We start from the raw sequence: 288358 nt of genomic DNA on the forward strand, positions 1-288358 counted from the left end.
GCATGTTACAACTTAATGCCTCTTATCTGAGCATGGTGATACATGACTGGATCCCAGCACAAGAGGAACTATACAGAGAGGCCCACTCTCAAAATAACAAAACCAAAATAAACAAAAATTTAACATCTCCTACGTATCTGTTCTAGCTCTGTCTCTTCCTATTTGGACCTGCACTGCCCAGTATGTGCCCCTAAGAAGTAGCTGCAAACTAGTCCCCATTCTTCAAACACCTGATCATCTTGATGCTCTGTCTTCTGCCAAGCAAGCTGCTCCTTCTCATTCATCATTCCTCACAAAGCCTTTCCTTCACATGACTCTAAAAAACACTTTAGCAAGATTTCAAATTGTATCTCCTAATTCAAGGAGATTGTTCCAGGTATCTGCCTTCTCAAGTTATATAATCACCTGCCTATAAATCTTGGTATAGTGCCTAGAGTCATTCTTAGTTAAATTAATAACTCCATGATTTAACCAATTGAGAACTCAAGGAACTGCTGGGGGACTTTCAAAAATATCCCACACACTCTCTTCCTGAGCTCGGATAGATCTTTCGGTGGTCTAAGTGGACCGATTGTCACAATAATACAGAAATATGCTTTCAGTTCCTGAAATTGACAGGTAAAACTATTTTAATAAAATATTCCAATCTCCTACCCACACTTCTCTTCAAGAAATAATGCAAGGTGACTCTTCGTGTTATTTCAAGTTTATGAATCTATGCTGTAAGATCTTCTGCTTTGTGGAAAACATACATGACAACTAAGTCCCTTCAGAAAATCTCGTCAGCACTTGTCTCTTATGTGTATCCAGACTTTCCACCCCTCTTCTCTGCTAGCTCCTGCAATGGTGAAAACTTACACCAATCATGGTCATTCAGTGTAGGAAATGAATTAACATTCTCCCCAGGACCCTCATTGGTATAGTATATTAATAGGCTCCTTATGTAAATGTCTCCTCTTACCTCAGTGCGTATTTGCCTGTTAGCTGGCTGCAAGCAATGTAGAAAGGAGGGCAAGAATGACTGCGTTCACACTTGGAGCAAAGGGGCCAAGGGTGGGGGCCAAGCATGGACGGGAGAGGGACAATGAACATATTTTATAGCTGTCACCAAGCCAACCATGGTTCAATAAAGCCAGCTTTCATTCCAAATAGGTATTTTTGTGTGCCTCCAATAATAGATTTGTCATTATAAAGAAATTGTGGAAACCAAAAGACAATAGAGGTGACAAGATTTTAAAGATGTCTAGTCAAAAGGTGTCTTAGCAGCAAGTTAGAAAAATTGTCGCAGGTACTCAATAAAGGAAATATTCGAACGCTTCTACAGAAAGGAAACCTCAAAAGGTATTATTCTCTACCTCTATGACTGTGCACAACAGCAACACAAGGAACTGGACCCAAATGCACAGCCTCTCATTTGACAGAGCTGCCAATCATTCCTCAAACTTTCTTTCTCCTTTTTGTCTTCAATATTAGTGATAGACTGCATTTCCTAAACTCCTTTGCAGGTAGATGTAGTCCTCTGACAGCATTTCAATTAATAGTATGCATACATATACGCACGCACACACGCACAATGTGTGCCTCTCACTGGGCTACCTTATAGCTATAGCTGTCCTCTCGGGCTGAGGAATCCCAGAGCTGCCTTGGAATCCTTCCACTAAAGACAGTAGAATCCTAACACCAAAAAACCCTAAGTGGTTCTGAGCACCCCCCACCACACACACACACACACACACACACACACACACACACACGTATGGTCATAGCCCAGGGGAGCATAAGGAAGTGGAACATCAATTCTCACAATAGTACCATCAAAATGGTCAAGTTAAATATTTGAACTGTTCATTACAATCCACGCCTCACGGAATTTTGTGACTTGAATCTTCCATCACTCAGCTGTCTTCACTTTTCAGCATCTTCTTCTTGTTTCATCTCGCAGTAACCCTCCCAGCCCTGGTATTCTGGGAGCTATGTCGTTAACTACTAAAATGAGAGCTTAAAGCAAAAAACATCTTCATCCCCATGAATCCTGGGTTAAAGATAATTTTGGAGAAAAACAAAAATAAGTCAAATTGCAATTATTGGTTTCCCATCATTCTTATTGTTTCAGATTATAAGAGGTTTGCTGTGGTTCTCTTTAATTCCCTTAACAGTTTGGTCCGATGTGCATTAGGTTACAAGGATGAATTTACAGCACACAAATTGCCTTGTTTCTCTAAATCTTCACATGGGTCTCCCACACTCTATAATGACAAAAGAGTCAATATAAATAAATGTAACAAAAAAAAATATATATATATATAGGTTTTTCGAGGCAGGGTTTCTCTGTGGTTTTGGAGCCTGTCCTGGAACTAGCTCTTGTAGACCAGGCTGGTCTCGAACTCACAGAGATCCACCTGCCTCTGCCTCCCGAGTGCTGGGATTAAAGGCGTTCACCACCACCGCCCGGCAACAAAAAATATTTTAAGTCATTTCATTTGAAGTCTTCTGTGGCCACTCAAACAGCTATTTTCTGTTTATGTAAATATGTGTTCACCTGCAAATAATTTAACAGAGTATCATTTTGCAGCTGACATTCTGAAGTCACAGACTGAGAAAACATAGACAAGACTCCTACCTGACACACCTCACAGAGACCCCAAGCTCAAAATCTAGTCACGTCAACATGTAAATATTTTTGTAAAATCATAGTGGAATAATAGTATATGCTTTAAAATTTGAATGTGGTTGTTATTAGACTAATTGGTGATCTTCAGGGCCTAGGTTCTAGTCCCTCTTCCAATTTATTATCTTTGGGTGAAGCGCATTTTCTTTTTTTGTTTGTTTGCTTGTCTATTTTGTTTTGTTTTGCAAGACAGGATTTCTCTGTGTAGCCCTGGCTGTCCTGGAACTCACTCTGTAGACCATACCACCCTCAAACTCACAGAGATCCGCCTGTCTCTGCCTCCCAAGTGCTGGGATTAAAGGCGTGTGCCCACCCTCCTGGAACACAATCTTTTTTGAAAACGTTCTTATATATCCTTTGAACTGTCACTTTTTTAAAATCTCAATTTTCTATTTCTCCATGTCTGAGGAAATTTATATCTCAGTTGCAAAATTGGTGACATTTCTCTATCTACATCTGCAACCTACTGGATGTAACAAAGAGAGAAATCAATCAAAGGAAGAAGTAGGGAGGGAGAGAGGGAAAAGGGGGAAGAGGTAGTGAGAAGGAGAAATGGGAAAGCAGTATTCACCTAAGCTAGTCCAGTTTTCCCCTGACTCATGAAAGTGCTGTCGCAAATTCAACCACCCTCTCAAGAATCAAGCTAACAGATTTCAGAATTCAACTTCTTCGTTAACACCAGGAGACCCATTCCTCTGGGAGGGAAATGATAGGGGGAAAAAATCATCTTGACACCAGTCGATTGTTGGTGTATTTGCCTTTCTTTGTCCTGATTCTTTAAGCCATCTTCTGATTGGAAATCAGCTTCTGAGACCTATGGAGACGTGGCATAAGGCCAATAGAAGCTTTGCAGGATGCATCATACATTCTATGATTTCATTCTGTAATGAAAAGCTAGCAGGGCACTAGAGTCTATCAATTCGTTGAGAGAAAAAGAACAAGATAGAAATTCATGTGAAGGTAGAAAATTCCCCAACAGACCCTGTGCCAGAACCGCCCAAAGAAACGCACCCATTATTCTGCACATATCTCATGGCATAAGAAGAGAATTGGCTGGCCTAGGGACTTACGAGGATCACAGATGTCCCGAATGTGCAGAACTGAATCCTGTGATGCCTAAGAGATAGAGACGATGCCAGGAAGCATTCCACAAGCCCAGTTTGGATGGTCTTATCTGAAGGCCTAAATTAGATCCCAACTTTCAAATCTAGATTTCAGACCTTCCCACTATCTGTACTGGCTAAGATCATGTAAATTACTGTATCAATGATCTGCTACAGGTTCAAATCTCAGTGCTCCTCGGATAGATAATCCCAATTAAGGTCCTAACTTATTTATAGGTAGTGGTTTCAAGCCTAGATAATACACATAATGGACGCAGTCAATCAGATCATTGCATAGATACAATGCATATTACACACAGCGCCTGCGAGTAAGGAGTGCTTGGGGCCTTCCTTATAATAGTGGTGCTGTCACTGTGGCGATTTCCTGACCAATAATGAGCCTCTGTGTTGCAAATTCCTTATTTGCCTGGAAAAAGCTTGATATCTGATTATATGTCATCTATTAAATTTAATCTTAGTGTCAGTTTAGTATAAGAACACTCATGGAACATTCTAGGCTAGGACAGACACTGAACAGTAACACATATTAAGGACTAATTAGTGATGCTCACCACACCTCTCTTCCCACCCTATCACTAAGAAATTCCCGGAAGTACTCTAGAGGTAGACAGCATTTCATCTCATGTTGTTTCCATCTGCAACAGGCCTATAATCTTCCAAACACACCTCTTCCTCGAGAAATCATTCACCGGCCCAGCCACCATCCATGATACTGTAACCTCACCCATAGCGACACAGGCTTGGCCTGTACCCCTCTGCCCACCACTTCTGCTTTCCCCAGTCTTCATTTGTACAATTCCAAGGGTGATATGGAAATTCTAAAACAAGGCAACACACTGAAGGTTTCTTCTTGTTACCAAAGCATCCCAAGGCTCTGTGACTGGTTGCTTGGTTACCATTAAGATACAGAGCAAAAGATTCATTAGAAGCTAAAGTACAAGCCCCTGATGCCAATGAAGAGTCCCCCTCCAAACCCTTCCAACAAAAGGCAACTGTTACATCCACATTTAGACAGTCATTAGCAGAACAGTTTCTTCCATAATAATTGCAAGAGCTTTGTCACTAACTCAATAGGGAGAATTTCTAAGGATCTACAGTAAATTTTCCCTTGGAGGAGCTGAAAGTTCAGAGGATGCTAGTTGCTAAAAAGAAGACATGGGTGAGTGAAAGACCAAAATGTTCTTATTACCAACCAACTCTGTACTGGTAAAATTTAAATCATAGCTAATAAAAACTTGCAGGGGGAAAAAAAAGACCACATTGCTTTGCAAACATCAAACTCTACATCTTCTATCTTCTCATGCCTCCAACAATAACACCTAAGGTGCTGCCGCTTTGGGCTTGATGTCTTGTCCTAGAACGTTTTCTCCAGACAGAGGGTGGCAGAACAAACAAAACAGGTAAGTCTAGAGCCTCAAAGAGCAAAGGGAGTTGCTGGGAACTGGCAGGTTTCCCGACTTGAAACATTTAATCTTGAAACCAAAAAGGGAGACATGAGTTTTTTTTTTTTTTTTTTCTTTCTAGAAAGGGAGAAAGAGCAGGAATCCTTTTGTGCTTGTTGTGGGGGGGGGGTGAGGAAAGAAAGAAAAACCACGTCCACTGAGCACCGTCCGTAATACTCAGTAACGAATCACATCATGCCAAAATGAAAATCCCGCACTATTTATTGAACTGTATTCCAGGCTCACAAGAAGCTTTTTTAGATGAGATTCTCCAAGGACCTTCTAAATGCTATCTCATTATCATTCACCTTCATTTAGAAGTTAAGTATCTTCATCTCCATTTCAGAGTTAGGGGTTAACAGAAAGGTTAAACAAATTATATAAACTTATATTAAAAGTCTAAAATGATAGAGACCAAGATATAGGATCCCATGAGGATGGTATGTCTTTCTTAGAAAAATTAAGCAACATACCTAATTATTTTTAGGGGAGTATTTCAAAAAATATGTTTTATCTACACATAGTGGTCTACAAAGAAAAAGCAAAAAAATAATAATAATAACAATTGTGCTAACTGCAAAGCCAGTGTCTCTTCCTGAATCCTTGCCTTTTTTTCTATCCCCACCCATGTGGCTGGAGATTTGAAATGCTATTTAAGTCTCTATTTCCTTCAGAAGCTAACCTCTGGGGAATAAAATGCTGTTAAGGGGGAAGAATCTTTTCTGTCATTTGACTTTAACTTATGATAAATTAGCTTCAACTAGTTTCTTAGAAAATTGCCCAAGAAATGACTACAGAAAATTAAATACCAAGACTTCAAAGAGGCAAACACACAGCCTTCAAATTCCGACCTCAGAGAATAATCCTCCCTTTCTCGTGCTTTGGTGAGATGTGAGTAAAGAAATCTTACTAGGGCATGGTAATGAACCATCTTTCAAATGACTTTTCTATCAATCCTCTTTTCAAAGGGTAATAAAGTGATGGTTATTTTTAGGCAGTTTCTGGGACGTTATCATCTCATTTTAATAGTCACCAGTAAAGGACTGCTCTCAGGCGTTATCACCGATGGTGATAAGAGTAAGACTGGTTAAGAATTCAATAGGCAAGGTATAGGTTGTTAAAAGCTGTTTCCTAAGAAATTAAAACAGAGAGACATCAAAAGAATCATACTGGGTCTTAAAGGGTTGGTAGTCATTTCCTTCTCAGTCAAAAATGTAAATATAATTTATCACCTAGTAAATGAAATTGACTATCATTTGAAGATTGTGTTATTTCTTTTTAAAAAATGTTGTTGACCTCATGCTGTGAGTCATGCCTTTTGCTTGATCTAGTGAGAAGCATAAGAAGACCTGTGGATGGCATGAGCCATCATTTCCAAAACCAGAGTATTGGCTCTCATGTCAAACAACAGTCAACAATAACAAAATGTTCCTAGAGCACTCATTGAAGGGTTATCGCCACTCAGCATTTGTTTTACAAAGCTGGAGTGAGGAATGCCCCAAATTATATTAAATCTCCCTCCTCTGAGATGCAAGAAGTTTGAAGACAGCAAGCAGTGGGCACCACTCAGAATCCAGAGATGCAAAGTCCACGGGAAGGAGACTCCATACACTAGCTTGCTGCACAGGAATTTCCTGACTTCTTCTCAGAGCCTCACATCCAGATCCCACCCGAGACCAAGGCTCTGAGCCTAGGAAAGGACTGTGTGGTTCACCTTCACTCGGAGGTGCTAGAGTATCCATATCCTCTTATTTACTCTAGTTCTCTTACCCCAGCCAGAGCCCACTGTGCTAGCAGGGAGAGTAAAGGACCCTTCATCTGCCTAGAAGTCAAATATTGCAGCACTTAGCAGAGTTCCAAATATGGAACAAAAGAAGAAGGAGGAAGGGGTGGTGGAGGAGAGGGAGGAGAAGGAAGAAAAAAGGAAGAGGAAGGAAGGGGAGAAGGGAAGGGAGGGTGGGAGGAAAGAAGGAGGGAGGGAGGGAGCGAGGGAGGGAGGGAGGGAGGGAGGGAGGGAGGGAGGGAGGAAGGAAGGAAGGAAGGAAGGAAGGAAGGAAGGAAGGAAGGAAGGAAGGAAGGAAGGAAGGAAGATAAATGAGATATGAGTTGGATCTTCAACCCCACAATCTTACCAGCAATGCTGCTGAGAAAGGCTGCTTCACAAATAACTTCTGAAGACCGCAGATCGTCGACTGGATGAACAAATACAGCCTCCTTTTGTGACCATGGTGACCATGTCACTCAGGCAACGCTGTCCCATCATATGTAAGCAATTCCAGTGGCCTTTGCCCAACAGTTCTTTTCTTTCAGATAATATTCTGCAGTTGTTTTTCTTAGCGTTTTTTTTTTTTTTGAAAAAAAAAAAACACACCACAAAAGTTTACAATCAAGTTTTTGTATTTGCTTTCAAGTTTCACTCCAGTTTACAGGTATTTTGGTCAATAAATTGATGTATTTGCTTTGGCCCTTGCATAAGTAAACTCTGCTCTTTCTAGAGTTGAGTACAGTGCTGAAGTGAGACCAACAAATCCCTTCCTGATTCAGAGACTGGACAATATTGCTAAGCACCGCCTCCCAACATCAGTATTCTAGCCTCACTGCCAATAACTGTTTCACCCAAGCATATACTTCAAGGACTGAGACAGGAGGATTGGGAGTTTGAAGGCTGCCTATGCTACACGGGGGGTGGGGGGAGGGGAGAGAAAGAAGGAAGGAGGGAGGGAGGGAAGAAAAGAGATAAGAAATTTCCAAGTTTTCCACCTCCTACCAACCAAAGGAAACAGAATACTGATGAACTCTCAGAATCACATGAACCACATACAACTGTTTTCCACCCCACATGCAATACTTCCCCTTGAAGTGCAGTCTAAGGAAGCAGGGGTTTAGATTTCTAAAGGAGAATTAGAAGTAAGTCAATGAATGTAAGAACTAAAGACAAAACTAAAGGTGGAAATTTTAGGCCTAGAAGGTTTGCTGCTGGCTGGAGGGAATGCTAAGTGAGGGCATCAGGGGTAGACGGGAGGCATCTTTCAATCTTTGCTGTTGCTGCTGCTGTTGTTTAAAAAAAAAATCACACTTGTTCTGAGGCAGGGCAACCCTACCCAGCATGCAACTGGGACCTGCTCCAACACATGGTTGCTTCCAGGGATACCTCACTTCAAGCTCCAGAAACTGATAAAGTGTTCAAGCCATCAGAAGGCTGCAATGGAGGGAGGAAAATCTGTGCAAAGTCTTCCAGCCTGAGATGCATCTTCCCCCACAGGACTGGCCAAGGGGAGTGTGGGTGTGATGTGATCCAGTGCCAAAAGGGAGAAAGGAGCAGAGAGTGACAATGGTCTCTAACCTTAGTGTCCTGAGCTTAATACAGTGAAACCTTTCAGAACAGTTTGTGGGATTACATATTCCCATTTTTTAATTTTAAAAGGGGAGGGGGTATGTAAGGAAAAAATAGTTTAAATTTGTACTTCTCCCTCATTCAGAGGAACTGGAAGACAATAATCCAAAGCATCTAGAGTTCACCAGGACTTGACTTTTTGTGGCTCCTTATGCTCCATCCTGGGCCAACAGACACTCATCCCTGTGTTTTCCCTATTGTGGCTATTCAAACCTTGTGTTCCTGGGGGAGGAAGAAGAAATCACATACATTTTAATGTATGTATAGGTGTGTATACCTAAAGGTATAATTATGTATATAGATACAATGCTTGAATAAAATGATGAATAGCAGTGGGGATAGAGTCTGCAAACATCATAAGAAAATAAATTAATTCATCCCCCAGTTCTTCAGTGCACAGCATTCTACTCCAAGAGTTCCAAGCAGCCAGCTGAAGCAATGAGGTATAATGGAGAGTATCCCTGGTGGAGTCCTTCGGTGTCTTCATGCAGAACAAGGAGATGAGAATGTATGTCAAACATTCTGCTCTGAGGTCAATATCTGGGAGGATCCCTCCTTTAGACACTGTGTCCTCGGTACAGCGGGAGATGAGGATCAGAGGACACTTCCAGGAACTTCCACACTGTACAGTCAGCCTGACAGAGATTCTCATGTAGTCAGGATCATGTCAATCAGTGGACATCACCATAGAGTTCAAGGCAAAGGGAGCTAAGAGACCATCATCTTCCTTGTCGCTCTTTCTAGAGCCGTGTGTGATCTTCCAGGGCATTTATATTTCTGTCTCTTGCTGGAAGTCCCTCAGTTGGTTCAACGTTTTTCTCAAGTCCTGAGTTGCAATGTTCCCTTGCAAGGGAATAATCATTTCTTTTTAAATCTACAAAGAAACCAAGACAGTTTTAGTAGATGGCTTAGAACACATTGAATCATGTAGATAGACTGAACTTCAGGCTTAGTTGAAGTGTTCAGGGAATCTCTGTTGCCCCAGGCCTTGGGCATACAGATTCCAAACACTCAACCCTATCTAAACTCAGGCCCCCTCCCATCCCAATAACCACATGAAATTCTAACTACGGATGCTGTCACTGTGTAAGTCACTGGCCACCTCCTAGTGGGATGAGATGTGTCTGATAAAACTTAAGTGAGGTCCAGCAAGACATGGGAACCTTAGGAATGATCAAAGCGATGAGTCAAAACAGTGACTTTTGATTCTAAGGCTTGGTTTTCTGCAAGGAAGCTGCCTGCAGCTTTGTGGCCACCTATAAAAGCTTCATCAACTAAAGATCACATCAGACATTCCTCAAGCCCTCCCTCTTTCATTTGAAAAGGACATTTAAAGAAAACAGTAAACAGGGTAACCTTTGCAGGGCAGGGAGGGGGGGACTAGAGGGAAAGGGGCATTAAGTGGTGCATACATCTCTTTGTGCTGTGATTCCTAAGTGAATTCTGGCATGCAGTTGTGGGATGATTCAAATATCCCCCAGCACCTGCCTTCCTTACTTAGAGTTCTGATGTGCATCAGCATAGCCCAAACCCCTTCCTAGATTCCTGATGACCAGCCCAGAGAACACAGTGTTATGCTCTTTCTTTGCCCATGCATTATGAACTCACATCATGAGCAGTTATGAGAGTATAGCCTTCCCCTTCGCTCCCTGATTAGTTAGCTCAAGGACTGAAAGCTGTGGCAGATGGCTCTAAGGAACCAAGATTGCCATTCAGGGGTCGGCTGTGCGGATAATCTGTGTGAAGGATTGGCCTCAACCTCTGGTACCAAGAAGAAAAGCGCACAGTTTTGTTGTTGTTTGTTTGTTTTACTTTTTAATGTTAAATGCTGAATTTTCTAGATAAAAACTAACACGTGTGTATGTATATGTAATATATAATTAATAATGTAACCAACAAATATTGAACATATACATAAAATAATCTTCACATCAACTTGGTGAGACAGGTACAATTATCTCTTTGCTTGCAGATGAAGAAGTTGAAAGCCCAAGCCTTACAGGCACTAGAAAGCAGAACTGGGGTACATAAGCCAAGACTGTCTAGGTCTGGATTCCAGGGTTTTATGCATTGTCTTAATCTGCCTCTGCCTTAAAAATAAAGAAAATGAAAAAAACTAAAAGGTTTTCTCATTCTGTTTTCCAAACCAAACATTTTTACTCTATTACCAATGATATAAAATGATAGTATTTCTTTATTTCCACTTCAATACTAATTTTTTTTTTACTTATTTATTTATTTTTATTCTTTTTTAATTAAAATTTCCACCTGCTCCCCATTTCCCATTTCCCTCCCCTCCTCCCAAATATTGCCCTCCCCCCACTTCCCTCCCCCTATCCCCACTCCTCTTCTCCTCCCCCCACTCCATTCCCCCTCCCTCTCGTTACTGAAGAGGAGTCCAAATTCCCTGCCCTGCGGGAAGACCAAGGTCCTTCTATCTACGTCCAGAAAGGTGAGCATCCAAACAGGCTAAGCTCCCACAAAGCCAGAGGCAAAGGGATGAGATGGAGCCGCTGGGATAGAGTTCCTGGGCTGGAACGCAGTCTAGCCCCCAGCAGCCTTCCTTGAAGGCACAGTATGACAGGCTGTTCTTCACAGAGGCAAGGCCAGAAGAACTGACTCCTCATGTAATGGTGCTTCTGGCTCAGCACCTGGCCCGGCACCGGTTGCGGGAACCCCAGCTTCTGGAAGCCATTGCTCACTTCCTGGTGGTTGAGGAAGCCCAGCTCAACAGCAAGGTGGGCTGGCCTCCCACCCTCCCCTGCTTCTCTGAGTCATCCTCAGCTGCTCGATCGGGCCCAGCCCCCATCCAGCTTGTCTGGCTTCTGTAGCAAGCATTCTACCCAGGCTGTGTTCTGTGTCCAGGACATCTGTCTCTGCTTACTGGTTGTCCAGTTCCCATAATCAGTATAGTAGTATGTCTGGAGCCCTGAAACTCTCCAAAGCTCCTGCACAGCAGCCTAGCTCCATTGGATCCACTCCTACAGAGAGATCTGCAGGCCATACACTCCCCCGCCCCCAGTTATCCCTCATTCTTGATGTTCCCTGAGCCTGGATGGAGAGGATGTTGTTGTTGATATAAATGTCGCAGTTAGGGCTGAGCCCGCGACGGTTGTTCTCAGCGCTCTAGCCAGTTACGAGTCTCTGCACGGCTTGACTACATAAACATCTTTCGCGACCAAGGTTGGGAGCAGCACTGATTTATGGGCATAAACAGATATCTATTTAGAAGACCGTTTGACAAGATGACCAAAACAAAGCAACAGTAGCAGGTTCCCTCCATGGCCTGTGAGCTCCCCAGAGTAAAGGAGTACATGCAGCAAGCTTGGAAATCAGTGTGGCGATTTCTCAGGAAATTTGGGATCAACCTACCCCAAGATCCAGTAATACCACTATTGGGAATATACCCAAGAGATGCCACATCAAATGACAAAAGTATCTGTTCAACTATGTTCATAGCAGCATTGTTTGTAATAGCCAAATCCTGGAAACAACCTAGATGCCCTTCAATGGAGGAATGGATGAAGAAAGTGTGGAATATATACATATTAGAGTACTACTCAGCAGTAAAAAACAATGACTTCTCGAATTTTGCGTGCAAATGGATGGAAATAGAAAACACTATCCTGAGTGAGGTATCCCAGACTCAAAAAGAGGAACATGGGATGTACTCACTCATAATCGGTTTCTAGCCATAAAATAAAAGACATTAAGCATATAATGTGTGATCCTATAGAAGCTAAATAAGAAAGTGAACCCAAAGAAAATCATATAGTCATCCGCATGGAGAGGGGGAAGTAGACAAGATTCCAGGGCAAAAACTCAATACTAATTTTTTAAAACTACAATTTCAGACAGAAAGAGGAGAGGGGGAGAGGGGAGAGAGAGACAGACAGACAGAGAGAGAGAGAGAGAGAGAGAGAATCTAAATGAGCACTCTAGAAATTCTTGCAGTTTGTATATTTAAAAAATATTCAAAAATAAAGAAGATAAAGAAGTGAGTAGGTCAGGCTGAGAGACTGTTAAAAGGAACAAACTTACTTTTAGCTAAAAGGAAAACAAAAATTGCACAATGAGATGGCTCAGCAGATAAAGGTGCTTGCTGCCAAGCCTCATGACCAAAGTTCAAATCCCGGGATCCACAAGGTGGAGGGAGAAAACAGACAACTGGCTTCCAGCCTACAGCCTACCATGGCATGCCTACATGTGCATACTTAACAACCAACTGGGCCCAAAGATTGGAAGCAATGAGCAATGGTGTGAGTCTCACTGGCCCCTGACTGATCAGATATAGTCCTGGGCCTTCAAGAATAGAATCCACCCTGTGCAGGCTACAGTGAGTCAGACTGGGCAGAGTGCAGTGCCTAACGATGATGATTCCTGAGCAGATTGCGGTCTGCAACTGTGGGATGATTCAGACATCAGCTCCTTCCTCCCTTAGAGTCGCGGTGTGCCTCAGCCCAGCTCCAACCCTTCCTTCCCCAGGTTCCTGATTCCAGCCCGGAGAACACAGCATTGCGCATCCCTCTCTTTGTCCATCTCCCATGCCTCACAGCAGGGGCGGTTACAAGACGACAGCTCCTCCTTGCTCCTTTGCCTTCCCCTTCCACACAGTCATCTGCCGCTGTCGGATGGTATGCACTATTGTCACCGATGGAGGAAATGAGGGGCCTGATCCTAATGCCTTTTTTTTTTTTAACTAAGTCTTGCTCACAAAAGCCTCCCTCCCTCAATTCCAACAGAATCAGAAATTGTCTGTTTTATTGTAGCTCTCTCTAGGTCCACCCCAGGATACAAGGGAGGACGCTCTTCTGTTCTTCCAGTTCAGGGTATGACTTTTTGTCAAAGATATGGGTCCTAACTATGCTGCCCAAACTGACCAAGGTGATCCTCCTGCCTCTGGAACATTTTAGGCTATAGGTGTGGCCACAGTGCCCCACTCAGGACTGTACCCTTTGATAAGCAGGCAAAGCTGCTATCTTTTTTTTTTTTTTTCCGAGACAGGGTTTCTCTGTGGTTTTGGAGCCTGTCCTGGAACTAGCTCTTAAACTATATGAAATTCCAGTGTAATTTCTATGACCCAGAAAACAAGAGCTAAGCAGGCTGAGGCAAAGATAGTAAGGCCCCTTTCTGAAAAGGCCAAATAGACCCCAAGCAGAATCAGGATTCCTTACTGGAAAGCAAAAGTCTTCAGACATTTGCTTCATGCTGAGGATTCTGGTCTTGTGCCTAATGTACTAGACTCGGAGAAAATAAACCATTTTTCTAAGTTGGATGGCTCTGGGGTGATTTTGATTTTTGTTTGTTTGGTTTTGTTTTGTTTTGTTTATTTTTCAAGACAGCATTCCTCTGTGTAGCCCTGTCTGTCCACTCACTTTGTAGACCAGGTGGCCTTGAACTCACAGAGATCCACCTGCCTCTGCCTTCCTGGGTGCTGGGATTAAAGGCATGTACAACCACTGCCCAGTTAATGGTTCTGTTTTTTACATGTTGCTTAAAGAGGCAATACTCTTTATGATGGCAGGACTTGGGACTAGTGAGATATCTAAGCTAGTAAAACGAGGCTCCCCACAAGCCTGGTGACCAGATTTTGAACCTCAGAATTCACACATGGGAAGGAGGGAACCACATCCCCTCAAATTGTCTTCTGACTTTTGTGCAAGCACAGTGGTACTTAAAGTGTTGGCGCGCGCGCGGGCACACACACACACACACACACACACACACACACAACCACTGCAGTGAAAATTTAAGGTGACAGGTGTGGGGGCTGAGAGCGTAGCTCAGCAGTAGAGCGCTGGCCTGGCGTGACAGGGTCCTGGATTCGAAGCCCACTGCTATAAAAACAAACAAACAAATGAGCTAACAAAGGGGCAGTTGTTAGAGAATAAAGTAATGCTTTAACTGACAGTCTTTCTTCCCTCTGGGCCACACCCTCTCCTGTACCCAATGAGCAAACTGGAACAGAATAAAAATGCTACAGGCGTGCCGTCTGGGAACAAACAGGACCTTGGAAGGGCAGAGAGGGGCTTGCATCCCGCTTCACTCCTTTTAAGTAGGTGGAACTTTTTCCGTGAAGCGACTGTGACAAGCACTGAGCCCAGGGTTGTTTTATCACATTTTGGCAGAACCTCAAGCAAAACCCTGTCCTTTAAATCCCTCCGGGGACTTGAAATTTTTCAGTCTGAAAGTCAAGTTTGTGAACGGCTGCGCATAAAATAAAAATGTGGTGAAGATTTTCTCGCTTTCCCGGGTTATAATAACTGTTATTCCATGAGAGTTTCTCAGAGTCTCCGAGACTTACCCGGCAGCCTGAGCTTCTCACAGCAGGAGTTGCAGCGATGTTTTGCAATGAAGTTTCTAATTGCATCTTCCCCTAAATTGGCCGGTCCAAACACCATCCCTCTTGATCTAGAGGGAATATCAGAATATCAATTAGATCACAGCTGAGGAAACGGAGTCCAACTAGGATTCTCTGAGATTGTGAACAGTATCCCGTAGTAACCTAGTCACTTAAAGGAGCCAACCAGGAACAGGGCACTTTGGGGAAGTAACAATGTTAGGTTTGCAAATTTAAAATTCAAATGCACTTAAATCTTTGTACCCAACTCCAAGACCTACTGTGAAACTCATTCCAACACTGATCTGATAGAAGAGTGAATTTTCGATGTGCTACATTAAAACAAAATACAGCGAAACCCTTCTGAATACATATGGAGTGAGAGAGCGACATTCATTGCCATATGCGCTACCAAAACAACCCAAAGGTAAAGCTTGGGCTAACTTTGCTGAGGAGCGGAGTGCACCTTCTAAAAAGATGTACAAAGCCGCATACCCACATACTTTTCTGAATAAGACTCTCTCCAATCCCATCGCCTCAGTAGCCACCAGAGCCAGTATTCCTGGCGCTTTGAAAGCCACTTTTGACTCTGCAAACTGTTTCACGGAAAGTAAAGACAACTATTAGACAAGACAAAACGCTTGTGGGAATAGACCGCAGACGCCCAGAGCAGGTAGTAGAATTAATCGCACGAGCGCCGGGAGTCAGTGTCTCTGAGACACGTTTTGAACATTGTAATATAAAGATCCTCTGCAGATTCCAGGCTCGCTGTTCACGCAACCATTATTCTGTAGATCTTGACCCTCTGCACAACACAGGACAGAGCACACCAGGACCGCCTCCAAAGAAAGTGTATGAAAGCTAATATTTTATTTTAATGACATGCACAGTGGAAACAGCACATTTTAAAATCTGAACTCAATTACCGCTCTTAAATACCATGTCTTAAGAAGAAGAAGAAGAAGGGGGAAAAAGCACAGCAGACTATCACAAAGGGAAACAATAAACTTTGCTTCTGAGGAATGCGGTTTTTCAAAAGGGACATGGTGTAAAAATGGACTTTTTTTCCATCCGAGGATTGAAGCATTTATCTCAATTTCCACTTCCTTTTGGCAGAAGAACAGTGGCTCTCTGAAGATGTGCCAAGCTCGGAATGAGGGCTGATGTCAATTTGATCTCAGATTGCCTCCCGCTCTGTGCTGGGTAGGTGGAGAAAACCTCTTGGGAAGACAGAGTGGAAAGACACTGGGGATTAACTTTCCTGGTCACTCAATCGCTCTCACAAAGCACAGCTCTGGGGGTATTTACCAGGCAGCATAAGCCGCCTCTTGTTAACTCTTCCTCCATTTCAGTCCAGCTGGAGAGACACTACTTCAGTCAGGAGAAACTGAAGGGGGCAAAACAAAAACAACAACAACAAAAAAAACAGCAGAATCACTTGGTATTTAGACCAGATTCCTCTGATCTGATAAAGTGAGAGATGAAGGCAATTTGCTCAGTCGTTAGCATGAAAGATTCCCTTTGGAGTCTCTCTGTGACCTCATTGGAAAATTTCACTTCTTTGCACCCCAAACTGGCCACTTCTGCCTTCCCAGCAAGGCATGAAGATATCCAACTAAGAAATAATATTTTCAAGTGATATCTGGAAGTTATGTCTCTGAGAGTTTCATGAAAATTAAAATGAAATCATCAAAAATCTCTGAAAAAAAAAAAAACTTCTATATCAGGGTCATGAGGATTCCCTGAGCAGAGTGTAATAGTTGTAGGGACATTCCGTTAGCGTGGACGCCCCACAGCATGCTCCAAGCTTTGCAGTCTTAGATAACTAAGTTTTCAAGGAAAACGCAACTCTCTGTTTTCCAGATATTTTTTACAACACAGGAAAAGCAGGTGGTAGCGTGGTTCTACATACGAGGAAACGCTAATTAGTGCCATCTATACATAGTCACCAAAGAACATCTCTCTCATCACCATTTCATACTTGTCAAACGCTCAGAGCCATCAGGCAGTGGGCTAAAAAGACACGGTCCCAAACTACCGATAAATGAGGCTCGCTAGGAAAGAGTCCGAGACAGCGGGAGCAGGCATGAGAAAAGACATTAGAATCCGTTCACAAAGCCATCATCCCTTTTTATAACAACTATTCCCTTCCTTTGACTCTTTCACCTTACAAGGAAGTTGGAACTTGGAGTGCACCTTAGTTTTCTCATCTGCGAACTGGGGTTAAACTAATACATAGAGTGGTTGCGTGAGTGAACGCAATAGCTTAAATCTGTGCACCTCAGACTTGAATTCACATCAGTTCACCAGGAGACTTCACAAAAGCTCAGATCCTGGCTCCTTAGGTACAGAGACCGTGCATTGCCACCAATGTCCCACCATCACCAACAGTGATGTTGACCTCTGGTTCACACTTTGTTTAACAGAGTTTACTCTCATGATACAGTTCTAATGAAGCTAATCAGTTGAGGGAAAATCGAACAGAAGGTCACTGTGAAAAGCAAATGCACAGAATTGGGTGTTGCCACAAGGAAAGCACTCTACCTGCTTCAGGAGACGCTGCCTTCAAGTTACATAAAACAAAGTTGCCATAATAATTTCACTGAAGTGCACTGAGGAACTTTTTAAGAAATTACAGGAGGGCCGGGCGATGGTGGCGCACGCCTTTAATCCCAGCACTTGGGAGGCAGAGGCAGGCGAATCTCTGTGAGTTCGAGACCAGCCTGGTCTACAAGAGCTAGTTCCAGGACAAGCTCCAAAACCACAGAGAAACCCTGTCTCGAAAAACCAAAAAAAAAAAAAAAAAAAAAAAAAAAAAAAAAAAAAATTACAGGAGGGCAGACGACTGGAATTGAAGGACATTTGGGAGACGATGTGGAAACCTAGTTCAGTAGAAACTCCCTGAAATCTTCAAGATTGACCCTATGGGATGTGGAGCCTGAACTGGCCATCTCCTACAACCAGGCAAGGTTTCTAAAAGCAGAACTGGGACCCCAACCCAGACACAAAACCTTCAATCTACAATTTGTCCTGCCTCCAAGATGTGTTAGGGTAATGGTGACACAGAACTTCTGGGTGTGACCAACCAATGACTGGTCCAACTTGAGGTCCACACCAAGAGAGGGAGTCCACACTGACACTGCCTAGATGCCCAGGAACTGGAGTCTGGACAGTCCACAAACTCAGGATGTAACCAAACAAGACTGGGAAATTTCCATAAAACATTTACTAATGATATTCTGCTATACTCATAGATTGGTGGCTAGCCCAAATGTCATCAGAGAGGTGTCATCCAGCAACTGATGGAAGCAGATGCAGATACCCACAGCCAAACACTAGGCAGAGTCAGACGAACCCCACATAAGAGGGTGGGGTATGCAGGAGCCGGAGGGGCCAAGGATACTAGGAGAACACACCCACAGAATCAACTAAGCAGGGTTTGTAGGAGCTGACAGAGACTGAAGCAACAATCACAGACCCTGTATGGGTCTGAGCTAAGCCTTCTGCGTATGTATTATGGTTATGTAACTGGGTGTTACCCCTAACAGTGAGAGTGGGGGGACCTCTGACTCCCCTCCCTCCGATCTTGTGATCCTTTTCCTCCTACTGAGTTGCCTTATCCAACCTTGATAAGAGTGAGGGTTTGTGCCTAGTTTTATTGTAATTCATTATGCTGGGCTCAGTTGATAGTCCCTTTTTAAGAGAAATGGAGAAAGTGTGGATCTGGGGGAGAGGAAAGGCGTGGGGAGCACTGGGAAGAGTGGAAGGAGGGGAAACTGCAGTCAGGTTGTAATGCATGAGAGAAAAAGAAAAGAAAAAATTACAGAGGCCAGGGCCCTATTCAGACATTGCAATAGAATGCCAAGCATGTTTTTTTCTAATTCCCCCAGGTGACCTTAATAGAAATTGAAACCCGCTTTCTATAGAATGCAATTAAATACCTAACTGTCAAGTAGGATAATATAATCTTAGATTCTAAAAGGATGGAGTATTCAGGTCATATTAAGTGATATATGCCAAGGTCAAAATTTAATGAACAATAGACAGAATACACATAAACTGAGTTCATTATATATGCAAAAAATCTGAAAGATTGCAAAGAAAGTTCTCATATTAAAAAAAAAAATTCCCAATACAAGCCCTTGAGCACACAAGACTGCTGAAGAAATAATATGCTTAGCTGAGAACACTTCAGCCCTGCTAAAATAAAAACTAAAACAGTCCATTATACCCTCAAGTCCAACATGAATGCTATAATCAAATATCGTTGGAACTGGACGCTACACAGGAGCCCTGTGAATCAGCTGTATCTTCCTTAGCCCACCCAGGCCAATAATAGCTAATAGACTCTTAGTAGATAAGCATCTTCTCAGAGGAGCCTGCGCATGGGCCGTGCACTCATTCAGTAAAGGTTACCCAGTGAGGGACGGTGCAGAATGCACTGATTATTTAATGAGAACCAGAAGAATAAAAAGCTAAACTTTTACATTTCACTGTGTCAGGAATTTCAGTTTATTGAGTCCTAAATGTTTTCTATGACCTGGCAACCTTAGTTTGACTAAACTTAGACCTTAGTTTGACTAAAAAGTAAAAACAAAAATGTCAATCCAGCATGGATATTATAGTCTCAGCACTAAGAAGGCAGAGGCTCAAGGACCCAGAGCTCGAGCCCTCCACGAGCTACACAACAGTGAGATGTCATCACAATGAAGAAATGAATTCTTTAAGAATTAAAAGTGTGGTTTGAGCCATGGTTCTCAAAGTGACTGTGACCCTGTGGCATCAACCTCTCCTGCAATGCGTTAGAAATCAATGTCAAATGCTGGTCATTTGGTCCTACCGCAAAACAATTAGATCAGAAACTCTGGAGGCAAAACACAGTGATCTAGTTCAACAAGTTCTCCTGGTGACCATGATGGCAACTCACACGTAAGCATTGTTAATCTCCATATTGATCACAACAACCACTGCTGTCCCCTGGATTAACCAGTCACCAGCCCTCTTTCCGTTCTACCTTTAACAGAACACCTAAGAGCCTTAGTGCCAAAACCCACAAGATGTCCTTGAAATTCAAAAGATAGGTGGCCGACTCTATATCACTTGGCTCCAAATTAACTCAGACCATCTGATGATGCCTTATATTTAAGCACTGTGGCTTTGAGTCCTCATCTATCTCTTCTCTGATTTGCCTGTGAAGAGACTGCCTAGGCTCAAGGCCACCATTCCACAGGGAAGACAACAAAGGAAGCTGCTTCTGCTACAGCACCTTTTTATGTCAAGCTAAACTTACATTTAGACCAGTAAGAAAACACAAGAGTCAAATTTGCAGCCGAAGTCTGGAAATTGTGCTGTCCCTTACAATGCCCACTCTCACACTTACTAACCCGTCTCTAGAATTAAATTTATTTCACCCTCATTCTTTCTCCGTATTCATTACCTATTTAAAGTGGCTTAGAAAATCTTGTTTAAGTATAAGAATCTCGATTTAAGTCTAAAAATATTATTTCATATCTCTATGCAATAACTGTTGGAAAACTTCTCTGGGATCTAAAAGACACACATATATTTAAAACTCCTCCAAGAAACTACAACAGACCTCTGCTCACAACACCCTGCTCATTTCCACTGTCTTATTTTGGTTTTGAAAAAAAAATTAAAAAGTACTAGGATCAGTGGTTAACAACACTGGGTAACTCTTCCAGAGGACTCAGGGTTCAATTTCCAGCACCTACAATGGCAGCTCGCAAATATCTATGACTCCAGTTCCAGGCGATCCAATGCCCTCCCCTGGTCTCTGTGGAACCAGGCACTCACATGAGGCATAAACATACATATGGGCAAAACACCCTTAAATGTAATAGAAAACCAATTTTTAAGTTATGAAAAAAGAACCATTGAACATTATATAATCTATGCAGATAACAAAATATTACATGATACTCATTAGTACATATAATCATATATCTTTATGCAACAATTAAAAATAATGTTACAAACTTGAACAACTTGAAGTGCAATCTTCAAAATTATAACACATAAGTTAACTCACTGTTTGTCTTCAGGTTTTATAACAGACGGGTCTGTCAAGTTCTCTCCAACACCTCAAAAGAAGAAACAAAATTCGTTAAGCAAATGAGGTTTGATTTTCTAAGAAACACAGAAAAATAATAACCAAATTCCATTTCCTTATTTTGAAGGTTACATTGAAACCAGATATGGGGACTCACGCCTGCAAACCCAACACTAGGGAGGCTAAGGTGGGAGGATTGCCACCAGTTCAAGGCTAGTCTGAGCTATATAGTAAATTCTAGGCCAGCCTGATCTACAGTGTGAGACCCTGTGTCATTCACTCCGTAGTAGGTAAGATTTAAAAAATCATGATAATTAAATGTGCTATGAAAATTATTTAGGAAATGTAGGAAAATATACAGCATCTCCTACAACAGACTCCTCTGAATTAATGAACATCTGGCTACAAATTAGTGCTTCAATGGTGTCATAAGACTTGTTGATAGTGGCATCTCTCAGTAGACCTGTGTATCGGCATTTCATTTACCAGTTCTATATATTAAGACAGCTAACTTTATTTTCTCTAATTCTCATGAAAAAAAAAATACTATCCTCATATCCTCAATTTACATCTCACCCTCATTTACATCAATGAGTACATTGATGTTCAAAGAGATTGAAGAACTTGCCAAAGATGGTGTATCCCTTAAGTGGCCATAACAGGATTAAAGCTGGGGCAATGCTTGTGTTCCTCCCACTAGTTCATGGTCTTCTTAGATGGCCTCCATCAGTGCTCAGCAAGGGCAAGGCCCTGGGAGGTTTTGCAAATACAGCTTCTAGGCATCAAAGAGACCCATCAAATGCTCTGTCTATATATACAGCGCTTATAAACAGCAGAATAAAACGGCACCAAATTCTTGATCTGAGAGCTGGCTCCACCTGTGTGTTCAGTTGAGAAAATTCTTTGAGGTGGGTGCTTACGCTCTGTTCGCTTTTTGGAATGTATCTTCAATAAAATTTAGTTTTGAAAAGAAAAGAGCAGAGCCTACAAAGATAATAGAGGCGCAACCTAAGGCTGAACTTAATCAGAACTGGGTTTGATACCCAGAGCAAATCTCTGTGATGACATTCAGGCAGTGAGGAGGCTAGCGTTTAACAGTGATGACAGCTCAGGGAAGCCAGTTAGACAGTGATGAGCCACCTAGACATCCCCAACAACTTCTGAGATCATTCCCTAACTGGGCCTCTTTTTCTCTGCTTGAAAAACACTGACTTTGTAAGGTGAGGAATCAAAAGTTATGTAAACTTTAGAATATTGTTATCTGCTACTACTTGTTTGGAAAAGTTCATGTTTTGTTGAAGTAAAAGGGGAAAAATCTCAAGGGACGCCACCCCTAGATAAAGAACTACAGAATACTAAGGACTGCAGAGAGAGAGAGAGAGAGAGAGAGAGAGAGAGAGAGAGAGAGAGAGAGAGAGCATTAGACTTCTCCAGGGACAAACCCTATGTCAGTTAACTAATACCAAGTGGTCGTCCCTGAAATCACATGCATACAAGCAAAACTAAAAGAACTCTGCAGATTATATTTACATGCTTATGCATTGTATTTATATGTATTATATAATATATATGTTTTATATATATACATATATATAATCAAAGGAAAAGTGACCATAAATTTGAGGGGGAATTGGGGAAGGTACATGGGAAGGATTGGAGGTAGGGTCACAGGAGAGGTTGGAGGAAGGAAAAGAAAAAGAAGAAATTATGCAATTATATTTTAATTAAAATTTAAAAACTTGTTTTAAAAATTAATTCTTGTTTTTTAAAAAAGACAAAGGCCATGTTTTCTAAGCAGTATCGCTTAGATTTCTGCTGTGACCTCTCTTGGAATAGTGACCTTTTCAGAGGAACCAGCAATCCTTACAAAGTTTTCTGTTAAGAAGCTGATTTCCTCAGGAAAATAACATTTTAGCATGTATAATTTAAATATGTAACAAAGGAAATCTATGATCCATCCTGAAAAGGTTTTAGCAAAACATTTTAACTACTGTATTACAATACATACGTGTGTTTGTTTAATAGTACATTCAATAACAGGATCTACCCCGTCTGTTTTCCACAAGCATACCTAACAAATGATAATTGTAAACTGTGTCTTGAAATCTGCCTGCATTGCAAGGTGCTGTGTTAATATCTGCAGCTCCTCTTACTGATAGTCACGGATGATGATGTCACTGTGGGTTTGTGGTCTGGCTAATAATGGAAGATGGTAAATTCCAGTTATGGGTTAGTGGCAATAAGGTGTAACTTAGTTTCTCATCAAAGTTTCCAAACTCTGAGAGCACCCTTTCCCAACTGCTAACCTGGCACATTTTCATGCTGATTTTGAACAGGGCAAAAAAAACTTGGGCTGAACCACAAACACAAGGCAAGTGTGAAAAGCAGACCTTGCTGAGCCCTCACATTTTCAAAGCCACGGGAAGGAGCTCTTTGTACTTCTCTCGTCACATAGACAAGAGGGCCAGCTGAGGGAGGCCCTGCTTCTCTACAGCCATGGAGGGAACAAACAGAATACCAGGCAGAAGAGTATCCCAGCGCTGCAGGTAGACAGGCTGACGGCTGCAGTCTTCACCATTTTAATTAAGCATGGGTTGAACTTTAAGCCTGGAGATTACAGCAATGACTAAAGTTTTAAACCCATGTCTAAGTAAAGTGCAAATTTAAGCCAGGACTACATATAGTAGCTGAAGAAGCACTATTAATTGGGGGGTTGGGGGGCGGAGATGTCTTTACAAAGTTAAAAATTTTTTTGTCTAAATCTTATTACAGAACCTCTATGGCTTATTAGACACACAGAAAGACAGAGGTTCCACTCCAAATTCTGCCATGTTCTAGCTGTAAGGCCTCGGTACCCTGTTTAATCTCCCTGAATCCCACTTTTGTGTTCTGCGAGTGTAGCATCCTGGTCTTATCAGAGAGGGCTAAGGGAGAATTCAATGAGCTGCGTCCAACCCATAAGAAGCTTCCAATGTCAGCTGTTACTCCATTTTCTGTGTTCTATCTAGAAGCTCCCATCCCAGCAGTAAAGCCATGTTTATCTCTCATTCCCCAAAAGTATGTTTCCTAGTACTAAAGAACACCTTAAAAGAGGGGGTTAAAGAGTATACACCAACCCATTTTTATATGTTAAAGCGCAACTCTATGTTTTATATGATAAAACTTAGCTTAAATACTTATTTTGAGGTGTTCTAATGGAAGAAGGGCTTTATGACCCATGAACAGGGAGAGAAGGCCCCAAAGGCCACCCATTCAATGCCCTCCACATCACTTTGCCAGGCTGAGTCACTAGGCTCTTCTAGCCACACAAGACCACCCAACCCAAGACAACTGGGCTCAGACTCCCCTGAAATTTACAAAATATAGAACAAGTAAGCTGGATGGATATCTAAACATCCTGATGATCTCTTTCCTAGTGTCATTATGAATAAATACCCATACCCAGAGAAAGCCCAGAAACATCCATGGAGCTTCATCTAACTAGGCATCACCAGTGACCTCCAATTCCAAAATCTATGCAAATAGGTCACCTCTGTGTAGTGAGTGACATCATTCATGGTGATGTGGGTACTAACTTTTTCTAGAAATTGCTTTATTGAACCAAAAATTAGGACTGTATTTCCAAAAGTCCACTGAAAAATAGAATAAAAAAAAAAACTAAACATTGCTCTAATTTGGAATACAGTTGTTTCTAATTTCCATTGCTGGGAATTAACTGTTGGACTTTAAGTGCAGTGACGATGATTCAGGCCTTCCCATGTAAGATTTTGAAGTGGAAAAAGACCAGAAAACTTCATTAGACTTATAAATAATGGGGAATTGGTCACGCCTCTCCTCAGAGCTCAGCTTCCTAGAATGCTATGGCTGTTTCCGGGTTTCATTCTTTTCGGAAGAATGAAATAAGAAAAAGGGAAACAGAAAAAGACCAACTGCCCAAATATTTCTTCACCCTTCTTCCTCTCAAAGCAGCAACGAGTAGGGTCTGAAATGGAGAGGGGGGGTCTCCCTGTGGTACCCGGGGGGTCAAACAGTTAAGGATAGCTTCCCCATACCTGAAGCTTAAATTCCCCTTCAAAGAGCCATTCAAGGGTTACTACTGACTGACAGCAGCAGGGGACATTTATCAAGGGCGTGATACATGTGGAGAACTTGCTTCAGTTGGCCTCTTTAGGAATTTAGTAACCAAATGACTTAAAGGCATGATACTCTTTTTCCCCTTTACAGCTAAGGGAGGTGGGACTCAAGGTGGTTGCCCCTCAAGACATACAAGTAATTCACAGTGGGGCCTGGCAGAATGCATCATCTTTCCAGACACTAGAAACACTAGTAAATAAAGGGCATTAGAAAAGTAAGCCAAAAAATCTTAAAAACACAATTTTCCTCTCCAACCTTGTTCAGTGTTAACTAGCAACCGCTTATAACTTCATAATTATTGGTATAGACTCATGTTTTTCCACGAATTCAGACCGACAATTGTCTAGCGCTCTGATAAGTTTCATGCATTTCATAACACCTGGCCTGTGGTTCTGTGATGTCCACTCAGGCCTTCTTTGAAGGTCAATGTTTTGACATAGTTGACTTGCAGGGACCTATTTCAGCAATTCACATAATTACTCAGGAAAAGAATAAAGTTAATTCCCTTTTCCCTCCAAGACTATAATCGCAACATTTGTTCTGTTTAATGTCACTTTGGATTACTAAGAATCATAAAAATCCCCAAACATAAACATCATTAAACAAAACCCCATTCAAGTGAAATACAAAACACACCGAAGAGTCATCATTAATTCCTTAAAGTTTTTCTTTGGTTGTTTGTTGTTATTGTTTCTGTTTTTGCTTTTTAAACAACTCCACCCAAAATTCAAAGCAAAAACACAAACAGTGGAGCACAGATGAAAACAATCAATGTCTCTCCAGTCAGAAGTACAAAACAGATGCCGTTGGCACCCCCACTCCCGGCCGATTTTCATCAAGTGCTTGCTGGTATAAAAAGCTGGATTCTTTTTCACATTAATTCGGTTTATATCCCTTCCTGAAAAATTGGTTTTGAGTTTTAGAAATATAACCCAGCCTTGAGAACACCGAGAATATCAAAAGAGAGATGTGCTTAGTAATATGTGCAATGCTTTAAGTGTAGATGGATCACTGAGCATGTGACACAGACTTCCAAGTGACTGCATAGTCCCGGACATTGCTCCTGAAGCCCTAGGAGTGTCAAGTTCAGCATTTCCCCAGCGTCAAACCTGGTTTTGCTAAGAACTAGAAAGGAAAATCAGAAAGGAAAAAAAAAAAAAGAGAGTTCATGTTGTTTAAATATACCCGAAGATGGTCATTTCCTCTCAGAATGACACTCTTAAAGAAATACTGGGGCTTAGGGAGGAGAAAAGGATACGTAGAAGACACCATCTGAAGTCCACATCCCACTTCCTCTTGAAAACCTGTGCAACCTGAGGCAAGTTATTTAAACCTTCTGGTCCTTAAATTCCCAGTGATATATACTTCAGTGTACTGCTCCTGGGGTTAAATGAGGTAACTTGTATGACATGTCTGGGCCAGATCCCTTATTTGAATCCAAAGCTCCAGTTCATGAGCCCAAGAACTGAACTTTGGCCAGAACTCATATTCTGTGCCCTCCTCCTGAGGAAAACCTCCTGGAGACACACTGAGTGCGCTGTGGGATTAGACATCTCTCTGGCAGGAGGTACTGACTGTGGGCAATACTCTGATCAAAGGCTTCATTAAACACGAGTGTACTCCCGCCCTGTCTTGGAGCCAAGGACTTCCCTGAACTGAACTGTCATATCAAGGAATACACCAAACATAACAAACTAAATTATAAATTGCCAAGGCAGTAAACTAGAAAAATAATGAAAATTATCCAGAATTGAAGCTTTCCCATTTATGTAGATATACAGTTGATATTTCCGATAAGCAGAAGACAAGGCAAAGTGATAACACTAAAACAAATGATGCAAAAATCATTCCCCATCTACTTAAATGTTTAAGATGGAAATAGTTAACTCTCTGCCTATATTTCCCCCTCTGGCTAAGCAGAATACAGCAGAGTGGGTACTCACGCTCGTTATCACACAATGTCTCTGAACTAAATGCCTGTATCTCTCTACCAAGCTGGGTACAACAGCTCCACATGCCCACCCTAGTTCTTGAAATGTCTAGGAACTCTGCCTCCTGCATCGTCAATTAGTTACCTTGTAAATCTAAAACCAGCAGCTCTCCCCGGGTATACTCATATGTCCAATGAGAGAAAGCCAACATCAGCTCCTCGAGGGTGTTGGTAGGGGCAATTTCGTCACCATTGTTGTTATTGTATTTCCGGAACTCTCCTGTCATGTACTTCTCAATGGTTAACCATTGGTTGGCTGAATGGCAGTAGATCAAGAAAACCTCCAGAAACCTGTGAGGGAAAAAGAAGCCAATGATCCCCTCCTACCAGAAAGGAAGCGTAGCCTTACCCTTCAGAACACTCAGCCACAAATGTCATTTGACCTTGGCCTTTCTATGGACAGAGGAAACACCACAGCTGGGAGGTTTGTTCCCAAGCTTGCTTGCCTCCCTTTTCTTTGAGAAAAGTTGCCAATTTTTTTCTGAGTACCGGATCCAACTTTTCATGCTGGGCTCTATAAAATTTCTTGTAAAATAGAGGAAAGGGTTTTATTCTAATTTCTCAGCACAAAATTATGATCTGCCTTGATAAGTGAATTTAAGCATATTAAGACACCCAAGGGAAAATAATGAGGGTTCATGATTGCAAGCTTCCTAATTGGTTTAGGATGCTAAGGAAATAGCTAAGCTTTAAATAGACATGTTTTGGGGCCATAATACCCCTAGATATCAGCGACTACAGCCAGCATCTGCCTGTCTCACCTATCTGAAATGTTTGTCGTCGATCTGTCTGAACTTCATTTCCACTCACGTAAGTTCAGGAACTGAAACCCAGGTATGTCTGGAATATTTAATTATCTTTATACCAGTCTGTATAACTATGAAAGGAAGAACCCTGAAAAGGGTCATGGAGAACCTTCCCTTGAGTCTGGTATTTCTCGTGTCTAATGGACTGAGAAGAGGTTAAATGGAATTCTTCTTATAATGAAGAACCACAGGGGCAGGTTTACCCACCTCGGTGTATAGGGAATAGTTTGTGGTTTGACTTGGTTGAAGGTATAGATGAGTTTTTGGGCAGCTCTTTGCTGTTGAATTTCCTAAATAAATAAATAAATAAATAAAAATTGGTTAAAGTATATACATATATACTAAATACGGGGAGGGGGGTGTTAGGGAAAAACTTTCTGATAGGCTATCTAAATCATAAGCAGTCAACCCAAAACACATATGTGTAAGAGCAACATTAAATGAACTCAGTAGTGTGTGTGTGTGAGAGAGAGAGAGAGATCAATATCAATTATCCATAGTAATTATAGGAAAAGGGGTAAAGAATTTGGGAGAGAATCAGGGGACAAAGGAGGTGTTGGAGAGGAAGAAAGAGGTGAAAATGTTGTAATGAAATTCTCAAAAAAAATATTGGTTTACTAACTTATTCTACTTATTAAAGATCAAACAGATCCCAACTGCCCAACGTTTAGCATTATTTAGCTTCTAGTACTCTATACCTCAAAAGCAAATGTCCTATAGAACAAAAATAATAAAACACCGTCACCACCTTTAAAACCTAACAACCTCCCTTTGGTTGAAGAAAACCCATCTTAGGTGAGGATGTAGCCAGAATTCTACACTTCTATTTTGTCCATCTGGGCTCTGGTTCTCTCATCTTTAGACCTACCCTCAGGCAAAGATGAAGCACAGTGCTCTCCTGAAAGATTTTATACCATGTCTGTACAACCTCCGGGAGAAAGGACTTCACAATGAAAACCTGCCCGGGCTTGAGAACTTCATCCTCAGACCACGTGCTGATGACTCGCATGGCTTTGCGGAGGCCCCCATCCATCTCCTCTTGGGACAGCACCTGGATCATGGCAGCTCTCCCATGTTGGGACCAAGAGGACATGCTCTTATCGAGAGTCAGAGGGGAACTCTCTTCAAGCCTGTAGATGGTCACCTCTTCTCCTGCTGCAATAAGAAGGGAAAGCCAGTTGAATAAAACAGCAGGTCTGGGGTGTGACTGGTGCCCTGAAGATCAACTCAGAAGCAGTTCAATTGTCCCTGTGTTCAGAGGATGCAGCTAGCAGGAGCCAGAAAAAGGTCAGGGTACAAATGCATTTGACTTGTCTTCTGATGACGGTGGGGAGGGAGAGGAGGAACAATGCATCAAATAGCATATAAAAATTAAGTTGTGCTTATTATAAACTACTTAGACAAAAACAATATTAGAACAGCATGGATATGTTGCCACTGTTGTACTTTTCTTTTCTTTTTTTTTGGGGGGGGGAGGTTCAAGGAAGGTTTCTCTGTAGCTTTGGAGCCTGTCCCTGAACTAGCTCTTGTAGGCTAGGCTGGCCTCGAACTCAGAGATCCGCAGGCATCTGCCTCCCAAGTGCTGGGATTAAAAGCATGTGCCACCACCTCCTAGCCACTGTTAGACTTTTTATTGGAGACATGGTTTGCTTAATAACTAAGACTAACCTAGCAATCATTACATACTCCAGACTAGCTCCAAATTTCTGATCCTCCTGCCTTAGCCTCCTGAGTGATGAGCTTATAGGCACATGCTATGACACCTGCTCAAGACAAATCTATCTCTAAAGACAGTTTAACCTAGAGTTAGTCATTTTTATAAGTAGCAACCACTTTTATTACTGCCCTTCATACAATATTAAATACACTGTGTACTCTTTGTGAGCTATATATGTATCTTTGCTTTATACATGAAGGACATGATGGATTTTGTTTTCTGGGGGTGGTTTTGTTTGTTGCACTTGCTCCATGAAGTGCAGTTTGACCTCACCAATAATGCATGGTTTTACCCAGTGGGAATCACTCAGTACTAAGGTCTGAGTCTCTATTACTTTCTTTTGCACTCATTAGCAAATTACTGAAACCCTCTCTTGGTAAAAGGGAAAGATAACATTTGTTTCAGTGGTCTGTAGTACAGATCACATATGTTATCAGGGTTGCATCAAACTAGGATCTCAGAAACAGACTCAACCCCACTTAAAAGGACTTTAGACACAACACACTGCTCAAGTGCAACACAGCACCCACTCTGAGCTTAGAGAGCAAGAAGGGGTCATTGGGGGACTCGGACTTCACCGATACAGAGTTACAGCTGCATGAGAGGAGTAACGAGCCACACAGAGTTCCTCTCAAAGTTGTAACGCATTGTTTTCTTACACTTTGCTTCAAATATCCATTTGTTGTTGTTGTTGTTGCTGCTGCTGCTGTTTGTTTGTTTGCTCTCTGTGAACCTTGTATTGCGTTACCAGAAGGGAAGCCATCTCTATCCCCTCATCCTTCTTCCTAATTCTTTATCAATAAGCATAACTGAAGAAAGTGTGGTATATTCTCAAATGTTTACTCTTGATGCCCAAGTGAATGCCACCGAGGAGCTCTCTGGAGTCCTAATTCCTGGAGGCTTTAGAGAAGAACTATTGATTTGCAAAATGAGCCCTGGAGCCAAGGGGAAGAAGGAGGCCTCTGCATAAGCAATCAGAAGCCAACCTGGGCTCTCCCCATTGGAACAGTGTGAGGAGAATGAAGATGGCGGGCAGCGTAGGCACCTTTGTTCTTCTGTCAACTGCTCGTGCTTTATCCTGCGAGGCAGAAAAACTCTGATACCCTAGGCTAACACACACTTGTTTTTCTTTACCGCTCCAGCTTTTAAAAAACTACATTTGCAGTTCGAAGAAAGAGCAATCCATGTTCATGCAACAAACCAAACAGCTGTAAGACAACAAAAGGCTTCTCTTCCCAGGCTTGTCAGCTTTCTGTAGACTGCCATGTAGCGCTTTCTTCTCTGTCCATTATACAAGGTTGGTTTGCTCTTTTCTACACTGTGCGTGTCCAGCCTAGAATCACTGACCACCAGCTGCGGCAGCACGCTGGTTTCCCAACTGCTGACCCCTGTAGGTCTCATCCCCATGGTATCAGCGGCTGACCCCAAATGCTGGCCACAGTAGTTAACAAGAATTTCTACTTTGGGAAACGAATCTCCTTAGTCGACCACATGGCCAAAATGAAATCTGTGAGTCAAGTGAAGCAACATTGTGTTTTTGTTTTTTGTTTTTGTTTTTTTCTTTCTGTTGTGTGCCAGCATTCACTCCGCCCTCGCCTAACCTCAAGAAGGGAGGGGGATATTACTCACCGAACAGCTGGATTGGTGTAAACGGGATGGTCTGAGAAAGCCTCATTAAATTATTCCTTTCAATGGCTACAAACAAAAACGGATTGACTACTTTAGTTCTACATCAATGATTAAACTTACAGAAAGCCCCCACATACCAAAGTACACATAAATTCCAGAATGTTTCATTTCAAACACTTTATTTTCTCCATTAGCAAAACTATTATAAATAGTAGTTTTAAATATAAAATATGCCTTAAACAGTGAGCATATCTTATTCTCGGGAAATTTTACATGAGATTATATAACATGTTTCGAAGAAGGGGCTATCTTCTCACTCTCCCAAATAACCAATTAGACACTAACTCAAATAATACTTAAGTCATTCTTTTAAATGGATTTAATCTATGTTCCATATTCTCTGCTTTCCTTCTTGCAAAGCAAACCCAGCGCACAGTGGTCTGTGGGGACACCTACTGTCGGTTTTGCAGAGCTGGACTTCTTTTTCCCAGAGAGAATGGAACACTAATTTTAATTAGAAGCAAGTGATGTGCATTTTCCTGTCAAGAGCCAGAGCCTAACAGATCAGAGTGCAGTGCGTCTGAGTTACAGTATTCCTCACCAGAGACTCTCTACAGCTCGCAGTTAGAGTCCAAATAACAGATTACTGCTGAGCTGTAGGACCCCGTCATAGGAGCCTAGGAAGAGAAGGCTGGAGTCCGCAGAACCATTATTCACCACAGAGGAGAATTCAGGATGAGACAGTCTATTATGAAACCCTGAACAAATGACCTTCATATAATAAAACCGGTCATTGAAGTGCCAGCAAGGTCTTGTTCACACTGAGTGTTAGACTCCGTGAAAGCCTTGTCCTTGCGTTAGCTCACCCACCAAGAACAGTGACCACTGAGAAACCACACCAGGGCACAAGTCCAGCTGCTCTAGGCTGCTTTGCATCTCAAAGTATCTGCCTCTTAATTTTCGGCTAGCCATTTGGCAGACTGTCCCTCCGAGAGGGAAAGGACAATCGTTCCCCCTCTGAAAGAAAGACAGCTGAAGGGCTATGAAGCCTGGCTCAGTAACAGAGTCGAGCCCCTTGACATCTCTGTTTAATGGCATCTCTGCAAGGCATGTTTGTTGGCCTTAATGCTGTGAGAGGTGGCAGCTATTCGGTGGTTGTGTCCGCTGAGGGAATCTTCAAGTTCACTGAGACTTTCAAGTCTGCCCTTTTCCCGATCCGAAACATTCAGATCAGACTGGGGTATAGCTCAGGGGGATATACTTGTCCAGCAAGGCTCTGGGTTCAAACCTCAGCATGGCAATAAAAAGGGCACAGTACAAGGGACATTGCTCAAAACACTAAGATATTTGGATTTTGGCTAGCACTGAGCTTGCAAGGAAATTTTAGGCACCAAAGGTATCTTTTCTCTTTCAAAACTTCTTGTATGTGAATTCTCTTCAATCCCGACAATTCGTTTTTCTGAGTCAGGGCCATGGTTGGGAAATCTAATTGCTCTAACTGTTAGAGTGAATGATTTTCTGAATTGGCGCTGTATTGATAAGGTGGAATTGATGGATGTTCGTGTTTACAAGGCAGAATCACACACATTTAGCTCCGATGACCCATCTGTACACATGCTTCCTACCTGAATAATGGTGGTGAGGCTCTTGAGGGCTCTTTAAGGAGGCCGAGATCTCTGAAATCATAGAAATGATTGGCACTTTAATTCTTGGCTGCAGATAAATGCATGTTTGTACACTGCCTTCAAAGTTACTATTAAATGGCTTCATCAGAATAGCTGCTCACTATTCAGAAAAGCTCACCCAATAAATACCCTTTAACTCATTATTGTTCATGGTATCCTGACAGCTTCCAATCATCAGTGCAACATCTCCAAGCATATTTATAAAGGGAATTGAAGAAAGACAGGTAATATTAGCCTCAAAGATGTATTTCCTCTGAACCAATTATACCTCTGGGTTAGAGAAGGCACACAGCTGCCTATCATGACATCCCAGAAGCATGGTCCTCTGAGCTCTTGCCAAGATGTACCTACCCGTGCAAAGACAATATTAATGCCAACTTATTAGCATGCTATCTCATTGACTGAAACTAATGACAGAACATTAAGTATATGCCAGACACATAGGAGGGGGTGGCCAGTATCGCAGCGTGCCATTTGCTAAGCTGTATCAGGACCCTATGTAGGGAACACCCTCCTCACTTTTCTAGCCGTTCCAGCCCTAAATCATAAGGCTCCAGAGAAATCCTTTAAAACAATTTTGCTGTTCCATGAAAATCAAAATTAAAGAGGAGAAACTTCAGTCTCACAACAGCCAATGCTTTGCACCTACTAGAGTAAGCAGCCAAGTGAGCCTGGGTTGACAGAGAGTTCAGGCTCCTGCTGCCACATAACAGCGTCCTTGAGGGGGCATGCTGAGACCTATGGTCAGCAGAAAAGGCTTCCATTTCTGAATTCAGTCAGTAACGTAGACCTTTAGCTCCTACTATGGGTCACGCTAGGCATGAGAAGGGACTAGGAGAAGGTGCTAGCCCTTCAGAAAGGTAAATGTAGTGGGCTCGAGAAAAACTCATGCAACTGTTATCATAACAGTTTGTTAATTGGTAATAAACCATGGAATACCAAGGTTTATGGATTTCTCTAATGCTAACTAGACAATGGAAAATCACAGTCATCTGATTGGTTTCAGTCTAGAATTCAACATCTAAGAAGCTTCAAGACCTTAGTGGTATTTATTTAACACATATTTACTGAGCACCGATGGACCACATGCTGGACTGCACAGTATTCTCAGTCAGAGAAAGAGCAAGAACACACGGAGAGTAGCTGGCTATGCGACCAGGCCCTATTCAGACATTTGGGGCACAGCATCCTGGAAATTATATCAAAGGAAACGTCCATGTGCAAGCATGTGATTGGCTCTGTGTCTGTAAAATAGGACACTATTAATTGTTGCAGAGTCAAAATGAGTTCAGTGGGTCTGTTTTCATGCAGAGAAACAACAGGGATGTTACAGTGGAAACAGGTTACTCAACGAATCTCAAGCTGGGGGTGTAGCTCAGTGGGTAAGGTGCTTGCCTAGAGTGCACAGCGTCCTGGACTGGAGCCTCAGAATCACCAAAATAAGACAAAACAAAAAACACAAGAGCACTCATCAGTCTTGGTTTATCTGGGCTATCTCTATTTTTCTACTGAATTTTCTACTTTGTAAGTATCTCAAAAGCAACAACAACCACAAAAAAATCAAAGAATAAAAGTCAAGAACTATAAAATTCATAACAGGACAATAAATTCCATCATCAATAAAATTAAAAATTAATGTTTAAATATAAAAACTTACTGTCGGTTTCAGTTGAGCTTCTTGTTCTGTATGGGGGGAAATAAAATGATTTAGAAAATGCGGCTTTAAATCTTTTAATTTCCAAAACACTGAAAAATTATCTGAAACAGCAATAAAGAGTACATATATACATTTACATTTTATTATATCTTATATAATATATATTTCACATATGTGTATGAAATTCTCTGCTCCATCTTATCCCTATTTTACCAATAGAGAAGTTTGTAGCCATACAATTATTTTCACACAAAAATAAAAATAATGCCAGTAAGGCATGTAAATCACTTATTATCTATGCCCCAAGCTAATTGAGAAATGGTGGTGGTAGTGGTTTTAATTAGCAGTGTGATCACATAACATATATAAGATTTAACTGTGTTTGTGTTGTTCTGGATCAATTAAACTAAAGGGTGCCTGAAATATGCAAAGCAGATGCCTACAAATGAGTCTGAGAATGGCTCTGGACAAGACCACAAATCAGTTTCATTAGCCCACGTGGCCCCTAAATGTTCACAGGCTGGAATTAGCTTTCTTTAAATTGTTCCTTGTCCTGCTCAAGTGCACAAGTGGCCACGGGCAAGTCTGAAAACATGCATCCGAAGAATATCTCCAGTATTTAAGGTCCTTGGGGAAGAAAGTACAATTACAATTATTGTTTAATTTCATGCTGCAATAACCCACCACCCTGCATGAGCACAAACTACTGAACCTTTGAGAGAAGAAAGTCATGTATCCTTTAGGTCTAGAAGCAGGCTTACATGGGCCTGTGGTGGCCGTTCCCAGGAAAGGCCATGTCAACAGAGCTGAGGACCATAACTAAAAGTCATCTTCTACCTTCTTTACATCAAATGGTCTTCCCACAGGGAGATTTCCCTCTACCCCCATGACTTTGTAGATGATTGATGCTGTAACTAGGAAAGTACACACACACACACACACACACACCCTCCAGGTGAAGTGGAACCATCACAGCAGCACAGAGCCAAACACCTGTGCCACACCAACTCCAGTGTCGTCTGTGTGACATGACATATGTCATTATGCCGGATGGGAACTACATGTCCTATGGGACTAGGCTTCCTGGAGGCCAATGGCAGATGGCCCAGTATTAGCCACCGCTGAGGCATAGACGGGTTTCTCGAGTAGCTGGCTATGCGGGATATGAGCTTTGCAAATCTCTTTCATAATAATGATAGTCTTTATATATACAAGACAAGGATCATTCTCCTCAGGAACAGCTTTGAGATAGGGAAGCAAAGTATGGGAATGTATAAGACTACAGCAGAACCCTTGTCATACACGGGATGTATGATGAGCAAGGGAATAGATGGGTTAATGTTGATAGACAAAGACTGTTATATTATACTTTGAACTTTATAGATAGGCTTGCTAGATCCCAACCCCCATAGTGTCTGCTGCATAAGAAGGTACTAAAAGGTATATTTCAACAGGTGCAGAGAACTGATTAGGCATATTTGGTCACTAGATGAAATAAAGGGTTAGGAAGAGGAAGGGCCATGATAGCGATAATGAGACAGAAACCTTCTATTCATAAGATGAAACCACTTGCCTGAGGTTTACATTCTCAAGGACAAGGTTTCCTCTTCTAAGGATGCTTTATGTCTAACACCTGTTTCTGATAATATACTTTTCTGAAATATCGCTGATGTGACTAAGAGAAGCCTTCATACTGTGCCAACCAATGACACATGACCATCTGATTTGTTCTTTGTTTGAATACTATATAATGAAAGCATGAATTCAGTAAAATCGCAGCAGATTCCAACCACTCCCTTGTGGGTTGTGTCTGTCTGTCTGTCTGTCATTTGCCGAACTTGTGCCTTCCTGTTACCAAGACCCTACTTCTCCCAAGGTCTGAGTGACTCCCCTGAGCCGGTCTGTGGCACACCTGCAATGCTAGCTACTTGGGATACTGAGAAAGGAGGATCACTTGAGCCCAGGAGTTTATGCCAGTTGGGGCAACATCATGAGACCATGTCTCTTGAAAAAAATACTTTTAAAAAATGGAATCATCTTTACTTGGTTGAGTTTCAAATTCTATTCCTCCTAATAAACCAAATTCAGGAATATACTCAATTCTACTGACAGATTCTCTCCTTCCCATCTCACTCTCAATCCTTGTCAGAGTGGATGCCTTGACAATTGGAATGCCACTGAAAATGAGGAAACAAAGACCAACCCCATTCTGTAAAAGGAACATACTGGGGAGAATGGGTTTTGAAATCTTGTGAGCAAGGCCTGGAGTGAAGCTTGGTGGTTAAGAGCACTTGCTGCTCTTGCAGAAGACTTTAGTCTCAGTTCCAAGTATCCACCTGGTGGATAATAACTGTCCATAACTCCAGATCCAAGAAATCCCATCTGGCCTCCATCAATACTGCACACATGTTAGCTTAAATATAAGCAGGTAAAATATATAAAATAAAAAGATACATTATTTATTTATATACATTCTAAAAATAGAAAATAAATTTAAACAGACCTTCAGGCTTGTTTGTTTTAAGATAAAACACGTGTATTTTATACTGTAAACATATTTACTACCTTACTATCTGAAAAGATATAACAATCAATTCATGTGTGAACTTTTTGATACTACAAAGGAATATTTTTCTGCTTGGTATTCCATATGTTTCTTTTTTACTATTTTTATTGAGTTTACAAAGGAATTTTTCATTGACTGTCAAAGTATGTATTTTATCACCATATTCTTAAAGGGACTTGGGTGAGGAACTCCTACTAGACAGTGGAAAACTTGGAGAATATTTTTTCCGTTCTTGCTAAAATAAGAAAAGTAAAGTCACCATGCATGCACTTTTTTCTTCCTACTCTGACCAAACTAAACAATTGCTCCTTATCTTTGGAGAACAGGATCCAGAAGCTCTTGTTGAAAGCCACACAGAAATACTCACAGAAAACTCCTGTTGAGGTTGGTGTTCCTGGAACTCCATGAAGGGTCTTCATGTGGGTCCTGAGCAGAAGAGAACGGACATTATGAATGCAACCAGCACATCTACCCCATCCTTTTAGTGGCTCATCAGCAAAGCACACTCTTCCTCTGACTGGCTCAGTACCTCTCTTTAAGTCGACAAAGGAAACACAAGCTAGAATGATGCATAATGTCAACATGTCATCAGGGGAGCCCCATAGTTGATGGCTTTAACTGAATGAAATTACTTTTTTAGAGACACTGAAAAGAAAATGCAACATATGAAAATTTTTACAGAAATAGAGGTTAACAGCTAATTGTCTGAAGGTAATAATGGAGGTCTTACTTGACACATACAATGGATAATTTTATCAACTTAACATATTAAAAAACACATAGGGCATTAATGAATCTGGTAGTTTGAATGTAATCAGGCCCCATAGGGAGTGGCACTATTAGGAGGTATGGCTTTGTTTGAGTGGGTATGGTCTTGTTGGAGGAAGTAAGTCATTTTGGGGGCAGACTTTGAGGTTTCTTGTGCTCAGAATACTGCCTAGTGAGTCAGTTAGCTTCCTATTGCCTTCTGGTCAAGATACAACACTCTCAGCTCCAACATCACATCTGCCTGCCTGCCACCATGCTACCTGTCATGATGATAATAGACTGAACTTTTGAAACTGTAAGTGAGCCACCCCAATTAAATATTTTCTTTATGAGTTGCTACAGTTATGGTGTCTCTTGGAAGCATAGAAACCGAACTAAGTCAGAAGTTGGTACCAGAAGTGGGGTAATGCTATGATAGGCCTGACCGTGTGTTTGTTTGGAGGAATTTGAACTTTGGTACTTTGGGTTTAGAGAGCAGTGGTGAAATGCTTTAAGCACCGCTGAATGGACCACACTATTAAGAGCATAGAAGACAGTGGTGCTAAGAATTATTTGAACTATGGGAGACTGACTCAAGAGGTTTCGGGGGTAGCGGGGAGAATTTTAGTGTGCTGCCTAAAGATCATTCCTGTCATATTTTGGTGAACAAAGTAACTGTCTTTTGCCTTTGTCTGAAGAATCTACCTGAGGATAAAGTAAATAATTTTGGGTTAATTCCAATTGGCAGAGGAAATCTCAAAACAGCCTAGTGTAGACTCTGCCGTGTATTTTTTAGTAGTAACTGTAATGAAGATTTATAATGAAGAGAAGCAAGGTGAGCAGGGTAAATTGTAAAATAAAAATTTTGAGGAGAAAAAGAGCAACAGGAAGTGGAATCGAGCTAAATTATGTGTTCAAGGAGATAAACAGGTTAAGAAATGGAATAAAGGGAGTGGTGACCTCTTGGCAAGATCCCATCCAGCTAAGGTTCCAACTTGTGAAAAGGAACTTTAAAAACATGCTTAGATCCAGGTGTTGAGGAGCATACACTGGGAAGGTAGAGGCTGGCAGATCTCTAGTTTGAGGCTAGTCTGGACTACATAACAAGTTTCAGAACAGGTAAACTTAGGCAGTGAAAGACTGAAAGCTGGTGAAGATGTAATTGAAAGAGGGGATCATGTTCCAGCCCCATCAAGGAGCAGAATTTGGCAGCTTTGGCTACATGACTGTGGGTTTAGAGTTAAGGATAGAAGAAATGAATTATGGAATAAAGCCGTTGAGGACAGGCATGTGTCAGGGATGTCTTGAATGGAGACCTAGTAGAGAGGCCATTGTGTGAAAGTGTGAAGTTGAAGCCTGGATTGCTTTGGCAAACCCAAGATGTTAGAGTTGCCAGAGTCATGGGATACCTGCCAAGGAGAGCTGCTAACAGGGAGTGGAGCCAGCCCAAGAGAAAGAAGTGTGTTTCCATCAACAGAGCTGGACATTGGAGATCTGAAGAGCTTTTTGACATCAGACATGGAGATATAGAGTTTGAAGCTTGCCCAGCTGGTTTCAGTCTTGGTTTGGTCCAGTATTTCCTTTCTGTGCTCCCTTTCCTGAATTTTAGAATGGTAATGTATTTTCTGTACCATTATATATTGGAAACATGTGATCTGTTTTTAGATTTTGATTTTTACAGGGGATTACAGTTAAGAGATTGTGTGAATCTCAGAAGAGACTTTGAACTTCAGACTTTAAAACAGATTGTGGTAGACTATGGGGACTTTTGAAATTAGACTAAATGTCATTTGCATTATTATATTGTTACAAGCTTATGGAGACCAGGGAGTGGAATGTGGTAGTTTGAATATAACTGGCCCCCATAATCTCATAGGGAGTGGCACTGTTAGGAGGTGTGGTTTTATTGGAGTGGGTATGGCCTTGTTGGAGGAAGTGAGTCATTGTGGGGGCAGGCTTTGAGGTTTCCTATGCTCAGAATACTGCCCAGTGAGTCAGTTGACTTCCTTTTGCCTTCTGGTCAAGATGTAGCACTCTCAGCTCCAGCAGCATATCTGACTGCCTGCCACCATGCTCCCCATTATGGTGATAATAGACTGAACCTTTGAACCTGTAAGCAAGCCACCCCAACCAAATGTTTATAAGAGTTGCTGTGGTGATGGCGTCTCATTACAGCAATAGAAAGCTGACTAAGACAATGAGGTACTCCTCTGGCTGTTACTGTGAGGACGACGTTTCCAGAGAGGATTAACTGAGGTGGGAAGACACATTCTGAAGGAGGGTGGCACCATGCCTGGGGCTCCAAACTGACTTGAAAACAGAGATGAGAAAGCATTCCCTTTCTGCATCCTGCTCTGTAGACATGAGAACGAGCATCCAGCTACAGCAACCCTCTGCTACTGCTACATCCAATTGGGCCTTCCAGGCCCATGCTTGACTGCACGCTCAGAAACAGCCAAAAATAGCCTTTGTTTGGCCCCATGGGTTTCTTTGTGCTAGGTATTTAGTAACATCAACCATTATATCATAGCGTCCCTGTTATAAGTACACAACAGTTCTAGGCGATGGCGGGAGGGTAGTCTAAAAAGCATTACCTTGGATTTACCTCATCCTATTTCCTGTTTATCCAAGCCATATTTCAGTACACTTCAGGCACTGTACTAGGCATTTTCCTGTGAGGTCTCTTGGTTGGATACTACGGACAATCTTTTAACAATAGCATCTCATGGAGATCGTTAAAGACCCTCACGGGCTAAGCGACCCATCCAGCTTTAGTGGGGAGAGATAGAAATGATGGAATTGGGATGTGAACACAGGTGCTGCTCACAACCATCCTCAAGCGAGCACTTTCTAATTCCTTTAGATTCCTTTAGATTGCTACAAGAACTCCTGAGGATATTTATATAGGTAGGGTTTACAGTTCCCAAGTTCAGGTATTCAAACCAAGACCAAAATTAGTTTCCTTGGGTTACTCTGTGTCATATGCCACATGGGAAGATGGCACTAGGACTAGACACCTATTTGGAGGTGGTAGAAAAGCCGAATGCAAAACTGGCTATCTGGGTACTAGAGGAACACAGAGGCGCCTGCACTCTGCAGTGCTTTAGTCCCCTTCCTGGGTCTGAACACATCCCCACAGCCTATGCTAGACTAATCCCACGAGGAATTCATTGTCTCCAGAACCAATCATTCTACCCTGGAAGGGTGCCAACTGGTAAAAGTTTCTTCTTAGATCGGCTGTCTTACATTAATTCCCCCACGGTTGTCCTAGATCTGCCTCTGAAAAGCATGCTGGAGAAAACCTATTTCTCTTGCATATGACCATGTTCACACATCTGAAAAAGTGAGTTCTTTCTCTTGTGCTAAGCAAACTGCACGAGAAAGAGAACAAAGGCTATTAAAAAACGAAGCAAGGACTGACCTGAACACACAGTCCCCAAGGATTTCAGTCCAAGGCCAGTAAAAACAGAGGCCATTTATGGACTGTGACAAGAAAAGTCAGCAGAGTCAAACGAAGTGGCGCGTGCACAAATTCTTAAAGGACTTTCAAAATATTTTTACCTCTCGACAACACTTCAGGTAGTGGCCGGCGCGTGTGGTGCGCTGCTCAATTTCGTTCATTTTCATTTTCTGATATATATAAGGTTCTAAACCTTGTTTTCAAAAGAAGAAGAAAAATTAGAAAATTGGTTGAAATGTGTTACATTCAAATCACATTTCTCAAATAGAAAAATCTGGACACAGTACATTTATTTAAACTTAGATATAGTTTTCTCTATTTTTAGAAAGTTTCACCAAGTTTCATTTTTCCTTTTTTTTTTTCCCCTTGGGATTGAAAACTGTATATTCTGTTTCCAGTCTCCTCTAGTTGCGCTCACCATTCTTGCAAGGCATCCACACGTGGCTCTTGCACTTGGAGGTCAGAGGACGTCTCCGCAGAGCCCCTTTTCTCCTTCCACGTTTGCAAAGATGCTGGGGATTGAACTCCCATCCTCAGGCTTGTACAGTGAGCACCTTACACTGAACTCCCATCCTCAGGCTTGTACAGTGAGCACCTTACACACCAAGCCATCACCACCTACCCTAGCTTTGACTTCTCTATCAAAGTCAGGAATTAGATAATCCATGATGGTTTTTTTTCTATAAAACACATCCAACAATTTTTTACATTTGCCATCTTCTGCATCCTATTATCCATACTTTAAAATGTATGAAATTTTTGTTATAAATTAGTAATCCTTCCTTTATAAGGGCACCAAACAAAAAAGTACAAAAACAACAAAAGAGAGAGGAAAGCAAAAGCTATCTATTAGGCTTAACTTTTATACTTTTCTTAGAAATGATAATGAGAGATGTTATTTCACTGTTATACCTGATATCTACAGAGCTGAGTTGTAACAAATGTAAGAGACAATAATCATATTTTCCCTTGTGATTTTGCACCATAAAAAGTATATAAGAAGTACAAAGAAAGTTACTGGCATAAGATAAAATTACAATAAATATAATTTCAATGGCAAAACTGTATTATCATTAAAACAAAAATTTATAGAAAAACATGTTTTATCTTTTCATAGTTTTTGTAGAAATTTTGTGACTGTATAATGAGAACTACCTGAGAACTGGGGTTGGTAGAGTTGAAGGAGAGCCTAGAACGCACGGGCCTTGAGTTCAGTCCCTCACAGAGAGCCTAAAACACATGAGCCCTGAGTTCTGTCCCCCACAAAGAGCCTAGAACACATGGGTCCTGAATTCAATCCCCTGGACAGAGTGCCTAGCATGCATGGTTCTGAGTTCTATTCCCTGGACAGAGTGCCTAGCATGCATGGGTTCTTCAGTCCCCTATAAAGTGCCCATTAGTATGCATGGGCACTGAGTTCAGTCCTCAGCACTGCATATACAATGCATGGTAATACATAGCTGAAACCTCAGGATTCAGGAGTTAGAGGCAGAAGGATCAGAGGTCAAGGTCATCCTCAGCTACACATTATCTTTAAAGCCAACCTGGACTATGGGAGACTCTGATTCAAAGAGGGAGAGGCAGAAGCTTGCCACTCCCCAAATTTTATTTCCTTAATTTTCAATTAATTTGTAAGGTGTTTCAAAAAAAAAAAAAAAAAAAAAAAAACAACAACAACAAAGCTTCTCAATTCAAGATGTGTTGCAAGGATGACGTCAGGCCTCACCAGATCTGCTGGCCCTGACGTCAGCCGGTTTCCCTGGACTTTCTGTCTTTGGACAAAATGCCTCGCAAGACCCTCCGGACACAGAGCTTCCTGTCTGAGCCTCACGAGAAAGAACATATGTATTTAGAATGACGTACTATGATCTAAGGTGGGTACCATGGAGTTTCACTCAGCATAAAGAAGAAAACAATCTCATTTGAGGAACACAGACAGAAGTCATCATAGTCAGCGAAACAAGGCAGGCAGGGTAGGACAACTATCCATGTACTTTCTCATCTGTGGACTCTGGATTTTAAAGAGCACTAAAGTAGGAGGGGAACTATTGGAAGGCAGCCAGCAGGAGAGGTGGTGGTGGCGAGAGAAGGGAGCCGAAGTGAGTATGAACAAAGCAGGCTATACACATGTACAGAAATATCATCATGAGCCCACTTTCTAAAATTAATAGAGCCTAAAAAATAAAAACTAAACACAGGTTATAGTATCTGTAAAATACACACTACATTATATAACTATGATTCATCCGAGACTGATGTCAGGATTTTTACTTTGACTGTTTACTACCTTGTTCCCATTTTGACTGTGATGCAAGTTCTCACTGCAGCCCAGACTGGCCTGGAAGACACAGTCTTCCTGCCTCAGCCTCCTTCAATGCTCACGTTGTTGTCAGGAAGGCATCAGCCCAGCTGGAGTCGTGTTTTATGCATGGGTTTGAGATGTGTTAATGTCCAGTTTCCAGGAAATGGTGAGTTAAGGCAAGGCAATGCAGCTCCTGAGCCATACTTGTAAATCAATGTCATTCCCTTTTTATTTCTTCTTTTTTGCTTTTCTTAATTGGTTTTTTCAAGACAGAGTTTCCTTATGTATCACTGACTGCCCTGGAATTCACTCAGTAGACCAAGCTGGCCTCAAACTCACAGAGATCTGCCTGCCTCTGCCTCCCTGAGTGCTGGGATTAAAGGCGTACGCCACCACCACCCGGCTCCCACTGAATTTCTAACATGTCTTCTACCTTTGTGCCCACTTGATTCACACTGGCTTCATAAACAGTTCTGTATTTTAAATACAAAACAGGGTTCTCCCACTTTGGCATCGATGTTTTATCCTGAAGTCTGTAGCATATGTCAGAGGATGCCTCTTAGTATCCCTGGCCTCTTCTCACCAAGTACCAAGAGGACCCCCTTTGATTGTGACAATAAAACATGTTTGCAGACTGCCCAGTGTCCCTTGGGGAGGGCAAGGGGTTGCCTAATGTCCCACTTAGTTGAGGACCACAGAGTACCTGAGTGAGGAAGGTTTATAAAGAAGTACAGGACCCTGCAGCATGTACCGGTGACTTTTATGTAGTGTCTTAAGACATTTCAAATGTGCATGCGTGTGTGTCCTTGATCATGTGATTTCTTCTTTTTGAAAAGTACTTCCAGGGCACAAAGTTCGAATCTGCATTTGTGTGTGTTTCTACTCATAATCTTCCTCATCTCACCCTATTTCTCATGCCTTGTCTTGTTTGGGGCTCTTCCCCACACAGCTCTTTAAGCGTAAAGGACACGCATCCACATATAAGCATCCCATGTGGGCCACAGTAAATAACCAACAATGGCTGACCTGTTGATTCTTACCAGTATTACATGAGCTTTAAGAGTTCTGAAAATTAAGCAAACTCGTCTCCCTATAAGTCAGACTGAAGGACCCCAATTTGGGGGAAACTCTTTGAATATAAAAATTATCTATATTTTAATATTTTTTTCTGTATCCTGATAGCAATTCCTTTAAGCAAATGAAATTTTGTCCCTTCTATAAGCATTACAAGCAACAGAGAACTATTTCCCTTAGAGGCTTCTGCCATCTCCTTGGATCATCTTTAAATAAAAGAAAATCAGAAACCACCTATGGTCTAAAGGCTACACTCTAGACCAGTGGTTCTCAACCTTCCTAATGCTGAGATCCTTTAATGTACTTCCTCATGTTGTGGTGACTCTCAACCATAAAATTATTCTGTTGTTACTTCATAACTATAATTTTGCTAGTCATGAATCATAATACAAATATCTGATATGCGGAATATCTGATATATGACCCCCTAAGAAAGTGTAGTTTAGTATCCCCAAAGAGTCGGGACCCATGGGTTGAGAACCATTGTCCTAGGTGCCTTAGAGGGTTCTGCCAGATATTGGGGTCCAAGACTACACAAGCACATACTTATCTGGCTGAAGTTGGACACGGAGAGCCAGTTCTTGCCGTACTGTTCAGTGATGTTTGCTTCTCCTGTCTCTGAATTCAGTGAGTCACTTTGATAGCAGGTATTGACTGTTATCACCTGGAGAGACAGTCATATGTAAGAACGCTATGACATTAAGCTGACAAAATTTTACATTATGTTGATAGAAGCACACAGTGGAAGGCAGTGATTAGCCCTGGCTACAATTTGAATTACTCAGAACACTTACAAACCCCATCACTCAGGTTAGCAGGATACACACATCTGTGTGCATCCTCTTTGCGGTCATGGTGAAGAACCAGAATGTGGTGTGGAACCTGAATAAACATCAGAATCACTTAGGGCTCAGGAATGGTCACTGGCCTGTACCCTCCGGGTTTCTAGTCAGAAGGTCTAGCTAGGGGAGAGATTAGACTTGGATATCTAATGCGTTCCCAGGGGAACTCATGCTGCTGATTAGAAACCATGTTCCAAAATCTGCTTATATAGAGAAGGGAAAGGGTTTCAACTCAAAGTACTTGCATTGGAATTCTGCCCCATCAGAACCTGTGTGGACTTAGAAAATAGTTTACTATTTTCATCCTTCACTGTCTCCAACACTGAAGCGATGCGTGGCTGGTATATCAAACACCTTACCCAGGAAGAGACGACAGACAAGACGGTAAATTTCAAAGCAATACATGAATGAAATTTTGAATACTTGTACTCAGGTAAAACCTAACTGAACTCAGACCATTTGAAATATTCTAAAAATAAATCTCCTTAAGTTCATATCCCACGGTATTCCAACAGGTCATGGCATCTTCTGAGATAGTAGCTTTCCTTCTCAAGCTAACCCTCTCTTAACTGATTCTATATAATTGTCTCCATCTTGTCTCTTTGCTTCTGCTCCCTTTTAATTTAATTGGTAGTGGGGTGTTTACACATGAGTACTGTATTTACATCATTTCCAACCTCCTTGCAAGCCTACAACTCCCCTCAAACTCATGACTTCTTTAAATATATATGTGTGTGTGTGTGTGTGTGTATGTATACATACAACATGCTGAGTCCATTCAGTGTTGCTCATATATGTATCTGTTACAGAATGACCAGTTGGATTGATTACTTATTGAAGACTTGTCCCTGAAAAAGACTGATTATTCTTTTCCTAGTAAACATTAATTGCCTGTTCCTCTTCATCTCAGGGTAGGGTCTTACTATAACACAAAATAGGACTAACAACACAGATAGCAATAATAACAATAATAAAATTGTATAAATCAACCTTTCAGTAATAAATGTAAATATCTGTAGCTTCAACTCCCCATTCACCTAAGATTAGCGGAATGGATTAAGAAGCAAAATTCATCTGTCTGTTTTCTACAAGGAACTCAGTTTACCTTCAAAACAGGTAACATCTTAAAGTCGAAAGATGAAAAGAAGTATTCTAAGCAAATGAGATCAAAAAGAAAACATCTGTCACTATCCTAGTATCTAACAAAATCAAAACCAAACTAAAACTAATCAGAACAGAAATTCTAGTCAAGTGAACAATTAACCAAGATAATATTTTGATCTTAAACATATATGCCCCAAACTCTGATGAGCTCAATTTCATAAAAGCATTATACTGGATATGAAAATGCAAATAAACTCCAGTTTAATAACAGGATAATTTCCGTACTCTACTTTATCTAGTAGATAAGTTATCTGGACAAAAAAAACAAAATAAATAAAATAAGGGAAGAAACATCATAATTAAATGATAATTGTGCATCAAATGGACTTAGTAGATATTTAAAGAAGATTCAACCCAAAGACTAAAAAATAAATATTCTACTCAACAGCCCATGGAATCATCTCTAAAATAGACCACATAATGAAATACAAAACAAATCTTTGAGGTTTTTCTGGGTGGTTTTTGTTGTTGTTGTTGTTGTTTTACTTTGTTGTTTTGTTTTTTTGTTGTTGTTTTGGTTTGGTTTTTGGTTTGTTTTGTTTCAAGACAGGGTTTCTCTGTGTAACAGTCCTTGTTGTCCTGGAACTCTCTTTGTAGACCTGGCTGGCCTCCGACTCATTGAGTTCCACTTGACTCTGCCTCCCAAGTGCTAGGATTAAAGATGTGCACCACCACTGACCCAATCTGAGATACAAAACAAATCTTAACAAATTCATAAAACTGAAATAATTCCATTTATTCTTTTTGAACACAATGAAATAAAGCTTAAAACCAACACCCAATGAATCCCCAGTAATTACACAAACTCACGATGATTAAACAACACATTACTGAAAGATGAATGGGTCCAAGATGAAATGAGAAAGAAATTAGGAGATTCCTGGTACTAAATGAAAATGAAAACAAAACACACATACAACAAAAGTCTCTGTGACACAGTAGAAGCTGTCTAAACATGAAAAGTTATAGCTCCAAAGCACTCACATCGAAAAAATTTAAACACAGAAACACATGGCTTAATGATACAACTTAAGAATTTGGAAAAACAAGAACAAACCAAACACAGTAGATGGGAAGAGAAAATTAAAATCAGAGCAAAAATTAATGAAAAAGAAACAAAGAAAACAATACAAAAAAATCAATGAATCTAAGAGCTAGCTCTTTGAGAAAGTATTTAAGATTGACAGACCCTTTGCCCAACTCACAAAAAGAAAGAGAAGACCCAAGTTAATCAAAACAAAGATGATCAGGAAAATATTACAACAGACACCAAAAACATTAAGACTATTGTAAAAGAATGCTTTAAAAACTTGTACTTCATTAAGTAGAAAATGGAAAAATCAACAAATTTCTAGACTCATGCAAACCACTTATGTTAAACCATTAATAAATGATCAGGAACTTAAACAGACCCATAACAAATAAGTAGTTAAAAGTCTTCAACTGCTTCTTATTACTGTAACAAAGAGAACTGAGTATTTTTAAGTATCAGTTTATTCAGGAAAAAAATATGTGTAAATGAAAAAGAAAATTAAACATCATATGCAGACCATAAAAGTGAATTCTTGCAAAATTAGATGGAGTCATTCTGACAGTGTGTTTAAAAGACTCCCTGGACTAATATGAAAACAACACCAGAGTTTGTAGGACTTGACTACATATGCTTGAATGCCTGTATTCAAAAATAAAAGGCAAAATATTTACATGTATGAAATTGTCAGTGAATAAATTAAAATATTCTTTCTAAATACTGGAAATTCCCAAATTATTAACTAAACTTTTTAACATAAACTAGAAAGAGGAAATCAAGTCAAACTCAAAGTAAACTGAACAAAGGAAATAGAACTGAATTCAGGGAAAAATCATAAAATTGAGTTGGTTTTTCCAAAAGAAAAAATTAATTAAACAGATAAAATCCTACAGCCACACTGGTCATGAAACAGAGAAAGAAAATTAAATTTTCAAATGTTCATAATGCAAGAGATGGAATCACTATAGGTGTAACCAGAAAATATTAAAACAAGGCAGGTACACCATACACACCTGTTATCACAGCTCCTGGGATACCTTGGTGAGAGGAATATGAGTTGCAGGCTAGCCAGAACTACATAGTGATACCCTGTCTCAGAGACAGAGCTGGAGAGAGGGGTTACAGGAGGAAGGGCTATTTTAGATAACACTAGGCCAACTAATAAGATACACAGACTTTTGGCCCAACTAACCAAAAGAAAGAAAGAGATGACCCAAGTTACCAGGAGCAGAGATGAACAGGAAACATTAAACTGATGTGGAATGTCCTTCTGTATATGTGTTGCTTTTATTGATTAATGAATAAAGCTGCTTTAGCCTATGGCATGAAAGAATATAACCAGGCTGGAAAAGATATACAGAGAGAGTAGGCAGAGTCAGGAAGATGCCATGTAGCTGCCAAAGGAAGCAGACACCATGGGGTTGCAGTTGCCCAAGAAGCAAGAGGTAACAAACCACAAGCGTCATGGTAAAATATAAAATCTTAGAAATTGGTTAATTTAAAATGTAAGAGCTAGCTAGGAATATGCCTAAGCTATTGGCCAAACAGTGTTGTAATTAAAATAATTTTTTGTGATTATTTGGGTCTGGGTGGCTGGGAAACAAACAAGCAGTCTCTGCTTACAAAATGGCACCCACAGTCTGGGGCATAAATCTACATAAGACCTAAAATGCTTAAGAAAAAAGAGGCTTCTAGACCCACAAACTGGAGCCAAATGCAGCTTCTTGGTAGCCACATTTTTTTTTTCAGATAGACTCTACCTGCAGGCCACAAGCAGAGGCATGGTTCCTTTAAGAACAGCTTCCTGGTTTGAACTGACAGCAATGAACTGCTCTGGCTCTTCTGGAAGGTCCTTCTACAGAGCATTTAGGGTTTGTGAGCAGAGGGCTATAAGTTGATTAATGGTAACATAGATCAGCTGTGTCCCTGGAGCTGGGGCAGTGAGCATGGCTTGTAGAACTGGTGGTAAATGTACTTCCACCATATTGAAAGGCTAAAAGAGGTGAAGCCAGAATCCAGAGCTGCTGCAACCAAGCTGCTTACTATTTTAAAAATGCTTCTGGTCCGAAAATGATTATAGGTATGCAATAAAGACAGATTTTGACAGAAATAAACCTCTGAATAGATTGTAGTGTGTTTGGAAAAAATGTACATAGGCTTGGTAGAGAGAAGAAAAAGAGTATAGATGGTTTTAAAAACTAAAAGTCTGAATAGAAAGTAAAAGTAACATAAAAGAATACAGACAGTTATAGATTAAAGGAGTAAAGGGAGTGAAAAAGAAATAAGCCATGTAAAGATGAAAAATACATAGAGTATGGATTATGCATATTATCGTGTTTTCTTTGAATTTTTTGACTATGAATAGCAAAGTACAGAGAGACATTTCATTGTATGAGCTGCTAAGCTAAACCAACATGTATATTTTAAAGGTATCTTGACTTCAGAATTTGAGTCTAAGAATATGTTACTTCAGAAAAGAGGTTCTCTTTTTGTTTCCACAGAGGATGGGAACCTATGGATTTCTTTCAGGCTAATGTGATTGATGGAACAAGATCCCCTGAAAGGTCTCCATGAACCCTAAAAATACTTCACCCAATAAACAACCGGAAGCAGTTTGGAGAAAACTATGGCCAAATTTTCAAAATGATTATTTAAAAATGTTTGTTTTCATTTAAAGAGGGACATAATTTAGAGATGAATACTTTGCATTGGTATGAATCTTGGTTTATTGATACAAATTTAGGGTCAGTTTTGTTATATGTATATTTCTACTCTTATTTACAATATTATATTTGTGCAACTCATTTTAAAATGTAATATATAATTAAAAATTACAGATTAATAGTCATTTGTAATTGTCAAACTTGTAGCCATGTCAGTTAGGTTTTCTAGATATATATAGATATATTTCAGTTAGATAGATGGTCTTTAATACTTCAAAGACCTATAGAATATGGCATTTAAAATGTTTTAAGAACTTCAACATTTCTCAATAGTTAGACATGTCTGCTTCTGGCAACACCAGTTACTTCAGAGAAGTAGATGGGAGTCGAAGAAACTTGTTATGAAATTTGTATTCAATGTGACAAGGCTAGCCATTTGATCAAGAAACTGTTCTTGCCTCGACTGCTTGATGGTATGCTGTATGAACTGGATATGCAGGACCCACAAAAAAAAAATGACTGCTAAACTTTCCAAAAGATGGATGGTTTTTCAGGGTTCCTGCTTCACAGAGAAAACTGCCAGACATTCTGCAGGACACAGAAGATAGTGACTGAAAACTGTCAATATAGGCAAAACAGTTTTTCAAATTTCCTAATTCATGGAAAAGTCTGCAAAATACTATGGGCTTGTAAGTTGAAGATGGATGCCTACATATTACAGAAGAACTTGACTGTCAAGACAGCAAGATGCCTCTGTCATTTCTAGAACTTTGGAAGTTCCTTACAATGTACTTCTTGTTTACTTAGATAATAGTATATCCTTCTGGAGTCTTTGATGGAGTTAAGACAAATAGCTATAGTTGCAGTTTTCCTTAGTTTTGATAAAAGATAAATTAGATATGAAACTTTAGACTCACAAAGAAATATTGTAACTGTAATTCTTGCTTGATAACTGTTATGTTATATGTAATTTTACTATGTTAAAACTAAAACCTTTCATTTTAATTAGACAGAAAAGGTGTGATGATACAGGATGTCCTTCTGTCTATGTGTTACTCTTATTGGTTAATGAATAAAGCTGCTTTGGCCTATGACAGGGAAGAATATAATCAGGCTGGAAGAGATATATAGAAAGAGTAGGCAGAGTCAGGGAGATGGCATGCAGCTGCCAAAAAAGGCAGACACCATTGAGTTTCCCAAGAAGCAAGAGGTAACAAACCACAAGCCTTGTGGTAAAATATAAAATAATAGAAATGTGTTAACTTAAGATGTAAGAGCTAGCTAGGAATATACCTAAGATATTGGCCAAACAGTGTTGTAATTAATAAGGGTTTTTTTGTGATTATTTCGGTCTGGCTGACTGGGAAATGAACAAGCAGTCTCCACTTACATTAAACAAAATAGATAGTCTTTAAATTCAGAAACAGTCAAAGATCATTTAACAATCTGATAATCTAAAGAGCCCTATGACTATTACAGATGCTTAATATTTAGTTAAAAACTTTACCAAAAAGATGGGTTTATTGGATAATTCAACTGAGTATGTAATGTTGAAAGGTTATCAACTTTTTACAAACTCACAAAGAAAACTGAAGACATATACCCAATGTAGCCAATTATTCTGGGATAACCCTGTTACCCAAACCAAAGTTATGACAATAAAGGAACTGAAGACAATGCCCCAGGAACACAGGTGCAAAAAAACTAGCAAAATTAATATCATTTGTAAGAGTACATAAGTGGACAAGTGGCGTTTATCCCAGTAATGCAGGTTTAATGCTCAAAATGTTAACTCTGACATTTTAAAATCAATTAACAAGGTAAAGAAGAAAACCATCTAAATTGGTGCACAACAATATGGACAAATATCCTATTTAATGACGAAAGACAAAGTACTTTCTACCAAGAGCAATAAAAGAAAAACAAAGACGCTGTGTTCGGCCTCCATTATAGTTCAAAGAAAACATGGAAAGATGCCTGCTTTCATGGCTTCTATTTAACACGGTACTCAGTGTTCCAGCCAGTGTAATCAGGCAGAAAAAGTATAAAATAGATCCAGATTGAAAATGAATAATTAAAAATCCATCATCAATACCATCACTTACATAAAATATTATCAAAAACTTTCAGAAGCAAAAGTGAATTTGGCAAAATTGTGAAATATAAGACCAAGGCTTCACACACACATACATACACACAAAGAGAGAAAGAGAAAAAGAAGAGGATTTACTATTTTAAAGTAACTACAATCACAACAAATTTTAAAACTTTGATATGTATTTTCAATGTTAGATACACATGTAACCAGAGATATTCAAGACATGAGTGATGAAAACTACAAAGAATTACTGAGGTCAAAATGATCTAAAGCTAGACATACATCACTTCCAATGAATCGGACACCTAGTTGTGGATAAGATGTCAGTTTCCCACAACTGGCATGCAGATTCAGAGCAATTCTGTTCCAAATCCCAGAAGGCTTCTGTGCAAAAACTGAAATCTGAAACTAAATTTATATATAAATGCAAAGAACATAAAATAGCCAAATCATTTCTTGAAAAACGAAGGATTTCTTTTATGCATGATTTCACAACTTATAAAGTTTCGGTAGTCGAGATGGATTTAGTATTGGCATGGAGATAGACAGAAATAGAGCCACACATACTGTGGGTCTGTATAGGCAATTAGCTTTTGACAAATGTTAAGGTAATTCAATAGAAAAAGGTCACAATTTTACCAAAAAAAATGATAGAATTTTTTGATATTTACACAGGAGAGAAAATTCAATCCTTTCCTATCCCCATATACAAAAAGTACCTTAAAATGGGTCCTAGAGCTAATGTAGAGACGAAAAGTGTAGAAATCGTAGAAAACAAGAGACAACATCTTAGTGATAGCTTGGGTTCTGGGGGAAGAGCAACCTTTAGCTACAGAAGGAAAAAGTCAAATATTTGATAGAAATTTTTAAAAACAAATCTGTGCACCTCTGACAACAGTCATGACAGCAAAGGGGCAAGATGCCTGTGGGAAAGGGGGTTCACAAAAAACATCCAACAAAAGACTAGAACACACAGTGAGAGTTTACGTCACAGTAAGCAAACAAATCAATTACTGCATTCTATGAAGGATCCAGACAGATGAGTCCAGATGAACACATGGAAGGTCTCCTAAGAACTTGAGTCAATACTCACTAACCTCACAGCGACACTCACTACAGAGCCACCAATGTGCCTGGATCAAGATTGAGCCTCATGCACAGAGATGCAGAAGCAGAACAGCTGATAGACTCACAAACCATAGATGGTCCCCCAAAGTCATGGGGTGACATCATCAACAATGTCACAGGATGCTGGCATTTAATGTGAATTAAACAATATTCACAGAAGGACTTTTACACGAGTGCTCCCTCAGGCTCTCTTGGACTAACCCAAATCAGAAACAATCTAAACGGCTTTCAGCTTGTGAGCAGATAAGCAAGTCAAGATAGATGCCTTTACTCCTCCTGATACAATGTTATCGTGTGTCCACAACAGGAGCCAAAGGGAGATGCCACTGACTCAGTTATTCAAACCCTAAAGTAAAAGGCAGGAATACTTACTGGCACCTGGAGTCCCTGAGTCATCGTCTTCTTCTTCTTCTTTGACAGGCTTCTGTTCTTGCTTAGGAGTTTTGCTTTGATCCATGTTGAGCCTGTCTCTGAGGCTCTTGCGTGGCCTGGCAGGGAAAGAGTGTGCATGTGAATGCTGGAGGCTGTGTAGAGAGACAATTCTGTTTTAAAGAGAGGACTGGGGTACTGAGAAGAATGATACTACCCTTAACAACCACGGGCATTTGCAGAAGAGCAGCAATGCTAATGACCACACTTTTAAAAATGTTTCCTCCTCACCAGCCATAAATCACCCCTCACCCCTCATGATTCGGGAATCAAGGAGGAAACAAGAAAGGTGGCTAGAAAGACTGTGATAGACAGAGATGATGGATAACTGAGGAGGCGGTGCTTCTGGACAAAGCAGGGCTACCTCACATAGGAACTCCCATGGCCTGGGACAACGGGTACAAGACTTGTCAGAGTTCATGCAAGACAAAAATGCCAGTAAGAAGGGGAGGTAGACCCTAAGTTCCACCCCTAATCAAGGACCTACTGCAAGTGATAGATGCCAAGAGATGAGGGAAGAATCCCTTTTCTCCAATGTAGTTAGAATCCCTTTTCTCCAATGTAGTGAATTCAATCGAACCCCAGGCAGGGCAAGCCCCAGGGAGTAACACAAACAACTCCATGGTTCTACTGTGTTTTGTTCTGTTTCACGCTTGCTTTTAATTTGGGTTTTTATTATTGTTTCTGTTTGTTTGGAGAGAGAGAGAGAGAGAGAGAGAGAGAGAGAGAGAGAGAGAGAGAGAGAGAGAACATAAAGTTGTGGGGGAAGGAGGGAAGGTTGGGGAGGAGCTAGTAGAGAAAAGAGAATACATCCAAAATATGTGGCATGAAAAGTTTTAAAAATAAAAAATAAGAGATCTTCTGAGTGAGAAAATAAAAATAAATTGAAAGCATTTGCTCCTTACTGTTGTTCTTCCAGATCTTCCTCAGTTTCTCCTCCTTGTGGAATCTAAAGCTATGGCTCCTGATGAGAGGTCTGTCTCTACAGAGAGGACTGATGCAAAAAGACCTTCTTGGCTTGGCCCATGGTCCTGCCACCACTGAGCGCTCACTACTCTGGGACGATCTTCTTGAATTATCCAGTCCCAACCTGCCTCCTCTCTGGAGAGGGCATTCTTCACTGCTGCAAGTAGATGGCAAGCTAGTTTTCCACTTTTTTTTGAAACTGAACACATCGGTTTCATCACTTTCGGAAAAGGCCCAGTTCACGTATCCACCCTCGGCTTGCATGCTGATAGCTCGGGAAGGAAGCGAGGTCACTGTCAAGGGAGCAGGTAGGCCACTAAGTGTGAGTGGATCTTCTTCGGCCTTGTCATGTTCATCTGACATCTGTGTGGCTGCCTCATGTGGCTCCTTGTGTTCTGCTACCAATGCCTGGTGGGAGGCAGCAGAGGTCTGCACAGGCAAATGGATAGTGATATCATGTTGGCATACATGTTCCAGTGCCAGGTCATCTATGTTGGCTTTTTCAGATGATCTGAAAAGAGGTGGGGGCCTTTCAAAAGAGAAAGGAACTTGTTTGCCAGAAGACGGAACCAGGAGAAACTGACCATACTTAGAGTGTGCTTGTCTGACCTGGGACACCCTGGGAGCAACTGGGTCCATTTCTTGTTCCTCCTGGTCTTCTCTTACACATGAGGCCTCTCCCTTACCATGTGTAATCTCTAGCAAGGCTCCCGTCTGCACTCTTGGGGGAAGCTGGCTTCTGGCAAGACTCCGCAGCAAAGACGGGGGCATGCTGTAGCACTGAAATTTCTTCTTCCCACAGCTTCCCGTGCTGCTGAGAACATTTGTGCAGATGACATTGGTCCAGCTGTGGGGACGCTTTCTACAAGTGGAATGCTTTCTGTTGGCCTCATCTTCCTGCAAGGTGTCAACAGCAGAAAGGACCTTCAGGGTGTCAACGGTCAGGGCAGAGAGGTCCTGGAGGTGGCCCACCTGGCTGTCCAAGGATAGTAGCGAGTCCTTTATAAAAGATACTTTTTCATTCATCTCTTTCAGTTGGAAGAACATCTCTGAAACCCTAACGGTGAGGACAGGAAGAAAGCCAATAACCACATTAATCTGTTGGACTTGGTTTTGCTTTCCGTTCGATTTGCTTCTGCCCATAAGTGACAACCAAATCGTACCTGCTTCCCAAATTTAGCCTGCCTCCTATGTCCTTCTCTCTCTCTAACACAACACGTGTTCTAATCCCAGGTGATGTTACTTCCTTCTCCTCCCACTTCAACTCCAGGGAGGAATGCTGTAAATCTAAATTCCCAGCCCTGATATCTTCCTACTGTCTCAAGACCAACTCTCCAGCTGCCTGCAGGTTACCACTGCAGGTATCTGATGGGTCAGCCCATTATTATTCTCTAATGTAGTCATCCTATTGCATGACAAACACTGGAGGATTTTCTTCTGGACAATCCTGGTGAGAGGAAGCTCTAAGAGAAAATCAAAACGATGGAGACAGAAAATACCTTCAACCCTATAGTTCAAATATACATCTCACACTCCAAATAAAATCCATTTTAGGACATCTATGGTCAGAAAAGAATAAGGCAGAATTTTTAATTATTTTGAATACATGAACCAAAAATTATGATATATAGCTATTGATTTATGTAAAAACAACATGGCACATTCTATAGTAGACTCATTTAAGAACAAACCACAAATAAATGGGATTGGGATAACAATTCCATTCACAGAGAGGGAAGAAAAAAATAAAATCTTGCTTGCTAAATGTTTATCTATATATATCACTGTAAATATCTCCAGTAGGAATGTTATGGTTCCTTCAAAAAACAATGTTGACATCTCAACACAAGACCCTTATTTTGTTCTTTACACAAGTAGTCAAGTTAAAAATATTTCATTTACTAACCCCTACTTGAAGACAAGCAACATAAATATGGGGAAAAAAAAGTCTTTCTCAGTCCATACATTGTAATTTGTATGTGTGTTTTCAGTGGCTGACCGTTCAGTCTTGTGTGGTCTTTGCTAGGGAAGACTATTACTCCTGCTCGCAGTCATCAGTGGTTGCCTAGGGTTTAGGCCTCCTGAGCTTTTGCCTTTCCATATTATCATATCTATTAAAGAAAAGAGGCCCCAAATTTGAAAAAGAGGATGGGGGCAAGGTATATGGAAGTAGTTGGAGTAGTGTTCAACAGGAACCAATAGTCTCCTATCCAGGGCAGAAAGCAGACAGTACCACCTGCTTGGTTCTGATTGTTTGGATACTTGGAGCCAAAATGGAAATCAGTCAGGCCCAGTTAAACATAAAGTTTTGCCTGTTGGTTTTGTGTACGTGGATGATTCTGTGATTTCTGGTGTGTCTGTTGGTTTTGTTGCAAACATGGGAGCCAAGACAGAAATGGGGGTCAGGCTCAGTGAAATGCATGAATGATGGTTGACCCCACATGTTTTGTTTCTGACTGGTCTCCTTTGAGTGTGTGGGCTTTCTGTGTTCTCTATTTATTGGTTTTGTTTTTTTTTTTTTTTTTTTTTTTTGGTTTTTCGAGACAGGGTTTCTCTGTGGTTTTGGAGCCTGTCCTGGAACTAGCTCTTGTAGACCAGGCTGGTCTCGAACTCACAGAGATCCGCCTGCCTCTGCCTCCCAAGTGCTGGGATTAAAGGCGTGCACCACCACCGCCCGGCTTATTTATTGGTTTTGTTTCTGCTGTCTCTGCCACTATTGTTGGCCACCAGCTGCCACTAACACACTTGCCATGGCTGCTTTGACACACAGGCTTCAGAATGTCGTATCTCTGAGCTTTTTGGTCACTGGATTCTATTTAGCAGGAATCCAAATGTCTTTTGAGTGCGAATAATATTAAAGCTATTTTATGCTGTTTTGCTTTCTTGAAAAGCTGGCTCTGGGGTTGGGTGTGGGTTTTCTCTTCTCTAGAGCCAAGCTTACTTATTTCAAAGTCTTTTCTCTGTCCTATCGCAGGAGAGCAACAACAGATGTCCAAGATATTTTGAATTAGAATGGATTTGTGAATGATAATTCCCATCCAGAAAACAAAGTCATAAAAACAAAGTTTAGAAAGATAGGACTTAAAAACAATGTTTGTTTAATAGGGTAGTAAAGCTGTATTCATATAAGAATACTTATGTACTTATATACAGGGCAGCTTTAATAGGCACTTATATACAACAATGAACCTCAAGCTGACAGTCAAACTTTGTAATGTAAGAATCACCTAAGTGATATATGTTTTAAAGATATGAAGGGGTCATGGAGAACAGCTGAGCTTGGCTGTTTGTGGCAGAGGCTGGAGTCCCTAAAGAGAGCCCAGGAGAGGGACCTCAGCAGTTTTGGAAATGCCAGTGCTATGTGATGGCCACCAGGAACAACAGCCACAAAGAAAGGAGCCAGCTAGGACCTAGAAGACAGGTTTTGTGTGCTACTGAGGGTGGAGCTGGAAAGGTGACCCGAGCCTCTTATAGGAGAGGGTGAGCACAGAATTGCTCGCATTGCCGAACTTTGATTTTGCCTTGTCTACTCTGTGGTTGTGCCCTGCTTTTTCCCTCTTGTTCTAAAATAGGGTACTCAAGGGTTTATTTTTAATATTGTAGGAACACGCAGATGAGAGATTTTAAACTTTTTAAAAGGAAATTTTGAAGTGTTGCCAAAATTTTTTTAATTAAAAAACTGGATATTTTCTTTAAATATTTAAATTTATAAGGTTATGGTACATTTTAAGCTTATAAGATATATTACATTGCCATGTAATCTTTGAAAAATAAGTAAAAACAATCAGACAGACAGACATAGAAAGAGACAGACAGATAGAAAAATGAGTTAGGGTCACAACTATGAGCACCAAACACTAAACACTAGAAACTGGGATATTCCTATCTTAAGATGCAGTGAGACAATGACCTAATCAGTCTTGCAAAGAGTCTATAGAAAGTCTCTCCTTATCCGAGTCTATTCAAGCGAACAGACTCTAACTTGAGAATGTATGTCTAGCTTCTTTGTCTTGCTAACTTTGTTAAGCATTAGCTATTTTGAAAGACTGGGTCATACAAGAAACTGATCTTCTGTAATGGTACACTATTTAATCACCAGGAAATAATGTTGCCAGTCTCCCTATGGATTATACTTAAGACTTAAAGTTTTATTCTAATACTAAAAGGGCTTTAACTCAAAAATTGTTTTTCTTTTAAGGCTAAGCTTAACAGGGATAAAAATGTAAATCCTAATCTTATAAAAGCCACTAACTTATTGTAAACTGTTAAAGATGTTTAAGACATGCAAGTTAATAGTCATATTATGAATTATCATATTTTTTAATTTGTTGAGAACTCTACTTGCAATTATGCTAAGTACCAATGTAATTAATTACAGGAATAAGGTTTATTTAGCCTCCTATATGTTTTCAAACTTAAGCCTAGTAACAACAAAAAATAAATTTTATTTAAAATCAGGTATACATTTTGTTGTCGTTTGTTTTATTTTTCAAGACAGGGTTTCTCTGTGTATTTCTGGCTGTCCTGAAATTCATTTTGTAGACCAGGCTGGCCTTGAACTCACAGAGTTTGACCTACCCCTGTTCTCCTGAATGCTAGGATTAAAGGTGTGTGCCACCACACTCAGTGAAATCAAGTGTACTTAATTTATGGCACTCAAAACTTTTCAGAAATCTGATGAATATGGCATGTAAAATGTTTAATGAAAAAATGCTTCCTATGATAGACAAAAATGCCAGATCCTAGAAGCAACCCTAAGGTCTCCAAAGAAAACAAAAAACAAATTGTGCATAGACCTGGATTGTGGTGCCACTATCAACCGGGAACAACTTCTTCATGCCTCGCCAGGTGCCAGGACCTGCACAAACTGCGGACACTGTTGGATTGATTGTCTTCCTCTATCTAAGTCAAGGTAGACCAATTTTTCCAAGTTCTTCATGCATAGTATAATCTCTCAGACCGTCTAAGTCTGGCAGGCAAAGACCAATGCTGTCTTGTGCAGCCGCTGAAGATGCAATGCTGTCCCATGTAACAGCCAAAGATGACAACTTCTGCCCCCAATGAAGACATACAGACCACAGGAGCCTCACAGGTAGCAGCTAAGTCTCTGTCATTTTAATCATTACAAAGGCCCTTGGTTTGTATTTTCTGCTATAATTTATCCCTCTCAGATCTCTAATGGTATTAATGTCTAACTGTAGCATTGTCAGTTTGGCAGCAGTGGGAAACCAGCTCCTTCCTCAAGGCTGCAGCTACCTTGTTCGTTCATTTCATGTGTAAAGACCAAGCTTTGATTTTTCTAGCACTGCTAGATCTCCTTCTGAAAAAGGCAGACAGATTTGCCTTGTTAACAGGCTTCATTTTAAAAGATAAACATGTTTCAGATGTAACTCTTTACCATTCCTTTATTTTAAAAAAAAAGGAAAAACTTGTTTTGCAATGACTGCTGTCAGTAACTAACTTCTTGTGCCTCATGGTAAATGATTAGATGGAAATAAAAAGATTTGAAGCTTAAGTAAGTTGTGAGGGTCTAAAAAAAAGTGTTTTAAGATGTGTAAATGCAAGTTATAAAAGTCTAAGGAAGTTATTTAAGGTATGTGAAAAACAAGAACTCTTTGATATTTCTTTCTCCCTCTATGTTATTGTTATTCTAAGGTTTCAAAGGTTCAGAGTGTTTTTTGTGTTTGTTTTTGTTTTGTGTTTGTTTGTTTGGGTTTTTTTTTTTTTTGAGACAGGGTTTCTCTGTGTAATAGCCCTAGATGTCTGGAACTAGCTCTTATAGACCAGGCTGGCCTCAAAGTCACAGAGATCTGCCTGCCTCTGACTCCCATGTGCTGGGACTAAAGGCATGTACCACCACTGCCCGGCCAAGGTTCAGAGTTTTAACATTGATCAATGAAGTTATGACAAGATGGTAAAGTACTGACTATATCATAATCACAAGCTTAAAAATTTAATTTCCTTTGGTTGTCTTCTTAGTATAGACTTAAAGGCCCTTCTCATTGGACTGAAAACATCTCTGTCCAATTTATATATCTAGCCCTCTGGAAAGAGAAAAGAATGTTCATGCTTTTTAACCCAAAACCATAGCTTTTGCTATGACTCAAAGGTTTGAGCCTACTGCAGGTGTTTTACAGACATTTGGTAGTTGCTTTTTCTGATTTCAATACAGATTATAAACAATGATAATGATAATATATCTAAAACTTTCACCTCTTTTGTAAACAAAAAAGTCATATAAGCTTCAAGAAGTTAAGGAATCCTGACTCGAATCTATATCTCAGAAAGTCTTAGGACTCCTCCCCTCCCTCGACAACCAGGACCATGGTCCTTCTGTTCCTACTAATTACTGCTGGCCCTTGCATCATTAATGCCAACACGTAAATTCCTATCTGGGTGCCATTAAGCTGATGATTATTAGATTCTAATAGGAACCGGTTACCTACCACAGAGTTAAGGATTTGACTCAGGAAACAACTCAAGGGGTGAATGTCATAGTTACAGTTATGTTTTAAGTTTAAACTACTATGCCTAAGAGATCTATAAAACAGAAATGCCCCTAACCTGTAAGCCCCACTAGTCCAAGGACACATAACTTCCTGGAATGCTAGGGGCTGGTGTTCATGTAAGGTGGAAAGCCAAGTGTTTTCACTTCTGTAAACAAACTTGTTTGCCCCAGCTGCACCGGATGTGCTTGATCACGTGTAGGCAGGTTGTACATAGGCAGGAATGTATGCTTGGACATACACTCCTATGTCAGGATGTATGCTTGCCCTGATTGGATGAAGGTGGGATGTATGTAGCCTTGAGGGTTTTGCCTGTATAAGTACCTGACTAATGTAATTAGGTACCGTACTCTGGGAATCAGCACAGCAGTATGAACCTTGCCAATGTCCGTTGTCCTGGCCAGTATTTAATTACTTCAAATTTGGATCAAAATTTGTGGTAGTGTTCTTATTCCCACCAGGTGGAATTCATTCTCTCTCTCTCTCTCTCTCTCTCTCTCTCTCTCTCTCTCTCTCTCTCTCTCTCTCTCTCTCTCTTTCTCTGTGTGTGTGTGTGCATGTGTGTGTGTGTATGCGTGTGTGTATGTGTCTGTCTGTCTCTGTGTGTCTGTCTGTCTGTCTGTCTCTCTCTCTGCGTCTCTCTCTCTCTCTCTCTAACTTCTACTTATGGATAAAGATATACGCTCTCAGCTACTGCTCCAGCACCATGCTTGCCTGCTTGCTGCCATGCTGTCTGCCATAACAGTCATGGATCCATCTTCTGAAACTGTAAGCACACAGTAAGTCCTTTTCTTCTGTGTGTTGCTTTGATCATGGTGTCTTATCATAAGAATACCAAAGACAGAAGTAACTAAGATAGAAGTTAATACCAGGAAGTGGGATGTTACTTTGACGGGCCAGACCATGTTGATTTTTGGACTTTGCACTAGAAGGACAGTTGAAAGCTGTAAGCAGGGCTTAACAGATCATCCTAGTAGGAGCATGGAAGACTGTAGGGCTAAGAGAAGTGTGAACTATGGGGGTCCAGCTCAAGAAGTTTCAGAGGTAACAAATCAGCAACTTAGCTTTGGCAAAAAATAATAATAATAATAATAATAATAATAATAATAATAATAATCTAGCTAAATTGAAGAGTTTTGTGTTAATTTATTTGGCAGATGTATCAAAACACAAGACAACCTACTATTTACTCTTTTGTGTGGTTATTAATAAGCTACTCTTATGCAGATCTACAGTGAAAAGGGGCAAGTGGGGCAAAAAATATATATACAAAAGGCATAGTTTGAGGAGAAAAAGAGCACCAGGAAATTTAGTGTTGGAGTCAAGGGTTGTTCTGAGAGATGACAGGTTTGATGAAAAAAGGGACTGGTGTCCTCAAGTAAAAACCCCACCAAGCTAAGCTTCCAACGTGTAGGAAGGAAATTATCAACAAATCAAAGCTTTTGAAAATATAATTCAAGGAGGGAGAGATTTCATCCCAAGCAGGCAACAGAAGTTGGCAGTGTGTGACTTTAACGTCATGAGGAAAACATGAATGAAGGAACTGTCAGTTCTTCTTCTACAGCTAAGAAAAGCTGCTGGGGCCAGGATGTGCAGGGGGTTCCCTGGATGGAGGCCCAGAGTGGTCATTGCTTGAAACTCTGAAAGTAAAGCCTGGATTGTGTTGTAGACTCCATGACACTGGAGAAGCCAGAGCTGTGGGCCATCTGTAACTCCAGTTCCAGGGATCGGGCACTCTCTCTTCTGGCCTCTGCAGGCACACTATACATGCACATAAAAGCAAAATAAATAGTTTTGTAAAAGAATATTTCTGCAGCTGGGGAGCTGAATCTACAGTCAAAGAACACTGACTGCTCTTGCAGAAGACCCAGGTTCAGTACCCAGCACCCACATGATAGCTCATAACTGTCTGTAACTCCAGTTCCAGATGATCCAATGCCCGCTCTCCTGATCTCCTTGGACACCAGGCATGCATGAACTATACATAGTTACATGCAGACAAGGCATTTTTGCACATAAAATGAAAATCTTTGATAATGAGATCAAACAGAAAACCAATTAGGGAGGAAATCTACGCAGTGATTTCATAGCTGATATGGTCATCTGCAGTCTTGAGAAATAGCCCCATTCTTACTTCGGACTGGGAGAAGGAGGTTCACTCCTCAGAGAGAAGGGCACTCCGTTTTAGCAAGCACTTCCCCAAAACAGTGCTCAGTTTCCTGCCTCTAGCACAAGTCTAAAGCACAGGACTCAAGTGGCTTCCCATCCCTTCTTTCTGAGAGCATTGTAGATAGGAACTTCACAAATAAAGCGGGTGGTGTTTTTCATTTTCATTGTATTCTATAGGAGCAGAACCCCTTCTGGCTAATTTTGTATAAAATCCAACTTCTGTAACTCACCCGAGGCTTAAAACACGCTTGCTGACCTTCTGAAACCTAAAATGTTCGAACTGGCAAGGACCGTGTAGGAAAGAGCACAAAGTATATGTATATTTTCTTCCAAATATGCTTAATTGGACCGTCTCCATCCAGCGCCCTGTTTCATCTAATTCAAAAACAGTACGGTCTGAGCAGCGGTAATGGAGACTCATTAAGTTCCATTAGCTGCAGACACATCGCATGAATACAATAGGACCCAGCCACTATTCCCAGCAACAGGTGGCATGCTACAATAGGAGCCTGTTAGACAAATAACCTGGTCGCCTGAAATGGGCCCTCTCGCTTTTTACGGGAACTCATTTTCTAAAACACGGCGTCCTGTGAAGCATATTTTAATTATGTTCCTAGACCACTGGCTGCATTAACTCAATGTAGCGTTTCAGTCATTCTGACACATAAAACAAATTCTTGCTATTGCAGTTTCCTCTGAGCAAGGTCTGAGAGGAGGAAAGACGGGCCTGGTGACTGTTTTACCTGTGGGGCCATTAGCCAGCATTCTTAAAAATGAGATAATAAGAAACACTATTATAATCAGCCTGAAAGTCCCGTCATGGAGGGCTCGGTATGAGCAAAGCTATACACGAAGGTTCCGCTCACACTGCTTTCTTTCAGCACATCCCAGGAAAGAGGTTAGGTCACAGATTCGATGTCACGTGGCTGGGCATCAAGAAAGACATTCGGCATCTGACCCCATCACCGCAGCCAGCCAGCTCGCTCAGCAAATCGTCTGGGATCAAAGCATGTTTTTCTGGGGAAGCCGACATGAAGGATTAGCCCCTGGAGATGCTCCCAGATGTTGCTCCATAGAGCCTCAGCCAGGAGACAGGAATTTGCTGAAGTTCAAACTGCAAGTGGAATCAAGGTGCCCATCGTGCCCATGCCGAAGCTTTCACAAAGTGTAGAAAGCGTGACCCTTCCCAGGTCAGTGCTGAATATGCTCAAGGGGAAAGGACACCACGGACATCTTTCCCCACAGACCAGGGAGAAAGGAAATCGGCAAACCCTGCGATGACAGCACAAGCAGATGTCCCTACTCAATACCTAAGGGCCTTAGTGCTTGCCCTCTGTCCACACCCAAAGTCATTTCCTTCTAAAAGGTAGATGGTTAACACCCCCTTTGGAGGTAGCAAACATGCAATGGCCTCTAAGATCTCCTTATCTCTTAAAACCATTGCTCATTTACTTCCCTAGCACCCCTCATTTATGAGCTACCCCAAAACAGCCTCAACAAGGATGGCGATATAAAATCATTGCAATTCGGGATCATGCTAGTAAGAAAACATATGATCACTGGAAGAAATTCTATTAGAAACTCGGAACCAAGTCCAAAACCTGTTAGGAGTGTCCATATTTTTTTCAGGAGCCATACAATCACATAACATCTGTCCTCCCCACAAGTCTAAGAGAACTGAAGTGTCACAAAAGGGTCGGGGGACTGCACGTATTAGGACATCACCACTGAAGTTCTTGTTTCTAACTCCCTTGGGTTCTTAGGTTCTCAAGTTCAAGAAAGATGGTGCATGAGGGTTGGAGGACTGAAGGTCTTGGAACCATCACCACTGAGGTACCTGCTGTCATCTTTGGTACCCAAGTTCACAGCATTGCCTTGACTTCTGATTGCTACCCCCCCACCGTGAACACCTCTTGCGCCCCCTTGCGGCTTGCCTTTCCTGTCGTCTCCATAAGTCCCTCTTCTGCCTGGTTTACAGATGCCCTCACCACACCTCTCTGGCACGTGCTGCCTTCATTCTACTTCTCTGTCATTCTCTGCTGGAACTGGCAGCAGACTCCCATCCCCAGCCTCGTGGACATCTGTGGCTAACTGTGTCACGTGAATCCCATGGTCAAGAAATACCAGCCCTGTTGCTCTCCCACATGTTTGTACACTGTCTCCTAATGGTGCCGCTGTTTCCTGATAACTGTTGGGATCTGAGGCTCCATTCTGCCCTTAAGTTCCAACTAATCCCTAATATTCACTGCCCTGCCACAGCCTGTGGTACACACCCTCTCGCACCTGGCATCCCTGGTCCCCAACTGACCCCTCAAATTCACATTTGAATCTACCAGGCTCACAAGCCTTCCCATGCCACAGTGTGTGTAGACTCCTTCCTTAGCATAGGTAGAGTGAGGGGTCCTCCCCGACCTTGCCTGTATTCATAATCTCAGCAGGAGCCGCTCTGACCTCATTTTATCTCCCTCCGGGTCTTAAAGGGGAATTCATATTTATGACGATCAATGCTGATATCAATTTGACAGGATTTAGAATCACCTTGGAAACATATCCCTGAGTTTACCTTTGAGACTGTATCCAGAGAGTTCTAACTATAGATGACCTATTATGAACGTGGATAGCACCATCCCATGGGCAGAGGTCCCAGACCGAACTAAAAAGGAAAAACCAAACTGAACACCAGCATTCATCTCTCTCTCTCTCTCCTTCCTGACTGTGGATTCTGTGTGACTAGGTGTCTTGCTCCCCGGCTGCTATGTTTCCTCTTCTGTGATGTATTACACCCTCAAACTTGGAGCAGAAATAAGTCCTTCCTCTCTTGCTTCTTGTCAGGGATTTCATCACCGCAATGAGAAGTAACAAATACAGTATTTCAAAAAAAAATTTTTTACTCCTAATTTGTGATCTATTTTCCCAACTAAGTGGCTCTGTATCTTTCTACCCACCTATGCCTGGCTCATCCCTTTAACCCAGGCTGATCCACACAGCTCTAAGAGATTGGCCTATGTTCTTATCTATGTCACAAGTAAGAAAACTAGTGCTCAAAGCAGTTTGACACATTTCTCTAAGAACATAGAGTTACAGGAGCAGAAGCAGAGCTGTGTCCTGGCTCTGCCAGCTCCTAAGAGCCGACACATCACACAAAGCTCAAAGCCCAGCAGAAACACAGCTGTCCAGAGAGACTATGCAGAATTAGGAGAGAGAAGGTTCATGTGACTATGGTCTAAAGAGATTATTGAGGTGAATTATAACTTTATGGGTCCACAATCTTTATTTGATAGTCAACAACTTCTCAGCATTAAGTTTGATCTGAAGTTCAACCAGATGCATAAAGACATCTCTATGTAAACATATTATCAAAAGAAAATACAGGATTACATAAATATGGCATGTCTACTGTAAGCCATTTGGAAAGTTCCTAGTGTACGTCTATTTTAAGTGAAGTTGTGCTTAAGAAGTCACATCTATCTATGTGATTTGGGGGTGGGCATCGAAAAAAACACATATAATTAGATTAAACATTCTATAGTCAGTCTCATGTATATTCAAAACTGAAGGGATATATTTAACTTGTGTCAATTTGCTTCTACTTGCAAGAACAATTTTGTTTTTAAAAGTCCATAAAATCATGTGCACACTTCCACACTTTAACACAATGCCATACGCATGCAATTATTCTAATAACACGTCCACTAGGTTTCCTAATACATCCCCTTTCTCCAACACATCTGTTGTCATTACTCAAAGCTCTGAATGGCCTTCCTACACCTCCCCCCTTCCAGAAATTTCAGGAACCACAAGCCCTGTCAGCCACAGCTTTGAGGCAAGCACCTGAGTGCTCACTGCTGTTCCCCCGCAGGCTTGTCCACTGCCCATAGTCTAAAAACCCAGGCAAGATCACTTCTAGAACCACACACATTTATTCCGTCATTTCCATAGATAACAAAGGCAGTTCACTGTGCCCCCACGCCCCATCTTTCTTTCTCTTCACGGTCAACTTGCTCACCTAAGCTGCCGCGCTTGCTGACTCAACCCTCCTGTTCTCCCTCCTTGGCAGTGAGGTTGTCTCCAGCCACACCACCAGCAAATGCTGGCCAGGGCCCGCTACAGAAATCCACCCTGGCAGTCAGCCACTGCCTTGCCCCTGCTAGGGTCTACAGCTGCTGCTGGACCAACACAAGACCTGCAGCGACAGTGGGTGTCACTTCTCTGACTATGTCACCCTTGAGACTTCTCCTCTCCAAACTCCTCCCAGCAACCTCTCTGGACCGAATTATGTGAAGCAGAACGATCCAAAGCCCAGGCTGCAAGTTCTCTCTTCTTCATCTTTCCTTTGTCCTTAAACTACCTCATTTTCTTCACAGCTTTTTATTTTATTGTTTTTGTTTTTTTCAAGACAGGGTCTCACTCTGTAGCTCTGGCGGTTCTGGAACTCACTCTGAAGACCAGGCTTCACCTCAGTCTCACAGAGATCTGCCTGCCTCTGCCTCTCCAGTGCTGGGGTTAAAGGTGTGCGCCATGATGCCCAGTTCTTCATGGCTTTTATTACTGACCAACATTAATGTGCATGTTTCCCCAGTCTGCTTCCTTGATTATCTTGTGTTTTCTACTCTTCCACATATAAACACCAGGATGAAAGTACAACAGACAGGGATCCTTGTCTCCTGTTTCCACTGATCTCTTGGAAATGGAAGACTGTTCAGAACACAGCAATGTCCAATAAACAGATAAATCATATTGCAATACATGCTTCAAATTGTGCAGAGCTCTGACCTCTGGGGTTTGAAAGTGAGCCTTTCTAAAAGAATACTTTTTAGACATTCTAGAACAATCGTGATTTGGGAGCAGCTTTGGAATTTGAAAGAGGTACTTTACCGTTCTGATGTCACTCGGATTTGTTCCTCAAAACTACAGTTCAGCCCTTTCGTCTTCTCATGGAAATATTTCTCCACACACTGTTCCTCAAAATCATAAAGCTTTTTCAAGTCGTCCTCGGTGAGGTAGAGCTCTGTGGAGAGAAGCATGACACATATAAAGAACTGCTCCTGGGGAGCTGACACAGAGAGTGCCGTTTACACTAGGGATTGTGTCCCTAGGGGTTCGTGTGCCAGAAGCTTGGTCCACTGGTGCTGCTGAAAGGGTTGGACATTGGGCGATATCCAGATCATGGGGACCTCCTCAGGAATGGAAGGATGAGCTGGTCACATCAGCCAGCCTCTCCCAGATCTCCTGCTTTCCTGCCTCCCATCCCTCCATGCAGGGCTCCCCATGCCCCTTCTGGCTCCTTGCCCCCTCACCTCCCCTTCCCTACAAGAGCCTGTCTACTACGTTATGATGTGACTAGAAGACCATCACTAGAAGCTAGCCAGAAGTAGATGGCAACCTTGGAACTTCAGCCTCCAAATCCTTGAATGATGGAGCTACAGATGCTGATCAGCTTCGGTCAAAAAACCTGCAGATAGAATTTGGTTTCCCAACCATCTACATTGGCCCGACACTATAGTAATAACATAGGCGATCCAGATGTCTTTCCGTGATATATGTGTTATATATAGAAAAATTGTAAGAAATCACTTTTTAACTTTCCATTAAGAAGAGGGGTGGAGTAATAGCTGAGTCCCCAGCAATATTTGCCATGCAGGCAGGAGGCCCTGAGTTTGAGTCCCAGAACCTACATAAAATGGCTTTGTGCGGAGGTGCATTCTTTTAACCCCAGCACTGGGGGAGCAGATCAGCTGCTCACACCATGATGAGCATCACACAGGGTCTTCAGCAGATGAACTTTAGATCACCGAGGGGGCAGCAGGTGGCTGTGAAGGTCACATTACTGCTCCAGTTAGTATAACACAACTGCAGTTTGATACTGTGTCTTTGTGTTTGGTTGCATTTCTCTTGTACAAGTGGTACTACTGATGCTCTGTGATCATAATTTTTCTTCATTTTTTTGGTAAAAAGTGATAAAAAAATACATTATTGTCTCTGCATGCATTCTATGTACTCATACCTTTTTCTGTGACTATTTCTGTGCCTGTGTGTTGATAGTGAAGATAAACACATGGGAGGGCACATGTGTGCACCTACGTGTAGAGGTCAGAGGTCAACCCTCCGGTTGTGTTCCTGAAATCAAGGTCCCTCACTGACATGGAACATTTGTCTGGACTGAATGGCAAGAGGCCAAGGGAAATGCCTGTCTCTGCCTCCAGTGCGAGGATTAAACGAATGCATCCCCAGAGCAGGTCATGTCACGTGGGTTCTGAGAATCACATTCAGGCCCTCACGCCTGCATGGAAACCACGTCATAAGCTGAACTGTCACGCCGGCCCCTTTTTTCCTAATTTTGCTCAAATTTCTATGCTATAGAATTGGTACTTGAGAGCTTTTGTTTTAAATTGTTTTATTGTGTATTTTTAATGAAACAGTCTTACTATGTAGCTCAGGCTAACGTCAAACCCGCAGACACCTTTTCTTCCACCTCCCCAAGTCTGGCTTTACAGGTGTGTGTCACAGTACCCAGCATGGTCTTCTAGGTTTTTTTAATATTGCAAACGTTCAAAAGCAAAATTATGTGCAGCTAAACCTTGGTTATTCAAAGATCAAATGGAAACCTCTTTTCTTTCCTAAGCATCTAGTCTCGGGTATTGTGGGATAACCATGTCATAAGTGCGAAAGCCTTTTCTCCCACGTGTACTGAAAACAAGAAGCGGAAGCTTCTGTGACGGACATCACCAGCTGTTCCGCTGCGCTCTCGGAAAAGCGGGACGTGCAAACACCTAAGAATGCTACACCGCGCTTTCTTCCTTCTTCTTTGAAAAAGACCAACATGTGGACAGACTGATGCTTTCGTTTCAATATTTTTATAGCTCGCAATGTTCTCGTGTGTTAGCCAAAGATCTCTATATTCATATACAGCTGGAGAAAGAATGCATTGTCCCTTTCCTCCATCAACTGCTCTAGCTACTGAAAGGACGATAAGTAATCTACAGTTAAAAAAATCGAAGTCACGGGAGGGCAGAGTCTGCGGGTGCTGCTACAGCCTCTGGGAGGAAGTCTTGCCTTGTCAGGCTGTGCACGCATGGATAAAGTACCCCTCCTGAGAACTACCAGCCAAGGCCAGTCAGCACAGCACACCTTCCCTGAAGTAATTAACTCATTAAAGGACCGCTCACCCTGTGGTGCTGAGGCCTGTGCAGGCCTTTCTCCAACCTAAGCAGGCTTGTTTATACACTGCCTTGGTTTTCAGGGAATGAGACCAGAAATCACCTTTAAATGTGTTCCTAAAACTTGGGAAATATCAAGAAGCTGAGATGTTCCTAAGAGGATAAAACTGAAAAGTTCTTTTGTGTCTTAAGTCAGAAGAAAAATTAAATACTACCTTTCTCCATAATTTATTAATAATGCAACAGGTTACTTATTTTTCCAATTAAATGAGCAAAAAGGTATTAGTTTCAAATTAAAAATGTGTTTAGCTATAAAAAAAGTGCTCACAACTAAAGCACACATTATTTTGTGATTTATATGATGTAGAAGAATCCTTTAGACATAAAAAAAAATGACCGTTTCCCACAGTCCCCATCTCTGATGTCCTATAAGTGTGAAGTTTTTAAGGCCCAGGATATACACCAGCAGCGAATCCCCTACTCCTGCCCCCCACCCATATACACCAACAGCGAATCCTCTACTCCTGCCCCCCACCCATATACACCAGCAGTGAATCCCCTACTCCTGCCCCCCCCACACCCATATACACCAACAGCCAATCCCCTACTCCTGCCCCCCCACCCATATACACCAACAGCGAATCCCCTACTCCTGCCCCCCACCCATATACACCAACAGCCAATCCCCTACTCCTGCCCCCCCACCCATATACACCAACAGCCAATCCCCTACTCCTGCCCCCCCACCCATATACACCAGCAGCGAATCCCCTACTCCTGCCCCCCCACCCACCCATGTACACCAACAGCGAATCCCCTACTCCTGCCCCCCCACCCATGTACACCAACAGCCAATCCCCTACTCCAACTTCTCTCCCCACACCGGCTTCCTCAAACTCCCAAGAGCATGGCCAGCAACAGGCACACCTTAGTGTATGCAGTACCTGAAATTATCCACGAGGTGGCACTCCTAGCCCATAAAGTCATCTTGCTCTTTGTGTTCTAGTGCTGAGTGAACTTGCCATGAAGCAAAAACTGAGTCAGACACTCAAGTAGTACACAGATGTACATACACTCAAAACACCTACACGTATAACAAATAAATAAGTAAATGATTTTTTTAAAAAAGTCTTCTGTGGATACCACCCTATAAGCCCAAGAAAGGCTCCTCTAGGCTGCTGAGAAGTCAAAAACAATGGCACTGGGTTTTGATCCTACTGCACGTACTGGCTTTGTGGGAGCCTAGGCTGTTTGGATGCTCACCTACTAGACCTGGAAGGAGGTGGGAGGTCCTTGGACTTCCCACAAGACAGGGAACCCTGACTGCTCTTCGGGCTGCTGAGGGAGGAGGAGTTGATTGGGAGAGGGGGAGGGAAATGGGAGGCGGTGGCGGGGAGGAGGCAGAAATCTATAATTAATTAATTAATTAAAAAAGAAAGGCTCCTCTACAGGGATTGGTCAATCCTAGCTAGGCCTAGAATCTTTTCTGGGGTCTCACACTGTACTGGGGTCATTGTAGCTACCCAGGGAGAGAGAGCCAGGTTCAGCTCTCTACCAGAAACTGAAATTTCAAAACATGAGCCACTAGCTTAAATTCAGTTGTGCCTTTATATTTGCCTGTTTTCTTGTTATTTTGGTGTTTTGAGACAGTATCTTGCCCTGCAGCCCAGGCCGGCCATGATTCAAGACCCTCCTGACTCACCCCTCACCCCCCACCTCCAGTGCTGGGATGCCAAGCTGCTAGGGGCCTGCTCTTGGCTTCCTTCTAATGGCCAAGTCACTTGAGAAGAAATAAGAGCAGCATAACTCTTTTTTTTTTTCAGCATAACTCTTCAAACAGAAAGAAAGCCATTCAGAGGGCCATGAGCCGCAAGCACTCACTGTCCTTCCAATCCCCTGACCACACATGGCAGGAGATAACGGAGTCCTTAAGCCCATGTAAATAGGGCACTAGACCCTTTCCGAGACTCCTGGAATCAGTAGTATCTCAGAGCTCACACAGTTTTTATTCTTCCATTTCAGTCAGTCTCCAAAACCTACAGGAAAATGCTTGGATAGTCGAACTACATGGAGTGAAAAAGTAAGCGGCTTTTGCCTGAGCTCCTGTTTCTGGGCCACTTTTGGCCAAAAGAGTCCTTTCCTGGTTCAGAGAACTAAAAGGCTGTCGGTTTACATATGTGTATGCACGCATACATACGAGCATGCCACAGTACATGTGTGGAGGTCAGAAGATAAGCAGCAGAAGCTGATTTTCTCTTCCCACCGCATGAGTCCAGGGAAGAGCTCAAATTGCCAGGCTTGGAGACAAGCCCTCAGAAAGATTTTGAATTAAATATTTGGAATAAAGAAATGTGACTTTGTCACGTCCAGTATATATAGGAATGATCTAGAAAAGGGCCTGGCGCCAATCATGTTACTCCTTGATAGAAACACAAACACCTTGTGAGAAGAAGTGAAGTCCTCATGTGGCAGGCAGGAGCGGCGGGCAGATCCCACAGTCAGGATGAACTAGGAGATCGTCAAAGCACACAAGCTTGTGATCTGGACTCTGCTTACCTCAGCCGGGTCACAGCTCACATGGGCTCACATAACTGAGTGTGAGGACGGAGGAAAAAAAAAACCTAACAAGAATAAAAGGTTTGCGAGCGTGCAACAACTAACATCTAACTCAAAGTCAAACTCACGAACCCAGTGTATACGTCAGTTTTCGCCGTATCATCGGGTGTGTACAGCAGTGTTCACCATGCCATATATTCAGGTGTGTGTGGCAGAGTTCAGGTGTCATATATTCAGGTGTGTGTGGCAGAGTTCAGGTGTCATATATTCAGGTGTGTGTGGCAGAGTTCAGGTGTCATATATTCAGGTGTGTGTGGCAGAGTTCATGTGCTGTATTTTCAGTGTGTGTGGTAGAGTTCAGGTGCTGTATATTTAGGTGTGCGTGGCAGAGCTCGGGTGCTGTATATTCAGGTGTGTGTGGCAGAGTTCAGGTGCTATATCACTAGGCTTTATTGTGGCCTTCGCTCTAGTACTGGACAGCCTCTGTCAGCACAGCAGACAATTTCAGTGACCACTGCTGAAAACACCCCAAATGCACACAACTGCTGGTGAGGAACACAGTGAACTGTGATGTAAGGACAGAATTGTCTTCTCACAGACAAACATGACTGCTTAATTATCAAAACAGCAAACAATTGTAATTTTCCCCAGCAGACAAATACTGAAATAATATCTTTGAAATATCTTGTGTGATTTTAAAATCTGCTATCTAAGTTGCTGACTTGAGTTTCAAAAGAATCACACAACACACTGGAACTGTCCGTGTATTTAGGCAAAGGGATTCTTAAAACGGACAATTATAAAATCAAAATATCCATAAACACCGAGGAAGCTCTACACTGCTAAGTATAAATAGTCAACATTAAATTGTTTGTGTACAAAACAAGCACATCCACCTCATTCTTGTGTAAATTATTAGCTTTGCCTTTAATAAAAGGATACCCAAGGATTTTAAATTTGAATGTGTATGGGTATGGGTATTTTGTCTGCTTGTGTGTATCACAGTGCCTATGGATGCCAAAAACAATCTTGAGACCCCAGGCAAAGGCGACGGTCTGCAGCCAGTGTCCCCTGAGAGCCTTCATGCCACGTCCTCACTGGAACTGTCAACACCCAGGTCTCCAGCATTTACTTCCTCCCTCCTTGAGTTCCTGGGTCTTTGCCCTTTGTTTCCTCATTCCTTCTGCCCCACTGGAGAAACTTACTTAGGCCTACATCACCCTCTTCCTGGTCCTGTGGCCCTGGGCGACAGCAGAGACCTCGGAGGAGCAGGCACATGTGGTTCAGCAGGATGAAGGGTGGGGGCAGCCAGGGCTTCTGGTGGTAGGTCATGATGTAGCGATAGCGATTGTATTTCCAGACTTTATTCGAGATGGATTTTATATCTAAGTAAATGTTGCTGCAGGTTGTAGAAAGGGCGAGAGACAACGTTTTAATATGGGACCCTGAAATGCGACAGACTCTATCTCCCAACTCTTCTGATTGGTTAGCAATCATCAGCAGGTAGCCAATAACTATTATTCGCTTATGATTTTTCTTCCATCAAATAAAATAGAATAAGCACTTTTTATAACAAAGTACATTAACTGGAACAATAAGCAAAATGCAGACATTGAAATCAGAGATTAGAAAAATGACAGCATTTTAGGTGGGGAACAAACTGCCCTGTCTCACTCAGCCCTGTCTGTGGGGCACTTCTGCATCTCTGAAGCTCTTTTCTATAACATAGCTCATTGCAAACAAGTGTGATGTTCCTCTGCGTTATTGCCTTTATAAAAAATATCCCTCACCTGCCAGAAGCAACACATGCAAGACTTATTCTAACTGAAGCATTGCAACAGAATCATATGGATGAAGAAGACATAAAAAAGAAGGATCTCCTTAAATAAGCTTCCCAGAGCTTCCAAAGGGAACTTGATAAATTATTCACGTTAGCTTCACAGTTAAGGTAGTCTCTACTGGTGGGCACTCTGGATTTTCTCTTATATTAAGTCAGTTTTAAAAGAAAGTAATAAAAGGTTTGCTTTCTTTTTTTAAAAAAAAAGCTGGAAAAGAGAGTTGTGCACTCTCTCTTGCTCTGATGCTCTCTTGTGTGGTTCAAGCAGAGAGATGGAGAGATGGCAGAATGACTGGATAAAGGCAGCTGGATCAGCAGCAGCATCTAATTGGTTCTGTATCAGTGAGCATTTGTCCCTGTCCTATACCTGAATAAATTCTTGGGAACCTTTAACAGATTCTCCAGGTTCCACATAACGCGGATATTTTTGGACTCAGCATCACCTGAGCACATGAGACCAAACACATCCTTGGTCTCTGTCTCAACACTATGGAATGGGAAATTGTGAGAGACCATTAACCTGCAGTTCTGCAAACCCTCAAGGCTAGTCCCAATTGGGTCTTCAATTCACAGGTGACTTCAGCCTGTCCACCAGCAGGTGGTGTTGATCACAAAGTATCTCAGGGTCGTTAATAGTAAGAACTCTATCTTAAAGTGTTCCCCCAGATAAATAAGTCGTCAGATCTGGAATCACCGCACTTGCTTGCTCCTCAGAGTGTTGTTGTTTGTATAGGGAGTCGGGGAAGAGAAGGGGAATAAAGGGAGGAAAGGAGGAAGAATGCAGAGGAAGGAAAAGAAGGAGGAAGAGAGGAGCAGCCAGGCAGGAAAAGACTGTGGGTTGGACTTCCCAGGGAAGCTCTTCTTTTTCCCTATAGATTTTGGAAAGACTGGAAATGGAATCAGTCTATGTTGGGATAGAGGGGAGTTCAAGAGTTTTTCACTTGGGGGACAGTGGGTTGATGAGCCTGGAGTGTCAGCAAAACAGGACATGAAAATGGGATTTCCCAAATATACGGGAAACTGAACATGGACATAAAAAAGCACAATATGAAAAGGAAAAGGTCCAAGATCTAGGCCCAAGACTTTTTTAGTGTGAAATGGAGAAGCTGAGCCAGAAAGGAAGACTAAGAAGAGGCAGCTAATTGTGAGAGAGAAGAAAGGAAGCAGAACAGACAGGGGCCTTGTGGGAAGAGCACACAAAGAACCCTGGGTGAGCCATCAGCTCTAACCATCATTCTACAAGACTCCACCTACACAGCGACGGCTCAGATCTCCTCTCCCGCACATCAGTTATGACTTCACTCTTTTATGATCTAAGAGTTCAACTTCTCTTCTACCAATAATTTCATCATCCCCTTGCTTTAAAGCCATAGTAATATAGCATGGGACACACATAAATAGATCATATACTCAATATCTATTGGAACATATTCAGTATAACTGCTCTCATATTTTGATAAACAAAATGACCACAGTTGATGAAAGTCACCTACTTGAAGCAGGCAATCAGCAGGTTCACCATGATGATGTACTGAACAAAGAGGTAGACAGCTTGCAGGAACGGAGTCAGGAAAGAACCCGGAGGGCAAGAAGGGTCACTTTCACAAACTAAAAACAAAGAATTCAAGAGTGGGGTAAGATGAATCACAGCCCTGGGGCCCTCTGCAAATATTTGGCCCCTCAACTCCACAGAATGCCACACACTTTCCACAATGAAAAGATTTTCATGGATACTTTCCAGATTCATTTTTCTCTCAGTATCTACAGGGGTTCTGATTCTGCATGAGGGCAAACCCCAAATGTACCATCTATATTTGAAGCATAGACTTCTCCATACATCATCCAGTATGGCTCGAAAACAATATCACGAGCCAGGCGCCATGAAGGAGGCTCATTTGGTGAGAGGATGGCTTTGCGCGCCACGCCAAAGCTCAGCAGGACAATGGCCATCATGATCACAATGTAGAACATGTTTGCTGCCTGCAAAACAGCACAGCACAACCAGAATTTACCACACATCAAGCCCTCAAGGTTGTCATTGCACACCTAGAAATCACTACGCAGTCTAGCCAGTGGCTAAAACCCTCTATCCGAAAATAACTGGCAAAGATATTTTCTTTTCCCTACACGGTATGTGTTTTAGGTCAGTGACATCTGTGGAGTCATATGATGTGCAGAAATTACAAATAAAGATTCTGTAGAAGCAGCCATCAAATACCAACTCTTTTGGCTGGCTAGCACCCAACTTTTGACCAATTAAATCAAAGACTTAGTTAGAAAATATTTTAAAAGGATAAGACATATTAAAACTATTCCAATAACTGTTCCCAGAATTATCTCCCCGAGCCCCTAGAACCATGTAATATCTTCGGCACTGATTACCCCAGTTTCCCTCCATCTTGTAAAATACATCAACTCGACCCACTTGTTCAGTGTGGCAGACCCAGAAGTCACCAACATTTCCACTTTCTCCACATTTCTTATCTTACTCAGTAATGACAAAAGATCCAAGTAGCCAAGAGTCTGGAGAGGGACACCAGTGGCTTTGCCCGAGCTTTTACACAGCACTGAACTGTCGCGGACAAAGGAGACCCTGGAAGGGGTGAGGTGGCATGGCTATGCCACACAAAGATGAAATTCTGTATCCTGGAGTCAGTACTTGGAAAACCCATCAAAGCTGGCTTCCGGGAGAAGAGACCTTGTGCCACATCACTGGGATGTACTTTTATCTCAGATAACTCCTCTAACAAATGTGGCCTTAGCAAAATCAAAGGATGTGTCTATGGTCAAAGAAAAAAGTGGTGAAGAAGAAACTCTGAAGGCTGGGCTGGGTCTCAGCAGTACAGTGTCTGCCTCTCATGCATGAGGACCTAGGTTCAATCCCCACTCCAACCAAAAGGAAAAGGATTAGGAAAAGAGGAGGAGGAAGCTAAGAAGGGGAGAGAGATGGAAGCAGAAGCAATGAGGTCCATCTGGAGGCTCTTCAGGGCCTTCTCCTTCTGCCTTCCTTTATTTCTGTGTTCCCCTGACCCTCCAGAATAATATCTTTCCTTGTATTCTAGAAGCAAATGCAATACAATCTTGATACTGTACACATAGGCGGTAGATCTTTTGGTACTTTCAAATTGCCAGATGGCAAAACCTGGTACATTGTTCAGCAAGCTCAGTGCACAGACTAGAGCCAAGCCATCTACTTTGGGAGCTTGGATCCCCCACATATGCTCATGAGGGATTTACTTAATGTACATTTTCTTGTATAAAAAATAGATAACACTACTTATTTCATTAAGTTGCTACAAACATAGTGAGTTAATATATACAGAATACCTGGCACCATGTGTGTGTGGTACATAATGGTACTACTTAGGAGTAAGAGAGTGAGTGACAAAAGATGAATCAGTACTTTCAGAGAAACAGTCGTGGTGGTGGCCTTGCACAAATCAAAGACTAATGTGACTCAATCTCATATTGGCAATCCTCACAAAAGGCTAAACTAAGTGCTCCTATTAACTACCTAAGGTGCTCTCCAGGCCCATTTTATATACAAGTTTATGGTTAGCCAGATATGAGTCGCTATGCCTCTTGGAACTATTCAAACATTTAACTGGTGAGCTAGGGAGATGTCTCAGTGTTAAAATGCTTGCTGGACCTGAGAGGGGATTCCCAGAAAGCATATAAAAACCAGGCATAGGATGGATCCTGGGAATTCACTAGCCAGCCAGTCTGAATAAAACAGTGAGCTTCAAGTTCATTAAGTAGTGTCTGTTTCAAAAGCTAAGGTGAGCGCTATGGTGGTTTGAATGAGAATATCCCCTATAGGCTCATAGATCTGAATGTTAGGTCCCCAGTTGGTGGAACTGTTTGGGAAGGATTAGGAGGTGTGGCCTTGATAGAAGAGGTGTGCCATTGGGGGTGGGCTTTATATCATAGTTAACTTTCTGTCTGTCGGGTGTTCGTGGATCAGATGTGAGCTCTCAGCTATTGCTCCGGTGCCAGGCCTGACTGTCTGCTGCCTTGCTCCCCAGGGACACTAGTCCTCTGGAAGCATGAGGCCCCAAATCAAGCTCTTTATTTCCTAAGGTGCCTTGGTCATGCTGTCATTTCACAGCAACAGAAAGACAACAAGAACATGTGCAATGGTGGAAGACGCTCGACACTGATGTCCACCCTCTACACATGCAAACACGGGTGAGGACACCCACAAACATACGTGTGTACACATGCATACATCACAAGAGAGAAAGTTAAAGTGTGAGATACGAAACACGACAGTGGAGCCACTGAAAAGGGACATTTGTGTATAAAATATGATATGCATACCATTTTTGCAACCATGGTCACATATGGACCTGCACGTTGATTCACAGCGAAGAAGTCCATGAGCCGAGAGAACCAGAATATGATGTCTAGGCTGTAGATGAGTCTTCCTACAGTGTGTAAAGGGGGGCTTCCCCACCTTAGGCCAAAACCCACTAAAAACAGGACAATAGCCACGGCTTCTATTAGGTTCCAGTATTCGCTCAACCACATCTTCACCTTTTGAGTAAACTTGCTTGGTTCTGAAATGCATATCTAAATGGAGAAAGAGGAAAATTTAAAGAAGGGTACAGGACTGGGGGTGGAGGAGAGTGGTTCAGCACTCGTCTCTGACACAAAAGACCCTGGGTTCAAGCACCAAAACCATAGCTGGAGGGGGATACCATCAGTAGCATCTTTTTAAATTCATTAACCCATCATTTAAAGAGTAAAACAATTCCTACCAAATTTTACATCAACACCAGACCGTTTCAGAGCTCACCACTGCCGTGGCTCTGCCTAACCATCATTCTACTCCATGAGCCGACGGCAAGGAATTCTGACTGGAAACCCAGCAGTCATGTGAGCTCCTGCAGCTGCTACTAAGTGAGTTCTTGGCAAACCACTAAGAACTTGGTGTTGGGACTCACGAGAATAAGACACTTCCCATGCCCTACTGTAGCAGACACGCTGCAATGTAAACACGAAGCTTGTTTTCCCTAAAACATAAAAATCATGGGAGAATTCAGATAGTGTTTCTTGGCTATAAAGATCCTTAGCAGGCGTTGCAGTCTAAGAAGATGCTTACTGAGCATAGAATGTTGGCCAAATTACCACTGGAACAAGACAAATGTATAGACATATAGAGACACGAACACACATCTGGGAGAGTCAAAGTCATAACTACTTGGAATTATATATAAAATTTCACTAAGAACGCTAACTTTTAAATGGCCAGTGGCAAAGTAGAAATAAAAATGTTTAGTTTCTTCAACCCTTGGTCTTCTTCTCCCAGCAGAATATCCAGCTTCAGTTTTCAAGGGAGTTGACTAGGAATTTCCTTCTACTGTGAGTGTATTCCTTACATATTATGCAACTTTAGCCGTTCATGTGTCACTCTATTGGGTAAAGCTGACAATATGAGGTAAGGCTAGGTGATTAAAAATCCATGTCACCAAGAAAGCTGCATCATGGGAAGCAAGCAGTCGGAGAGCTCAATAACAAATAAAGGATGCTGCCTATTGCTCCTTGAGTAACAAGCACAATAAGATTGTGCTTCAAAATGGCTGTTTTCAAAGTTCAGCAGAAATATTTGGTGAGGATAAAGGAATGAAGCCAGAAACTTTTCCCTGAGCAACCTTCTCATAGCAAAATTGGATTCAGTATAGTCTCTCTCTCTCTCCATCACACACTTGACAGAAGGCCATTTTCATCCCCAGGGCCTAGAACTCCTCTTCCATGGGCATGGAGAAGACACAGAAGGCGCACTCACCTCTCTGACCTTCTCGATGGCATTGGTGAAGATGTAAATGATAACATACCACTCTTGCACGATGGGTTCGGGCTGCATCTCCACCAACACTGTGTAAGTGAACAGCATGAGGAATGCCAGATAAGCCATCTGTGAGGGACACACATTCCCCGGATGTGAGCTCAAGAGACCACAAAGAATGCCAAACAGAGCTCTGCAGACAGAGCCTAGAAGTATCAGACTTCTACATGACAATATGAAAATATAACTGGGGACTCACTTCTGATCCTTGATGACCCGAGGTCAAGGAAAACGTAAGTATCTACGGTCTATGAATGATAATCACTGTTTGCCAGTAAAGGGAGAGGATGCTATCCTACTAGCACTAACCTCTGCAGCGTGTGCACTGGCAAGCTAGTAACAGACCAGGAAAGAAATGCATGCCTTCCCTCTAGTTTCGGCTTGGAAAATATGTATATCAAGATTGCCAGATGAGCAGTATCCATGGATGCTTATCTTCACAGTAAGTTGATATTCACTACCACTAAAGTGTTATTTTATAATGAGTAAGTATTAATCTGGCTAGGGAGATGAAGAAACTGCTCAGCAGTTAAGAGCACATACTGCTCTTGCATGAACAACTAATCCAAGCACAGCTCAAAACTGCCTGTAACTCAAGTTCCAGAGTATCTGGAACTGTCTTCTGGACGCTAAGTATAGATGATAGACGTAGGTAGATAGATGATAGATAGATAGATAGATAGATAGATAGATAGATAGATAGATAGATAGATAGATAGATAGATGGATGGATGGATGGATGGATGGATGGATGGATGGATGGATGGATGGATAGATAGATATAGAGGTAGGTAGATAGATAATAGATAGATAGATAGATAGATAGATAGATAGATAGATAGATAGATGATAGATAGACATTTTAGAAAAAGATGGTGAAAAGCAATCAAGGATCGCTCCTGTTGAGAAAAAAGTGTTGCTCATTCAGAACTTAAAGTCTACACACACACACACACACACACAGAAAGAGAGAGACAGAGAGAGACTTTTTTTGTCTTCTTCCAACCCTGTCATCTGCCTACTTTCCTATCCCCCATTTCCTTTGTTTGTTTTTTAATGAAATTCTTACATTTTTATCTCGGGTTAACAAAAAAGACATACCATTAGTAACATTATCGTAAGCCACTAATTATCATTAACATTACTGTAATGAGACGAACCGTGTAAAACCAAAACTTCACAAAGGGGGCGCTGTAGAACTCGTAGACTCTCCTTGTCCAGGGGAGGCTCTGGGGTCCATTTCTGATGTCGAAGTGCACATTTTCATCCTGTTTCTCATCAGGGCCTCTTTCCAAATCATAGTTTATCTGAAAAATAAGCAATAATGGTATAGACTAGAGGGTGTAACAAAGTGGTAAAACTCATGTGTTATTTGTGTAAAGTCCTGGGTTCAATTCCCAGATCCTCTGCTACCACTAAGAATAATAAACAGCAATAAATATATCCCCTCTCACCCTCAAGCTTTCGAAGACATGGTCTTACTATATATCCCTAGCTGTCCTGGAACTCACAGAGATCTCCGTGCCTTTGCGTCTCCAGTGCCAGGATTAAAGGCCTGCACCACCACAGTCTGCCATCTTTACTTCTTGCTGAGACAGCTAATCTCAGCTACCAACTTGACATATCTGAGAAAAGGAACCCTCAAGTGAAGAATTGCCTCATCACATTGGCCTGTGGGAATGTCTGTAGGGCACTTTCTTGATTGCTGATCTACATAAGGAGGCCCAGCCCATGGTGGGCAATGTCATCCCTGAGCAAACCATTAATTCTCAGTCAGGTTTGCTGTCTCTATTTCTCTCTTGCCCATGCCTCCTGTTCAATTATTTATTTAAAATCCCTCTTTTCCTTTCCGTATCTTTTGTTACTGATCCTGCCTGGCATCCTTGTCCCTTCTGGTCTTGATGGCCATGCTGGTCTACGTTCTCCTTAATGACAGGGAAGAGGCGTATCTCCAGGGTATCAGAATGCAGATGCTCAACCAGGCACCAACAACTGTTAGCCAAAAAACACTCATCAGAGTTAACCTTCGTATTTAGTACTTGGAGAATAAATAATATTTAAATAAATATGTCATTACATGCCAAAGCACATCAGACAAGATATTAAAGGCACTTCATTCAGTGTAAGTGTTTACCTTACACTGAAGATATTTATCACACCTTGGGGCAAAGGGCAGCTTTAGGAGTCATGGTCAGAGTGGGAGCAGAGAGCATTCCCAGCGTCCTGGACCCCAGGCAGACAGTCAGCTGCTGGGAATGGGATCGTCAGGCCAGGGAAGAGCACACATCCAGAACCCAAGCGAAACCACCCACAGCCATTGGATGAGAAGGATGAGACATGGGAGGATCAACAAAAATCTTGTCCCATTTGTTTGGGAGGTACACGCGTGTCACAGCGTGTGTGTGGAGGTCAGAGGACAACCTCTCAGAGTCAGTCCTTGCCTTCTTCTGTGTGAGGTCAGGGCTTGAAGTCAGGATGCCAGGCTTGGCAGCAAGTACCCTCACCCACTCTCTCAGGCCCATCAATACAAATTCTAAATGTGTCTTTACAGATGAGAACCATAGGGGTGTGTGGCGGTGTTGATGGAGGCCTTAAAGTGGTAAGCTGATCCATTCTGCCCCTCTCAGAGCAATGCTGAGACAGCTGTTGGACACAATGACTTTGTCTTTGAAGCAGAAATGGGATACTTTGCTTACATGCTCTACCTAACTCGTATATAACGAGATGGGGATTACACGGGGAGAATTATATGCTTGATTGATGAATCAGTCCTGGGCTTTTAGAGTAATGTGTAGCCTCAGGGTAATATGTAACTTCACTGGACGGAAACACTGGCCAGAAATTCAAAGCCATTCTGGGAAATGCAGCTACACACAGAGAGGTGTGTACCGGGGGTGGGGTTAATAAATACCCTGTTAACAGTAAAAAGGCGAACGTTTTATTGAACAGATGCCTGTTACAGATAAGCTCCATGCTTGTGCATCTCTGCTCACAGTTACACGATGGAAACCCAATTTACTACAGAAGTGTACTCACCACACAAGCACTTTCTTTGGTGTTACTGAGATCCTGGTCGCTGTTATTCCACGTAAACTGGAAATCCTGGGATTGTGGGACATGTGACATCTCAGCTTTGCTTTTAAATTCCAATGTCAAAATCATGGGTGGTAAAAGGATACTGATGATGATCTGCAAAGGAAAGGAGACGAAGGATGAGCAGAGGACAAAGGACACATGCACTGTCTGAGCAACAGATGTAAGAATGCGTGTGTATAGATATCCCATCCACTCCCGGCTCAGTTTCTATCCCGAGTCTACATATAGTTATATAGTCTACATCTATTTCAGTTCTACAGATGTGTCCCTCAGCTCTGTGCAAAGGTGGACAGAGAGGAGTTGGTGCACAGCTGATTGCAAAGGCAAAAATATAAGATTCACCAAGTAACAAGGTCCAGCTCTACGCAGACAGATAATATAAAAAAACCTAGTGGTGGAATTTAACGTTAACATTAAAGAGGAAAATGTAAGGGCTAGAAAGATGTCTCAGTGGTCCAAAGCACTGGTTGCTCTTTCACAGGAGCTCAGTTCAGTTCCCAGCACCTACATGTCAGTTCATAACAGGTGATAGCAGAACTCCAGTTCCAGAAGATCTGATGCCTTTATTCTGGCCTCTGTTGGCACCAAGCACGCATGTGGTACACATACATGCATGAAAGCAAACTCTCACATATATAAGTAAAAATAAATGAATCTGTCTTTAAAAACATGTAAAACATTAAATATAATTTTTATAAGGAGTAAAATTAAAAATTGTAAATATGCTTAAAAGATTTTTTTAATTTTTTTATGTGTATAATTGTTTGCCTCCATGTGTATCTATGCACAATATGGTGGACAGCACATGCAATGCCCACAGAGGCCAGAAGAGAGTTGTCAGACACCTTGGAACTGGAGCTATAGACTGCCATGAGCAGCCATGTCAGTGCTGAAAATCAAATTTACATCTTCTGGAAGGGGAAGTCAGTGCTCTTAACCACTGTACAATCTCTTCAGTCCCAACTTAAAAGTTTAAAAATACAGCTGGGCATTGGTGCTGCACGCCTTTCGTCCCAGCACTCCAGAGGCAGAGACAGGCAGATCTCTGTTGAGGCCAGTCTGGTCTACAGAACAAGTTCCAGGACAGGTTCCAAAGCTACACAGAGAAACCTTGTCTTGAAAAAAAAGTTTAAAAGTACATATATCACACTTATTTCCCCTGGGACACCTGTGCCTAAGCAAGAAGGTAGAAATTGACTTTCCCTGTAGTCAGACTGATGAATATCTTAAATATCACCATAGAACCTTTGTCCATCAACTGATGGAAATAGAGGCAGAGACCCGCATTGGAGCACTGGACCAATGTCCAGTTGAAGAGTGAGAGGAGTGAGAATATGAGCAAAGAGGTCAAGACCATGATGGGTTCACCCACTGAAACAGTCTACCTGAGCTAATGGGAGCTCACCAACTCCAGCCGTACTGGGAAGGAACAAGCATAGGACCAAACTAGTCTTTCTGAATGTGGTTAACAATTACATGGCTGAGGCAGACTGAGGGGTCACTGGCAGTGGCACCAGGATTTATCCCTACTGCTTGTACTGGCTTTGGGGGAACATGTTCTCCTTGGATGGATACCTTGCTCAGCCTAGATATAGTAGGGAGGGCCTTGGACCTTCCACAATGCAATGTTCCTTACCTTCTCTGAGGATTGGATGAAGGTGGAATGGAAGGGTATGTGGAGGAAATGGGAGGAGGAGAAGGAGTGGGAACTTGAATTGGTATATATAATGAAAAAAGATTGTTTTCTTTTTTAAAGACAATAAATATATATATAAGTATTATTTTGTGGTGACTACAATATTTTAATAATTTAAAGCCATTAAATAGAAATTACCATATAAACAAACATATTGACTTTTATCTCATAGACTTTAGAATATAGAAGATTCACTTTTCATCGTGTATAAACTATCATCTGCCAGGAAGCCCTAGGAAACAGCTCAAGCATTCTTCACTGGGCCACCATACTTTGCACATTAACAGTCTTTTGAAAGGAATTTTTGTGTTTAATTTTTACAGCCTTTCAAGAGAAATGGTTTAAAATATTGACTACATTTTGTGAAATCCAACTTGGTGGATGCTCTGTCTTTCAACTAGCGTTATATCTCAGTATCCTGGAGTTCCCTGACCAAAAGTTAAATTCACCTGCCAGCCTGCCTTACTAGTTTAGTAGGTGAAGTCAAAGGCTTGCCAACCTTGCTTTCTTTCCCATGCTTAAATGGGCTGTTTTAAGTTGTGGTCTGTGAAGATTCTCTAGGCTTTAGTTCTAACACAATCATGATTTCTGTCCCGAATATGTTGTTCCTCCGAGTGTAAAAACTCCGTAGCCAGGCGCACAGTGACAGCACCATGTTAATTCTACTTCCAGGAAAACCTCTGATCCCACTGCCCTGGAGAAGCAGCATTCCACCGCACAGAACTGCAGACAACCTACTCCCAAGGAGAGGTTGGAGCCTGACGTACTACATGATTTAAATCAGTATTCCATAGCTCTCCATGGTGCTCCTGCAATCTCATCCGCTTGGGAGTGTGGATTACAAAACTGTTTGCAAATGTGCTTCAGAAGTTCACAGGTCAGCGTGGATAACTGGACTTTTGGTGCCTGAGAATAACGGTTGGTGGAGCTTGAGACTTCATACAGCCAACAACCTCAGCCTAGTAACCAATGCATGCATGTTTGGCGGAAAACATTGAGACTGAGACTTGCCTTGCTTGAACCAATCTCTGTCTCTCTGTGTCTCTCTGCCTCTGTCTCTCTGTCTCTGTCTCTGTCTCTCTCTCTCTCTCTCTCTCTCTCTCTCTCTCTCTCTCTCTCTCACACACACACACACACACACACACATGCCCCTCTCACATTATGAAGTATTTAAAAGACAAAACTCCACTAAGTTCCCAGGGTCCGCATTTCTGGAAGTTAATGTGTGTACTGTACGGGGCAAACGCTACCTCAGGCTCCCAGCTGCAGCCTTCCTATAACCAGGAATTTACAAGCAGCTGCTTCCAGAGAGCTGGGTAAGTTGAGGCAGACCCATCCCAACTCTGTTTCGTCACTTTCACCTCTGGAGTCAAAGTGGATCAAAGGAGAATTTTGGGAAATGATGGCTTTTTCTCTGGTATTTTATTTCTCTAATCTCATTGGCAGAAATTAAAACACACACAGCTTTTCCTATCTTATGCAATAATTATTTTCTTGAGATTTCTATAGTTTGTCTCCTAAAACTGTTTATATTTTTATCAAAGCCATTCTATTTAAGATATACTGTGTATTTGATCATTGTGAAAAGAACACAATTGAAATGACAAATACAGTCTTGTGAAGCTCTTAACGTGGAGCTACATCCTCTTCTGCTGATTTCATCAATACATGCACTTTGAGGTTAACCAAATGGAAAACTTTAGGCTTAGGCTCCACAGTAAACATAAATCTTGGGCACTGAATCTAAGTGCCCTTGATTTTAGATACCTGGAGAGGCTAATTTAGATGTGGAGAATGGCGTGAACACTTGCTAGAGGAGAGCCTTATTAAACAACCACGGAGTCCCTGAAGCAACACACTGGAGGGGGAATGCAGTAAAAATTGCTAATTCTATCTAGTTTCTTATCTATTAATATTTATTAATTTTGTAGCACTGGGGACCAAACCCAAGACCTGTAGATGCTGTTCAAGCATTCTATAAGTGAGCAATGCATCCAACCCCTGTGGAATGCTCAGACACTGTCATTCGGCACAGAGAAGTGTCGCTTTTGTTTGCTTGGGACTCTGATCGCCTTCACAGGAGAATGGCTCTGTGGTGGCAGGGCAGGACAATCATCAAGTTTTGAAAAGTCCCTGTGGGAAAGTCGTTTAGAGATCCCTGAGGGGTGGGATGATCCATGCACCTGCCGGAAGGTGTTGTTTGCCAGAGGACCCATGTGGAACTCAGAAGCACTGACCTTCTCACTACACTGATGATGTGACGTACAGAAAAGAATGTACCTTCAGCCAGGAATTTTTCCTCATTTTCAGACGTCCCATCCACATGTCTGTCAGCAGCATTTGGGTACAAGAATGTGACACAAAGGGACGTAGTCCTCCAGACACTGCCAGCTTCAAGCAGGTGAAATTGCTCCAGTTCTTGAGTTCATAGGTCAACAGTTTCATGGCCATTGGCTCGTTCTGCTTGAAGGCCTTCTCTAATACATCCAGGGCAAGCTGGCCGAACTGCCTAAAGAACAGTGGTGAACAGAGAACACAAAAGGCTGGTCAGAGCCCCAGAAATGTCTTCAAAGATGGACCACGCCACACAGAACACACCAGTTGGACTGTGTGATCAAAACAAAATAAGGCTATGTAAGAAAAAAAAAATAAAACAGCCAATTCATCTCAGCTGTCAGAAGCTACCACAGCTGCTCAGAAACAGATCTGTCTCTGATATGGAAGGTAGATAGTGTGTCCTATTTTCCTGGTAGCCCAAAGTAGAATTTAATGTTTGTGTTGGAAGCCATTCCATGCTGTATATGTCTTATATTCATCCTGGAGTGGGTGAATCTACATGATATGACTTCAGAGAGAAATTCTGACAGGAAACACTGTGTCCAAGAAACATTGTGGCGCCATATTTCTATGACTATTATTATTATTACTATTATTTTTATAAAATCCTTAAGTACTTAAGAATCTAGACCCAGAAACCCTCAGGAAATTCCAGGAGGCTTTCTTTTCCAGAAATTCTCTAGGTCTGTCAATCAAGCTATAGACTAACTTCTGTCATTCTCTGAGCTTCCCTCCACCCAAGGACTTCAGTAATCAGATTAAAGGGAGCATCTGTCCTCTTTCTCATTCCCACCAGTTGCCTTCTGATTCTTTACTACAATGTGTGTATTCGCTTCTCCAGCCTGAAGAACTCCTAAGGTAAGCAGCCAAGTTAACGACATCGAAGACTTTGGAGCTCCAGAGGGCTTTCTAAATGATTTGTTTCAAAAATCATTAACTCTCCTTAAGGAACTAAAGGCTAAAATCAAGTCGGCTGACCTACACAATGCAAAGAGTTGCCCCTGGGACTCAGTGCTCCTCACTGGAAGGTCACCTCTCTCCTTCATTCCACAGAGTTCCTGCAAATCTTCAGGAACCCTTTATTACAAGAGTGCAAGAAGTGTAGAGTGTGATAGTCAGCGTTGGCTGCTGGGTGAGCAGGATCGAAGAATACCTAGAAATCAGTATCACGTTGTGTCTGAGATTGTGTTTCCAGGGCTTAGCATGGGAGTCTGAGCGGGCTACACGAAGAAGATCCCTTTTCTAGTTGGATGGCCACCACCCGGTCCTCCAGGAACCCACAAAGGTTCAGTACAGGGAGTGAACTGACCTCTGCCCCTGAGAGGTGAGACACCTGTCGTATGCCCTAGACATCAATAGTCCAGGTTATGCAGTCTGAAGATTCCACGGTTACAACAGCAACAGCCTCCCCCAGTTCAAAGGCCTTAAACTGAGGATCCTACCATAGATTCCCTGGTTCTGGGGCCTCTGGACATGGACTTAGCCATGTTTCTAGCTTCCATGGTCTCCAGGGTCAACACAGTCTTCTCAGCTACCAGAATCACTTACCACTTAAGTCAATTCTCTTACTAGTCCCTCCCATTTAACTATCTATACACCATACTGGTTCTGTTCCTTGGGGGATGCTTGACTAAAATACACAATTCTAAAAAAAAAAAAAATCCCTTTATCCTATGGCAAAGCGAGGAAGAAAGGAGTGTCTACACTTTCTATAAAGCGTTGCTGCTTGGTGTGAAGTGAAGAGAGAAGACCTACTCTGAGTAATTTTCCAGCTCCTCTGAGGTATCATCCACCATGTTGCTCTCCTTAGCTTCCCGGGCCATGGCTCTATAGAGAATGCTAGCAATGACTGCCTTGACTGTGGTCTCCTCTCCGTGCTGCCAGAAGAACATGGCCATCTTCTGCCTCTTCATGAGCACAGCCCACACCAGCAGCTCATTGTATGGGTAGACAAAGCCAGCTGGCTCGGGGTCCTCCGACAGGCTGTGAATGTCCTTTGACTTCTTCTTTGATTTATGAGAGTCTCCAGGCTTGTCCTGTAGCAAAGGAGAACAAAGTCCTGAATATTCCTGTGCATATTACTTTGCTAAGTATAACACAGCAAGTATCCTAGAGATACTTATAAAATTGTTTTTATTGAGCTATACATTTTTCTCCATTCCCCTCTCTTCCTCCCAGGGATACTTTTTAAGATAATTACTACCTATGCTGGATCCTGACACTGAAGAAAAAAAGCCAAACAAACAAAAAGCCTAGATATCCACCATAGTAGAAACTGACGGTGTGCCCACTGTATAAGGCATACAAAAGCAATCAGCTGGGGCTGTAGTTCTGTGGCAGAGTGGCCAACTGATATGCACAAAACCCTGAATTCAATTCTTAGAACTATTTTTTAAAAAGCATGCTTTATTGAGCTACAACACAGGACTTAGAAGGCCCTGAGGACTAAGCTTAAAAACAGTCCCGACTCCGTGGTGAGTCCTTATCTCAAGAGCATGTGGAATATCGCTAAGATAAACCAGCAAGCACAATTTGCACTTTAATTTATTTGGATAAGTAAGACTTTTATTTTAAATATTCTCTACTTTTACCTTAACGACTTGATTTGTCATTGGTCCTTTGAAGAGCATCACTAGTGTTGCCTGCATACTTTCAGAAGGGTCCCTTTGCTTTATTTTATTCTGGTAACAATGAGCATTATCCCCCTGGCAAACTGACCCTGTGCTCAACTAGCATGCCACTCAAACTCCCTGTGTCTCTTTGTACGGCTTCCTGTCTCTGACTCAGTGTCCAGTATAATAGTTAGCACCTTAAGAAATGTGGAACCATTTCTCCGTCACCATTTTATTTATCTCCCCACCTAACCACGTACTCATCAAAATGCTTGGAGACTAATAAAGGTTTTTAAATAAGCACTTGTAATTTGAGGCATCATAGCAAACACTATTACGTATATGATTAGTATATGATTTCCATGGAAATTCTTAGGCAAAAGCTTTCTGCCCCAGAGAAGGGCAGGCTAAAGACCACACATTCATGATCTTTGTTATATTGCAAAATTAGAATCCAACTAACTTCAAGAAAGACTTAGTTAGGAAAAAAAAAGAAGATACGAAAGGACCATCTCCCCAAAACTGAGAATTATAAAGGGGATGGTCCTCATATCCAACCAGGTTTGAGCAAGGAAGTTAAGGGCACAGTGTGAGGCTAATAACTATGAATGCTTAATACCATGGCATACACAGCCTGCCTGAGTCACCAACTGTACAAGGCAGAAGTGGGAACAAGGAAGAGAGCCTGAGGGGCAAGCTCAGACAATCACTGGGTTGTCAGCACTCCGTGTTGAAGGACAGCTGTGACCGCGGTGCTGCTTGTGAATTACACAGTCTGTTTATGGTATAGGGCGATGATTCTTCATTAGCCCCTCCATTTCTCCAGTGTCAAAGGAAGGGGCTATCTCAGTCTACAACACCAACTTTATGTTCAACTCTACAAACAAAACAGTGTACCTTGGATTTGTAGGGCTGGGCAGTCCTAAAGAACTGGGAATGTGAGGTGCTTTCCGAAGAGTCACTTCTGCTTCCCAAGGAATGTCTCTGGTGAAGAGAATGCTGGGAAAGGCTCTGAGACAAGCTGCTCACACTCTGCTATATGTTGTTATTTTGTTTTGTAAAGAAAACCAAAGGGGAGAGATCAAAAAAAGATTATAGTAGTGAAAATATAATCTTTCCAGATAATGATGACACTAAATACGTGTCCTCTCAAACACCCAACACTTCCATCTCTGGTCCAGGATTAGTAACTAATGCGTCTGGAGATTCTTCACTCAGTAGCCTCCCCGTCTCTGTCTTTTGAGCATTAACTACTATTTCCCGACCTGTTAGAGAGCACACTCCTTTGTCTCCTATTATGCCCCTGAGTTCCTTTCCTATGCGGAAATTCCTTTAAAATCAATTAGCTACAGAACAAGCTCAAAGCAGGCAATCAAACTTTACAGTTTTGGTAAGAGAAAGTTTCCATTCACAGAGAGCTCTAAGGCGAAGGTGAAGTTAGAAAGTTCTGGAAGGTTTCCACTGCATGGGCACCAAATGAAGTGTCAGCTAGGAGGAGCAGGAGTCTGCAGAGACTGCCGTGAGAGCCTAGGGTACAAACCCCAAGTTTTGGAAAGCTCTACTCTCCTTCAGTTTGTGTGCTATGGGTAAAAAATCAACACAGGAAGAATGATATCAAGACTTTCCAGTGCCAATGCCCATGTTAGTCTCATCAATATTGTAACAGAATTAATAATATCAACATGGTGACAATCACAAGGAATAATAATTAAGTCACTAAAAGTTTGCTTTGTAATGAGAACATGGAGGGTTTTGGGTATTCTCACAAGTTTGCGAATAGGACCTTAGTATGCCCATTTCAAAGATGGGAGAGTGGAAACAGAGACAAATCACGGTTTGTTTCTTTGGGTTTTGTTTGTTTATTTGTTTGTTTTTTATTTGTTTGTTTTTCAAGACAGGGTTTCTCTGTGTATGCACCCTAGGTGCTCTGGAACTAGCTCTTGTAGACCAGGCTGGCCTCGAACTCACAGACATCCACCTGCCTCTGCCTCCCCAGGGCTGGGATTAAAGGCTTGTGTCACCACCGTCTGTCGTGAACAGATTACATTTTGTAAACCAAGTAAAGAGACAAATAGGATTTGATGTCAAGTCACTGTGACTCCACACTCCATCCATGTTGGCACTGTGGTCTGACTGCAGTCTTCTCTGAAACACCGTCACCTACACTCAGGACAAAGCCACTGGTGAAATGAATGTGTCATATGAACGGCCTGTTTCCAGAACGAGCAGGCAAGGAGCCTCCTACTAAAGAGCAAACCAGCTTCCCCAAGGCCACACAGCAGTCCTGTCCTCACTACCACTCAGTAGCATCGCTCCTTTCAAAGGCAGGAGCTGATCCTGAGTGTCTTTTGGCCTCAGAAACTTCATTAGAGGTTCTTTCCTAGGGGAGATGTGGTTTCCGTGTTTTGCGTGGTTTTGTGGGGGTTGTTTAGTTCATTTCCTAAACTTAAGATGGGCTAGCACTTCTCCCAATTCTTTATAAAGGTCCCAAGCAGCTGCATAGCCCGCATTCTTTATGGAACCTCCTCCCAAGCTACATTCCAATCTCATACCTGTCCACCCACGACAAAGGTCTCGGTGTCGCTGCAGGACCCCACCCTGAGTTCTGAGCACCGCCCTTCTCTGTTTTCATTTTTCTCTCTACGTCAGTATCCAGTGCTCCTTGTCTGGTGTTTGTATCTCGATACACGCCTTTAATCCCAGCACTCGGGAGGCAGAGGCAGACGGAACTCTGGGAGTTCGAGACCAGCCTGGTCTACAGAGCTAGTTCCAGGACAGAGAAACCCTGTCTCGAAAAACCAAAAAAAAAAAAAGAACTAGGCTTCTCTGACTACTGATCTGTGATGGCAACTCTCTCTTTATCATCTTGGTCTTCCAAAACTATGACAGAAAATACACTCTCATCTGCAAAACCTTTCCCTTTTGTAAGTTCACACTCTTTTTTATCCTCCAATATAATCCTTACACGCTTAGCCCAATATGCAGTCTTCGGACTATAGAGGCCATTGTTAGTCTATAGAAACAAATCTATCAAGAGTTTGACCTTTGATCTCTTTGTTTTCAAAAGGAAGAAAAGAAATAGCAGCTGCTCTCAAACCAGATTCATCACACACGGCTTCCATGTCAATACAGCACAGCGTCCCGCTTCGTATTGTGGGTAATTTCACCCATCAATCTGTTTCTTCTAAAAGGTTTCTTTGTGTTCGTCTCATGCCAGCTCACAAACCCTTTTGCAGAGCACTGTACAGACAGCAGGCGACCTGTGCCCTCAGATGGGAGGGCCATCACAGAAGCCGCTTGGGACTCCTTCAGCCATTTTCCTAAAACCACACTTTGCAGTTCCCCCTTCCACACACTAGGGTACTTTTCAATGATTTTACCTTGTTTTTCCTGTAGAGGTTGTTGTAGAGAACGCGAAAGTTTTTCCTGGTGTAGCTGCTTCGGTAGGCTCCGCCAATGAGGTACTCTATTACCAGCCCAATGTCAATGAGTGTTATTCTGTAGCTCGAGAGAAGGGTGTGCTACAACGAAGAACGAGGATTCACAGGTTTTTTTTTTCTCCTCTATCACTTTTTCCAGGCTCTCAGAAGGCAACACATTTAACTTATCAATTCCTTCTCTTCAGCATACTGTGACAGAGTTTCAGGAAAGAATTGAGGCCAGTCCTTTTGCTACAGCTCAAGTCGGTGTAACTTAAATTTATATCAGCACAGACAATTTTGCTTACTGTAAGTTTGCCAAGTAAATATCCCTCTTTTATCTGACTCTCCAAGTAAGTCAACAGAAGCAGAAAGTCCAGATACTATCCAACGAGATACCGAGCTCAAAAAATGAGAGAGCTCTTAAAATGTACAGTGGGTAGCTTTTTGCCACAGCAAATGAAGGACCTTTAAATTTTCAAGGTGCATGTTACTCAGCATTCAATGAGAACACTGAGAAGAACACGATCAAGGATGTTGGACCATCCTAACTCCCTGTAACAGGGCTCAGACACACAGAGGTATTGTCTGCATTCCTAACATGACACTGGTGCTGAAAACAAGGATAACAGAGAATATCAGAAATCACACACTAGACATTCCCAAAAAGCCTGTGCAGCTACCGTTCTCATTGGCTGTGTGATAGATATAATCTATTGGGGTCCCGGCCCATTGCTTATGTTTCTTCATTTATTTTGGTTGACTTTTGAGACAGGGTCTAATATGTAGCCCAGGCTGCCCTTAAAACCTGGATCCTCATGCCTCAAGCTCCTGAGTGTTAGAATTATAAGCACGAACCCCCAGATCTGGCCTGTTTGTTTTGTTTTTGTTTATTTGTGATGACAACTGGACTCAAGGTTTTACGTAAAGCACTGTGTCACTGAACCGCTTCTTCGGATACATGTCTCTCATTACTATTGCCACTTAGTTGATGGAATGAACTAAAAACAGAAACAGTGGGAAACCCTAAAAGAGTAAAATTTGGTGATTAAAGAGTAAGTTAGTTTTCAACAAAATCCAAACCCACATTTTATAAATTTTCATTCAACTGTCTCAAATCTAAGGGATTAGGCAAAGAGTGTTTTTGACTTTCATACTTAGGTTACCTGTTTGACATCTTGGACAAGATGACGCAAAAACATATTAGTTGGTCCTTGTTTCTGTGATTAAAAAGAAGAAAATGAAGAATTCCGTTAGACTGTCATATGCTGGAGGAGCCTTGTTTCAGAATTGTATAGGTAGTTCAAATTATATGGGCAACCCAGAACACTGAAAACCTTCCTCAACATCTTTGGTAATGAAACTTAAGCTACTTCATCCTAAAGAGGGAGTTTCCCAAAAGAAGTCATGATTATTCAAAGTATGTATAGGGAGAGAGATAGTAAGGGTGTCCGTTTTATGTGGTAAGAAGTAAAATCTTGAGCATTTATGACCATCCTTTACTGTATACTCTATCAGATAACCACATCTCTCTGTACACAAGTGCATTCTATCAATTGGTAGTTTGTTAAACCCTTACCCATGTTCAGTTTCCTGAGGGATTCAAGGGAACATTCACAGTAATAGAAAATGAAGAGCAGTGGCCAACAGTGTGAAGATGTGCATGCTGAAAAGAAGCTGAAAGTAGTGCAAATTCTAGAAAGTGATCACTGCTAGGTGGAGCAATGAAGAAGGGAGGTGGTAATGACAGGAGCAGGAGAGACAACACAGGAAGGTGCCTGGCACAAGCGATGGACATTTTCCCAATGGATAGGCTGGTTTCAAGGGTCGAACTTGGTCATCAGCCTTGGACACAAGTGCCTTTACCCAGTAAGCCACCTCACTGGCCTACGAGCAGCATATTAATAGTGACTTTAGGTCAAGATTCTCCAAATAATCGAACAAAAAACAATTTGTTCTTATTCACACTGTAGCCTCTGTCTTGAGATAAAATCATTCCATGGTAAGGGTGTGACTTAAGTTGGGAAGTAAGTCTGCATTCTGAAAATTATGTTGGGACATGAGCACTCAAGGAGACAGACAAGCCTTAAGATACCTAGTACACAAATCTTGAGCAAGATGGCACAAAGTGTTCCATACTCACTGTGTTATAAAGATCTTCCAGTCGGGGGATGGTGAGGAAACGGTGGAGGTTCACTCCATTCTCTATCAAGAGTTTCACAAAATCCACCCGATCCATCACTAAGGCGTCTAACATTGCTTGTTCTAGAACACCAGGCTTCGGGAGGTACAAATAAAGAAGAGGTATGAAGACATTTGACACAGAGAAATAAGAATCACAGATAACACTACATAGATGCCATCATTATAAAATACAATCTTCTTAAGAAAGCAGGGACCAAATGAAGACGTAGGCAAGAATGATTCATGTTCTTGTGTGAGAAAACTAAACCCCGTACCAACCTCAAATTTCCCCCAAACCGATGGTGAGTGTTAAATGTAATTCTAATAAAATTCCAAGAGTTTCTGGGTTCATTTTTTAATTTGAAAGTGGAGGGAAATGTTTACTCATTCATTTGGCTGATAGATTTTTTTTTAATTTTGATTTTAGTTTTCTTTTTGCTACCATAATTCTTCCATTTAAACCTTATCTGCATTAGGGGTAAAAGTAGCATATTGAATGTATTCATCTAATTTCCCCACCAAAAGTTCACCAACACTACACTAGAGGAATTAATTTAACCAAATCAATTCATAAGTATGAAGGGGTAAGGGAGGATGAGGACAGCAGTGTGGAATGTGAAAAGCAGTTGGTCACGTGGTAGTTGGCTCAACAGTCCACTCAAAGCCAAACTGAACTGAGACGTACCAAGGATCCCTCAGATTGATGCCATGTAACCGTGACACCACAGTGAAGTCAATGTATACGTGCTGAGTCTAATGTTAGGACTTGGAAGTCATTGTCCCCACTTGACCTGTCACGACAAGTAGTAACACATGCACCTCCCAGCTTGGATAGATACTTCTTTACTGGCATGATCACCAACACAAGAGAAGATACAAATGTGCTGACACTGATGAGTGCCCCCCCCCCAGCAAATGGCATCAGATGACCCTTTGCTAAAGTTCAAACTCGCTGTGCACAAAATATCTCCCTCTCTGTCTTCCACCCTTGAGTAAACAAATTCAACACAAATGTTTCTAAAAGCTAGGAGGAACCAAATAATTCAGGAGGAAAGCCTCCAAAGGGCTGCTATTAATAATTTTATTATTAATAATAATTAATAAATTATTAATAAAACAATGGTTTGTTAATAAAGATAATTACTTATAAGATCTATTCCAGTTGACACTGAACTCAAGGGAAAAACAGCCCACTCAGAAAACAATTGTGTTCATGGGAATTGGTAGACTAACCCTATGCTACCAGTAAAGTACAGCTTCACTGAGGCTGAGAAGTTGAGAAAACTTACCAAACACAAACAAGAAAAGCAAGAGAAAAAATTATCAGCAGCTGAGTAAATACTCAGGAAATAGGAATCCAAAAAAAAAAAAATGAGCAGAGAAAACAAAGGGGATAGAATGGAACTGTGGATAAAGTTTGAAAGTGAGTGCATAACAAATCTGTCGACTTGTGCTGTTTGAATGAGTGTCATATGTCTGAATGCTCTAGCTGACAGAACCGTTTGAAAAGGACTAGGGGTCATGGCCACGTAGGAGGAGGTGTGTCACTGCGGCCAGGCTTTGAGGTTTTAAAAGACTTGCACCATTCCCAGTGTGCCTCTCTGCCTTGTGCTTGTGGTTCTGACATAAGGGTTTTCAGATGTTCCTGCCACCAGGCCTTCACTCCACCAACATGAACTCTGAATCTCTGAATCCATAAGCCCAATTAAATGCTTTTTTTTTTTTAATATAAGTTGCCTTGGCCAGGCTGTTTTATCACACCAATGGAAAGTAATTAAGATAAGACCCAATACATACTGCTGTAAAAGCTCAGAACCTCGGAGAAAGAAAATATCTTAAAAGTTCCAGAGAAGAGAAAAAATTGGTCACGAAGGACCTAAAGATGAAATTATATTCATTTGTCAACTTCAGTGCTAGGCATTCAAAATTTTGCAGGAAAAAAAAATGTAACTCTAAGGCAAGCAAGATAGCTCATGAGGCAAAAGCATTTGCCCTGAAAGCCCAGCAATCTGAGATGGATCCTTAGAACCTACATTAAGTTGTAAGGAGAGAACTGACCCAACAAAGTTGTCCTCTTGTCTTCACTTGCGTGCCATGGCATGTGTGCCCCCCACACCCCAACAACAAAAAATAATAAAATAATAATAGTAACAAAAACTTAAAAATATTTATAGTCATGAATGAAAATACAGGCATATATTAAGCTTCCTGAAGATTTATCTCACATGTTCTTTCTTAGAAAGTTATTAATCCATGCCATCATTACAGAGGAGAAAAGCAAGAAAAGGAGTCTTGAGGCACAGGAAACATAGCAGGGAAGCAAGAAGTTTGCTTGCTGTTGAGGGAGAACCCATAATGACAACCAAGCTCCTAAACCAAAAGGAACCTCCGGCTCCACAGAGTAAGCCTCACAAGACAGAAAGGTCAAGATGTTTCTAATTTTTTATTTATTATTATTTTTTTTTATTATTTTCGAGACAGGGTTTCTCCGTAGCTTTTGGTTCCTGTCCGTAGACCAGGCTGGCCTCGAACTCACAGAGATCTGCCTACCTCTGCCTCCCAAGTGCTGGGATTAAAGGCGTGTGCCACCACCGCCCAGCTGATGTTTCCAATTTTTAATGAAATGGAAGATATCCTTGTGATGCAATTTAGAATATAGATAGTTACAAGTATCAGAATAGCCAAAATTGTCAAATGTAGAAGGCTCATTGCAGCAGAAAATTATCATTTTCATAGCCTTGTAACCTTACTTGATGTTTTTAAACCCATGTGCAAGTGTTAGCTTGAATGAAATGCAACTGAGGTACAGTCACAACTTAAATTCTTAGTACAGTACTAATGGTGATTATTACCATTGTAATATTGAATAGTGAATACATTTTTCTGCTTTTCACTGATTTCTATTATCGATAGCAGAGAATAGGAACATGAGGCATGGTAACAGTAGAAATGAGGCCAAACCAAAGGAAAGCAGCTGCTCACTTCAGCAAAAGGTTGCCAGTTTTGATTCTTTTATGGGAATGGTCCAAGTGATTGTCCATTAGTCATGGGCAGAGTTTCAAACACTATTCTTATGCACAAACATCCTGGTCTTCTACTTGGTGGATTAAAAAATGTTCAGCTCCACTCAGGGGCTGCTGAGTAAAGGGTCATGTCCTCATCTTACGCAAACTTCTTGGCCTCTTTACAGGGATGAAGGACTTTCGGTGCTTGAGTTGAAGGGAATGCATGCGTAAGAAACTCAGACCCGCTCCAGCTGGCAGTGGTCAAGTTAAGCCTTCACAGTCTTTAAACAAAACATTTTTCAAATGATCAGCATGTCTACGTGCAGAGCAACGTCTGAATCAAGACTGAGCAGCAAAGGGACAGGGGATATGAAGGCACAGATACCAAGTCCTGTCTCCCACTTCAGTCATCTCTCCGGGAAGTGTATGTCCCCAAGCAGAGCCAGGATTTCTAGCTAACGTGTCTGCAGAGTACCCGGACAACTGTGATCATAGCTCACACACCAGAGGCGTGACTGGAGTAGAGGGGATTCTGTCTGATGGGATGCTGGCCTCTGAGGAAATCCTCAAGTCTTTCTGAAGACAACTTGTGGAATAAGGGTTTTTCTTGGCATTAACTGTTCCCTTCATCTTGGCTTGCCATTCGTTGTTTTTATCTTGGTTTAGTCACAAGGAGCTCCTGTAGCCATCTTAGCCTTGTGATCTAATCTGGCCCTTCACAACCCAGCTGATGGGACAGAGTGTAAGGAAGGACTAAACAGAGGCAGAAGGAGACGCACATTGTGTTTTCACTGGGTTAAGAGGCTAAGGACTCAATGTATTTGTTTTGAGTCTTCTTGTGGTAGTCTCTCATATTTCCCTATAAATACTACATTTTAATGTAAAAGTAAGACACTAAGATAATATTTAAGTTATAAATAATAAAAAAACAAAATCTAACTCATTAAAAATAAATTTACGCTCTTTCCATTCTTTTGATCTTTTGACTTCCTATTTCATCTTCCATGAAGCCAGAGAAATTTTGTTTTTGAAGAGGCAAACCAAGAAAGAGACATGCCTTTGCTTCCCTGGGTGCCTAGCCATCAGAACGATACCTATCTCTCCTCCAATTTTTTCTTTGTCCCTCTTGAACAAACCAATATGCAACATACTTTTTTAAAAAAAAATTTCATTATACCTTCCAGTGTTGTCCATAAATTAGGATATGTTTCTTGGCGATGTCCACTCTGTCCCAAGCCATTGCCAGATTTAATTGTTCCGACACTGATAAGCTTGTGCCTGGGGAGAAGAAAGGAATAATCATATATTCTTTTCAAAATTATCTCGGTGAAAAGCACAGAATCCTCTAGAATGTGAGAAGAGGAAGGGAAGAGGAACTGTTAATTTGGTGGGCCACTCACCCTTCAGCAAAGCTGTGAGGATTGCCAAATCAAGGTCTTGGTGCTCCTCAGAATCAGCATCAAATATGGTAATCTGTGACGGGGGAAATCGAAAGTCACGTAGTTTAGAAATTACCAGAGACATATCTTCAAATGTTACCAATGAGAAGAACACTTCAGCTACTGAAGAAAATAGTCCGGGTTTTGTAATTTAAAAACAGCATGGTGTTATGTGACTTACAAAAGAAAAACTGTTTCAAATAGGGTGACAAGGAATTAGAGGCACTCGGAAAAAATAAACACCAAAAATCTCACATGTTGTGGAGCTCACTATGCACGCTCCTGGGGGGAGCCTCATTGTCGACTCCCAGTGCAAATCGACTCACCCTCCTTTGGAAGGGAAAACCATGAGAGCCCTCTGCTCACATGAACGTTGAAACTAAGACCTTTGCTTCACAATGAGAAATGACTCCTCAAATGTTCATTCTGACCTCAGTGAGATGGTGACCATGGAGCCCACAGATGAGCTGCGGTCTTCATAGTGTAGGTGCCCAGGGCATCCTAGTGTGAGGCTGACTTTTAAAAAATAGCATAGAATGTGTCAGATCCATTGTGACAATTTTTAACAAAATATGATAATCTTGTGGCTATTGTTTCAACCATCTCCACATCCATTGGTACTCTTGTGCCCCTGGCACCCTCCCAACAGATCCTCTTCCTCTTTAATCTCACATGTGTCCTTTGGCCCACCACACACACCCTATCCTTCATCGTCTGGTATTACCCTTTTTTGGTCTTCTTTCTAGATTTTTAGACTTTACCCATATATGTGTGTGTGTGTGTGTGTGTGTGTGTGTGTGTGTGTGTGTGTGTGTGTTGTGGTCATATAACACAGCAAAATTAGGTCCACTGAACTCCTGGAGCCACTCTTGCAACCCTTGCAAGTGTTTATGTTTGGTAACTTTTGTGTAATATGTTTTTGTAAGTGCTTTGTCCCAAATAGAATCTGTAATGGAAGGGTAAGAGTAGAGGTGGAGCAGGAATCCAAGTTTACACAACTGAAGGGTCAAGTTTTGCAGAGTTATAACCATCAAAGTTCAAAATGGGTATTCCATGCATTTTTTTTTAAATGTGAAAATAAATATTTTGATTTTTGGAAGGTGTTTTTTTTTTTTAAGTCATCAACTCATCATACTTACAGAATCCTTGTGCGCCATGCAGTCCATTAGAATTTGGAAAAGGTGCTTAGACTGCCTAAGGCTAAAGTTGAACATGCTCTGAACCAAGCAGACAATCTCTTCTTTCACCTGAGGGCGCAGCATCCTGGCAGAGAAATAAATGGGTGTAACTTGAAGAGAAGAGGCCAAGCCAGTAGCACGGATGCTAGTAGGGTACTCCATGTGGGTACCCTACTGAGAAAGATGCCCTCAAGAGAGTCCATGAGCAATAAGCAAATACATGGCAGTGGGGGAGGGGTACAGAGAGGATGAAGTGTAATGTGAGAAGTAGTCATCCACCAGGTCCCCTGGAACAATACATTCTAAACTAGTCTTCGTGATCTGATAGGGTTCCAGAAGGCAGTGCGTTTTCACAGTCTGGGTGTAATATTGTCAGATGGTCTGATCCCTTGAAATGGCAGGCGGTTGCTCAGCTGAGACAATAGCCACTCTCCCGGTTACAGGGTGAGGGTCTGCTGCACAAATCCAGTCACTAAAAGAGGAATGGCTATCTCTGCACGTGGCTCATCTGGCCACAAACACGCACAGAAAGAATAGTCACCATATTTTCAAAACAGAAGAGTCAACAACTCACCCTCCATCCTCCAAGTGTTTGTAGGTGAAGGCCAAGAGGTCGGCGGCTCGGCCCGTGCCCTCACACACCACCACAGGCTCCTTGTTCTTGACAATCTCCCACACCGAGAGGATGACGTTGGGGCCTCCTTCCACCACCAGCCCCACCACGGGTACACCTTGTCTTGAGCCTGTTTCAGGTCACAAACAGTACCACACTGTCACAAAGCTGTCCTGTCTAGTGTGGTGTTCTCTTCCTGCTTTCTGCTGATCTGGACGTAGAACTCTCAGCTACATCTCGAGCACCATGTCTGCCTGTGCGCTACCTTACTTCCTGCCATGATGATAATGGACTAAACCTCTGAAACTGTAAGCCAGTCCCAATTAAATGTTTTCCTTTAGAAGAGTTACCTGACCCTGGTGTCGCTTCACAACAATAGAAACCCTAACTAGAACAGGGATCTACGTAGGAAGACTGCCAGGAGAAGCCTGTGCTCACTTCCCACTTCCTGAAGTTCATAAGGCCCCAAGATCTTGGCTTCTGGTGGCTGCTTGGGCCTCTAACCCAAGTATATCCTCTGCAAAGCATGAGGCAGATTAGTGTTAGCTGTCAATTCGGAAGAATCTGGAATCTCCTGGGAGATGGCCCTCTAGGCATGCCTGTGGGAGATTATTTTGATTGCACTCACTGATATGGGAAGAACCATCTTGAATGTGAACAGGACTATTCTCTGGGAAGAGCTTCCCAGACTGTATAAAATGAAGAAAAGCAAGTGGGACACTAACATGCGTACAATTCCCTCTGCCTCCTGATTGTGGATGCGAAAGAACCAATTTCTTCAAGCTGCTGTTGCCTTGACTACCCCAGCATCATGGACCATATGCTTGAACTGAGAGCCAGAACAAGCTCAACCTTCCCGCAGTTGCTGTTGTCAGAGAATCTCATCATGGAGGGAAGGGGGATTCTAAGACATTATTGAACACATTTTTTTTCTAGGTTTCTGCAACAAAAGTTCAAGATAGACAAATCTTTACACTTATAAAGTTTAAAAGTTTAGCAAGTGTTAGCTCCATTGCCCAAGCTCACAGACAACAAACACACAGTTGTCTCTAATCCCACACTTGCTGCTGCCTCAAAGAAGCAACAACAAAAGCTAGAGACTTACTTCTGCAGTCACCACGCGAAGAGGGCAAAGAACTCTAGCACCTTGAAAGTTCAGGTATCTTATGGAAGACTTGGCTCAGTACAACTCCAGGCTCACTTGGTGATGCCTGAGTAAAAAGTCTCCATCCCTCCAGAAAGCAGTAGCCTCCCCGTACCCGCCTCTTTCTAGAAGGATTCTCTCTAGCCAGCCTGACTAGCACGCCTGCTCCACAAACAACACCAAGTGGCCATTTGTTGTCGTTGCTGCTGCTGAGGAGGGAGGACGGATCTTGGCAGTGCTGGGTTGGAACAGAGCCTCACACGTGATAGACAAGCCTCCTCTCACATAACTGTAATGCCAACAGGATTGCCACTGTCTGCTACAAGTACTCTGCAGCCAAAAAGTGACATTCTTACCCACCAGTGTGAACACGGCACAGCTTTAATGCCTTCCAAACTCTTTTTTCTACAGGTTTTAACTTGTACCCTGAGTGCTGATTTTTAACTCCTTCCCTGCTGAGGGCAGACACATGAAATTTCAGTCTTCCTTGACAATCACAGTTCAGATGCATATTCCTCTTGAGTTCATCTTTTTTATTTCTCCTTAGCCATTCCCATTTACACATGGACACTTCCCTCTCACTCTCTGTCTAGCCCTACACTCTCTTGGATGCCTTGCTAAAGTTTCATTCATGAGAAAATCTCCCCCGACTACCCTGTCCTCCAAAGACTTCTTCCTCTGTCCTGTTGTCACCAACAACACTGTATCAACCAACATCCTGCTTTCTTCTACCTTTTGGCTCAAGTGTGTTATCTGGACACTCTGGCTGCTCGAAGGCAGGGAGCCCCTGAGGTCTGTTCACCCCGAGTAGATGACAAGGAGGCACCTGGTTCACTAGCAAGCCCCCAGTGCCCCACCCTGCGGCCGCCAGATGCCGGGCCCGATGGAACTTACAGCTGTGTATCTTCTGCATGGAGAGATGCTTCTCCAGGTTCCGCCTGAGCTTCACCTCATTTCCATACTTGCCCACTGTCCCATCGTCACACAGGATGAAGTGAGAGTGCATGGAGTTGAGGGTGGTGAGCTTGCTGAACGGGTTACCACTCACAGTCTGGTACATGCACACTACCTGAGAGACAGCAAGGACGAGGGGGCCTCAGAGTCCTTCCACAGACCTCGCTGACTCTGAGCCCTGTTCATCTACACTAATGGAGCACCCTATCTAGACGAAAAGTATTACTGACTATTTAGGACTGTATTTCTCAACAAGATTATCTTTTTAAAAATTTCCCATTTCTTATAGATCAAATGATGCCCTCCATCAATAGGGGACCTCGCAGGGCATGAAAAAGACAAGCTGAGCAATACCCACACATACCCTACTCAGTCCAGCAGGATAAGCACCCGACCATGGGCTTAGATGACATGGTAGTCATATTACTAAAATGGCTCTAAAAAGTAATTTCTCATTTTTGGTACTTACCTTGTTTCTGACCATTAAAAAGAGTTCAAGGATGGGCACCAGTCCACAGACTACACCATTATCCAAAAAAAATTATTCTAGTAAACTTTAGAATAACATGTCGGTACTATTTTTTCACATATTCCAAATGAAATACAGGATAACAGACAGCAGTGTGACTTCAGGGTCTTTGTTACATTTATGGACTCTCCCTTAAGCTGCTCCACTTCTTATTTCCAAGTGTAATCTCGGGCTAATTTTAACTCTGGGTAGTTTCTGTCTCGCTTTTTCTCATGTATAAGTAAGGATAATGATCATTCCAGTACCACGGGGTTTTTGTAAGACTTCAAAGAAATAACAGGCCTTAGCCTTTAATGATTAACTTTATAATTCCACAGCATAATGCAGAGGCCAGAAACCAAAAGGAAAGTGCATTCAGAGAAAAAAATAGTGCAAAATAAAAACAGGGAGAAATGCTTAAGATTGACAATGTTATGGGGTTGAATTATGGGTAATGCATAAAAATATACACAGATACTAAACTTCATAAACAATCAGAGTGAAGCCTAATTAATAAAAAAAACTCAGAGACAGAAACTGGGGTTCAATATGAAGGTCCAGAAAATCAAAATAGCCAGCCACTGGCTCTTACCTCTACCTCAGTCTGAAATGGGGATCCTGCCTCCAGGAATCTCAGAATGAGAGTGAGAGCTATCTCCTCCCCCCTTGTAATCCCCTGTAGTTATGGGATTAAGGGTATGCACACTGCTGCCAGGCTTCTATGGCAAGTTAGTGTGGCTACTGGGATTAAAGGTGCAAGTCATTGCTGCCTAATCTTCAAGGCTCGCCAGTGTGGCTGTTTTACTTTTCTGATCCTCAGGCAAACTTTATTAAAATACGAATGGAATGTCACTACATCAGTCACAGGATGAATAGATGAGATCACATCAAACAGCTTAAAATTCATAAACATAAGGCAAAGAAAACCAGCCTACAAATCACAATCCCAGAGAACTTAGACAACAATGAGGACACAAAGAGAGACATACATAGATATAATCTACACAGGAAGTAGAAACAGACAAAATCTCCTGAGTAAATTGGGAGCATGAGGACCTTGGGGGAGATTTGAAGGGGGAGGGGAGAAGTGGAGAAAAAGTAGAGTTCAATAAAAATCAATAAAAAAAGAGAAAAAAGAAAAAAATTCATAAGCTTTAGACAAAAAGTCATCTTTCACCTTTGAAGAATAATAGGTGAACATCCCAAGGTTTTGAAAACTGCCAAATAAGGTATCAGGTAGTACCTTGCCCTTTCTGTATTCTCATGTAGCACAAAATGATACATACGTTGATGAAAATATTTCTCTCTAAAGGGTGTTAAGCTAGTAAGTGCAAAAAGAATGCTACAATTAAATATCATTTGTTACCTACATTGGTTAACTTTTTGTCAACATGGCACAAGCTAGAATGATCTGAGAATAGGGAACTTCATTCGGCAAATGCCTCCACCAGATTGGCTTATGGGCAAGCCTATATTAGTAATCGATGTAGAAGAACTCAGTCAACTGTGTATTATATCACCCCTGGGCAAATGGTCCTGTGGTGTATAAGAAAGCAAATTGAGCAAGTCAGAAGGAGCAAGCCAGTACGCAGCACTCTTCCATGGTCCCTGCTTTAGTTCCTGTCTGGTGAAAAACTGTAACCTGTAAGCCAAATAGAGCCTTTCCTCCCTAAGTTGTTTTTAGTCATGGTCTTTATCAGAGCAATAGAAAACCTAACTAGGACAGAATATTGTTGAAAATTAAGTCTAGAACATGGCTGCCAAAAATCATAAATTGGTAGATATCACATATTACATAAAAAAGATACAGCTCCTCTCAAGGCATAAATTTGCACAAAAGAAATCTAAATGTGATCATACTTATAGATCAAACTAGCAATTTACAAGAAAGACAAGAGACAAAAAACATGCTAGGCCTGCTTCAATACGCTATATCTGGAAAATGCAAACTGTCAGAAATTTTTTGAGGTAAATGGTTTAATTTCTTCAACAAATTGGAGGGGCGATTAATTTTAAGTTTCAATTATAAGTCATTTTAGGGGCATTATAAATCATACACGGAGCAAAATGAATTATAAGTCAATAGGGAAAATTGAAAATAAAAAAATATACTGGTCTATCACATTATATGGAGCATTGTTGGTTAATAATATCCAAAGATATGAAACTATATTGAATTTAGATTTTAAGGACATTAAAGTAGAAGAACACTCTTCTGAAAGAGGAAGAGAAACATGGTAAGTGGAACAGAGAACAAGTGAGGGTAAGAGGGAACAGATATGTGCTGTAGAATAATCCTTATGTATGCTGCAAAGATTTGTCACTCAAATTGGTTTAATAAAGAAATTGACTGGCCAATAGCTGGACAAGATAAGGCTAGGCAGGAGAGCCAAACTGAGAATGTTAGATAGAAGGACAGAGTCTCAGAGTCACCAAGAGATGTAGAAAGACCAAGACATGCTGGAGGAGAGGTAAGCCACAAGCCACATGGCAGCACATAGATTAAAAGAAATGGGCTAATTTAAGTTGTAAGAGCTAGTTAATAATAAGCCTGAGCTATGGGCTGAGCATTTATAATTAATATTGAGTCTCTGTGTTGGTTATTTGGGAACTGGCAGATAGGAAAGAAAAATTCACCTACAGTTAAGCCAGATGTGTTACACACATATATGTGTGAAGATGTTGTAATGAAGTATATTAATTTATGCAATGAATATAGACTAATCAAAATTTTTTTAAACTATGAAGAAATAAAAACTAGATTGCACTGGAAGTCAAGGGTATTCATCAATTATTGTTAATTTTTGGGAGTGTTAATAGTATTGTAATTGCCCATATATTTTAGAAATATCTTAATGTAAGCCCTGAAATTCAGAAGCTTCTAGAAGAAAAAAAATATAGAAAGAACACTTTAAGATATAGGCAAGGGGAGGACTCTCTAACTAGATCTCCAGCCACTCAGAAAAAAAAGACCAATGATTGACAAATAGGATGCCATGAAATTTAGAGGTTTCTGTACAACAAAAGAGACTATTAATCAATTGAAGAGGCAGAATTCAAGCTGGAACAAGTCCTTTACCACTTACACATCCTATAGAGGATTAATATCTGGAATATGCAAAGAGTTTAACAAGCTAAGCATCAAAAACTAAAACAACCCAATCAAATATGGGCTGAGGTACTGAACAAAAACATTTAAAAAGTATGGACTAACAATAAATACTTTTAAAGTGTTCAACATCCTTAGCCACCATGGCAATGCAAATCAAAACTACTTTGAGGTTCTATCTCACCTCAGTCAGAATGGCTATCATTAGGAAAACCAATGACTACAAATGCTGGACAAGATGTGGGGAAAGAGAAATCCTACACTGCTGGTGGGAGTGTGAGTGGTGTGGTCACTTTGGAAATCAACCTGGAAGTTGCAAAAAAAAAAAAAAAAAAAAAAAAAAAAAAAAAAAAACTTTTTAAAAATAGATCTGCCATATGACCCAACAATCCTCCCGCTTTTGGACAAACACCCAAAGAATTCTACATCCTATCACAGAGGTGCCTACACATCTACACTCATTGATACTCTGGTTACAATACCTAGGAAATGGTTTCAGCTTATAAGCCATCAACAAACGAATGAGTAATAAAACTGCCATGTATATGCCTTATGGCATTTTATTCATCTATGAAGAAAAATGAAGCTTTTTGAGAAATAAATAGAATCGGAAAAATTATACTGACTGAAGTAATTCAGACCTAGACAAACAAATCCTGCACATTCTCTCTTGTTTGCAGATCCTAGCTTCACATTTTTGTGAATTTTTTAAAGCTGAAAATGATGTTGGTTATTGAAATTTGATGCAAATTCAATGTTCAATCCCTTTATCAAACTCAGAAAATTTCAATTATGAATAACAAGTACTAAGCACTTAAATAAATCTTAGTATAAAAACTGAAGAATTATTTGCTATACTTATGCTAACTAAAGATTTCTGTTGCTGTGGTTATCTGTGTGCTTTATTTAACAAAACAAATACATGAATCATTGAAGTTAATTGTCACATCCACAGAGCTATGAAAAGTAAGAGAACTAGGTTTTAAGTGCATAGTGTGTGTGTGTGGGGGGGGTGTTAGTAATAGTAGTAGTAGCAGATTTTATAAATAGTCCCCAGATCACCTACTAATAGTCTGTTTTCTGCATGTGATCATACTATATTTAGAAGGAGTTGGGGCAAAAACAAACAAATAATTTTAAGATAGATTTAGTCATTAATTTTCTACAAAACCATGGATATGCTATTCCATATTACTAAAAGCAAGGAATCTGATAAGTATATGCAAAGGACATATAAGCAAATATATCAACTTTAAGCTTTGTAATAGAAAGCATAAAAAACACTATCCAACTCTGGCTTTCGTTTATATATAACTTCAATTTTTATGTTTCTTTGTTTAATCCAGAGTGTATATCTATAGAGACAAGAGACCAAGAAAATGGACATAAGGTGGACAAGGCACGGCAAGAAATGGACACTAGAACACATGTGATATGAAAGCAGATGGAGGAGATTCTGGAAGTGAAAGGTTTAATCTGGAATTAAGGAAGAAGAATAGAAAAAAAAAGATGGTACAGTTAATAAAATAAGGATGTGTGGGGAAAGTCCTGTGAAAACCTACTACTTTGTGAGTTGAGTAAAAGGGGGAATTTGTTTTTGAATTCTTATTTTGAAGATACAATTATTTGATGTCTGTAATTTGTTTCAAAGTAATGAACACCATTATTTGAAAATGGATAAAAAATAAATGAAACAAAGTAGAACAGCAAATCAATAGCCATTAAAACTAAGAAATGATACAGAAGAATTCATTGTTGAAGCATTGCCACTGTTTAATATGTGGACTTTCCAAATTAAAAGTCAAAAAAACCATGACCAGTCTGTACCAACTGTCATGAAATAACTGTTGAATAATCAAACAACAAATATCAGATTCATAGTGTGAGATCCTGGAATTACTTTTTAAAAACAGATTCTGTAGGAACTGGGGCAAAGGCTCACATGGTAATGTGCTTGCTGCACAAACATGAGGACCTACACTCAGATCCCCAGCACCCACATCAAAAGTCAGGCAGGGGGCCGGGCGGTGGTGGCGCACGCCTTTAATCCCAGCACTTGGGAGGCAGAGGCAGGCGGATCTCTGTGAGTTCGAGACCAGCCTGGTCTACAAGAGCTAGTTCCAGGACAGGCTCCAAAACCACAGAGAAACCCTGTCTCGAAAAAAACCAAAAAAAAAAAAAAAAAAAAAAAAAAGTCAGGCAGGACGATGTGCACCTTCAACACTAGTGCTGTGGGGATAGATGGGTAAATTCTGAGGGCTTAGCAGATAGCCAGCCTAGCCAAAAAAAACAAATTCTGGATTCAACAAGTGATTCTCAAAATTTAAGGTGAAGAGCAATAGAAAGAAAAATAACATAGGTATTTGTCATTGACCTATGACCTCCATAGACATACCCATAGGCATGCACATGTACATACATATGCACAGATTCATAAACCACACACACACACACAACAAGCATTCTAGCTCTACATATATACAAATATATAACCAAATTCTAAAATGATAACATATCAAATATTATCATAATTACTTCCTTACATCTTTTTCTAATGCATTATATTTTCAATAACAACAAAGACGCATGTGCTTTATACATAAGTTTAACAGTCCATTCCCTACAAACGGGCAAAGATAGAAACAGACACGGGTCTGGGGAGATGTTCAGATGGCAAAGAGCCTATAAGGAGCTGGATTCAGTCCCCAGAATGCACATTTTAAAAAAAAAGTAGAACTAAGAGAGGTGGGAAAAAAAAAAGTCAAGCATGGTAGTATATGTGTACATGTTTTTATTGCTGGTACTAGGGAGATAGAATTGGCAGAACCCTGGGGTTCACTGACTGGCCAGCCTAGACCATTGAGAGACCATATCTCAAAAGAAAGGCAAAGAAAGATGTAGGGCACCTAAGAAACAATACCATGGTTGTGTTCCGACGGCACACAAGTCTACATACATACATGCAAGTACACCTGTCTGCACACACACATATTCTATATGCACATATTCTTACACCCATACAAACACACATACACATACTCTTACATACATAGATACAAACACATATACACATACTCTTAAATATACAGAATCAGTACACAGGAATGAATGAAGCAGAGCAGAATGTAAGCTAAGAGAAAACAAGTAGAAAGGGCCAACTTAACAGTGGGATTTGTGCTCTGTGTAAACACTGCAAGGCTTGTATGCAGGATGGACCCTCTCGAGTATCTGACAAAGAGAATAGCATGGACCAATTTATTTATTTATTAAAGATTTCTGCCTCCTCCCCGCCACTGCCTCCCATTTCCCTCCCCCTCCCCTGATCAAGTCCCCCTCCCTCGGCATGGACCAATTTATAAGAATTACTCTGTTGAATCATTAGCTCATATTTCAAAAACCTGTACTCTACAAAATTAGAAAACTTAAAGGAAATGGACAATTTTCTGGATAAATATTACTTACCAAAATTAAATCAAGACCAGATAAGCAAATCAAATAGACCTATAACTGCTAAATAAATAGAAACAGTCATCAAAAGTCTCCCAACCAAAAAAAAGTCCAGGACCAGATTCTTTCAGCACAGAATTCGACGAGATTTTCAAAGAAGAACTAATACCAATACTTCTCAAATTGTTCCATACAATAGAAACAGAAGGAAGATTGTCAAACTATTTTTATGAGGCTACAATTACCCTGATACCCAAACTACACAAAGACATTATTAAGAAAGAGAATTACAGACCTATCTCAATCAATGAACATTGATGCAAAAATACTCAATAAAATACTGGCAAACTGAATCCAAGAATACATCAGAAAAATTATCAACCATGATCAAGTTGTCTTCATCCCAGAGATGCAGGGATGGTTCAACATACAAAATCTGTCAATGTAATCCACCATATTAGCAAACTGAAAAAAACCCACATGATCATCTCATTAGATGCTGAAAAAGCCTTGGACAAAATACAAGATCCCTTCATGATAAAGGTCTTGGATAAAGCAGGGATACAAGGAACATACCTAAACATAATAAAGACAGTATACATCAAGTCAACAGCCAACATCAAACTAAATGGAGAGAAAATAAAAGTAATCCCACTGAAATCAGGAACAAGACAAAGTTGTGCACTCTCTCCATATCTATTCAATATAGTTTTTGAGGATCTAACTAGAGCAATAAGAAAACAAAAGGAGATCAAGGGGACATAATTTGGAAAAGAAGTCAAACTCTCACTATTTGCTGATGATATGATAGTTTACATAAGCCACCCAAAAATTCTACCAAGGAACTTCTACAACTTATAAACACATTCAGTAATGTAGCAGAATACAAGAATAACTCAAAAAAATCAGTAGCCCTCCTGGACACAGATGACAAATATAACGACAGTATCACAGACACTGAGAGAAACAATTAATAAATGGGACCTCTTGAAACTGATAGACTTTTCAAAAGCAAAGGACATGGTCAACAAGACATAATGGCAGCTTACAGAATGGAAAAATATCTTTACCATTCCCACATCAGACAGAGGTCTGATCTCCAAAATATACAAAGAACTCAAGAAATTGGTCATGAAAAGAACAAATAATTCAATTAAAAATGGGGGTACAGACATAAACATAACTCTCTCAACAGAGAAATCTAAAATGGCTGAAAGACATTTAAAATGCTCAACATTCTTAGCCATCAGAGAAATGCAAATCAAAACAACTGTGAGATTTCATCTTACACCTGTAAGAATGGCCAAGATCAAAAACACTGATGACAATTTATGCTACAAAAGTTATAAGGCAAAGGGAATACTCCTGCATTGCTGGTGGGAGTGAAAACTGGTACAGCCCCTTTTATGGCAATTTCTAAAAAAATTAGAAAACTACCTCAAAACCCAACAATACCACTTTTGGGTATATACCCAAAGGATACTCAATTGTACCACAAGGACATGTGCTCAACTGTGTTCATAGCAGCATTGTTTGTCATAGCCAGAACCTGGAAACAACTTAAATGCCTCTCAACCGAAAAATAGATAAGGAAAATGTGTTACATTTACACAGTAGCAGAAAAAATAACAACATCTTGAATTTTGAGAGAAAATGGATGGATCTAGAAAATATCATATTGAGTGAGGTAACCCAGACCCAGAAAAACAAACATCATATGTACTCACTCATAAATGGCTTTTAGACATAAAGCAAAGACAACCAGCCTACAGTTCACAATCCCAGAGAACCTAGGCAACAAAGACAACCCTAAGAGAGACATACATGGATCTAATCTACATGGGAAGTAAAAAAAAGACAAGATCTCTCGAGTAAATTGGGAGCACTGGGACCATGGGAGAGGGTAGAAAAAGATGGGAGTGGAAGGGAGGGGATCAGAAAAAAATATATAGCTCAATAAAAACAAGAAAAAAAAAGAATTACTCTTATTTCATTGAGGTTAGACTACAACAGAACACAAAAGAGAAAGGAAGACTTCCAAGCATTTGGGTGTCAGAGTATGGCCGTTTGGATCTGCCTCAATGACAGAGGAGGGAAAAAGAAGTTAAATTCTGATTATACTCTGAAGGAGGAGCTGAGAGTTTACCAACAGATTGAATTTGAGGCATAACACAAAAGGGGTTGCTCTAAACTTAATCCAAGGTTTTGGATTAGGCAGCTGCAAGACAGAAGTGACATTTTATGAGCTAGGATGACAGATGCCATAGGAAGGCAAACGTTGGTTTGGGATTTATCACATTTGAGTTGTCTTATCAGATAGTTGGGTCCATCATAAAGATTGCAATTCAGATACATTTCATTTCCCTTTGTTATGAAAGAATTGTCTACTCACGTCTCTTCCAACCAGTTCCCTCTGGTTCTCAATGACACCCCAAGGAGGGATTCCAACTGTCGAGATTTTCCTCAAACACTTAGAGGAATGGGCTTTTAGGGCATCCCCAACATGCTTGGACACTCCTATGAAACAACCAGAGCAGAAGTCAAATTTCAGCTCATAGATCAAGATAAACAATGACTCTCACAGACAAATAGATGATTATATTTGAAATGTCATTCTTAAGGTAGACTCAGCACTGTGGAATTGGATGCTGGCTTCTTGACTTTCTCTCTCCTCTCTTAACCTCTCTTCCTCTTACCACGGAACCAGGACCTGAAAAATTCTCCTCTTCCTTGACCAATTTCTAACACAGTCACTACTCTTGCCTGGCTAGAATGTTCCATGTACTGCTTAACATCTTGAGCATTGTAGTGTTATCAAATGTACCAGTAAAATACCCTGAAGATTAACTCTGATATAAAGGCATGCGGTTCGGAGACCACTGTGTGGGAGATTTTTTGTTTGTTTATTTGATTTGGTTTGGTTTGTCTTTCTCCCTACCATCATCTGAAGTGAGTGCTATAGAGTAGGGATTTGATAGCAGGGTATTTGACTCATGGTTAGGTAGGGAAGTGGGGTGCAAGGTAAAAATCTGGCATGCGCTTTACCTGAGTTTATGCCTTCTGTAATTATCCATGCTCCTGTGGTCTCTGCAGCTTTGACCAGACCCTGACTGAAGGCTTCTTTGAGGTTGGAGGACATCTTGAAGTTCTGGATACCCCCATGGACAGAGATCACAAGCTTTGGCAGCTCCATATTCCACTCTTTTAACATTAAATGCAACAGGTGTTCTGAGTTTGTATCCCAAGACGTTCTGATGTACTGGAAGGACAGTATACACCCATGAAGAGAACACAGTGCAACATGCAAGTCGGTAGAGAAAATCAGCACACAGCAGGGCCACTAGAGTGGCCTCAGCCTGGTCAGAAGTGTTGAGGGCCTCTCTGAAGGTTTAACTTCACCTAATGGAAATGTTTTCTTTTAAAGGTTCCACACTCCCTCCAACTTCCTTCTGGGAATTATAAACCATGACAGATAAGCTTCCTCTGTTTGGAGGTTTGAACTCCATGGTTCATAAGAAGGCTGGAGGTGAGGCAGAAATACTTCATCAGTACATCAGCAAAGCCATCGGGAAGGAACTTTACAAAGAAGATGAAACCCATGACTCTGCATTTACTTGATCCTTCTCATATTTGTAGACACTTTAAAAATTCAGGAGCACGAACTTGTGTTGTTAATTTATTTACCAATAATTACTTTGCATACCATTATCCCTCTGAGAAAATTTTCTTTTGAAAATAAGTACATTCATCTCTGATAGTGCTAGCCAAAAAAAAGACCAGTGAGGTCACACCTAGGAGAGCCACTGGTCTGACATTACAGGACATGCCTGGCCACAGGTCACTTAAGTTCTGCACAGTGAGATGAGTTCATTTTCCTCAAACAGAATCCCAACCAGCAGGAATGAGCCAGGTTATGGAAAAAAAAAGGGGGGGGGGGACATTGGGAAAACATTAATTACAATACAAGTCTATGTCAAAAGAAAGCATGGGTAGAACTCTCCATACAAGCAAGTATAAACTATCACAGTAGCCTCTAAAATAACAAAGTAGTTTGCTATTTATCTTTAAACTTGTTAATATAGGAACACTTTGTTTCATAAGTAAAATATTAGAATTTCTGACCATCTGGTCTGTACAGCTATCATTACACATGTAATAGGAAGACTAGAAGGAAGACCGTGAGTCCATGTATGAGAGATGGCACTGTACTGCCACGCTTTACAACACACTGCAGTAGCAGGGCAAACACACAAACAGACCCTTATGAGATGGTTCAGTTGCTGAGAGCAATGGGTGAGGGCAAAGGGGGAGCCTGGGTTCCATTCACCTGTCTGTACCCTAGTTCTTCTCTAGGGTGAGCCTGTCTTCAACTCTAGATCTTCCCCATGCTAGAAGATACTGCTCTTTGGAGGAACACTGCAAAGAACTAAGTTAGCGCTGGGTTTTCCACCCAAAGGCCAACTGAACACCTCTCTTCTATTTCCTTTATAAGTAACTCACTCCCCCAGGCTCAACCTAATAAGCAGACTCTCTCAGATCCTTTGTAGAATGGTGTTCTGCGGAGGGGAAGGACTCTGGGAAGAAAACTGCAAGGGAGGGAAACAAAAGACAGTCTCTGTCAAGATTGGATGCTGCTCAATATGAGCTGGAAGGATGAAGCACACTCTGCTGAGACATGAAGAAAAATGCACTCAGATGTGCACATTGTAAAGACAGTCGAAAGCTGTGGGAGCTGAAGAGATGGCTCAGTGGTTGCAGGGGATGAAGGTTCAATTCCTAGCACCCAAATGGAGAATTCCAACCATCTGTAACTGCAGGCCAAGAGATCTGATGCTCTATTCCCACCTCCATGGGCACCAGGCACACATGTGGTGCACAGACACACAGGCAGACAAAACATCCATGCACATCAAATAAAAACAAATTTAAAGAAAAAAGTAAGCCAATTGCCAGGAGATATGTCTAGCTCTATTCTCAATTTTCCTGAATGTTCTGTGACCTTTGTCCAAGCAAAGAAACTTCTTCACTGGGCCCCTTCACCTATTCACCTTCAGATCTCAGCTTAACACAGGGGCCCGTTTTCTCTACCTTTGAATGTCTTCCTTATTGTATACTGTGTCCTCTCTCTGAGACAGAAGGGCTTATCACTTTCATTCTCTCAAAGAACATGCTCATATAGCATCCTCCACTTTTGTGAGGATATTTATTTCCTGTGTCCTTCCCCAAATGCCAACCATTGTAAATAGAGAAAAACTATTCTTTTTGGACCATAGGGAGCATATAGGCACACAATAAGTAATGAATGTGCAGGAAAAAAAGAGTAAATAAAGGTAGATAAGAATGAACAATATCCGGGATCGTGGTATAATAATAGAGTACTTGTCTTGCACATAGAAGGTCCTGGGTTCCACCTCCAGTACTGCAACAAATCAACAATAACAACGAGATAAAGACAGACATACAGAGGGAAAGGGGAGAGACAGGGATGCTCAGTGGTAAAGAACACTTGCTGTTCTTCCAGGGGACTCAAGTTCAGTTCTTAGCACCTATATTAAGTGGCTTACAACAACCTATAACCCTAGACCCGGGCATCCAATAGCCTCTTTTGGCCTCCACCAGCACCCCACACATATGTCATACACACTCACACACACACAAAAAAAAAAAAATTAAAATAAGTAAGTAAATAAATAAATAAATGTCTTTAAAAAAAAATAGCATGCCTGGTGGTGGTAGTGCACACCTTTAAACCCAGCACTTGGGAGGCAGAGGAGGGCAGATTTCTGAATTCAAGGCCAGACTAGTCTGCAAAGTGAGTTTCAGGACAGTTAGGCCTGTTTCACAGAGAAACCCTGTCTCACAAGAACAAAACAAACGAATATATAAACAAAAACAACAAAAGGAAAGAGTGTCAAACTTGAAGGGAACATTGATTCTCTAAGAATCAGACTCCGAAGGGGATCAGAAAATGAGGGGAAAACCAGGCGGTGGTGGCGCACGCCTTTAATCCCAGCAGAGGCAGGCATATCTCTGTGAGTTTGAGGCCAGCCTGGTCTAGAAGAGCTAGTTCCAGGACAGGAACCAAATCTACGGAGAAACCCTGTCTCGAAAAATCCAAAAAAAAAAAAAAAAAAAAAAAGAAAGAAAGAAAAAGAAAATGATGGGGAATTTTTCTGCCAACTAAAACAGAAATAAGCCTGCATAGTTAAATGCAAGAGGATGGATAACTATAAATATGGATTCCTCTAGAGATGCACTGCAGCTTTATTAAGCTGCCTTCTGATGGTCACCTCCAGAGCATGACTGGCCCTCAGGTCCTGAGGTTGCTCTACTTGGGAAATCAGGTGCTAAGAAAACATCAGGTGATGATTGCTCTCAGAAGAGTACACCTGAGGGACAGTTGACCTGTTAACACTGTATCCTACAGTCTGGATCTGTGGTGTCCCCAAAAGCATCTTGTTAAAGGCCTACTCGCCGGCATTAATGGGAAATGGCAGAAGCTGTAGAAGGTGGGGCCGAACGGGAAGATGTTAGGTCATTGGGGGTGTACCCTGCAAAAACACTGTTACCCTTGTCCCTCTTCTCTATTTCTTCCTGGCTGCTGTTAAAATCAGGCTGTGCCCTGCCCAAAGTCACTGACGGCATGCTGTGTAAAACCATAGTGTTACAGGCTGCACCTTGCCCTGAAAGATTCAACTTTACAAGCATGACTTGACTCCACTTTGCCTGCAAGTGCAGACTCCGCACCTTGTTGACCACATAAACAGCGCCATCTCTCTGGCACCACCCACAGGGAACAAACTGATTAAATAACCCTAAAATGTTAAATGGTGCTATTCTATAAATTTATAAAGTTAACAGAGGCCATATGATCGCATAACAATATTAAAGTCATCCAAGAAAACTAATTTTGAGAACTTATGAGAAACACCATAGTGGAGAAACATCCTTACCTGGACCCCACAATGAAGAAACCACCTAACAATAAAATGATAATAAACTCTACTGATGTGTCATCTGACCACCCTCAGTGTGTGTCAAGGGACTCACAAGCAGAGAACTTGGAACTGCCCTAGGAGCTTCAGCCCAGATCAGTCCCCACTGCTGCTATAATCTACCTAGACTGTCATCTACGCACCCATCTGGACCTAGTCCTACACCTGAGAGGCAGACAATGCCCTTTACACCTAAGGGAAGTGAGGACCTGGCCAGACATGACAGTGGATCAATGACATGGCTCCCTTTGAAGTAAACCCATGACATGTGGCTCTCTCTCCTTAGAAGTACACTTGAAAGGTCTCTTCTGTTCAAAACTAGTAAGAAGCTTCGGGTTATTAGCAGACCTTGGAGTGGTAGATATGTTCTCCATCTTGGAAATTAATGGTGCCAAAGGTATCTGTAGGGCTCTTCACTGTGTGCTTCTCAGCAGACCACTGTTCATCTCCATCGTCCCCAGCGGCTGAGAGGGTCCAGGCATAATCTAACCCATGATGCTCTTGAATCAGCCGGCCACAGCAGCACCTAAATTCAGAAAGACAGTCACTCAAAATAGAAAACTGGTGCAATAATTTCAATCCTCAGATTGATGTATAGATGCCATGTATTAATAACTCTTAAAATTGGTATTCAGTTCACTTGGCAGGGAGCACCTTTACCCAGTAAGCCACCTCACCAGTCCCTATGTCTCCTTCTTAACACTGATGGACACTGTCGGCCATGTCATGAAAGAAGATCATAAATACATATAATGGACTTAATATCTTCTCTCACTCCTTACTGTTGTTTTGTTTATTCTTTTGTTCTTTTTTTAAAATGGAATCTCACCAGGATGCTCAAGCTAGTCTTGAACTCCAAACTCTAGATATAAATGATGCTTCTGCCCCAGCCTCTTAAGTAGTTAGACCACAGTAGGGTGCCATCAGATGGTGACTGGACTCAAAATAAAAGTAGTTGTGAGTGAGAGAAACCAAGGCTTTTCTATAGCTAAAATGCCACACTGTTCTTCATCTGCCTTTTTCCTTCACTTTATAAATCTTTACAACACAGTAGTATATATTTATATAATTTGCATGCATATAATGTGTATATTGATATACATAACCCACAATGTTTAATGATGTAGTATAGAGTAAAACATGTGACGTTCACTCTATCAAAGGCAGAAACCTTTAGCATGGACCACAATATATGTATATTCATTTATAAATAATATTACATGTTCATGTCAGTCCACATAGTAAATATTAGTCAAGACAGACGTGAAATTACAAATGCATCAAATTTTTCATTGTTTTTCCACTCATAACTTTAAAATACTGTAAATGATGAAGTAACCCGAACATTCATCAATAAGGATGCAAATATAGGACTAAACACATAGCTCCCTTGCTAAAGTGCTTGCCTCAGCCTGAAAGAAGCCCAGGGTTTGATCTCCAGCACCAGAAAAATCAGGCAGAGAGGTATACACAAATAATAAAATACTACACAGCTAGGGAAGGGAAAATCAGAAGTCCAAGGTCATCCTTAGAAACATGAAAGTTTAAGGAGAGCCTGAGCTACATGAGACCTTGTTTTAAAAAAAAAAAAAGCCAGTAAGTCAAGTACAGTGATAACCACCTATAATCTCAGTACTAGTGAGACTGAGACCTGAGAATTGGAAATTGGAGTCCACCCTAGGCAGTTTAACAAGACTCCAAGACCCTGTTTCATAATTTCAAGCTATAAAAATCAAATATTATAAAAGTTAAAGTTAGCATTTAAACTCACAAACTTTAGGACAGGGTCAGGATTAAGGACACTTTATTTTGCTCCACTGACTAAAAGGAAGGGCAAACCCGCTTGCAGACACACACGTTAAGATGTGTGTCACTGCTACAATGTGTACCGCACTGCCAAGTTCACTTTAGTGTGCAGTGTAGGTGTTTTGCCTGTTTTGTGCAAATACGACATGTGTAACTCATATGTCAAATACCTCACTGCATATGCAACATAGAGTGACATTTTATCCAAATGCGATGTGATAGCAAAATAAAGTGGCACATTTCATACATGGTTTAGGTGATAAAAGCTCTTGTCAAATCTCATACGATGTTTGCATGTCTCAGTAACTCAGAACTTCTATTAGACTCAAGTTCCATGCTCAAGTAAGGAAGAACACACACACACACACACACACACACACACACCTCTTTTATACGTCCATCTTTTTCAGAGGAAATAATAGGTGCCTTAATCAGAGTCTGCTCAACTTCTGAGAGAAGCCTGACACATCTGTCACTTCAATCAACAGAGCTGCTTTTCCTGATCCAGCCACAAGAGGATCCACCTCTCCCTCACAGTTCCATTGGTGTCACTCCCAACACTCCGTCATCTGACGAAGAGGACAACCTTCCTGGATAAAGGGGACTGCTCCTCAGTCTAAAATTCACAAGGAGTTTGGCTCCCCTGCTAGAACCTCCAGAAGAAAAGAAAAGGAAAAAGGTCTGGAGATCTGAAGAAACTCTCCTAAGCACATTGTGAACGCCTTAAAATGAAAAGAAGCTGATTTGTCAAAGTCTCACCTGACTAAGTTCTGACAGACTTGGCAGCCTTGAGTGCATCTAAATTAAAGAAATAAAATCATTGTTAGTTTACAGATAAATGTACTAAGAACTTAATGCTTATCTAGTAAACATCACTTTCCACAGTCTGAAAATTGGAATTTGCTAAACATGCGTTCATCATTTACTTCCCATATTATTTCCTATGCATAATTACACAGTAGAAACAATGACAAAATTAATAAACCATGGACTATGAAACCAAACTACCTAAGTTTGAATGCCATTGACTTAGTGATTCTTTTAAGTCCCAGCTCTCACACTTAAAAATAATTTCAAACACTTTTTGATCCCCCCCCCCATAAGGTGATGAAAAAAATTATCTTAAGTAATCTATCTGACATAGCTTGTGCCAGCTGCTACATTGCAATATATTGAATAAAGGTAGATTAGTTACCTTTCTCACCACTATGGCAAGGTATCTGATCAAAGAACTTGAGGAAGGAAGGGTCGGTGTTGGCTCACAGTTTAAGGGGCTACAGTCCATTGCGGTGATTAAGTCAGAAAGGTGAGAGTGTGAGGCAGCTGTTCACACTGTCAGCAATCGGGCACCACCAGAGAGAGGAATGCTGGTGCCCAACTTTCCCCCTTTTATTCATTCTGGGAGCAGCCGATGGGAAATGTACCAACCACGTTCTGGGTGGGTCTTTTCCTACTCAGTTAAACTTCCCTGGAAACACTCATAAACACACCCAGAAGTGTGCCTCATTAATCCAGCAGGGGAGGGTTAAGCATCATGGGTAGGTATTATGATTGTTGTTGCTATTACTTTGCTACTGTAATTTCTGAACAATGAAGATAACACAGAACTCTAGGAAATCAAGTAATAAATTTTAAATACCTTAAATTTATAAAGCAGGGCCAGTGATGTAGCTCCCTCAGCTTGCTGAGCACAAAAGAGGCCTTGGATTATATCCCGAGTCCCTCATAAACTGGGTATAAAGACGCACACCAATAATTTGTACCCTCCAGTGGGGGAATGAGGAAGATCAGAAGCTCAAGGTCATTCTCTGTGACATCCTGAGTTCCGGACCATGCTGAGCTACATGAGACACTGTCTTTGTGTGCATGTGTGTGTATGTGTGTGTGTACGTGTGTGTAAAGCAATATCAAATCAAATACAGTCATTGATCCACCATTAGACATGAGTGTCTAACTAATGCCACTCTGTTCCATAACACAGCTTCATTGGAGTATTTTTGATTTGGTTAGTTTGGTTGGTATTATTGGTTAGTTTGGCTTGGTTTGGTTTGGTTGGTTTGGTTACTTTGATAAGGTTGGCTTTTATTTTCTTTGATTTAGTTGGCTTAGTTTCATTTGGTTTAGTTTGTTTTAGTTAATTTGGATTGGTTAGTTTAATCCGATTTTGTATGGTTTGCTTTGGTTTATTTGTTTGGCACAGTGCTAAGAATGGAATCCAAAGCCTTGCATATGCGAGGCTCTGCCACAGAGTTCTGGACTCAGTTCTCATCACTGCTGTTTGGTAACACATCATGACATATCATAGGCAAGTCCTCTCCATGTTTTGTCTTGTTTTAAATACTGTTCTACTTTACTCGACTGGGAAGTATGTGAAGTCCTATATGCCATCTCTAGTGTCTAAATAAATAAATAAGATTAAAATAGTTTTACTTTTCTAGACAAATATATATCCATATGAATTTTTTAAAAATCTTTTGAAAATGCCATGATTTTTATGAGTATTTTATTTAATTTGTAAAATGATTTGGGACTTAATATGAATATAATTCTTTTCCTCATTAGTTTTCCTCTTTAATTTTCAGAAAAACAAAAAACTTCCAGGATTTGGTTGGCAATGATCTTATTTTAAGTGTAAAATAATTTTTAAAAACTGTAATTAAGCAACAGAAAGACACTGTTTATCAAATATGATCAGTCTAAACTCTTCAGAACCCAGTATTCTAAGTTTCACTTTTTCTTTGTGTTTTTTCTTAAAAATAAGAAAGGAAAAGGAAGTTATAATCAAACCTACTAGGTTTGTTTTCTTATTCGGAGCTAAAAAAGATTTAATAGAAGAAAGAAATTTTTATTGACATTAAATAGTGAAATACTAGTTTTATAATTTTAATCTGGTCCCCCCCCAACCAAGGTTAATGTTTTGAATGTTTGATTTCCACCCCCACCGTCTGTGGTGCTGTTTATAGGTGCACAGCCTTTGGGAGGGGGGCCTGACTGGCAGAAATGTTCCACTTAATGGAAGGCCTTTGAGGGTAATAACTTACCACTCACTCCAACCACCACTTCTGTTTTCTAGTCTGAACAATGTAAACAATATCCAGCCACATACAATAGTCAGTGCCTACCCTACATGCGGTACTGAGACCTTCTGGAGTTAAAGTCAAAACGAGCCCTTCTTCCCTATCTGCTTCCATCAGCTATTTTGTCCCATTGGAAAAGTAACAAATACAATACTAGTTTCCTATCCATTATAAAGACAAAAAACACATTGAAGCTATTTTTATTGAGAATTTTACTAGAACCCAAGAAAATAGACCTATAAGAGGAATTTCCATGGTCATCTATTGCATTTTTTGCAATCATACAAACAGAGAAGGATTTTTTTTCTCCATAAACAGTAGGAAGTATTGAATGTTTCATAAAATTATGTTCAACAGAGCCAGGCATAGTGGCACATGTCTGTAGTTGTAGTACCCAGGGAGGCTGAGCCAAGAGAATAATGAGTTTAAGGCCAGTCCAGGCAGTATACCCTATCTTAAAATAAATAAATTCCCAGTGGTTTTCTCTTTCTCTAATGCTGGGGATTGACGGCAGGGCCCAATGCACACTAAATGCATGCTCCAACACTGAGTTCTGTCCCAGATCATTCTCCTTGCATCTTAGGGATAGCCACACTTAATACTCTGTCGCGTTTCCTGAGGTCCAAGGTGGTTATGAAGATGATTTTCCATTCAAAGAAGTGAAATGAGTATCATGTCACATGAAACCATAAAAGATAAATGATGGAAAAATCATGTTACCTTAGCATCCGATAAACACTTTATACACAGGTAAAATAAGAATTTCCAATCACAGGGCTTACCAAGCATAGGTAATTCAGTGAGGGTGGGACTAGTCAATGTTTAACCAAGGCAAAGAGCACCATGTCAGTCCTTGCCCACACCTTACCACACTTTCCTTCACAAGCATGCACTTATGACTTCTAAACTTTAAACGGATGTAAGGCCAATGGCTCAAGGGAATCTAAAATAGACTGGCTACCCTAGTGAAAATATTTCTCTTCTATTTCCCTATCAGTTTTCCATCAGGGCAATGACATCCGGTCGTAAGTTCACAGACCTGATTAGCCTGAGGAATTTTCCGTAGACCTTTCTTCCCCTGCTTCTTACCAGCTGCCTTGCTGGACTTTGTTCTCCGAGCAGTTTCCATAGGGTTGTCCAGAATGTGGAGTTCTCGAACTCGACCCTGCTGTCTAGAATCGGCCTAAACACAAAGCCTCAGCAGGAAACCGCAACTAAGTCTCCTGACCCCTTTGGATCTCTGCAACGTCCCTGACGTGTCCTCTACAGTCATCGTCTAGTTGGGATAATTTAGGTGGAATAAAGAATAGCCATAACATTTTGAGTATTCACTATGGAGATAGTAAAAATTATTTGCCCTAACTTGGTGGGTTTTAGCCTTATAGCCCTATAACGTCTGTCCTGCCTCCAAGGGGAACTGCAGTGGCACATGGACCGGAATCCAGAACAATGCGACAAGTAAGTGATATCATTATATGTAATTTTTTCCTCTTTGAGTTGACGACGTCTTTAGATGGACATTTTAACATGAACATATTGGTGGCAGGCACTGGGGCTGACAGTTTCTTCTCTTAGTAGATTTTCTTCGATCTTCAAAACGGGCTTTTATAGAGTACAGGAACAAACAGATTGAAATGAGTAAATATCCTCACTCCATAGCTATTATTAAACACTCTACATAAGTGATATTTCTAAAGTTCTTCAAGTAGCCCTTGAAGTAGTACCATGTTTAAGAAGGAAGAATGAAATTTAAAACTGTACCTGTGAGGGTCTTTTGTGCTGGGTATGAATTTGTTACACTCTCTCTTGTAGAATACCCCTTCAATCCAAGATTTCTGAAACAGAGAAAAATGTTATTTTGTGATCTGTTTTAATGAAAGGTGGGTGTGGTATAACTATGGTAATTCAGGTAGGCAATAAATATGTAATCATCATGATATTCATTAAAGTACCATGACCAGGGGGGCTGGAGACCCAGTTCATTCAGTAAAGTATTTGCTGCACAAGCGTGAGGACCTGAGTTCAGCTCCCTAACATTCAGCATGAAAGCCAGATGTGGTAGCATGTACCTGTAATTGTGCTCTGGGAAGGCAGAGAAAAGAAGATCCCTGGGTTCTACCAGAAAACTAATCTAACTGACTAAGCAATAGAGGAAGACACCAATGTCAATCACTGGCCTCTCATGCACAACCACACATGTATGCATTAATACACAAACCAAATCAAAACAGGTTAAATACTCAGTAGCTTCTACAGCCTAATGTTCACACAAAATACAAAATCAACTGATGCAGAATTTCATCTTGAGTAACAAGGTCTTAGTAAAGCTATAACTGATACATTCCTTTAGACCTGCTAAGACTTACTTCCAGGTCTTGTGCCATAATCCCAACAACACATGACTATTGTGTTCTCCATACTTTTTAAAAAGAAGAACAAATACTATGATTTACTGTTGACATAATGGGGAAGAAAGGATGTACATATGCGCTGGTTTTCTCTAAGACGATCACAGGAGTATGTAAAATGAATCATTCAATCAGAAAAGTCAAGGCTAATAATATTAGGAGATTGGAGGCAGAAGCAAAATCTTCTAATCCAAATTTAGCCATAATTTCTTCCTGCTTGACCTTAATTAAACCTAAATGAGTTTTTTCTTAAACATCTATTAAAATAATAGAGACATAATTTTCTACATAAGGCAAACTGAAACCTTGCTCTATTGTCATAGATATTAGGTATGAGAAAATGGTATTGCTCTCACAAACACTGATAGCACAAAAGCCAAGGATATTAGAATAAAAATGAAGAAAATAGAGATATTTTGGATGAAAGAATGAAAATATTCACTAGAATATTAATTCTGAACCCCAAGTATTTTCAAATATGGATCCATCTAATTGAAAATCATGCACTCTTCATAATGATTGATTGGGTATAACTAGGTGATTGTGAATTGAGGTCACAAGAACTGAAAAGGTCTCATCACTCTTTAAATCCCAGTATGACTAAGATGTCAAAACACTGGAAAGCATGTCAAAGAACAGTTCCCATCTTGACAGTTTCTTGAGATAGCCTATGAGCACAGCTTACCATTGGCAACTTCACTTCGTGACACAAAACCTCCATGGGGACCTGAGGCTCACTCTTTCTTCTAGCAAAGGGTCTTCCATTCTACAAAATCCAAGTCATAGCCAACTGCATTAGAATGCATTCCAACTGCATTCGAAGTCTGGAAACACAAGACAGGGAGCCACCATCGCGCCCAACTATCAGACAAGCTTGGCTTTGTTGTAGTATAAAACTGTTTTTTGGTTTATTTTTATTTATTCATTTTAGATGCCACTTTCTATGTCTAAACGTACTTTGCCTTCATAAGTGTATATGTAACACATGTATGTTTAGCTACTCCAAAAAGCCAAAAGATGGCATCAGATCCCCTAGAACTGGAGTTATGAGCCACCATGTGGTTTCTGGGAATCAAACCCAAATTCCCTAGAAGATCACTAAGGCCTCTTAACCACTGAGCCATCTCTCTGGACCCCTATATGAAAATATTTTGATGCCAAATAGCCTAAGATTAGAGGTGTGGATATAACTTTAGAAATCCATACCAAGTATAATGGAATGCGGGGGAAGTAACTGTATTCTAAATGCACAAACTCTAAATCCAAGGGTCTACTTCTGAATACAGAACAAGATAATGGACCCAGATCTGAGTCAGATGGGAGAGGGGGCGGTTGGACCCTAGTCCTTCTGTCCCTTTTGCACAGTCTTCAACTATTTGTGTGAATTAAAAACACTCAATAAACTATAAAAATATAAATCCATAAAAAATCAAAAATGACAACATTTAAAATTAACAAAATAGACAGGAGCTCATGACATATTTATTATAAAAAGAAATGACATGAACACTAAGAATCATTAAGCTCTATCCCTATTAAAAACATTAACAATTTTACACAGCTACTCTACAGACATATTAAATATTTAATTTTTTGCAAAGTATCAGCAAAAGTGCTACAAAGGCATAAATATGTCCTCAAAGAATTTCTTACTCTGAATTTCCAAATATTTGAATCTATTAAATAATTCAAAACTCCCTTGGACAGGCCTCCATGCTGGAAAATCTGTAACAAATATGACAAGGTTCCTAATGTCAAGAAAAGTAGAAGCGAAGGGAGGAAGAGATAAAGACTGATATAATACATCATATGAACAGTGGTCTGTAAAAAAGAATTGCAAATCAGATACAATAACAATCAAATTATTGCCTCAGCTCTTTCAGAAGCTGAGCTAGGGGGATCCCAGGAATTTGAGCCCAGAATGGCAACACAGGAAGATGCTATCTCCAAATACAAGTATATAAATAAATAAACAAAACAATCAGCTGACTGCAAAGAAGGGCCCTAGTTTAGAAGCATATACATATATATATATACACACACACTCTAAGCAAGCTGAGCTCATTCTATTCCTTTTTTCAAATATGCATTTATTTTATTTTTATGCATATGAGTGCTTTGTCTGTGTGTATGTAAGTGCACTATATATGTGTCTGGTGCCTCCAGAGGCCAGAAGAGGGCACAAGATTCCCTGGAACTGGAGTTATGGACAGTTGTGAGTAACCATGTGGGTGCTGGGAACCAAACCCAGGTTCTCTGAGAGCAGCCAGTGCTCTGAACTGCTGAGCCACCTCTTCAGCCCCTCGGCCTATTCTTTTCAAAGACTAGATAATAAACTCTCTGTTCAGACTCAATTTCTTCATTGTCTGTTTGCTCATTTGCAAAAATGAAAATGCTAGCCAAGACTAGCTCATCCAGGCCTGTAGCTCAGTGGTAGCGCACGTATTCAGTCCTGGAACAAAAACAATAGTTATAATAACACTCCTTCACAGACATATTGGAAACATCTGTTCATTTAAAGTTTAGATTTCTTCCAAGGACCTATTATGTCTCTATAAAGCTTAGCTTCATCATTAGCTATACCAAAGGGTAAAATTAGTATTTGGTTATTATATTTTTGCCACAGAACAAAGTGAGAACCTCCAGCTCTCCCTCACAGGACTCCTCAGAATATGATGTAATGGCCTTACACCTCCACTTTCTCCCTAAAGTCCAGGTGATGCAGACCCAGTGTTAGTCATTTATGTTGTCCTAGGCTCCCACCCAAGGATTGTTGAATGAACAAAATGAACACCCTGAAAATAGACCTGTGGGTACCATTGTATATAATTTTCCTTTCAAGGGAATAAACAAGAAACCTGTGACATAACAGAAATAGAGAATTTTTTTTTCTTGCAGTTCCTGTGCTTTAGCTCTTAACTATAGCAAAAGCTTCCAGTCCCAGTACTCGGGAGGCTGAGGCAGAAGGATGGATAGTTCAAAGCCAGCCTGGGCCACATAGTGAGGATGAGGTGCTGTAGCTGCCTCTATAGGTCAGCATTCTTTCCTTGACAGTTTGGCCTTGGAGGAGGAAAAGGCAGAGAAGAACCAGGGTTGGCCTCAATTTCCTTCACCCTAAATTAAAATTACCTTTTACATCCAATCTTAGACCCGAGGTAAAGCTGGGAAAGACAAAGAAACACCCAGAGACGGGCCTTGTATTAGCCACCATCCATGAATCGTCCCAGCTCATACTACTGGTTTTTCTACAGGGCTGGTGATTGAACCAACACCTCACACATGCGAGAGGAACTCTAGCCCCAAGCCACATTCCCAGGCCCTAGGGCTTTGAAATACTTTCCGAACACAAATTCTTTCTGTGGAATATCTGAAAAGACAGATTCTTGGAAGTGTCTCTTCATTTTAAACACCCACCATTCATTTTAACATCTGAGGGGCTAAGGAAACAAAAGAACAGATCACTTATTTTCATCCCCAAACTTTTTCACACCTTCAAAGAGTGCACAAGAACTTCCCCACCGGAGATGACTCGCTCCCACTTTGATGTCACCTGTTCTACATTACACACAGCATGGCACTGACACGGTCTAGCTGGATACATTCTGCTGCCTGTATTTACTAACTTTATTATTACCCACTTTAAATGAAGACAGTATGCACTTAAAGACTCAAGTCGGCAGTGGTGGGTTTGCCAAGCATGTACAAGACCTGGATTCCAAACCCAGCACCTTTTCTCTAAAAGAAAAGAAAGCATTGTCTGGCCTACGAGTGCATCAGCAGATAAAGCACTTGTCTTGCAACGGTGAGGTCTGAAGTTCAAATCTCCAGCTCTCACGTGAAAGTCTGATATATGTGGTGACTCACCTATAGTACCAACACACTGGAGGCAGAGATAGGGAGGCCCTGGAACAATCTATGTAGAAAGAGTAGTGGAATCAGCCAGCTCTGAGATCAAGTGAAAGCCCTATCTCCATATGTAAGATAGAGAGCAATGAAGATGCCCAATATCAACCCCCAGTCACTACACGCACACTCACACAATGCACAGGCATGCAGAGAAAAAGAGAGAGAGAATGGAAAGGATAGAGGGAAAGAGAGAGAGATTCCAGTTACAGAGATCTTATGCATCTTGGAATTCACAATCTGTAGAAACCACAAGAATGGCTCAAATGAAACGATAATAATTTCGCACTTCAGAGTGACATTTGATGCTTTCTCTGTATGACTTCTCCCTTAGAGAAATTCCTTCTTTCTAAATATGTATCTCATAGATAAACCATTAGCTGGCTCAGAGAAGAGAGGCCACTCCTTTGGGAGAATCAGCTCTGGGAACTATTGTGTAAGTCTTGTGTGAACTCAGAAAGGATGCCTTGCATTCTTCCTCAAGAGAAACAATCTCAGAAAAAATAGCATTCATACCCAGAATTCCAAGAATTTAGTATCTGTTCCAGCAACACTTCCATGAGTATGTTGACTGAATTTCCATAAAGTATTCTTCCAGGAAGCAGAATTTAGAAATACTCACAGAAAGAAAACATAGAAGAACCTTATTCTTTATTCTCTTTTTTGATAGTGAAGGTGAGCCATTTTTATATTAGTAATTTTTATAACATCCCTAAAGTAGAATGTCAGTCAAATAACCCATGCATTACTAAAATGCATTTTCTTCTATGTAAAATAAAGATCTTCCTATAGAGCTTGTTAGGTGAAAGCATTAAGAATCCCAGAATGCATTTCTAGACTACATGAACTCATGGACAAATAAACAATCCATGTACGTGCCTTTCACACGGCCAAATGGCGGAGTTAGAGACAACAACAGTGACCTCCCATATATAAATAATAAAGCTGCATGCTGAACTGATGCCACGCCCCTTCCTGCCACGCCCCTTCCTGTCTCTTCTTACGATCTTTATAGTTCTAAAGGGCTCAGGATTTTCAAAATATCAGTGAAAGATAACTTTTCCTGAGCTGTCGCACACAGTTGTCCAGTCTTAGGAATAAAACTACAAATGTCAAGTCCGGAGTGCTGGCGCACACCTTTAAGCCCGGGACTCAGGAGGCAGATGCAGGGGGATCTCTGGGAGTTCCAGGACATCCAGGGCTGTCACACAGAGAAACCCTGTCTCAAAAACACTCCCCATCCGCCAAATGTAAATGTAAGACACCTTGTAGCTTTGGGCATGCTCGATCACTTTGATAAGAAAAAAAGAGAAAATTACTGGGCAGTGGAGGTGCGCATCTTTAATCCCAACGCTTGGGAGACAGAGGCATGGGGAATCTCTGTGAGTTGGAGGCAGCCTAGTCTACAGAGTGAGTTTCAGGACAGCCAAGAATACACAAAGAAACTCTGTCTCAGGGGGCGGGGAGGGGGAGGAAATAGAAATCTCTTCTATTAGTTTTTCTTTTGATGAGTGTCCCTGGATAATTAAATGGGAACGTTTTAAAGCAAATACCAGAATATCCATCTCATTACAGTTCTAACCTATTAAGACCTTCCCGGAAGATGCATAAAAGCCCCTCCCACTTCCAAGGAGCAAAAAAGCTGCAAATGTGTTGTCTATGAACGCAAGATCAAACCGACGGACCTATGCACAACGGGCAAGTGCTCAACACTGAGCTACATCCCAGTTCCTACTGATGGTCTTTGTTCATGCTCAAAAAAAATATATCAAATCAAAGTATCCAAAAGGTTAGTAAGATAACACCCACATCCACTACATAGTTGACAACACACTTTCTGGGGACAACTGACTGCGTTGTTTTTCATATGGCTGTGATAAATACCTAAGGAAATAAACTTGGGAGGAAAAGTTAGTTCTGACTCACAATTTCTGAGGTGTTTGCCTACCATGGAGGGAAGACAGGGAAAGCAGGAACACAGAAGTCCTAACCAGCCAGGAGGACCAGGAAACCCAGAGAACTCACACCTGGGCCATCAATGGGTAATACCTTCAATACCCACTCAAGCAACCCGATTCTGCTCGCTAGGCCACATGTCCCCAAACAGCTTCACAGACACCAGTAGGATTGCCAGCATCACTGGGAACTAAATGTTCAGACACATGATCTGTGGAAGGTATTTTACATTCTAAATGTAACACTCATAAAATTATATGTTTAAATAATTGACCAAACATTAAACTTAAAGAAAATATAACCTCCTAAGAAAACAGATTAGGAATTTCAGGCTAAATGCTATTGTGATCATCTACAGGCACGCCTTCTTTATTTTTATTTTCCAGTGTAGCACAGCAGAAAGAGCATAAGAAAGGCTTTCCTTCTTAAAGTCTGCTGCATCAGGACATGATGCACTGGCTTGTCAGTCCAGCACTCCTGAGGCTGAGGCAGGAGGACTGCCAAGAGTTCCGGGCCTTCCTGTAGAGTGAGAGCCTGCTCAGATGTGTGTGGGGATTAAATGGTAGAAACCTATGACACATTATTAAAATCAGACAAACTCAAAATCTCTTCATAAACCAGGGCATGCTTTTAATCCCAGCAGTCAGGGAAGTAGAGACAGGTGAATCTGTGAGTTGGAGGCCAGTCTGGTATGTGTCACAGCTTTCAGGACAAACAGGGCTACATACAGAGACCCAGTCTCTAAATAAATAAATATATGGACAAACAAACAAGCAAACAAACCCTCTCTAAACCAATAAGGGAAAAGCCCCAGGTGTGGTGGCTTTTGCCTGTAATATCAACAGGAGGATACTTTGGGTTCAGGACTAGCCTGTGCTACATACACAATGAGTTCTAGGAAAGCTTGAAAGACAGATTTAAAAGTTTAAATATATCCACGTAAAAACTCTAGAAAGGAATTGGTTACATCTTGTTGAGTCACTGGTCAAAGGGGACCACAAAATGCTCCCAAACATCACCGGCTATGGTCAAAACAATTGGTTTGCTCTCCACAGCCTGATGGACAAGCCATATTGCTGAAGACAACACTATGTCCTTGAACGTGAAGAAGAAGCTTAACTGGCGCCAAGCTAGCAGCTTCACCCCTGCTGACTTGCATTCATGGGGCTGGAAGGTACTCTGAATGCCACTGGATGAGTGATAATGATCAATATCTCCTAACTACAAATCCTGGGACATAAACCATGAACCTACAAGATAAACTGGTGCAATAAATGTTACGGGTGCAACCAACCACCTAGAAAGGTTATGGGCCTAGGAGAAAATGCATTGCTATTATTCAGATAAGAAATATAGCAATAAAATGATTTTTAATTACATTCTGCTATGGGCATAGATCAATGTCTCTCACTCAGCCATGATCAGATAAGCTTCCTCTGCAGAAAATGGGAATACAAAGAACCACAACAGGACAATGTTCAGAGGGCAAGAGACCTTAGGATACTCAGTTCTAAATGGGGCGTCTCCGTCACACCCTCCCCTCAGGGCTCAGGGAACCCTGCAGAAGAGGAGGCAGAAAGATTGTAAAAGATCCATGATGAATGACTCCAGGAAGATGAGACAGCATCTTCCAGCTACAACGAAATGGGACGGATGCACACGTGACCTCACAGAGACTGTGACAGCTTGCATAAGACTTGCACACGTTCAGATCAGACAGGGTCCTAGCCTTGAGGAGGAAAACTGGGGTCCTAACCCTAACTAAGAATTAATTGCAATAGTACCACCTGTAAAGGAATAATCACTTTTCTACCCTGGATTGTCACAGGACAGACCCCATGCCTAATGGTAATTGGCCAACACAAAATTAACCCTGTGGTGTTTGTTCGTTTGCTGTTGTTTGGGTTGTTTTTGTCTTATTGGCCTTTTGTGTTTGGGGGGGGCGGTTGGTCTTGTTCGTTTTTCCTTTGTGGAATTTGTTTCTTTAAAAAAAAAAAAAGAGCAAAAGAACATGAGGTTGGATGGGAAGGAATTGGAGAACGGGAAAATAATGAAAGTATGTTATATGAAAATTTTTAATTAAAAAATAGAAAGTACGGACACGCCCAGTGAACTGGCTCAGCAGCGAAAGCCTCAGTGTGTGCCACCAAGCCTAACAACCCGAGTCCAGTGCCCAGACTCACATGGTGAAAGGAGAGGAACCCACAAGTTGTCTTCTGACTGCCACTCGCTCGCCATGGCAGGCGCATGTGCAGACACACAGAAATCAATACCTATTACAAAGGTTTTTAAGTGTAGGTGATTTGTCTCCATTCCTCATCAGTAACAGCTCATGTTAAAGAATGATGTTTTTCAAATTGGGGGGATTTAAGATTCTTTAATACCCTAAAATCTACCAAGGATTGTTGACAAGCTTCATTGAGTTATGTCTGCTGGTGCTGCCCACAGTGACTGGAGAATCCAGAAGCATTCATGTTAGGGCTTCTATAGAAAACCATGTGCTCAGGGAGGAAGAGAAAACTGCGGAAACAAGATCCAAGTTTAAAGTAGAGGATGAATAGCTTGGGGGGCTAAAGAAGAGCTCCTATCCACAATGGTGACTTGACACATAAGTCCACAGCAGTTTCATCTCAATGAAAATAAGTGCATTATTACAAAACCAGGAAATCTCAGAGAAATATGTCCTTTGTGATTAAAGTTACGAACGAACAGAAGAGGATGGCAGGTTTGTCCATGATGACCAAACTCAACGGCTAGGTAGAAAGAGGTACCCCAGGGAAAACCAACAGAGGTATAAACAACAGCCACGTGCACAGGCACAAAAGACATATGCATGTGCACGCACACACAGTGGTCCCTAAGTCAACAATACAACCCAAAATCGGACATTAACATAGCCTTTTATATATGCCAAGAGCTGTGGGAAATGTTCTTTTCTTAGCTAAACTATTATCCATAATTTCATGACTAGTACCAATAATTCCTCCATTATGCAGAAGAACAAGTTCTATCTAAAACAGCTGTTCTCAACCTGTGGGTCATGACCCCTTTAAGGGTCAAATGACCTCTCACAAGGGTTACATATCAGATATCCTGCGTATCAGATATTTACACTATGATTCATAACAGTAGCAAGATTACAGTTATGAAGTAACAATGAAAATAATGTTATGGTTGGGGGCCATCATAACATGAGGAACTGTATTAAAGGGTTGCAGTACTAGGAAGGATGAGAACACCTGCTCTAAAAACAAGGGCAGAAATCATCCACATGATGTTTTATAGGGAAAGTTTATGTGAAGGAAAGAAGGGCTTGTGTGAACACAAAGGAGCAGTTAATGAAAAGAGAGAAAGAGAGCACCTCAGAGACAGGGAAGATAAAGGAAGGAGGGAAAGAGGGACGGATGAAGGCATGAGAAGAAAGAAAAACGACCATAGAGATGTTGGTGTGGGTTGGGTGGTGTTGGGCACAAATGGTCTGGACAGTCAAGGGCTCAGCAGCTGGTGAGCTGACTCCGTAGGTAAAGCCACTGACAACTTGAGCCCACTTTGATACCTCAGACCCCACAAGATGGAAGGAAGGAACCAACTAACTGCTGAAAGCTGACCTCTGACCTCCACATGCACACACATGCAGATGTGTACACACACACACACAATCCCTAAATGTAATTTAATTTTTCAGAAAACAGTGACATGCTCAGAATCATAGAAGCTGTTCACTCCCCTGAGACACAAAGAGTGGCTGACATGTTTATTTTCCTTGGTAATTTTGTACAAGGTTCTATTTTCCATGTTCTACAGAAAGTCATGGTCAGTTTAGCTCTGAGGACTTAAGTGTCTGTTCTCCCTTCTGTCACCCTCAGCCAGAGAGGAAGAGGAAGGAAGCTCACCATGCATTCACCATCCCTTCTAGAGACGAAGAGGAAGGAAGCTCACCATGCATTCACCATCCCTTCTAGAGACGAAGAGGAAGGAAGCTCACCATGCATTCACCATCCCCTCTCTTGCATTAACACCACATGGCTCCGTACCATCACGGTGTGTTTTCACCTTGTGTCTGGTGAAGCTTGGGCTCGCCGTGCACAGGAAATGCTCTTAGAATCTCCGGTGATTTTTAGAATGGACCCCATAGCTCACATATTTAAATGATTTGTTCCCAGTTGTGGAACTGCTTGAAAAACATTAGGAAATGCAGACTTTTTCCAAAAGGTATATCTCGGGGGGGGGGGGGTGGATAGATCCCCCACCTCCTCTCTCTCTCTCTCTCTCTTTCTCTCTCTCTCTCTCTCTCTCTCTCTCTCTCTCTCTCTCTCTCTCTCTCTCTCTCTGCCTTGTGATTGTGGGTCAGATGGATGCTCTCAGCTACGGCTCCAGCACCTAAGTGCTGTCATGATCCTTGCCATGATGATCAGGAACTCATCCTCTGGAACTGTAAACCTCATTAAACAACTTATTATTATTATTATTCGTCATGGTGCTTTATTACAACAGTAGAAAAGCAACTAAGACATAATGAAAAGTACCCACTAAATTTGGTAGATTGGGAGCATTCATAGCAGCCTATTGGACACTCCAGAGGAAACACCATCTTCCTGCTACATAATAAATAGGAATTTCTCCTAAATTTTAACTTAAAAGTGTGGGCCTCGAAATTACTGCATATGCAGGTACCTGCACTCAAGGGAAGGATAAGATTCTGTGGGAAGGAAGAGCTAAAACAAGTTTTCTCTCTCGTCTAGCCTGCAGAGGACCCCAAACAGCAACATTAATGAGTCTTTTTTAAAAGATTACTTTATAATTAACTCTGTGTTGGGTGAGGATGGGGTGTATGTGCACAGGAGTGCATGTGCCCTCAAAGGCCAGAAGAAGGCACTGGACCCCTGGAGCCAGCGTTACAGGCAATTGTGAGACACCCAAAATGAATTCTTAGAACTGAAACATGGGTCCTAACATAGGAAACCAGATCCTGGCAATTGGGGGAGGGGAGTGTCGGGTCTTATCTTCTCCCAGTGCCAAAGCTCAAACCCAGGTTTCACATATGCTAGTGCTCTACTTCTGAGCTATATCCCCCAAACGCACCTTCTAATAGGTAATGCTCTAAATGGTACAGAATCCAAAAGACGGCAGATGCTAGTGAGAATGTGAGCTGCCTGTCTCACCCTCTACTGGAGCCACCAGTTTCGCTTTTCAAAGCTAAGCTCTGTTCCACTTCAATGAACATCCTTCCAAAGACATCCTGTGCATTTATAATATATTGCAAAAATTTCACAAATATGTATTTCTATGCCTCAGTGTTTTAACATTAATAATGATGTTACTAGTACTCATACGTATTTGCTTATGGGAGCCAACTGATATTGTTTTATACATAAATCTTTGTACAAAGCAAATAACCTACTCATGTAAATCTGTCATTCTTCAATTTGTATGAAATGTCCCTGAAAGCATAAGTTTCATGGAGTAGAAATGTAAGAAAATGCAGATAATACGATCTTGTTCTCCATGCAGACTGTCGATTTATGAGTAAAACCATGAGTTATATCCTAGTCTATTTCTCTATTGCTGTGATCAAACACTGACCCAAACCAGCTTAGGGAAGGAAAGGATTTATCTCGTCTTATAATTTATTATTTCTATTATTATCTCATCCTTTGAATTTCCAGGCCACAGTTCATCGCAGAGGGAAATCGGGCAGGACTCAAGCAGGTCAGAAACCTGGAAGCAGGGGCCACAGCAGACATCAGAGAGGAGTGTGGCTTACTGGCTTGTTCTCCCTTATTTTCTCTTTCTTAAACAACCTAGGGCCATCTGCCTAGGATGGGCACCACCTATAGTGGGCTGGGCCCTCACATATCAACCATTACTCAAGAAAATGCCCCCACACACTCATCTAGAGGACACTCTGATAGGGTCAATTAATTCCTCATATGAGGTGCCCTCTTCCTAGATGACTCTAGCTTATTTCAAGCTGACAGAAGCACCAAGTCAGTACAAGCTGCTAGTAACTGTTAAGCACTCTCTTGGTAAGGACTAGTCTACCATAATGCATTTCAATGGCCTCAGATAATTACCAACTCTTTTATTATTTACATTCAACTTCCTCCCAAAAGTAGTTTGAAGGGACCAAATTCCTCTCACTTAAAAGTATAATGGGAACGGGGAGGCAGAGAAAAAATGTATAGGGCAATAAAAACAATAAAAATAATAAAGATAAATAAAGTAATGATAACAAATACAATTAAGTAAAAATATCACTTTGCTGCTAGAAAAAGTCATCTCCTTGCACTGCCTTGAGGGTTTAGAAGGATGAAAGCATCTATAGCAGCACCATGAAAACACCAGAATATTGAACAACAACTTCCTTAGGGCAAGTACTCTGTGCCTGGTGATTTCTGACTGTCCATCAACATAGGTCACATACATTGAAGTAGAGAAAAGAGGAGGGCAAAGTGTAAGGTCAGAGAGATGCTATTGGCATTGACGGCCGGCAGCCAACTGCTTACCTAAGACATACCCACTCACCTGAGCATCTCTAGGGCTCCCCAAAGTCCCCTCTAGGGCTCCCTAAAGTCTTCTCACTGTACCCAGGTGTCCATGTTAGAAACTTAGGATATTCCCATCCTGACTGAACCTGCGCCCTCAATTAAAAGGGGGTTATTTTTCTTCCTGTCTTCTTTTCTATTGACGGGTGTAACTTTGCTTCCTCTTTTCATCCTGCCCCAAATCTTTATGACTGTGGAATCTGCTAGATGTACCAGCCGCTTCCCCTGCACTCTCCCGACTTGAGGTTCCAGGAAATGTCCCAATTAAAAGACAACTGTCAGAAAACTACAATCCAGCCAGTTACTGACTGTAATGGAAGCAGGAATCGTGTTTTCTTGGCTGCATAGGGCCAGGATATTCGGTGACCCCTGGATTAAGACACGCACAGTTCATGTTTCAGAACCGGCAGCTTTTCAAAACTAATGAACCTCCCTGACAGCCACCTGCTGAAGTCCGGGATGCAGTCTCACAAAAGACACTGTGCACCTTCTCTTTCTGCACCAAGCAAGAGGAACTGCTGTGTGCTGTTGGTCTTCCAATATCCGGCTCGTTGTTCAGAAAAGCTTTTCCTTCTCCTATCAGTCTGTTAAGTTACGGGACCTTTCGAACAAGAGCAGACAGAGACCTTCAGTCGCCGCATCGCTTCCCATTCCGTCAGCCAGCAGGTGAACTGGGCCTATCTCTGAAATAGCTCACTTATTGTCTACAGCGCCGCATCTGCGTCACTACGAACCTAGTTAATGCTTCCACTTCCCGAGCTAAAGTCACCGTAAAATTTTGTGTTGGTTATCTCTGAGACCTTCCTGCCTCCAGTTTGCTTTTCTCTGGCCCAGTCTCTGCAGTCAGGCCTGTGGCCTTCGTAGAGGGAGTGAGAGAGAAAGGCAGTCTCACTTGAAAGCACCCAGTGGCTCCCCATTGTCTTGTGCGTATTGGAAATCCGTCACAGGGTTCACGCCCTACTCCCTGCCAACCACATCCTGGGTGTTCTTCTCCCTGCCTCAGCCCCCACATTTTTTTACATCCGCTAATCAACTTACAGGCCCTCTCTTCAGAAGCTGTCTTCCGGCTGTTCTCACTGTCGGCACTCTCTACCCCTTTGCTGTCTAGAATGAAATCTGGATCAGATCCTCCTCCTGTGTGCCCTCTGAGCCTCTGGACTCTCAGTGTCCGCTGTTCCGTGTGACCTATGAAAACCCTCTGCACTCGGCCGGCCTTCCTGCCGACTCGGCTGTGTGCAAGCGCTTGCCACTGCTTTCTATACTGAAAAACAAAGGTGCAACATAGGAGAAAGAAAAGGTACTGTGGCCACGTAAGTGTTTGAAAATATCGCGGGTCTCCTGATAAGGTAGTGTCGATTTCTCTGAACATCTGGCCCAGGGTCCCTCTGATGAGATCACAGAATTGTTTCCTTAGGAAACATAATTTTGGGGGATTCTTTTTCTAGGAGATTTTCAATAAAGAACCCTCTTTGCCTAAACCTTTTTCCTTTTTTTTTTTTGTTTGTTTATTTGTTTTCTCCCACGTTAAGATGTTTAACCTTGGCGGGGTGGCGCACGCCTTTAATCCCAGCACTTGGGAGGCAGAGGCAGGCGGATCTCTGTGAGTTGGAGACCAGCCTGGTCTACAAGAGCTAGTTCCAGAACAGGCTCCAAAACCACAGAGAAATCCTGTCTCGAAAAACCAAAAAAAAAAAAAAAAAAAAAAAAAAAAAAAAAAAGATTTTTAACCTTAATCTTTGGGTGCTATTTTAAAGTAGAAAAATAAAAATTTCCATTTCAATCTTTAATTGTTTTTAATTCAACAGGAACATTTTGAACCATTAATGTGCTCTTTCATTTTGTTTTACTTGTGGGGCTTTTATTTTGTTATGTTTTCTATCCCTTCCGCCCTGTTCACCCTTCTGTTTGTTTTTGTTCAGATGTTGGGGTTAAGCCCAGAGCTTCATGTATGCTGCGCTTAACTCTACCACTGGGCTGCTGGGGCCCCCGAGATTTCCCTTCAAAGTGTGTTCCCATGTGAGAACCTGAATTCAAATATCTAGAAACCACACAAAAGCTGAGGGTGGAGGCCTATATCTATAACCCCAGCGCTGAAGGGTAAAAAAGAGACAAGGGTGACCCCAGAACTCACAAATCGGGGTAAATCATTGAGCTCCAGGTTCGTGAGAGACCCTGACTCAAAAGACAAAGCGGAAAGCAGGGGAGGAAGACACTAGACATTGACCTGTGGCTTCTACACAACTCAGCACACACACAGAGAGACACATGTGCACCACACGCAAACATGTACATACATATACACCACACACAAAGATAAATAGAAACAGTGTCTGGAATGTCTTTAATACTTTAGTGTCAATTTTCCCTTATTCAGAATAGCTAACTCTCCTAAAATTCTGTGAGCAAAAAGATGTTTTGTGAGGAGGGTGGTCCAGGAAGTGAAGCCTCAGCAGTTGGTCAGCCAGTAGGAGAACAAGAATGCTGTGACTAAGAGAGTCTGGCAGGCATGAAGTATTTGCTAGGCCCGAATTTCCCGGCTTCTGTTTGTTGCTGTTGCTGTGGCGTTCAAAGCTCCCCAACTCCCCACCCCCCACCCCTCACCCCCGCCCCGGGGTTGTTCCGTGGAGGCTGACTGTACACCGGGCCACTCAGGAAGGAAAGAGGGCACCGGCACCACACAGCACCTCCCTCCGAGAGTCACCGAGCAGCAAACTACAGGGCAGGTTCCCTGTTCACTGGGCTTTAATTCTTAAGATGTTCCTTCTTTGTTTGATTTCTTGTGACATTGTAAGATGAGAAGAAACACAATCACTTCATAAGGAAGAGACTTCGCCTCCAAAGGGCAGCCACAAAAGAGGGATTAAACCAAAAGGACAGCAAACTTCCTACTCCAAAACGAGGTGCTCGGATGCTCACAACATATTGTGATTGGATTATAAAGAGGAATGTTTCTCTCTAGTTGCCCCCGAGTGTAAGCCCAAGCCACACAAATTAAAATAACTTAAAGGAACCCACCATCATTGTCTACAGTTGGAGGACAAAGCTGACAAACAGGAATTCCAGTACCTCCTAGAAGTGCGCAGGCACCTGCTCCGCAGACCTGCCCTCCTGCTGAACCGAGGGACCCAGACGACACCTGCGCACCCCTAGCGCAAGGGTGGCGAAGAGCTCCTTCGGGGCTCCTGGTCCTTCAGCCTCCAACTCTGCTCTTCGGCTCGACGTTTGCCAAACCAAAGTGGCAGTCAGCAGAACGTAACGTCTGTCTGAAAGGTCTCCAAGATAAGAGCTGCTTCTGAGGAATGCTTTCCTTCATAGCGGGAGTGGCTGCGGGGAACTTGAGCAAGCCAAATATGGGCTCAGGTAGCTTGCCTGTGTTCCCTGCAAGAATAAGAACCCAGCTTGCAAGTGTCTTATGTCAGTTTGCTTGGCCCGAAGCTGTCCGTTAAAACCTCGCTAATGTTAGAGAAGTTTTTAATTGCAAGGTTTTGACACCCTCCTCCCGGCCCCCCAGCCAAACACACCCAGGCTCTCCTGCAGTTCCACCCAAATGGGAGGCTGAGAGGATTCAAGGATAACCTGAGCAGAGTATAGAAATTTTGTCTTTATTTTTTTTTTTATTAAAGTTGTAAAATCTTTGCTGGGCAATGGTGGTGTACCCCTTTCATCCCACCACCCAGGAGGCAGAGGCAGGCAGATCTCTGAGTTACAAAGCAAGTTGCAGGACAGTCAGGGTTACAAAAGGAAACCCTGTCTTTGAAAAAAAAAAAAAACAAACAAACAATATTTAAAATCATCTCTACACATTCAAAAATACCTCCTTACTTGGTCCTGTGATCAAACAGGAAACCTGGCTGCTCAAAGGGCCCAGTTTATCTAGCACAGATAAGGTCAAAGATTGAGATTTGTTTTGTTGTGTTTTGTTTGAGAATCCTCGTGAAGCACGAGCTGACCGTAAAGACAAAGATTGGAAAGGATTACTGGATACAAGCCAAGGGCCTGTGAGTGCCCTCTTAGATTCATCTGGGAAGAAAACTGTCTCTCAGAGATGAGTATAAGGCTCGGTTTACAAAATCTCTTGATCCTTAGGTCAGTGGAGGCTATCTACTTTTGAAGAAAGAAAAAAGAGGTCTCCATATTGGAAATCCAACCCAGTTTGTAAAAGAATATTAACAGCGGGGGTAAGCATTTATTCTGCCCTCTTGATGGTCTCACCTGCACAATGCCAAGTACTTAACGTGCCCCAGAACACCTGAGTGCAACTATTAGATCCTTTCTATAAACGAGATACTAAATCTTACAGACGGTGAATAATGTGCCCAGGGACCCAACATAGGGATACACACACACACGCACACGCACGCACGCGCACACACACACTATTCTTGGTCCCTAGCTTCAATAATCCTATTTTCAGCTGCTGCCTCACGTGCTGATAGTGGCTCTGGGGTTTGTCCCCATGCCAGGGGGACAAGAACGATGGTTGGGGGCTGGGGAGAGGAATGGCTCAATGGTTTTGGGCACTTGTTCTTCCAGAGAAACTGAGGTCAAGTCTCGGTACCCATACGGTGGCTCACAACCATCTGTAACTTCAGTTCCAGAGGCTCGATCTCCCTCTTCTAGTCTCTACAAGTACCAGGTACCCACATAACACACACATATACATTCACACAGGCAAAATACTAATATATATAAAATATATCTTAAAATATAAATAAATAAAAATATAAAATGAATCTGAAAAAAATGATAGTTTAACAGCAGTGTTTTAAGGTTTGCAAATTAATTTCTTGAATATTTTTCACCATCTGAATCCTGTGAGGCCCTTCACATACCAAGCATGGAAAATCCTCAGGAAAGTCACTGCAAGACATCATGCCCTCTGTGTGAGCCCTGAAACCCACAGAGATGACAAGAGAGTTGTGAGCCATTAGGAATTACAAGCTAACTTTTGTGTGAATATGGACCACTTCCAGGAGACAATCTCAAGTGCTGGGTCAAACCTAAGTGCCATAGAAAGGACCTAAATATACAGTTTTCCAAAGAAAACAGCCATAAGCACACAAAAGGTGGTCAAACTTGTTAGAGTTTAGGGAAATGTCAATCAAAACCAGCAGGTCGCCTGCGCATCCACTGTTATGGCCATAGTCAGAAAGGGAGAAGATGAGGAAGTTGCAAAAAAAAAAAAAAAAATGGCAACTCTCATAGATTGCTAGAAGAAATGTAAAATGGTACAATGACTTTAGGAAAGAAGTCTACAGTTTCTCAAAAAGCTAAACTCAGATTTACTGTATCTCCCAGCAATGCTACCCCTAAGTGTCTACCCAAGAGAAATGAAAACAAATCCACTCAAAATCTTGTACACAAATTTTCATAAAAGCATCACTGTATGGTCCAAAAAGTAGAAGCAACCAAATTCCAACAGATGACTAATGAAAAACTGATTATATATATGTGTGTGTGTGTGTGTGTGTGTGTGTGTGTGTGTGTGCGTGCGTGCAATGGAATATTGTTTAATAAGACAGACAAAGTTCCTGCGTATGCTGCAACATGGATAACCCTGAACCCACCAGGATGAGATAAGCCTGTCACAAAGAACTGTCAGCAGCATGCAACCCTTTATACATGATCCCTGAAATAGGTAGACCTACAGCAACGGAAGGCAAATCAGAGGTTGGTGGGTAGTTTAGATGTAGAAGGAGGTGATAACTAATACCAGTGGGATTCCTTTGAGGAATCCCTTTCTTTAAAAATGGATGGGGCTGGAGAGATGGTTTAGTGGGCTGAGACCTTGCCACTTAAGTATAAAGGCCTGAGTTCGGATACCCAGAACCCACATAAAAAGTCAGATGTCACTGCTCATACCTATAACAACAACACTGTTAGGGAGGGTATTGAGTACAGAGACAGGCAGACGGATCCCAGGGGTTTACTGGGTAGCCAGTTGTGTGTGAGTTCAGTGAGAAACCTAATCTGAAAAGTACAGAAGTACCAATGGAAGACATCTGACATCAACCACGGGTCTCTGTGTGAGCAAGACACACATGCACAAACCTATACACCAAACACATAAGCATGAGCACACACACACACACACACACAAACCATGTATGCATACACAACTTTTGCTTTAAAAATAAAAAAGAATGGAACACAGGCAGAAAGCCTTGCCTCAGAAAACAACAAAAGCACATAGAAATTAGGTAACAGCCCCCACTGAGACTGCAGATTGCCGAAGTGTTCTGTTCAGACTATATAGTTTAAGAAAAAATTTCAAACCAACTATCAAAATGTGAAAACTAAAAGACTTCACTTTCAAGAAATAATCTGTATTATTTGGTTTTTCTTTAATAAGGAATTGTAGGAGAAAAAAATATGGCAACAGAAGGCTGGGGCTGAGGGGGGCTAGCAAGGCAGAGCTTGAGTAGTCAGTTTACTGTGGTTCCAGCCACTGCTGGGTTCCACTCCATTTGTGATTTCAAGTCCCTCATCAGATTCCAATGGAACCTCAGACCCAAGTCGCAGTCACAACTCTTAGAAAGAGGTGGCCTATGAAGGGCGGCTGTTTGTTTCATGGGTAAAGTAACTAAGGTGACTTATGAGTCCAGAGGACACGCAGCCCGCAGTAAAACAGGGGTTCTTTCCATTACATTCTTTTCTTCGGCGCCGAAGGGCCTTTTGCATGCTAACCAAGTGCTCTAACACTAAGTTACCGCCCTAGAGCTCCTTGCTCTTTACTTCTGCTGCTGGTGTCTCCAAATATTTATCATTGCTGTTTCTCAGTTCTTATTTAGTCCCAACAGAGAGAACTTCACGAAAAGGCAACACAACATGCGTTCTGAAAACAATATGCGGTTTTCAGACATTATGATCTAATCATGAGCAAGAAGTTCTGCCTTGCCCCAGGATTCAGTGTGGTTTGCATGGGCAGCTTGAGCTAGCCCTCCCAAGCCAGAGGCCAACATCTCCCAACACTAAGGAGGGTGAAGAGAATATCAAACTTGAACACACTAAGCAAGAACCCTTCTCCGAGGTCTCTTAATGCATCAGCTACAGAAGGCACTTATTTCTCACCAATATCTTTACTTCCCTGGTGAAAAAGGACCATTCATTAATCCCAGCACTCGGGAGGCAGAGGCAGGCAGATCTCTGTGAGTTCGAGACCAGCCTGGTCTACGGAGCTAGTTCCAGGACAGGCTCCAAAGCCACAGAGAAACCCTGTCTCGAAAAACCAAAAAAAAAAAAAAAAAAAAAAAAAAAAGTTACTAGTCCATAACTAGGCAACTAAAGCAAACACTTTGAGGAACTATAGTCATTCAGTGACCCAGGCTTTGAATCGGGCAAAGGAAATTTCATGTTATGTCCACATACAGTTTAAGAATGGGACAGAAATAAAGAACAACCGAATTCACAAGTTTAATCTTAACATTAGAAACCTGGGATATCTGATGCCCATCTGGCTCTGGGCTATTTACAGAAGATCTGGAGCCAGCATGAGGCAGAAAATGGCAATGCATTTCACTAGTGAGTTCATCACGATGCCAACCACTCCTGGCTTCCACGGGCTATGTACCCAAGGTCAGCAAGGAAAATGTAATGTAACCACATATGGGAAGGTGCCTTGCTGAGCTTTGGATACGCTTCTTTTCCAGTCAGAATGGGTTGTAGGAAACTAGAAATATGACTCAGTGGGTGAAGTACTTTTACAAGCACAGGATCTGAGTTTGATCCCTAATACTCACAGAAGAAGTCAGAGAGTGTGGTGCATGCTTGTTATCTCAATGCTGGGGAGGTAGAAGCAGGGAGTGTCCTGGTCTCCCAAACCAGCCAGCATAGAGTCAGGCAAACAACAGATCCCAGTGGGAGAGCCCGTGTCAGAATAAAGTGGACAGCCATCTTGAGGAGCAAAACCTGGTGTTGACCTCCGGCCGCGGCACGCGTGTCTACACAGATGGACTGTAGGGCTGTGGCAGAAAGAAGTGCTGGCCAAACCCTGAGAAAGTATCCAGCCTCTAAGGCAAACTAGATGATTGCTTCTCACTGCTAGAAACTGATTGTGACACTCTGAAATAGTCCTTGAGCTTCCCTGTACTACCCACGGCTGAGAACCTCTCCCAAGGAAACACAGAAATGCCAACACTCATCAATACTAAGGGAAAGAAGGTGAAAGGAAGGGCTGTAATTGAGACCCTGTGTCAAAAGACAGTGAGAAAGTGTGAACTTGCACACACGCAGCTGATTAATTTTAGCCTTGACAAGGGTGGAAGTTTTGACGTTTGCTGGCAGATGAATGAAAACTGGGACCGTTATATTAAGTGATATGAGCTGGTCATAAAAAGACAAATAGGATTCCATTTATGATATATTTAAGAATGTCAAATTCATAAAATTGAAATGTTGATTGCCAGGGGAGGGGGAGAAGAAAGATGGAGTTGCTGGATGGGTCTGGAGTTGGAGGTTTGACGCATAGAGGAGTTTCAGAGACGGCTGCCTAACAATGGGGATATATGTATCAATACTGAATGTCAGACTTAGAAAATAGGACAGTAAATATTTTATCATGTATCTTTTATCACAATTAAAAATAGAAAGAGACCAGTTAGAATGGTCCGTGCTTATAATCCCTGCTCTTAGGAGGCAGATGCCGGAGGAGCATGAATCCAAGCCAACCTGGGCTGTAGATTGAATTAGAGGCCAGCTTCAGTTACAGAGTAGGACCTTGTAGCAAAATCAAGCAAATATGAAAGAAAGATGCTCACATAAGCTATGTAATGAGATTTTTTTTTTCTAAACTTTGGATAGGTTTGTGAAATCTGAACTCAGATAGGAGTAGGGGAGGTGTGGCAATGGAGCACCCTGGGAAATTTCCAGAAAGTCTGCTCCTATATCTCAAGGGTGTGGCTCTGAGAGTCCGATGGCATGCGAACCAACGTTATTACTTTTCAGGGAGGGAAGAAAGAGGGAGATGCTTGACTGTATGGCGTGGACGCTCTCAGAAAGGGAAAAACAAAAACTAACGGTAGCTGGAGTTACACTCAATCCCAATGGGCTCCTCATCCCATCTTTATCTCAACAATCAAAGTCCTGTTCAAACTACATTCCCAGGCTCTGAGCGAGGGCTCATCACATAGTTGGCATGCTACAAACGTGTGTTGGCTGCATGAACCCAGAAGACTGATAGTCGTAGGGAGAAAATGCTGCATATATGGTCTTCACTTGAGCAAACGCTATATATACCAACATGGATTTTTTTTCCTAGAAACTATTAACAGTGCAATGTATCCAATCTGATTCCTTTTACACGAATGCACAAATTAAAACAAAGGAGACATATATACAAAAAAGTATGTATATATGAATATGTACACACACACACACACATTTATTCTAAATAATTTCTTCCACCCTTATGGTTACAACCCCTCATGAGAAATAAGAAACAGTCAAGCAGATTCTTACAGGTTAAACTCAAAACCACTTAGTCAGATTAGCCAATCCAGCTGACTAGCTAATGATATATTGGTTTTAGAGGAATCCAAAGCAAAGAATAAATTAGTGCATCAAAGGCATATGGGAGCCTGAGAAATGGCTCACCAAGAAAAAGTGTTTAAAATCAATTACTGCACAAACTTGATAACCCAAACTCAATCCCCAGGTCCCACAAAGGAGGGTGAGAAACATACATACATACATACAAAACCAACTCATAAAGCTGTCATCTGCTCTCGACATGCATACCATGGCAGCCTACACAATAATGAGTGTGTGTGTCTACGTGTGTGTGTGTGTGTGTGTGCGTGCACATGCATGCACAGGGACAAAGAAACTGAAGGGTGCATGCATTTCCCACTGAATAGTTAAGAGTTATATAGTTTGGTGGCACATGCTTTTAATTCCAGCACTTGGAAGGCAGAGGCAGGTGGATCTCTGTGAGTCTGAGATCAACCTGGTCTACAGAGCAAGTTCCAGGAAAGACTCCAAAAGCTATGGAAAAACCCTGTCCAAAAAAAAAGTATAGTTCTCTAGAACAAACTATCAGCATTGTGTATATGGATGGTAGATTTTTCCATACAGTCTATACGTTGACATGACTTCAAATCTCAACTCTGCTTTTCTCTCTCAGCTTTGTTTTCTCCCCCAAGGGGGAGGTTGGGTAAAGAGAGATGACATTTAGAACATTATAGGATTATTGTCAGGATGAAATAATTAAGCCAGGCCTGGTGGTGCAGGCCTGTTTAGTCCAGCTACTAGAGAGGCTGAGTGAGGCAGGGGGATTACAAGTTCAAAGCTAGTCTGGGAAACTTGGTGAGTTCCTGCTTCAAAATAAAAAGTATTTAAAAGGCTGGGAATGTAGCTCAGTGGTAGAGAGCTTGGATCCTGGAGGCCATGGGATCAAACTCCAACACAGGAGGAAAAGGAACACTCTTGCATCTTGTCAAATACACTAAGCATTATTCTAAGGGAACACGGTGTATCATAGCCCGCTTAATCTTATAACAGCGTTTTCCAGTTGCTCCAAATGCAAAGGCCAAAGCTAATAACTAAGCTCCCAGGGTCACAGGTGGTGATGGAGCTGAGATGCCAATTCACGATGCCTGAAAAGATAACAGAGAAAATGTTCTTCTCAGCCAGGCCAGGCTGAAAAGACCCAACGCGTGGCAGCCTGAACTATGCCTGTACACAACGGGCACAGTAAGTATTATTCCTCGCACAAAGTGTGAAAGAAAAACCGGTAGAGTTGACAGGCAGCTTGTGCCTCGCAGTGCCTAGCGGTCTTAAAGGACACCCAGGCACCGCATCCTGTTTTCTTTTAAGCACTGGACTGGGCGCTGTCACTGTCCACGACCTCGGAACATCGGAACATAGATGGTGCGCAGGGGTCCCCCGCAGTGGCCATAGACAGGGGCCAACGCGAACAGCCACAGGTCCAACTTTTACCTTGACCTGCATTCTCACCGCCACAGGAGCCGAAGCGACAGCGGATTCCTCCGGGTTCCGGACACCTCCCGAGACTCGATTCCTCCAGGATTCCGCAGACCGGGACTCACACGCGCGCCCCGCCGCCCTGACCCCTGGTTCGGTTTCCGCTCGGCCACGACCCAGCTCTGGCCGGGTCCCAACTCCCGGAGGAAAGACTACGGGTCCTGCCCTTCGGGAGGGTCCACGAGGCTGCCAAAACTTCAGCTATGATAATCATCTTCGGGTGGAGACTAGAGGACTTGAAAGCCAGCATTTCGCAAATCCTACCTATTCTAGATCGTAGTTAGATACGCGTGCGCCTGGCTCCACCCACAGCCACCTGGGGCCTGAGCCTGACCCGTGCCTACCGCAGAGCGCTGTCCCGGTCCTCATCCTAGATTTCCCAGGCCAGCTACCAAAACCTGGTCTGAGGACTGTGGAGTCTGAAAATCTGGCCTCCACCTTCACGTGGTCTCTGCCCTTTACAGCCCCATGGAGTTGTCACTTTGTCTTTTGGGTTCTGTTACCTCCTGTGTAGGAAAGAGATGACTCCAAAGTAGTCCAAGAAGCAGAGAGGATGGTCTCTGTCATCAGACAGATTTTCGATTCTTGGCTCAGAGTTTAGGCTCGCGGTGTTTCTTAAACACCTGTGCGTTGCTGAATATAAGAGGTCCTCCTGGGACCTGGTTTACTTTCCCATAAAGAGAGAATAATAAGAAATCCCGCCTTTCTCACAGAGGTTACACTGGACAAAGACAGTTACTTTGGTTTATTTATGAAGTATCATACAAATGTTTTTTGTGATTCTTGTTACAGGGAAGGGGATCCTCTGCACAGTCTTGTCTAAGGCTGTGGTCAGTGACTCCAGATGTATCTCTGTGTTGGAAGCGGTAACACATCGGAAGAAACACAATATTCAGAGGATCACAAATGGTGTGGGAGGTCCGGGAGGAGCAAGCGGGCCCTCCTCCTACATACAAACACTATAATGAACAATACTAGGCATTTATCCTGGACAGGTGACTTTAAATTAGTGACACCTACGATTAAGTCCAGTCCGAAGTTTTGCCTGGTGAGCTCGCATTTGCAGTCACAGTTAATAAAACTTGTTTCTGCCTGCTGGTGGCTGTGTTCGCCTTTAATCCCAGCATGCAGGAGGCAGAAGCAGGAAGATCTTTGTGAGTTTGAGGCCAGTCTGCTCTACAGAGCTAGTTCCAGGACAGCCAGGGCTGTTACACAGAGAAACCCTGTCTTGGAAAAACAAACAAACAAACAAAAAACTTGTTCCCTCATTTCTCAGTGTGGTCTTAATGGTCATTTCCTTGTTTGTTAGTAAAATTGTATATTCTCACTTTGCTGTTTTGCCTACTAAGAAATGAGAAGTCCTTTCCTCTAGATTAACCTCCTCAAATTGTTAATGATCTGTAGACATTTACCAGGACAAATGTTCTTTTTTTTTTTTTTTTTTTTTTTTTTTTTTTTTTTTGGTTTTTCGAGACAGGGTTTCTCTGTGGTTTTGGAGCCTGTCCTGGAACTAACTCTTATAGACCAGGCTGGTCTCGAACTCACAGAGATCCGCCTGCCTCTGCCTCCCGAGTGCTGGGATTAAAGGCGTGCGCCACCATCGCCCGGCAGGACAAATGTTCTTACAAGGCAAGCCAGAGCCTCCTGGCTTGAGCCAGCCATAGATCATTTCTGTTAGCTCTCGTCACAGCCCTAAGGCCCGTGAACGAACAATCTAGACTCATCCAAAAGACTAAGCATCTGGACTGGCACGTGCTTGACACCTCTTGGTGTCTGGAGACTATTATCTTCTACTTTAATCTCTCGGACAATTGTGTGTGCTAGGGTGGTCACGTGATCAAGCTTCAAGACACTTGGAGCCCAAGGTGACCCCTAAATGCTTTGACCTTCTAAATGTGCTGGTTTACAAGGCTCTTTGGTTCCAAACTGTATCAAAAGTACTGGAGGCATTGTAATAAGTGAGTTATCAACCCCAAGGCTGCTGCTCACTGTACAGCTGGCCAGGTGCTAAGGCCAGGAAGGTGACTTGATTAGGAAAACTGGCTCAGTCATAAGATAAAGGACACCAGTCACAAAACCCATCTTTCAGGAAAGCTGACTTAGGAATATCTTCTAGGAGCCATTAATGGGCATTTCTGGGCTCTTGAGGACCTCCAGGGATACAGGGTTGGAGCAAAGGATGCAGACTAGACTGGAAGGCCTAGTCACAGAAAAGCTCGCCACTCTGTGAATGGCAAAACAAAGGCCATTATTTCTCTGGGCTATTCTTGCCACTGACTAATGTAGCCATCTGTAGTTATTGCAAAACGGGTACCTCGAGGCTGCCTGAAGTCCTCTTGCTGTTTATCGAGCTCATGATAATAGAAGAAAGTATTATCTCACCCGAGTCATACATCAGTCACTGGGGATGTTTTAAATGCCGGGCTTCACTTGGCAGATCCTCAGACCCTCCCCCACAGTATTTCTAAGGTAGAGCCCAGGCATCTCTTTCATAGTTCCCTCAATATAGTTGAAAAGATTGTGTATCAAATTATTCTGGCCACAAACATATCTCTACTTAGGACGCTTAAATTTTGCAATGTTCATTATTTGTCTGGGGTGGACTGATTCAGACTGACAAATAGTCCCCCAAGCACAGACTATTTAACAGACAATGTTGGATACCAGAAAAGTCAAACATGAATAAGATATTGTCCAGCCTCCAAAGAGCTCAGCTTTACAGGAGGAGGAGCAATCAGAACTGAAAGGACGCCTGGGGCACCCTCCCCAAGCCTCAGCATCTTAAAGGGCTTCATTTTTCTCCTCCGTTGACTGCATCCCTGCCCTCTCTTTCTGCCTCTATCCAGGTTTTCTTCTCTTTTGTCTGGTCTCTCCTCTCACCCAGAGTTTTTAAGGTCTCCAGCATAACAAACACGTGCACACGGAGAGTTTTGATGTCTGAGCTAACAGCGCTTAAGCTAGGGTTTCAACATTAAAGGTTAACTTGGTAAGTTTAGGGTGGAGTTGAACAGCTGAGCTTTGTCCACGAGGAAGGATGGTGCCCCAGCCAACCTTCATTTCTTAATGAGTCCCAAATAATCAAGAGCATCAAGAGATATTTTCTAATACAAATAATCGGCTCTGAAGGAGAATGGTTGCAGGCTTGGATTTGAATTTGGTTTTGCTTTCACTTCCTTTCTTGAAAGGACTGTTAGAGATTTTCCAAAGTCATACCTCCCATTCTGTTAGGACGAAGGGGAAATGAAAGACTTTTTCTTTGCACCGAGGAGAAAAGGCATTATGTGTGGGAGTGGTCTGGCGCAGTTCGCTGTCTTGCCTGGCTTGTGATCCTCACATTGACTCACGAATGTTTTGCTTTCGGAAGCCCAGCGAACATAAGAAAGGACAATGCCATGCGGAGAGGTAATATACTCCGACTGCCACAATTACAATAAGCAATTGCACAATTGGGGGAAATGTAGAATTATAGGTTATTAAGGAGATCAGGGTAGGCGTGGTGGCTCACACCTGTAACCCAAGTGCACCAGAGGCTGAGGCAGGAGAGTTTCTGGGTGCTTAAAGCCAGCTTAGGTCACAGACCAAAACCTTGTCTCAAAAAAATATTTTTTTAAAGTTGGAGAAAAATCAGAGATAAAGAACAGAATTCAGCCCTTTCTGCATAGTTGTTTCTGTTTTTAGACCTTTGTCCTGGCTAGTTCTGCAACCAAATTGACACAAGGTAAAGTCATCTGGAAGGAGGAAACTTCAGTTGAGAAAATAGACTTTATAAGGTCATGCTGCGGGCAGGAAAGCCTATAGTGCATTTTCTTAATTAGTGATAGATGAGAGAGAGAGAGAGAGGACCCCGACCACTGTGGATGGGAACATCATGAGCTGGTAGTCCTGGATTCTATAAGAAAGCAGACTGATAGATAGGTCGCAGTGCTGACAAGGACACTGTACTTGAAGCCTCATCCATAATCCAAAAGCTGTCTCCAGTTGACAGCCACTCACAAAGGAAAATACAGTTTCCTCCTATGGAGTTTCATTGGAAGTATAGACAACACTTAAGGCAAGCCCCATGTCCTACTGAAGATGGCCAACACAGAATGAACTCAGTGGTATTTTTGGAGATGCTTTGTCTCATAATGCTTTGCTGGGGAATTTTGTTTAACCTTACTTGTCTTTTGGTTACTTAATATGGTTTCTGATTTTGAACTTCTATGGTGTGTGTGTGTGTGTGTGTGTGTGTGCATCTGTCATGCTTTTACTTTTTTATTCTGTTTGTTTTATACTGACTATTTGTTTTCTAAAGAGAGAGAGAAGGAAGGGTGGAGTTAGATAGTGGGAGGGTGGACTGGGAGGAAATGAGGAAGAAGAAACCATAATCAAAATATGGTGTATGAAAAAAATTATTTTCAATTTTAAAAAAGCATCTGAGGAAGCCACGAGGAAGAAGCCTTAAGCAGCGCTCCCCCACAGGAGGAGCTTCTGCCTCCAGGTTCCTTCTCTATTTGGGTTCCTACGTAAATGATTTCAATGACTGACGAGCTGTAATATGGACGTGTGTGTGAAATAAACCCTTTTCTCCCCAGGCTTCTTGTGGCCATAGCATTTCAGCACAGTAATAGAAACCCTGACTAAAACAACCATCCTGTTCAAACTCAGAGTGGCAACTCATTCCGTGAATGACTCATTCTGTCCGTTCACTCTTTCTCTTAAACCACTGCAAACCTGAACTCTTAGAGAAAGGAAAGACTGTATTGTTTTCACTAGCTGAATAACACTTATCTGTTGTGCTCCAACACTGTCTAACAGCCATGAAGACAGAGGATCTCCTCCCACATAAACAAAGACTAGAATATTTTTAATTAAGGATGAGGGATTTAAGCAATCTATGCAAGGGACCCCCCCCCTTTGCATCATAATTGCAAACCTTGGACTTCAGACTTCCAAAATCTACCAAAACCAGGCAGGGTGGCACACGCCAAAAATCCCAACACTTGGGAAGCTAAGTTAGAAATATTGTCTCAAGTGTGAGGAGCAGAGTTCAAGTCCTCAATATCCATGTAAATGCTAGGGAGGTATGGCAGGCCACTTGTAATCCCTCCAGTGTTGAGACAGGGATTCCCGAGAGGAAGATGGCCAGCTAGACTAGCCAAAACAGCAAGCTCTGAGAAACCCTGCTTCAACACAGAGATGGAGAGTGAGAAGAAAGGCACTGACAATCAACTTCTGTCTTCCAGATCCACATGTGCGCGCGCGCACACACACACACACACACACACACACACACACACACACACAGTTTTCTATTTTAAAAAGAAGAAAAAAAATGATGATTTTTTTTTCAGTGCTAAGGATTAGACCAAGGGCCTCACACGTGCTAGGCAAGTACTCTGTCACTGAACTACTAATTTCTTTTTATTTACATATTATTAATATGCAAACGGAAATGTGTGTTAGAATTGTGTGAAAAATGTTCAGACTTCCATATAACAGTTCATACAAAAATATAAAAAGAGAGAAATTTGGACACAGTTATGTAAGGACAGGAAACAGACAAAGAGTGCCAGAGAGAAGGTAGTCTAAGCAGAATGTCCCTTGCAGCCTTCAGAGGCACCAAACTCAGGGACACTTGATTTCCAGTTTCTAGCTTCCAGAAATGCACAGCAATGACATAATGTAGTGTCACGGTTGCCAGTTATGGCGTCCTAAATGATTAACACATTTTCCTACCAGTTAAACTCAGAAGCTGCCCTAACTACCTGACTAGAGGAGCCAGTATGTGCCTCTTGCACAAGTGTAAACATTATTTACACCCTTCCTTGCCCTTAAAAGTGTCTGTGTTTGCATAGCCACTTTACCTTCCAGGCCAACCCACAACCCTTCCTAGAAGCCTTCAGCTACGAGGTTCTTCCAACCACTTTGATGTCTCTAAATACTCCAGACCTCCCTTGGCACAAGGGCAAACAGGATACTCATTTAAAAGCTTTCAACTGGTTTTGTTTTGACTAGTTTTAAGCTCAATAAAGATAGGAAACTCTTTCCTCACTCAGCATTTACAGTTCTCCTGATCAAGCTGACCCTGGGTCTCAAGCATGCTAAGCAGGTATTCTAATACACTTCTGCTCCATAACCAACCTTTACTCTTTAATACAGGATCATACTTCCTTAAATTACCCTCTCCCAGAGGGCCGGTGTAGTGCACACCTTTAATCCAGTACTTGGTAGGCAGATGAATTCGGAGCTCTGTGAGTTCAAGGTCACCCTGGGCTATACAGATTGTTTCAGGACAGCCAGAGCTGTGACACAGAGAAACTCTGTTGGGAAATAACAAAAAAAAAAAAAAAAAAAAAAAGAAAGAAAAGAAAAGAAAAAAAGAAGAAAAGAAAGAAAGAAAATTACTATGTCCAACTTTAAATGGTATTTGTAAATAAAGTTAACACACTTCATAAGTGTGTTTTTTGAGACAGGGTTTCTCTGTAGCTTTGGAGCCTGTGCTTGAACTAGCTCTTGTAGAACAGGCTGGCCTCGAACTCACAGAGATCTGCCTGCCTCTGCCTCCCTAGTGCTGAGATTAAAGGCATGTGTCACCACCACCCAGCTATGAAGTATATTAACTTTCATCATTATGAAAATAACTCAGAAGCAAAGATTTATTTTAACTCATGGTGGCAGAGGGTTCAGTCCATGCGCATTTTGCCCCATGTAGTGGAACAGAAAAAAACATCATGGTGTGTAGTAAAAGAGGTCCTCATAACACCCAGACAGGAAGCAGAAACTGAGCATGCCGAGAAGGGGCCAGAAATAATATAACTCCCTAAACCTGTCCTGAGTGACCTACTTACCCCAGACAAGTCCCACCTTCCAATATTTCCAGAACTTTCCAAAATACTGCTGCTACCCTGTAAGCACCCTTGTCATACATGAGTAATTTTTAAGGACATTCTTCATCTCCAAATCACAATACTCAGAGACTGTAGGACTCTCCAGGTTTTCCTTAAGAAGCAAAAGATGCTAAGAACAACAAGCTGCTCTGTCTGAGTGTGGCATTACGATGCTTACTCCAGCATGAATACGCGGAGAGAAATGGAACACCTTCCTTGTGTGCGGGTATTAGGTGTCCCTAATAACGTCTGACAAAGCTGAAGCAGCACAATAAAATTAAAACCAACAAAAGGAGATTGTTCCTGCAAACAAGGCAAGTCCCTGTGCCGACACAGGTGGTGAAACATGCTTATATGGGCTGAACCCTATCACAAATTGCATGGCATGCAGGTTCATATATAGCCTTGCTGTGCCAGCCAGGACACCACAGACAGGACTAGGAAGCCTAGTGTGAGACTCTGGTGGGAGAAGAAAAAAAAACATTATCTTGATCATCAGACCAATTTCAAGGTCAGAGCCACACAGGAAAACAAAGTCATCTCAGGAGCATGCTCCTCAGTGCTGCCTGGGTACTTGCTCTTCATTCTCTCCTGTCAAGGAGAATGAACCTTTGATGGCACCAAGTTCAGTTCCCATCCTAGGAGAGCTGGATGTTTGTCAGCATTTCCTAACATAAATGTGAGGTTCTCCAGCGGTGACGCCTACCGGGAACTGGCTAATTTTCTCTACCCATGTAGAACCCTGGATGAAGGTGTATGTGGTGGCTTCTCATCCCAGAGGGGAAAACAGAGCAAAGATAGTGAGAACTCTTTCTCAACATAGATACTGTTTCTTGGTTAAGTTCTAAACCACACGTGTGCCTGCAGCACTCAGAACCCGTGTGTGTGTGTGTGTGTGTGTGTGTGTGTGTGTGTGTGTGTAAGTTTGTGTAGGTATGTGCCTCCTCACCTCTACCTCAAAGGAGCCCAGGGCTCCACAATCTGCCTCCTTACCCAAAGACGGTGCTGAGAATTCTCGAAACATTTACATCTCTTTCAGCTCGGTAGAACTCTGATCTCTCTCCCAACAAAAGCCATAAATCACCATTGCAGACGGGAGGAAACTCCAACGAATGCAGGAGAAAGCAAGGGGGTAAGGAAGAGATCCTGGGAGAATGAGTTACTGGCCATTCTGACTATCTAACACAGCAGAGTCCCAAGTTCATCTTTGCCCTAACTCCCAAAGATGTCTGCTTCTTTGGAAACCACATCACTATGACCATGGACATAAAATACAGACACTGCTCTGTGCAGGAATTCGTTGCAGGGCCGTCTGCATAGGTCTGGAGAGAGAACAAGAAACTTAGAACTTGGAAGCTAATGTGTGCAAGGAAAATCTGCTCCCAGTTCTTATTTACACTGATTTGCGCTGTTCCCAGTGTCTTTATTTACAAAGTAGCTGCCCTAGTTTGCTTTCGGTTGCTGTGATAACCATCATGACCAACGACACCTTGGGGAGCAAAGAGTGTATCTGGCTTCCTGAGCATAGTCCATCACTGAGGAATTCAGGGTAGGAGTTCAAGCAGGAGCCTGGAGCAGAGACCAGGCGGGAACGCTGCCTTTTGAGTTGTTTCCCCATTGTTTACTCATCCAGCTTGCTTTCTTGTACAACTCAGGACCATCTGCCCAGGGATGGCACCGCCCAAAGTGGGCGGGACCTTCCTACACCAATCATTTTCAAGAAAATGCCCCCACAGACTTCCTATAGACCAACCTGATGAAGGTGATTTTTCTGTTGAGGCTCCCTCTTTCCAGCTAACTCGAGTTTGTGTCAAGTTGACAAATCCAAACTGTCCAGCTTATGTGACTGGTAGGGATGGGGTTGTGTGTGTACGTGTGTATGTGGGGGTGGGGAGGGCTGACCTGTTTCTGGGAGGAGGTTTAGAACACGGCAATAAGAGAACAGAAATAATGTTAGCGTGAAGTCTGACAGTAGGCAACCAGTTGTCATCTAGGGAGCAAAGCAAGGGAAGGGTCAGTTTACAAAGGATTATGTGGCACGTTTACAACCCAGAGGACCCAGATAGAGACTGACTTCTCAGAGGAATCCAGCTCGTCTGCCGCCTTGTTTGCCGCATCCCAATATGTGTCTCTTATACATCGTGACTCAAACACAAAGAAATATTTATTATCGCTTACCAGCTGTGTCATACACAGAGGTATCTTGACCCTCCCAAAGTTCTCTGTGTTTGTATCTCTTTCCTTCATACTCAGGATACTGAACACTTTCAGACTCTGTAGAAAGTTTCCAACAACTACTCTAGTTATTGAAAATCGGAAATATTAGAAAAGGTCAAAAGGAAGTTAAAACAGTTATTTAAATATATATATTTCAGTGCCCAGAAAACATTTACTAGCCCAGGATTATAGTTTAAAAGTAATAGAAGCCTCCTTAATCCTAGTTATTACCATGAGCAAGTTGTTATCAACGAAAAAGCACAAAGGTTAGTCACCACGGTGTTGTTTTAACACTTGGCATAAAAAAATATGTGTCCAAAAGTCCATTGAGAGAAATGCTGAGGGATTCTATATCCAGAATCCACCCTTCCCCCAAATACAAAAGGTAAATAGATTTGATTAAACTGAAATGAACAGGAAAAGGGACAAGTATAATTCACGCTTTATGAAGAGCATAGTCCTGCAAAATCAGTGAGCAAAACCCCGACATTAAGACATTTACTGACTAAATAGAGTATGTGCTCAGGACCAGAATCAGTTTATTTAAGCTGGTGTTTACAGATTAAAGACTACTAACTAGTTGTAGGGTAGAATCGGGACCTTCCTAGTACACAACTAAAGACAATGACTCCCCCTCTTCCAAAATCTATCAGTAGTCAATCTATCAGCAGAGAAGGCATGTGTGGGCCTGCCTCTCACACAGAGACACAGAGACAAATACTCATCTCTCTCTCTCTCTCTCACACACACACACAGAGAGAATTAAAAAGAAAGAGAGAGAGAGAGAGAGAGAGAGAGAGAGAACTAGAAAGAAAGAAAGAAAGAAAGAAAGAAAGAAAGAAAGAAAGAAAGAAAGAACACAGAGCCCATCACTCCCCTGGCGTGTGGAAGAAAGAGGACCCTAAAGTTAGTAGTCAAAAGCTTCTTGGAGAGAAACAGTGTGCCTGCTGTGTCTGGGAGCCACCTCATGCTCCTCACCGACCAAGCCACCCACTAAATGTCCTTCTCCTCCAAAGGGCTAGTCCTGGAGACCCAGGAAAATTGCCCAATTATGACTGATTGGAACCCAGAATAAGGGTGTACTCCCTTGAGAAGAGTGTGAGGTTCTCGCTGCAGCAAAGACTTCTCAGAGCAAAGGTACACAGTGACCCAACCTGGAACATGAAATCCAAATCTTAGCAATAAGGGCAGATGACACCAGAAAATCAGCGATCTTAAATCTTTCTAGGGCCCCTGACCTGGTTCTTACAGCCAGTGACAAGGAGGCAGGTGCAGGTTCCAGATGAGGAGGAAGGAGGAGCTGGGCTGAGGTTGGGTGAAGGGTCAGAAACCGGATGCACTTAGTTTTGTTAAGCGTTGTTTGTGGCTCTTTGGATTTGCCTCTGTTCACGTGTGAAGAGAGCAGGAACCAAAAGTACTATACATCTATAGCCGCCTCAGAATCAGAACTAACTTTTACTAATTATAAAATGAGAAGAACTTGGCATAAAGTAATTCAGTATTCATACAGTCATTTGATTATAAGCATGTAAGAGTAAACTAACAAGAAAATGTCAAAAGTTCATTAGAAAAATGAAAAAATACAAAGGGCAATTATAGAAGAAATGGAAATGTCAAGATTTCAAAGCTTTTAGTAAATAGTCATGCCAAGCAAGACAACAATGGAATATTAATATTTCCTCTAACAAGCAAAATTAGGATTCTGGCAGAGCTAAGTATGGAGAGTGGTATAATTTATACACACAATGGACATTGGGAGTTGGGGTCCATAAACAGCTAACATTAGCAGAGAAATAAGGCCTTTCTAAATCAGATCAAACACATGTATACATTGTGAGGTCCAGCAAGTCTTTCTTGAATAAATGGCCAAGTAAAATCTCATGTTTGTCAATAAACAAACAAAACAAAAGGGGGGGATGTTCAAGGAGTCAGAAGTAATACTGATTGCAGTAACAGATGGAATAAAATTGTATGATGTATCAATCACAATACATTTATAACATAGTAATATGTATAGATCTTAAATCCTGACTACTTTGTTTAAAAAAAAAAAGGTGAAAAGGAACAAGACATTACTCTTCTTAGTCTTTGAAATTCCTCAAAACTAAGAATACAAATCCTAATTTGGATGCATCCCTAAAGTCTGCATGTTGAGGGCTTGGTGTTGGCATGGTGTGTTGGGAGGTGCAGAGCTCACAGCAGGTGGAGCCTGATGAAGGAAACTTAGGTCATTGGAGACATCCCTATAAAGGGACAGTGGGACCCCAGTCCGTTCTCCTTTGTTTCTTGGCATGAAGTGATCAGGTTTCGATCTATCGTTTGTTCCTGTAATTGCATGGTATTTTGTCACAAGTTCAAAGCAGTGAGATCATCTGATCATGGCCTAGAACCTCCAAGACTATGAGTCAGAACAAACCTTCTCTGTTTTTTAACTTGATTACTTCGAGTGTTTTTGTTATACTAATGGCAAGCAGGCTGATACACAGACTTTCTTTTGCATATGCCTGCATAATTCCAGTTGAGACAGAAAGAGCTCAACCTTAAGGCCCAACTGAGCTATATAGTGAGCCCTCATCTCAAAATCTAACAACTTTAAAGATACATTTGAATATTTCTTCTTAAAACCTGAACTGCTGGAGAACACTTCTAATCTCCAAGTCCCAACTGCTGTCTGTTTTCTGATTTCCTTTAGCAGAATTTTCATTTCAATCTTTTTAGTTTATTCTTCTGACTCATTCATTTATTTATTCAGCAAGTACTTATATGTTCACTCAAATATCAACTGTACATAAAGTATTAAGGTTATTGTGGTGGTTTGAATGAGAAACGTGCCCCCATAGGCTCAAGTATTTGAACACTTGGTCCCCAGTTGGTGGCACTGTTTGAGGAAGTTTTGGATGTTTTGGTTAGAATTGATAGAGGAAGTACGTCACTGCAGGTAACCTAGCACCTCCCCCACTTCCTGTTCTTTCTCAGCTTCTTTTTTGCTATAGATGTAATCTATTAGCTTCCTGCTCCAGTCACCTACTACCATGCCTCTCTACCATTACAGAATGGAATTACATTGGAATCGCAAGCAAAAGTACACTATTTCTTTTATAAGTTGCCTTGGTCATGGTGTTTTATCAGAGCAATGAAAAAGCAAAGATGTGAGGAAAAGGTCTTTGAGACCTGTTTCCTGGAACTTGTAATGATGGAAATGAACATTAACCAATGAAATAGTTCATATAATCTGAGCAGCACTGATTTCAAAAGTAAGAAGTAGAAAACAGGGACAGCTAATTGGATCCAAAAACAGTATAAAGGGTCTCAGTGAGGTGGGAAAGGCCTGCCAGGAAGTCTATGGTTGCGTTGACCTTATACAGGAGCGGGCATGCCAAGAAGAAAGGACGGGTGGCACAACTCACAATCCTGAAGCAGAAACCTAGAGAGTAGCAGCTAAGCAGAGACTAAGATGAACCAGCAATAAATAAGCCACAAAGGACTTGCGGTCTCTTCTAGGGAGTTTTGATTTTATCCTATAGACAGCAGGAAGCTCCTGGAAGCTTTTGAATCAGGAATTGAACAGCTTTTCTAAGTTAAATCTCACATCCAACTCCCACCCAGAATCACCATCATTTTCAGGCACACAGAGCTACACACACACACCCTGTCCACTGAATTCTCAGAACTGGTTCTTCTGTGCTGGCCTCCTTGTTTCCAGCCTTCCTCCTCTTAGTCCTTCCAGCTCTGCAGCTGCATGTCATGACTTCACAGCCCACGTCACATTTATTCCCTTGAGTTCTTTCACTCACCCTTACTGCATGCATTGACGAATTAACTGTTCACCAAAGACTTCATGCAGACTCTCTGGACTGGAGTGACGATTGAGTGGCTCTCCCTAACCCTGAACTAGTTTGCCTCTATAAATGTTCGCACAAAGATTAGCTTTTTCCTGATGGGAACATATTACAGTTCCTGGGGACTCTAGCAGCTGCTTTGCATCCTCAGGAAGGAAATTCATCCAATAACAAACAAGGGATAGAGGAAAGAAGGAGGGAAAGGAGAGAGGGAGGGAGAGAGAAACAAGGAAGTGAGAGAGAAGATGAAGGTGCTATTTTGAGCCATACAGACTGGCTATTTCTCATACCAGGAGCATCTTTAAGCTACCTCTGCCAATTCTATTTTATTTACATTTTAAGACCATTTGGGGATTAAAATATGTATTTATTTATTGTGTGTATATCTTGAAATTGTGCTCACACATGCACATGCCAGCACACCATGGCACACATGTGATGGTCAGGGGACAACTTACAAGGGTCAGTTCTCTCCTTCCTCTATGTGGATCCTGGGGACTGAACTCAGATTTTTATTAGACTTGACAGCAGACATCTTTACCTGCTGAGCCATCCACCATTCCTAATTTAGTCTTACAAGTACAACATAATGGATTTCTTCATGACATTTTCATACACACACACATTATACAGATAAATATAAAGATATATCGTTGTATTTTGCTCATATTCTCTCTCTTCTTCCCTCCGGCTCCTCCCTCCCCCAAATAATAATTTCATTCCTGTTGGTCTGGACTCCAATTCCCAGCCTGCCAAGCGCTGACCCCTCCCACAGGGTATTTACTCAGCTGCCCAGAGAAGAAACATGTGGTTTATTCTCAACAATTCCTTTTATTCTTAACAATTCCTGTTTTCTATTTTCATATACTCTCTCTCTCTCTCTCTCTCTCTCTCTCTCTCTCTCTCTCTCTCTGTGTGTGTGTGTGTGTCTCTGTCTCTGTGTCTTTTAATTCTGATTATTTTAGTCACAATGTTCTGTCACTGGTCACCAGAATGATCCCAAACAAACATAACCTCCTCCTGTTTTCCTCAGAGCCAAACAGAACCAACCGAAATGCAGAAGCCACTCATTCATTCAGCAGCTGTACGTCATGGCGGCTGTGTGAACTGGTGCACCTGTATACTGCCATTAAGAAGCATGAAAAGGAAGAACAGCAGCAACAAAACTGTTGAATGAAGCATCCCCACCCAGAGCAAGAAGATTCTTCACTTCCCTAATCATATCTAACTATATTTTGCTTTACAGGAAAGGAATTGAAATCATGACATTTTCAAAGAAATTTTAAGAAAAAAAAAATACTGCCTTGCTTTACAGAAATGCACAACCATAATAAACTTTCTACTAGAATGGAAATTACTGGTCACTTGACATCTGACCCCAGAGAATCCATACAACATCCAACCATCTGTTTATAACAATCAAAATGATCTATGCCATTTTCTTCACATAAAATTATCTCCAATGTATTTACTGAGTGGTCAAATACTGAGTGGTCAAATAATAATATGAAAGGACATTTGTTGACAGGTCAGTTAACTAAGCACATTGTTTCTTCATTAATAAAAGGTTTCCCCACCACCACCAAGAATTGAAGCAATGTTGTTTGCCATACATACTTGCCTGTGCAGTTTGATTTCTTAGTTCAGAATAGGTTCACCTAATCAACCACTAAATGCATTTGACTTGCAATAGCCGTTCCCCATGACATGCCCTGAGCATTTTGTGATGTCTAAAATCTCACAGAAAAGAAATAAATGCAAGCAGGAGCCATGCGAAAGTTCATTGACTTACCCTCTTCATTACCACAGCCGGTGTAAGCTTGACTCAGTCTTCAGACATTGACTTTTGTCCTTCAGTTTCCATCCACCACACAATCAGATAAACCCCAGCTTGTGAGAATAATGGAAAGGGAGCTGTAAAAAGAGCGGCCCAACACATTCCCGTGGGCTTAATCTAGAAGGGAGAAATGTAATGTTCGCAGAATAAAAAAAAAATTTAATGCCACTTAAACCCGAGGGGGTGATTTCACTTTTAACAGGAACTGTGACTAAGGTTGTGTGGTGGGAAAATAATTAACACTCCTGTTGACATCTGCTAGAGAGCTCTCCAGTTGTAGATGCCTGGCTGCAGGAACTTATCCATTCTGGGAATGGACGTTGTAAATTCCTGGTCCCACGGAGCCTGCTTGCCCCCACTTGACTCAAGGGCCTAGGTATTCTAAGCAAAAATGTGCCTGTGAGCATTGCTAACTTCATGAGTGGCCGTTTTTATTCAATCATATTTCTGAAAAACTTTACCTTCCTCTTCTGTGCCTCATATTAAAAGATGAATTATCGCTTTGACCCTTTTCTTTAAAATTCCAAAGGGTTGTAAGTAACATTTACAGAATCTCCATGTTCCTTGCAGCCTTGTTTGTCTCCTCAATGACACTTCTAAGCAAGTGGCCTTTTGAAGTGTCAGCATTTATTCCTCTGGAGCCTTGAGTTGTAGAAAAAAGGGAGAGGGTGAACATAGGAGCACCCAACTTACAAGCACCCACAAGTCTCCCGAGATTCCTAAGTTTTGTGTCTAAATGGTTTGCTTTGAAGAACAATGTGAGCCGGGCAGTAGTGGCGCACGCCTTTAATCCCAGCACTCGGGAGGCAGAGGCAGGCAGATCTCTGTGAGTTCGAAGCCAGCCTGGTCTACAAAGAGAGTTCCAGGACAGGCTCCAAAGCTACAGAGAAACCCTGTCTCGAAAAACCAAAAAAAAAAAAAAAAAAGAACAATGTGAATAACAAGCATAATCCTTCATAGATGCTTCTAGAAGAAGAAAAGAAATATACTCACCTCATAAGAGAAATGGCTGAGATTTACTGGACAGCTGTCTATGCAATGTCTTTAAACCAGGGGCCCATGAAGATGATGCGAGTACAGACTCTGGTCGTCCTGCTCCACTCCAACAGCGTAGAGTAGACCATGCAATTGATGCTGGCTATATGACCAGTGACAGTAAACCTGGGGTTAAAATTGGGCTGCGGCAGAGCAGAAGATCAGTCCAGTTGTGTTTATGGTGTCATAAACTCCACTTCCCTGATAGCCCTGGGACTGATCTTTAGAAGGAGATTGATGACTCAGCGTTCTTATCTTTTTTTTTTTTTTCTTTTTTTCTTTTTTCCCTGCCAAGTTCTAGGAATCTAAAGACATCTTCCTAACCTCATTCCACCACACCCTACCAAGTAAACCAAGTTTCAATGATTTCAGGGCTGTTGAACATGTCAGTGAATTCATCTCCCTCCTCTCTCTTCACCTATGACGGCTTTCATTTCGGTAGCAAGGGTCCTGTGTGAGCTTCAAACATTCCATAAAGGCCCTGAAATACAGTGGGTACTCACTGATTCATCTGCCATTCTCTCCTTTTTTTTGCCTACCTACATTTAAGTAGGAAGTTGGGAGAAAATAATTACATGCACACACATACACACACACACACACACACACACACACACCACCCATGTAGTTAGTCATTCTCACAGTGCGTGCTATACTGTAAGCACAGAACAAAATCATTTGCCATTATTGGTTGGGTGTCAAAGATATATAAAGCAAATCAGGAGTCTTGCAAAAAAAAAAAAAACCTGAAATTGCATTTAAAATGTATGGTCGTTGTATGAATATTTCCAGAAAAAAACGTTGTTATAATTTATAAGATCTCTAACTAAAGGGGTCAATGACACAAAGACAAAGTCAAATCCTCTGCTCCAGAGAATAACTGAAAATGTGGAGGGATGGCGAGATTGCTCAGCAGTTAGGAACACTTGCTGCTCTTCCAGAGCACCCATGTTCAGTTCCCAGAACCCATGTTGAGATGCTCACAACCTTCTGTAATTTCAGCTCCAAGGGATCCAATATTCTGTCCTCCATGGGCATCTATACACTTGTAGCAAAATCCACATGGACACACACACATACATAAGAATAAATTTTTTATTTTTTTTTATTTTAAGAAGTTTCACTCTAACTCAGCACAGTAGGTATCTCCTCATCACTGAAGAATAAATCCTATGAAAAGAAAACCATGTAGTCTTCTGTGGTATGAATATGGTATATATAGACTCAGAACTGGACTCCAGGTGTCAGGCAAAGGTGATCTGATCTCCATAAAATGGTGAAGTTCAATAGTAACTATTTTGAGTAACAAAGTTCGCACTTTTATTACAAATATTATAAGCAGAATATCGCCAGAACAGAACACACACAGACAGGTGACCATCGTACATGTTCAACTATATGAGAGTAAGCTAATGATGACCATATAAGGTAGTAACTATACACAAAAAGGGCATGGAAACGCCTGAAGCTTATATGGCTTTTACATAGTCGTAACTAGTTTCTCTCTTCTTGCTTTAACTGTTCAGTAGCTACAATAGCCCGGAAGTAATATCCCAAGTGCTGTCATCCTCCTTCAGACAGGAGAGTTGGTGCTGGAAGGCAGAGAAGTCACAAGGAGAGAAGATCGTCCTAACGGTGTTGGGAGAGACAGAAGGAATGTCACCCAGGCTTAAGTAGGACAAAGAAAGCAGAAACCCCACATTATGATTCCAGTTTTCCATGCAATCCAAAAGTTTGTGAGCTGAAGGCTTGAGTTGTCTAGTGCCCTGGGAGCTGGTGAAATATCAGGAGGTGGGACCTAGAGAAAGGAAGCAGGACTGAGACATGACTGTCAGAGTGTACTGGGGTCCGGGTTCTTTCCTCTTATCCCTTTGTCTTCCTGGGTTACTTGTTGAGAAACTTTGTTCCGTGTGCTTCCTGACATGTTGTGTCACCTTGTCACAAACCCAGAGCTACGGTGCAACATGAACAAAAACCACGAACCAAGAGGAATCTTTCTTCCTGTAAGTCAGCCTACTCTGGGTATTTCGTCACCATGATGAAAAGTTGTCTGACAAAGAAAACTGGCCCTGAGTGGCGGGGCTTCTTGCTGTGCCTGGTACACTAGATACACAGAACAACCATTTCCCGTGGTTATTATTCAGAGAGATGGGAATGAGTAAGATAAAAAGGAATAGGTGAAAAATATGCAATTTGCTAGAAATAGAAGCATGTTGAAAATTGCACCCCTTTGGGTGTCGCAGCTAAAGAGGCGAGTAGCACTAAAGAGAAATCAAAGGGGACTGGAAAAATAGCTCAGCAGGTAAGAGAACGAAGTGCACTGTTCTTCCAGAGGACCTGAGTCCATACCCAGCACCCACATCAGATGGCTCGCAGTCCCCTGTGCCCAGTCTGCTCCGGAAAATACCATACCTCCAGCCTCTGCTGGTATCTGCGCAGATGTGCACATAACCCACACACAGACACGCCTACACATAATTAAAAATTAAAGGAAACTCTAAATAGTAAACAGCTAAATGAATGAAGTACTTTTCAGGAGAGCAGTTGCGAGGGTGCCATGAAGGTATCTTGGCAATCAAAGACCCCACTCATCACAAGCTCAAAGACATAGATGTGTGAACTCCTGGGGCTGGAGAGATGCCCCAGCAGTTAACAGGACTTGCTGCTCTTATAGAGGATCCAAGTTTGGTTCCCAGAATCTGTGTAGGGGTTCCCAACTGTACTTGAGTCCAGGTCCACGGGATCCAATGCTCTATTCTGATCTCCATGAGCATCAGGCATGCACATGGTATATGTACACGCAGAATGCAGACAAAAACACTTATACACATAAAATAAATAGTTTTAAAATATGAGCTCATTTCAATGACTTTTGTTTGAGAAATCCTGAGGAACTGGTGTGGGAGGTCCTTCTGTCTATATGTTGCTTTTATTGGTTAATGAATAAAAAAAAACTGCCTTGGCCTGATAGGTTAGGACTTTGGTAGGCAGGGAAAGCTAGGCTGTATGCTCGGAGGAAGAAAGGTGTAGTTAAGAGACACCATGGAGCCACTGCCTCTGGAGATAGACATGCTGAAACTCTGCTGGTAGGCCACGACCTCGTGGTGATGCACAGATTAATGGAGATGGGTTAAATTAAGATGTGAAGAGTTAGCCAATAAGAAGTTAGAACTAATGGGCCAAGCAGTGATTTAATTAATACAGTTTCTGTATGATTATTTAGGGGCTATGCGGCAGGGAACAAACAAGCGGCCCCCTGCAACAAGGAATCCTGTTCTCCATACCACTTAGATCATTGTCTCTACATACATATCCTTATGTTCAGCTGTCCAGGACTCAGGGCAGGGCAGCTGCGGTTCGAGCAGGTTTGAGTGGTATGGCTCAGGCTAGCGGAAGACCTTAGCCTTCTCTAAATGTTGTTGGTTTTGTAGACAAGCAAAATCAAAGAGTTGCTCAGCTATGGAGAAAGATAGCAAAGGAAAGGCTGAGGCCAGATGATATTATGGCTAGAAGCCCTGAAATTGGTCCCACGAAAGACCAATTGTGAAGCTATGAGACAAGGGCTGGGGCAGATAAGCTAAAACGTCAATAGGTTAATCATGAGTTCATAATGCTAATTCTGTAAGTGTAATTGATCAGCAGGTGAACATGTGTTGTGGAGAAAGCTGGAGGCAGCAATGAAAACAGATGTGGTTTAATGTCCTTGTGGTGATAAGTTGACAGTGGGAAGGGCCTTCTTGTTCCCACGGGGAGCTGGAGCTGTGCCGACTCCATCTCTCTGACTTTCTGTCATTCTCTTGCTTCCTTCTTCTCTCAATAGGTTCTAAAGAGGAAGCACATAGGTCAGCACTGTTCCCTTTGTGTGGGGAGAGTGGATGTATGAACTGTGTTGAAAGTGCCGTGTAATGTATTCACGGCTTCAAAGAAAGGGTATCCGAAGGTGCCTCAGGCCGAGGAACGGGCATGAGAAGACTCTCTAGATGTAGTGGGGAAGATAACGTGCATCTCCTTGCTACTTGCCTTATCATCTTGGTTTTCAACTTTCACACTGTCCTTTGTTAAGCAACGTGTAATGAAGAGAGACTTTTGTCTGGCAGGAGATAGGCAGTGTGGAGACGCACAAGCCACTAGTCAATCACTGTATGTTCAGTGTCTTAGCCCTCAACTTGGATGTGAGCCTTTGGTATAAGCACTTTTAACTACTCTAAATGAGAAATAAAAATGTAAATGAAACATTTATCTGGGAAATAGCACTTTATTTAATTTTCTTCATTAGATTCAAGTAAAATTGTATATATAGTTTAATAATAAATTTCATGTAAAATGATGTCCTTTAATAAAACTATATTGCTATTTACCTCTCCTTTTAGTCCATAATTGTCATTCGTTCATCACAGTGTCCATCAAGAGAGGGGCTGGGTAGGATGTTCATCTCATGCTATTATACATTATTCTAAGTTATATTGGTGTCATTTAAAAATAATCGTTTTGTGTTCAACTCTTTGCTTACATTTCACAAGTTGCTTCTTTTTAATAGACCAAAAGCCTGTGTGTGTGTAGGTATGTATCACTCTGACAATTCCATACATATATATACTGAGTCGGGTTATGCCTACACACACCACCGTACCTACCCTCTTTCATCACTCCCCATCTCCCGCTGAAAATCTGGAAATTTCAAACTGATACATAGTCCAAAAGGCAGAAGTATGATAAAACAATACAGAATCTGGGGGCAGGGGATCAAATGTGTCTAACAATGTTCATGAGTTACTCCAAAAATAAACCATAATAGATTCAAATGTATTTGAATAATTGTAGATATATTGTAACAAAACAAAATATTGTCTGGAGTTGTCTCTGGGAAATGGAATTTCAATTTTTTTTCCTTTTATGCCTTAAATTTCCTATATATGCACAAGCAATTTATATAATCAGAAAAGGAGTGCACACTATTAAGATGTTGGTTGACAGATTTAGTTTTGTGTAGACTCCCCAGCTGTTACCCTGACCTGGAACTCACTATCCAGAAGATGCCTATAAAGCAGGGCTGGTAAGCAGCTGGGCACCAATGAATGATCCCACACTTTCGCACCTGTAGTTTTATGAGCTCACATCAGAAAAGCTGTATTAATGTAAGTAAAACGATTGTTTTGAAATTTTAATAAGCATCATGCAACAGCTCCACCTTTCATCTGGAGGGCGAGCCAGCACATTTGAAAGCTGGTTACTGGCTGGAATACTAAGCCATTTACACACAGAGCAATGTCACTTCAACAGCTTGGAGTTCCAAAGACTCATTAGCCCTGTGAAGATTCAAAACATGTTCAGGACCAATCATGACTGTAGTGTCTGCCTTGGATTAAAAAGCAAAATGAAATATGCAGATTAAAAACAATTAGATAAGCAAAAGAAAAAAAGAATGACTATTAAACTCACCTTAGGATATCAGAGAGGAATATGTATATTTATTTTAATAATTTTTTTTATTTCTCAGCATTTTGTAGAGGAAGACTTCTATGCTTATGTGCATGAGAGATGTTTGTCTAGTTTTGGAATCAGAGTGACACTGGCCTTGCAAAATGAACTGAAAAGTGTTTCTGTCTCATTTTTCTGAAGGAAATTGTGTTATTTCTACCTTAAACAATTGGAAGAGTTTTCCAACAAGATTACATGACTCCAGAGGACTGTTGGAAGGTTTTCAAGGTATGAATTTAGTTTTTTTAATAGACATGAGACTATTAAGGTTACGTATTTTTTTTTGTTTGGTTGTTTTTTTTTTTTTTTTTTTTTTTTTTGGATTTTTCGAGACAGGGTTTCTCCGTAGTTTTTTTGGTTCCTGTCCTGGAACTAGCTCTTCTAGACCAGGCTGGCCTCGAAGGTTACATATTTTGAAGATGCCATAGTTTATGCCTATAAAGAAATGTATCCACTTGATCTAATTCCTCAAAATAAGGTTGTATGTAATATTGCTTTCATCCCCCACCCCGTGTTTTTTCGTACTGATCCCAGTGACTCACCTCATATACTGAACAAGCATTATAGCCCTGAGCTGCATTCCCAGCTCAGTTGATTCTTAGAGCTTCAGTCACGTAAATATTCTGAGTTTCTGTACTGCACCATGAGCTGCCGAGATTCTGTTCCTTGTAGTGATCTTTTTTGTTTTGAGCTATGACCATTTCTTTTGCTCCACCATCAAGTTCATTGGTTTCTTCCTGTCGTCTTTGTTCTACTAAGCAAATCTACCAACTCTCTATTATGTAACATACCTCTAAATGTAATATTTATGGGCTGGGCGTGTGGCTCAGTTGTTAGAGTACTTGCCTGGCATACAGGAAGCCCTAGGTTTGATCCCCAACATCACATAAACCAGGTGAGGTGTCACACACCTGTAATCCCAGCAGGGAGGTGGAGGCAGGAGGATAAGTTCAAGGTTATTTTCACCCAGCAAAGGAGCCCATCTACAGAATTAGATTACACCTAACTCTATTTGAACAAATCCAAGGTGGACCAAAGACCTTAATTTAAAACATAAAATGCTGAACCTGTAAGGGAAGCATAGGAACAACTCTCAAATGTAGATACAGACAACATTAGCTGGATAGAATTCCAGCATCACACGCAGGATTACATAAAATCAAGAAGCTCCTGCAAAGCAAAAGCTTCAGTGGGGTGAAAAGATGGGCGACACATGGAGACTTCGTCAGTCACACTCCAGACAAGGAGCTAATACCCAGTACACAAGGAACTGTGACACACACATACATACTGCCAAGCGATAAATGTGCCAACGAACTGAACACAGTCCTTAAAAGAAACACAAGGACAAAAGTATTTTTAAGAGTTTAGTGTCCTTGGCCAGCAAAGAAATGCAAATTGAAACGTAGTGATTACATCCCACCCTTGTGAACAGGGCTATCAAGAAAACAAATGCCAAGTTGGATGTAGTGGAACACACCTGGAGTTGCAGGGCTACACAAGACTCTGGCTCAAACAATGAAAAAACAGATGTGGGAAAACCCTTGTTGTTCATGGGAATGTAAACTTGTACGGCCACTGTCAGGGTGAAGTTCTAAACAAAAAAGGAAAAAGAAAAAATATCCCTATACTAGACGTGGAACTACCATATGACCATACCAGCTATACCATTTCTGGACATATATGTATCTAAAAGACTCTATATCCTGCTAGAGGTGTGTGCACGTTTGTGTTTATTCCTGTCCTAGTCACAAGAGGAAATGGAATCAGCCTCGATGTCTATCAGCAGACAAAGAAAATGTGACACATGTAATCAAATTTTATTCAACCAAAGCCAAAAAGTTGTAGGAAGCCGGGCGGTGGTGGCGCACGCCTTTAATCCCAGCACTCGGGAGGCAGAGGCAGGCGGATCTCTGTGAGTTCGAGGCCAGCCTGGTCTAGTTCCAGGACAGGAACCAAAGGCTACGGAGAAACTCTGTCTCGAAAATCAAAAAAAAAAAAAAAAAGTTGTAGGAAAACGTATGACGTAGAAAGTACTAGGTGAGGTAACCCAAGTTCAGAAAAACAAGTATTAAATGTTTCTCTTAAAATAGATCTGCTTCTAACAAACAGATATTTGAGGGGGTGAGCACATGCAAGCCAAGAAACTAGACCGGTCTATGATGCTGTCAACTTGACAAGATCTACTGTCACCTGGGAGAAATTATTTTGACCCCAGCTGAGATAGGGCTTGCCACTGTGGGTAGAACCATTCTTTGGGCAGTAATCCTGGACCATATAAAAAGGTGATGGCCATCGGGCTGGTTCAACAGGTAAAGGTACTGGCTTTCCACGCCTGATGACCTGAGTTTGGTCCCCAGGAAACAGCGGGCAGGACCAACTCTCAAGTTGTTCACTGACCACCACAGAGAAAACAAGTGTCCACATACATATACAAAGGTGCCATTTTAAAGGTTATCTTAGAGCGAGTACACGTGGCCACTGCCTCCTGCTCTTGCTGCTGAGAATTCCAAAAGGGGAACTATAGCCTCAGCAGAGCTGGAGTGAACCTTCTCTGCCCTAAGTGGCTTTTTGATCCTGTTGGCATCACAAAAGGAAAAGAGACTGAGACAGGGCCCCCAGGAGGTAGAAAAGGTTTAAAGGAGGATGAAGAGGCTGAAACAACAGCCCTGTGTATGAAAAAAACATCAGGGAAGCCTGGACAGACAGGCAGATGGGAGGGAGGATCAACCACAGAAAAACATGCCAATCAAACATAACATTTTAAAAAATAGTCACTCTGAGGTAGATACTATTTATTATTTCTCATTTTCTTCTTACTGACATCAACTATCTTTTCTGAATTTTGGACTGGATTTAATGTCAAAAATACACAAACATGAACAAATTATTCAGTAACAAAGCCAGCATTCTGTATGCAATACAAAAAGCAGTAATTGATACATAACTCAAGCATAAACAGTGTACTTTATTAACAATAAAACTGTAACACAATAACTTAGAAGTGACAGATCCAATAATGTAACAAATTAAGGACAAGACTAACAAACAGGCATTCTTCAGCTCACTAGCGATCTGCTTTAAACAGGAAAAGCTCCTAGTCTAGTGGTTCTGGCCAGGTCTGCACAGTACAGGAATGCAGACTTGGCGCCCAAAACAACACAACAACAGAAGACTAACTATGTGTAAAGCCCACCTTCAAATAATTGAATGAAATATGTCTAGGGTGGGGCTCAAAAAAACCAAAACCTGTTAAAGTGCTATCTGTGTTGAGAACTGTGGGGCTAAAGTAGTCATCAGTAACAAAATGGACTCAAACCAAAACTCAACACACTGACCACGTCATTCCTTTCACTTCAGAAAAGGGGAGGAGGGCAGGCATCTACTTCTTACTGCTCTTTATCTGTTGCCTCTAATAAACAGCAAATACTGAAAGTTAAAACAAGCTACCCAAATGGAAATTCTCACTAGTTAAAGTTTTATAGTCTTCTAAAACAATATTAGTTTAAGAAACAATCTCACATTTTAAATTGCATAGATACTCAAGTCTACTTGTTCAACCAAGAGGAGCCAATAAAATGTACTAGAAAGTATTTATTTGCATCAGTTATATAAATGTTAAATGTGTTCATTCCATGTACCGCAAGAAAGGTTTTTGGTGCAGAGGAGCATTTGACAGAGCAAGAGAGGAAGAGCTGAGTGCTTCCTCTAAAGCTGCAACACCCTTTCCAAGATAAGCATCTCCAAAGTTAGAGCAGGAACAAAACCCTTTTCATTAAAAATGCAAGTATCTTGCCTCCAGCTATATTATATCCTTAAAAAAAAATCTCCATTAAGATATTCAGTAGTAATTACAAGTATTTAAGCCTCAAAACTCTTCCTCATTTTTCAGGTTTGACAACAGTACCATGTCAAATGTCAAGGACGGAAAATAACATTTCCTTTAGTTCTTCTCAAATTAAAAAAAGCCACTTCTTCAGTTTCTCCTGTCAGGATTCCATGTCAATCTCAACTACTTCATTCTTGTCCTGAAGTGTTTCTGTCAAACTGTCTGCACTCACATCTTCAAGAGCGGCCAGATCAACAGGTGGTAGAGGGTTCCTCCAGTACTGGAATGTATTATACTGCCAAAAGTCTTCACTAGGCTTTAAGGAAAGAAGAGAGATAAAATGTCAGCACTGGTTTAGAAAACACCACCCCCACCACACACACACACACCCCACAACAGCACACATACACACATACACACTGTAGGGAATATCTCCTTCTCTCAGTTGCGCAGGTTGACATGCCCAGAATCACAGCACTGAGGGCACTGAGTGGAAGAGCTGTAAACATAAGGCCACCCTGGGCTACCCTGGCTCAAAGAGATCAGAGGACAACCTTCAGGAGACAGCACCCCCCTTCCACCATGTGAGTTCTGGGACTAAAGTCAAGTCCTCAGGCTTGGCAGCAAGTGCCTTTACCTGCTAAGACATCCTGCCAGTCTAATAACTACTTTTTAAATTCCCTGTCTGAAAAAGACTCAGATATATTTTACATACTTTTTCATTTTCAACAAAGGTAGTTTTGATTTTGATAAAGCATTTCACATACCCAATCAAATCTCTGGGTTTGTATTTGCTAAGGGTTTAATTTTTTAAAAAAAAATTCCTTTAATAGCATCTTTTCAAAAAAATTGTAGTGCTGTAAAATTTTGATTTATGTGTATGGGTATTTTGCCTGAATGTATGTCTGTGTACTGTGGGCATGCAGTTCCTGAGGAGGCCAGAAGAAGGCATCAGATCCCCTCAGACTGGAGTTACAAACTGTTGTGAGTCACCATGTGGGTTTGAGGAATTGCAGCCAGTGTTAAGTTCAATGAGAAATATAACCTACCAAGCCAAATGAACGGTGACCCCTTAAACTTTAAGAAGTTTACTCTAAATGATTACAACATTACTTTAAGTAATGAAGTTAAAATTGGCACAACATCTTTAAAATACTCCATGTAAAGACAGCAGCACTGGAGTCCACAAAGGCTGACGGGTGACAGTTCTCAACCTGAACACCCTTGCCTCACTCACTGTGTTACATTGACACTAGCTACAGTAACTCCAACCACCACAATGGCAATCACATGTACTTACTCCTCCAATGATAACAGAATAAAAACAAGGGAAATTAACTTTGATTTTCTTTAACCCAATATAGCAAAAATATTGCTTCAACATTTCAAAATGTAATGGTATAAGACACTCTTTTTAAAATTAAGAATGTACCTTACACTTCTACTATTCAAAGTGGCTACACGTCAATGCTCAGGGGACACATGACAAAGTAGACAGCAGGATAAGCAGTCACGTTACAGTCACCCTTTTAGACTTTAAGGAAAAAGGATTAGTCTTTGGGGGAATTTCTTAATATTGGGCTAAAGATACAATAAAGTCAAAAGACAGGGCTGGTGAGATGGCTCAGCAGATAACCAAATACATACTTGAAAAACTTTTAAAGGATGTATCAAAAAAAATTCCACTTTAATAAACAAATGGGTTCAAAATAGTTACCGTCTAGTTCTCTACTTACAACTACAAAGGGAAAGGATCATCTGATGTAAGCCTAACAGTGACTGAGAACGAGCTGCCATCAGGTATACCTCATTTTGAGTAACTGGCAAAAATCTCCAATCTTACCCCCTTAGAAACATGAATTAGGATCTTTGTGAGAATTAAAAATTAAGACAGTAAATGCTCACTGTTGCTGGATATCACATATTATTAACTCTCGTCCTAATAAAACATTTCTGAGCCAGGCAGTGGTGGCGCACGCCTTTAATCCCAGCACTAGGGAGGCAGAAGCAGGCAGATTTCTGATTTCGAGGCCAGCCTAGCCTACAAAAACTAGTTCCAGGACAGCTAGGGCTATTACACAGAGAAACCCCGTCTCGAAAAACAAAAAACAAACAAAAATTTCTGCTGTTACTGGAAAGTATAATACAATATTGGCTAAGCAATTAGTCTGCATAAAATTATACTGTCATTAAAGATATTTATATATAACATACATGCACTCTTGGCTTTGTCTTGAGTATACACATACATTAAACTATCCCCTCTCTATATACACATATACGCTTTGTATACACACACACACACGTACATATGTATATACATACATTGACTCTGTACATGAAACCATGCAGGACCCATCCTGAAGCTTGACAGCACAAAGTAGATATGATTACCGTGCATGGAAAGAAGGCATTTCCTACAGAGACTATGAGGTTAGGGCAAGGATTTAAGCCTTAATCTGAGCAAAGAGAAATCAGACCAACACTGATGTCAGTATGCTTTTTGTTATAGTCTTTCTTTTCTCCTAGATGATATGCTCTTAATACAAAATCTTGTCATTGAAGGCAAGAGAGATGGAGAATTTCTGTCGTTTCATAGTTCTGCAGAAGAGAAGGAACTCAAGAACAGAACTAAACAGAACATTGCAGGGCTTCATGACCGCCATCTGGCTGCAACTAACACGGTAAAAACTGCCATATCTAGCCAATGTGTGAGGCAAGACCCAACTGAGTTAAAGCAGATGCTGTGGCAGATATTAAAAGCTTCCTTTGAGCCAGGTAGTGGTGGGACACACTTTTAATCCCAGCACTTATGAGGCAGAGCCAGGTGGAGCTCAGAGAGTTCAATGCCAGCCTGATCTACAAAGTGAGTTCCAGTACACTCTGTTATACAAAGAAATCCTCTCAAATAAACAACAACAAAAAGCTCCCCATGGCCAACTTGTCCCTCTCTATCCCTCATCAATCGTGCACATATAGACAGACTGCACCTACACTGCACACAGTATATTCTGATAGGAAAGGTAATCTGCATGTGGACAGCTCGCCAAAGATGGTATGGAGAGGAAGGTCTCACCCTAGACACCATACGCCTCTACCCAATGGTCGTGGAAGACTATGATTCTGTTTTATGGAAGCTGATTTTGAACTTCTCGCAAACTAACGAAAGTCTAAATAAGGCCCGTGTTAAATTATATATTTACAACTCGAAACCATAACTAGAAACAGTCACCGCAGCCGGGCGATGGTGGCGCACGCCTTTAATCCCAGCAGCACTCGGGAGGCAGAGGCAGGCGGATCTCTGTGAGTTTGAGACCAGCCTGGTCTACAGAGTTAGTTCCAGGACAGGCTCCAAAGCTACAGAGAAACCCTGTCTCGAAAAACAAAACAAAAGAAAGAAAGAAAGAAAGAAAGAAAGAAAGAAAGAAAGAAAGAAAGAAAGAAAGAAAGAAAGAAAGAAAGAAAGAAAGGAAACAGTCACCGCAGCATTGAAAGATAATATCTCCCCATATGTTCAACCCAGTACCTGGGAGACAGAGACAGGCAGATCTCTGAGTTAGAGGCAATTCTGGTCCAGGACAACCGAGATTAAAACAGAGAAACCAGGCTAGAAAATCGAAACAAAAAGAGAGATAATCTCTCACAACCAAGGGGGAGGGGGGAGTACCAAATAAAAAATTTCCATTATCAGACTTCGCACGAAAAACAATGGCAAAAGTATCTCAATTATTTATTTATGGCATGATTCTTAACTTGGTCATAAATGTTTAAGACACTGAAAAAGACATTGAGCAGATGCATTCCAAGATGGCTGAGGTGGTTTTGCTGAGTTCTGAGAATTACACTTGCCAAATACCCTAACCTCCACCAACTTATACCAGAGCTGCTTTAAAGACAGGTCGGGAGTTCTCAAGTCAGGTCAAGCCTGCGCGGTACATATACAATGTACGTTTATAAACCCATTTGGAGTTTTCCAGACACATTTTACAAAGTAAAATTAGCATTTCATTCCACCCAACGTGTGAAAAGTTACTTCGTGTTTAACAAAGCACAGACCCCGAGACTCCCCCATTTTTTGTTTTGTTTGAGACAGTGTTTCTTTTTGTAGCGCCCCACCACCACCACCACCACTGTGTCGGAATTCCCTCCGTAGACCCTGCTGGCCTCGAACTCAGAGATCCAACTGCCTCTGCCTCCCGAGTTCTGGGATTAAAGGTGTGCATCGCCACTGCGGGCAACTTTTAACTTTTATCTTAACCAAATTTTAAGAACCTACTCTTTTATACACTTACAACACATAAATTTGGATAAGTTGCACCTCTAGTGTTTTTTATGGATCTCATGGCTAGCTGCTGCCAAAACAGACAGCGGCACCACCCCTTCTCATAGGACTGAACATTATGAGTTAACGGGTTCTCCTAAGACCCGACGACCCCCTTCCTTTCTGCCCAGCCGAGCACCATGCTCAATTAACTGATGGATGCTACTGGAAAACCTACAAGTTCTACAATAATCGCCGTTAAACCAAACTCTCTCCGGCTTGCACTGAGCTGACCCTCAGGACCACGGTCTTTACCATTTGGTCCAGCCCCTCGAATGGGCCGGACATCCACAGGCTGGGATCCGGCTCCGGGCTGGTGCGGGGCGGACCTACCTGGACGGGCGCCCCGTCGGCTCCGCTGCCCGCGCTCCCCATCCCGTCGCCGGGAGCTCGGCTGCCCCGGGGTTCCTCCTGCTCGCCGGGAGGTGGCTCTCCAGGCTCCAGGCCGCGGCAAAGTTGCCGCTCCTGGCCGCCGTCCCCGCCGCCGCGTCGCTTGCGGGGCGCAGCCGCAGGCTCCGCCATGGTCCCCGCGTCCCCCTGCCGTTTGCGGGACTGAGCCGGCGGGACCCAGAGCGGAGGCCCCTCGGGGAAGTCGCTGAGCAAGAGCCGCTTCCAAGGCACGCGGAACGTGAGCGGCTCGGCCGCACGCCGCTTGGCCATGGGCCGGGGATGGGTGGCACGCGGGTGGCGGCGGGAGGGCGGAGGGCGGCGCGGAGCAGAGGGCTGAGGCGCCCCGAGGGCGACCGGGACGTTGGGGAGCCGCAGCCAGGCTCCCGAGATTCGAACCTGCGCCGCGATGCGCGCGCAGTCGCGCCGGCCCGACACGGCCGCTGGTTGGTGGAGGCTCACGGCTTGCGTTCCCGAGCGCCCTTGTGGCCGGAAGTGCGCGCCTCTAGGAGGCGGGGCGTGGGAGGATGTGGCTGGTGGAAGCGGGGTATGGCTCCTGCAGCTATACCCTGCGGCCCTCTCTGCGCCTGAACTGGTATTTGGGCTCCCACAGGCGGGAGCGGCCGAGGTGACTGCTTAGCCTGAGGCCCCGCTTACCCTGCCTGCTGTGACCCGCCCGATTCCAGGACCTTCTTTCCAGTGTCTGGAGAAGACAACTGCAAACTGTGATGGGTTTGCCTCAGGCTGTATTTTAGTCGTTCGATTTAAGCAACAACTAGAGGTCGGGGCCATTACTCAGTGATAGACTGCTTGCCCACCATGCCTCAAGGCAAAAATACATGCAAAGAAGATAATTCTGTTTTAGCTATGACTCCGAGAATATTAACTACTCTTAAGAAAATGTGTTGGTGTATTTATGTATGTGTACCACGTGCATGCTCAACCGCTTGTATTTGGAGGTGTACCCTGGAAGGTTGTGGGAGGAGTGCAAGTATTAACGAGCGCAGACAGTGGTTTATAAGGAAGTTTACGATAGCTTTTCCATTTAATCTCTCCAGTTGTTTGCAGTTGATAATTCTTCCACCTGAAACAAATGAAAAGTTTACCATTTTCAGACTAGTGACAAAGTGTAGACATGAAAGAACTTAGTCCTTCAGATGGTTTATTCTGCGTAGACCCTGCTCCAAAACGATAGAATACAGCCTGGGCAGTGGCTTGTGCCTTGCCCCCCTTCCCCAGTTATAAGACTGCATACGTACACAGGGTAATAGAAAGCAGGCACATGGCTAAAATAACCGTAAAGACATGCGACTTGCCTAGCCCAGTTTCAGAAACAGCACAGTACCAGAAGGGCCAAAGAGCATCTTTTGTTCCTCCCCACTGGCACCTCCTCTTTTCTGTGCCCAAGCAGTCTTGTTTCAGAGTTATTTATTACTTCTTTGTAGTTTTCCCATCTAGTCACCCAGATGTATCTGTGAAAGACTTTTGGTTTTGCTGATATTTTTAAGATGTATTGAGGTCTGATACAATAAACTGCTTATATTTCACCCAGATATATTTTGTGAAAGGTTTTTGATTTTGCTGATATTTTAATATTTATTGAGGTCTGATACAATAGACTGCTTATATTTCAAATGTTACATTTTGCCATCACATAGACCTGTGAAAGCACATGATGGTGCATACGTCCATCACCTTAAGAATTTCTCCCTTGTCACCCCCTTAATATTCCTTAAGCATCAGATTTGTTTTCTGTCATCTACAGCATTATCTCTATTTAAACGGAGCGATGCAATCTATACTTTTGTTTGCCTTCCCCGCCCCCCCTTGGCATACGTATCTTAAAGATCTTTCCATATTAGTTGTTCTTTACCTTTTATTGACAAGTAGTATTCCACTGCATGAGAATGTTTATTCATTTGTTGATGGCTTAATTACTTTTCAATAAAAGTTATTATGTATAAAGCTGCTGAGAGCATTGGTCAAGAAGATTTTGTGAGGACAAAGGCTGATTTTACAAAATGTTTTCCTCAGTTTAAAGCTTTTTTTTTTTTAGCATTGGAAGGCTATTGTTTACTACTTCATTTTCTTTACATCCTCACCAGCAAACATTGTGGTCTGACCTGGTCAATGTAAAATGGATCTCAATGTGGCCTCAATTTGCACCTTACTCAGAGAAGTTGGACATCCTTTTTTGGTGCAGAAAGCCTTGTTATATTTAATGGTGTTCTTTGCTAAATGAATTCTATATTTACATGTGGCTCAAATGATCAGTCCTGTTTTTCCTTTTGGTTTTGGTCTGCTGTAAGGAGTTTGTCCTTCCACCACTACCTCTGCTTCAAAGCCTACACTTGACCTCTAGTACCTACCTGGCCCAGTTTGGATGGCTAGACATGGGTTAAAAGGTGTGCTGCATTGTTAACCTTTAAAACTTAGACTGGGTATCCCTTTTTTCTGGTTTATAAGAACCTTTTTATTTAGTACTCTAGAAATGTCTCCTATGGTAATGGTGTCATAAATACTTCTACCAATTTTTGTCTTATATTTTCATTGTATAATATATTACTTCTAATTTGTTTTTGAGACAGGTTTCAGTATGTATCCCTAGTTGGACTTGAGCTCTATAAGTAGACCAGGCTAGCCTCAAATTCATAGAGCTGCATCTGCTGCTGCCTCCTGAGAACTAGGGTTAAAGGTGTATATTACTGGGTCCGACTTTAACATTATGTTGCATTCGTTCTCTCCTTCCATCTTGTGGGTCAAATTCAGATGGTCAAGACAAGTGGCTAGTACCTCAACCCATGGAGCCATCTTGTTGGCCCTGCCATAACAATATAGCAAGATAGATCTGCCATGTCTGTTTTAGTTTGTACATTATGTTTTGTCTAAACATTTTAGTCTCTAATTTTTCTTTCCATACTTGAGTCTTTCCTACACTTGGAATCAATGATATGTGTGTGTGTGTGTTTATGCTAAGGACAGTATATTCTGTTCCCATGAGACAGTTGTACATTCTGTTCCTATGAGACAGTTATTGCTCACTGTTGTGTGGTTCCTACTCCATGCTAACTCCATTCCTCCCTGAACTTAAGAGGTTGGGCATTCTATTCAGCTCAACTATTCTATTTGCAATTGTGTCTAAATAAATAGCATCTACATGCTTACAGCTTTATAGGCAGGTTTGACAGGGCCAGCAAAATAGTTTAATGGTGCTTACTTCCAAGCCTAAACCTGAGTTCAATTTCTGAGACCCCTATGGTGGAAAGACAACTTCAGCAAGGTGTTCTCTGATCCATGCCATGTGTTCACGTTAATTCACACACACACACATTGTTTTTACTAAAATATTTGATAGCTATAGAGCAATCCTTGACTATTTTCAGGATTGTGTGCAGGACACTTAGCCCCTGGCTCTTCCGTATGAAACCACCTATAGCATTTCCCTTTGGGTCTTTTGAATTACAGTGGAATTATGTTGGAGACCAGCTTCAACAAGGATACCACTTACCAGGATAGAGGCATTGGGATTAGGAACATAAGTAAAGAGAATGAAGACATGGGTGAAAATAATAAAACAGAAACAGGATAGCACTGGGAGGGATTTCCAGTGAATATTGAAAATCACCTGCATTTAATTTCCATTCGCTTAAATGCCCCGACTTCAAAAGGTAGGAGTAAGATTAAAAAAAAAAAAAAACCTGCATTCATATACCAGGAATGAACAGAGCAATTGAAGGATTAGAGGCTACATTCTTAAACATTCTGTTCCCAAAACAAGACAGACAAGTAACACACCCTGGACTAAAACACGGTGTAGGCAAACCACTCTCTGGGTGGAATCCACAGTTATCTCCCTAAGGGAGTAGGAACCTAGTTGGATCTTTAGACTTTTGTTTGAGGTAGAAACAGATCTGCTTCGTACCTGGAAAACCAGGTCTGGATTTTAGCCACACCTGTTATTTGAACTGTTGACAATAACTTTGAAGGAAAGAAGCAAGTTCTAACTCTCGGATCTTTAGCCAGGGTAGAATGGACCCATACCTATGAGCCCTGTTATAATTATAGATTGGTTTGGGGAAATAGTTTCATCTTTACACTGCTAATTCTGGAGTAGTCAAGCTCTAGTTAGGTTTTTAAATGTCCTTCAGTAAAATGTTCCAAGTTCTCATTATAGACATCGCCTATCTTTTTGCCAGGTTTAACTTTTTTGTTTGTTTGTTTGTTTTTCGAGACAGGGTTTCTCTGTGGTTTTGGAGCCTGGCCTGGAACTATCTCTTGTAGACCAGGCTGGTCTCGAACTCACAGAGATCCGCCTGCCTCTGCCTCCCAAGTGCTGGGATTAAAGGCGTGCGCCACCACCGCCCGGCTTGCCAGGTTTAACTTTATAGCTTTGGCATATCTTTGTTGCCCGTAACTGCCACCGTAGTACTTACTGTCACTTTGCCCTCAGTTGGACCAATCTACTGAGTCAAGGAATACAAGTTGTCCTAATACTTTCTTAGTGCTGGTGGAGCCTAAAATTGAGTATAGTCTTCCTAATTGTTTAGTCTTTTGAGACATGTTCTCGTTCCTGTAGCCAGGGTCACCTCATATTCATTGCATTACTAGAGCAGGAGCTGGGACTGGTGCACAGCAGGTCCAGCTGTCTTCTTTTCTAATACTAATATTTAAGCTGCAACTGTCTCAGCTACAGTCTGCAGTTTCGGTGGGTTGTTTTCATTGTTCTTGAGGTCTGAAATACATTTGAATTTTTATCTTTTTCCTGACTTTATTAAATCACCAGAATATTTTTAAATCAGTTAAACCCCTTGGTGCTTCAGTTATAGCTCTTTGCATTAATATTTAATGGTTACTCTAAGGTTAATATTTATCTTGAACCGGTTTTCGGAGTCTGTGTTTAAACTTTGTACTGTTTATGTAAACCAGAACCCAGCCCATTCAACCAATTTTCATATTGACCCAATAGTATCTTCTACCAATTCTGCCTGTCCTATATTTTGATATAAAATGCAGTCTGGGGCTGGTGAGGTAGCTCAGCAGGCTACAGTGCATGCCCTCAAACCTCACAACCTGAGTTTAGGCCCTTCCAGTATATGGTAGGAAAATAACAACTGAGAAGTAGTCCCCTGATGTACGCTCACCTCCACAGTGTGGCTGGTCACATTTACACACATACAGTGAATAGATGGAACAAAAATCAAATGCTATCAGTAACAAACCAGAAATTGGTTTTTAATTCACCCCGCCCCCTGGTTTTCTTGGTAAAGTAGTAATACATTTTTAAGAGTTTACTGTTTTGAGCCAGGTGGTGGTGCACGCCTTTAATCCCAGTACTTGGGAGTCAGAGGCAGGTGGATCTCTGAGAGTTCAAGGACAGTCTGGTCTATAAGAGCTAGTTCCAGGACAGGTTCCAAAGCCACAGAGAAACCCTGTCCTGAAAAACAAAAACAAAATTACTGTCTTGAGAGTTTTACTATTCGTACAGACTGTCCTCCAACTCCTGGATTCAGGCAGCCTCTAGCTTTGCTTTCCCCAGGGCTGGAGCCAGCAGGAGCCTCTGCTTATCATCAAGCATATCTGTTGCAGACCAAGTAGTTTTAAGTGGTTGGCTTTTGTTTTTTGTTTTGCAGACCTTGAACAGATCTCAATTTTTAAAATGTTTCTAATTGATAGATAATCCTCCCCTGAGCACCAAATTCTGGTTAGTTTCTCAGTGTGACCAACTCTGGTCACCATAAAGAAAAGTATAGCTCTCGCTTTTTAGTCTCGTCTCCTACACTAGAAATGAGTTTCCGGTAATTTCTTTCAAAGAATTTTTAGATTTTGAAATTACATTATTCCCTCCCTTTTCTGTCCTCCTTCCTCCTACTCTTTCAAATTCATGGCTGTTTTATGTCTGTGTGAACTTCTAAATATGTAGGTGCAATCTGCTCAGTCTGTTATTGGTATATGTAAAGAAATGGTATTGTCTAACCAGTCGCTGTGTCCTTCCCACTCTCAGCATCCCTTGGTTGCCTGTAATTTTTGAGGGTTTGTTTTTTAACTAGGGTTGAGGTCTTGTGAGCTTCCCCTTCCAGGTTGGCATTTCTATTGGTGGTCTTGTTCAGCTCATGTTTCAGGCAGTTATGTTCGTGAGACTTCATGGATCTAGCTTCTCTGACATCAGTCACCTAAATGTTTGGCGTGTATCAGATGGCTGGTATTTGTGGAAATAGTGACTACTGTATTCCACTGTTTGCCATGTACTACTGTTCATCCACTCAGGCACAGAAGTATAGCTATAACCCTCATAATCTTGTATCTACTCAGAGTTCACTCTGAATAACCACTTTGAGCATCTGCTAAGGACCAAGTTAAATAACCTCCTTCAACTCTCGTTGAAGCCTGGATTGAGGGAGACAGACAGGATCTAATAAATGTGCCTTTATTTTCAAAAGGCAGATAAAAGGAGCTCTTTATGTTAACTGGTAAAGGCCTCGGAGAGTGAAGGGAAAGTCATATACAGAGTGGGAGTGATCCTTGGCAGAAGTCACAACAAGCGTGAAATATCTGTAAGTTCAAACATAACCTAAGCATGCCTACTTGAGCAAAGAAGCCACTGAAGCCTTCTCTCCATGGCGCTATGGTTCTGGACAGCTTCTGATTTTAAACCTGCCACTAGGGCCAGCCTATTTTCCATCCCATAATATCTACTTTTCGCCTTTACAAATTCAAGTTGGGTCGTTTTTATTCTTCCCATGAATCTAATAATGTCTGAACATACATGACTGCAGTTTTACCTGCTCTCTGCTAATTTTATAATTCATGTTAGTTTGGGGGTCGTATCATTTCACTGATCTTTCTCTATTTCCTGTTTTCTGGGCCACACAGTAATTAAAGATTTACTTTTAATTCTGTGTATACATGGGTGTGTGTGTGTGAATATGTGCACCTGTGTGCCCATAAGTGCTCTCAGATCCCCTGGATCTAGTTACACGGAGTCTAACATAGGTGCTTGGAATTGAACATGGGTCCTCTCTAAGAGACCTATGTGCTCCGAGCCTTTTCTCCAACCCTGTGTAACGATTTTTGATTGGTCACTCATTGTGAACTTTATTTGCTGGGTATTAGATATTTTTGTATTCCTATAGATATCCTTGCTCTGAAAGGCTGTTACATAGTCACAGTTTGACCGAATGTGAAGCAGGTTGGCATGTGTGTGGACAGAAGGTCCTGGAGGTGAGCTTGCCAGTGTTAGAACAGCAGATTTAAACAACCGAAGGAGCAAGTCAAGTAAGCATCAGTCTCCGTGGCCTCTGCAACAATTCCTGCCACCAGGTTCCTGCCCTGTGTGGGTTCCTCTTCTGACTTCCCTCAGTGATCTAGTGTGCTGTGGACTCTGAAAGATGAAATAAACCCTTTCCTCCCCAAGTTGCTTTTGGTCGATGTTTTTGTACGGCAAAATCTTGACAGTAACAGTCAAGGTTTCAATTACATGCTGAAATAGTACTAGTAAGAGACTTTGATGGCTGTTCTTGATTATCAGCCTGACTATATCTGGAATGAACTACAACCCAGAAATGGGGGCACACCTGTGATTCAGATTTTGAGGTAGGATGACACACACCTTTAATTCAGATTCTGAGGTGGGAAGGCACATCTTTAATCTGGGCTACACCTTCTGCTGGAAGCCTAAGACATAGAAGAAGTATGGTTTGTTTATTCTCCCTTTGCTTATTTGACCTCGCCTTAAGAGCATATCCATTCCTTCACTGGCACTGGAGCCCACTCGGGATTCCAGCACATACAGAAGACCAGCTGAGACACCCAGCCTCGTGGGTAAGTGTGTGTGGGTGTGTGGATGTGTATTCATTCTGTAAATTCTGTAACTCTAGAGAACCTTGACTAATACAAAGATGAAACCAAAGAGGATTCCTTTTCCTCTTTCCACCCTCCTGAAACAGTGTACCAAGATCAGGCACATTAACAGGTCTTCACCACTCAGGGAACCCTGAAAAGACTTCTGCAATATTGAGGATGGGCAAATGCAGTAGGGACGGAGTATAAAAGGTCCCCCAGTGTATACACATTAAAAACTTGATCCCCAATGATTGTTTAGCAGTGAAGGCTCTGACCTCATGGATGGACGATTTCTTTGATGACATTACCCGTGGACGGAATGCTGGAATACTGTTCCTCTACAGGCATGCCTCAGGGACCGCTTTAGCCCTGGCCCTTCCACGTCAGGCATCCTCTGCTTCCCAACTGCTTCACTACATTTTGCTCCTTACCCTCAAGTTCTGCTTCATTACCACAGAAAAAAAACAGCCAAGTGAGCTCAGAGAGAAACTGAGACAAAACAGCAAACCTGGTATCCTTTGTACTTTAAAGGCATGTCATATAGTTCAGAAGAGAGAAGAGACTAGGAGTGGGCAAAATACCCATTCACAATAAAGTGTGAAGCCCTCTCCAGCGGGCTTCTGTTGAGGCACCATGTAGGCCTCTGCCAAAGGCCTCCGAGACTGCCCCAAACCCCAGTCAATAGAGAAGAATTCAGGAAAATGAACCCAGAAAATAAAAATGCTCATCCTGGTACTTGTTTTGGCGATTAGCCTCTGTCAAGACTAATCTTCTTCCTTAGGAAATTCCAAGTCCATTATAGTGAGCGTGAATAAAACAAAGTGAAAATAAATACTGCCCACCTGGGCAAACTCAAAGGTCAAATACACATTATTACTAACTTTCTAAAAGCATACAAAACTTAGATAACCAAGAGGTGAAAAGAATATGATCAATTACATAATACTCGCATTATGGCCGTCATTACAGAGAGGGAAACAACCAACAAAAACTGTTATAGCAATTGGCAGACTTTAATATTGAAGAAAAATTAAGTTCATATACACATTAAAAATATAGGAAATTTCATGCAGACATGAAGTTTCCAATTCAACTTTCTGGCAACATTTAGAATGTGAATTACATATAAATACCATATATTTTACAGTTCTCAAACTTGATTATTTCATACTGTGATTTCTGCAGCTTCCCTGTATATTTTATGCCCTATCTTGCCCACTGATCAGAACCTAAATTTGCACCACATCAGAAAGTCAAAATTTAAAAACAGCAAGCACATGATCACCTTATGATGAAAAAATTTGTGTATGAGCAAATTTAGGAAAAAGAATTTAAAACTTCAAGGCTTATATGGTTAAGTAGCTATACCTAAATATAAAAATACAAAACTAAAGTCCTCCAGTGACTCTTCTATTATTGATTTATACCTTATTTTCAAGTTTAGAATATATTAACTTCAAAAGCCAGAAAAGGGTGATACAAACTTATAAGGAATATTTTTAAAAATATTCATGATATAAGGAAAAAACTAAAAATAAAAGGATTAACTGACCTCAGAGTTAAGTAAAATATATAATTTAAATTTGTAAGTGGTATTTTTCAGAGTAAAACATGGCAGGGAAAAAAAACTTTAGGTAACAAAACCAACCCACTAATGTCAGTCTGTTCTTACATTTGTAAGAAAGACAGCAACCAGGCTACAAGAAATACTACAAAATTCATAAAAAGCATTCCTAAGTAACAACTAAACAAAAACAAAAACATGCATTCCTTGCTGTTCAGTGATATTTGTCTTTTAAAATACTTTTCTTTAAATTTTTTTTCTTAAAAAAATAATTCTGGGAGACTTTTCACCCTTGCCAATAGTAAGTAGTGAGAATTTCCACCAAATGAACATTATGAAGTACTGAGTACTGGAAGAACAAGAAATACTTTTCAAAGGTAAGTGGAGTATGATTTACAAAGTGTAAGTAAAATGCACTCCATGGAGCCATGGACTTCATAAGGGGAGGACAGATGACAATTCCTACACTGTAGAACTCCCCCAACGAGAAGGGCAGTAGATCCTATAGACTCCCAAACCTAAGCAGCACAAAGGCCTGAGGACTCGTATGAAAGCATGGCAACATGGGAGCTATGCCACAGCACACACTAAATCCATCTAATCCGGATGCCACGGAGGTCACAAGCCTCTGTGAAAGATTCGGCGAGAACTTGTCTTCTCCTGTAGAAGGGAAAACATCAGTCACCTTTACTTTCCTAGCTAATGGAAACAGAGTAACAAATGTCAAAATTAACAGCAACAAGGAAATTCCCTCCCCAACAGGCCTCCCTAGAAGTAGAAAACTAAAGCAGCAGACACAGTTTAAATTCCAACTCTACCAGGAGACAAAACTGTTGTTAATCTGAAATTCCATGAATGGCTGCTGCCTAGAGTATTGAAGACACAGACCATGGGCATTAACTTATCCCTGAATTTCATACTCAAAACTTCTCACATTAATTCTATCATGACAGTTTTTACTAAAATATATTTTAACTAAAAAAAAGTGCTTGCTTTCATAAGCCACATACTTAAAAGACATCACTGTAAACATTACACTGACAAACTATAACTCATCACTGATTTGAAGTTATGTTTCAGATGGGCAAATTTTATTCTTATTTTTCCAGTTAACACTGCTTAAAAAAATTGTGCCTCCAAATGTTTATATCTTATACACTTCAATGGGATTTTCCAGGAGTTAATAGAAGATTCAGTTTAGCATGGACAAAGACTGAATTTCTCTGTTGATGCATTTCATTGAATTTTCACCTGTGATACAACTGAATTACTATTTCATATAAGACATATTTGATGCCTCTCTAAATTCAGCTGGACTAAGAAGAAAAAAATGAATGATGAAGAATAGTTTCAATATTCTTCATAAGTTACTTAGGTCAATGAGAACAAAGTTCCAGTTCCAGATGCCGAGTATGACAGAGGATCCTTAGCCTCTTCTAAAAGTAACACAGGCAATGGAAAGCCCCAAAGGAGCTTAATGTGGACTTCAGCACTATCAGTCATTAATAGGGCAGACTTGCAACAACTTCATCAAGCCTGGAGTTTAGGTTTATTTTTTTAAAGAAGGACAATTCTGGGTTTCAAAGAAAAGTACTTGAAGATATTTCCTCCATTATATATCTGCGCAGGAGATAATTTTCTCCATTTTTTTCTGTGCAGTATAAATCTGCATGGTATAGTATATTTCTGAAAAAAGTAATAGATATTATTAAGAAAATAGACACTATTTCTAAATTTTGTTAGGAATAAGAAGGCACCACTGATTTGAGGTTGTGTTCTGTTGTCACTGATAGCTGACTGTGAGTTGTTTATTTCAGCATTTGTTCATATTAAGCCTTTTTCTGGGTAGTACCACTTAGGACCATTACTGTGGTTTCCGGACCACAAACAAAACACATTCATAGTAGTATTTCATCATAGAGAGATCATTCACAGTATATGTTGACAATACAGATTCCTCTTCCACCTGTAAAAAAGCAAAAATCGTAAGATCATGATTGTAACACAATTAACAAAAACAAGAAGTTAATAGCTGTAGGCACTATTATAACTATATTTAAACAATATCCCTTCCCCCTGCCTGGCAGTGGTGGCATACACCTTTAATGCCAGCACTCGGGAGGCAGAGGCAGGCGGATCTCTGTAAGTTCGAGGACAGCCTGGTCTATAAGAGCTAGTTCCAGGACAGGCACCAAAGCTACAGAGAAACCCTGTCTCGAAAAACCAAAACCAAAACAAACAAAAACCAATTACCCCTCCCCCAATAAAAGTGGTAGCATTCATAATCCCACATACAAAGTAACAGGTTATGTAAGTTCATCATCACACTGCTAATAGGTTGTTAGAAATGCCTTCAAATTCAGGAAGTCAACTATAAAGTGCATAAATGCATTGCTTCTCTTTATTCTTAAGAGTGTAATAGCCAGCCGGGCGATGGTGGCGCACGCCTTTAATCCCAGCACTCGGGAGGCAGAGGCAGGCAGATCTCTGTGAGTTCGAGACCAGCCTGGTCTACAGAGCTAGTTCCAGGACAGGCTCCAAAGCCACAGAGAAACCCTGTCTCGAAAAACCAAAATAGCCAAATGAGTGTAATAGCCAAAGTACCATAAAATTGTATTTAATATGGGGTGGCTGAGAGAAGGCCAGGCAGTATAAAATAAGATAGAAAGAACTGTTTTTTTGATATCTGCCTTCTCCAGAGCCTGTCAGTGAAAGATTAGCCTGGCCATTATCAGCTACCATTCATATTGAAGGTCTATTTCATCAGGAACTACAGTTTTTCCTTTATATCCATATTGTCCCAAATCTTTACAATTCAGAGCTATGTAATAATACCTTTCTATCTGGATGAGAAAAAGTAAAGTTAGTAACTGCTATAACACCTATATTCCTGCTTAAGGGCTTTTCAAGTTCAACATTGGCAGTGTCTTTCCATTCTTACCTCCAGCTGGAATCCATACTGCAGAACAACATTTTTGATATCTTCATAGCTCAATTCTATAGAAAGTTCATTTGCCAGATTTTCAAAATGGTACAGTAGAGGACCTATGTTGTGAGAAACTATGAATGAGTTACATGAACATAAGCACGCACTAACAGCTTTGTACACTGAATTCCAGACGTAACAGTTGAGTAGGAAATGAGGTCAAAGTGAAAAGATCTACTACATTTGCTGAGGACAATTATCCAAACTTCTGAAACATGAACGCATCAGTTTCAGCTGAGAAAACATCTTATCACAATTGTATTCTCAGATTACTCAGTCTTGTCTTTACCTTTGAGTTAATCATAAATCCTACATACAAGTTAGCTCCATTTACACTCCTCAGACAAAATACTAAGATGGAAGGAAAGGAAAAAAGAAAAGAAAGGAAGCCGGGCGGTGGTGGCGCACGCCTTTAATCCCAGCACTCGGGAGGCAGAGACAGGCGCATCTTTGTGAGTTCGAGGCCAGCCTGGTATACAAGAGCTAGTTCCAGGACAGGCTCCAAAGCTACGGAGAAACCCTGTCTCGAAAAACCAAAAGAAAGGAAAGGAAAAGAAAAGGATTGGAAGAAAAAAGCAAGGGAGAAAAAAGTAACAAGTGAGAAGTGAGATAGTTTCTGCTCCTAAGAGGCTTTGCCATCCTGTCATCCTGTGGGTAAACATTTTCATCTCCTTAGTTTGGAGGTAGGCTTTTTCAAAGTAGCCCAGGAGGCCTTGAACACCAGATCCTTTTGCCTCAGCCTCTAAATGCTAGGAATCTAGTCATGCTGCACCCCCTTCTATTTTTACCTAAACCACTAGAATAAATGACCATGAATATAATTTATATGTTAGCATGCTCTTCAAAATAACAGTCGCTCTTCCTTAAACGCCTACTCTTATTGAGACAATTTCTGGTCATCTGATCAGTCCTAAACTATATCAAAGCCTTTTTACAGAAGGTAGAGCCTCACAGCAATCTTTACAGTCTTCAAAGCTTATTTTACGTCTGCTCCTGTTCCACTTTATTAAAAAAATGTTTATTTTATGTACATGAATGTTTTGTCTGCAAGTATGTTTATATACCACATGGAGGTCAGAAGCAACAGGACTTCCTGGTTACCAGAGTTACAAAAGGTTGTGAGAAACCACAATGTGGGTGCTGGGACTAAACCTGGGCCCTCTGCAAGAGCAGAAAGCTCTCTTAACCACTGAAACATCTCAATAACCCCCTTGCTCTATTGTTTTAAGAGAATCTGAAAATACAGTTTTATAGGTATACACTCACCCAGTAAGTCACATGTGGCTACTGATGTGGACTGAGCCCAGTCCACAGTGGGCAGCACCATCCTTAGACAGGTGGGCCAGGGTGTGTAAGAAAAGTAGACTACACCAGAGAAAGCAACACAGGAAGAATTCCTGTGTTTTTGCTTCACGCTCCTGCCTTGATTCTCTGCATGGTTGACTATAATCTGTAAGCTAGAGTAAGTCCTTCAGAGTACATTTTTAAAACTCTTTTACTGCAGTCTTATATCTCACACTACCTTCAGGTAAGTATCAGCACTCTCTAGTTTGCAGACTAAACATCAAGCAATATATACAGATGAATGTGATGTATGTGCATATGTGTGTACACAAAGGTCAGAGGATGACACTGGCTATCCTTCTCTATCATTCCCCACCCTATTTCTTTGAGACACGTTCTCTCACTGAACCCAGGACCATGTATGGTGGTGGCCAGCAAGCCTCAGTGATCCTCTTATTTCTATCTCCAACAGTGCTGAGGTTTCAGGAATGCTCACGGCAACATCTGGCTCTTCATTTTATAAGATTTATTTTTATTTTATTTATGTGGACGTGTCTGTGTTGAGTATATGCCACATTCATACAGATAACTGCAGAGGCCTGAAGAAGGCATCAGATTCACCCGAGTTACATACAGGCTGTTGTGAGCCATGAAACATGGGTCTGGGAACAGTACTCTGATCCGCTGGAAGAGTAGTAAGTGCTAGTAACCTCTAAGCTATGACTCCAGGCTACATACCTGCCTTTGTATGTGGATGCTAGGAATCAAATTCAGGTCCTCATGCTTGCATAGCAAGCACTCCCATCCACATAACCATCTCACCAGCCCAAAGAAGTCTTTACGTTTCTTTTAAGTCTACCAAAATGACTAACTAGTAAACGTTGATTGTATAACTTTAAGTGTTTATAACATTACCAATCAAAGACAGTGACTGTGGTGTGAATACTTTCTGTAGTCTTTTGTTATAAACTGTGCTGTGACAGACATCTCCACATATTTCAGACCTTCCCTTACACAAAGACATTTCTTGAGTCAACAACTATTTTTACTGACGTGGTTCAAACTGCCAAGAGTTACAGAAGGAAGGTCTCTTAGCTGAAGTGCTTGAATACAGGTGTTTGAGATTTTAGAATATTTACATATACAAAAGGAGGTAGAGGAGGGGACTGAGTCTAACCACAAAACTAGTTTCATACATACTTAATTGCGTAGCATGATAGTTTGTTTGGACAGTCCTGGACTACCAAGGGCTTTGCTATAGGTCCTGGACTACCAAGGGCTTTGCTATAGGTCCTGGACTACCAAGGGCTTTGCTTATAGGAAGGTTCTAACCAATGAGTTATAACTCTAAACTCTAAAACTAATTTTGCACAGTAGTTTTAGTGCACAAACATACTGCCTATCATCTGCCAGATGAAATCATGTATGAACTCTGTCACTTGGCATATCAACATTTTAGAGCAATTTAGACTTTCAAGTTCGGAGAGATCTGTATAGATTTTCACTCACAATTACATGAGGAGTACTGTCTCCAAACCTTATCAGGGTGAGAAGCCATGGTACTGTTACTCTGGAAAACAGGTCAGTAGTTTCTTGCAAAATTTGCTGCCCACTCATCATATATAACTAAGAAATTTCTTTACTAGGTGTCAACCCAAGAGAAATGAAATCTTACAGCCACACTTAAGATTTTGTGCCAAGTGTCAATAGCAACTTTATTCCTAACCAACAGTCTGGCAATAAATCAAATGTCCATCCACTGAGAACTGATAAACAAAATGTCACACATCCATCCAGTAATGTATCACTCAAAAGTAAAAGGGAACAATACATGGGTTACATATTGACCTAAGAGAGTCTCAAAAGCATCATGCCAGACAATGGAAACTGGACACATAAAACACTACACTGTCTGGTTCTGTTTATATGATATTCTGAAAAGGGGGAGACTGAACTTACAGAAACCCAAACAGCAGTTTCAGCTATTTTTTCAATTATCATCTCTCTTCATATTGAGAAAGAACGAAGATGTATTTTCCTTGATCATAAAATATATACAGTAAGTTCATAATAGAAAGTTATGACAACATGAAACAGCATCAAAAGAAAACAAAACCATCTCTAATCCATTCACTGACTCTCAATGAAAAATATACTGAATCTCCTTGCAGGCTTTCCTTGATGCACAGTATGAAGTATTACATATATGGTTTAGCATCATTAGGACGGCGGAGAACCACTGTTGTAAGGCATTTTCTTAATTAATGATTGATGGGGGAGGGGCACCCATGGTGGGTGGTGTCATCCCTGAGCTGGTGGTCCTGAATTCTATAAGAAAGTAGACTGAGCAACTTATGAGGCAGAAGCCAGTAAGCAGCACCCCTCCATGACCTCTGCATCAGCCTCCAGGTTCCTGCACTGCTTGAGTTCCTGTCCTGACTTCCTCCAATGATGAAAAGCACTGTGGAAATGTAAAGCTAAATAAACCCTTTTTTTGTTTATTTGCTTTTGGTCATAGTGTTTCATCATAGCAGTAGTAATCCTAACTGGGACAGCAGCTATGTGCAATCAACACAACACTGCAACACAAGACAGCCTTCTTCAGACATCAACCGCACTGACACCTTATCCTTGGAATCCCATCTCCAGAACTATGACAAAATAAATGCCTGCTGTTTATCCAATCTGTTAGGCATTGTTTTAGTAGCCCAACCTAATCAAAAGATCAAATACATTCTTGCAATGTTTGCTAAGGTAGTTTGAACAGATTAGAGAATAGAAAGATATCAGGGAGGCACCAGAATCATCTTGAGACATCTAGACTTTTTTTAGTCCATGAAAGACAAAACTGGCTTGGAACACAAGAGCATTATTTGAATCAAATATACTGACAGAGAATTAAAACTAATAGGGGAAACTATGCAACCAGGTGGCAAGAACGAAGTAAAGAGCCAGCACATGGTACGTAAAGTAAAAAACACTAACAATTTCCATAATACACCAATATTTAGGGAAAACTAGATTATATTATTTTCTAAAGATTTTGCTTTTAATTATATGTATATGTGTGCGTATGTGAGCATGAGCGCTGGTGCCTGTGGAGGCTGGGGCATCTGGAGCTCACTGGGGTTACAGGTGAGCCACCTGATGTGAGTGCTGGGCAATGAATTCTGGTCCTCTGCAAGAAAAGCATGCATGCTGAACTGCAGAGCCATTTTTCCAGCCCTGATTATTTTTTGTAACATTCTTTAATTTATACATGCAAAATATTCTATTCATGAAGTATTAAGATAAGGTAGGTGTTTTAATTATTATAGTTCCTCAGATTGTTTTGAGACCTTGTGTCTAGATGACTAGAAAGTCTACCCGTCCTCTTGTAAGTACCTACTCCATGACTTCTGCTGTCCACAACACAGAACACAACTGCAGCGTAACTAGTTTTAGAGAACAGCCGCCCTGCTTAGAAGGGCCAACTTTGTTATATATATCAGGCACTTGTTATATAACTTTAAAAATACTAATAAAACAAGTGTTCACACACAAAGTTACTTGTATCAGTTAAATCAAGTACCTCAGAAGGACAACAAACTGTACCATAGCTCAGTAACTAGGAACCAAACCTTCAATTGTGTATATATAGGATCATGTTATTAACACTGAGCACAAACTGGCAGTCTCAGAATATGAGCCTGCCTCTTGCCGCAAGTAAGCCTGGGACCTTTCTGCTAGTTATTAAAGCAGGCCTCATTTTCTTCCACGGTTAGTAAATAGCGCCTTTTCATTAGGGCTGCTCTCAGAGGCTGATGGAGCTCAGTGGAAAGAGAACCTGTCTAGGTGTACAACATCCTACTTTAATCCTCCAGGACTACAAAACAGGATAGGGCTGCTATGAATTTACAGTATTTATAACAGCACCTAAATCACAACACACGGGTTCCCAGCAGTATCCTTACGTCATTCCTTAGGCCAACTTTCCCAAAGCATTTTCTTGTAAAGTTCTAAGGTTTAAGATAGGGAAAAAAAAAATTAAAAAAAAAAAAAAGATATGAGTCCCTTTTTTGGGGGGAAGGGGGCCGAGAACAGGGTTTCTCTGTAGCTTTGGGGTCTGTCCTAGAACTAACTCTTGTAGACCTAACTCTTGTAGACCAGGCTGGTCTTGAACTCACAGAGATCCACTTGTATCTGCCTCCTGAGTGCTGGGATTAAAGGCTCGTGCCACCATAGCCCAGAGAGATATTTGATTCTTATGATGACTGCATTTTACAGCTGTTCTCATCTAATCTTACAAAATTCTGAAGAGAAAGTAGGAAGATTTACTACTTCTAGTCTTGGTCCTGATGAAAAAATTTCTAGTAAAAATAAAATCAATATACAGTACAACTGTCAGAGCCTCAGCAATAAACTAGGTCTTTATGTTTGCCCTTTTCTTTGGTAGAATTATCATGAAAGTCTCATACTCTAAGCGTGGTTAACTCTGAACATAGGGCACACATCACACTTAAGGAAGACATGCAAACTTAAATGAACTATACTCCCTCTACCTTTAAGAGGAGAAAATAGGCAATTACCTTTTAATTCTTGATAAAGGAAAAAGGCATACTCATAATTATATTTTAGTACCAAGCAACAGGCTCAAAGTACAAGGTATTTTTGCATGTATGAAATTGTATTTCTATTGCTTCTTAAACTCATGATAGTTAGAAAAACTATTTTATCTACTGGGAGGAGAATTCCATGATGGAGGTAAAGTCCTTCCTTTAAAGATTAAAAACAATAAAAACATTGTTTTAGTGTGAACGTTTTTTTTGAAAATAGATCCTTCTCTCATACAATACATCCCAACTATTTTCCCTCCCTCCACTCCCCCTAGATCCCTTAGAGCTCCTGTGTCCCCCAGATCCACTCTCCCTCCATTTCCTCTCCAGAAAAGAGAAGGTCCCCAAGACATGACAGCCAGACAGAACTAAATAAGATATAGTAAGACAAGGTGAAAGCCTTCCTATGGAGGCTGCACAAAACACCCAATAGGAGAAAAGAGTCGCAAGAGCAGATGAGAGTCTGAGACACACGCACCCCTACTGTTAGAAGTCTCACAACAACATCAAGTGCAGACCCATGCTTGCTGCTTCAGTCTCTGAAAACACTCTCCTCTTAATGGAATGAAACGCTACCACCTGCATGGAGCGGGGGAAGATTACAAGGGACCGAGATGAAGCAGCAGACTGAACTTAGTATGTGCGGATGATCTAAGAGGATCACCCCAATGCTTGGATTGCCACTGCTTTCAGGTTTTCACCCACTTGAACGTGGTCCTAACAGATAATACAACATAATTACAATGTTCACAAGCATCTGGTACCGTGCCACTACCAAATGGGGAAAAACTCTAATCCTCAGACTGATGTGTAAAATATTAATGAACATTAAAGCACTTACCGAGGTTTATCCAAATTCCACCTGGTTTGAGTATTCTCCATATCGTATCAATATAATCAATTACATTGTGAGCTGTGTCTATGAAGAAACAGGTGGCAATACAGTCCCAGGTATCTAATCAACAGAAATCAGACCATTGCATCTGTTATTTTTTTTTCTTTCCCCCCACACCTGCCAACTAACTCTTGCAGAGTACTAATATTTCATTTAGCTGAAGGGATACAGACACTATACTATTTTGATCAACACTATAATCAACATGATTATAGCGTAGTATATACAGTAGTCAATTTGGAAATCACTTGTTATTAACACATCAACACATACTACCAAGTCACACTGTGAAAGAGTTGCTCAGCATCTACACTCAACTGTAGCCTTTAGTTTTACTATGTTTATTCCATGATGCTTGTAACTAAACCTAGGGTCTTGAGCTTGGAAGGTGCTCTGTGATGACCTACCCTAGCTCTCATCTAAAATCTGCATAAACAAAATAATCATCATCTTGATTTTTGAGTTCTGATTTAAACCAATGTTAATCACTGATTCTTGCAGGTTTTAGAAGTAGGCCTTTCTTGCCAATTTGAGAAATGATGACATCAAAATACCCGAATACCTAGCATGACTTGATAATCATCAGGGAGAAGTTGGCTGGGAAAGACACAGCAAAGGTGGGCCCTCGACTAGAAAACTGTTTAGCTCTTGTAAGCTGTTCCTGGCAGAGGTAGGGACCAGATTCAAGATGTACTATCTATTCTAATACTGACATTGTAAAAGTGCCCAGTCCAAAAGAGATCATCTGTGTCCTCTTCCAGTCAGAGGAAAACAATTCCTTGTGGCACTGTAATGCTTTCCACTACTTCACTATTCTCAGATCTTGCTCCTTAACATTCACTCAACAGCTCAACCTCTCTTCACTGTTCTGTTCTATCTTCAGAATGCACTTTGTCCCAATCTCAGAATTTAGGCGTTTATTTCCTATTTTAGGAAATTAGATAAATAAAATCTTTCTGTGTTGCTACTCCCTGCTCCGAGCCATATTTCAGGGGCTTCCTGATCCTCTCAGAGCACAATTCAAACTTCTTGCTTTAAGTGAGCCTAACCAACCCTGTGCCCTCTTATCTCCCTCATCCCCACTACTCACTTCACCATAGCCCCTGCTGAACTCAGCCAAGCACTCTTTCCTAAGCCCCTTGCCATCCCTAAACATGTGACAACCGCCTTCTTAGTTTCTATTGTTGGGCTTCGTACTCTTATTTTCTTACATACAATACTGTATGTTATGGCCTCTTTGTTCCTTCCAGTTGTAAGTCCCTTGAGGCTAAGGCCTCTGTCCTGCTAACTGTTAGGTTTTCGATGTCTAAGAATGTCCTTGGCATTTAACAGGTGGCAAATAGATACATGTTAAAAGGATACTCTTGCTACTGCTCAGATTCTGTTTCCCTTTTTCCTGCTACTGCCAGTTCATACTTTTCCCTTTCCATTCCTGCCTTCCTCCAATGTCTTTAATAACCTGTCAGTCTGAAATCTAATTTCCAACCTGATACCTTCTACAACTGAAGCTAACCTACTTTTTAAGACATATCACCCATAAAATTTCTTTCCTTGCCAATCTAATCCTGCTGCAGTCCCCGATGACCTTATTCTTTTAACTACTCATCTCTGTCCATCAAGTCACAACCTCATTAGAAAGCTCAATTCCCACTATTTATTTCCATCTTACTGCAATTACTATACATTTGGACTCTTTTATTAACAGAGTCAACATCTCTTTTTATTTTTAAGATTTATTTATTATATATAGTGCTCTGCCTGCATGTGTGCCAACAGAAGAGGACACCAGATCTCATTACTGATGGTGAGCCACCATATGGTTGCTGGAAATTGAACTCAGGACCTTTGGAACAACAGGCAGTGCTCCTACCCCTGAGCCATCACTCCAGCCCCAAGTCAACATCTTTTGAATGTACATATATTTCTTTACATTTCCTATCACTGCCTTTTACATGACTTTGAAAATGTCACTGACATTGCACACCTTATATTTTGGCATCAAAACAAATGGTTATAACACTGGGTCACTGTTTAGAATAACAGATAAGAACTTTAAGCACTTGCTTTGAACTTACTGCATTCTGAGTAAATCTCCTGAAAGTCTCCTGCTGTCATTGAAAAGTTAGAACCTGGAGGAAGACTGTGGGGGTCAACATCAGGAAAAAAAATGGGTCGAATTTGATCAGCTGATCTCCGATTATTGCTAAACTGATGGATCCAGGGATAAAGTTTATATTTGTTAATTTCAGAACATCTGTAAAATATGAACATAAGGTTCAATGTTAACTACACATTTTACCAAAAAAGAATCTACTTTAAGCATTAAAATATCTACTGAAGTTTTTTGCATGAAACTAATTAGAACTGAAAAGTGCCAATCTACACTACTCTGGTATTGAAGGTGTGTATACATGTAAATGACCAACCATGGATTTAAAGAAACTCAGAGATTCACATGTGCTATTCATTCGAATTAATAAAAAAAATTGTTAAAATTTTGTTGGTTTTTGAGACAGGGTCTTATGTAGCCCAGCCTGGCCCTGAACTCACTGTGTAACTAAGGATGGCACTGAATTCTTGATCCTCCTGTTTCCACCCCACAAAAGCTGAGATTAGAGGCTTGTGCCACCACACCCAGCAAAAATGTATTCTTGAACCTAAACCTTGAGTAAAAGCAAGGAAATTCGTCTTGTTACCTATTTTTACCATTTTGTATGTAACCTCTTCCCCCCACCTCACCAGCAACAACAGAGCACTGCACTGAAGAGCCGAGTATGTCACTGTAGTGTGCTACTGAGCCAGGGGACTAGCTCTCTGTCTCTAACATGCTGCACCTGCTGACTTACAATAGTCACTCTTGTCTACTACCTTCTGCTAGAGGACCCAGCAGTTTTCAGACCTCATTCCAGGTGCAGTAAGCATGTATGAACGCTTACTGAAAAGTCAGTTAGGGAAAACAGTTACAATTGCTACTATGACCTCTTCACCAAGAAACAAAAGGTAAAAAGACCTTTAAAAAAAAAATGAGAAAAAGCCGGGCGTGGTGGCGCACGCCTTTAATCCCAGCACTCGGGAGGCAGAGGCAGGCGGATCTCTGTGAGTTCGAGACCAGCCTGGTCTACAGAGCTAGTTCCAGGACAGGCTCCAAAACCACAGAGAAACCCTGTCTCGAAAAACCAAAAAAAAAAAAAAAAAATAAAAAAAAAATAAAAAAAAAATAAAAAAATGAGAAAAAAACCTTTTCTATATCATAATTAATACTAAAGAGTCTACAGAGAAACTGTTTTAATTTCTTGAACTGCCAAATTACTTTCTAAATAGCTGTTGCTCGTCCTGTGTCAACACTGCTAGCTAGTTAACCTTGGCTACAGTGGCAATTGGTATAAACATAATTAATTTACTGTAAATATGATCTATATCAATCAAGTACTATATACTTTTCTTCTAATTCAAAATTGTTCAAAAATTGGTAAAGCAATTTAATTTTGAGAAGTTACTATTTCCAGCAAAAAGTAAATTAAATACCTGTTGAGTACAAAGTTGGAAGAAAAGAGCATAAAAAAACTCCATTCATTTCCTTGACAAGCATAACCTAGCATAGCTATTTCCCAGGCCAATCTTCCTAGTCCAGCACCAGGTACCAGAATATTTACTTTAGAAGAATCCCTGCAATGAAACAAGGCAATTATATCCTGCCCCTCAAAGAGGAAATAAAATTAGAAAGAAGAAAAAGACAAAATCCATATTAACAACTAAAAATTTACTGAATTATTCAATAAGAATAAGCTTACTCAGAGTCTTGACTTCTTAAATTGAAGTATTTCTAAATGTCAATAAAAGTAAGATATAGAAAGAATCATTGCATTATCAAGTGAGAATTTTATCTGACCCCCCAAATACTTCTCAGAAAAAAAAATTGAATCACATTGTATCTAAAGATTTATAGCCATTCTTATTTTGGGGAAGATAAATCATCCCAAAGTGATCTCTAAATTACATATGGGACATTTGAACTTCATCATGAGGTGGAGAACACTTTAAAGTTCATACAACACAATGATTTACAGAAACAAATAAATTAATTATATTTAGATTTTAATGTATAAAGTCTCAGTTTTGATAGATCTCAGGTACAAAAAGGAAAGGGCAGAAGTTCTGGGCACAGTAGCTCATACCTGTAATTCCAGAGCTGGGAGGTTCAAAGGATGGCCACTGAGTTTGAGACTAGCCTGGCCCTCATTGTTAACTCCAGAGTAGCTTGAGAGACAAAATAGGACTGTTTCCACTGCCCTTACCTATTCTTCCAGAAGCGAGAAGTAGAGGGATGGGATATTCTCTTGGAGAAAATGGGCAACTGCCTTCTTCTCAAAAGGATTTCATTAAGTAGCCCCAGACTGGCCTCAAACTCATGACCTTCCTGCCACAGCTCCCCTGATAAGGACTTCTGGGCAAGCACTCATGACAAATATCCCGCAACAGACCAGAGACCCTATTTATCCCATCACACTGCCGTTACATGCTCCTTTTCTCAAAGGTCTGCTAGTTTACCTGCACACTGCAATAAGCTTTAGAAGAAAAAAAGGTAGGAAGCAGGGAACTTTTCTCAGGAACCCTAGCAACTCAAATTCTAGGGTTACCAAGATGGCTCAGTGGGTAAAAGCAGCTGTGACCAAGACTGACAATCCAAGTTCAATCCCTAGGAACAACACAGTAGAAGGAGAGGACCAACTCTTTTGCACTATCCCCTGATCTCCACATGTGCACTGGTGTATGCAGAGTACATGTAGTCACACACACACAGCTTTTCTTTTAAAGAGAGGAAAATGACATTTGTATAAGAAGCTAAAGGAAAATGTGTGTAACCAGTTGGCACTGTCTATAAAAAAAGGAATTTAACTATTACACTTCCAAATTTTGGTTCTCTTTCAATTCTATTTCAAACCATTCAAATCTTACTACCTGTTCCCTGAGGTGTGCACTCTCAGAGATCAACAGGGCCTTTTTTTTTTATTAGCATTGTGTTCTATAGGGCAATCTTTGCATATTCCATTTTAAAACAACAAAAACCCAGAAACTTGGGGCCACGGAAATGGCTCAGTCAGTAAAGTGCTGGCCATGCAAGTCTGCAGACTTGAACTGCATCTCCAAAAACCTCATAGTCCTGGCACCAGAAGGCAGAGACAAGAGGATCCCCAGGGCTTTCTAGCTCAATCAGTGAGCTCAGGTTCAGTGAGAGATCCTATCTAAAAAAAAAAATAAAATAAAGAACAACTGAGAAAGACATCAATGTTACCTCTGGCCTCCATCCCCATGCATGTGCACACACACACGCACGTACACATACACAACTTACGGGAACTTGAAAATTCAGTCTACAAATGTAGTCCCAAAGGAATTAGCCTGGGGTAATTTCATTTTCTGTATCAATTTATGGAACACATGTTTGAATAATACATCTCTTAGGAATGGGCACACACCTTCAATTCCAAAACTCAGGAGACAGAGGCAGGCAGATCATTGTGAATTTGAGGCCATCCTTGGCTACATAATGAATTCCAAGCCAGCCAGGTCTACACAATGAAAACTGTGTCTTTAAAGAAACAAAACAAAATTCAACAACAACAATTTAGTAACTTATGGAATATTGGCTTTATACCCAAAACCATGAACTTTGTGCCAAAAGGAATCATTTTAAGTGTGTATATTGCTATTAAAAGGCACTAAGACACAAAATACTGAATATATCAAGACCCTACCTCACAAGTTAGCAAACACTATTGCAGATCTTCAAACTGTTCATATGACAAAAACGGTGTTTTCAAAGGGTCTTAGAACAAATTTAGTAGAATTAAAATATGATTGATCAAGAACCAAACAAGGAATGGGGGAGATGGCAAGAAGGTTTTCCTAGGGGGATGGAGAGATGGCTCAGTGGTTAAGAGCATTGCCTGCTCTTCCAAAGGTCCTGAGTTCAATTCCCAGCAACCACATGGTGGCTCACAACCATCTGTAATAGGGTCTGGTGCCCTCTTCTGGTCTGCAGACATACATGCAGACAGAATATTGTATACTGTATACATAATAAATAAATAATTTAAAAAAAAAAGGTTTTCCTAAATGTGTAATATTAGCTAGATGTTTCCCCCAAAGGTATATATGCTGATATGAATCTTTAAGAAGTCTCAAGCATTCCTTGTTTTCATGGAGAGGAGAAACAAACTTAAAACACAGATATGGTGGCTTTAAAACTTGAAAAACCAGGAACAGATAGATATATAAAACGTTGCTAAATAATCAAATGTTGCCTGCTTGAGATTCTCAGCAAAAAAGTAGCAAGTTGACAAGTTAGTAAGGTGCATTTACAACAGATGCCGACTCCTGACACACAGGGCACCTCAGCAGTTCATCCAAGACAGGCGTGAAGAAGAGGAGGGCCTCCTAGGACAAAACTAAACACACACTCTTGACAGAGCTTTATTTAACTGCATTATTTCTCCTTTACAAATCAGCAAACTCTAACACACTGGACTTTGTTTTGTGGTATCAGCAGAGTGACACTTGGCTGACCCCTGGTGGTAGAAATATTCTGAAAATTTAGTTTATTGACTTCATCTGTTTCCACTACTTCAAAGCATTTAAAATTACTTACGGACCTTATATTTAGAACCTGCATATTTACATAAATTCTGAATGGTGTTCTATATAAATAAACTATTAAAACACTATACCAGGACAAGGACAGCCAGGGCTACACAGAGAAACCTTGTCTGGAAAAAACAAAAATAAATAAATTACAGGCAACTACATTACTTCTAATAGTTGGTATTATTATTAGAATAGTTTCCACGTACAGAAGTATATCTGCAAATCAGATTCAACAAAATTGAACTCTAAGAAAGATTTTTAATAAACATGATAAGCACCACCAAATTGTCCTCCATAAAATTTTTACAAATTTTTTTCTTTCGCAAGAAAAATGTTTCTTCACAGCTTCACTGTTCCCTAATTTTCAAATTTTGTAATAAACTATATGAAAAATGGCTTCTTAACATAGATGTTTTAGATTTGAATTTTCTTGTGAGATTGTCATATTCCTTTTATATGAATTTATGTCATTTTCTTTTCTTAATCTTAGACGGTTTTATCACTGGGGTATTATTCTAGAATTATGAACATTTGAAATTTGATTTGAGTGAAGTCTAAAAGACATACCTGTTTTCAGTCAAGAAGGCTTTGAGAATAGAGAAAATGTTCTTCACTCTATATAATTGCACCCGGCACTCTATATTTCCTCCATTTTCTCCTTTAAAATGGATTCCCCTAAGTTAATAAATCCCTTCATAAAAATAATTTAAATCTTTATTTTAATATAAATATAAAATGGTTCTTTAAAACAGTATTTTCCTAAAAAGTACAGGAAAATAAAATTTTTACCAAGTCTGTCTGCCACCGTCTTCTGGAGTACAGTAAATACTGACACACTCATTAAAAAGATCACCCTAACCTGTCTTAAAATAGGCACATCAACTAAGATCTTAAAACAACAATAACAAAAAAATAGTTCTTATGATAAAAACTCTGAGCCCTTAAGACAGATAAAAACTCTGAGCCCTTAAAACAGGCCCAAATGTCTTTCCTTCACATTTATGCACTTTATAGCTCGAACCAGCAGGCACTTGGGAAATGGAACATTTGTTTTGTGGTGTTTCTTTATTGTTTGCTTGTTTGGGTGAAAATTTCAATACATACTATTCTTCCAAATGATTAGTGTTACACTATCCTTGTGCTCACGCTTTTGATTGAGACATGGTCTCAATACTTAGTTTGGCTAGCTTAAAACAGGGTATACCACAGTGGCCTTTACCTTGTGTTGCTCCTCCTGCCTCTCCCTACTGAATACTAGGATTACTGATGTTCGAGTCACCACATTCAGATAAGCCCAAATTTTGTTTTTTTTGTTTTGTTTTTTGAGACAGGGTTTCTCTGTGTAGCCTTGGCTGTCCTAGAACTCACTCTGTAGACCAGGCTGGCTTCGAACTCACTGAGATCCACTAGCCTCTGCCTCCCCAGTGCTGGGATTAAACGCCCAGCTAAACTTAGATTTTAAATGAAAATAAAAAGAGATGGCACTGCCTGATAACTTCAATGTTAACTGTTTCCAATATCAGCATAGAAAACCACTTTTAGGAAAAACCAAAGCAGAGACGAGTGATCTGGCATTTGGTAAAATGTAGAAGGTATTTCATTAACACACAGATCCTTGCAGAATTTGATCCTGTGCCTTCAAATTTTGTACTTAAAAAACTCAAAAGTCGGGCGGTGGTGGCGCATGCCTTTAATCCCAGCACTCGGGAGGCAGAGGCAGGCGGATCTCTGTGAGTTTGAGACCAGCCTGGTCTACAAGAGCTAGTTCTAGGACAGGAACCAAAAGCTACGGAGAAACCCTGCCTCGAAAAAACCAAAATAAATAAATAAATAAATAACTCAAGCACATTATTTCCAAACATGGACAAATAGGAAAAATAAAAATGTTTACATAAAACACTGTAATGATCAGGTCCAGATAGTTCTATGTATATCCGTTAGACATGCTATCTTTCATAGATATCTCAGAACGGCCATCACTGAAATCTCAGTAAGGAAAGGCAGTTGAAACTGAGTCAAATCCAGCTCAAGTATAAATAAGGACATCAAATTCTTATGCCTGCTGTGGCACCATCTGAGACCCAGATGACAACACTTTATCCAGAACTAACCCAGATTCTGAATGGCTGTAATTAAAGTGCCTCATCCAGGTCCTTTTCCTTCTCTGAAACAGGGTTTTGCTGTGTGATTAAGGTTGGCCTCAGATTCACCACCATCCCGCCTCAGCTGTGTAGGAGCACAAGGACATGACACCACACCTACACCTGGCCATGGGGTTTACATTTTATGGGAAACCTATGCCTTTAAATATGTGGCCCCATTGTTTAACTTTCTTTAGCTACAATACAATAAGGCAACTAATCTAAGTAAAACAAGACAAAATAATATAAAAGGAAATACACAATTTTCCCATTGGGTCTAAAACTGGAGGGAATAAACACCCTCCCCTGACCCACATATGCCATTTAATGTTTATAAGTGTGTGTATGCATATCCTTACCACGACTGTAACATTGTTTCCAGGGGAGAAAGTGGGTGGCTGGAGAGCAGTATCAGAGGTTCACACCCTTCTTAACCTCAGCTTTGAAATCTTTTACCTACTGAAATATGCCTTTTTCTTTTACTTTTTATGTAATTTACTAGAACCACCTAGAGTTCATTCATCCATTTACCTGCTTACACTGTCAACACTGTAACAGCAGAAAGATAACTGTTAAGACAGTAGTGAGTGTACAAGCTTACCCTACCTTTAATAATGACACAGGTTTTTAGATAAGCTAGTATTGAAAGGCTGATTAAACAGAATAGCATATATTATTCAAGAATCTGAGTATGAATAAAAGTATAAATATGTTGTAATTTATGCTGACATAAACATCTGATCTTTGAACCTTTGAAATTCATTCTACTTTGAAATTTCTACTTGAAATTCATTCAAGCTTTGGTACACTCAAATTTTAAAGAGCATTACTTTACAATCTACTTTCAGAGACAAAGACACTTTGAATTTTCAGGGATACGTAGACTTCAAAGTACTGATGACATTCAGAGAGAATAAAAACTAGAAACTTTAAAACAAATAATATCCCCATAGAAGCAATGATGTTCATAAAGGTTCATAAACTTTAAAGCAATTACAAAAACTATAAAAAGTTAATATAAGAGATTAGGTCAGGGGCTGGAGAGATGGCTCAGTGGTTAAGAGCATTGCCTGCTCTTCAAAAGGTCCTGAGTTCAATTCCCAGCAACCACAAGGTGGCTCACAACCATCTGTAAAGAGGTCTGGCGCCCTCTTCTGGCCTTAAGGCATACACACAGATAGAATATTGTATACATAATAAATAAATAAATAAATAAATAAATATTTTTTTAAAAAAGAGATTAGGTCACTGTTCTACTAGCTGTGGAATCCTTCATGAACTGCCACTGATAAAAATCTCAGGCTAGAGTGCAACTCATTGGCAGGGTCCATGTGCAGCACATAAGCAGGTAACTTGTAGTAAGTAGCACTGATGATTGACTACAGCAGTCTTGAAGAACTGAAGTAAAGTCTTCAAGATGAGTCTTACTGAAGATTTCTCCCTATCTTTCAGAGAATAAAAAACAAGCTGTAAACATTTCAAGGTCATACGGGTAGAAAGTAAATGCTTATTCCTAGTAAAACATAACTGTTGGCCACTATCCCTTATAATAAATGAGTGTAGAAATCACAAACAAAATATTAGCAAATCTAACCCAATAATATGCTTAGGAAATTATTTATCATAACCAAATGTGATTTATCCCAAGAAGGCAAAGGTGGTTTAAAACAAGAAAGTGAGAATTTAATAAAATGGGGGGTTGGTGGAGAAGACCTGCAAGGTTGGCTCAATAGAATCAAAAGGTATTTAATATCCAACATGTGGGGGCTGGAGAGATGGCTCAGAGGTTAAGAGCATTGCCTGCTCTTCCAAAGGTCCTGAGTTCAATTCCCAGCAACCACATGGTGGCTCACAACCATCTGTGATGGGGTTTGGTGCCCTCTTCTGGCCTGCAGGCATACACACAGACAGAATATTGTATACATAATAAATAGATAAATATTTAAAAAAAAAAAAAACCAAACACTCGTACACATAAAATTAAAGATTTAAAAACAATTAAAAAAATATCCAACATGCTTTCTAATAACAATGGAAATTATTCAACAAGAAAAAGAGAATTATGAAAACTCTATAGTTAGTATTATACATAGTGGTGAAAAGAGAAAATTCCCCCCCAAGAACAAAAATAAAGAATAAAAGGTATTCAAGTTGGAAAGGAAGAAACAAAGACTTTTTGTATGATATCTTACGTATGGAAATCCTCCCCACCAAAAAAAAAAAAAGTCTGCAAGAAAGCTAGATCCTCTTCAGAAAGTTCAGTCCAAAATGTCAAAAGATCACAAGCATTTACACCATGACTTTTCTGATGTTTATTCTCCTGAAAATAAACTACAGGACATAATGGAGAAGTGAATGAGCTGTATCTGACATATATGCATGAAAATGTATAAAGAAACCCATTATGTTGTATGGTAACTTAAAAAGATAAAAGGAAGAAAATACTTTAGAAGGAAAAAAAATCCAGAAAGCCCAAATTTTGATGATTTTAAAGAATAGCAATGAAAATACACACACAGACACAGAGAGGTATCTAAACATGGGAGATAGTCAAGCATTTTCCGTTAAAGTTGACTCAGCAACAAAATATCTTGCTCCTAGCCTTTGTAGATGACATCTCAATAAGCTGATGGTTTCCTGTGTACACAGTAGCTGATTTACTACTGATGTAGTAATTGTTTTTATGTAAAAGACCAGTAACTACTTACTGTTACAAAATTTTCCTATTACTCTGTCTTAGGAAGATGCTGAAGTTAATGTGTATGAAGTAGATGAAATATTTCCAAAACCTTATAAACCAGTTGATTCTCTAGAAAGAGGCAATAATCCTGTATTTATTTCTTGTTGCAAGGTTTATAGAAAATTTTCTTTTTTTAAAGATTTATTTATTTATTACGTATAAAGTATTCTGTCTGCATATATGCTTACACACCAGAAGAGGGAACCAGAGCTTATTACGGATGGCAGTGGTTGCTGGGAATTGAACTCAGGACCTCTGGAAGAGCAGCCAGTGCTCTTAACCTCTGAGCCATCTCTCCAGCCTATAGAAAAAATTTTTAAGAGACTGTCTGAAGCAATAAATACTTGCAAGTATTTCAGAAATTTAAGACAAACTATTTACCCTTCCCTCTATACTAGTGTCCTGACAGAAAAAGCAAAATGTCATTTATTTTTGATTAACTTTTTATGTTAATCTTCACTTTTTTTGAACGTAAATGTCCCACTAAAACAAAACTGTTCATGCAAAAACTCAAGAAAACAAAGGAAGTTTTCAAAAGAAACTCACAAACAACACAGATGTTGGGGTTATTGGGCAGTGACTAAAAAAACAAAAACAACAAATGAAAAGAAAAAAAATCACTGTAAACTACACTGAGCTGAGATGTAGCAGCACAGGCCCATAGTCCTAGCACTCTGGAAGTGGATCTGGACAGGAGGAAAAATTCAAGACCAGCATGAGTTCATGAGCTACAGTGAGACCCTGCCTCAGAAAAGCATAAAGTTAAAGCATCTAATTGAAGAGATAGACCACGTGTACCACAGAGGAATTCAGCACTGAGTATTTGTATGTGTGTTTGTATCTGTGCAGCAGAATGCCCAAAAGCAAATGACATCTGAGTAATAACAAAGAGACCCCATATCTGTTTTGGGGTTCTGGATAGCATCTCAAATTACAAGAAACCAAATCCTTGGAGAAATAGCCACACCTCACAGGAAACTACAACATGGGTCTGAAACACTTTATATATTTTCACACATAAAAAAATAAAGGAATTTGAACAACAAAATTAAAATAATGGTAATAGATTATAGTTCACTGAGTACAAATGATGAGTCACTAAAATAAATATATAAAGGAGAGAGAAGAGCCTTCCTTTAGTAGAAGGCAGCCTGCAAACTCTGAAGGCTAGGAGATGGCCTCACATAATAACCACAAGTGGACCAGATTCTAGAGTGAACAGGACATGCTCTAAGGAGACTACCAGGGCAATTCTGAAGTCTGAGTATATACCATCAGGTTCCATAACTGTGTTCAAGGGTTAATTTCCTGACTCTGGTAACTGAAAGAGAACACACTTAAGAATAAAGTGAGTCTGGGTGGAGGCACACACTTGCAATGCCAGACTCAGGAGGCAGAGGCGGGCGGATCTCGGTGCTCCAGGTCAGCCAGGGCTACAGAGCGAGAGTCTGAAGACTGACACTGTGAATTTCTAGGCAGGAAGAAAGCATGGCAGACACTCAGGCAAGTCTCAAATGGCTTCACAGTCATTCTGGGTGTGTGCTTTTGGACATCCACGTGCTGGAAGATGGAGAGGAGGAGAAGGTGGGAATGATACAGCTATGTTCTAAAATGCCAAAACTTGATGACTTTTGGTAAAGAGTATATGGAGGGTGGTTATACAATTCATGAACCATAATTTTGAAGCAATTTCAAAATTAGAAGTTCAAAGCGAGAAGAAAGAAAGAGACACAGGCACTGACATTCCTCAAGGGATACACTCAAACTCGGGAGCTCTGAACAGGGACCAATGAATCCCGGGGGTCTGAGGACAAAATTCACATTAGGAGCATGAGGGAAAGTTAGATTTTATTATTTTTTAAAAATGGTCTACTTTAAATTGTATACATTGTATGTGTCTGTGTGTGGGAAGAAGCATATATGAGTACCGACGCCCACAGGGTCCAGAGAGGGCATCGGATCCCCTGGAGCTGGAATTCCATGTGATTGTGAGCCGCCTGATAATGTTCAGCTGGAAATTAAACTTGGTGTCCTCTACAAGAGCAGTAAGTAGAGGCTCTAACTACTGAACCATCTCTGTAGCCCCAAACAGATTCTAACTACAATAATATTTAATTGATATTTGTCCTCAATTACAAAATGCAGGCAATAAGCAATGTTAAGTTTAGGAATATCTATGACTTTATCACCAATAGGAATCACATTTTTATGAAAAATAATGTACAAACTATTTAGCATTTTCTTAATATATTACGTATACCCACTGCCAGGCTGTATCTAATCAATACATTGTAAAAAGTACCTAGGAGCACAGTATTTGTTTAATTAAGATACATTACTTACTTTGTTTATATGAATCTGCGTCTGTGTGTCTGTGTGTGTGTGTGACTAGAAATGTATGAGTGTCTTCTTCAGTTGCTTCCCAACTTATTTTTGAGACAGGATAGGGGCTCCCAGTTCAGATTACCAAGAGCCAGGTTCTTAAGCAGGTGCTAGGGATCCAAACACAGGCCCTCAGGTATTGTAACAAGCACCACCCCAGCCCTCCACAAATTTGCTTTTTAAAGATTTCAGTAACTTTATTTCAAAATAACCAGTTCTTTGAGGTCATGAATTTCATTGTATTCATTTATGAATGTTAGTCTGAAAATCAGACCATGAGCTTCCGAATGTCTGAAAGGTTCTATGTTAAAAAATTAATTAAATCTCTCTGGTCAGTAGACCCCCTCATTTCTTTTAAGAATGCCATAATGAGATAAAGTAAAATCTACCACTTTTGCTTTGCTATAAAAACAACTTATAAAGCAGTGTGTATTTTTGATTATGAGTATTTATTCTAACTTTAGCTTCAAAATTTCTTGAAATTACTAGAGTAAATGTTACAGAACATAAAAACTCCAACCTCACCCAACTGCAGCATTCAGTAACAAACAGATCTCTCAGACATGTAAAGACATGCAGGCACAGAGCGGCTATGAGAATGAATCACAAGGTGAAATGTTGTGGCTAAGTGCTTACATGCCTTAAAGAAAGGGGTCAGAAATGCAGCACTATTTACCATCTCTCTTTTGGGAAGTTTTTTATGATTTCTTTTATGATTGGCTTATAGCAGGCATCCCTTTCTGCTTTCCCAGTTTCACTCCAGTCTCTTACAAACTGTTTCAATGTAGATTTTAACTTATCCATGTCAAACGTAGATGCTGGCATAATCTTTCCATTGCCCTGTTAAAAAGGGAGGGGAAAGAAAAGAATTATTTTCTGAAAGTCAATCTTGAATATGATTAAATGAGCATACTAAGATACAGGTGGGTCAGTGGATAGTGATTAGTCTCTCACCTAGGGGCCCTAGCGCATCTTGAGAGCCTCCATGAAAAACGTTCGGTGCTCTCACTTCTACCCTCAACAGGGAAGAATCATTAATCATAAAACGACCACAAAGTGAAGCAGCCCTTACTTGGGAAAGGACCAGCACTGAGCTGCTATGGAGACAGGACATCCCACCCTCCAAGAGAGGGAAGACACTCCCTCCAGCTCACTGATGAATAGCACGGATGGCTCACACTGGACTGACCAAACTGTACCATCTACCATGTAAATACGAAGAGACTTCAGTTCCTATTACTGCTAGGTACTTGATACTTAAGTGAAAAAATTTCTATTTTAAATATCAACAAATAGAAGATACTGAAAACGCAACAAGGGAAATTAATACAGATAGTAAAGTCTTTCAGAAAATTAAGTAAGTCATTTATATACTCTAAGATTGAAAACACCACGTGAAAGTACCTCCAATTATCTCGGTGTTTAAGAAACAAACCGCGAACAGATGCAATCTCTAGCATGCTGTTCCAGCTTCATCACATGGAAACATCCTCTCGGTAGAGTGGATGACCTGCTCAAGGTCTGCACATACAGACGGTTACCCTCACAGGAAAAGAGACAGAACAAGTTTCACATACATCTTCTCCATATTCTTTATTTTCAAACATATGTACGCAATCGTTCACAATGGTCAGCAGTATTTCCTGATTATGGTCAATGCATTTCCGGATCTTGTCCAAGTGGAGAGGAAACTGAGGAAGCAGTTTCTGCTGGTTATCTGGAAGTGACCGGAACTGTCTTTCTGTTCGCTTCACTCGTTCATGCATGCTGGTGCTAAAACAGAAAAGGTGTTTATTTTAATTGCCAAGAAGAACTCTCGCCAGAGGTCAACCATACTTTAAGACTGCCATCCCACATAACTATTCCTTAGCTATGCTGGACACTGCCCTCTTTTACTATCCTTTGACTTCGGAAGAATAGCAGCTTAGAAAGTTTATGTTTTTCTTCATGAGGAATACTTCTTAGAACAATCAACAACAAAATGGTAAAAACAGATATGTGTACTAATAAGAGGAAACAGATTAATTTACAATTACTTTTAATAATTAAAATTTTAATAATTAAATTTTCAAATTAAACATTTTGGGCACTTAGATTCCTGTATCATCAAGTAGTAACATGTTGCTGTAAAAGTACATTGAAAAGGTCTGGATAGCCAGGCGGTGGTGGTGCACACCTTTAATCCCAGCACTCGGGAGGCAGAGGCAGGCGGATCTCTGTGAGTTTGAGGACAGCCTGGTCTACAAGAGTTAGTTTCAGGACAGGCTCCAAAGTTACAGAGAAACCTTGTCTCCAAAACAAAACAACAAAATAACACCCCCCAAAAAAAACAAAAACAAAAAAGGTCTGAATATATAGTTCAGTGACAAAGTAATTGCCCAGCATGCTTAAGGAGTATAGGCTGAATCCCCAGAATCAAAACAGTAATAATATACAATAGAAAATGTTTTGAAAATAACTAAAACCCAGTCCAAGTTGAATTCTGAAAAACACAAAGCATACAATACCAAAGTATTAAGCAAATGGAAAATTAAGATTCTAAAGAGTTCCAAATGTAAAATTCACAATTTGTATTTCAAAAGCTTCCTAAGTAGAATGGTTCTTTGGGGATTGCTTATTCAGGAAGTGAAAAAGAGAGCCTTATTTTTAGAAGCTAAATATATACTCACACCTAAGTGTCATTTTACATCAATGAAACTGGCAAAAATCTAAAAATCCAAACTAGATCAAATATTGGTAAAACTGTGGAAAACTCAGAACATTTAGACACTAATGGTGAATGCACATCACCTTGCAAAGTAACAGCATACTTAGTAAAGCTTACTGTTTCATCTGCCCTGCGAACTAGAAATTATAATCTTACACTCAGGAAACACAAGTCACCTTCACCACAGCATTGTCAAATGGCAAACAAAAAACCCACAGACCACAGAAAGCCCATTACAGTGGTCAGGGGAAGAAATTATAGCTCTACAGTGGAATGCAGAGAAATGAACACAGCACTACCACAACCAGAACAGATAAAAATCAACAACACAAATATTTGTTGAAAACAGCAAATTAAAGGACACATGATATACAACTCCATTTTATATATTAAACAATATACTGTTTAGACATCAAGTGAGTGCTCAAGAAAATGATGTTTCAAGAACACCCTCTGTGAGAAAAAGGAATAGGACAGGTGTGTGTGTGTGTGTGTGTGTGTGTGCGTGCGTGCGTGCACTGTGCCACAAGAGTGACAGACTGTGGAAATGGAGCGTAGCATTCTTCGCATTCTCTAAATACATATAAAACAAATGCGTCTGTAAAATAAAATGTATATACCTTTTGTGAAAAGTGAAGAAGCACAGACAATGCTCATGCTATACATACATGCTACAGCCATGTTTCTAAAAGCATGTGCGGCATTCTGGTAGAGAGGCCCCGAGGGTGATGTTAGAGGCCACCTGGGCAGTGGCTGCATGGACTTTGCTTTTTTTACACTGGGGACAGTAGGACAATTCTCCAGTCTTACTACTATGGGATCCTTTTACATCCCAAAGTGTCTTGATAAAACAAGGTAAAATAATGATGATGGAAGTATCATTTATTGAAATTACTAACTACCAAGCACATACATAACAGACTGGTTGGAATAAATTTCCACAATATCCACAAGGTAGGTATCATTATAGTCCTCTGTTCATTCCATCGGCCTTCACTGATTATGCAAACTAGTGAGCATAAACACTTCTTATGATTTGCATATGAAGTCCCTTTCCTTAAAAAAGAGAAAAACAAAACAAACCCAAGAAAAGGCTTGGTTTCTAGCTAACATCACTTTCTGGGGGAGGTTCTAGAAACTCTAGGAGTTAGCAGGAGGTGACAGGTCACAGGGCAAGGGGACACACTTTTGGGAATCTTGTCCAGATTCTTTCTGATTGCAGGCTGCCAGGAGACCAGCTGCTCTGCTCAGTCATCATTCCTCACAGCTGACTGAAACCTTTGAAACAGTGCATCAAAACACACTTGCCCTCCATCAAGTTGTTTACACTGGGTTTAGCACAGTGACAGTCTGGCAAACACAGCATGCAAATATTGCAGGCATACCTACTTTCTACACATTACCAAATCCACAGCAGAAATATATAAAAAAAAAAAAAAAAAAAAAAGCAGAAAAGTAAAACTACCCCCGGGGAAAGAGATAGCAAGCCCTCCTCTAGAAGGAACTACTTCTAACCTTCCACATTTACCCCTCTTGTAGCTGTTAAAGACAAATTCACTCATGACTGAATTCACAAGTTCTAGTTCCACACAGTTATGGAACATAAAGTGGTATTTGCCCCGTCTTCACCCCTCGGCTCCCATCTGGTGGTTAACTACATTCTGCTCTTCTGTGTGCGACTGTTTAGATTCCACACATAAAAACATGAGGTATCTGTCCTTCCATGTCTGGCTCGCTGTCACGTAACAGCGACTCCAAATATGACAGCAAACCTCTTGGAAGAGGTTAGGAATGGACATCAAGCCAGACCTATGTCCTACCGAGCTGGAACTTGACTTCTAGCTAAGTTTCACAGTTGATTCAGGTACACCTCAAAGTCTGAGAATCATTTATAATTCTTCATCCTTGCAGGCTGGATAAATGTTCTCAAATATAAAATGAATAAAATGATTGTTTAACATTCTATTTTATGCAAACAAAGTTTACTAAGCTATTTCCTAACGACTGGGCACTGAGCAGTGAACTTTTTTTATGTTCACAATCTGTATGTACTATGGTTTGAAACTAGCCACAAAAATGCACAGTAAAATTTAATCCTCATTGTGAGGTATAAAGTGTTAGAAATGTAAGACAACTATGGTATTTGAAGGTAGGATTTAGAGGAAATAGTTTAAGTTAAATGGTACCTGAAGCATAGCCCCTAATCTGACAGGACTGTGGCTTTAAAAGAAAAAGAAAGGAGACCTGGAGGCTTCCCAGTCCTTCCACCACGTGATGTCCTATACTGCCTCAGGGCTCTATAGACTCTCCACTAGCAAGGACTTCATTAAATACTGTCCACTTGAAACTCCACCTTTTTATAGCTTTAATCCTTACAAGTAAATTATCTAACTTGGGAGATTCACTTATGGCAACAGATTGTTTAGGGGAAAAAAAAGGAAGAGAGAACAAATTTCCCAAAGTAGTATTATCAGGTTCAAATAATTACAAAATGAGTTTCAAAAAGTTTTTTTTATCAATACCTATATAGTTCTAATGTTGCCTTAGTGAAGTCAGGAGAACAGCAGAACGGCAACAATTTCAAGTTCACCCTAAGCAGCTCAGTCTTATTGCAGACCTTCCTTCGTAGTATTCCTAGGCAATGGCTGTCCTGTCATTCTCTCACCACACCTCAAAACCCGTGACCAAAATCACCAAACTGGTTTTTAGTAGCATGTGTCCCCCTCTTTTTTTTTTCCTTCCTTCCTTCCTTCCTTCCTTCCTTCCTTCCTTCCTTCCTTCCTTCCTTCCTTCCTTCCTTCCTTCCTTCCTTCCTTCCTCCATCCCTTTCTTTTCTCTCTCTCTCCTCTCTCTCTCTCTCTCCTTCTCTCTCTCTCTCTCTCTCTCTCTCTCTCTCTCTCTCTCTCTCTCTCTCTCTTTCTTTTCCAAAACAGGATTTCTCTGTGTAGCCCTGGCTGTCCTGGAACTCACTTTGTAGAACTCACAGAGATTCCCCAGCCTCTGCCTCCCAAGTGCAGGACTAAAGGCGTGCGCCATTACCGCCAGGATTGTGTCCCCCTATCGTCACAGCTAACACAGTCTCTGAATGACTTTTCTCAGCCCCACAGTGCACAGAGAGTACTCAAGGGCTTGCTTGCTACTGAGCAAGAATGCTGCTAGATGCATGCTCCCTCCCCCCCCCCCCCCCCCCCCGTAAGGTCTCCCCACCGTCCCCTGACCTCCTAGCCATTTTTCTAGGTACAACTTCCATCTTTATCGCTTTCAAATGTCCACATTTCAGTAAGAACAACAACAACAAACCAATGCTGGGCATGCTGGTGCTTCTGACTGCTCACGGAGACTATGTATCACACAGGCAGCAGGGGAGGTGCAGAGAACTGGATAAGAGGAAGCACAGTCCTTAACCCCCAGGGATCTAGTTTTCTTCAGGGCACTCTAGGAGATCCTTAAAGGGTTTGGGCTGAGGGTATGCGGCTTCATGAGGTACAGCATATGTTTATGGATGAGCCCTAAAAATGCTCTCCTCACAAACACAAAGTTAGGAAAGAAACAAAACAAATAAAAATATGGGGGGGGCATTTTACCAGAGCTGAAAGCAGTCTGATCTTACGATGCTGTATTTGGGGTAACATAGCTATTATGGAAACCATAAGCTAAGGCCCACTAGCTACTTGGTCATTTTGTAGCCTCTTTTTAGAGCAGCCACCCAAGCTCCTTTGTTCACACAATGCTTATGTGTTCCACACTGAACATCTGTAAAGACCTCATTGGTCAAATAGAGAAACTTTTTGATGGCACTCTGCTTTTCATGAATGTCTTCAAACACCAGATTTTTTGGTACACTCAGGAGCCAAAAGGCATTTCTTGCCCTGTAATCTTTAATCAAAGTCTTTTATTCACTGTAACATTTAGTGGTAAAATCAAGCCCTCCAAAATGTGCTAGGAGTCTAGAACAGGACTGACTGTCAAAACTGATTGCTGATGAAAAGACATTGATCCATACTCTAACGTGGTACACTAGCAACAGGTGGAGGAGCACTTGATAAACGCTAGTGAGACCGAGCAACTCAATCCTAACTTTCAGTGAATTTGCATCTGTCCAGATGTAAGTAGTGGTTACAGTATAGTATACAGTATACACTTCAAGGCCAGACTGTCAAAAGATGTTAGAAAGCAACACAGTGCTTGCTATACCCCTCACCTCTCAGTGGCATTTTAACTTATTTGTTACTTATGCTACACTACTTTTCCAGAGATTTGGACTGTCTCACCCAGACAGTAGACACAAACAAAGAAAAACTTTAATGAAAATTCCCCCAACCCAATTCCACATTCAACTGTTAAAGAGAGAAGAAAGCACCGGGAACCATGTTACAACTAGAAAATGCACACAGCATCCTTTTCTATAGGGCAACACTCAAGATAGGTCAAAGGTCCTCTCCCCCAGGCTATGGGATAAAGGCCTACCCAATACCTAATACATAAGAAAGATGACCCTCCTTGGCCAGGCAGTGTTTAAAAGAATACAGTTTCCGTGTAATTATTTCAGTACATAAGCTAGACATGCGGGTGGCCGGGTGCCAAGAACTTAGCCCACCGCTCCTCATCACTACACATAATAATACCAATACCTAATAATAAGCACAAATTCTTGGCTCCAATATACTAAAACTGAACACAAATGCCTAAGTTTAACGGAGTCTACTATGTCCCAAATTCTTCTTACTTTTCAATAGTAAAATGTGCCACTATCACAGAATAACCCCTTTCTTCTGAGTTTAATTAGTAAATTATTTCATCAAAATCTTTGATCTAAGAAACAGTCTGTCATGAGCCTAGAAGTGTAGCTAAGCAGTAAGTACTCCCAATTGGAAAGATTGAGGTTTTGGATTACATGCTCCTGCCATACCTGCTACAACGTAACCATCAGATCCTAAATAACTACTCAATTCAAACTAGTAACAAAGTACTGTAAGCACTGGCCAAAACTGGAGAGGATTGTATTGGGGTGTCCTCTTTTTGCTACTATGTTTTATTCGTTAAAAATAGAGCTTCAACAACATTGCCAAGTGCCGTGACGTTAAAAATAAGTAAGGCTCAGTCCACGCCCTGGGGGGGGGGGGTGTCACAGCTGGGTAAATGAATTACATATATAAACAACTGTACAACTAGCACAAGGGTCCCATCTACAATGGTCTGAGCCACAAAGAGTCTTGTCCGTCTCTCTGGTTCCAACTACAGGCGCAGAATACAGCGACCAGGGGACTCTATCAATTACCAGAATAAATCTATTATTATCTTTGCCCCCAAATCCAGGCGCACGAAGACCCTTTCAGACCTGCATTTACACAGTCTGATTAGACTATCTGAACACCTATCTAGACGAAACGTTAAAGTTAGGAAGTTGTATTACGAACGCGGAGCATACTTAAGGGTCCTGCAACCATGCCTAGCCCACGAAAGGAATTTCATTCTTACTCTCAGACTACAAGAACGCAAAGCCGGCTCCGGTGCCTGCTGTCTTTCCCTTCCCAAGCAGCACATTTTGGAATTCCGGGATCACTTCTGCCCCTCACCACCCGGTTTGAGCCACTCAGCGGCGCCGTTCACTTCTCTAGGAAAGTGCACGCTCTTTCGGGCGGCGCCGGGGAAAAGTAGGAAAGCCGTCCCCGGGGAGCGCGCGCAAGTGACCCGCGAACCCGCCTGCCACGAGGCTGCCGGGCGGGCTGGGGGCGCGCATTACCCGTAGTAGCGGAACGCGTTGATGACCTTCCAGAAGTGCTCGCGCTCCAGCCGCTCCTCGTCCTCGGAGGTGGCGCGCGCGGGGGGGCCGGCAGGCGCGGCCGAGCCCAAACGCCCGGCGGAGAACTGCACCTCCAGCTCCTCGCCGTGCCCGCCGTCCTGCGCCGGCGGAGCCGCGGGCGGAGCGCGCCGCCGTCGCTGCATAGCCGCCGCGGCCCACGGTTTCAGCCGCCTGCGTTTCACCGTGCCCGACTGCGTGGTGGCGGACGGCCGGGCCTCCTCTAGACGGCGCCCGCCGCGGCCACGGCCCCCGCTCGCGGCGCGCCCCGCCCCCGCCGCCCTCAGGCCTCCATTCGCGCTGCGCTCCGCCAGGGTTTCGGGACTCGCGCACTCGGCGCGCACGCGCTGACAACGAGGCCAAGGCCGCGGCCGCCCGCGCTCATTCGCTGCCGCCGGGCTTCCGCTGCGACGCGCTGACGTACAATGGTACAAGGGCGCTTAGAGGGCGGGGCTTAGGGCCAGGTGGAGGTGGAGCTCCTCGGTGGGGGCGGGGCTTCAGCATCGGGCACCTGTGAGAGCAGAGTGGGCGTGGCCACGAGTGTGACTGGCTGGATGGAATAGTGCGGGCTAGAAGAGAAAGGAAAAGTGTGTTTCCATAAGTTGATTTCGAATGTTTTAACTTTAGAAACTCAAAAAGGGAAGGTGAGACGTTCCCCTTTAAAACTCATTTTCTTAGTGGATTCCCTTTAAGCGCCCATGGAGCTGCGAGGCAATAGGTCTTTAGTGACCTATTGCACACTGTAATCCCACCCTGGTACAGAGATGACCATCTGTATGTAATCCCAGCTACACTGGAAACAGAAGCAACCTGTGTAGCACTATAATATAACAAGATCCCGTCTCAAAACACAAAAATGCATACAAAAAGCCTTTATCGCTATTTGATGGCAGAAGGTGTTTGTGGAAACCACGAAAGTCCGGCCAGGAGAAGGCTTCCACTGCCCTGGAGCTCAAGTTACAAGCAAATGTGGTTTGGAACCACATAGGAACCTCACACTACCACCTCCGGGAAAACAGGTAAGCATTATCAAAGGCTGAGTCATCTCTCCAACCCCCTATTTTTGAAATGGAAACATTACCTCTATTGATAGTTTAGGATTACTAGAGACAATTTTATAAAAATAGGGAGAACAAATTCCCAAACAATGAAGTGTAAAATTTCAGCTCATGAGCTAATACCCATCGCAGGCACCCTCTCCTTTTGCACTGTCTCCCAGCCTTTTAACCCTTCTCTGGGGCAGACATGTTTTCTTGGGCTTCAGAAAACTCTTCTACCTGCACTCATCCACATACAAAGGCATGCTTGGCATACACCTTAGCAAACCTGTGATCTAGGTCAGTCTGAGTCTCGACAATGTCTATGATCTTGCCCAGAATGCACACAGTTCACCGTCTCTTCTCTAGGTATATGTAGCGGGCCGGAGGAGAGTGGAGTGAGGGTAGGGTCCTGAGTTGGTCTGGAATTTTGTTGGATAAATATTTAGGGCTCCATCAAATCTGAGGAAAGCGGTATTGAAAACACCATTAGATGACAAGCTGGTTTAAGTCAGTGTAGGTTGGGTCCTGGTTATGATGATTTCTCTGGCAGATGTAGCTGGAAGTTCCTGTCCCTCTTGGTCCTGCAGTTGTTCAGTTCCAAAGAAAACACAGAGGCTTATATTAATTATAAACTGTTTAGTCTATTAACTCAGACTTATTATTAACTAGCTCTTACAACTTAAATTAACCCATAATTCTTATCTATGTTTAGCCGCAGGGCTTGGTACCTTTCCTCAGTGCAGCATTTTCAACTTGCTTCCTGTGAGTCTGGGTTACGACTGCAGACTGAGCCTTTCCTCTTTCCAGAATTCTCCTAGTCTGGTTTCCCCACCTGTACTTCCTGCCTGGCTTCTGGCCAATCAGCATTTTATTAAACCAATACAAGTGGCAAAACTTTACAGAGTACAAGAGCATCATCCCACAGCAGACAGATGTCATAGATGGTCTCATATCTGCCATGAAGGCAAATGCAGAGTGCTCTAGGAAAGAGAGGTGGTGACCAATGGGAAACTGCATTCAGGGAAGTCATTCCATCATCAGGGACATAAACCAGAAGCAGTGTTTCTAACCAAGTCTTCAGAAAAAAGGAACAAGCCTGGAAGACTCGTGAGCTGGTCAGTCATCTTCTAAATTCAGTCCACAATGAAGTCAATGATCTCCATGGTGTTATGTTTATGTGTACAGTCATGGGCACCATCTTCCTTGGCTGTGATGAGCTACTCAGGGTGGAAAAACTGGCAATAGGTGTTAGCATGAACTTCATCAGTGATTGTGAGTTTCAGGACTACAAACACTGCCCTGAATATATGCTTGCCAATGCCTGTCTCCCCAAATTAGGTGAATAAGGACTCATCAGTAATGGTTCTGTCACTTGTGGTCTTGTCGTTAGGCTGGATACTGTGTCCTATGCAGAAGGGCTCCCAGCAGGCATTGCCCATCTGGATACATACTGGTCTGGTCAACTGAGATACAGATGCACTCAAAATCTGAGCCTTATAGCATTCCATGGCAACAGAGGAAATTGGGGAATAGTGTTTCAGTGTATTGTGTGTGTGTGTGGGGGGGGTGCCTCACTATGTAGTTGTGGCTGGCCAGGAAGTTGGTATGTAGTCCTGGCTGCCCTAAAACCCAGAGATCCTATGAGTGGTGGTGGCGCACACCTTTAATCCCAGTCCTCGGGAGGCAGAGGCAGGCGGATCTCTGTGAGTTCATAGCCAGCCTGGTTTGCAGAGCTAGTTCCATGACAGGCAGTGATGCACAAAGAAAACAAAAACCAACGAAACAAAAGCCCTCAAAGATCCACCTGCTTTTGCCTCCTAAGTGCAATGATTAAAGACCCGAACCACACACCCTGCCTTCAGTGTATTTCTTAAGAGTAACACACTAACATGTGTCTCAAGTTCCTAATGAAGAATGCAAAGGAGTACGAATATGTCTTCATCCTAACCACCTATATTCTTTCTCCAGACACAATCCACCCAATCCTTGCTTGTTCTTACAGATTTCTATCTAATTCCCATTCTTCTTCAACACTGGTGTTTGGAAATTATGTGCAAGTCCTTATATTATTAGCCATTCTAACTCTGCTCACACAACACACACACATACACCCCACACAAATAACAAATGTCATAATATTGACATAGGCCGGAACGGCCTAATTGACACAGTCCAGAATGTCATGGGTAAAGACAATCACGTACCTAGCTTTCTGCATCCTGGAAAATATAGTAAACAGTTTGAAATTCTTTATGTAAAGGATGGCTACCCTCTGTTAAAACACAGTGTTTCAGGATCTGTTACAAAGGTGCTTGAGGGTAAGCACGGCAATGATTTGCACATAAGGAAACCTAGCAATCAGCGTGGGGCCACATCAGCAAGTTCCTGGCCCTGTCCTACCCACCCAAGATGCATGCCTATATTTTCAGTCCTCCTTATGACTCTGACTGTGCTTATACTAGAATATGATGTAAGCTATTATAATAATGTATCATTTACATCTTTTCAAACAGTTTCCTCCTATTTTATTACTTCAGTTTTGTGAAGGATGTGTCACTACCTTCCCTTAACAGGTGAAGAAACAGATTCAGATGAATCAATTTTTCTGTCTGGGACATATAAACCTTAAGTCAGAGATTCTTCTTGCTTTCTGTCTTTTTCATGAATGTGTTGACTGTTTCCTGTTTTTTAACAAAAGGTCACTAGGAGCTGCTGGAAGTACTGTTTCTCCTTTCATGTAGTCACTTAATTCTAGAGCTTGCTTGGAAAGTTACTTCGCTTGAATTATTTGTAAACTGCACACAATATCTTTTTTACAGTGTCCCTGGGATAGATGAATGAGATAGATTGAGACATGCTTGACCTGTCATCAATTGTGTCTTCTCACCTCTTCTCAGAGCCTTTAAAATACATTTCCAACTTTCTTTAAAGATACTTTCCTTTCCAGTTAAATCAACCAGACTTATTTCAGGATGCTGAGCTCCCAGCAGTCTCATTATTCATAAGAACCATGGGTAAGGGCTGGAGAGATGACTTAGTGGTTAAGAGCATTTTCTGCTCTTGCTGAAGACCAGAGTTTAGTTCCTAGAACCTACAAGGTGGCCTACAACAAGCTGAAAATTTTTTTTTTCTTACGACTTCCTTGACCTAACTTGTTTGCGATGATTTTCCCCTATGGACAGTCCCAAAACGCGAAACCAACCATGGGGACTGAGGGCTATGGAATGTTTTCATCAGAAGGTCAAGTCCAGGAATAACAACAACAACAACAAAAAAATCCCAAAAGCACAGTCAAGGTCATGTCCAGAAATAACCAAAAAGCAGAGTTATACTCTCATACTCTCTTTAGTTATTCTACAGAGCTCTTAAAGAAGCATTTAAAGTGCCTTCATTTGTCTGTTGTTGATGAGAATGTGGAGTGACAGGCCTACCTGCTCTGGGAATGTGCAGAGACATGTGGTGCGTGGTGCATGACGGTTTCCAAACCCTGCATCTACCGAGAGAGAAAACTCGCGTGTGTTAGTTACACAATTCATTGTGTGCAGATGGGCAGCAAGGGTCAATGGAAGCCTGGAATTCATTGTGAGCTGGTCCTGACAAGGCTCAGGAGGGCTGCCCAGGGAGGCTGGAGTCTCATCTGTGCCTGAGTCGTCTTCATCACAGCTGAGGGCCATGGAAAGCAGACCACCTTGGCCTTTATATCCCAGGCCATATTGACACACGGGGCAAAATTACTGAAGACCATCTTGTTTATAGGGAACAGAAGCAGAGATGAGACTTATTTCAGGATGTTGAGTTTCCAGAAGTCTCATTATCCATAGAACCACAGGTAAAAGTTGGAGAGATGGCTCCATGGTTAAGAGCATTTTCTGCTCTTGCTGAGGACCTGAATTTAGTTCCTAGAGCACCCATGATGGCTCACAACTGTCTATAACCTCAGCCACAGCGAATCCAATGCCGTTTTCTGATCTCTTCTGACATATACATGCTCAGGCATGTACACATGAAATATATTTTTTTAGAAAAGAAATACAAGTGAGAAAGGGAAGGGATCTAGGTCCAAGGACATGTGGAGAGCTGATCAGCCAAGGCTCTAGTAGTTTCTTATAAAACCAAACACACACTTACTGTGCAGCCCAGTATTCAAGTGTGTAGATGCTCGTCCCAGAGAATGAAAGCACATGTGTACACAAAGGCATGAATAAGGGCAGAAGAGTATGCCATATTTATTTAAACCTGTATGTAACAAATCTAAAGCCAGGAACCAAAAAAAAACCCCACAAATATTATTCAGGAGATAAAAGAAAACATAACAGGTAAAGCTCAAACTATTTTGAGTTGTTTTTCTTTCAAGACAGTTTGCAGTAAACATACTACATGCTGGATGTTATGATGTGTTGAAATTTCCCTTTGAGAGACAGCCTAGCCCATTGTTTTGTTTTTCTTTTTTCTTTTTTTTTCATTCCTTAAATTGTTACATACTGCGTGTTGTATTTATGGTTTTTGAGTGATACAGTGGCACAGTTGGTGAACATATTTAGAGTCGTCTATGGTTGTGAATGTGAAGGACAAAGAGCAGGGGCTACAGCTACAACAGGCAGCTCAGGTATCCCTTATGGCGGACTCCTTGTCTGGTTTTTGACTTGTAGCTTACTGGGTTCTCAAATAGTTCTTTAGTTTAGTCGTGGGCTCTAGGTTGAAGATGTCATAATTTGGCTTTAAAATAATGAGAATACACTGTGTGACTGAGGATAGGTCTCCAGGAAATGATCACATGGACCTTAAGTAGATGATTATAGTCTTATGAGAAGCCAGTACCTGTTAGCATTCAGACTCCAACTGTACAAATGAAACATGGTCTCAAAACAAACTGAAACAAAGAAAGGCAAGTGTGTCTAATCTTGGGAATTAGAACTGTAGGATACGGGTGCCAATTATGTGTGTGCAGGGTAGAAAAGCAGGAAGACAGGAAGGCACACAGTGGGGGAGAGGGCAGCACCAGGTAGCGTCATCTTCCTGCTCTCTTTCCTTTCCCTGGTCTCTAGATCAGACAGGCAGCATTAGCATTCAGACTTTTACACTAAGCTGCTCTCAAGGGTCTAGCAGGAAACAGCAGCAACAGCCAAGAAGTGACGTGACTCCATAGCTACTGCAGCCACCAAGTAGAGCATTCTCCCCATACACATGCACTACACCTCTTTATAAAAGGCAAACCCTTCCTGCCCTTCTCTCTCTTTCCTTCTGCTCTAGCTCAGAGGCTTCCCAGAGCCTCCCCCGATAAACCTCCCATGAGAGCTCTGTTGTATGGTGTGACTTTGTGCTGCCCCTTGGCTCCAACCAGCAAGGTTGCTAAACTATGACAGGCAGTTCAAAATGAGAGTCTTCCTCATTTTAAGACACTGGAGATCCAACATTCTCATCTGAAAACCAGGATTCCTGTGGCCGAAGGAGGCACAGATGGAAATCATGAGGCCTTTTGTGTCCCAGAAATAAATCAGCCGTTTCCCTGTAGGGTTGGAAACTATCACTGTTTTCCCCGCTGAGTGACAGAGATCTACAAAGAAGTTTCTGAGCCAAACCTTACCTCAGTGCCTCAAGATATTGATATGAAATGTGATTTGGGTGCTGATGGGAGTATTGCAAATCTATTTCTCCTCTGGTGGCAACTGCCAAGCATCTTTCTTTTTCTCTCTCCTCCTTTCTCTTGGCACTAAACCAATACACAAGATTAGCATTTGTTGATAATTTGTATCTGTTTTCTTCTGCTTTTTTTTCATCCACACTTTCAAATAATTCCAGGTTGAGAAAAGTTGAAAGGGTACATAGCACAGAGTTTTTCTGACTTTTCACATAGTGCCTTCTTTGTGTGTTTGCCTTACAGTTCCAGGAAGGTACAGTTCATCACGGCAACAGAAGCAGGAGGCAGTTGGTAAAACTGAATGGAAGTCAGGAAGCAGAGAGTGAGCAGGAAGGGGAGTCCGGATATAAACCTTAAAGACCCACATGCAATTTCTACTTCCTCTAGCAAGGCTCCACATATGGGTTCCTCAGCCTTCCCAAACAGCATCGCCATCTGGGGACCCAGTTTTCAAACACAGGAACTTCATAGAAGACATTTCACATTCAAATCACATTTTGCCCCCGGCCCTATGGCCTCATGGCTATCTCATAATGCAAAATGAACTGTTCCAATTTCCAATGTCCCCACAATCTTTAACAGCCCCAACACAACTAAAAAGTCTAAAGCCTCTTCTGAGAGTCAACAATTCCTTAATTGTGATCCCTTACAGAAATCGAGAAGCACATTACATCCTTCCAACATGCAATGATGGTTTTCAAGACAGTGTTCTCTCAGTACCCCCTAATGCTAGCACATGATCAGAGCACAACCAAAACAAGAAACTAGTACAACAGAACTAAGCTACAACGCTTACTTCCGGTCAACTTATTTTCCCATTACTGTTCCAGTGTTCCAGAATCCAGCCCCGGTTCAGCATTGGATATAGTTGTCACATTTCTCTGGCGTCCTCCAGTTGGAGACAGGTCCTCAGCATTTCTTTCTCTTTCTTGGCTATGACACTCTGGAGGAGGACTAGATGTTTCATGAGATGACTTGTGGTTTGAGTTTATCTGAGGTCTTCTCATGATTGGACTGAAGGGATCCATTTTCAGCAGCTGCTGAAAATGTCACAGAAGGGACAACCTTCCAGGTGAGTACAGGAGACGGTGTGGTGCCAGCAATGGCCGGCTTCCCACCAAGCAAGAAGCACCAAGTTCCTACAATTTAGTAACAAAAATCTTGCAGTTAAGACTGACCTGGCAGAAGATTATCATCGGAACTATTTGTTAAGAGTCTGTTGATATTAATCAGGCAAGGGATGACATGAACTATGGTTACCTGGACAAAGGCTGGAGGACAGGGGTGAAAGTTGGGAGTATGATGAGACTTCTGGGTAAAAATTAAAGGAGTTGGGGGAGATTTGAAGAGTCCAAGAATAAGAATATAAAAATATGGGTTCCAGAAATAAGAGTGTTAAAATAAAGAAATATAAAGTTGTCAGCCTAGGAGGATGAGAGCAGACTGTCAGCAGCTCTCTCAGCAGCTTGAGGTTGAACTCTACCAGTGTGTTACTTTGCTTTACAACCCATAGCTCGGCCTGCAAGGCTGAAGTGGCCCTCTGTACACCTAGAGTCCCTCTGCAAGCTGAGGGTCAGCTTTTAGATAACCCCAGCCACTCATGACCAGCAACTAATGTGAGCTGAGTTAACTTGTACCTGACTTTTTGGTTGTGCATTATCTCATACCTTTCCCTGCTACGTAAAACTGACAGTATCAGGGAAGTGCAGAGCTTTGGTAAACACCATTAGAAGTGTCGGGGAGAGACAAAGGGCTAAATACAAACACTAGTTTAACTGAAAAACGCTGTTAGTGGAAATTGTGAAAAAGGCAATTTGTATCTGAGTTTTACCTTGAGATTGTAAAACTTCTTTTGTTCATGCCTGATGCTTGCTTCTTGCTATAGAAAGGAGAGTTTGGTAACAGCCCAATTACCACACCAATACAAGTCCATCTCTGGCTGTGGTCTCAGCTGATAAGCTTTTTGTGTGTGTGTGCCTCATGGAGATTTTTCTTTCTTTTTTTCTGGAATAAAGTTTCCTTCTGGTTTAATAGACTTTGGTGTTCTGCCCCCCATCTTTGCATGGCCCGCATGGACCCAAAAAATTCTGTATGTTAGGAGACAGAGGAACTGGAAAGAATTACTAGGGTATTGAGATATTAGACAGATTGATTCCTTGACCAATTGACAGTCAGGATCTCTGCAAAAAGATTAAAAACCAGTATTAGTTTGCTACAGTGCCTCTGCTATTTTCATTTCCATGAAGCTGCTCGCCTGTTCATGAAACAGATAAGAAAGAGAGGCAGAAAACATTGCACTGCCTTCTGCCTACTCATATCCTAGCTTTGGTTGGGGACACTCAGGGTCTTTGCACCCTGGGTGTGGGCTGAGGAGGACCAGACAGAAGCTAAGCATGGCACCATCACCCTTATTTCTTCTGCACAAAAAGGAATCTTCACAGACATTTGAAAAATGCTGTTGAATGGTTCTTGAAAGAATTATGGCCGAGTCATCAGCTAGGGAGATTGGCAGTAGAGCATGGTGGGAGTAGTAAATTGTTCCGTGGCCAATGAGATGTCCACACGGAACCCCTCCATCTGTCATAATGTGGGACAATAAAGCTAAGATGGAAACTGAAAGAAAGGTCATCATTCTTGGCTATCTCATTCTTGGAGAGGTAGAAGGGACACAGACTGGTTTCCTAACGAGGAAGTAGTGTGACTGACTTTGTTTCTATCCCTGAAAGCCGGTCTTGACCCTCATAATGAATTGTGGCGTATAATTACATGGTAAATCTCTACAATCCCAACTGAAGCAGAGGTTTGCAGCTAACGCCATATTATTATCAACTGTGGGGCTTTTGAACTATATTGATAACCAAGACCCATTTCCAGTAATTTGAATACTGTTCGTAAGTTCTCCAGAATTTCTTTGGCTGGGGGAGGCAAGAACTCAAAGCAGCCTCAGCCAGCAATCTGGAGTAGGTCGTGTTGTTAGATAGGTGTGTGGCAATTACCCAAAGCTTAGCCACCCATACCTAGTCAGCTTGTAGAGGTGGAGTGGGCAGGGTCGGGATTTTAGGAGTGGCCATGTTGTTGATTCTACTTCAGGGTCTCTGACGTCATATGGGCTTCTGATTTAAAGTTTTGATTAGGGCTGGAGGGCCCCTTGGCAAGATGGCTCAGCCTTCCAGGTGATGAACTGGCACTGGCTCTTTTTCATGTTGGTGGTCCTGCTACTTTGCCAGATAGCCTTTTGTGCAGGATAGAGCGAATTTTTGTTTTGTTTTTTGTTTTTGTTTTTTTTCCCAGAATGGGTAGTTCAAGAGCACACGGTGGAAGCAGCCTGATAGAACAATGTGACTGGGTTAAGATTCCCTTGAGTGGTGGGAGGGAGAGAACGCAATAGAACTCACAGGTCAAATAATCCCTTAAAAGGCCGAGGACCACTCTCACATCGTCTCACGTCCCAGAGAAATACACGGTTCACCCCACCATTCAGATTTTACAGAATGAAACCGATTAAAACGAGTATAAAGAGAAGCTTTGAAGGGGGAAGAATCATAATTTTAAAAACCCCAAGAGTTATGAGTGACTCACCTCTAACCATAGTGACAGGCTTAGATCTGTCTAATAAACTTTTAACGGCTTTAGCATTTGCTGGGCCTCTTAGACGTTCCCAGATGATTTCATAACATGCTGTTTGATCGTGAGAACAGTTTTAGGTCTGTAGGACGGAGTCAAGAGGATTGGGGTTGAAAGATGGGTCTAATAATAGCAAGCACACACCAGGGGCCAGGCATTTGATGACACTTTATATCAACCGTAATCAATTTCGTCAGGCACCGTAGGATAATTTCAATCTTGTGCGAAGCTCGGTTTCTTTAGGCTTAGGGAGGTAAACAACACGAGCGTGCTCAAGTTCCAAAGTTAAATGCAATTTCTACTCATTTCCTATACGCATTTCATAAACATAATTTCCAGGCGGTGTACATCGTCCTACTGATGACTCCAGCTGGCTAGTTAATCTTCTAACTTCCCATTTCATCCGGAAGCAAATCACGGTTTTCAATTGTAGCAAGTAAACATTGCTTCTCCGTGTGATCTGTGATTTACTGTAAACACTAACAATAATCTGAGCTAATCCTATATAAATGTTAACTCTACTTTCAGGTGGCTTCTGTGGTGTTATGACATAAACACAGAATATTTAAAAAGTGTGAAGGTGTCTCTGAGATCGCCTTAGATTTTAACTATGAAATTTTTAATAGTGTACAAAATGGGTGGCGAAGGATGGTGCCGGTGTAATTGAAAGATGGGTTCAGGAAGCTGGGTGTCTTAGTCACTGTTCTGTTGCTGTGAAGAGACCATGACCAAGGGAACTCTTATGAGAGAAAGCATTTAATTGGGGGCTTGACTACAATTTCAGAGACTTAGTCCATTAATATCATGGCAGAGAGCATGGAAGCAGGCATGCCCGGCACTGGAGTGGTTGCTGAGAGCTACTGTATCCTGGTCTGCAGGTGTGTGTGTGGGGGGGGGGGGGGTTGGGAGAAAGAGAGAGTAGTGAGGAGAGAGACTGGGCCTTTCTGGGGCCTTTGAAACCTCAAAGCCCACCCCCAGTGACACATTTCCTCCAACAAGGCCATACCAGTTAATCCTACTAATCCTTCCATACACTCCCTGGTGACTAAGCATTCAAATGTATGAACATATCAGGGCCATTCTTAGTTAAACCACCAGCCTGGGTCACAGAGTCTGGGGACTGGCTTGGCCTTGCAAGACAGGACAGCACGCACAGTGGTTAAGAGTGTCACTACTTGAACCATAAAAGCTGGGTTCCCAATCTGTCTCCCATGAATGCTGGAAGCATGACTTTGGGTAGTTACTGTACCATCTACAGTCTCATAATTATATGGTTGTTTAAATATTAAATAATGTATGTTACCTCTCATATCATTAAAATATGACTTGTCGAATATAAAGTAAACATGTCTCGAAGATTCATTTAAGAAATGAATAAGCTGGCAAGATAGTAAGGCTGGCTCGAAGAGAGTTATAGACAGTATTTGTGGAGTCTGTAAGAAAAGTATTGGAATAACATCGCTTTGATATAAATCTGGTGCCTGTATAGAACAATAAACTGAAGGCTGTAGGGTTATTGTCTCTGTCAAAAAAAAGATTTGCATCTCCGCCAGCCAGATTTATTTTGTTTCACTATCAGCTGTTCTCAACTGGGGAAAGATTTTTGTCCCCAGGGGACACTGGCAACAGCAAGTGTGTTAGAGTTACCACTCAGGGTGGGGTTGGGAGCACACAAGAAGATAGACGGCCCTAAGTCTCTTCAGTGGGTACAACACCACCCATAGAAGACCTCTCTAGACCCAAGTGCCAGTTGGGCTGGGGAGAGAAAACCTGGTGAAGTCTATACAGGTTAACATCCAGCTTACAAGAGCTAAACTAGTCTACTCAGGAAAGGCTTTACAGGACAGGACAGTTCCTCCCTCCTGCCCTTCCTTTTTCAGTCTTTCTGGGGTAGGAAGGGTATCACTCCACAGTCCAGGCTTGTCCGGAACTGACAATTCTGCATCAGCCTTCTAAATGCTGGGATTACAGGCACTGTCAACAACCAAAACGGAAATTTTTTGCTTGTTTATTTTTATTTTTTGTTGTTGAATTTTGTTTCTGAGAGTTTTACCCAAGGCTGACCTCGAACTCAGGCTGGCCTCGAACACCTGACCTTACCCTGACCTTCAGTGTGGCTTCCTGGCAGCCCCTTCAGGCAGCACCTTTTCTTACCAGCATTCAACACTGGGTGTAGACACAGTTAAACGCTGGTAAGAAAATACTCAGTAAAGGCCATCATTGCCAATTTTCAGGTTCTGCGTAGGTGTCTGTATGCTTGTGCGACAAAGAAAACCGTCAACAGGTTTGACTCTGTAAAAAACATTGAAACAACATCACTGTGATTTACCTGTCAGATGATTTCTTCATGGTCACTTTGAAGTGTTAAGAAAAGCCATATAATCATCAAACTAATGCAGGATAGATTGTGTTTAAAAAGGCAAGCCATATTTTAAAATGCTAGACTCAAAAACCCTGGACTCTCCTTTTTTTCCCCAAGAGACTGTCCTGTAATATGGAGAGCATCCAAGAGGTAGAAAGAAAATCCACTAGATAACTGATGGGAAAATGTTTGGAAGTGCAAAATCACAGAGTTGCAGTTTGTGGCACATTAATTGACTGGCTTATTGATCACTAGGGCTGGGGACGGTGTATGCTAGGCAAGTTCTCTAACACTGAGCCATATCAAGGCTCTGTCTGGAGCACTTCTGATTGGTGTGGCACAAATTCTAATAGTTCTTAATAATAAAAACTCAGAGTCAGATATAGGGGTTAATGCCGAAGGATCAGAGAAGCAGAACATCCGGCCACTAGAGAGTTCTTATCTCTACCAATGCTCAGACCGAAGGGGTGATCCTCTCTCTACGAATCCTGACTGAATCTCTTTCTATGAAACCACAGACTGCATGCTCAGAATGAATGCTTCTGAGTTCCTGTCTCCTCCCGCTAAACTGAATGCTGGGGAAAAGGTGGCAGAGTCAGAGAGAAGCCATGTAGCCCCGCAGGAGACAGACGCTGGAACTTTACTCGGTAAGCCACAATCTTGTGGCAATACACAGAATAATGGAAATGGGTTAAATTAAGATGTAAGAGTTAGCCAATAAGAAATTAGAGCTGCTAATAGGCCAAGCAGTGATTTAATTAATACAGTTTCTGTGTGGTTATTTAGGTACTGGACGGCCAGGATGAACAAGTGGCCTCCTACAACAATCTGGACCCTGGGGGAGGCCATGTTTGCTGCAGGCTCCTGGCCAGCAAACCCTAGGGACACAAAGCAAAACCCTTTCCTCCTGCTGTTTTTCCAGCAGCAGCTATAGTTGATTGACAGATTTTAATGGTCACACTCTGTCAGTGTGAGCTCTTCCATGTGTGCAGCTGCTATCTGCTGACTACAACAGTAGCTGAAAGGATCCTCCCTGGGTCATTGCTGCCACAGGGGGATTTTGAAACTTACCCTTTAATCAAGAATAATTAAAATCAGGACTTTAAACAGCTTGGCCAAATACATGTATGTAGCTGCTGATTTGAGCCTAGGTTCTGTTTATGTTTTGTATTTTTTATATTGTGTACAACCAAAACACTCACTACTTATCAATGGATGTTAGAAATAATGAAGTAATGACAACTGACCAAGTGAGGCAATATTAGGACTGGAGAGCGAGAAAGAGGGGGAGTGAGGGGAAGTGGGAGGGAAATGGGAGGATAGGAGGAGGTGGAAATTTTAAATAAATTAATTAATTAATTAAAAAAGAGTATATATTATATGAACTGAGAAGACTGTGGGGAATCTATTTTTATTATTATTATTGTTATTATTATTATTATTATTTTTTGGTTTTTCGAGACAGGGTTTCTCTGTGGTTTTGGAGCCTGTCCCGGAACTAGCTCTTGTAGACCAGGCTGGTCTGAATCTATTTTTATTATTAATAAACAAATTTGATATCTGAATTAGGAGTGGTCTACATATATACATAATTTTAATCCCAGCATTGAAAGAATTTCTATCCCCTGCCCGTGCCTTTCAGAGAAAGGCCCTGGTTTTACATATGATTGAAGAAAACTATGATTTTGTAATTCAGAGTACTATTTTCAAAAAACCAAGTAAAACATACTGAATCCTTCTATGGATATAAAAGTCTCTTCACAGAGACACACAGGTATTGGTCAAGCAGAAGAAAACCTGCTACTACAAAGGACAGTCTCCAGATGCTGCAGTAAACTGCTGACTCGGTCAATGTCAGAACAATATTTTGAGTAACGCTGCTGACTGCAGGTGGGGGACATTGCTATGAGATTGCAAACAGCAGCATTTTTCAAATTATATATTATAAGCAACACAAACACAAAAAATGCTGTGTAGCATACAAGGCTCCTTTCACAGTGTTTGAGTGTGTGTATACAACAGAAATATAGATAATAACGAGGACACAACAACTATACACACAAATGCAGAAACACACAACATAATACTGGTGGACTAGCCAGAAATCTTTCTCTCTGGCTAGGTCCTCGTCAGGAAAACCTGACCTCCATTCTTATAGAGGAACCCTGGCATGGGCACACATTGCTCTACAGATTGGGAAAAGTATGATAAAAATGAACAAAGACACAAGACAGCCGTCACTGTCCTGCAGGACACACTGCATCCCAGTCAATGTTCGTCAACACATCCCTTCATGTTTCTTTTTCCCCGAGGTAGGGTTTGCTGTCCTTCAAGTTTCTTAATCCATCCTAGAAGGACTTGCTGCATTCCATTTGTGTGCTGCTACTCACAAACCTTAGGAATAAAGAGGAAAGTGTGAATACCCCAAATCCTATTTGATTAGATCTTCACACCCAATACCCAAGAATGTTAAGATTATAAGGATTTTTGAGGCAAAAATTCTGCTTTCTCCATAAAGAAACACACTGAATACAAATCCCATTGTTTTAATTTTTCATCAGTTTTTAAGCCTATCTTTAGAAAGTAGACACCCTCAACCGTTAATGAAGATTTATTACTGAGAATAAAAGACTACTGAGTGCTAAGCCATAAACGGGGCATATGTATATCATTACTCTGCCTCCAAGGGCTCAAAGAACATTTCGTGAGAGGGGACAGAAGGGATTGAAGGGCTGGAATGTGGGGAGGAGAGTGAAACACATCTTCTGGATTTGAAATGGCAGTTGTATCAGTGAACTCACTGCAGCTACAGCTTCATGCACAAGACCTGTCCAAGATGGGACCCACCAACACTCTGTCATGACAGGGAGGAGTTCTCGAGGCTTCACTCCTCCTGAGGAACTACTTGCAGTTAACTGGGAGGGGGAAGTCATTTTCTTCAGTGTTGTAACCACTGGTAAGTTGCCTATGCTCTGGTAAACACTCCCCACCTATGCTCACACAACCCTAATTAAACTCAGTGGTTCACAAGCAACAACAACAAAGGAAATTACAACCAAAGTAAACATAGAAAAAAAAAGACATGAAAATAGGAAGGCGAATCACTGCGAAAAGGGTTCAGTGGGAATAGAAGGGTGATGGGAGAGGACTGCAGGTGACAGAAATGACAAGTACATTATGGAAGGTTCAAGAGCCTGGAAAGGGGCTGGAGATTTAAACACTTACACACACACACGTGCGGGAACAGGGTCATCCTTGAAATAAGAATGCCAAGAATGCTCCCTTTATTGTGTTCAGTGCCAGCTTATATAGGGATCCTTAACTGATAGCCACAGCCCAGCCAAACCCACCAGAAACCACTCCCCTGCCATCAGGAACTCCTGAGGGTCTCGTGCTCAGAGAAGCTGCAAACACAGGAAAACAAGTTGTTTTGCTCAGAGCAAGCATAATAAGTGGTCTACAGGAAATTCAGGGTCTGGGGGTCCACAGCCCCCAACACTAAAGTATCAATGTTAAGTTTTAGATTTCACACTGGTATATATAAAAAAAATCTCACTGGGCTGGAGAGATGGCTCAGTGGTTAAGAGTACTGACTGCTCTAGAGGACCCGGGTTCAATTAACAGCACCCATATGGCAGCTCACAACTGTCTGTAATTCCAACTCCAGGGGACCCAATACCCATGGTAAAACACCAATGAACATAAAATTAAAACAAATTTAAAAAGAGAGAAAAAAGGAACTTGGCCTTTGATCTTCTAATGGTAATGATATTTAGTTTCATTATATAATAACGTCCACATAGCTACATGAACACAGCCACTAAGAAACCAGAAATCAGCATGGCTGATTACCCAGTGTGCTCACAGCTTCCTGTAAGAGAGGGACTGATAAGAACACAATTATAATTTCTTCACATAAAAATGTTTAGAATCAAATACGTTTTTAGAATAATATGAAAACAAAAGCTTTTAAGGGAGCCTGATGGTCCTTGTGGATAAACTGCTTTGTTGCATTAAGATTAGGTCATGATTACATTTTACTTCAAGCTTCAGATTTGAGTTAGGACTACACTACATGTATAACTTTATATAGCTTTATGGTGGTGATTTGAAAGAAAATGGCCCCCAAAGGGAGTGGCATTATTAGGAGATGTGAATTTGTTGGAGTAGGTATGGCCTTACTGGAAGAAGTGTGTCACTGTGGGGGTGGGCTTTGAGGTCTCTTATGCTCAAGCTATGCCCAGTGACACCGTTCACTTCCTGTTGCCTACGGATCAAGATGCTGGACTCTCAGCTCTTCTCGAGCACATGTCTGCCTGCATGCTGCCATGCCCACCATGACGATAGACTGGACTAAAACTGTAAGTGACCCTAATTAAACGTTTTCCTTTGTAAGAGTTGCCATGGTCATGGTGTCTCTTCATAGCAACAGAAACCCTAACTTTTCGGGGTTATTTATTTTTTTTTAGTTTACTTATCAATTTTATCATCTTATCACAATTAAGACTGTATATTCTTATAATGAAGAATTTGCTGAACAGGGTTATACAAAGTGAAAAAGCCTGGAGTCAACATTTGACACATTAGGAAGGTCACCCTGGTGCTCTGAGGCTCAGGGGTGAAGCAGGCTACTCTAAGAATTCTTCTGGCTGCAAGAACTTGGAAAGGTGATGGGTTACTATAATTAGCACAGTAAATTATCTGTACAATGGAAGACTACCATAAATCTTGGGGGCAGGAAAAGTAGATCTGTTTCCAAGTTTTATCTCTTCTAGTGTTTCTGTTAATATTAGTTTACCTGTATCTTGTATCTAGAACAGAAACTAGATAGCCTTGAGGAGGAGACTACTTCTCATCTACCTCTAGATGCAGAAGAGGAAGGTGTGTGTGTGCACGCGCTCACACATTTGAGTTCCACACACCACAGACATGTACTACTTCACGGGTTCACAGAATCTGCTGCAGCATACCAGCTGTTCTTGGCCCTTGTGGGCAGATGGCAAAAGATGGATTTGGGGTGGTATGGGGTATAATGTATCTGAGGAACATGGCTAAAGCTTTCTCTGTCTTTATTATAAAACAGATTCTAAGGCCAAACTCCAGTATATGACTTAATTACTAAAAGGGAACTGGGCCCAAGCCCTGCCCATACTTGGGTAGACAGATGCTAGCATCTGGGTCCTGAAGCTCCTCATTGGGCCAGAAAGAGGATCTGGTCTCTCTCAGATAAGTAGTTATGGCCCAGGGTTATCAGCTCTAAAAGCGGAGCAACTCACATCACCCCACCACTCTTCATCTACTTACGCTGGTGCCCTTGGCTGTATTATGGGAGGCCTACCTTCCATCAGAGTAACAGATGGCAGGGGTGGGGTGGCAGGGGTGGGGTGACGGGGATGAGGTGGCAGGGTTAGGATGGCAGAGTGGAGAGTCAGGCTGGGGTGTCAGGGTATGATGGCAGGGGTTGGGATAGCAGGGTTAGGATGGCAGGGCTGGGGTACAGGGTGGGATGGCAGGGGTGAAATGGCAGGGCTAGGATGGCAGGATGGAGAGTTAGGGTGGGATGGCAGACTTGGTAAGGATTATTAGTTTTATTTATTTGAGGGAAATTTAAAATGGTCCTAAAATTTCCTCAGAGGGCCTCCTGTCTATGCCAAGGGCTGGCCTTACAACCAGGAACAGTCAGGATCTATGGGGGCCCAGCTGGTTAGTGAAAGAGGTAAAGAGAGGTTAAACTTAATTCTTACTGAGTGAATGACATGTGGGCTGCAGCAGATTTTCTCACCCCAAACCCGGCTACATTCTCCCCTGCTCCTGAGGCTAATGCTGCTTTCTCTTGAGCCAGCTGACCCTGACATTTTATCTGTTAGCCACAAGAATCTCCCCTCTCTTGCTTTCTTTTGAGACAGGGTGTCACTCTAACTTATCTTTGGACTCAAGACTCTCCTGCCCCATCTACCTGAGTGCTTCAATATAGGCATGCACCATCAGTTCAACATAGTAATCACTTTATTTTTTTAATACTTGTTTTTATTAGGCTAGGTGTGGTGACAAATGCCTTTAATCCCAGCGCTATGGAAAGAAGAAGCAGGGGAATCTCTGTGAGTTCTAGGCCAGCCTGTTCTCTACAAGTTCCAGGCCAGTCAGGGCTATATAGTGAGATCTTTATTCAAAAAAATTTTAAGAATTATTATTTGTGTGTGTGTGTGTGTGTGTGTGTGTAAGAGAGAGAGAGAGAGAGAGAGAGAGAGAGAGAGAGAGAGAGAGAAAGAGAGACAGAGAGTGGATGGAAGAAGGGAGAGAGGTACATAAACATGTGGGTGCCAGCAGAGGTCAGAAGAAAGTGTCAGATCTCTTGGTGTTAGAGTTACAGGCAGCTGTGAGCTGCCCACTGTGGGTGCTGGGTACTGAACTCTAGTCCTCTACAAGAGTAGCAAGAGTTCTTAACTTCTGAGCCATTTCTTCAGCTCACATTTTAATTCTTGTAATTCAAATCTATCTGCTAGCTCTGGAGTTTTGTCCTCCAAGCATGGTATTCCAACTTTCTTCTTCGTATTTCTTTCTAATTTCTGCCCTAATTTTTCTATGGAAAAAATTTCAATATTAGGTCTCAGGTGGTGGCCTTCAACCATGATGGGGTATATGATTTAGTTATGGCCAATCACAGTATGACATTTTTTCTGGTTAAAGTGATATCTCTTTGCAAGTCATGTGATCTAAGAAAGATCAATGCAAATATTTCTCCTTGTTGGCATTTGTGCACACCAATCTTGGAATGCAATGAACTGTTCTCAAGATTCTTTTTCCTCCACCATCCGATTTGATAGAACAATATTTACCATTTTGCTTCTTTAATTCTTGCTTGACATCTTCATACACTTGAGAAAAGAGGTCCTCTTCAGATCTTGTTCCATCTAGGTAAACTGAGAAGTGAGAAATAGCAGTTCAAATGTGAACAGGCTTATTAGTAATGGATGCTTTGGCGTTTCTTAAAAACACCCATAGCTTTCACCAAAGAACCCAGAACTATGATCTACAGAAGAAAGGAGGGAGGGAAGGAATGAAAAGAGAAAGAGAGAGAGACTAAGCACTGTGTATATGGCATGCACTGTGTACCTATTTCTTCTACATTGGGACATTCCCTCCTAGAGGGAGGAAGGAGGACATTAAGACTCCAAAGTAAATGAACCTACTGGCTCATTGAGTTCTTGAGAGTTAGACTTACAAGGCCCCTTCCAAAGGTTATGTCATCAGTAACAACTGCTGGAGACAGAAGGCTCTCCCATGCCCAGTGCAGCCAATGCAGAGTCTAGGGATTCTGCTTTGAGGAGGCATTGCCATGGCGACATGGGCTTTTTGGTGATGTAATTGCCTGAGTCACCACGCTCCTATAAGTAACCGCAATAAACTCAATGGCTCACTAAGCTGGACGTGGGTGGTTTCTTTGGTTTGTTATTGGTGCCTGATTGACATACAAAACAAGTTCAGAGACTGCAGTGTTTCCTGTCCCAAAGAGGAGCAATTCCCCAATGCATGCCCCAACAATGAAGCTTTTACACTATGGGCCAGTCTGGACTTTACCACACACTACCCAGACCAGAAGTTACATATTTTCAATAAAGCTGGCATGAACACTTTTGCAGAAAGGAAAGGACCTGCAAGGCTGAGGGGGTCTGAAGAGAAGTTGCGTGTGGGGAAGCGTGAGTGGCTAGAGCAGAGGAAGGACAGCACTGGAGATGGAATTTCGGAGAAAGGCTGTGCCTTGCTGTCTTTATAGATTTTATCCCAAAGAGCTGGAAACCATGGGGATCGGCTGCATTTAAACAGGGTGTCCTCATTTTGTTTTTGTTTTTTCTTCTGGTGTTGTGATAACCAAAAGCAACACAGGGAAGAAGCGGTTTATTTAGCTTACATTTCCAGATCACAGTTTACTGAGGGAAGTCAGGGTAGGAACTCAAGGTGAGCCTGCCACAGGAATGGAGGAACGCTGCTTGCCTGCTTGCTGGATTGCTCTCTTCCTCGCTCTCAGCTAGCTTTCCTGTACAACCCGGGCTCAACCGCCCAAGGTGGCACTGCTCACAATGCATGGAGCCCCCCCTCCCCGACATCAATCATCCGTCAAGACAATCTGACACAGCGATGGCCACAGGCAGTCCCTCAACTGTGACTCCCTCAGATGACTGTGTGAATTTGACAGCTGACGTTAACTAGGCCCAAGACCAAGGCCAAAGTTGGACTTGCAGTTTAGATGGAGGGAGCGAAGGGCGTGAGAGGATGCTTCCCCTAGACAGACGACCCAGGAGCTGCTGGCGCAGCATAAACCTGCACAGCGCTGAGGTAGACTGCCCTTTCAGCACAGATGGAGGACAACAGGCTCCTTTCAATATAGGTGAGTCTCCTTTGCTCTGAAAAGTATGCCAGTCTGATCCCTCTGTCTTGGCCAACGGACTTAGGCCACTGTCTCCCTAAACACTCCAGGGACAGTCCGTTATCTCAGGTCCACGTATTCATATGGCCTCCAAATTGGAACACTGTCTCTCAGGTACCTCCATCTTATTTCCTGCAAAACACATGTCTAGCCCTTCTTCATATATGTACAACTCCTTCATGTTTTCTACCCCAAAACATCGCCTGTGGGTTCCTGGCATGTCTGGCATCCTGGGCACCTTCATGCCCTAGTTCTACTGAGTACTTGTGTTCCACAATGCAACCTTTAAATCTCTTCGGATCAGGAGAGATCTTACTTAAAAGAGTATGTATTGACCATGACCGTGTTTAGAGCCGTCTGTAGAGTGCTTCCCAGCTCTCCCAGGACATCCCATTAGCATTAGAGGGCCTGGCCCTTTCCTGTAGCAGTAGCAGCAGCGGCCCATCTTACCCTTGCTTTTCTCTACTACAAACACAACAGCCTATTCTAGGTATTGCTCATGCCTTCCCGCTGCTAGGTCTTTTCTCTGTTCTTCCTATGGTGAGGATGACAGTCATTCCCCCTAATTTAAGGTCCCCCACCCCCAGGTCAGCTAAACACATATGAGTTTAGTGACAGATAGCTTGCTCAAGTGACCTGGAGGTGGGCAGTCTCCCTGGTGCTCCACATCAGCGCTTACATGGAGGAAAGACGTGTGTGTAAGGTCAGACTTTTAATGCCGTTTCCTGGTGAGATCTCAGCTGGCTTAGCGCAGAGACTGGGTTTGCATCTCTGACCTTCCACTGCCACAGGCCACATCCAGGCAACAGTGGCTCAACAGATGACAACGTGGAATCTGACAAGCTTGGCAGGAACCACCAGGGGAAGAAGCCAGCAGAATCAGTTGCAGAAGAGGGGAACCCTGAGACTGCCTGAGCATCTCTTTAAAAACTCCTTGAGAAAAATGTTTTCCAAGTAATCCTTTCTGTACTTTGACATAAATGAGAAGTAAAAGGCCTTGCGAGAAAGAGGAGAGATACTTACTGATCTCCCACGTGATGGTGTTCATTTCTTGTCTGTGCTTTAAGTACATGGGCCACACGTGGCCGTCAAAGTACCCTGGAGGGTCAGGTGGCTCATATACCCTTGTACTGGAAAAACAGGCAAGAAACTTGATGTTGATATAAAATATGATTGACAAAGTAAATGAATCACAGTCAAGATAATGTAAAAATCACTCAGGTTAAATCTAAAGAGGGATTCAGAGTAATTTTTTTGTTGTTGTTGTTAAACTCAACTGTAGTGAGGAAAGTAGCGAAATGGATTTAGTTTTATGATTCGAACTGTATGCCTGTAACTCATTAACATTCATAGTTATCTTTTCTCTGTCTCTTGTGTTTTATAAAAGAATTATGTGACAAGTACAAGAAATAAGAAGCGAGATACGGACAGGCTGGCTTCCTCTCTTATTTAGCAGGTGGTCTCTGTGGGGCTAGCAGAGCATGGGCGTGGCAGGTGAGGAGGAAGAAGCCCGACAGGACGGCACTGGTCCTTCCTATTAGAGAAGTTACTGTACCCCAGGTGATAAAATGCTTGACTTCCGAGTTAAGGCTTGTTCAATAATGCCACTTTTCCTGTTTTCCCTACAGTTCACCTTTCGGATAACAATGCACAAGAAGGTCTCTAAACGTACCTCCGCCTCCTCTTACACTCTTCATACGGAACGGTCAGGAAGTAACTTCTGTTCCATATGGTGTCCAGTGGCCTAAGAACACAACACACTCAGCTCGCAAGGCTCTCTCTCCCACCCCCGCATTCCTTCAGGTTGGGGCTGGGGGGGACTTACTTATAATTAAAGAGAAGGAACCCCTCAATGATTAAAATGGGAACCCCTTGAGCGCTTTCCAAAGCTGTGGGTCCCTCAGAGTGCCCTGGGTTTTCCATCCACCGCAAAACAGCTGACATCATTTCTTCCATGTTAAGTGCTTCAAGCACTGAAACAAACATAAAACACATGAAATTAATATAGCAAACTCTTCTAGGTGGTTGTCTTTCTGTGATAAGTATCTTTAGGGTTCTGTATATGTAGGACATAACAGCATTTCGCTTACTCTTTAAAGGATCTAATAATAAATACTTTAAACACCCCATTAAAACACTAAGAGATATACTTGAGAGGTATGTCTGAGACATTTTTATTAGGAAAAACAAAGATGTACAAATGTGCTGAGCAGTGGTGGCACACGCCTTTAATACCAGTACTCGGGAGGCAGAGGCAGGTGGATCTCTGTGAGTTCAAGGCCAGCCTGGTCTGCACAATACTCAGCAAGTTCCTGGACAGTCAAGGCTACACAGAGAAAGAAATCCCTCTCGAAAAACCAAAAAAAAAAAAAAAAGTACAAATGTAAAATACGATGAATACCATGCCACTATTTCTAGCTGTAATTTTTTTAGATTGATGCATTTATTGGGTATGTGTGGAGGTCAGAGGACAACTTGAAAGGTTCAGTTCTGTTCTTCCTCCAGGAAATCCTAGGGATGGAACTCAGGTTGTCAGGCTTGGTGGCAGGTGCCTTTACTTTCTGAATTCCCTCCCCGTCCCGTCCCTCAGTCCCGACTATTGTAAGTTCCCAGCTGACCCTTCCTGATACTGAAAAATTAACAATTTATGGTACTGGAGACTAAATCCAGGATTTTGTGTGTGTTAGGTAAGCACTCAACCACTGAACTATACGTCCCCAGCAAGACCTTTAAAAAAAACTAAGTGAGGGTTGGAGTGAGGGCTTGGTGGTTAAGAGTACCTAATGCTCTTTGAGAGCCCTCATGGTCAGTTCCCAGCACTTACATGGTAGCCCGCAGCTGCCTGTAATTCCAATTTTTGGAAGACAAAATAAGCTAGAGATGCATTTGAAAGATAAATAACATATAATCTATTTGGACAGTAGCTATTTTTTTCCCATATGTGTGGTTTTTGTTTGTTTTGGTTTGGTTTTTCGAGACAGGGTTTCTCAGTGGCTATGGAGTCAGTCCTGGAACTCGCTCCGTAGAGTGGGCCGGCCTTGAACTCACAGAGATACACCTGCCTTTGCTTCCCAAGTGCTGGGTTTAAAGGTGTGCACCACCACCACCCAGCTGGAAAGTAGCTACTCTTTTTAATAGTAAAGGATCTCTTATAAATGACAAACCTTTTTTTTTATGTTTATGGGTGTTCTGCCTGTCTGTGCATGTGTGTTCATTGCCCACAGATGGCCAAAGAGAGCATCAGATCCCCTCAAAACTAAAGTTACATAGAGTTGTAAGCTGCCATGTGGGTGCTGGAAATTGAGCCCATCTGATAGAAGGGTTAACCACTGAGCCTACATTTCTCCAGTCCTACAAGAAAACCTTTTAAAAATTGTAGGATACAAATGTCATTTTAAACCCTGAAATGTGCACCCTCTAGTAGGACTCTAGAGAAGTGGAACAGGTATTCCTGATGCATGGTCTTCAGACCAGACCAGCAATTTGTCAGACACGAAAATTCTCAGTTTCATTCCTGACCACTGATCACACTGCATGCCCTCACGAACGTTTCTGCCGTAAATTCTCAGAAAAGTGTGGGCTAAATAAGTTAAGAGGGATAAGATTATTGAGATTTTCTTATAGTTATGCTGCTGGTTTGGCTAACTGCCACTTTTTCCAGGAAACTTCCCATTTCATCAAGGTTTACAAATCAGTCTCCTAAGTATTTCCATAACGGAGGGAAGCATGTGTGTACAGACATACAGACAGGCACAACATGAGGGCTTCTTTCCAACATCTGTAGAATGATTCCCATGTTTGCTGTTTGTAAATTGTGCCTCCCCTAATTATGTCTTGGTCTATTTTGTCTAACTTCTGTGGGGTCACTCAGATTCTTCCAAAAACAGGTTCACGTCTTTTCTCGAACGTGAAGTCTTCACTATTGCGTCTGTGAGTCCATGCTCCTCTTCCTGAAGCTCCCAGGTGAGATGTTAGGTCTTCTGCTATCACTCCATCTTTCTCTATGTCCTCCCGTTCAAAGTCATTCCCACCACGTCTTCAAGTTATGGACCTTTTCCTCTCATGTTTATTCTTCCACTGAGCCTACCTGGAGAGTTCCAGACTTGGGTTATTACACTTTTTTCAGTTACCAAATTTTTTTTTTTTTTTTTGGTTTTTCGAGACAGGGTTTCTCTGTGGTTTTGGAGCCTGTCCTGGAACTAGCTCTTGTAGACCAGGCTGGTCTCGAACTCACAGAGATCCACCTGCCTCTGCCTCCCGAGTGCTGGGATTAAAGGCGTGCGCCACCACCGCCCGGCCCAGTTACCAAATTTCTTCTTGGTTCCTTTGTCACATTTCCATTTCTTTCTTGGGGTTTTTAAACTCTTCTCCTGTTTCAAGTCCATCTGTAGGTACCTGGTGACCTTTTTTTTACAAACACACTTTCAAATCTCTGTCAGACAATTTCAACAGTGCCATCATAGAATCAATGCTTGTCAGCTATTATTTTTCTAATCCAGGTTGAGATTTTCCTGCCTCTTTGACCGACAAATGCCTTTCAGGTATGTCCTGATGATCTTGGGTGCTGTGTATTGTGGCTACTATTTAATCTTCTTACTTTGCAGCCAGTCACTCTGAAGTGTACCCAGGTTCAGATGGGCACCCTTAAAATACTAGGTGGGCAGGAGAGGGTTATTTAGGGGGAAAGATTCATGGCTGCTGAATGAGGAGCTCAATCTTTCACTGATTCCTGATGACAGCAGCTGACAAGGCCTGGGTGAGGAAGATGGAGGGCCAGCCTACACTGTTGTAGGGAGGCCACTTGTTTGTTACCCAGTCACCCGGCAGCTCAGACCCAAAATAATCACACAGAGACCATATTATTTAAAGCACTGCTTGGCCCCATTAGCTCCATCTTCTTATTGGCTAACTCTTACATATTAGTTTAACCCATTTCTATTAATCTGTGTATTGCCATGTGGCTATGGCTTACTGGGAAAAGTTCCCAGTGTCTGTCTTCAGCAGGGCTACATGACTTCTCTATCTGCCTTCCTTCTCCCAGCATTCAGTTTAGTTTTCCCTGCCTAGCTCTGTTCTACCCTATCAGGCCAAGCCAGTTTTCTTTATTCATTAATGGTAATCACAGCATACAGAGGGGAATCCCACATCACTACACATCCTACCCTGTCTCATTCTGACTCTGCTGCCCATAGTTTGGAAGTTTTGTTCACTGTTTGGCTCTGCTAAATCTCCTGTGGGTGATATAGAAGACAAGTCACTCCACATTGCTGCGGGCAGGTAAAAGTCTTGGGGTGTAGCCCTCCACTGGCCTGTGGACACAACAGGGGAGTAGATTTTCCTTTTGAGCCTAGCTAAAGTGGGATAAAAGAACACTGTATTCCGGTAGCTACCCTTGTTCTGGTTCTTGGTTGTAGGTTTCTTACTGCTTTTTCTGTCCATTGATGGTCTATGTCACATGCATTTCCAGAAGTCCCAGTGGTATATGGGAAGAAATAAAGAAAACACAGTGTCCTAGTTAGGGTTTCTATCCCTTGAAGAGACACTATGACCATGGCAATTCTTATAGTGGAAAACATTTAATTGAGGTGACAGCTTATAGTTATCATCATGTTGGGAATGGTGGTGTGTAGGCAGACACAGTGCTATAGAGATAAACAACTGTCCTTTATCTTGGCTTGCAGGTAATAGGAAGTGGTCTGAGTATCATACTAAGGGAAGTTTGAGCAAAAGAGACCTCAAGGCCTGCCCCCACAGTGACACACTTTCTCTAACAAGACCACATCTATTCCAACAAGGCCACACCTCCTAATAGTGTCACTCCCTTTCGGGGGGGGGGCATTTTCCTTCAAACTGAACTCATACCCACATGATCCCTTGAGTCACAAAGTCCTCAGCCAGCATGTGTCTTCTTTTTTAGTCTTCCTTTCTTTTATTGTATTGCAGGTTCTGGCTAAATGAACAAGGCTCAATGACAGGGGACAGGGAGTTAAAACATTTTCTACGTTTCTAGTGATTTATCCTTTAGTTCATGGAATCCATGTGTCTTGCTTCACACAAGATGGGATGATACTTAGGATATGCTTCAAAAAAAATGCAGATGGAGAAAGTAGGTCAGAGCAGAGAGGAAATACGATGGCCAAAGGGCTCATCATATATGAAACTGGGTGATAAAGTCATGAACATTTATTATAATTTTTTGTCTACCTTTGCATATTTTTGAAGCTGTTCATAAGAAAAATAATTTTAAGTAATTTAAAAAGTACTGTCTTTTCCTACTCACCCTCTATAGAACTGAAATAGAGTTTGCTATAACTTGAGCACCTCTATGCTCTAATTCACTTCTGTGTTCTATTTGCCCACTCGTTCATGTTGGTTAGTGAATTTGGAAATACATTAACAAGGTCACCTTACATAATTTTTCAGCAGCAGGGCAGGCACCTTCTGTGGTATGACTGTTGTCACTAAGGAAGATAGATACATATGCACACAGGGAAGATGCCACATGAAGGGAAAGGAGAGGCGGTGGCAATGCACCGAAGGCCAGAGTGTGGCACTGAATGTCTGTAGTAGTCCTCAACAGCAGCCAACCTTTCACCTCATATCCCAGCTTCCAGAACCATGGGCACAGTTTCCTTTTGTGACTAAAGCTGTCCAGCATGTTGTATATCTGTTAACTCACTTTTATAAACTGCCCTTTTAGTGGTTACAAAGATGTTGAGTCTACCTGGACTTACTTTACATTGAGACGTTTACCTGAAAAGTTCAATTCTTTTCTTAAAGATAGATTGTAAATGGGATGGTTGGGAAAAAGGAAGGGTGGATATGGGAGCAGGGAAGTATATATCTTAATTAAGGGAGCCATTTTAGGGTTGGCAAGAGACTTGAACCTAGAGGGGCTCCCAGGTGCCCAGGGCGATGTCCCCAGTTAGTTCCTTGGGCAGCTGAGGACAGGGAACCTGAAATGGCCCTATCCTATAGCCATACTGATGAATATCTTGCATATCACCATAGAACCTTCATCTGGCGATGGATCGAGACAGAGACAGAGACCCACATTGGAGCACCGGAATGAGCTCCCAAGGTCCAAATGAGCAGAAGGAGGGAGAACATGAACAAGGAAGTCAGGACCGAGAGGGGTGCACCGACCCACTGAGACAGTGGGGCTGATCTATTGGGAGCTCACCAAGGCCAGCTGGACTGGGGCTGAAAAAGCATGGGATAAAACCGGAATCTCTGAAAATGGTGGACAATGAGGGCTGATGAGAAGTCAAGGACAATGGTACTGGGTTTTGATCCTACTTCACGTTCTGGCTTTGTGGGAGCCTAGCCAGTTTGGATGCTCACCATCCTAGACCTGGATGGAGGGGGGAGGACCTTGGACTTTCCACAGGGCAAGGAACCCTGACTGCTCTTTGGACTGGAGAGGGAGGGGGAGAGGAGTGGGGGGAGGGGGAGGGAAATGGGAGGCTCGGAGGAGGCGGAAATTTTTTCAATAAAAAATAAATAAATAAAAAAGAAAAAAAAGATAGATTCTTGAATGTAGGGTACATGCATTCATGGTAGGAACATTTCAAGGCATTTGTGAGACATAGTTGTGTTAGTTTGTAATCCCATGTAATGTGCACGAGGGTGATTGATTTGTAGTGGTCCTGCCATTGGGTCATTACCCTTTATTAAAATTCTCTGTCTACTTTGGAACTGGAGGAAAGGTGATTGCAACTCTTTGATAACCTCCTGTTTTTTGGAAGGCATTCACATTCTTCTGGCGTTAATTCTACTGAAATGTTACCTTTTTATTAGTTAGTTTACAAGAACTCCTCAGTTCATGGGAACAATAATGCTCTGTCACTGCTTCAATTGTCTTTTCATTCTTTCTTTCCCCAAAGTAGTTTCTTACTTTAGGAAGAAAGGAAGAGAAGAAACAATGTATCAAGACTGAAACTTGACATAGAACTGTCAAGAAGGGACTTAGTCTGAAAGGCACTGTGTGTCTGTAAGAACTGTTATGTAACACCAAATCCGCAGATCCTTAAAACTGGAGATAGAGAACATGTCTTTTTGGTAGAGCCCCCTCGGTTGGTCTACAGACATACTAAGGATAGTCTGTTAATTATAAAAGACAGCAAGACCACAAACTCTTATTATGCTAGTCTCTGCAGGAAAAGAAATGCTTTCTGGATGACTTTAATTCTTTGGCTTCCCAACAGAATCAGCCTGGGTCAAGGGAACGAAGTGAATCTAAAAAACATTCCAAGGTTTTCCAAGTAGCAAAACACACAAACAAACAAACAAACACACACACACACACACACACACACACACACGCTTTCTGGTGCTTTGATACTGGGAAGGGAAGCTGAATGCATTAAAGCTAGTCTGATGTAGATGAAATATTCTAGTGGGTGAGCCTCAAAGTCATAAGCATGGCTAGTCATATGTCAGAGTCAGGGATGGACAAAAAGATGACAAACCTACCCTGTCCTAGCTTCTGGGAAAAAAAAAATCTACCATCCCAGTTCTGAGTCTGAAATTTAATTCTCTGGGACAGATTTTCTGTTTACTTAAATAGTTGGCCAGAGATTAAAAAAAACCCTACAATTGCAGGCTTAAAATACAGCAATATTTAAACATTCAAAACAAATTATTCGTGTGTGTGATCATGTGCGTGCATGCATGCATGTGTGTGTGTTTGTGTGTGTGTGTGATGTGTTGGGGGGCCTCCATGCCACAGTATTTTTGGGGAGACCAGAGCCTGCTCTGTGGAGGCAGTTTTCTCCTTCCACCTTTAAAGGTTCAAAAGAATCAAATTCAGGTCTTCAGGCTTGTGTGACAAGGGCATTAACCCAAGGAGCCTTCTTGCCCTCCCTATATAACATTTAACTTTATGTTAAGAGAGAAAAAGAGAGAGAGAGAGAGAGAGAGAGAGAGAGAGAGAGAGCGAGAGAGAGAGAGAGAGAGAGAGAGAGAGAGAGAGAAGAGAGAGGTTTGCGTTTGAAAAGCAAACGAATATAAACTCATACTATTTCACACAGGACTCCACTTACCATCATACCGCAAAAATCCATTTTCATCTGTGTCTATCTCAGACTCTGGCTGGAAAAACAAACATAGTGGTGGGCAGAAACGATGCAATTATACAATTAAAAAGATAAGCCTTTAATAACTGCTTTGGATAATGATGGGCAGAGCAAAGCCGGTCACTGACACATGGTGCCACCTAGTGGGCAGGTAACACTATTGCACCAAGTCTATCCTTAGCCAAAGCTTTTGGATATCATTAACTTTGTTGGTAAGCCTTTTAGAGTCAGGTAGATCGTCTAAGAAGCTTCATATGTACCTTGAAAAAGTCGTCCTGAGATATTAGGCTGCAATTGGGAAGGTGTTTCTGCAACTTCTTAGCCAGTGTTGTCTTCCCGCCATTTGTCACACTGAGACAAGAAAAAGCAGGAGGTTCAAGGAAACATTAGGGAATAAGGAACATTCAAACTATTTTTTTAAAGGAATATTTAAAAAAATATTTACTACCTGAGATAAAAATGCTTATTTTCACATATTGTGTTTTGTTTTTCAGGCAAAATCACAAGTCTGAAAGATGATAAGCTGTCCTAATAGTAAGAGACAAGTAAAGGATGGAGAGAGGCAAGTAACAGGTAAGTGAACTGGAGACACCATGCAGGAAGCAAAACAATGTTCTGACTGTTTAAACAGCTCTGGGTTCGAGACACACCCCAGAGAAGTCTTGTGCACACCTTCCTGCAAATTTATAGACCTGCCCATGGCCACTGTGATTGCTTCAACCCCACAAGAAAAAAGAGGAATGGCTTATCAGAAGTCCGCCCACGCATGAGCCCACATTTCCTGTGGCATGCTCTCTCTCTCTCTCTCTCTCTCTCTCTCTCTCTCTCTCTCTCTCTGGAGCCCATGTAGAGGCCCAGGGTTAGTTCTCCATCAGGTCAGTTGTTTGTTCCCTCTGGCTGGACTGTGACATCTGGAGGCACAGATACCCAACTAACTTGGTGTGTCCTGTTTCTTACTCTCCGGCATGTGAGGGGCCTTTCTCTAGCCAATCTTCCCTTCCTTTTTGGGTTTTTCTTTTGAAGAGGGTATCGCTCTGCAGTCCATGGTGATCCCCTAGCTGGGTAGCCCAGGCTGTCCTTGAATTGACAGTGAACCTTTTGCCCTGACCTCCTGAGTATTGGGATTACAGGTGTCAGCCACCATGCCTGGCTTATTCTATCATTTTGGCAAAGAGGTGATTAGCGCAGAGCTCAGTCGTAGCCAAAGGGTCTGTGAAAGAAGTCAGGGTCATTGTGAATTTGGAAGAAAAAAGATTACAGCATTTTCACTAAAATCTAACAGGAAATCAGCAGTTCCTTTTATCACAAGTAGGACTGCAGTAGTGATGATGGTTGTGACTTGGGTGTCGGCAAGAACTGCACCCCTTTGCAGGCTGAGCTGTAGGAGGGCAGGTATTCTGAAGGATCACAGGTACTCATTATTCCAAACTTACATATGCTGTTTATTACACTAGCAATGAACTATCACAAGGCCACAGATTTATGTGTAAGTACTTTACAGCTGTATCTTAATACAGTTGATTTTCTTTGTATTCCTGTATTTTAAGTCACCCCGAAAAGAGGGCAAGATTTCACCACACATCAAATGTTCATAGTACAAAGCTCCTGATTGTGCATCTATTGGCAAGAACCCATGACTAGTTCTGGGAGAGATCAACATGGCAATGTTTATAATCTAAAGAGAGAAATACATTCATCAGGACTTGTGAGGCTGGGTATGGTGGTGCGTGCCTTTAATTCTAGTACTCAGGACCCAGAGGCAAGTGGATCTCCTGTGAGTTCAAGACCACCCTGTTCTACAAAGTGAGTTCCAGGGCAGCAAGGGCTACTTAGTGAGACCCTGTCTATATTTAAAAGAAAAAAAAGAAACAAACCCAAATCACTCCCCCCCCCCAAAAAAGAAAAAAAACCCAACCCATCAAACAAGAGCAACAGCAAAACACAGACAAAATGATTATTGGCTATATATTATCATGTAAATACCTTATACCTGCAAAGTAGAAGACATTAATAAGATTGTCCATTTTATTTTACAACAAGTAGGTAGGGTGTGGGGCTGTTATTCTACATACTGAGAACACTGATAACACCTTTCCTTTTTTTTTTAACAAAAAATGTCTATAAACCAAGCTGGGCGGTGGTGGCACACGCCTTTAATCCCAGCACTCGGGAGGCAGAGGCAGGCGGATCTCTGTGAGTTTGAGGCCAGCCTGGTCTACAAGAGCTAGTTCTGGGACAGGCCCCAAAGCTACAGAGAAAGCCTGTCTTGAAAAAACCAAAAAATAAAAAAGTCTATAAACCATATTGCAAGTCCATAGTCAGTTATTGAGTTTTTGCTTAAAAGTAAGAAACTTTAGCCGGGCGGTGGTGGCGCACGCCTTTAATCCCAGCACTCGGGAGGCAGAGGCAGGTGGATCTCTGTGAGTTCGAGGCCAGCCTGGTCTACAAGAGCTAGTTCCAGGACAGGCTCCAAAGCCACAGAGAAACCCTGTCTCGAAAAAACCAAAAAAAAAAAAAAAAAAAAAAAAAAAAAGAAACTTTAGTATGGTCTGAGCAATCTAGCCAGAAAATGTGTCATTTCTTATAGTTTCTCTTTAAGATTGTATAATTAAATTAGCAATAAATAGGCTCCTCCCCACTGACTCAGATGAAGCCACCTGAAGGAAGCACTTTTCGTAGGAGTCCTGCAGGGAATGGACCAGCTGGGAAAGGGTTTCATCATTGAGCACAGAGCCTGCAATCCACACTTGGAATGTAACCATCCCAGTGGGTCAGGTGACGCCTCGGGACCCACTCCTTCCCCTTCAGCAAGCTCAGAAACTCCTTCACACAAGCTTTCCTCGCCCTAGGGAAAAGCTCCAGAGCAGAACTTTAGGATCTGAGGGAGGAAAGTGAGAGACTACCTGATGTTTTTCCTTTCTTTGTTTACAAATAAATGTATAGTTCCTTTTGTAATAGGAGGGCACAGCAGTACAGGCTGAAGCTAAAGCCAGTGTTTACAGTTAGTCAAGCAAGATGAGACCACTTCCATAACAAGGTGATATATTAATATTAAGCCCCATATTCTAGCTGAGGAACTTGGGGCAGAGGAAGCTGTTTACTGCTGGAGTGGGAAGCTAAGTTGAAATACAGCATGGGTATCCCTGACCCTGAACTGTCCCTGTCCCCTGTTCCCCCCTCCCCCGGCCACTGTTCCCCAGGATTAAACTGGTGATTGTAATTAGGGAATGATGAATAATGGTCTACCACGGGAGTGGCAGAGAGTGTGACCTGAAGCTGAGGACAGGAGTAGTCCTTCAGGACAACACAGATTAGGCTCCAGGCAGATTGGAGCCACAACAAGGCACATTCTGATGCTCAATTCATTCTTAATTTGTTTTTATTTTTCTCTGTCTGATGCTGGGGTCACACATGCAGGCAAATGCTCTGCTACGCAGCTGCACCCAGTTCCTTCCTATCCCTAATTGATTCCTGTGTGATGTAACACAACAGATTATCTCTCTCAAATTACATTTGTAATATCGCAAATGTTTTGTCAATAAGACACGCATGAAGAATGATAGACACAATCCAGCAGCAAGACAAATAATCTTTCTCATTGCTGTTGATGTCACATTTGTATATCAGCCTCTGGCGCCACAGGTCAAATGACTACACAGTTTAGCATACTTGTGACAGTGAAATACGTGGCTAATATCATACCAGGGCAACACCAACTAGCCTAGCCAAATAGTATACCTGGTCACCCTAAAGCTGGGGGAGGAGGACTATAGGTAAGGAAGCTTGTATTCCCAGGTCAAAGCTGGCCATAAAAAAAGAAGGGGGTGTTATTTTTTTCTTACACTATGCCAGCATCCACATGGGAAATGATTATCACCCTCAATCAAAGGAATGACCAATCAGCTCTCATCTCCAGGGTCAGCTCCAGTAAACAAATGGAACCGTTGGCAATACTGCTGGCCCCACCTCTTCCTTCCCCTGGTAAACCCTTGCACCTCCCACTGGTGTCCAAGTAGCAGCACTCCTCTTGGGTCTTGGGACTCCCCACACCTTTCTCTACCATGTCCACACGAAACACCATCGGGACATCTGGAGTGATGTGGGACCCCTCTGTATACCATTGGTTAATAAAGAAGCTGCTTTCAGCCAATGGCTTAACAGAATACAACCAGACTGAAAAGATACATAGAGAGAGTAGGCTGAGTCAGGGAGAAGCCACGTGGATGCTGGATGGAACTTTTCCTGGTAAGCCACAGCCATGTGGCGATACACAGATGAATAGAAATGGGATAGTTTAGGATATAAAGATTAGCCAGAAAGATGCTGAAGTGATTGGCCAAGCGATGATTTAATTAATATAGTTTCTGAGTGATTATTTCGTGGCCTGGGCAGCCTCCCCCTACACTGGAGTGTCCTGCCCAGCTGTTTATGAAAGAACTACTCACCCACCAATTCCAACGACAAATGTTTTCATAATTGGCTTTGGAAATCACGTCTTCCTATTAGTTCCTAAAATAAGTAAATAAAAATAAACTCAGTATCATTTAGTTGACTCGAGTTAGTTCTGAAAAGCAGTAACAGCTGGGAGGGGATCAGTGGCCTCAACCCCACATTACCCACAGTCTGGCTTCCAGAGGCCAATAGCTGGTGTTTCCTTAGTGCCTGTTAACCGATGTCATGCTCGTGTGGCCTACTTCTTTGGGTTACCTTGTGATAATTATTCTTAGTTGTCAACTTGACTACATCTAGAATGAACAAAAACCCAAGCAGCTGGGTACACTTGTGAGGGATTTTTTTTTCTTAAGTCATCTGGAGTGGGAAGACCCACTTTTAATCAGATCTTCTGAGGTGGGAAGATACAGCTTCTGCTGACTAAAGGACATGGAACAAAGAAGGTTTCTCTTTTTGCCTGCTTGCCCTTGATCTTGCTGGCAAGTCCATCCCTTCACTAACATTAGAGTCTATTTCCTTGGAATTTGAGGATTTACTGAAGACAAGCTAAGACATCCAGCCTTGTGCGCTGACAGACTCCTGGATTCTTGGACCTTCTGTTGGTAGACAGCCATTGTGACTAGCTGGGCCACAGCCTGGAAGCCATTCATACACACACACACACACACACACACACACACACACACACACATATTCCTCTGTAAGTTCTGTCCCTCTAGATCAATCTGACTAATATACCTCTCTCTATGCCCTTCCTGCTTTCCTACTAAAAGAAGGCACTGCCACTAGCGGCAGAGGAAGACAGAAGTCAGTCTCTTAGTCTCTCCCCCATCTCTGGAAAAAGCTTTTACTGGCACAGGATACATCCTCAAGCTTTGCAGAAGTACAAATTGGTCCAGACTGGAATGACAGATATCCATTTCTAGAAAAGCCAGAACAGAAACTAGATCAATTAAGTGAACATCTTCCTGTCTCCACGGAGGCTCTGAAATGCTTCATTACCAAGAGCACAAAAGGCTGTTGCATGTGTGCTGACTTCTCAGGCTCTGAAGGATGATAATCCGTGTCATTCTTATTGCTGTATTGTTGAAAAGCCATGCATTTGCTGTGTACAGTTATTGGAAAATACTGGTCCCTTTCCTGCCTGACATATTTGTGCAGATACATCAGGATACTGCCTCGATTACAGAGGATGGAAGCAATGACTGTAGCTGTGGTACTGGAAAGACTTGAGGGGGTTACCTGTGTGTGAACTCGAGCAGTTCGGAGATGAGGAATGAGGTGGAAGAATCTAAATGTAAACTCCTTCAGGCAAGAAGGATGGAAACTCCTGCAGCCAAGTACAAGGGATTGCAAGGCTGTGTTTTTTCTCACAAATCGAAACGGTATCCCTCATCCCAAAGCCCGACGACCTGAGTTACTCACTACTAGGTCGATGACTGGAGTTGGAGCCCCAGAACTCACATGGAAGGAGAGAACTGACTCTGAGTTGTCCTCTGACCTCTGCACACCTGCACGGCACTCATGTGTCCACATATTCACCAAATAAATAATAACTGAAAAGTCTAAAACCCAGGCACCCCAGGTCTACATTGAGTTAGCAACCTGGGACTATTCAAAACAGTGTTTGGATAAGTGCTGGGCCTATCTCACCAGCCATGAGGAGGTGATAACGCAGGAGAGGAGGAGAATGGGGGCCATGCAGAAACAAGGCTGGGGCAGGACTGAGTGGTCAGTGGAGCAGTGAGCAGCTTAACAATCTTTGAAGCTGTCCGCTTCAAAAACTGTGTTGGATACACAAGGTTCAGATACAATCCAGGTTCGTACACGGCACCAGCAACTCCCAAGTTCTATTTCATTATAACTTAGGGTCTCTTCAAGAATGGTTTAAAACCTAAATTTTGAACAAGTTGCAGTCAAGAGTTGCCATGCTCTCTATATCCATATACACGCTGTTTGTTTGTTTGTTTGCTTTTTTGTTTGTTTTTGAGGCTTTTCATGTGGCTCGGCCTGGCTTTAAAGTGGCTATGTAGTGAAAGATGACCTTACTTTGATCCTCTGCCACCCAAGTGCAGGCCCCTGCATCTGGCCTTACAGCAGAGTATGTTATGAAGTATATAGAACTTGGAGCAAAGATAAACTGAATCTTATGATGGCTCCAGAAAAACAACCTTCTAAACTTTCCAGAGTCATGAAATCAGGGTGTCCTATCACCGTGAATTGTGTGTATTACTAATGCCATATCTTTTCCTCAGCAGCAGAGACCATTTGCACAGGGAGCAGGGAGAACAGACCGAGACAAGAGTAAACCTTACATGAGTTGCCTATATGTTTTTCTTTAAATGTATTCATTATTATCATTCTGAGACAGAATCTCACACTATGTAGCCCATTTGGTCAGGAACTTGTTACACTGTCAAGATTGTTTCTGTGGCAAGGTTGCCTTACTTTAAGTACTGGGATCACAGGCATGCATCACCAAGACTGGCTCATTTTTTCTAAAAATGCTTTTGATTTGCTCTCAGTGAAATGTTGAATTCTCCTCATAGTTGGCTTGTGTTTATGTTTGATCTATCCCACTTCTAAACATGGGTTACTTTGAATTCTAAAATACAGAATTCTTCCTGGGTCATTCGAAGAATCAGCAGGCTGGACGGAGACAGGAACTCCCCACAAAATCAGAAAGATGACGAGGGCAAACACACTCTTCAGATGAGTTCAAGACAAATGTTTTCAGGACTTCTGTCTCCTGTGTTTTATTCAACAGTTACCTGGATCCTCTCCCAATGGACAGGACCTTCTCTTGCTACTAATTTAAACTTTGATCCCTTCTGGTAAACAGAATCTCCCTCAGCCTGAGTCCCTGGTAAGCACAGCCTAGGAATGTGGCCACCACCAAGCTCCTGGTAACCTATGCCTCTTGAAGTTCCACTCACTTTTTTTATTTTAAACCTAACTTTCAGTCGACACTTTGACACTCCATTTTATGAAGGTTTTTTTTTTTTAATTTACATGTGTGTGGGTAGGTGCATGCCATGGCTCACCACAGTCCACAGGTAGAGGTCATAGGTCTACTTGTGGGAGTCAGTTCTCTTTCCAACATGTGGGTACTGAAGACTGGACTCTGGTCATCAGATCTGGCAGCAAGGGCAGTTGAACCATCTTGCTGACCCTGTAGTTTCTTACATAATCAGTATTTTCGTTTTTATTTCTCCTATTATATTATGGAGCATATAATACCGATCATAACATTGTAAGTTTATGTGTGTGTGAATACAAAATCTTGAGATGAGGTGTTAGGTTAGGCATAGGCAACTTTTGTAAAGTACCAGATAGTATACATATACATATACATGTATATATATATACACATACATGTATTTGTATAGCTTTCGTTTTGTGGACAAACCATTCTACTCTGAAGTTTGTAATGAGAAAGAGGCCACAGTTCAGTGCATAAGAAAACGAGCATGGTGTGTTCTAACAAAATCTTATGGGCACGGAAAATAAGTTTCCCCTAACTTTCGCGTGCCACATGCCACAAAACACTATGCTTTTGCTCCTGTCTCACCTATTAAAAACACCAAAAGCATTCTTGGAAGGCTTTACAAATCCAAATAGCAGGTGGGTTGGAGTTTATTTACCAAATGCTGCAGAAAGGAGCACCTGTCTCCTGAGAATCAAGACCCGATTCCCCTACCAGCAAATGTGTGGTCACCTGGAGCTAGCGCCAGTACGGTGAAGAGCAAGACGCCTCTGAGGCACGCGAGTCCTAACGCGGTTTCCCTAGACACAATCAGGTTCCGGCCCGGCGCAAGTGACTCTGGAAGGTGCCCAGGCCTCGGCGCGGCTACGCAGCGGGCAGTGAGTACTTACCGAAGCGGGATCGAGTCCTCCCCAGCAGGGCCGCAGAACAGGCCGCACGAGCGTCTCAAGGGAACCACTGCCCGGTGCTCACCCGGACTGTGCAGCCCTCTAGCCGCTTTCAAAGTCCCCCAACAAGCTGGGCCTTGGGGCGTGGTCACCATGCGGCTCCTCCCCCAAGGAGGAGGGCGGGGCTCCAGCGCTCAGGAGCAGGTTGGCCCCCCGAAGCTCCGCCCCACTCGCCGCCGCAGCCAACCAGAGGCCGGCGAGGCGCGGCCACTTCCTGGTGGGAAGGCTGGGCGGTCTGCGGAGCTCGCTGGTACGAGTGTCCCGCATCGGCTGCGCGCGGGTCCCGAGCGGCCGCGGCCAGCGCAGGCTTGGCGCCCAGTTCCCGTCTGCGTGTGGGGCTCCCGCGGCAGAGCCTGGCAGCTCCGGGTAGCACCATGTCCAAGCCACCTCCCAAACCGGTCAAACCAGGTAAGAGCTCGGCTCGGCGCGCCGCGCGTGCGGGTGTCCAGGCTGCGGGGCGCAGAGCCGGAGTTCCTGACGAACCCCCTCGGGCTCCCTCCGCATTGCTCGTCAGGACGATCCAGCCTCCGGAGTGGTGGCAGCACCTAGGTCGCGGCCACTTCCTCATAGCTCGGCGTGTCACTGTCAAGTTGAAGTTCTTGACCGGTCGGCGAACGGGAAGTGCGCTGCGGCTGGGTGGGGTTTGCACTCGCTGCCTGCGGGGCTCGGAGGAGAGCAGGCTGGGGATTCGGGGTCTCCGGGGAGCTTTGGAGAGCTGCACCCATGCTGCCAGCGGGACAGTCTGGCCCGCGACCCTCTCGGCTCTTCGCGTTAGGCAGTGTCGCTCTGTCGTGCGTCCTAGAGCTTTGCTTAGAGTGACTCTGGCTAACTAAGCTAGAGAGAGACGAAGTTCCTCAAAGCAGTGTGCTTGACCACTCTTCCTGGTTCACTTCTTAAACTTTGTTCTTAGAGTGTTTTCTATGATGTGGAGAAACGAGAGCATTTAAAGGGACTGCTGCATTTCAGTTCGGATAAATAAACATGTAGGAGCTTTCATTGACTAGGTAACTAACAGGAATCATAGAAAATGGGAGATTAATGACTGACGAACTCCCAGTCCTTTTCTTCCAATCTGCGACTTTGATATTGCAAAGGCTGAAACTTGAAACGAGCCATTTACATCATCCTTTATGGTAACATACGCAGCTCCAGTGATTTTTTTTCCCCTTGAGCTTTTTTTCCTAAATGTCAGTCACTCCAAACTTAATAATTATTCAGTTTTATTCTTTTGTGGCAGTATCAAGCCCTCGATTTTGAAAATAATGCACACATATTTGTGAAATAGACATGATGACTTAAAATTTTCAGGGCCGAGGGTGAAGGAAGTGGCTTAGACCGGCTTTGGCCTGAACAGAGTTAGGGCGGTGCTGGTTAGAGGCTTCTGCCTTCGACGTGAAATCTGAGAGGTTTGCAATTTGCAATTTAGATGCGGATGTGTGAGGTGGCAGTTTTGTAAACTCAGCTGTAAGTCAGGACCTCAAGTGTACTGAGTTCTTTGATAGCTAAACAAAGCGCTTGATTTGGAAGAATGTCCTGGAGAATCGGGTCCTGAGGTTTTTCCTCTCTCCAGACTCATTAAAAGTGAAGTCTGGGTTGTCTCTGTGAGGTCTGGTAGGAACCTGCCTTCCTGTATGCTACGGGATTGTGAACTCACGCACCCTTGGGTGTGGTTTCGGACTCATCCTGTTACTGAGTGCAGATATGCGCTGGGAACTACTTTTGTTGTCTACATCTCTGCTTTTTTCCTCAAGCAAACCAGAAAACACATGGCTAAACATTTTTACTATATAGAGAGAAATCTGACTTCACAGGGATTTACAAGGGAGGCCCAGACATAAATACAGTTGCCATGAAAGTCAATTTGTTGACTTAGTAATCTACAATGAGAAATATTAGTGTCAGTAGGACTTAAAACTGTGTGCTGTGTTACTTGCGACAGAAACTTTTATTATCATACTGGCCCACAGATACTGTGTGATAGGCCCTGGTCTATACCTAATCCATACATAATTGAATTCATTTACTTCTCCCTGCAACTGTATCAGGTCAGTGCCATTATTATTATTACTGTTAACATTATTATTATTTTGAGACAAAGTTTCTCTGTATAACAACCCCAGCTGTCCTGGAACTTGCTTTATAGACCAGGCTGGCCTCATTATAATCACACAAAAACTATATTAATTACAACACAGACGAATGGTTTAGGCATATTCCTAGCCTCTTCTTAAATTAACCCCTTTCTATTATTTTATATTTTACCACAAGGCTCGTGGTTTACTGGTCTTTCTGTCTTTGCTTCTTTCTCTGTTTCTTTTTGAGACAGGGTCTCCCTCTCCAGCCCTGGCTGATCTGGAGCTTGTTGTGTAGACCATGCTGGCCTGGACCTCTCTGGGCTTAGTCTGCCTCTGCCTCACCGCCTTGCCTGGTCTTTAGTTTAGACATTCCTTACTGTAACTTCTATTTTTGACCTGTGCTGGGCACTGGGGGTTCTCAGAAACAGTGAGATAAAGCTCTTACTTGTTTGTTCCTTACTTAATTTCTTTATCTACAGCTAGTTGGCTGATTGTGTCCATTTCATTATTTAATCCTATATATATATATAAAAAGCAAAAGCTTAATGTATAAGTGGTGCATGTCTGGAACCCTAGCACTCAGTGAAGTAAGAGACGCCCAACTATGTAGCAGCTATCTCAAAAAAAAAAGTAATAAGATGTATTTTCTATTTTAGAATGTTTGATACATGCAGATAAACAATAAGTAAATATATTAAAATTTAAAACCCATTTTTTTTTTTTTTTTGGTTTTTCGAGACAGGGTTTCTCTGTGGCTTTGGAGCCTGTCCTGGAACTAGCTCTGTAGACCAGGCTGGTCTCGAACTCACAGAGATCCGCCTGCCTCTGCCTCCCGAGTGCTGGGATTAAAGGCGTGCGCCACCATCGCCCGGCTTAAAACCCATTTTTATCACCTAGAGATAGTACACTGTATGAAAACCTCTCAGGTTTTTTCCCCCCAGTAAGTCAGTTTTTATTATAAAAGGAAAGCAGAAGCAGTTATCGTTAGAATGGTGCCGAGTGTCAGTTTGAGATGTCTTGCTGTGGGCTGGAATGTTTCCATTCTATGTTGTCTGTATAATGCTTGAAACGCCATTTCAATCACAGTTTGTCTGTGCCTTGGGTAGCCTTTTACCTTCTATGGTGTCACTTTGGCCCCTGAAGGTTTGTCATTGAAATCCTCCCCCTACTCATTAGATTTGGCACCCTGGCTCAGTCTTCAGTGCTTAGGACTGACCTGCCCTTCCGAACCCCGAGGCCTTTCAGTGCAGAGAGCTTTTGTGTGGTTTTCAGCCACCCTGGGAGCCTTGCACTGCAAGGAAAGTGGCTCTACCTAGCTTGAAGGTGTGCAGGACAGAATTCAGTTCTCACAGAGACAGAGAAATATGATGGGCCCTGGGATAGGGAATGCACTGGATACCGTGAGTACCTCCAGACCATCTCATTTTGGACAGATTTGGGGACAGTCCACTGTAGTTGGAACCTATGTCTGACCTTAGCCATCTCCTCCAAGATGACTTATTGATTTTGGTCGTGAGAGGAAGGCAACATAAATATTTTATGTGTCCTATGGAAATAAATCTGTGGAACTAGAAGAAGCCAGCCAGTGTTCTGGCCTTTTGGTCACGATAAAAGCATAAAAGGCGTTGGATGTATGTATGCCCTTTAAATATAACTTGATAGGAAAAGAGTCTCGTCTAAACTGGTCCCAACTATTGTGTAATCCATCCCTGCATAAATAACGGAGCAGTAGTGAGAGTGATCACTCGATTTCCAGATGTCCACCGGAAGTTTTCCTTCTATAAATGCGACATTTATACCCAATGACGAGTGAAGTCCCGGGAAAACTTTCTGAGGACTCCCTGGATGATAGCGATGGGGAAAATGAACATTTATTTAGTTGGCCCCACACATCAGGGCCGGGAGCAAGCACTCTGTATCCTCTAACTACTGTGTTTATTCTGACTTCACTGTGAATGGGTCCCTATATCCTTGTTTTACTCAAGATAAGTAAGCTACTCGATGCCTCAAAGATAGCTGTGCATGGTGTGGTGTGGGACTAGAGCTCGGGCTTTAACTTGGACATGTTGTGGGAAGGAGGTTCGTGTTTGTGCGCGTGAACCATAGTGCATCTGTGGGGGTCAGAGCAGCTCTCTCTCCCAGGAATCAAACTCAAATGCTTAGGTTTGGCTGCAGGCACCCTAACCTTGGCTGCAGGCACCCCAACCCACTGCGATCTGTTCCTGTCCCACATTAGAGGAATTTGGAGAAAAATGTATGAAGAGGGCTTGGGTTTCTTTTAAACTCCTCCATGGTATTTGCTGATATTTATTTAAGGGAACCCTACTAATGCACATTTCGATGGTTTCCAGTCTTTCGTAAAGCAGTATTATAGCAGGTAGTTAGTTTGCGAATCCACAGGCTGTAGTCCTGTAGTGGGGTTTGTATATCAGAAGGTGGGGGTACTGCCATTTTTGGAGACATTTCAAATCGATAATATCAGTTCACCTAACTCTAAAAAATTGCGACCCAGCCAAAGTAGGAAAAAATGTAATACATTTGACTTGAATATTATTGTAGATGATCGGAAGGTTGGAAGCACAGGGCACAGCGCTTGGGGAAACTGAGAAGGTGTCACCAAGGAGTGGTAATATAAGAAGGGGCATGCGAGCCGAGGAAGAGTTTGCTGGAGTGTGAAGGGGAAGGCATTTGACAGAAGTACAGAGGAAACATAGCTACTGTACGCATTTGACTGACTACGGGTACCAGGGTTTTCCGAGTTTCCAGGGAAGTTTGGTGCACACAGGGAACTGCAGACGTGTGTGTGTGTGTGTGTGTGTGTGTGTGTCTGGAATTAAAGAGAAAGCCATGTGCCTAGTTTTTGGAAAATGGTTCTGTTCCATACAGAAAGCAAGAACTGAAGTGTCACGTTCTACTCCTCCAACAGGTGCGTCTGAGGATGTGGTTTTGCGTATTGGTAGGCTGTGGCTGTTGAGCTTGTAGCTGTAGTTAAAGAGGGTTAGGTACTTCAAAAGATTGAAACAAGTTCCCGGGTGCCTGATGCGGCCACCTTCCTATTCTTGCCAATCATTTCCTACATTATTTTTAACACCCGAAGAGCTTTTTGAACACCACAGGCAAACTTGTCAACTTAACTTTGGAGTCAGGAATTAAAGGGCAATTTTGCAGTTGTCCATGTTTTTTTTTTTTTTTTTTTTTTTTTTTTTTTTTTTTTTTTTTTTGCTGGTTGGTTTGTTTTGTTTCGTTTTTTAAGACAGGGTTTTTTTTATGTTGCCCTGGCTGTCCTGGAACTCACTCTGTACACCAGGTGGATCTCAAACTTGGAAATATGCCTGCCTCTGCCTACCCAGTGCTGGGGCTAAAGGTGTGTGCCTCCACCACCTAGCTTAAGTTTTACATTTCGCTTGCATGGTATCTTCCCTACGAATTTGATGAGCTACTCCAGTTTTATATTTTTGGATTCACCAAGCACCCCTAGTCCATCTTTTCTCCTGACTTTCCTGATTTCTTGGGAACTTGGGGAGGAAGATGCTACTACCAGTGGCATTGTACCTAAGCCAGAGGGACTCAATTGGGTCCCTTACAAGAGTCAGAGGGAGCACCGAGCAGGGTCTTCCTGACCTGCCTCCTTTTTAGAGGCTCCCTGCTGGCCATCCAGTGTCTACCTCACTCCTGTGATATAAGAGCTACCCTTCAGTCCTGGGCTTAATCTGGGCAGACTGCCTACTAAGTGTCTTCATGAGACTCTTCCAAACAAACACTGTGCTTCCTGGGAGATGCTGCCTCATGCTAGCCCTCTGAGCATAGGTGCGGGGCCTTAGATGAGACTCCGTTGACAAGTGTCTCTGACTCCGGAAGTCTGGAAGATTACTGTGTCTTGTCTTTGCTTAAAGTCCAGACTTCTCTCTGATGTATTGCTTGCTGAGGTTTCCGGGCTTTTCTAGAGCACATACTCTGTTTGCGGGTCTGTTACCTTGATGAATCAGAGTAGCTTCATCTTGATGGTACTGCTGTAGGACCTCAATTGGAGACATTCTCACAGATGTTTTGGGCTAAGACTCTGGTTTTGAAACATTGCAGCAGAAAACCATTCCCTCCCAAGTTCATATACCAAATATGTACCAAACTTGAAGTTGTTCCCAGCCTTAGTTTTCTGTTGGAGAAAAAAGCTGCCTCTTCAACCACATCTGCATTTAGGGTCTAAATACAAGGATCTGACCCTAACGTAGCTGCAATTTTAAGTAGGATCCGCTGCTGTGGCAACTACTGCTATCCTCTTTCTGAGAACCCTACCTCTGGTTCTTGCCGAATACCTTCCTTCCCCTTCTGGAGGGCCTGGTCTGTACTCAAGTGTTGAGACTCGGGTTCTTTAGGGACCTTTGGTTCCTTAGGACTTGATTCTGCTTGTTAGGAGCTGTGTTTTCCGGAACAAGCTCTTGCCCGTTTCCTGGCTGGACTGGGGTCTCTGATGTCTTGACGTCTGTTTTGGACTCCCTTTTAGAAGTGGTCACCGCCTCCCCGCCTCCCACCAAGACAGGGTTTCTCTGTAGCTTTGGAGCCTGTTCTGGAACTAGCTCTTGTAGACCAGGCTGGCCTCGAACTCACAGAGATCCACCTGCCTCTGCCTCCTGAGTGCTGGGATTAAAGGTTTGTACCACCACCGCTCCTGGACTCTCTTTTGACTGATATCCACATCCCCAATGCTCAAACTGTCCTTACCCCTTGTTATTTGCCACTGTTTTATTGTCTAGTTCCTGTCCAGATGGGCCCTCGGCTATTTCTGATGTACTCTTCATAGTCTTGAAGTCTGTCTACTTTTGTGTAGCATTTAATGTGGGCTTCTGTCCCTCCTCAGGCCTCATTTTAGGCAGACCTTAATGACATGGCCAACTTGTTTGGGCATCATGGTGGCACCTTAAAGCACCAGGGTCACAGACCTGGGGAGCCTTACCACAGCATCTTCCTTAGGGTTATCCCAGTCTTCCTCACTCACAACAGTTAGAACTCAGCTTCCTTTTTTCTCTGTCCATGGCCCTGAACATGAACTCTCTTTGATGAGTAAGTGCCCCGTCAGTATTAACAGGTTCACTGATCTCTTGTAGTCTCCATCTCCAAAATGCTTCCATTAAAATATAGGGTAAGGGTTAGCTAGTAGCGTGCTTGCCAAGTGTGCACAGAGACCCGAGTTCGATCCCCAGGGTCATATTAACCAGACATGATGGCGCACCCTGTAATCCCAGCATGGGAGGTAGAGGAAGGAGGATCAGACACTCAAGGCCAGATTCACTGATGTAGCAAGTTTGGGGCCAACCTGTGCTACATGAGACCCTGTCTGAAAGCAGACAAAAGGTGTATATATACAGTCAGTAAGAAACATGCTTCTGGGAAGGAGCTCCCTGAATAGTGAGAGACTCTCTAGTGGCAGGATCAGGTATGAAAACCACCTCAGAGTATTAGAGGCCCTTGGAGGAGGCCCATTATAGAAATGAAAAATAAAACCCAGCTTCGAGATGAAGTTCTGGTCCTGAGTTTTCAGATAACTTGCTAGGTGACCATGGTAAGTCACCAGACAACTCTGGACTTCAGTTTTTGTCCCGTGTTAAGTCTGATTCCAAGTTTACTTCATTGCTTTGGACTGGCCTTTTTTTTTTTTTTTTGGTTTTTCGAGACAGGGTTTCTCTTCTCTGTAGCTTTGGAGCCTGTCCTGGAACTAGCTCTTGTAGACCAGGCTGGCCTCGAACTCCCAGAGATCCGCCTGCCTCTGCCTCCCGAGTGCTGGGATTAAAGGCGTGCGCCACCACCGCCCAGCTGGACTGGCCTTTTATATAATCTCTCATATTTCTGAATAATTTCCTGCGCAATGGTTCTCATAGACCCCAGGATCCTTTAGTTACTCTCTCTCTACCCCTAGTTGTGCCTGCTGCTTAGTCCGTGTGGATCCAGAGTTCCAGGACTGATACCGAGTGGGAGGAGAGGATGGGGTGGGGCCCAGTGTATGGATAAGTGATCCATTTTACTTGTTCTGACTGTGTAGGGTAGGGTTTTGTGTACAGCTAACTGGAGAAAGAACATTGGGGACCTGGCAGGATGCTTGAGAGGTACCACATGCACCGATTGTAAGGAGACCATTGTAAAATGTGACCGTGAATGACTGCCAAGGCAGGCTGTTTTTTTTTTTCTTGGTCACTTACTTATTTAATGAATATTTTTATGATCTGAGAATTTTTTTACAACATATTTTGATCATATTCATATGCTCCTCTCTGAGCTCATTCCAGACCTAAACCGTTACCCACCGTATGCTCTTTCAACTTCATGCCCCCCCCCCCCCTTTTACTATCCCACTGAGTCTGATTTATGCTGCCTCTGTAGTCATGACTTTGCATCCTCCAAAGCGTGGTCAACCTAGCAGGGCTCACACCCTTAAAGAAAACTGACTCTCCTTTTCCCAGAAGCCGTCAACCCATGAAGAATTTTATGTTTAGAAAATGTCAGCTCTGTGGACGGGAGCTCTAGGAATATGACTTGTAGGTCTTAGAAGTTCATTCTGTGTGTAGTGTCCTTTAGAATTTACCTTTCTAGGGGCACTCCCATCTTCTTTCTGTCTCTTTTAAATGTGATAGTCTGAAACTATGGGCTCAAAGGTCAGACCTTGCTTTATAGGAATTCTTGCTTCTGATTCTGGGCAATAGAATTTTTGTTGCTGGTCTTTTTTTTTGTTTTGTTTTGTTTTGAAAAAAAGAAAAAAAAAACAGGTTTCTTTATAGATCAGGGTGACCTCGAACTCAGAGATTGGCCTGTCTCCACCTCCTGAGTGTTGGGATTAAAGGTGTACGCCACCACTGCCTGGCTCGTTGCTAGTCTTTAACCAGAGGGAAGAGGAGCCTTCCCCTGCAAGGATGACTGTCCATGTGTCACTCTGCATTGATGTGCATCTCACTAAGAAACCAAAAACCTTTTTCCTTCCATCCTCACTCCCTGACCACTAAAAAAAATGCTTAGATCTGACGTTAACGATTAACTCAAGAATTTATAATTATAGTAATAGAAACAAGTTTCATTGTCGTGACTTTAGAATTCAATAAATTCAGCTTGTTGGAGATTATAATACTTTGAATATTAATTTATTGGGAAAGATGGTAAGAGGTGGTAGGCTACATATGAATGTACCAATGAGTATAGAAGAGAGCAAATCCTGTGTCCATCTCAGAGACTGCGGTTAAGGTGACCATGGTTCGTGGGTGGGGTCACAGCCTTGGGAGTTCAGGGTCTTCTGTCTTCTGTCCCAGCCACTCATTCACACGTTCAGCAAGTAATGCCATAGGATCTAGGCTTGAGAGGGAGGGAGGGCATCCTTAGAGCACAAGGGCAGATTTCGTAGTCTCCTCCCACATGTCTCCATACTCTTAAATGTGTGGAATGATGCTCTGGGTACCCATCAATTCAAATGCGTTTTAAAAGCAATCCAGGAACCTAGTGTGGCCTCAGAGGGGTTCAGGAGGGATCTTGGGTCTTAGCATGTCCTGGAGGTGAGTGATGTACTAAACTTTGTGACCTTCAGGGGTTGCCTCCTCCTCCTTGTCAGGCTCTGAGAGAAAAGGGGGTTTCTACTCTTAATAGTCCTGTAATTTACCCTGTTCTAATTGTGACTCCAGAAAACCACATTTTTAGTTTAACTGGTCCTGTTCTTCAAGGATGTTGTAGAGGCCTTTGCTCCCTCTTCCTTCTTCCTAAACTGCAGTGGTTTGAGGAAACACCCTTTCACCCTGCAAACGGTACCTCTGGCCCGGTGAGAGCCTCTTGGACTTATTGGTGCTTTCCAGACCCCCTTATTTCTGTCAGACCTTTTGTCTCACAGTTTACGTCACAGTTTGTCTCATCTGTGAGGACCAGGGCTCACCACCCACTGTCTGTCTGCTGCCTAGTGGCCAGGGTTGAAGAGATGGAGACTCCAGATCAGGCCCTGGAATGGAGCGGCAGTAGAAGCATATTTTAGTGCCATATTTCCAGGGCCACCGTCTGTCCTTGTCCCTCCTGTGTCAGATGTGGTACAGACCTCTGAAGTAACATTGCTGGGCTCGAGATGCACCCAGGGTTGCAGTCTCTAGCTGGAAGCCGGGCATCAGTGGCAGGACTACTCTGGACACCTTGCTGGTTTCTCGCAGATAGAAATCTTGCCAGTTTCTCTAAACCTGTTTCCCCATTTTTGAGCCCCTTACCACTGGCTGTGCCCCCCCCCCAAAAAAAAGCCAACAACAACTGGGGACTAGACTAAGGGCCTCACAACACTGCCCTTGAGCCATATCTTCAGCCATCTTTTTATTTTGGGATAGAAGTCCTGACTAAGTTGCTTAGGCTGGCCTAGCCTGGTCTTGAATTTGCAGTCCCCCTGCCTCAGCCTCCTAAGTATTGTATGACTTTGCTGTCAAGCCCGACTTCTTGAGACAGGGTTGTTATGATCGCTTTGATGTGCTGCAGAGAAAAAAATAAAATCTTTTTGTTCTTAGAAGAGGAAGGGGTACATTTACACAATGGAGTTCTACACAGCAGAAAAAATAATGACATCTTGAATTTTGCAGGAAAATGGATGGAGCTAGAAAACATTATTTTGAGTGAGGTATAGTTATCCCAGACACAGAAAGACAATTATCACATGTACTCACTCATAGGTGGGTTTTAAACATAAAGCAAAGAAAACCAGCCTGCAAACCACAATCCCAGAGAATTTAGACAATGAGGACACTAAGAGAGACTTACATAGATCTAATCTACATGGGAACTAGAAAGTAGAAAAAGACAAGCTCTCCTGAGTAAATTGGGAGAATGAGGACCTTGGGGGGAGGGGAGAGGCAGGGAGGGAAGCAGAGAAAAATGTAGAGCTCAATTAAAAAAAATAGGAAGAGGAAGGGCTCAGTTTTCAAAGGTGTTATTTTTTGATTTTTTCTTCTCTTTTTCTCATTATTTTCTTCCGTTTCAAACACACCCAGGTCTTATTTTGTTACACCAGATTTTGAGTATTAATTTTCTGCTACAGATTTGGCCATGCAGTTGAGGCTATATTTTGACCCTTAATGATTCTTCCTGTCTCTCCCACACTACAAATCCTTGTTTCCCTGCCAGGTTTCAAGAGTCCATCCATTCTCAACACATGTCTCAGGTTTGTATACACTGAATGCGTTTCTCAGAGCACATTGTTTTACTAGGGTGTGCCCGTGGGAGCTAAGTCTAAGAGGGTTTCATTCACGCTAGTGTTCGAGATCTTCAAATCTGAAGTGTTTTGTTGCTGCTGCTTGCTTTGTTCTATTCACAAACTTTCTAACCACTGGTTACACACATTAATACATGAAATGGTCTGACCTGTTGTTTCCAATTACAGACCTCCCAGTAGTAGGACAGAATGTCTGAAATCAGTTATGACTAGTCTACAGAAAGAGGTGTGGATCTGGGGGTAGGGGGTGGATAGGAACAAAGACACTGGAGTGAATTCCTGAAAGCAAAGTTGTTGTTTAATAAAATCCTTAGTTTTATGAAAATGTGTGCACATATGTATGCGTGGGTATGTGTGTGTGTGTATGCATTTCCTGTGAACTCTATTTTCAAGCATGTGGAGAGAGTATACACATAGGCTTAGACATGTAAGTGCTTTAGCTATCGCTCCACTCGAAGAGTTGGCTATGCCTGCTTTCTTTGATTGTGTGGGATTTATATGCAGTCCCCAGCCATTAGAAACAATATGGAAAACAACGGAAAGATACAGTAAGTCCAAACATCCCTCCGCCTGCCTCTGAGCTTGAGAGAGCCCTAGCACATGTTCATGCCCCAAGCTTGATCTCATCCTTTTTTCCATGCTTTGCCTCAAGCACACTGACCTGGTGGATGTCCCGGAATGCACTTCCTGCCCTGCAGCCCCTGAATGCTCTCAATGCTCTTTGTTCTGGGACTTCCTTTCCCTTCCCTCCCTTTGCATGGGTACCTTATGTTGTCATTCTAACTCAATACGTTGCCTGTGCTGATTTCAGTGTTCACCTGTGTATGTGAGTGTTTTGCCATTGTAGGGGTTTGTCTGCCCGACATTTCTTTGCATGACTATTTCAGGGAGAATAGGGAACAAAGGGGACTCCTATTAGTTGATCCTGATAATTACACACGACTTCCAAGTTGCCCTTCAACTGGACATTAATAAGGAACATATTTTCCTGTAATTCCTAATCACTCCAGCAGTTCATAACATAAAAGAAATAAACATGACTTGTAGTTCTGTTCTTGAAGGAAATAGCATTTTTTGTGTTTTCCTGTAGTCTTTCTTTATGCATATCTTGCTTTACATAGCTAATTGCATGTACAATACAGCCAGTCTCTTATAGCAACTGTAAGTTTATTCCCCCAAAGCTATATATTTCAAACATTCCGGATCCTGGGGCTTTGCATATGGGGCAGGTGCTCTGCCACTGAGTCGTCTCCAGCCTTCCCTTTGATTTTGAAACAAGCTGTCCTGGCCTCAGTCTGCTGCCTGGTGACTTTGAATATGTTATCATTCATCCTGCTTAAACCTTCTAAATACCTGGGATAACAGAGTCATTTAGTTTTCAACGGATGGCTTTAGTGTTGGGGAACTTCTCTCTGGTCTTGGATTTGCCCAGCTAATGGTCTCATACTGGAGGAAGCTAGGCCCAGCCTCACTTGGGGTCTTTGTGGAGCACGTGAGCTGCAGTTCCCCTTGCTCTGTCATAATACATCTCTGTCTAACTTGTTACTTTCAGAAGGGGCCATGGGATAGGGGCAGAGTCTGAGTATTTCAGGCTTGGTGGGTTGCATGACCTCTGTAGTGATTCCGCATGTCGCGAGAGCGTGGACCAGACAGAATGTGAGCAAAGAGCGGTGTTCTGATCAGTGATACATCTTTACTCCTGGTCACTGAACTCAGATCATTTTTATGCATTGGGACGTACTGTTTAAAACTGTGAAGCTATTCTTAGGTCGTGGGTCATGCTGTCCGCTGTCAGTCACTGGGCTTCTACCTTGCAGAAGTCCATATAGTCTCAAGGCTGACATCATATCTTCCTCTTTTCTCCTGGTTTCCTAGACTGTTGAGGGGTGTTCAACAATCATTGTTCCCTTTCTCTGATATTTAGTTACCCAGGGCATAGTCATCAAAGAACTTGTCATTTGGAATTTTAGGTCCTGTTTTTTTTTTTTTTGGATGTTTATGTCATATGGAGAAGACATAAAAGTAGCCAGCATGTATGATCTTTCAAGAACTAAAAGTAGCTGAGGTTGCTGAAAGGTATTGCAGAGTAGAAGCAAATGAGAAAAAAATGGACTAGAAAGGCACACTGTTAATAAACAGAACCCTCTTGTCAGAAAACACACTGGCCACTGTTTGTAAGGAACCCGCCATTCCTGCCCCTGAAATCAAGACACGTTGCAAATTCTTCTGTCTTCTCCGCCCCTTTTTGGATTGCATAAGGGGTAGCAGTCAGAGATGGGGTAGTGATGGGCTAAGAGGAACACAAACAGTCTTCATCGACTTTTCTGTTGATTTGCTTTAATCCAAGAAGGTGAGGGTGTGGGAAGAAATATGTCCAGTTAGATTTTTCTACACCACCACAGCTCTGGGACAGTCCTGTGCCTCAAATCACTCTGCTTTTCTGCCTGTTTTTAGTTTTGAAGCAGCGGGTTTTTGTGGACTGATACACATGGAAATCCAAGCCAAGAAACGTGTTCTGAGATGCTCTTCCATTTATGGGCGTGGGAGTCCATAAAGCCCCAGGGAGGCCCGTGTTGGCCCACAGAGCACAGCTGTTTCCTTTCACCTCAGGAGCGGAATGATGGCTGTAGTTCTTGGATCCCGTCCCTTAGACTCCTCTGTTTCGTTTCTGAGCAGAAAACATCCTGTTTCAGGGGCTGGAGAGATGGCACAGCAGCTACGAGTGCTTGCTGTTCTTGCATAGAACTCAGGTTCAGTTCTCAGCACTATGTGGGGACAACTGTGACTGTAACTCTAGCCTCAGGGGATCTGATGCCTTTTCTCCCTCCCTAGGGCCCCTGTGCTCACATGCACATACCCACACACAGATGTAAAGTATGCCTAATCAAAAAGAAAGCAAATTGAAAACCAACAAAAACAACCCTTCTGCTTGATCATGCATGGATGATATAATACCAGTGATTGGTAGAAAACATATTAAAGCTTTCACTTATCCAAGAATATCAATATTCTAAGGGGTGGCAATTTCTTTTGTGTCCACAAAGTATAAGAGTTTTTTTTCTTTCATTTTCTTAGGAAAACGTGAAAAATAAATCTATGTACTAAATTTATGTTTTCTCTAATTAATTTTTGGTCAAATGATGTTCTTTGAAGAACTCTAAAATTGGTTGTACTATTTGCTTTTGAGGGAGAAAGAGAGAATTGTGTTTCTAATGTATAACCGAATTTTTAAACTAAAACAACATTGAGGAAATATTTCACATTCCTTATAGAGTCTTCCAGCAGATAGCCTGGAGTGTGACTTCTAGGGTTTATCTGTGACCTTGACTTCTAGTAAGACATATTTTGCTTGATGGTCTAGTCCATAAAATACATAGAAATATGCATACATACATGCACATCTACACACGTACACATCCCACACTAAGTTCATCTTAGCCTTCTACTTCTTTTAGAACCTGCCTCTCAGCTTTGACCAACTGGCCAGCTTACATGACCCACATACAAAGACATCTGCTTGAATATGCATTGTAGATGGCAAAAGAAACCCTCATTCCTCATTTTAGTACACTCACCAGTAATCAAACAAGGCATGGTATTTGGGTTTACTATTATCTTAATGTTATAATAATTAACAATGATTGTGAATTCATGAATTTTAAGCCCCCAGATCATTTAAGAGTGAAAATGATATGTACAGGTTGGGAATTATTATTGAGCTAGCCTGATTGCTAATAATCTTGTGGGATAATTATCATCATCTAGTTAAGTCCGGGTGACGAGAGGGTACACGCTGCTCTCAGCTTCTGCTTTATAAGAATCAAGGCTTACTATCACACCGGCACCCTTGTCGTGGGGGCAGTAGCTGTGTGAGCAGAGCTGGTGTGATGGGCTGGTGTGTGTGGTGGTGGGCTTAGCTTTATAAAAGTCCCCCTGGGCTAGACTCCAGCTGTGGAGAATTTATGGTTGCTGACCTTTTGGAAATATGGCTGGTAGATAGCTCAGTGGATAAAGTATTTGTCAAGACCGAGAACTTGAGCTTCAGTTCCAAGAATCTAGGCAAAGGCTACACATGTGGTGTGAGCATCTGTAACTAACACTCCTGCAGGAGGTGGAAGGTCAGACAGAATTCCCAGAAGCCCTCAGGCTAGCCAGCCTAGAGTACATACTAGAGAAACAGGAGACCCTTCCTGGAATGCCTGGCCTCGTTCTCTGAATATGCCTGCTTTCACAGACAGAAGCACATGCTTACATTGTACAGACACACATACACATTGTACACACACATAGACACATATGCATATTACAGATGAGTGAAAACATTAAAAGGTTATTCTAGATTGTCTAAGCTAACAATCATAATTTAACTTTTGAATAGTTTCCTATTTTTATATTATGTTAAAGTATTTCATTCTGTGTAGATGAATGACATTTACGTTTGCCAAATATTAATTTGAACACTTGTTTGCTTGCTACCAGTACACTAAAATCTGTATTTGATAAATTCTAAAATATCTATTTAGGCCTTCATCCATCCCCAGCGAAGCAAACATTTCACAAAATCATCATTTCAGCTCTCATCTTTTCTGATCTAGTTAATCTTTTGTTATTTTTTTCAAACAGTCTCACTGGGTGGCCTAGGCTTTACTGAATTATTCTACCTCAGTTTCCTGAAGGCTAACAGTCTCATGCCACCCTATGTAGCCTTATTTAAGCTTTAAAGCTGCTCATTTTGTTTCTCAATCTACTAATGGTTTCTGACCTGTGTTTTTAAAATGCTGAGACTCACCTGCTCTGGGAATGGCGAGATAACAAGGACAGGTCATTTTGGCATGTGATAATTTTCTTGTGCAGGAGAAAGAGTTTTCTAATTTTGTTCTTTTCCTATGTGGATTAGTCAGGGTTCCAGAACTGCTGTATAAAATGTCAGTTAAGAATTGTGGAAAATGGATCAATGCTATTGCTGAACAGTTTCTTTGACCAATTCCTTCCAGCTCTTTGAGAATTTAAGTGTTAACTTATTAGGCAATCTGTGTTTTTATTAACATGGTAAAAATTACTGCGTGGGCATCCCTTCATCAGAATGCTTGCTTGTTTTGCTTTGTTTGTTTTACACCTACCTAAGAGTTGTAGTGGTTGAACATCCCTAATCTGAACATTCACAATTTTAAGTATTCTGGAATTCCAAACTTGCTTTTAGAGAAGTCTTAAATTCCCAGCATGATTGAGTGGAAGGAGCAAAGGCTTCCTGTCTGTCCCTTGCCAGTCCCCATGCGTAGCCTCTGAACCCTTGTTAGCAGTTTACCCCAGTTGTGTTTTGTCAAATTGTTCTATTACCAATAAAAATTTGAGAGTCAGATATTGGGGTGAAAACCTGATAGATCAAATAAGCAGAGGGGAGCGACTAGCTGACCTTCCTTTCTGACAGCCAGTACCTCCACTCTCCACAGATTACAGATCAAAGAGAGTGCAGGAATTCCAAGTCCCTCCCTTCTCCTTCCTGTCTGACTTCAGTATCCATATCAGCTTCACTGTGGCTAATTCTGGTCAGCTAGTTACTGACTCTGCCTTCTGATTCAGAGTTAACTTTGTTAGCACAGTTTAGGAGTGTCATAGTATGATCAAATATCCCACAACATCCTCCACTGTGTTTTCTGTTCCTGTGACAAAATAGTGTGACACAGGCAACCCCCAGGAGGAAGAGCTTCTGTGGGTTTATGGTTCCGTGGCTGGTAAGGTCCATCATGAGGGAAGCATGGCAGCTGGAGCAGGAAGCTGCACGCTCACAGCCTTGATCACAGCATGGGGTAGGTAGCAACTGGCCAGTTGTTTTTAATCACAGTTCTGTTCCTCAGTGATGTACTTCTAATAAGACTACACAACCTAAATTTCCATAAACAGTTCCACCAACCAGCAACCAAGTAGTTGAATGCCTGAGACTGTGGGAGCCATTCTCACCATAAACCCCCATATTCAGTTCCCTGGCCCCCGAAGGGGGTCATACCATAATGCAAAATGCACTTAGCCCAACTTGAAAAGTTTCTGTAGTTTTTCATATTCCTTAACACTGAGTCTCTCAGCAATCTCTTAATTGTAACCCCCCTGTGAAATTAAAAAGCAAATTATATACTTCCAATGTATAATAGTATAGAATTTTTTATTACCATTCCAGAAGGGAGGAATGCGGCCAAGTGAAGAAATACTGAACCAAAGCAAGATGAGAACCCAGCAGGGCAAACATCAAATTCTGCAGTTCCATATCCAACGTCTGCTATTTTAATCTTAAAGGGCTTAGATAAGAGCCTCTGCCTCTCCAGCTTTGCTGCCTACAATGTCAATCTCTCTCTCTCTCTCTCTCTCTCTCTCTCTCTCTCTCCCTCCCTTTCTCTCCCTCCCTCCCCCTCCCTCCCTCTCCTCCTGATTCTATTCCCTCTATAGCTCTGCTTGGCCCTATTTCATGGCTCTGGCATCTCTAGCATTGGGGTTGTCCTCTGCAACCCAGACTTTCCTTGACAGCTTTACACAATGACTTTTCGCAGCCTCTTGCCCTCTCATGGCCTCATGCAAAGACTCCCTTGTTATACACTGAGTGACCTCAGCAACTCTTTGAAACCATGCACAATCCCTTCATTCTTGCAACCTTCATGCCTGTGAAGCCAGTGTCAAGTAGACATGAACTACACGGCCAAGTTCAGCTGCCAGTGTGGGATGGACGCTACAGCCCTTGAATCACATTAGTAGCGGAGTGTTTATTTAGTTGCTATGAGGAGAAGATGCCTGCAGCTCTCCACTGCAGGTTGGAAGTTTAGCCAGTGGGATCTTGCCCTGAGGGCACCCTCCTTTTGTTCCAGTGCAGAGTAGGCTCCTCTAATTTCTAACAATTACAGCTTCAAGCCTCTAACTTCCTGAAGTTCTTTTTCTCTCTAAACTGTATGTTTTGCCCTACTTGCTCTTTTCTCATTGTAGGCTATGTAAAAGTTACTGATAATAACCATACCCAAGGAAATTAATCCATCACTTTTTTAACCTTAGGCAAGTTCTTAGGACAGGGGCAGACTGCAAGCAGATTTTTTTTTTTTTTTTTTGCCAAGATATCACAGGAATGGCCTCTAGCCCAGCACTAGGAAAGCCCTTGGCTTCCCTCTGAAAGCCTGTGACTTGGGCTTCCATGGTCCACTCTGCTGTCCGTACAGCTGACTTCTAGGTTCCTATGTGAATGGCTCTTTAAGCTCTATTTATAGCATTCAACTGCTTTCTAGTCCAGGGTTCCAAATTTCTCCTAAAAACCACATGGACAGATTCTTCATAGCAGCAGTCCACTTTCTGGTGCCAATTTCTAGGCCAGCAGAGCATAAGACCAGGAAGCAGTTTGTGTGTTGAATGGGACCATTTCCTAGTCCACTCTCTATTCCTGGGCCCTTGAATCCTAGCTGTAGGAGAGAAAGTACTATGTGTTGTATGCTGATTCAAAGAATATATCGTCTTCTGGAGAACCCTGCCTCTGCTGTCTAGCCTGTTACCACCATTGACGCTGTAACTCAGTCTCCAAAAGGCTATTCCACCTCCACCGTATTATCAAGCCATGTGTTTTAGAACGGTGGGGAACATGGTAAGGCTAGTGGATTCCATGAGCATTCACCCCCTGTTGCAGTCCTTTGACCATGAGTTCCTTGGTCAGAAGCAATAGTGTGTGAAATGAAATGACGATCGAATGCCATGATGGTGGACAAGGCATTCTGTAGGCTCACTGTTGCTAGTTTTTGCAGATGAATTATGTGCAGCAAAGGCAAATCTATAACCAGAATAAGAATTTATCTCAGTAAGGCCAAAGCAATGCCCTTTCCACAAAGAAAGCACAATCAGCCTGGCATCGTAGCTGACTGGTCATTCAGGGGAATGGAGCCATGTCATGTCTAGGCTCGTTGTTGGTCTCCGGTGCCAGTAGATCCACAACTCAGCAGGAGCTGCAGCCAAGTCAGCCTTGGTGAGTGGAAGGCCATATTATCAAGCCCCTACATAACTATTTGGGTGGGAAGTTCCATCCCAAGCCGCCTCCTTTGGGAGTTGCACCTCTGAGAAAGCCTGCCAAATGGTGACCCCTCCCCAAAGAGGCCCAAGACCACTCCCACAGAGTATTTAAACTGCCCCCCCTCCCCAGAGAACAAACATGGGGTTTTCTGGTCTTCCTTCCCATCTCCATCCCTTAGGGGCTCCATCCCTTGGGGCTGGGAGGCTACCCGGGAGCATTAGTATCCATTAAACCTGGGCTTTTTCTAATTTGGTTTGATTTGGTCTGATTTGGATTGTTGTATTGGTGGAGAGGCTTATCGGGCTGTAAAAACTTTTAAATAACCTCCATCTCGGCCACCATAGCTATTTTGCTCAAGGGCCCACTCAACTTTGACCAGGGCAGGGATGACTGGGGAAAGAGGCTAATGATCCTCAGGATGGGTTATCCAATCTATGATTGTTAGTTCCTATGCTGAGGTCATCTTTTGCTGAGCATTTACATGGAGCTGCAGTGTCTTCACACACTTTGTCCATTTGGAGGGCTCTGCCCACATATTTCTAATGAGAATGCCTTTCTCACCAAGTTTTCTATGGTGCTTCTTCCAAGTCCCTGGCCATCTAGCCAAACCACTGGCCACAGCTCATGCTTCGGTAAGTAGTCACAATCTGGCCATTTTTCCTTTACCCCAGTGTCTTTTATGGTTGTCCCAGAAAGGGGTGGTAACACTGAAGCTGGCAACTTCTGGGTGGTGCCTGAATAAACCATCAGTAAACCAAGCCCAAGTCTTCTCTTCCTCAGGCAACCGATCACACGGCACACTCCACGAAGCCGTCTGTGCGTGTTTGGGAACAGATAATACTCAGTTTAGATCACATGGTAACTTGGTGCCCAACTCCCAAATTTCTGCTAAGGCTTGATAGCGGGCTAAGAGCTATCTTCACAAGGGAGATCAGTCAGCACACAATGATAGAGCCTTGCTTCTAAATTCCTAGCCTCTGCTGTGATTTATGCATAGCAGCCCGCTGGAGACCCCAGGCAGTATCCTTGTCTTCCAGTGACACCTCAGGTACTGTCAGGTCTGTTCAGTCATATAATCCAAGTGGTAGAGCATCCAGGGCCAGTTTAAGATCACTCTCTTGTTCCAGGTCCCATTCAAAGCTGGCTTCTTTCTGAGCCACTTGATGTATAGGCAAGGGAAACAAACCTAAGAATGTGTTGCCTCCAAAATCCAAATAGGCCCACTAAGCACTGTACCTCTTTCTTGGAAGTAGGAGGGGCTGGGTACAACTTATCCTTAACCTTAGAATATCTATCTACTCCACACTACAGGACTAGAAATTTTACTGAGGTGGAACACTCTTGAATGGATTTATTTCCTGTGCTCTGATGCACATACACATTACCAACAAGTCCAAGGTGTTTGTTGCCTCCTGCTCACTTGGTCCAGTCAGCGTACTAGTGATAGTCATCTGCATGCTCCATGATCCAAATAGGGTTACGGAGGCCAGATAGGGTTAAAGGGAGACGTGGCGAGAACCACCAACCCTGCATCTTTCAAGTTTTTGGTGGTGAATTAGTTTCTGTAGTCTGTTCTAGAATGTGATATTGGATCACGTTTTTCCTGGTATGTAGTTTTTTTTTTTACTCTTTGGGGGCCCACCACCCAGCTCCCAAATAAATACATGGAGACTTATCCTTACTTATGTATGCCTGGCCTTAACTTGGCTTGTTCCTAGCCAGCTTTTTTAATGTAAATTATCCTGGTTCTCTTTAACTACATTTTGCGTCTGGGCTTTTTACCTTTCTTTATTCTATACATCTTTCATTCTTACTCTGTGGCTGTCTGGGTGGCTGGCCCCTGGTGTCCTCCTCTCCTTTCCCTTTTCTCACTGCCCCTTCTATTCATTCTCTCTGCCTGGCAACCCTGTCTGTTTCTCTCTCCTGCCTAGCTATTGGCCATTCAGCTCTTTATTAGAACGATCAGGTTGTTTTTAGGCAGGCAGAGTAACACAGCTTTACAGAGTTAAACAAATGTGACATCTTTTGTATCATTAAACAAATATCCCACAGCATAAATGAATGTAATACATCTTAAACTAATATTCTACAACAGTGTTATATTAGACTATCCAGAATATATCCTATAAGCCAGTCTAATAAATTTCCTTTTAATATAGTATTCATTCTGTTGGTCCTCTTCATTTAGAGAACCCTAACTAATACACCCACCAGCACTGATAACATCACTATCGCCCATAGATGAATTTATAGTCATATGTATCCACTATTACAGTACAACAGAATCATTTCACTGCCCTAAAGATTATCTTTGCACCCTCTTTTCTTCCCTTTGATCTTTGTGCTGTCTCTATAGCTTTCCCCAGTCCAGAAAGTCACAGTTAGAATCACTGAGATACGTGGCTTTCTTAGATTGATCTCTTTTTCTTAGTAATATGCATTGAAATCTATCCCATCTTTTCATGACTTGTTAGTTCATTTCTTTTTATTGCTAATAGTATTCCATTTTCTGAGCATGTCTTCTAGGCCAGTCAATTGTTATAGTTTGCTGAATTCATAGCTGGTCATGATCGATACTAGTTTCCTTACCTAGTACTTGAATAGCACCTTCCAGCACTAAGTAGGATGAACTGTCAAGGTCAACACCATCGTTGAATGTTATTTTAAGGTGTGTTACTTTTGTTTATGCTCTGGAACATTTGTTTAATGGTGCAAAGATGTGTTTGATTAAATAAAATTCAGCTGTAATCAGGAGGCTGCATCAGCAACTGACAGGAAGTGGTAGGGAGGAGCCAGGTGGAGATGCGTTTTTTTATAGAGGGGTCAAGAGATTCATGAGGGATTTTGGAGGCACTCGAGGAGAGGAGGTGAGTTACTTGTTCTTCAGTCTTTCTGAGGAGCAGAATTCTACCTCAAACCTTGAATCTTGAGTTCTATGGAGGGACTGAGTTTTAGTTAAGTTCCCTTCGTAGCACCTAGGGAACAGAATTTCCCCAGGCTGGGCCCTCCTGGCCTAAGGCTGCTGATACTGCTGATAGCAGCTAGGAGCAGAATTGCAGTTACTGTTTTGGACAGCTGTGGATTAAAAGTCAGCAACAATTTAAAAAAGAGCACAACACAACGCCAGCTTGTTTCACAATGTTTTATGACTTAAGCTTGTGGAGGTAATAAGGTCTTACCTCCATATTCTGGATGATAACCTAGAGTATTGACGAAAGCTTGGAATATTTGTGGGCCTAGGGACCTCACTGCCTATGCTGGTTAGTTTTATGTCAACTTGATACAAACCAGAGTCATGTGGGAAGAGGGAACATTAATTGAGGAAATTCACCCACCAGAGAGTGGCCTGTGGGCAAGACTCTGGTATGTTTTCTTGATTGATGTGAAAGGGTCCAGTTAGCTCACTATGGATGGTGCCATCCTTGGACTGGTGGTTCTGGGAGCTGTAAGAAAGGCTGAGCAAGTGCTGGAGAGCAAACCAGGAAGCAGCATTCCTCCACAGGCTCTGCATCGGGTCCTGCCTCCGAGTTCTTGCCCAGACTGCCTTCAGTGAAGGACTGTAATGTGGAAGCGCCCAGAAATGAACCCCCGTCTCCAAGGTGCTTATAGTGTTTTATTCCATTTATAGGACCCTGGCGATGACACTAGCCAACAACTCCAAAAGAAACAACGCATACCTGGCACTTGGCTCTTTTATCATTATCTTTATTGTTTGATAGGACAAGTTTTCTAGGGTAACTCCGTTTTCACTCTTTTGTGTATATGTATATGCCAGTTGAATATACTTCTGTGAATAGTTATGTGAAGCTCCGCCAGCCCTTCACTAACAAGGTAGATTTAATGTTTTTAACAAATCCGAAGTCATCGAAGTGTTGTTCCAGAGGTGCAAAGATAAACACTGGAGCAGCCCACACTTCCTTTCTCCGGCCTGTGAAGGACCAGATCCCCTCCCTCCGCTTTCACCTTGACCTTCACAGTTTGAAGTCTAAGCCAGCCTTCCTCCAGAGGAAGAGGCTGCAGTTGGCCTCTGGTGGTCTCCTCCTCTCTAGCGGCAGCAGGGGGTTAGTGAGAAAGGGGAAGGGCAAGGCTGGAAGATAAGACCTCAGAAAAGGGTGGCCGAGGCCAGTGGTGGTGGTTAGTACTGTTTAACTCAGAGACTGGCAGATGTCCTGCAGTGCCATTCAGATGGTGCTGGGTCATTCCAGACGCAGCCCATGTTTAAGACAGAGGTTGTATTGGGTCTTTTTCGGGGCCTTCATTCTGATGAGGCCATTCCCACAGTCTCTCAACTCCCAGGCCTCCCTGTTCTATGTAACCATGCTCGCGTGAGAAAATGATGCACAGCGAGCTCAAGAGAGCATGCGTTGCATGTATCTCTGTGACACAGCTCTCCGATATTTGCCTTCCTCGAGTAAATTTGGAATTGACCAGTGTGTGCCCTTGGTCTGTTGCAATGCCTGTTGTTAGATGTCTGTCAGGATGGCAGCAAAAAGCAGTGCTTAGATTTTTCCCCTAGACTGCTGTAAGCCTGAAGTCCATCTGTGAAATAATGCCCAGAGTTAACTCAATGTCAGTAGGACCAGCGGATTACATATTAGTATTAATTGTTCTAACAACATAATATTCAGACCCCGTTGCCCTGAACAACCTACTGATTTCATGATTCCTCAGCCTCTGGATGTTTCTCTTTCATTCCTTCATTCATTTCTACTTGACTCACTTTTCCCTGATATTTTAGAACATGGAGCAAAAGGGATCTACAAAAGGCTAATGCCCCAGTAAGAAGCAGTAAATGGTGTCCTCTGGATCTCACAGATGTGAAGCTGGGTTGTGTATTAGGGTAATTGCTGTTTAGCATGCATCAAAACTGAAAGAGCTCAGTTATGCAAATTAGTTGTTCAGTCGCTTACTGTGTGTGTACTTACAGGTTCTTCAATTTTTATTGAGTTTTGTCTGAGCCCATTAAAGTTGTCATTGTATCTTGTTTCCAAGATTATCCACATTGTTCATCCTCGCCATTGTCTGTAAGGAACTAGAAAGTTCTGTTGTTGATGCTGATCACAATGGACTGCTTCCTTGCTCTTTGGAAAGTTTGAAGTAACTGAGATAACTAATTTCCACCGTCTGAGAACAATCAGCTCTGCAGAAAACTTTCTCTGGCAGCTCCTCCCCCGAGCCCTGTGGTTTTTGAGACAGGGCTTCACTCTATGGCACAGGCCAACCTGGATCTTAACTGCACATGTACCCAGGATGGTCTCATACTCATGCCAGTCCTGCCTCTGAGTTCTGTAGTTACAGGTGTGAGCCACTATACTTGACAGAAAGAAGTTTTCAGGTAGACACGTTAAGTCACTTGAGAATCTGAGTTGCTCTTCCATGGCTGGATGCTTAGAGTAAAGAATGATTTCCTCCCCTGCTTGAAATGAGTACGGTTGCTGTTTTCACACTGTATAAATGTTACATATATCAGTGAAATAAATGTAAACAGCAATGTAATTCAGAATGTGAAGGGCCCCCTAAACGGTGCGGATGTCCAAGGTCTGTGTGTGACCTGTGCATTCAGGCATAAACCTGTGCCTGTGTGTGGAGGCCAGCGGTCAACACCGGGTCTTTTCCTCAGTTGCTCTCCATTCTGTATTTTGAGACAGGCTCTCTCACTAAACTTGGAGCTTCCAGTTTAGGCTAGGCTGGCTGGTTGGTTAGCTCCAGAAATCTGCCCGGCTCTTCCTTTTGTGTACTACTTGTGCTGAGGTTACAGAAAGAAGCCCCACCCCCAGCTTTTTATATGTGTTCCGGGGTAGATCAATGCTCATGTTTTCCAGGCAGGCTCTCTACTGACTGAGCTCTGTCTCCAACCCTTCTAGTTTCTTCATCAGTAGACCCACCAATTGATGGGCATGTAGACTGATTCCTAACTGGTGGCTTTCTCTTTTAAAAATAGGAGTGACCTAACGTAGTTCCCTCTTAATGGACATTAGATTCATTCTTGTTTTTTCCAGTCTCATTCTTCTCTCAGTATGCTGGTCACCAGCCATGTGTGGCCATTTAACTTCATTAAAAGGAAATGATATTAAAACTCAGTCTCTTGGTCACACCGCACAACAGCTTTTCTGTGGCCGTGTGGGTTACACTGGACAGTGTTCTCATGCTGCGGCTACTGATTTGCCGACTGTTAGAGCTCTGGCTTCAGCACTTGCCCCCCCCTCCCCCCCCCCCCCGGTTCATTCTGTGGCAGGGATTTCTCAGAGCATCTTTTTTGGGGGGAGGGGGGACGCGGGGGTTTGAGATAGAGTTTCTCTGTAGCTTTGGAGCCTGTCCTGAAACTTGCTCTGTAGACCAGGCTGACTTTGAACTCACAGAGATCTGCCTGTCTCTGCCTCCCCAGGGCTGGCATTAAATGTGTGCGCCGCCATCTTCCGGCTTCTCAGAGACTCTTCTGTACAGGTCTCTGTGCTGTGCACCTGGGAGTCTGTTGAAGAAACATCAAAATTAGATCTTCATCCTACCACATTGTATTCAACAAAGATACTTATAATTCTCCCAGTAAGCATGCATGTAGTTACAAATAATATCTATATTGCCTTATGTTTTTTATTATAAAATATGTTCAAATACTAACAAAAAAGTGTAAGATAAAAATATCTTCTCTGAAATAAGCGACCTTATCTACTTTGGAGGCCAGTTTTGAATGACAGACTTGGTTTGGATACTATCTCTAAAGGATCTTCCAGAACATGAACTGAAGTGTTATTAACTTATCAACTTGTCGGTCACAACCCCTTTAGTGGTTCAACCACCCTTTTCCAGGGGGTCACCTAAGACCATCAGAAAACAGAGATATTCATATTGCAATTGAGCATAACTTATAAAGTAGCATAAAAAATGATTTTGTGGTTGGGTGGTCACCACAACATGAAGAAAGAACTGTATTAAAGGATTGTCGCATTAAGAAGGTTGAGAACCACTGATTTAAATACATAGTTCTATTTTGATCTCTTTCTTAACCTACTTATTTTATAAAATGCACCCCCTTGTTTGCTGTAGACCCTATATTATACAGCGTATTAATTTGTATTAATTTTGTGAACTTGAACTTAACTTTATACTGTATGTACTATCTAGTAGGTGCTGGGAAACTGAAGAATTTGGACCCATTCCCTCAGACGGACGGGGCCAGTGTAAATGATACAGAGTGCTGGGGAGCGTGCGGGGTGCAGGGTGATATCGCTCTTACATGTTCTTTCCTTTTCCTCCACTTTCTGTTCTTTTGGAGAATATAAGGTCCTAATGGATAGATTTCAAAATTTTAAACACATTTATATTGTTCTTCTTTTTTTTTTTGTTAAGATCTTCAACCTTATTTATTTATTACATTTTGAGGCAGATTCTCTCTGTGTAGCTCTGGGTGACCTAGAACTTATTATGTAGACCAAACTGACCACAAACTCAAAGAGATCTGTCAGCCTCTGTCCCCTGGAATACTGAGATTGCTGGTGTGCACCACCATACCTAACTTATTTAATTATCTTCAAGATTATTTTTACTATTCATTTATTTGTCCACGTGCAGATATATGCTGCATGTATACAGCTTCCTGTATAGACCAGAAGAGGGTGTTGGGTCCCCTGGAATGGAGTTGTAGGCAGTTGTGAGCTGCGTGCTGGCCTCTGTACTGGGTCTTCTGGAAGGGAGACAAGTGGTCTTAACTGCTGAGCCATCTCTCCAGTCCCGTCAGCCCCTCAGCTTTTTATTTTCTAAGTTTGACATTATTGTTAGGACTGTGTGCTCATAGCAGAGATGCAGTGCAAAGCTGTAATCCCTGTCAAACAAGGCTGGTCCCCAAGACTTGTGGTTACTGTTGCTCTCATGCACTAAGCATTTTAAAGATGCATCCTATGGGGAAAGGTACTGCCTCCAAAGCAGTGGTTCTCAGCTGTGGGTCGTGACCCCTTTGGGGGATCAGACAACCGTATCACAGGGTCACCTAAGACCATTGGAAAACACAGATATTTGCATTGTGATCCATAACAGTAGGAAAATCACAGTTATGAAGTAACAACAAAAATAATTTTATGGCTGGGGGTCATTAGGAAGTTTGAGGACCGCTGCTCTAAAGTAACAGTCCAAAATAGACTTTTACTTTGGGAGTTCTAATGGGGGAAAATCGATAACAACTTAGAATAAAGTTAGAAATAAGAGAATTGATCAGTTTTTTCTTTCTTTTTTTAGGGCAAGTTAAAGTCTTCAGAGCGCTGTATACATTTGAACCCAGGACTGTAAGTATTCTGATGTAAACTCTGAAAGTGACACAGCAACCTAAGGTGACTTTATTTAGACACCTATTCTGGCCTGAGTTGCCTGTACTTTCTGCCGTGCTGTACGTAATCCACAGGATGAGTGTTCAGTCCCTCCACACTGCTCTCTCCCAGTGAGTGGAACTCCTAAACCTCAGGTTGATTCTCATGGCCCGGGTGTGGAGGTCAGAGACTCCCTCATGTTGCTTCTCTCCGTGTGTGTGGGGACATCTGTTTTCAAGTCACCAAGTAGCCTGCATACAAAAATATCTAAACTACAGAGACTCCATTCTTAGCTTTGCTCACACACTAGCCTTCCTCATCCTCTCCTTGACCCTCTACCTCACACCTCTTCACAACCTTCTTTTATTATTTATGATATTATTCTTTCATCTCTCCTGCCCCTGTTTTGTGTCACACACTGGATGAGCCTTGCCGATAGTGCAGCCACAGCTCAGTGACATTATAAGAAAGCTAGCTAAGCTTGAAGGAGCCGGCAAGTACCATTCCTCCATGATTTCTCAGGGCTCCTACTTGGGTTCCTGTGCTAATGGTTTCTCTCAGTGATAGAAGTGTAAGCCACATCAGCCCTTTCCTTCACTCGGCTGCATTTGGTCAGTGTTTTAGCAACAGGAAGGACACTGGAGCACCCTCCGTAGCACCCATCGTTTCTCCATAGTTTCTCCATAGCATCCAGCATCATTTGCCTGTGTCTCCCACTCAGAGGGCTGATTCACGCTGCCAGGCCAAGGCCTGCGGAAGACCACAATCTGCCATTTTCTAAACCTCTACCCGGCTCCTTATTTGAACACGGGAATACTGCTCGCTGCTCACTCCACAACTGCCCTGCAGTCCTGACAGAAGGTTCCTATTTGAGGTCCATCACTTGCTGATCAGCAGCCGGAGACTAATAGCCCAAGTCTGCATACTCGGACTTTCCCAGACTTCAGAGATGCCAGGCTTCTAGACAGAAAGGGCCATTTCTCTCACCCCAGGAGGTGGGCAGAACGTGTATGGAGGGGGCTGCTGCAGCAGAATCACAGACCTGAAATTTTAGCCACAGGCACACAATTCCTCATAATCCTGGAAGCCAGAGGCCCCAGACTGAGTTGACAGCAGGGCTGGTTTCTTCTGAGGCCTGTCACAGTCACCTTCTCCCTGTGTCCTCACGTGGCCTCTCCTTGAGTGTGTCGGGGTTCCAG

General features: G+C 41.9%; 5 protein-coding genes across 11 annotated transcripts in view; 1 reads left to right on the forward strand and 4 right to left on the reverse strand.

Annotated features, from left to right (window-relative positions):
• Nucleotides 1-7645: 7645 nt before the first annotated feature.
• Nucleotides 7646-164379, reverse strand: Trpm6 (transient receptor potential cation channel subfamily M member 6). 2 transcript variants are annotated; one of them, XM_057777855.1, is made up of 39 exons: nt 164327-164379; nt 125579-125652; nt 121500-121538; nt 119283-119460; nt 114985-115198; nt 114332-114456; nt 104816-104990; nt 102739-102907; nt 102126-102249; nt 100948-101020; nt 100725-100825; nt 96502-96636; nt 95525-95578; nt 94320-94460; nt 91837-91974; nt 90083-90363; nt 88271-88499; nt 84235-84387; nt 82359-82505; nt 81139-81267; nt 79671-79922; nt 77156-77330; nt 76844-76958; nt 74719-74912; nt 68676-68808; nt 55065-56182; nt 54103-54218; nt 45352-45469; nt 41531-41622; nt 37590-37648; nt 34657-34682; nt 32940-32990; nt 31315-31380; nt 28837-29123; nt 28176-28258; nt 27248-27453; nt 21018-21069; nt 14933-15039; nt 7646-9502 (listed from the first exon to the last, which is right to left on the reverse strand). In XM_057777855.1, the coding sequence occupies exons 1-39, from the start codon at nt 164333-164335 to the stop codon at nt 9369-9371; spliced, it is 6072 nt and encodes a 2023-aa protein (XP_057633838.1). In that variant the 5' UTR covers nt 164336-164379; the 3' UTR covers nt 7646-9368. The 2 variants fall into 2 exon arrangements, with proteins under 2 accessions (XP_057633838.1, XP_057633837.1); XM_057777854.1 differs by lacking the exon at nt 164327-164379 and adding an exon at nt 126911-126950.
• A 9453-nt stretch (nt 164380-173832) lies between these two features.
• C8H9orf40 (chromosome 8 C9orf40 homolog) lies at nt 173833-179868 on the reverse strand. 2 transcript variants are annotated; one of them, XM_057778649.1, is made up of 2 exons: nt 179368-179868; nt 173833-175029 (listed from the first exon to the last, which is right to left on the reverse strand). In XM_057778649.1, the coding sequence occupies exons 1-2, from the start codon at nt 179692-179694 to the stop codon at nt 174874-174876; spliced, it is 483 nt and encodes a 160-aa protein (XP_057634632.1). In that variant the 5' UTR covers nt 179695-179868; the 3' UTR covers nt 173833-174873. The 2 variants fall into 2 exon arrangements, with proteins under 2 accessions (XP_057634632.1, XP_057634631.1); XM_057778648.1 differs by having other exon boundaries at nt 179290-179868.
• Nucleotides 179869-188254: 8386 nt separating this feature from the next.
• Carnmt1 (carnosine N-methyltransferase 1) lies at nt 188255-221382 on the reverse strand. 2 transcript variants are annotated; one of them, XM_057779605.1, is made up of 8 exons: nt 220943-221382; nt 214070-214265; nt 213169-213332; nt 202110-202250; nt 200660-200838; nt 198531-198644; nt 191766-191869; nt 188255-190790 (listed from the first exon to the last, which is right to left on the reverse strand). In XM_057779605.1, exons 1-8 carry the CDS (start codon nt 221143-221145, stop codon nt 190689-190691), a joined length of 1203 nt encoding a protein of 400 aa, XP_057635588.1. In that variant the 5' UTR covers nt 221146-221382; the 3' UTR covers nt 188255-190688. The 2 variants fall into 2 exon arrangements, with proteins under 2 accessions (XP_057635588.1, XP_057635589.1); XM_057779606.1 differs by lacking the exon at nt 220943-221382 and adding an exon at nt 220678-220791.
• A 6811-nt stretch (nt 221383-228193) lies between these two features.
• On the reverse strand, nt 228194-259644 carry Nmrk1 (nicotinamide riboside kinase 1). Of its 4 annotated transcripts, XR_009057562.1 has the most exons (10): nt 259494-259644; nt 255611-255674; nt 251426-251516; nt 251133-251181; nt 243914-244061; nt 243761-243832; nt 243112-243218; nt 240500-240583; nt 231257-236057; nt 228194-228816 (listed from the first exon to the last, which is right to left on the reverse strand). XR_009057562.1 is itself a non-coding variant. In XM_057777609.1 (9 exons), the coding sequence occupies exons 2-9, from the start codon at nt 255637-255639 to the stop codon at nt 231346-231348; spliced, it is 618 nt and encodes a 205-aa protein (XP_057633592.1). In that variant the 5' UTR covers nt 255640-255674; nt 259494-259644; the 3' UTR covers nt 229455-231345. The 4 variants fall into 4 exon arrangements, 3 of the variants coding, with proteins under 3 accessions (XP_057633592.1, XP_057633594.1, XP_057633593.1); XM_057777609.1 differs by lacking the exon at nt 228194-228816 and having other exon boundaries at nt 229455-231383; XM_057777611.1 differs by lacking the exon at nt 228194-228816 and having other exon boundaries at nt 229455-231545.
• Nucleotides 259645-259751: 107 nt separating this feature from the next.
• Nucleotides 259752-288358, forward strand: part of Ostf1 (osteoclast stimulating factor 1) — a 49544-nt gene continuing 20937 nt past the window's right edge. The window contains exons 1-2 of the mRNA XM_057777608.1: nt 259752-259958; nt 287092-287138. Of these exons, the coding sequence (XP_057633591.1) occupies nt 259925-259958; nt 287092-287138 (81 nt within the window). The 5' untranslated portion in view covers nt 259752-259924. The remainder of the gene's footprint in view (nt 259959-287091; nt 287139-288358) is intronic.

Source organism: Chionomys nivalis, chromosome 8 (genome assembly GCF_950005125.1).
Source record: "Chionomys nivalis chromosome 8, mChiNiv1.1, whole genome shotgun sequence".
Taxonomy (NCBI): domain Eukaryota; kingdom Metazoa; phylum Chordata; class Mammalia; order Rodentia; family Cricetidae; genus Chionomys; species Chionomys nivalis.

Excerpts from the sequence above, each read along its gene's own strand:
- C8H9orf40 (XM_057778648.1), bottom strand. The coding sequence starts at position 179,694 with ATGGCCAAGCGGCGTGCGGCCGAGCCGCTCACGTTCCGCGTGCCTTGG. Across the intron at positions 175,030-179,289 it reads TCGAGGGGCTGGACCAAATG|CCTAGTGAAGACTTTTGGCA; the intron begins GTAAAGACCGTG and ends CTTTCCTTAAAG.
- Carnmt1 (XM_057779605.1), bottom strand. The coding sequence starts at position 221,145 with ATGCAGCGACGGCGGCGCGCTCCGCCCGCGGCTCCGCCGGCGCAGGAC. Across the intron at positions 198,645-200,659 it reads GGAGATTTACTCAGAATGCA|ATACCTGGGACTGTATTGCC; the intron begins GTAAGTTCAAAG and ends TCTGTTGATTAG. Across the intron at positions 190,791-191,765 it reads AGTATGGATTCCAGCTGGAG|GTGGAAGAGGAATCTGTATT; the intron begins GTAAGAATGGAA and ends GCTTTTTTACAG.
- Nmrk1 (XM_057777609.1), bottom strand. The coding sequence starts at position 255,639 with ATGAAAACATTTGTCGTTGGAATTGGTGG. Across the intron at positions 243,833-243,913 it reads TTCCTTCTCTTTAATTATAA|GCCACTGGACACCATATGGA; the intron begins GTAAGTCCCCCC and ends TTGTGTTCTTAG. Across the intron at positions 240,584-243,111 it reads CACCATCACGTGGGAGATCA|TTTACCTAGATGGAACAAGA; the intron begins GTAAGTATCTCT and ends CTCACTTCTCAG.
- Trpm6 (XM_057777854.1), bottom strand. The coding sequence starts at position 126,946 with ATGGAGGTTTTGTGTCACGAAGTGAAGTTGCCAATG. Across the intron at positions 115,199-119,282 it reads AACATATCTACCACTCCAAG|TACATCAGAACGTCTTGGGA; the intron begins GTCTGCTAATAA and ends CTGTCCTTCCAG. Across the intron at positions 41,623-45,351 it reads GTCCAACTTCAGCCAGATAA|GTTTAGAACCTTATATATAT; the intron begins GTATGTGCTTGT and ends TTTGAAAACAAG.